Raw genomic sequence first — 288,358 nt, forward strand, 5'->3', positions numbered from 1 at the left:
TATTTCGACCTATTTCAGGCATTAAAATGACTCTAAACACACTTATTTTAGTTCCAAGAGTTCTAATTCACATGCAATAGTCATTTACAGTCCAAAAATTAAACTTAAAAAAATTACCATTTTTGACCATCTGGAAAAAGTTCGACAGGTCACGGGTCATCGTTTTTCATCAGAAAATTGATTTTTTGGACTGTAGAAAAATTGATTCAAAATGTCATTTGGATTGAGACTCATGTTGAATAACTACTTTTTAAAGCCTCAATGTGACCAAAATTTCAATTTTTACAGACTTTTTCTCCTGCTCAGAAGCTTTTATTTCGACCTATTTCAGGCATTAAAATGACTCTAAACACACTTATTTTAGTTCCAAGAGTTCTAATTCACATGCAATAGTCATTTACAGTCCAAAAATGTAACTTTAAAAAATTACCATTTTTGACCATCTGGAAAAAGTTCGACAGGTCACGGGTCATCGGTTTTCATCAGAAAATTGATTTTTTGGACAGTAGAAAAATTGATTTAAAATGTCATTTTGATTGAGCCTCATGTTGAATAACTACTTTTTAAAGCCTCAATGTGACCAAAATTTCTATTTTTACAGACTTTTTCTCCTACTCAGAAGCTTCTATTTCGACCTTTTTCAGGCATTAAAATGACTCTAAACACACCTATTTTAGTTCCAAAAGTGATAATTCACATGCAATAGTCATTTACAGTCAAAAAATTAAACTTCAAGAAATTACCATTTTTGACCATCTGGAGAAAGTTCGACAGGTCACGGGTCATCGTTTTTTATCAGAAAATTGATTTTTTTGGACTGTAGAAAAATTGATTCAAAATGTCATTTTGATTGAGCCTCATGTTGAATAACTACTTTTTAAAGCCTCAATGTGACCAAAATTTCAATTTTTACTGACTTTTTCTCCTACTCAGAAGCTTCTATTTCGACCTATTTCAGGCATTAAAATGACTCTAAACACACTTATTTTAGTTCCAAGAGTTCTAATTCACATGCAATAGTCATTTACAGTCCAAAAATTAAACTTAAAAAAATTACCATTTTTGACCATCTGGAAAAAGTTCGACAGGTCACGGGTCATCGTTTTTCATCAGAAAATTGATTTTTTGGACTGTAGAAAAATTGATTCAAAATGTCATTTGGATTGAGACTCATGTTGAATAACTACTTTTTAAAGCCTCAATGTGACCAAAATTTCAATTTTTACAGACTTTTTCTCCTGCTCAGAAGCTTTTATTTCGACCTATTTCAGGCATTAAAATGACTCTAAACACACTTATTTTAGTTCCAAGAGTTCTAATTCACATGCAATAGTCATTTACAGTCCAAAAATGTAACTTTAAAAAATTACCATTTTTGACCATCTGGAAAAAGTTCGACAGGTCACGGGTCATCGGTTTTCATCATAAAATTGATTTTTTGGACAGTAGAAAAATTGATTTAAAATGTCATTTTGATTGAGCCTCATGTTGAATAACTACTTTGTAAAGCCTCAATGTGACCAAAATTTCTATTTTTACAGACTTTTTCTCCTACTCAGAAGCTTCTATTTCGACCTATTTCAGGCATTAAAATGACTCTAAACACACCTATTTTAGTTCCAAAAGTGATAATTCACATGCAATAGTCATTTACAGTCAAAAAATTAAACTTCAAGAAATTACCATTTTTGACCATCTGGAGAAAGTTCGACAGGTCACGGGTCATCGTTTTTCATCAGAAAATTGATTTTTTTGGACTGTAGAAAAATTGATTCAAAATGTCATTTTGATTGAGCCTCATGTTGAATAACTACTTTTTAAAGCCTCAATGTGACCAAAATTTCAATTTTTACAGACTTTTTCTCCTACTCAGAAGCTTCTATTTCGACCTATTTCAGGCATTAAAATGACTCTAAACACACTTATTTTAGTTCCAAGAGTTCTAATTCACATGCAATAGACATTTACAGTCCAAAAATTAAACTTGAAAAAATTACCATTTTTGACCATCTGGAAAAAGTTCGACAGGTCACGGGTCATCGTTTTTCATCAGAAAATTGTTTTTTTGGGCAGTAAAAAAATTGATTCAAAATGTCATTTGGATTGAGACTCATGTTGAATAACTACTTTTGAAAGCCTCAATGTGACCAAAATTTCAATTTTTACAGACTTTTTCTCCTACTCAGAAGCTTCTATTTCGACATATTTCAGGCATTAAAATGACTCTAAACACACTTATTTTAGTTCCAAGAGTTCTAATTCACATGCAATAGTCATTTACAGTCCAAAAATTAAACTTAAAAAAATTACCATTTTTGACCATCTGGAAAAAGTTCGACAGGTCACGGGTCATCATTTTTCATCAGAAAATTGATTTTTTGGACTGTAGAAAAATTGATTCAAAATATCATTTGGATTGAGCCTCATGTTGAATAACTACTTTTTAAAGCCTCAATGTGACCAAAATTGCCATTTTTACAGACATTTTCTCCTACTCAGAAGCTTCTATTTCGACCTATTTCAGGCATTAAAATGACTCTAAACACACTTATTTTAGTTCCAAGAGTTCTAATTCACATGCAATAGTCATTTACAGTCCAAAAATTTAACTTTAAAAAATTACCATTTTTGACCATCTGGAAAATTTCGACAGGTCACGGGTCATCGTTTTTCATCAGAAAATTGATTTTTTGGACTGTAGAAAAATTGATTCAAAATGTCATTTGGATTGAGCCTCATGTTGAATAACTACTTTTGAAAGCCTCAATGTGACCAAAATTGCCATTTTTACAGACATTTTCTCCTACTCAGAAGCTTCTATTTCGACCTATTTCAGGCATTAAAATGACTCTAAACACACTTATTTTAGTTCCAAGAGTTCTAATTCACATGCAATAGTCATTTACAGTCCAAAAATTTAACTTTAAAAAATTACCATTTTTGACCATCTGGAAAAAGTTCGACAGGTCACGGGTCATCGTTTTTCATCAGAAAATTGATTTTTTGGACTGTAGAAAAATTGATTCAAAATGTCATTTTGATTGAGCCTCATGTTGAATAACTACTTTTTAAAGCCTCAATGTGACCAAAATTGCCATTTTTACAGACATTTTCTCCTACTCAGAAGCTTTTATTTCGACCTATTTCAGGCATTAAAATGACTCTAAACACACCTATTTTAGTTCCAAAAGTGATAATTCACATGCAATAGTCATTTACAGTAAAAAAACTTAAACTTAAAGAAATTACCATTTTTGACCATCTGAAGAAAGTTTGACAGGTCATGGGTCATCATTTTTCATCAGAAAATTGATTTTTTTGGACTGTAGAAACATTGTTTCAAAATGTCATTTGGATTGAGACTCATGTTGAATAAATACTTTTTAAAGCCTCAATGTGACCAAAATTTCAATTTTTACAGACTTTTTCTCCTACTCAGAAGCTTCTATTTCGACCTATTTCAGGCATTAAAATGACTCTAAACACACTTATTTTAGTTCCAAGAGTTCTAATGCACATGCAATAGACATTTACAGTCCAAAAATTAAACTTTAAAAAATTACCATTTTTGACCATCTGGAAAAAGTTCGACAGGTCACGGGTCATCGTTTTTCATCAGAAAATTGATTTTTTGGACTGTAGAAAAATTGATTCAAAATGTCATTTGGATTGAGACTCATGTTGAATAACTACTTTTTAAAGCCTCAATGTGACCAAAATTTCAATTTTTACAGACTTTTTCTCCTACTCAGAAGCTTTTATTTCGACCTATTTCAGGCATTAAAATGACTCTAAACACATTTATTTTAGTTCCAAGAGTTCTAATTCACATGCAATAGTCATTTACAGTCCAAAAATGTAACTTTAAAAAATTACCATTTTTGACCATCTGGAAAAAGTTCGACAGGTCACGGGTCATCGTTTTTCATCAGAAAATTGATTTTTTGGACAGTAGAAAAATTGATTTAAAATGTCATTTTGATTGAGCCTCATGTTGAATAACTACTTTTTAAAGCCTCAATGTGACCAAAATTTCTATTTTTACAGACTTTTTCTCCTACTCAGAAGCTTCTATTTCGACCTATTTCAGGCATTAAAATGACTCTAAACACACCTATTTTAGTTCCAAAAGTGATAATTCACATGCAATAGTCACTTACAGTCAAAAAATTAAACTTCAAGAAATTACCATTTTTGACCATCTGGAGAAAGTTCGACAGGTCACGGGTCATCGTTTTTCATCAGAAAATTGATTTTTTTGGACTGTAGAAAAATTGATTCAAAATGTCATTTTGATTGAGCCTCATGTTGAATAACTACTTTTTAAAGCCTCAATGTTGTGGAAATATGGATTTTCCTGGTCAGTTATGTCCCCTATCTTGGACCCCAACGGTTCTATGTGCATGTCGCAAGTACACGTATGTTCCCTCCAGTTCCAGTATTGATGACGCAAACACATGCGTGTCCACCGTCAACATGTCCTCTGCCAGATCCGCCATGAATAGGCCGGATATTCCATTCTTAAATATGAAAGGCCACCGGCTTTATATGGTTCACTTATGCCACTTTTCAGTCCAGGCAAGTAGGCCCTGATTCTGTCATCAAACTCTTCTTGCCTTCTGCCTCTAAAAGCTCCAGCCCGAGCCTGCATCTGTGACCATGAACTTTGTCTCATTCTCTGCGCTGCTCACGAAGCCTGACATCAGCTTACTCTCTGCCAAGAACTGTATTTCACCTTCGAATTATCTGCTTCCCCCTCAGCCGATGCATTCCTGCCTAGTAGTTTAAGTAAACATTCTTCCAGTTACCAAGCAAAAAGACCCATCTTCTCTGTCCTCATGCAAGTAATTCATAGCCTTGTTACCATGGAATATTCCTACCCCCTCGCATTCAGTGTAGACACTTAGACGCTTGTACACGCACAGTCAGTATAGAATAGATTCTGTCCGAGAGTCCTCCTTTTTGGATAACATAGTTCTTTAAACATAGGATGTTAGATATGATTTGGGATTAGGTTGACTTGACCTCCCAGACTTCTCGTCTCCACATATAGAGCTAAATGTCAAGTCCCCGTCACCCCCTAGTTACACGTCAATTACACGTCAGACTGCTGCGCGCGCATCCATGCCAAGTATTATCTTATAGATCCACCTATACATGACATCACAACCAATCATGTTTCTTTTTACTCATTATTACACCCATTTTCGGTTACGTAAACCAAACGTCAAATGTCCTTATCAATTGTTACGCCTACTGTATTCACTTCATTATAATGTATGTATTATAAAAGTTACTGTTTGTCAATAAAGTATGTACTTCACTTCCTGAACCCCCGTGGTGATGGAACTTGAGGCATCCGATTATAATCGCTTATTGGAATAAAGCCCATTCCGAACCTCTAATATCACGGATTCTGCCTCTCATTTTACTGAGCTATTTTATAATGTTTCTGTACCAAATTCAGTCCCGGTAAAGGAGAAATATTTACCACATGATGGCGCCCGAACAGGGACACTTTCTCATCTCACGCGCCGGCGGTGTGTTGCAGGCCCGGTCTCCTGCCACAGCTGGACGGACAATAACGCGTACCAGCAGGATTTCCTGTATCTCCCTCCGGTCAAGCGGGGGCGACTGAGACTGCAATCAACACCCAGACGAGGCGGTGAGAAGTGCGAAGTATCCCGACCAGAGCCTAGCTGAGAGAGCAAGATCCGAGGTATACAGAGACCCACCAGTCCGAAGTCAAGCCCAGTGTCCGACGAGTCGAGTCGAGTCGAGTCCGGTCCGGTTCAAGTTCAAGTTACTGAGGCCTTCTGTTTCCGAAGCTACCCGGTGAGTACCATTGCTGGGGAGGCATTTCTGACGTGCACATAGGTTGTGCCGGTCAAGACGGGTTTGGGTACACAAATCCGGTCTGCACTGTTTTAGCAGTGTATCTGTACTGTTTAGCAGTATATCAAGTATTCCGAAGTATTCCGAAGTGTCTAGTTATTGTCTAGTTATTGTCGAGAATTAAGCTTGGTGATTAGTTATGCAGACGATCATCATTGTTGTTTCAGTTAATGGTTTAATGTTAAATGTTTAAAGTGTTTAAGTATGTTCTGAATATCGTGGTATGAATGACTGTTCATTATCGTGTTTATTGTATTAAGTCTGTTCAAATTCAAGTATCAGGTCAAAATCAAGTATAAGGTCAGTTCTCAATATGCCGCTCTTTTCGAAATTAAGACAGATCACTACCAGAAAAGGGGTTCTCGAAGAAGCCGTCCCTATTCCTCCTAGGGACACTCCAGGGCACTTTATGTATCACAAACATGGCTTAGACGCTATATTATTTCTTGATTTATGGGTAGACTATACCAAGGGATTACCAGAAAGTCAAAGGTGGCCCACAGCGGGGACCTGGGATGCAGAGTGCATCATGAAAGTCGAGGAAGAGTTATGGAAAAGAAAAGTCAGACAGTCACAGAAAGACGCCGTTGAATTATGGCGTAAAGAATCACATAGACGAACAGAAAAAGCACGTAGACAGGAGGAGAAGAGTAAAGAGAATTCCAATAAAGTTCGAGAGAATCTATTAATTGAGGAAGGTATCCGAGTAAAATCAGAACAAGTAGACAGACAAAGAAATGCCCTTATGAATGGTATGTATCCTCTCCTGGCCGAAGGATTACCTAAGGCTACTCCAGAGACACCAAAAGACTTGCCAACCCCATTGTTCCCAATAAAGGTACATCCTAAGGGGCATCCTAGAACCGCAGAAGATGTTTTTCTTTCCTCATATTTAGATGACGCAGCTCCCGAGTATGCTAACTCTGCCCTACATAGACCGCATACCAGGGAGGTTCAACGCCAAGATCCAGTACCCGTATCCCTGCAGCAACAAATCGAGTCACAAGTTCCGGCAAGCACATCTGTTTCTGTACCCGCTCCTACAGCTACTTCTATGGCTGTGTCCACACCTGTAGTTGCTGTGTCACGTTCGACGAATCCTTTTACACCCGACGCCCCAGATGGGGCCGCGGGAGGAGCTACCAATGTCTTTTCTACGCCACCCAGAATAAATAAACTTACTTTTCAAGAGTCAGCGCATTCACGTACACCCAAACTCCTTAGTACCCGTACGCTTAAGGAACTTCTTATAGACTGTAGATATGACCCGGTGCCTGGAAAGGAGGACGAAATGACCCTAGCATCATTGCGTATCAGACGAGCCGCAGTGTATTTAGCGAAGTTACCAGGAATGACTGCGCATCTAGATAATATATATCATTTTGTCCAAACAGGGCGAGATCCAGAATGTATTTACAGAGCTATGGAATACCAGAAAGTAGAGATACAGGGGGAACTGTTACGTTTCCTCATAAACTGTGTGATCAGAAATCAAGACCGACCGGGGGTAGACCCGGAAGCCATGAAAATTCTTACAAGATGGAGCCAGAATATATCGGAAGGGAGACATGATAAACAAAACTGTATAATAGCCATGTGCCGAAAGATCCGTAAAGAAATAGAACGCCTACACGAAGAGCGATTAGAGGTAGACGAGTTCGAACAAAACGAGGAAGAAGGGTCAGGACTGCCCACAGGACAGTCGGACACCATAGCCTATGTAGGTAGAGGAAGATCTTGTAATAGGAGTAAGACTAGATATCACACTGACTCAATACATCCGATATGTCCAGATAATAACAGAAATTTTCAAATACCTATAATTAACATAAGGTCTAACGAGCATTCGTTCCAAACCGCCGACAAACTACTACAAGAACGAAGGGGTTATCATTTCCTCGATTCTATGGATGAACAAGATTTAGCCAGGGCAGCTGTCCATTGGGTGGACAGTCCCGGAAAATATAGTGATGATACAGTAGTACGCACATTTTTGAATCTTACCCCAGATGAACAAAGGTTAGCTGGGATTTATATGATTCAACAACTCATTATACTATATCGGAGTCAGCATTCGGACCCTGGTCCCTTGCCTGACATACTGACTGAATTACTTATGAATAAATGGAGAGGTCCAGGTACTGAATTAATTAAAGAAATTCTAGAATCAAGAAAGCAGTATATTCTTTTTGTATGTTCAGAACATGTTCCATTGTCTGTCAAGGAAAGAACTACGTATCACATAGATAGACAGAATCCCTTACGAGAAGTGCACCCAATAAAGGGTGAGGACAACGAGTTTAAACGCGTATTTGTATATACGCCTATATCGAAAATAGAATTGTTAGAAATGAAGAAAGTAGTACCCAGTCATGACAAGGACCCAGCGGGGTTTCACCGAGAAATTAAAGACATGTTACTCATGGGAGAATATACCTACCCCGACATTATGACAATATTAAAGGTGTTGATGCCTGCTGGCATTTATGAGAAACTCAAGGAAAAAGAGTGGGAGGTAGGTGATCAAAAGATAGAATGGTCAGCATTAGAAGCAGAAGAAAGGGCCCGAGGTCCAGGTTCGGGGCTTGGGGACAAAACTAAGGCATTACCAGGACTACTAGTACAGGTACTGCCACGTTTATTAACTACGAAAAAGGAAGATTGGGGTACAATTTCAGCCTGTAAACAGAAGCAAGACGAAGACACTAGTGATTACTATGCCCGTTTTGAAAAATGTTTTGGTATAAATAGTGGCATAAAAGCAAGTAGCGAATCATACCCACATCTGTTTGTAACAAAATTAGTAGAAAATGCTCTGCCCCCAGTAAAGAATAGAGTAGTAAAATTCGAGAGTACCTGGCAAGGTAACACTCCAACACAAATGTTACAAATGTTACAGTACCACCACAATAGAATTAAAGAGGAACAAGAACATGAACACAGACGCATGAAAGACACAAAAATGAAAATGCTAGTTTCCCAGACAGTTCCAGCTGAAGGACATAAAAAGGGTATGACACATTCCGATTCAGCAGGACCTGTAAAGGGGACATGCAATTATTGTAAAAAGCCAGGCCATTACGTACACGATTGTCCAGTTTTAAAACATAATATCGCCATAGGTAAAACACAAGAAAGATCACGGCCACTAAGACAAGATCAGAATGAACAAGGAGCTATGCAGCATGCCCAGGCCATGCCAGCCTCACAACAGCCAATACAGTTTGCGCCAGCTGCACCACCGTTGCCTGCTGCTGCCACACAGACGACAACACGACAAATGTATCAGACCGCACAGTATGAATATCCCGAGTATCAGCGTTACGCATGAACAAGCCTAGAGAGGGAAGTTGACTTACCCCTTATCGAGATTCCTGTAGATCAAGAAGGACCTTATGTACATAGTAAATTATTAGGTAAAGATAGAAAATTTTTACTCGATACAGGGGCAAGTCGAACAACTATAAAACGTAGTGAAGTTCCAGGGGCACCCCTCTCAGGCTCACAGAATATTTCCCTTGGTTTTTCAGGAAAACCTATTGTTAATGAAGTGTCACAGCCTTTGCCACTTACGATAGGACCTCTGACCCGAACTACAGATTTACTGCTTACTAAATCATGTCCAGAAAACTTGTTAGGAATAAAAACGTTGAAAGCCCTAGGAGCCATAATATGTTGTTCTCCGGAAGGAGTAAGGTTGTTTTTACGTGATTTTAAAGGTCACTATGTATCTAGAGACATGGATTCCCGACTGCAGACTTTACCTACACACCTATGGGCACAAGGCCCTACTGATGTTGGTTGCATGAATATTACACCATATCGAGTCACACTAAAGGCAGGAGTGGTGCTACCACGAATGCGACAATACAAGTTACCACCAGATGCTGTAGTGGCTTTACTACAAATCATTGACGAGCTCATTGCCCAAGGAGTAGTTGTGGAAACAGACTCCAATATATGTAATTCACCGATAATACCGATTCTTAAACGAACAGATCCTACAGCGCCGCCAGTATATCGATTGGTTATTGATCTGCGCGAATTAAACAAATGCATTGTGCCACAATTCCCTGTGGTCCCAGATATCTCGTCATTACTGACAGCCATTGATTCCGAAGCGACATTCTTTACTGTAATTGATCTCAAAAACGCCTTTTTCAGCGTCCCAATAGATCAGGAAAGCCAATATTTGTTCGGATTTAGTTTAAATGGGCGTAGCTTTAAATTCACACGCGCACCTCAAGGATTTACAGAAAGCCCCAGCATCTATAGCCAAGCACTGAAACGAGAACTTGACAGTATCCACATACCAGTCAACACTGCTTTGCTTCAATATGTCGATGATCTGCTGATTACCGCAAGAAGCGAACCTGAATGTGAGAAAGCATCACTGACAGTTTTACAATTTCTGGCCGAAAAAGGGCACAAGGTGTCCCCTTCTAAGCTGCAATTCTGTGTCCAGCAAGTTGTTTATCTTGGACACTCGCTGGACAAGGAGGGAAGGCAGCTTACACCCGACCGTATTCAGTTAATAGCTAACATGCCAATACCCAAGACACAAAAGGAGGTACGGGCTTTCATAGGCCTCACTTCATATTGTAGGCAATGGATCCCTCAGTATGCATTTCTAGCAAAACCACTCATTCAATTGACAACACAGGAGGCAGCCACATCGACTGTTCTCCCTTGGACTCAAGAACACACACAAGCTTTTGAAAACCTAAAGAAAGCTTTATGTCAAGCACCTGTTTTAGCAACGCCATGTTACAAAAAACAGTTTACACTCTTTGTTACAGAACGCGAAGGTACTGCTTTGTCAGTACTCACACAGGATCAAGCAGGAGCACACAAACCATGTGCCTATTTCTCTAGTACATTAGATCCCGTAGCTCAGGCTCTGCCTGCGTGCCTGAAATCAGTAGCAGCGACAGCTTTAGCAATCAGACAAAGCGATGCCATAGTGTTAGGACATCCATTGACAGTTCAAGTACCCCACGCAGTAGAGGTTCTTGTAAATAGAACGCAAACACAACACTTGACTATAGCGCGACTTACAGGATATGAACTTACATTGTTTCAGCCACATATAGAAATAAGACGCTGTAACACATTGAATCCGGCCACACTTTTGCCAGTAACCGGAACAGACCCACTAGCCCATGACTGTATTGAAGTTATTACTGTAACGACAAAACCCAGACAAGACTTGACCGATGTTCCATTGTCAGATCCAGACTTGACATTTTATGTCGATGGTTCATGCATGAGAACAAGTACAGGAGAGTTAGTAGCCGCTTATGCAGTCACAACAGATACTGAAGTCATTGAAACTAATCGTATAAATACTTTGTCAGCTCAAGCCGCAGAGCTCATCGCTCTGACGCAAGCCTGTATTCAAGCCACGAATAAAAAAGTCAACATATACACTGATTCACGTTATGCATTCGGAGTTGTACATGACTTCGGCGTGCTGTGGCGAGAGAGAGGTTATTTAACTTCCCACGGTGCCCACATTCAGCACGGACCCCTCATTCACGCATTATTAAATGCAATACATCTACCCACTGAAATATCAATTATGAAATGTAAGGCCCATACGAAGGTTACTGATATCATTTTCCAAGGCAATGATCTAGCCGACAGAACAGCTAAACTGACTGCTCAAGCTCAGACCCCCGACATGACAAAGACAATAGTCCCGACACCGACACATTGTATGACCGTTAAAGATCCTACTCTTGACGTAATTGACATACAGACACATGCTACACCAGACGAAATAAAGAAATGGACCGAGTTAGGAGGGATCCAAACGGACCAAGGATGGATGATGAAGGAAAGGTCTGTATGGTTCCTTCCTGATTCAATGGTCCAAGTCGTAATTAACACTATACATAGTCCGGCACATCTAGGAGAAAAAGCTATGCTAGACAGCATTCAACACATTTGGTTCAATAAACATTTACGAGCAGCAGCAAAACAAAAGGTCCGTACCTGTATGATCTGTTGCCAGTTCAACCCAGGAAAAAGTGTTCCCGTAGAACAGGGTGGATTTCATCCTCCTGATCACCCTTTTGAAGTCCTACAGATGGATTATATCCAGATGGAACGATGTCGAGGATTCAAATATGTTCTCGTAGTTGTCTGCGCTCTGTCCCGTTGGACAGAGGCGTACCCGGTTTCAGATTACACTGCCCCGACTACTGCCAAACAGTTGGTTCGAGAATTCTTCCCACGATACGGTTTACCACGTGTTGTCTACTCAGATAACGGCCAGCCGTTCTCATCCGAATTAATGAAACACGTTTCACTTCTGCTAGGATATCAGTGGAAATTCCACTGTGTCCGACATCCCGAGGCAGCAGGTCTCGTAGAAAGACATAATCAGACACTGAAAATCAGACTGTCCAAAATATGCAGAGAGAAAGGGGTCGACTGGATAGTAGCATTACCAGTTGCACTTTTTTATATGAGAATGGTAGCACACTCTAGAACAGGGCTATCCCCGTATGAGGTGATCTTCGGTAGACCACCGAATATGTGGGGGACGCCTATACCACGCAAAATAACTGATATTGACTGTAATATGCTGACAGATTACTTGGCTTCCTTGATGTCTGCACTACAATCTTCTCGTTCACAGGTAGCTGCAGCCTTTCCCGACCACACTGAGGTGAAACCCCATGACGTGGTTCCGGGGGATCTTGTCTTTGTGAGAAATTTCGACCGAAAGACTCAACTGGAGCCCAGGTGGAAAGCACCCAAGTTGGTCCTGTTGACCACAAGAACAGCCGTGAAGATCGAGGGCCGCAAGGGCTGGATTCATTCAAGCCACATCAAGAAATTTCATGGACTATCTTCGGATATAGACATTGTGCCCTGCACTCCCTCACAGACTGATACAAAGCTTCCTTTTGTTGAACCGAACAAATCTGAAAATTACAAACTAAAGCTTAGGCCCACCAAGTCGAGCAATTTGATTGTTTAAGTCCTCTCCAAGGTGAAGCGGTTGAATTGTCTCTGACATGTATCCCTTGGACCTGAGTAGAGAAAATACCCGAAAAATGTTGAAACGACAGGCGTATTGTAAATCACTGCGTAGCCACTGCATAGTGACATTATTAATTTTGTTTTTATTGAGTCTTTTAATAATTATTACAAGTATGTTGTTGCACATATATTACCCTATTTCTAGACATGTTTATAATGTTGCTGCTGAACATTCTTTTAGTGACTTACCTCCGCATGAATTGTCTTATAGACTTGCGCTGCGCAATAACACTTTCATTAGTATGTTACATCATTCCCATCAGACTAGTAACGCCACCAATTGTTGGGTGTGTGGCCGACTCCCTCCCTACCAGAATTATGAAGGAGTCCTGCCTTTCTTTCCACATCCATTTACACATAATGGCTCCTGTGGAGCATGGTTTAGTTTAATTAATTCCATAGACTCAGACACAGCAGTTTACCAAGACCATTGGATATGGGGAAACCTGAACCTAGTTTTATTCAAAGTCTGTTACCCTGACAAGGAGGGTCGCCCCAAAGGAACAGGAACTGATCTAGAAAATGAAGTATATGGATTAGGTAATTTTACACCTAATCTCATGATTCTAAATGTCGTATCCGAAGTTGAGCTAGTCTTACCCACCATGTCAGTATTCCCAGCAAAAGGTGAATTATGTGTAAGAAAGGTTGGTTCCATACATATGGGCCACAGTCAATGCACTACTACCGTAGAATTCAGTGACCAAGGCAAATCTTCATTCAGAGCTTCTCGCCACTCCTACTTTATATGTGGTCAGACTGCATATATGCGTCTACCCCTAGATTGGGATGGTACCTGCTACATTGCATTCCTTTTGCCACCTGTTTTCCTAGCTCCTCCTGATTATTACAGAAATATTCATTTAGTACACAACAGAAAACGGAGAGATCTCCCCATTGTCGATTACACTGAGACGGCATGGGACAAGTATGTAGATTTTAATAAAGGCATCTTTCCCTATATAGGTACTGTTACTAATAGTAAGCTGATACGTAGATTAACTAGAACCCTTGAAGCAGTAGTGAATGAGACTATTTCCGCCTTAGGCAATTTAAAGGAAGAGCAGTCTGCCATGCGGATTGTTGTGCTTCAAAATCGTCTTGTCCTTGACGTCATCCTGGCTGATAGGGGCGGAGCTTGTAGGGTCATCGGATCAAGCTGTTGCGTATTCATACCAGAAAATTCGCCATCTGTATATAAAGCCATCACTCGCCTTCATAAGATTGTAAGCCAGATACACCAGAACCCAGGCACTTGGACTTGGTCCAGTTGGTTTTGGAATGCGGTATCAGCCTGGGGATGGAGAGTTCTATCCTTCCTAGGTATTGGCCTTCTCATACTATTCAGTTGCTGTCTATGTCTACAATGTGGACCAGCGATTTGTGGTCTGTGTGCCACATCGTGTATCCCACATCAAGATTTTCATTCAAGATCCCGGAAGAAGAAAGAAGAACAAATGATGCTATATGAACAGATCAATGGATTGATGAAGATTGATATCTCTTGAAGGGCAAGTAGGGGACAAGGAGGGAATGTGGAAATATGGATTTTCCTGGTCAGTTATGTCCCCTATCTTGGACCCCAACGGTTCTATGTGCATGTCGCAAGTACACGTATGTTCCCTCCAGTTCCAGTATTGATGACGCAAACACATGCGTGTCCACCGTCAACATGTCCTCTGCCAGATCCGCCATGAATAGGCCGGATATTCCATTCTTAAATATGAAAGGCCACCGGCTTTATATGGTTCACTTATGCCACTTTTCAGTCCAGGCAAGTAGGCCCTGATTCTGTCATCAAACTCTTCTTGCCTTCTGCCTCTAAAAGCTCCAGCCCGAGCCTGCATCTGTGACCATGAACTTTGTCTCATTCTCTGCGCTGCTCACTAAGCCTGACATCAGCTTACTCTCTGCCAAGAACTGTATTTCACCTTCGAATTATCTGCTTCCCCCTCAGCCGATGCATTCCTGCCTAGTAGTTTAAGTAAACATTCTTCCAGTTACCAAGCAAAAAGACCCATCTTCTCTGTCCTCATGCAAGTAATTCATAGCCTTGTTACCATGGAATATTCCTACCCCCTCGCATTCAGTGTAGACACTTAGACGCTTGTACACGCACAGTCAGTATAGAATAGATTCTGTCCGAGAGTCCTCCTTTTTGGATAACATAGTTCTTTAAACATAGGATGTTAGATATGATTTGGGATTAGGTTGACTTGACCTCCCAGACTTCTCGTCTCCACATATAGAGCTAAATGTCAAGTCCCCGTCACCCCCTAGTTACACGTCAATTACACGTCAGACTGCTGCGCGCGCATCCATGCCAAGTATTATCTTATAGATCCACCTATACATGACATCACAACCAATCATGTTTCTTTTTACTCATTATTACACCCATTTTCGGTTACGTAAACCAAACGTCAAATGTCCTTATCAATTGTTACGCCTACTGTATTCACTTCATTATAATGTATGTATTATAAAAGTTACTGTTTGTCAATAAAGTATGTACTTCACTTCCTGAACCCCCGTGGTGATGGAACTTGAGGCATCCGATTATAATCGCTTATTGGAATAAAGCCCATTCCGAACCTCTAATATCACGGATTCTGCCTCTCATTTTACTGAGCTATTTTATAATGTTTCTGTACCAAATTCAGTCCCGGTAAAGGAGAAATATTTACCACAATGTGACCAAAATTTCAATTTTTACAGACTTTTTCTCCTACTCAGAAGCTTCTATTTCGACCTATTTCAGGCATTAAAATGACTCTAAACACACTTATTTTAGTTCCAAGAGTTCTAATTCACATGCAATAGACATTTACAGTCCAAAAATTAAACTTGAAAAAATTACCATTTTTGACCATCTGGAAAAAGTTTGACAGGTCACGGGTCATCGTTTTTCATCAGAAAATTGTTTTTTTGGGCAGTAAAAAAATTGATTCAAAATGTCATTTGGATTGAGACTCATGTTGAATAACTACTTTTGAAAGCCTCAATGTGACCAAAATTTCTATTTTTACAGACTTTTTCTCCTACTCAGAAGCTTCTATTTCGACCTTTTTCAGGCATTAAAATGACTCTAAACACACCTATTTTAGTTCCAAAAGTGATAATTCACATGCAATAGTCATTTACAGTCAAAAAATTAAACTTCAAGAAATTACCATTTTTGACCATCTGGAGAAAGTTCGACAGGTCACGGGTCATCGTTTTTCATCAGAAAATTGATTTTTTTGGACTGTAGAAAAATTGATTCAAAATGTCATTTTGATTGAGCCTCATGTTGAATAACTACTTTTTAAAGCCTCAATGTGACCAAAATTTCAATTTTTACTGACTTTTTCTCCTACTCAGAAGCTTCTATTTCGACCTATTTCAGGCATTAAAATGACTCTAAACACACTTATTTTAGTTCCAAGAGTTCTAATTCACATGCAATAGTCATTTACAGTCCAAAAATTAAACTTAAAAAAATTACCATTTTTGACCATCTGGAAAAAGTTCGACAGGTCACGGGTCATCGTTTTTCATCAGAAAATTGATTTTTTGGACTGTAGAAAAATTGATTCAAAATGTCATTTGGATTGAGACTCATGTTGAATAACTACTTTTTAAAGCCTCAATGTGACCAAAATTTCAATTTTTACAGACTTTTTCTCCTGCTCAGAAGCTTTTATTTCGACCTATTTCAGGCATTAAAATGACTCTAAACACACTTATTTTAGTTCCAAGAGTTCTAATTCACATGCAATAGTCATTTACAGTCCAAAAATGTAACTTTAAAAAATTACCATTTTTGACCATCTGGAAAAAGTTCGACAGGTCACAGGTCATCGATTTTCATCAGAAAATTGATTTTTTGGACAGTAGAAAAATCGATAAAAAATCTCATTTTGATTGAGCCTCATGTTGAATAACTACTTTTTAAAGCCTCAATGTGACCAAAATTTCTATTTTTACAGACTTTTTCTCCTACTCAGAAGCTTCTATTTCGACCTTTTTCAGGCATTAAAATGACTCTAAACACACCTATTTTAGTTCCAAAAGTGATAATTCACATGCAATAGTCATTTACAGTCAAAAAATTAAACTTCAAGAAATTACCATTTTTGACCATCTGGAGAAAGTTCGACAGGTCACGGGTCATCGTTTTTCATCAGAAAATTGATTTTTTTGGACTGTAGAAAAATTGATTCAAAATGTCATTTTGATTGAGCCTCATGTTGAATAACTACTTTTTAAAGCCTCAATGTGACCAAAATTTCAATTTTTACTGACTTTTTCTCCTACTCAGAAGCTTCTATTTCGACCTATTTCAGGCATTAAAATGACTCTAAACACACTTATTTTAGTTCCAAGAGTTCTAATTCACATGCAATAGTCATTTACAGTCCAAAAATTAAACTTAAAAAAATTACCATTTTTGACCATCTGGAAAAAGTTCGACAGGTCACGGGTCATCGTTTTTCATCAGAAAATTGATTTTTTGGACTGTAGAAAAATTGATTCAAAATGTCATTTGGATTGAGACTCATGTTGAATAACTACTTTTTAAAGCCTCAATGTGACCAAAATTTCAATTTTTACAGACTTTTTCTCCTGCTCAGAAGCTTTTATTTCGACCTATTTCAGGCATTAAAATGACTCTAAACACACTTATTTTAGTTCCAAGAGTTCTAATTCACATGCAATAGTCATTTACAGTCCAAAAATGTAACTTTAAAAAATTACCATTTTTGACCATCTGGAAAAAGTTCGACAGGTCACGGGTCATCGGTTTTCATCATAAAATTGATTTTTTGGACAGTAGAAAAATTGATTTAAAATGTCATTTTGATTGAGCCTCATGTTGAATAACTACTTTTTAAAGCCTCAATGTGACCAAAATTTCTATTTTTACAGACTTTTTCTCCTACTCAGAAGCTTCTATTTCGACCTATTTCAGGCATTAAAATGACTCTAAACACACCTATTTTAGTTCCAAAAGTGATAATTCACATGCAATAGTCATTTACAGTCAAAAAATTAAACTTCAAGAAATTACCATTTTTGACCATCTGGAGAAAGTTCGACAGGTCACGGGTCATCGTTTTTCATCAGAAAATTGATTTTTTTGGACTGTAGAAAAATTGATTCAAAATGTCATTTTGATTGAGCCTCATGTTGAATAACTACTTTTTAAAGCCTCAATGTGACCAAAATTTCAATTTTTACAGACTTTTTCTCCTACTCAGAAGCTTCTATTTCGACCTATTTCAGGCATTAAAATGACTCTAAACACACTTATTTTAGTTCCAAGAGTTCTAATTCACATGCAATAGACATTTACAGTCCAAAAATTAAACTTGAAAAAATTACCATTTTTGACCATCTGGAAAAAGTTCGACAGGTCACGGGTCATCGTTTTTCATCAGAAAATTGTTTTTTTGGGCAGTAAAAAAATTGATTCAAAATGTCATTTGGATTGAGACTCATGTTGAATAACTACTTTTGAAAGCCTCAATGTGACCAAAATTTCAATTTTTACAGACTTTTTCTCCTACTCAGAAGCTTCTATTTCGACATATTTCAGGCATTAAAATGACTCTAAACACACTTATTTTAGTTCCAAGAGTTCTAATTCACATGCAATAGTCATTTACAGTCCAAAAATTAAACTTAAAAAAATTACCATTTTTGACCATCTGGAAAAAGTTCGACAGGTCACGGGTCATCGTTTTTCATCAGAAAATTGATTTTTTGGACTGTAGAAAAATTGATTCAAAATATCATTTGGATTGAGCCTCATGTTGAATAACTACTTTTTAAAGCCTCAATGTGACCAAAATTGCCATTTTTACAGACATTTTCTCCTACTCAGAAGCTTCTATTTCGACCTATTTCAGGCATTAAAATGACTCTAAACACACTTATTTTAGTTCCAAGAGTTCTAATTCACATGCAATAGTCATTTACAGTCCAAAAATTTAACTTTAAAAAATTACCATTTTTGACCATCTGGAAAATTTCGACAGGTCACGGGTCATCGTTTTTCATCAGAAAATTGATTTTTTGGACTGTAGAAAAATTGATTCAAAATGTCATTTGGATTGAGCCTCATGTTGAATAACTACTTTTGAAAGCCTCAATGTGACCAAAATTGCCATTTTTACAGACATTTTCTCCTACTCAGAAGCTTCTATTTCGACCTATTTCAGGCATTAAAATGACTCTAAACACACTTATTTTAGTTCCAAGAGTTCTAATTCACATGCAATAGTCATTACAGTCCAAAAATTTAACTTAACAAAATTACCATTTTTGACCATCTGGAAAAAGTTCGACAGGTCACGGGTCATCGTTTTTCATCAGAAAATTGATTTTTTGGACTGTAGAAAAATTGATTCAAAATATCATTTGGATTGAGCCTCATGTTGAATAACTACTTTTGAAAGCCTCAATGTGACCAAAATTGCCATTTTTACAGACATTTTCTCCTACTCAGAAGCTTCTATTTCGACCTATTTCAGGCATTAAAATGACTCTAAACACACTTATTTTAGTTCCAAGAGTTCTAATTCACATGCAATAGTCATTTACAGTCCAAAAATTTAACTTTAAAAAATTACCATTTTTGACCATCTGGAAAATTTCGACAGGTCACGGGTCATCGTTTTTCATCAGAAAATTGATTTTTTGGACTGTAGAAAAATTGATTCAAAATGTCATTTGGATTGAGCCTCATGTTGAATAACTACTTTTGAAAGCCTCAATGTGACCAAAATTGCCATTTTTACAGACATTTTCTCCTACTCAGAAGCTTCTATTTCGACCTATTTCAGGCATTAAAATGACTCTACACATACTTATTTTAGTTCCAAGAGTTCTAATTCACATGCAATAGTCATTTACAGTCCAAAAATTTTACTTTAAAAAATTACCATTTTTGACCATCTGGAAAAAGTTCGACAGGTCACGGGTCATCGTTTTTCATCAGAAAATTGATTTTTTGGACTGTAGAAAAATTGATTCAAAATGTCATTTTGATTGAGCCTCATGTTGAATAACTACTTTTTAAAGCCTCAATGTGACCAAAATTGCCATTTTTACAGACATTTTCTCCTACTCAGAAGCTTTTATTTCGACCTATTTCAGGCATTAAAATGACTCTAAACACACCTATTTTAGTTCCAAAAGTGATAATTCACATGCTATAGTCATTTACAGTCAAAAAACTTAAACTTAAAGAAATTACCATTTTTGACCATCTGGAGAAAGTTCGACAGGTCATGGGTCATCGTTTTTCATCAGAAAATTGATTTTTTTGGACTGTAGAAAAATTGATTCAAAATGTCATTTGGATTGAGACTCATGTTGAATAAATACTTTTTAAAGCCTCAATGTGACCAAAATTTCAATTTTTACAGACTTTTTCTCCTACTCAGAAGCTTCTATTTCGACCTATTTCAGGCATTAAAATGACTCTAAACACACTTATTTTAGTTCCAAGAGTTCTAATTGACATGCAATAGACATTTACAGTCCAAAAATTAAACTTTAAAAAATTACCATTTTTGACCATCTGGAAAAAGTTCGACAGGTCACGGGTCATCGTTTTTCATCAGAAAATTGTTTTTTTGGGCAGTAAAAAAATTGATTCAAAATGTCATTTGGATTGAGACTCATGTTGAATAACTACTTTTGAAAGCCTCAATGTGACCAAAATTTCAATTTTTACAGACTTTTTCTCCTACTCAGAAGCTTCTATTTCGACATATTTCAGGCATTAAAATGACTCTAAACACACTTATTTTAGTTCCAAGAGTTCTAATTCACATGCAATAGTCATTTACAGTCCAAAAATTAAACTTAAAAAAATTACCATTTTTGACCATCTGGAAAAAGTTCGACAGGTCACGGGTCATCGTTTTTCATCAGAAAATTGATTTTTTGGACTGTAGAAAAATTGATTCAAAATATCATTTGGATTGAGCCTCATGTTGAATAACTACTTTTTAAAGCCTCAATGTGACCAAAATTGCCATTTTTACAGACATTTTCTCCTACTCAGAAGCTTCTATTTCGACCTATTTCAGGCATTAAAATGACTCTAAACACACTTATTTTAGTTCCAAAAGTGATAATTCACATGCAATAGTCATTTACAGTCAAAAAACTTAAACTTAAAGAAATTACCATTTTTGACCATCTGGAGAAAGTTCGACAGGTCATGGGTCATCGTTTTTCATCAGAAAATTGATTTTTTTGGACTGTAGAAAAATTGATTCAAAATGTCATTTTGATTGAGCCTCATGTTGAATAACTACTTTTTAAAGCCTCAATGTGACCAAAATTGCCATTTTTACAGACATTTTCTCCTACTCAGAAGCTTTTATTTCGACCTATTTCAGGCATTAAAATGACTCTAAACACACCTATTTTAGTTCCAAAAGTGATAATTCACATGCAATAGTCATTTACAGTCAAAAAACTTAAACTTAAAGAAATTACCATTTTTGACCATCTGGAAAAAGTTCGACAGGTCACGGGTCATCGTTTTTCATCAGAAAATTGATTTTTTGGACTGTAGAAAAATTGATTCAAAATATCATTTGGATTGAGCCTCATGTTGAATAACTACTTTTGAAAGCCTCAATGTGACCAAAATTGCCATTTTTACAGACATTTTCTCCTACTCAGAAGCTTCTATTTCGACCTATTTCAGGCATTAAAATGACTCTAAACACACTTATTTTAGTTCCAAGAGTTCTAATTCACATGCAATATTCATTTACAGTCCAAAAATGTAACTTTAAAAAATTACCATTTTTGACCATCTGAAAAATTTCGACAGGTCACGGGTCATCGTTTTTCATCAGAAAATTGATTTTTTGGACTGTAGAAAAATTGATTCAAAATGTCATTTGGATTGAGCCTCATGTTGAATAACTACTTTTGAAAGCCTCAATGTGACCAAAATTGCCATTTTTACAGACATTTTCTCCTACTCAGAAGCTTTTATTTCGACCTATTTCAGGCATTAAAATGACTCTAAACACACCTATTTTAGTTCCAAAAGTGATAATTCACATGCAATAGTCATTTACAGTCCAAAAATTTAACTTTAAAAAATTACCATTTTTGACCATCTGGAAAAAGTTCGACAGGTCACGGGTCATCGTTTTTCATCAGAAAATTGATTTTTTGGACTGTAGAAAAATTGATTCAAAATGTCATTTTGATTGAGCCTCATGTTGAATAACTACTTTTTAAAGCCTCAATGTGACCAAAATTGCCATTTTTACAGACATTTTCTCCTACTCAGAAGCTTTTATTTCGACCTATTTCAGGCATTAAAATGACTCTAAACACACTTATTTTAGTTCCAAGAGTTCTAATTGACATGCAATAGACATTTACAGTCCAAAAATTAAACTTTAAAAAATTACCATTTTTGACCATCTGGAAAAAGTTCGACAGGTCACGGGTCATCGTTTTTCATCAGAAAATTGTTTTTTTGGGCAGTAAAAAAATTGATTCAAAATGTCATTTGGATTGAGACTCATGTTGAATAACTACTTTTGAAAGCCTCAATGTGACCAAAATTTCAATTTTTACAGACTTTTTCTCCTACTCAGAAGCTTCTATTTCGACATATTTCAGGCATTAAAATGACTCTAAACACACTTATTTTAGTTCCAAGAGTTCTAATTCACATGCAATAGTCATTTACAGTCCAAAAATTAAACTTAAAAAAATTACCATTTTTGACCATCTGGAAAAAGTTCGACAGGTCACGGGTCATCGTTTTTCATCAGAAAATTGATTTTTTGGACTGTAGAAAAATTGATTCAAAATATCATTTGGATTGAGCCTCATGTTGAATAACTACTTTTTAAAGCCTCAATGTGACCAAAATTGCCATTTTTACAGACATTTTCTCCTACTCAGAAGCTTCTATTTCGACCTATTTCAGGCATTAAAATGACTCTAAACACACTTATTTTAGTTCCAAAAGTGATAATTCACATGCAATAGTCATTTACAGTCAAAAAACTTAAACTTAAAGAAATTACCATTTTTGACCATCTGGAGAAAGTTCGACAGGTCATGGGTCATCGTTTTTCATCAGAAAATTGATTTTTTTGGACTGTAGAAAAATTGATTCAAAATGTCATTTGGATTGAGACTCATGTTGAATAAATACTTTTTAAAGCCTCAATGTGACCAAAATTTCAATTTTTACAGACTTTTTCTCCTACTCAGAAGCTTCTATTTCGACCTATTTCAGGCATTAAAATGACTCTAAACACACTTATTTTAGTTCCAAGAGTTCTAATTCACATGCAATAGTCATTTACAGTCCAAAAGTTAAACTTTAAAAAATTTCCATTTTTGACCATCTGGAGAAAGTTCGACAGGTCACGGGTCATCGTTTTTCATCAGAAAATTGATTTTTTGGACTGTAGAAAAATTGATTCAAAATGTCATTTGGATTGAGCCTCATGTTGAATAACTACTTTTTTAAGCCTCAATGTGACCAAAATTTCTATTTTTACAGACTTTTTCTACTACTCAGAAGCTTCTATTTCGAACTATTTCAGGCATTAAAATGACTCTAAACACACTTATTTTAGTTCCAAGAGTTCTAATTCACATGCAATAGTCATTTACAGTCCAAAAATTAAACTTAAAAAAATTACCATTTTTGACCATCTGGAAAAAGTTCGACAGGTCACGGGTCATCGTTTTTCATCAGAAAATTGATTTTTTGGACTGTAGAAAAATTGATTCAAAATATCATTTGGATTGAGCCTCATGTTGAATAACTACTTTTGAAAGCCTCAATGTGACCAAAATTGCCATTTTTACAGACATTTTCTCCTACTCAGAAGCTTCTATTTCGACCTATTTCAGGCCTTAAAATGACTCTAAACACACTTATTTTAGTTCCAAGAGTTCTAATTCACATGCAATAGTCATTTACAGTCCAAAAATTGACCTTTAAAAAATTACCATTTTTGACCATCTGGAAAATTTCGACAGGTCACGGGTCATCGTTTTTAATCAGAAAATTGATTTTATGGACTGTAGAAAAATTGATTCAAAATGTCATTTGGATTGAGCCTCATGTTGAATAACTACTTTTGAAAGCCTCAATGTGACCAAAATTGCCATTTTTACAGACATTTTCTCCTACTCAGAAGCTTCTATTTCGACCTATTTCAGGCATTAAAATGACTCTAAACACACCTATTTTAGTTCCAAGAGTTCTAATTCACATGCAATAGTCATTTACAGTCCAAAAGTTAAACTTTAAAAAATTACCATTTTTGACCATCTGGAGAAAGTTCGACAGGTCACGGGTCATCGTTTTTCATCAGAAAATTGATTTTTTGGACTGTAGAAAAATGTATTCAAAATGTCATTTGGATTGAGCCTCATGTTGAATAACTACTTTTTTAAGCCTCAATGTGACCAAAATTTCTATTTTTACAGACTTTTTCTACTACTCAGAAGCTTCTATTTCGAACTATTTCAGGCATTAAAATGACTCTAAACACACTTATTTTAGTTCCAAGAGTTCTAATTCACATGCAATAGTCATTTACAGTCCAAAAATTAAACTTAAAAAAATTACCATTTTTGACCATCTGGAAAAAGTTCGACAGGTCACGGGTCATCGTTTTTCATCAGAAAATTGATTTTTTGGACTGTAGAAAAATTGATTCAAAATATCATTTGGATTGAGCCTCATGTTGAATAACTACTTTTTAAAGCCTCAATGTGACCAAAATTGCCATTTTTACAGACATTTTCTCCTACTCAGAAGCTTCTATTTCGACCTATTTCAGGCATTAAAATGACTCTAAACACACTTATTTTAGTTCCAAGAGTTCTAATTCACATGCAATAGTCATTTACAGTCCAAAAATTTAACTTTAAAAAATTACCATTTTTGACCATCTGGAAAATTTCGACAGGTCACGGGTCATCGTTTTTCATCAGAAAATTGATTTTTTGGACTGTAGAAAAATTGATTCAAAATGTCATTTGGATTGAGCCTCATGTTGAATAACTACTTTTGAAAGCCTCAATGTGACCAAAATTGCCATTTTTACAGACATTTTCTCCTACTCAGAAGCTTCTATTTCGACCTATTTCAGGCATTAAAATGACTCTAAACACACTTATTTTAGTTCCAAGAGTTCTCATTCACATGCAATAGTCATTTACAGTCCAAAAATTTAACTTTAAAAAATTACCATTTTTGACCATCTGGAAAAAGTTCGACAGGTCACGGGTCATCGTTTTTCATCAGAAAATTGATTTTTTGGACTGTAGAAAAATTGATTCAAAATGTCATTTTGATTGAGCCTCATGTTGAATAACTACTTTTTAAAGCCTCAATGTGACCAAAATTGCCATTTTTACAGACATTTTCTCCTACTCAGAAGCGTTTATTTCGACCTATTTCAGGCATTAAAATGACTCTAAACACACCTATTTTAGTTCCAAAAGTGATAATTCACATGCAATAGTCATTTACAGTAAAAAAACTTAAACTTAAAGAAATTACCATTTTTGACCATCTGAAGAAAGTTTGACAGGTCATGGGTCATCATTTTTCATCAGAAAATTGATTTTTTTGGACTGTAGAAACATTGTTTCAAAATGTCATTTGGATTGAGACTCATGTTGAATAAATACTTTTTAAAGCCTCAATGTGACCAAAATTTCAATTTTTACAGACTTTTTCTCCTACTCAGAAGCTTCTATTTCGACCTATTTCAGGCATTAAAATGACTCTAAACACACTTATTTTAGTTCCAAGAGTTCTAATGCACATGCAATAGACATTTACAGTCCAAAAATTAAACTTTAAAAAATTACCATTTTTGACCATCTGGAAAAAGTTCGACAGGTCACGGGTCATCGTTTTTCATCAGAAAATTGATTTTTTGGACTGTAGAAAAATTGATTCAAAATATCATTTGGATTGAGCCTCATGTTGAATAACTACTTTTGAAAGCCTCAATGTGACCAAAATTGCCATTTTTACAGACATTTTCTCCTACTCAGAAGCTTCTATTTCGACCTATTTCAGGCATTAAAATGACTCTAAACACACTTATTTTAGTTCCAAGAGTTCTAATTCACATGCAATAGTCATTTACAGTCCAAAAATTTAACTTTAAAAAATTACCATTTTTGACCATCTGGAAAATTTCGACAGGTCACGGGTCATCGTTTTTCATCAGAAAATTGATTTTTTGGACTGTAGAAAAATTGATTCAAAATGTCATTTGGATTGAGCCTCATGTTGAATAACTACTTTTGAAAGCCTCAATGTGACCAAAATTGCCATTTTTACAGACATTTTCTCCTACTCAGAAGCTTCTATTTCGACCTATTTCAGGCATTAAAATGACTCTACACATACTTATTTTAGTTCCAAGAGTTCTAATTCACATGCAATAGTCATTTACAGTCCAAAAATTTAACTTTAAAAAATTACCATTTTTGACCATCTGGAAAAAGTTCGACAGGTCACGGGTCATCGTTTTTCATCAGAAAATTGATTTTTTGGACTGTAGAAAAATTGATTCAAAATGTCATTTTGATTGAGCCTCATGTTGAATAACTACTTTTTAAAGCCTCAATGTGACCAAAATTGCCATTTTTACAGACATTTTCTCCTACTCAGAAGCTTTTATTTCGACCTATTTCAGGCATTAAAATGACTCTAAACACACCTATTTTAGTTCCAAAAGTGATAATTCACATGCTATAGTCATTTACAGTCAAAAAACTTAATCTTAAAGAAATTACCATTTTTGACCATCTGGAGAAAGTTCGACAGGTCATGGGTCATCGTTTTTCATCAGAAAATTGATTTTTTTGGACTGTAGAAAAATTGATTCAAAATGTCATTTGGATTGAGACTCATGTTGAATAAATACTTTTTAAAGCCTCAATGTGACCAAAATTTCAATTTTTACAGACTTTTTCTCCTACTCAGAAGCTTCTATTTTGACCTATTTCAGGCATTAAAATGACTCTAAACACACTTATTTTAGTTCCAAGAGTTCTAATTGACATGCAATAGACATTTACAGTCCAAAAATTAAACTTTAAAAAATTACCATTTTTGACCATCTGGAAAAAGTTCGACAGGTCACGGGTCATCGTTTTTCATCAGAAAATTGTTTTTTTGGGCAGTAAAAAAATTGATTCAAAATGTCATTTGGATTGAGACTCATGTTGAATAACTACTTTTGAAAGCCTCAATGTGACCAAAATTTCAATTTTTACAGACTTTTTCTCCTACTCAGAAGCTTCTATTTCGACATATTTCAGGCATTAAAATGACTCTAAACACACTTATTTTAGTTCCAAGAGTTCTAATTCACATGCAATAGTCATTTACAGTCCAAAAATTAAACTTAAAAAAATTACCATTTTTGACCATCTGGAAAAAGTTCGACAGGTCACGGGTCATCGTTTTTCATCAGAAAATTGATTTTTTGGACTGTAGAAAAATTGATTCAAAATATCATTTGGATTGAGCCTCATGTTGAATAACTACTTTTTAAAGCCTCAATGTGACCAAAATTGCCATTTTTACAGACATTTTCTCCTACTCAGAAGCTTCTATTTCGACCTATTTCAGGCATTAAAATGACTCTAAACACACTTATTTTAGTTCCAAAAGTGATAATTCACATGCAATAGTCATTTACAGTCAAAAAACTTAAACTTAAAGAAATTACCATTTTTGACCATCTGGAGAAAGTTCGACAGGTCATGGGTCATCGTTTTTCATCAGAAAATTGATTTTTTTGGACTGTAGAAAAATTGATTCAAAATGTCATTTTGATTGAGCCTCATGTTGAATAACTACTTTTTAAAGCCTCAATGTGACCAAAATTGCCATTTTTACAGACATTTTCTCCTACTCAGAAGCTTTTATTTCGACCTATTTCAGGCATTAAAATGACTCTAAACACACCTATTTTAGTTCCAAAAGTGATAATTCACATGCAATAGTCATTTACAGTCAAAAAACTTAAACTTAAAGAAATTACCATTTTTGACCATCTGGAAAAAGTTCGACAGGTCACGGGTCATCGTTTTTCATCAGAAAATTGATTTTTTGGACTGTAGAAAAATTGATTCAAAATATCATTTGGATTGAGCCTCATGTTGAATAACTACTTTTGAAAGCCTCAATGTGACCAAAATTGCCATTTTTACAGACATTTTCTCCTACTCAGAAGCTTCTATTTCGACCTATTTCAGGCATTAAAATGACTCTAAACACACTTATTTTAGTTCCAAGAGTTCTAATTCACATGCAATATTCATTTACAGTCCAAAAATGTAACTTTAAAAAATTACCATTTTTGACCATCTGAAAAACTTCGACAGGTCACGGGTCATCGTTTTTCATCAGAAAATTGATTTTTTGGACTGTAGAAAAATTGATTCAAAATGTCATTTGGATTGAGCCTCATGTTGAATAACTACTTTTGAAAGCCTCAATGTGACCAAAATTGCCATTTTTACAGACATTTTTCAGAAGCTTTTATTTCGACCTATTTCAGGCATTAAAATGACTCTAAACACACCTATTTTAGTTCCAAAAGTGATAATTCACATGCAATAGTCATTTACAGTCCAAAAATTTAACTTTAAAAAATTACCATTTTTGACCATCTGGAAAAAGTTCGACAGGTCACGGGTCATCGTTTTTCATCAGAAAATTGATTTTTTGGACTGTAGAAAAATTGATTCAAAATGTCATTTTGATTGAGCCTCATGTTGAATAACTACTTTTTAAAGCCTCAATGTGACCAAAATTGCCATTTTTACAGACATTTTCTCCTACTCAGAAGCTTTTATTTCGACCTATTTCAGGCATTAAAATGACTCTAAACACACCTATTTTAGTTCCAAAAGTGATAATTCACATGCAATAGTCATTTACAGTCAAAAAACTTAAACTTAAAGAAATTACCATTTTTGACCATCTGGAGAAAGTTCGACAGGTCATGGGTCATCGTTTTTCATCAGAAAATTGATTTTTTTGGACTGTAGAAAAATTGATTCAAAATGTCATTTGGATTGAGACTCATGTTGAATAAATACTTTTTAAAGCCTCAATGTGACCAAAATTTCAATTTTTACAGACTTTTTCTCCTACTCAGAAGCTTCTATTTCGACCTATTTCAGGCATTAAAATGACTCTAAACACACTTATTTTAGTTCCAAGAGTTCTAATTGACATGCAATAGACATTTACAGTCCAAAAATTAAACTTTAAAAAATTACCATTTTTGACCATCTGGAAAAAGTTCGACAGGTCACGGGTCATCGTTTTTCATCAGAAAATTGTTTTTTTGGGCAGTAAAAAAATTGATTCAAAATGTCATTTGGATTGAGACTCATGTTGAATAACTACTTTTGAAAGCCTCAATGTGACCAAAATTTCAATTTTTACAGACTTTTTCTCCTACTCAGAAGCTTCTATTTCGACATATTTCAGGCATTAAAATGACTCTAAACACACTTATTTTAGTTCCAAGAGTTCTAATTCACATGCAATAGTCATTTACAGTCCAAAAATTAAACTTAAAAAAATTACCATTTTTGACCATCTGGAAAAAGTTCGACAGGTCACGGGTCATCGTTTTTCATCAGAAAATTGATTTTTTGGACTGTAGAAAAATTGATTCAAAATGTCATTTTGATTGAGCCTCATGTTGAATAACTACTTTTTAAAGCCTCAATGTGACCAAAATTGCCATTTTTACAGACATTTTCTCCTACTCAGAAGCTTTTATTTCGACCTATTTCAGGCATTAAAATGACTCTAAACACACCTATTTTAGTTCCAAAAGTGATAATTCACATGCTATAGTCATTTACAGTCAAAAAACTTAAACTTAAAGAAATTACCATTTTTGACCATCTGGAGAAAGTTCGACAGGTCATGGGTCATCGTTTTTCATCAGAAAATTGATTTTTTTGGACTGTAGAAAAATTGATTCAAAATGTCATTTGGATTGAGACTCATGTTGAATAAATACTTTTTAAAGCCTCAATGTGACCAAAATTTCAATTTTTACAGACTTTTTCTCCTACTCAGAAGCTTCTATTTCGACCTATTTCAGGCATTAAAATGACTCTAAACACACTTATTTTAGTTCCAAGAGTTCTAATTGACATGCAATAGACATTTACAGTCCAAAAATTAAACTTTAAAAAATTACCATTTTTGACCATCTGGAAAAAGTTCGACAGGTCACGGGTCATCGTTTTTCATCAGAAAATTGTTTTTTTGGGCAGTAAAAAAATTGATTCAAAATGTCATTTGGATTGAGACTCATGTTGAATAACTACTTTTGAAAGCCTCAATGTGACCAAAATTTCAATTTTTACAGACTTTTTCTCCTACTCAGAAGCTTCTATTTCGACATATTTCAGGCATTAAAATGACTCTAAACACACTTATTTTAGTTCCAAGAGTTCTAATTCACATGCAATAGTCATTTACAGTCCAAAAATTAAACTTAAAAAAATTACCATTTTTGACCATCTGGAAAAAGTTCGACAGGTCACGGGTCATCGTTTTTCATCAGAAAATTGTTTTTTTGGGCAGTAAAAAAATTGATTCAAAATGTCATTTGGATTGAGACTCATGTTGAATAACTACTTTTGAAAGCCTCAATGTGACCAAAATTTCAATTTTTACAGACTTTTTCTCCTACTCAGAAGCTTCTATTTCGACATATTTCAGGCATTAAAATGACTCTAAACACACTTATTTTAGTTCCAAGAGTTCTAATTCACATGCAATAGTCATTTACAGTCCAAAAATTAAACTTAAAAAAATTACCATTTTTGACCATCTGGAAAAAGTTCGACAGGTCACGGGTCATCGTTTTTCATCAGAAAATTGATTTTTTGGACTGTAGAAAAATTGATTCAAAATATCATTTGGATTGAGCCTCATGTTGAATAACTACTTTTTAAAGCCTCAATGTGACCAAAATTGCCATTTTTACAGACATTTTCTCCTACTCAGAAGCTTCTATTTCGACCTATTTCAGGCATTAAAATGACTCTAAACACACTTATTTTAGTTCCAAAAGTGATAATTCACATGCAATAGTCATTTACAGTCAAAAAACTTAAACTTAAAGAAATTACCATTTTTGACCATCTGGAGAAAGTTCGACAGGTCATGGGTCATCGTTTTTCATCAGAAAATTGATTTTTTTGGACTGTAGAAAAATTGATTCAAAATGTCATTTTGATTGAGCCTCATGTTGAATAACTACTTTTTAAAGCCTCAATGTGACCAAAATTGCCATTTTTACAGACATTTTCTCCTACTCAGAAGCTTTTATTTCGACCTATTTCAGGCATTAAAATGACTCTAAACACACCTATTTTAGTTCCAAAAGTGATAATTCACATGCAATAGTCATTTACAGTCAAAAAACTTAAACTTAAAGAAATTACCATTTTTGACCATCTGGAAAAAGTTCGACAGGTCACGGGTCATCGTTTTTCATCAGAAAATTGATTTTTTGGACTGTAGAAAAATTGATTCAAAATATCATTTGGATTGAGCCTCATGTTGAATAACTACTTTTGAAAGCCTCAATGTGACCAAAATTGCCATTTTTACAGACATTTTCTCCTACTCAGAAGCTTCTATTTCGACCTATTTCAGGCATTAAAATGACTCTAAACACACTTATTTTAGTTCCAAGAGTTCTAATTCACATGCAATATTCATTTACAGTCCAAAAATGTAACTTTAAAAAATTACCATTTTTGACCATCTGAAAAACTTCGACAGGTCACGGGTCATCGTTTTTCATCAGAAAATTGATTTTTTGGACTGTAGAAAAATTGATTCAAAATGTCATTTGGATTGAGCCTCATGTTGAATAACTACTTTTGAAAGCCTCAATGTGACCAAAATTGCCATTTTTACAGACATTTTTCAGAAGCTTTTATTTCGACCTATTTCAGGCATTAAAATGACTCTAAACACACCTATTTTAGTTCCAAAAGTGATAATTCACATGCAATAGTCATTTACAGTCCAAAAATTTAACTTTAAAAAATTACCATTTTTGACCATCTGGAAAAAGTTCGACAGGTCACGGGTCATCGTTTTTCATCAGAAAATTGATTTTTTGGACTGTAGAAAAATTGATTCAAAATGTCATTTTGATTGAGCCTCATGTTGAATAACTACTTTTTAAAGCCTCAATGTGACCAAAATTGCCATTTTTACAGACATTTTCTCCTACTCAGAAGCTTTTATTTCGACCTATTTCAGGCATTAAAATGACTCTAAACACACCTATTTTAGTTCCAAAAGTGATAATTCACATGCAATAGTCATTTACAGTCAAAAAACTTAAACTTAAAGAAATTACCATTTTTGACCATCTGGAGAAAGTTCGACAGGTCATGGGTCATCGTTTTTCATCAGAAAATTGATTTTTTTGGACTGTAGAAAAATTGATTCAAAATGTCATTTGGATTGAGACTCATGTTGAATAAATACTTTTTAAAGCCTCAATGTGACCAAAATTTCAATTTTTACAGACTTTTTCTCCTACTCAGAAGCTTCTATTTCGACCTATTTCAGGCATTAAAATGACTCTAAACACACTTATTTTAGTTCCAAGAGTTCTAATTGACATGCAATAGACATTTACAGTCCAAAAATTAAACTTTAAAAAATTACCATTTTTGACCATCTGGAAAAAGTTCGACAGGTCACGGGTCATCGTTTTTCATCAGAAAATTGTTTTTTTGGGCAGTAAAAAAATTGATTCAAAATGTCATTTGGATTGAGACTCATGTTGAATAACTACTTTTGAAAGCCTCAATGTGACCAAAATTTCAATTTTTACAGACTTTTTCTCCTACTCAGAAGCTTCTATTTCGACATATTTCAGGCATTAAAATGACTCTAAACACACTTATTTTAGTTCCAAGAGTTCTAATTCACATGCAATAGTCATTTACAGTCCAAAAATTAAACTTAAAAAAATTACCATTTTTGACCATCTGGAAAAAGTTCGACAGGTCACGGGTCATCGTTTTTCATCAGAAAATTGATTTTTTGGACTGTAGAAAAATTGATTCAAAATGTCATTTTGATTGAGCCTCATGTTGAATAACTACTTTTTAAAGCCTCAATGTGACCAAAATTGCCATTTTTACAGACATTTTCTCCTACTCAGAAGCTTTTATTTCGACCTATTTCAGGCATTAAAATGACTCTAAACACACCTATTTTAGTTCCAAAAGTGATAATTCACATGCTATAGTCATTTACAGTCAAAAAACTTAAACTTAAAGAAATTACCATTTTTGACCATCTGGAGAAAGTTCGACAGGTCATGGGTCATCGTTTTTCATCAGAAAATTGATTTTTTTGGACTGTAGAAAAATTGATTCAAAATGTCATTTGGATTGAGACTCATGTTGAATAAATACTTTTTAAAGCCTCAATGTGACCAAAATTTCAATTTTTACAGACTTTTTCTCCTACTCAGAAGCTTCTATTTCGACCTATTTCAGGCATTAAAATGACTCTAAACACACTTATTTTAGTTCCAAGAGTTCTAATTGACATGCAATAGACATTTACAGTCCAAAAATTAAACTTTAAAAAATTACCATTTTTGACCATCTGGAAAAAGTTCGACAGGTCACGGGTCATCGTTTTTCATCAGAAAATTGTTTTTTTGGGCAGTAAAAAAATTGATTCAAAATGTCATTTGGATTGAGACTCATGTTGAATAACTACTTTTGAAAGCCTCAATGTGACCAAAATTTCAATTTTTACAGACTTTTTCTCCTACTCAGAAGCTTCTATTTCGACATATTTCAGGCATTAAAATGACTCTAAACACACTTATTTTAGTTCCAAGAGTTCTAATTCACATGCAATAGTCATTTACAGTCCAAAAATTAAACTTAAAAAAATTACCATTTTTGACCATCTGGAAAAAGTTCGACAGGTCACGGGTCATCGTTTTTCATCAGAAAATTGTTTTTTTGGGCAGTAAAAAAATTGATTCAAAATGTCATTTGGATTGAGACTCATGTTGAATAACTACTTTTGAAAGCCTCAATGTGACCAAAATTTCAATTTTTACAGACTTTTTCTCCTACTCAGAAGCTTCTATTTCGACATATTTCAGGCATTAAAATGACTCTAAACACACTTATTTTAGTTCCAAGAGTTCTAATTCACATGCAATAGTCATTTACAGTCCAAAAATTAAACTTAAAAAAATTACCATTTTTGACCATCTGGAAAAAGTTCGACAGGTCACGGGTCATCGTTTTTCATCAGAAAATTGATTTTTTGGACTGTAGAAAAATTGATTCAAAATATCATTTGGATTGAGCCTCATGTTGAATAACTACTTTTTAAAGCCTCAATGTGACCAAAATTGCCATTTTTACAGACATTTTCTCCTACTCAGAAGCTTCTATTTCGACCTATTTCAGGCATTAAAATGACTCTAAACACACTTATTTTAGTTCCAAAAGTGATAATTCACATGCAATAGTCATTTACAGTCAAAAAACTTAAACTTAAAGAAATTACCATTTTTGACCATCTGGAGAAAGTTCGACAGGTCATGGGTCATCGTTTTTCATCAGAAAATTGATTTTTTTGGACTGTAGAAAAATTGATTCAAAATGTCATTTTGATTGAGCCTCATGTTGAATAACTACTTTTTAAAGCCTCAATGTGACCAAAATTGCCATTTTTACAGACATTTTCTCCTACTCAGAAGCTTTTATTTCGACCTATTTCAGGCATTAAAATGACTCTAAACACACCTATTTTAGTTCCAAAAGTGATAATTCACATGCAATAGTCATTTACAGTCAAAAAACTTAAACTTAAAGAAATTACCATTTTTGACCATCTGGAAAAAGTTCGACAGGTCACGGGTCATCGTTTTTCATCAGAAAATTGATTTTTTGGACTGTAGAAAAATTGATTCAAAATATCATTTGGATTGAGCCTCATGTTGAATAACTACTTTTGAAAGCCTCAATGTGACCAAAATTGCCATTTTTACAGACATTTTCTCCTACTCAGAAGCTTCTATTTCGACCTATTTCAGGCATTAAAATGACTCTAAACACACTTATTTTAGTTCCAAGAGTTCTAATTCACATGCAATATTCATTTACAGTCCAAAAATGTAACTTTAAAAAATTACCATTTTTGACCATCTGAAAAACTTCGACAGGTCACGGGTCATCGTTTTTCATCAGAAAATTGATTTTTTGGACTGTAGAAAAATTGATTCAAAATGTCATTTGGATTGAGCCTCATGTTGAATAACTACTTTTGAAAGCCTCAATGTGACCAAAATTGCCATTTTTACAGACATTTTTCAGAAGCTTTTATTTCGACCTATTTCAGGCATTAAAATGACTCTAAACACACCTATTTTAGTTCCAAAAGTGATAATTCACATGCAATAGTCATTTACAGTCCAAAAATTTAACTTTAAAAAATTACCATTTTTGACCATCTGGAAAAAGTTCGACAGGTCACGGGTCATCGTTTTTCATCAGAAAATTGATTTTTTGGACTGTAGAAAAATTGATTCAAAATGTCATTTTGATTGAGCCTCATGTTGAATAACTACTTTTTAAAGCCTCAATGTGACCAAAATTGCCATTTTTACAGACATTTTCTCCTACTCAGAAGCTTTTATTTCGACCTATTTCAGGCATTAAAATGACTCTAAACACACCTATTTTAGTTCCAAAAGTGATAATTCACATGCAATAGTCATTTACAGTCAAAAAACTTAAACTTAAAGAAATTACCATTTTTGACCATCTGGAGAAAGTTCGACAGGTCATGGGTCATCGTTTTTCATCAGAAAATTGATTTTTTTGGACTGTAGAAAAATTGATTCAAAATGTCATTTGGATTGAGACTCATGTTGAATAAATACTTTTTAAAGCCTCAATGTGACCAAAATTTCAATTTTTACAGACTTTTTCTCCTACTCAGAAGCTTCTATTTCGACCTATTTCAGGCATTAAAATGACTCTAAACACACTTATTTTAGTTCCAAGAGTTCTAATTGACATGCAATAGACATTTACAGTCCAAAAATTAAACTTTAAAAAATTACCATTTTTGACCATCTGGAAAAAGTTCGACAGGTCACGGGTCATCGTTTTTCATCAGAAAATTGTTTTTTTGGGCAGTAAAAAAATTGATTCAAAATGTCATTTGGATTGAGACTCATGTTGAATAACTACTTTTGAAAGCCTCAATGTGACCAAAATTTCAATTTTTACAGACTTTTTCTCCTACTCAGAAGCTTCTATTTCGACATATTTCAGGCATTAAAATGACTCTAAACACACTTATTTTAGTTCCAAGAGTTCTAATTCACATGCAATAGTCATTTACAGTCCAAAAATTAAACTTAAAAAAATTACCATTTTTGACCATCTGGAAAAAGTTCGACAGGTCACGGGTCATCGTTTTTCATCAGAAAATTGATTTTTTGGACTGTAGAAAAATTGATTCAAAATGTCATTTTGATTGAGCCTCATGTTGAATAACTACTTTTTAAAGCCTCAATGTGACCAAAATTGCCATTTTTACAGACATTTTCTCCTACTCAGAAGCTTTTATTTCGACCTATTTCAGGCATTAAAATGACTCTAAACACACCTATTTTAGTTCCAAAAGTGATAATTCACATGCTATAGTCATTTACAGTCAAAAAACTTAAACTTAAAGAAATTACCATTTTTGACCATCTGGAGAAAGTTCGACAGGTCATGGGTCATCGTTTTTCATCAGAAAATTGATTTTTTTGGACTGTAGAAAAATTGATTCAAAATGTCATTTGGATTGAGACTCATGTTGAATAAATACTTTTTAAAGCCTCAATGTGACCAAAATTTCAATTTTTACAGACTTTTTCTCCTACTCAGAAGCTTCTATTTCGACCTATTTCAGGCATTAAAATGACTCTAAACACACTTATTTTAGTTCCAAGAGTTCTAATTGACATGCAATAGACATTTACAGTCCAAAAATTAAACTTTAAAAAATTACCATTTTTGACCATCTGGAAAAAGTTCGACAGGTCACGGGTCATCGTTTTTCATCAGAAAATTGTTTTTTTGGGCAGTAAAAAAATTGATTCAAAATGTCATTTGGATTGAGACTCATGTTGAATAACTACTTTTGAAAGCCTCAATGTGACCAAAATTTCAATTTTTACAGACTTTTTCTCCTACTCAGAAGCTTCTATTTCGACATATTTCAGGCATTAAAATGACTCTAAACACACTTATTTTAGTTCCAAGAGTTCTAATTCACATGCAATAGTCATTTACAGTCCAAAAATTAAACTTAAAAAAATTACCATTTTTGACCATCTGGAAAAAGTTCGACAGGTCACGGGTCATCGTTTTTCATCAGAAAATTGATTTTTTGGACTGTAGAAAAATTGATTCAAAATATCATTTGGATTGAGCCTCATGTTGAATAACTACTTTTTAAAGCCTCAATGTGACCAAAATTGCCATTTTTACAGACATTTTCTCCTACTCAGAAGCTTCTATTTCGACCTATTTCAGGCATTAAAATGACTCTAAACACACCTATTTTAGTTCCAAAAGTGATAATTCACATGCAATAGTCATTTACAGTCAAAAAACTTAAACTTAAAGAAATTACCATTTTTGACCATCTGGAAAAAGTTCGACAGGTCACGGGTCATCGTTTTTCATCAGAAAATTGATTTTTTGGACTGTAGAAAAATTGATTCAAAATATCATTTGGATTGAGCCTCATGTTGAATAACTACTTTTGAAAGCCTCAATGTGACCAAAATTGCCATTTTTACAGACATTTTCTCCTACTCAGAAGCTTCTATTTCGACCTATTTCAGGCATTAAAATGACTCTAAACACACTTATTTTAGTTCCAAGAGTTCTAATTCACATGCAATATTCATTTACAGTCCAAAAATGTAACTTTAAAAAATTACCATTTTTGACCATCTGAAAAACTTCGACAGGTCACGGGTCATCGTTTTTCATCAGAAAATTGATTTTTTGGACTGTAGAAAAATTGATTCAAAATGTCATTTGGATTGAGCCTCATGTTGAATAACTACTTTTGAAAGCCTCAATGTGACCAAAATTGCCATTTTTACAGACATTTTTCAGAAGCTTTTATTTCGACCTATTTCAGGCATTAAAATGACTCTAAACACACCTATTTTAGTTCCAAAAGTGATAATTCACATGCAATAGTCATTTACAGTCCAAAAATTTAACTTTAAAAAATTACCATTTTTGACCATCTGGAAAAAGTTCGACAGGTCACGGGTCATCGTTTTTCATCAGAAAATTGATTTTTTGGACTGTAGAAAAATTGATTCAAAATGTCATTTTGATTGAGCCTCATGTTGAATAACTACTTTTTAAAGCCTCAATGTGACCAAAATTGCCATTTTTACAGACATTTTCTCCTACTCAGAAGCTTTTATTTCGACCTATTTCAGGCATTAAAATGACTCTAAACACACCTATTTTAGTTCCAAAAGTGATAATTCACATGCAATAGTCATTTACAGTCAAAAAACTTAAACTTAAAGAAATTACCATTTTTGACCATCTGGAGAAAGTTCGACAGGTCATGGGTCATCGTTTTTCATCAGAAAATTGATTTTTTTGGACTGTAGAAAAATTGATTCAAAATGTCATTTGGATTGAGACTCATGTTGAATAAATACTTTTTAAAGCCTCAATGTGACCAAAATTTCAATTTTTACAGACTTTTTCTCCTACTCAGAAGCTTCTATTTCGACCTATTTCAGGCATTAAAATGACTCTAAACACACTTATTTTAGTTCCAAGAGTTCTAATTGACATGCAATAGACATTTACAGTCCAAAAATTAAACTTTAAAAAATTACCATTTTTGACCATCTGGAAAAAGTTCGACAGGTCACGGGTCATCGTTTTTCATCAGAAAATTGTTTTTTTGGGCAGTAAAAAAATTGATTCAAAATGTCATTTGGATTGAGACTCATGTTGAATAACTACTTTTGAAAGCCTCAATGTGACCAAAATTTCAATTTTTACAGACTTTTTCTCCTACTCAGAAGCTTCTATTTCGACATATTTCAGGCATTAAAATGACTCTAAACACACTTATTTTAGTTCCAAGAGTTCTAATTCACATGCAATAGTCATTTACAGTCCAAAAATTAAACTTAAAAAAATTACCATTTTTGACCATCTGGAAAAAGTTCGACAGGTCACGGGTCATCGTTTTTCATCAGAAAATTGATTTTTTGGACTGTAGAAAAATTGATTCAAAATGTCATTTTGATTGAGCCTCATGTTGAATAACTACTTTTTAAAGCCTCAATGTGACCAAAATTGCCATTTTTACAGACATTTTCTCCTACTCAGAAGCTTTTATTTCGACCTATTTCAGGCATTAAAATGACTCTAAACACACCTATTTTAGTTCCAAAAGTGATAATTCACATGCTATAGTCATTTACAGTCAAAAAACTTAAACTTAAAGAAATTACCATTTTTGACCATCTGGAGAAAGTTCGACAGGTCATGGGTCATCGTTTTTCATCAGAAAATTGATTTTTTTGGACTGTAGAAAAATTGATTCAAAATGTCATTTGGATTGAGACTCATGTTGAATAAATACTTTTTAAAGCCTCAATGTGACCAAAATTTCAATTTTTACAGACTTTTTCTCCTACTCAGAAGCTTCTATTTCGACCTATTTCAGGCATTAAAATGACTCTAAACACACTTATTTTAGTTCCAAGAGTTCTAATTGACATGCAATAGACATTTACAGTCCAAAAATTAAACTTTAAAAAATTACCATTTTTGACCATCTGGAAAAAGTTCGACAGGTCACGGGTCATCGTTTTTCATCAGAAAATTGTTTTTTTGGGCAGTAAAAAAATTGATTCAAAATGTCATTTGGATTGAGACTCATGTTGAATAACTACTTTTGAAAGCCTCAATGTGACCAAAATTTCAATTTTTACAGACTTTTTCTCCTACTCAGAAGCTTCTATTTCGACATATTTCAGGCATTAAAATGACTCTAAACACACTTATTTTAGTTCCAAGAGTTCTAATTCACATGCAATAGTCATTTACAGTCCAAAAATTAAACTTAAAAAAATTACCATTTTTGACCATCTGGAAAAAGTTCGACAGGTCACGGGTCATCGTTTTTCATCAGAAAATTGATTTTTTGGACTGTAGAAAAATTGATTCAAAATATCATTTGGATTGAGCCTCATGTTGAATAACTACTTTTTAAAGCCTCAATGTGACCAAAATTGCCATTTTTACAGACATTTTCTCCTACTCAGAAGCTTCTATTTCGACCTATTTCAGGCATTAAAATGACTCTAAACACACCTATTTTAGTTCCAAAAGTGATAATTCACATGCAATAGTCATTTACAGTCAAAAAACTTAAACTTAAAGAAATTACCATTTTTGACCATCTGGAAAAAGTTCGACAGGTCACGGGTCATCGTTTTTCATCAGAAAATTGATTTTTTGGACTGTAGAAAAATTGATTCAAAATATCATTTGGATTGAGCCTCATGTTGAATAACTACTTTTGAAAGCCTCAATGTGACCAAAATTGCCATTTTTACAGACATTTTCTCCTACTCAGAAGCTTCTATTTCGACCTATTTCAGGCATTAAAATGACTCTAAACACACTTATTTTAGTTCCAAGAGTTCTAATTCACATGCAATATTCATTTACAGTCCAAAAATGTAACTTTAAAAAAATTACCATTTTTGACCATCTGAAAAATTTCGACAGGTCACGGGTCATCGTTTTTCATCAGAAAATTGATTTTTTGGACTGTAGAAAAATTGATTCAAAATGTCATTTGGATTGAGCCTCATGTTGAATAACTACTTTTGAAAGCCTCAATGTGACCAAAATTGCCATTTTTACAGACATTTTTCAGAAGCTTTTATTTCGACCTATTTCAGGCATTAAAATGACTCTAAACACACCTATTTTAGTTCCAAAAGTGATAATTCACATGCAATAGTCATTTACAGTCCAAAAATTTAACTTTAAAAAATTACCATTTTTGACCATCTGGAAAAAGTTCGACAGGTCACGGGTCATCGTTTTTCATCAGAAAATTGATTTTTTGGACTGTAGAAAAATTGATTCAAAATGTCATTTTGATTGAGCCTCATGTTGAATAACTACTTTTTAAAGCCTCAATGTGACCAAAATTGCCATTTTTACAGACATTTTCTCCTACTCAGAAGCTTTTATTTCGACCTATTTCAGGCATTAAAATGACTCTAAACACACCTATTTTAGTTCCAAAAGTGATAATTCACATGCAATAGTCATTTACAGTCAAAAAACTTAAACTTAAAGAAATTACCATTTTTGACCATCTGGAGAAAGTTCGACAGGTCATGGGTCATCGTTTTTCATCAGAAAATTGATTTTTTTGGACTGTAGAAAAATTGATTCAAAATGTCATTTGGATTGAGACTCATGTTGAATAAATACTTTTTAAAGCCTCAATGTGACCAAAATTTCAATTTTTACAGACTTTTTCTCCTACTCAGAAGCTTCTATTTCGACCTATTTCAGGCATTAAAATGACTCTAAACACACTTATTTTAGTTCCAAGAGTTCTAATTGACATGCAATAGACATTTACAGTCCAAAAATTAAACTTTAAAAAATTACCATTTTTGACCATCTGGAAAAAGTTCGACAGGTCACGGGTCATCGTTTTTCATCAGAAAATTGTTTTTTTGGGCAGTAAAAAAATTGATTCAAAATGTCATTTGGATTGAGACTCATGTTGAATAACTACTTTTGAAAGCCTCAATGTGACCAAAATTTCAATTTTTACAGACTTTTTCTCCTACTCAGAAGCTTCTATTTCGACATATTTCAGGCATTAAAATGACTCTAAACACACTTATTTTAGTTCCAAGAGTTCTAATTCACATGCAATAGTCATTTACAGTCCAAAAATTAAACTTAAAAAAATTACCATTTTTGACCATCTGGAAAAAGTTCGACAGGTCACGGGTCATCGTTTTTCATCAGAAAATTGATTTTTTTGGACTGTAGAACAATTGATTCAAAATATCATTTGGATTGAGCCTCATGTTGAATAACTACTTTTTAAAGCCTCAATGTGACCAAAATTGCCATTTTTACAGACATTTTCTCCTACTCAGAAGCTTCTATTTCGACCTATTTCAGGCATTAAAATGACTCTAAACACACTTATTTTAGTTCCAAAAGTGATAATTCACATGCAATAGTCATTTACAGTCAAAAAACTTAAACTTAAAGAAATTACCATTTTTGACCATCTGGAGAAAGTTCGACAGGTCATGGGTCATCGTTTTTCATCAGAAAATTGATTTTTTTGGACTGTAGAAAAATTGATTCAAAATGTCATTTGGATTGAGACTCATGTTGAATAAATACTTTTTAAAGCCTCAATGTGACCAAAATTTCAATTTTTACAGACTTTTTCTCCTACTCAGAAGCTTCTATTTCGACCTATTTCAGGCATTAAAATGACTCTAAACACACTTATTTTAGTTCCAAGAGTTCTAATTCACATGCAATAGTCATTTACAGTCCAAAAGTTAAACTTTAAAAAATTTCCATTTTTGACCATCTGGAGAAAGTTCGACAGGTCACGGGTCATCGTTTTTCATCAGAAAATTGATTTTTTGGACTGTAGAAAAATTGATTCAAAATGTCATTTGGATTGAGCCTCATGTTGAATAACTACTTTTTTAAGCCTCAATGTGACCAAAATTTCTATTTTTACAGACTTTTTCTACTACTCAGAAGCTTCTATTTCGAACTATTTCAGGCATTAAAATGACTCTAAACACACTTATTTTAGTTCCAAGAGTTCTAATTCACATGCAATAGTCATTTACAGTCCAAAAATTAAACTTAAAAAAATTACCATTTTTGACCATCTGGAAAAAGTTCGACAGGTCACGGGTCATCGTTTTTCATCAGAAAATTGATTTTTTGGACTGTAGAAAAATTGATTCAAAATATCATTTGGATTGAGCCTCATGTTGAATAACTACTTTTGAAAGCCTCAATGTGACCAAAATTGCCATTTTTACAGACATTTTCTCCTACTCAGAAGCTTCTATTTCGACCTATTTCAGGCCTTAAAATGACTCTAAACACACTTATTTTAGTTCCAAGAGTTCTAATTCACATGCAATAGTCATTTACAGTCCAAAAATTGACCTTTAAAAAATTACCATTTTTGACCATCTGGAAAATTTCGACAGGTCACGGGTCATCGTTTTTCATCAGAAAATTGATTTTATGGACTGTAGAAAAATTGATTCAAAATGTCATTTGGATTGAGCCTCATGTTGAATAACTACTTTTGAAAGCCTCAATGTGACCAAAATTGCCATTTTTACAGACATTTTCTCCTACTCAGAAGCTTCTATTTCGACCTATTTCAGGCATTAAAATGACTCTAAACACACCTATTTTAGTTCCAAGAGTTCTAATTCACATGCAATAGTCATTTACAGTCCAAAAGTTAAACTTTAAAAAATTACCATTTTTGACCATCTGGAGAAAGTTCGACAGGTCACGGGTCATCGTTTTTCATCAGAAAATTGATTTTTTGGACTGTAGAAAAATTTATTCAAAATGTCATTTGGATTGAGCCTCATGTTGAATAACTACTTTTTTAAGCCTCAATGTGACCAAAATTTCTATTTTTACAGACTTTTTCTACTACTCAGAAGCTTCTATTTCGAACTATTTCAGGCATTAAAATGACTCTAAACACACTTATTTTAGTTCCAAGAGTTCTAATTCACATGCAATAGTCATTTACAGTCCAAAAATTAAACTTAAAAAAATTACCATTTTTGACCATCTGGAAAAAGTGCGACAGGTCACGGGTCATCGTTTTTCATCAGAAAATTGATTTTTTGGACTGTAGAAAAATTGATTCAAAATATCATTTGGATTGAGCCTCATGTTGAATAACTACTTTTGAAAGCCTCAATGTGACCAAAATTGCCATTTTTACAGACATTTTCTCCTACTCAGAAGCTTCTATTTCGACCTATTTCAGGCATTAAAATGACTCTAAACACACTTATTTTAGTTCCAAGAGTTCTAATTCACATGCAATAGTCATTTACAGTCCAAAAATTTAACTTAAAAAAATTACCATTTTTGACCATCTGGAAAAAGTTCGACAGGTCACGGGTCATCGTTTTTCATCAGAAAATTGATTTTTTGGACTGTAGAAAAATTGATTCAAAATGTCATTTGGATTGAGCCTCATGTTGAATAACTACTTTTGAAAGCCTCAATGTGACCAAAATTTCTATTTTTACAGACTTTTTCTCCTACTCAGAAGCTTCTATTTCGACCTTTTTCAGGCATTAAAATGACTCTAAACACACCTATTTTAGTTCCAAAAGTGATAATTCACATGCAATAGTCATTTACAGTCAAAAAATTAAACTTCAAGAAATTACCATTTTTGACCATCTGGAGAAAGTTCGACAGGTCACGGGTCATCGTTTTTCATCAGAAAATTGATTTTTGTGGACTGTAGAAAAATTGATTCAAAATGTCATTTTGATTGAGCCTCATGTTGAATAACTACTTTTTAAAGCCTCAATGTGACCAAAATTTCAATTTTTACTGACTTTTTCTCCTACTCAGAAGCTTCTATTTCGACCTATTTCAGGCATTAAAATGACTCTAAACACACTTATTTTAGTTCCAAGAGTTCTAATTCACATGCAATAGTCATTTACAGTCCAAAAATTAAACTTAAAAAAATTACCATTTTTGACCATCTGGAAAAAGTTCGACAGGTCACGGGTCATCGTTTTTCATCAGAAAATTGATTTTTTGGACTGTAGAAAAATTGATTCAAAATGTCATTTGGATTGAGACTCATGTTGAATAACTACTTTTTAAAGCCTCAATGTGACCAAAATTTCAATTTTTACAGACTTTTTCTCCTACTCAGAAGCTTTTATTTCGACCTATTTCAGGCATTAAAATGACTCTAAACACACTTATTTTAGTTCCAAGAGTTCTAATTCACATGCAATAGTCATTTACAGTCCAAAAATGTAACTTTAAAAAATTACCATTTTTGACCATCTGGAAAAAGTTCGACAGGTCACGGGTCATCGTTTTTCATCAGAAAATTGATTTTTTGGACAGTAGAAAAATTGATTTAAAATGTCATTTTGATTGAGCCTCATGTTGAATAACTACTTTTTAAAGCCTCAATGTGACCAAAATTTCTATTTTTACAGACTTTTTCTCCTACTCAGAAGCTTCTATTTCGACCTATTTCAGGCATTAAAATGACTCTAAACACACCTATTTTAGTTCCAAAAGTGATAATTCACATGCAATAGTCATTTACAGTCAAAAAATTAAACTTCAAGAAATTACCATTTTTGACCATCTGGAGAAAGTTCGACAGGTCACGGGTCATCGTTTTTCATCAGAAAATTGATTTTTGGACTGTAGAAAAATTGATTCAAAATGTCATTTTGATTGAGCCTCATGTTGAATAACTACTTTTTAAAGCCTCAATGTGACCAAAATTTCAATTTTTACAGACTTTTTCTCCTACTCAGAAGCTTCTATTTCGACATATTTCAGGCATTAAAATGACTCTAAACACACTTATTTTAGTTCCAAGAGTTCTAATTCACATGCAATAGTCATTTACAGTCCAAAAATTAAACTTAAAAAAATTACCATTTTTGACCATCTGGAAAAAGTTCGACAGGTCACGGGTCATCGTTTTTCATCAGAAAATTGATTTTTTGGACTGTAGAAAAATTGATTCAAAATATCATTTGGATTGAGCCTCATGTTGAATAACTACTTTTGAAAGCCTCAATGTGACCAAAATTGCCATTTTTACAGACATTTTCTCCTACTCAGAAGCTTCTATTTCGACCTATTTCAGGCATTAAAATGACTCTAAACACACTTATTTTAGTTCCAAGAGTTCAAATTCACATGCAATAGTCATTTACAGTCCAAAAATTTAACTTTAAAAAATTACCATTTTTGACCATCTGGAAAATTTCGACAGGTCACGGGTCATCGTTTTTCATCAGAAAATTGATTTTTTGGACTGTAGAAAAATTGATTCAAAATGTCATTTGGATTGAGCCTCATGTTGAATAACTACTTTTGAAAGCCTCAATGTGACCAAAATTGCCATTTTTACAGACATTTTCTCCTACTCAGAAGCTTCTATTTCGACCTATTTCAGGCATTAAAATGACTCTAAACACACTTATTTTAGTTCCAAGAGTTCTAATTCACATGCAATAGTCATTTACAGTCCAAAAATTTAACTTTAAAAAATTACCATTTTTGACCATCTGGAAAAAGTTCGACAGGTCACGGGTCATCGTTTTTCATCAGAAAATTGATTTTTTGGACTGTAGAAAAATTGATTCAAAATATCATTTGGATTGAGCCTCATGTTGAATAACTACTTTTGAAAGCCTCAATGTGACCAAAATTGCCATTTTTACAGACATTTTCTCCTACTCAGAAGCTTCTATTTCGACCTATTTCAGGCATTAAAATGACTCTAAACATACTTATTTTAGTTCCAAGAGTTCTAATTCACATGCAATAGTCATTTACAGTCCAAAAATTTAACTTTAAAAAAATACCATTTTTGACCATCTGGAAAAAGTTCGACAGGTCACGGGTCATCGTTTTTCATCAGAAAATTGATTTTTTGGACAGTAGAAAAATTGATTTAAAATGTCATTTTGATTGAGCCTCATGTTGAATAACTACTTTTTAAAGCCTCAATGTGACCAAAATTTCTATTTTTACAGACTTTTTCTCCTACTCAGAAGCTTCTATTTCGACCTATTTCAGGCATTAAAATGACTCTAAACACACTTATTTTAGTTCCAAGAGTTCTAATTCACATGCAATAGTCATTTACAGTCCAAAAGTTAAACTTTAAAAAATTACCATTTTTGACCATCTGGAGAAAGTTCGACAGGTCACGGGTCATCGTTTTTCATCAGAAAATTGATTTTTTGGACTGTAGAAAAATTTATTCAAAATGTCATTTGGATTGAGCCTCATGTTGAATAACTACTTTTTTAAGCCTCAATGTGACCAAAATTTCTATTTTTACAGACTTTTTCTACTACTCAGAAGCTTCTATTTCGAACTATTTCAGGCATTAAAATGACTCTAAACACACTTATTTTAGTTCCAAGAGTTCTAATTCACATGCAATAGTCATTTACAGTCCAAAAATTAAACTTAAAAAAATTACCATTTTTGACCATCTGGAAAAAGTTCGACAGGTCACGGGTCATCGTTTTTCATCAGAAAATTGATTTTTTGGACTGTAGAAAAATTGATTCAAAATATCATTTGGATTGAGCCTCATGTTGAATAACTACTTTTGAAAGCCTCAATGTGACCAAAATTGCCATTTTTACAGACATTTTCTCCTACTCAGAAGCTTCTATTTCGACCTATTTCAGGCATTAAAATGACTCTAAACACACTTATTTTAGTTCCAAGAGTTCTAATTCACATGCAATAGTCATTTACAGTCCAAAAATTTAACTTTAAAAAATTACCATTTTTGACCATCTGAAAAATTTCGACAGGTCACGGGTCATCGTTTTTCATCAGAAAATTGATTTTTTGGACTGTAGAAAAATTGATTCAAAATGTCATTTGGATTGAGCCTCATGTTGAATAACTACTTTTGAAAGCCTCAATGTGACCAAAATTGCCATTTTTACAGACATTTTCTCCTACTCAGAAGCTTCTATTTCGACCTATTTCAGGCATTAAAATGACTCTAAACACACTTATTTTAGTTCCAAGAGTTCTAATTCACATGCAATAGTCATTTACAGTCGAAAAATTTAACTTAAAAAAATTACCATTTTTGACCATCTGGAAAAAGTTCGACAGGTCACGGGTCATCGTTTTTCATCAGAAAATTGATTTTTTGGACTGTAGAAAAATTGATTCAAAATGTCATTTGGATTGAGCCTCATGTTGAATAACTACTTTTGAAAGCCTCAATGTGACCAAAATTTCTATTTTTACAGACTTTTTCTCCTACTCAGAAGCTTCTATTTCGACCTTTTTCAGGCATTAAAATGACTCTAAACACACCTATTTTAGTTCCAAAAGTGATATTTCACATGCAATAGTCATTTACAGTCAAAAAATTAAACTTCAAGAAATCACCATTTTTGACCATCTGGAGAAAGTTCGACAGGTCACGGGTCATCGTTTTTCATCAGAAAATTGATTTTTGTGGACTGTAGAAAAATTGATTCAAAATGTCATTTTGATTGAGCCTCATGTTGAATAACTACTTTTTAAAGCCTCAATGTGACCAAAATTTCAATTTTTACTGACTTTTTCTCCTACTCAGAAGCTTCTATTTCGACCTATTTCAGGCATTAAAATGACTCTAAACACACTTATTTTAGTTCCAAGAGTTCTAATTCACATGCAATAGTCATTTACAGTCCAAAAATTAAACTTAAAAAAATTACCATTTTTGACCATCTGGAAAAAGTTCGACAGGTCACGGGTCATCGTTTTTCATCAGAAAATTGATTTTTTGGACTGTAGAAAAATTGATTCAAAATGTCATTTGGATTGAGACTCATGTTGAATAACTACTTTTTAAAGCCTCAATGTGACCAAAATTTCAATTTTTACAGACTTTTTCTCCTACTCAGAAGCTTTTATTTCGACCTATTTCAGGCATTAAAATGACTCTAAACACACTTATTTTAGTTCCAAGAGTTCTAATTCACATGCAATAGTCATTTACAGTCCAAAAATGTAACTTTAAAAAATTACCATTTTTGACCATCTGGAAAAAGTTCGACAGGTCACGGGTCATCGTTTTTCATCAGAAAATTGATTTTTTGGACAGTAGAAAAATTGATTTAAAATGTCATTTTGATTGAGCCTCATGTTGAATAACTACTTTTTAAAGCCTCAATGTGACCAAAATTTCTATTTTTACAGACTTTTTCTCCTACTCAGAAGCTTCTATTTCGACCTATTTCAGGCATTAAAATGACTCTAAACACACCTATTTTAGTTCCAAAAGTGATAATTCACATGCAATAGTCATTTACAGTCAAAAAATTAAACTTCAAGAAATTACCATTTTTGACCATCTGGAGAAAGTTCGACAGGTCACGGGTCATCGTTTTTCATCAGAAAATTGATTTTTTTGGACTGTAGAAAAATTGATTCAAAATGTCATTTTGATTGAGCCTCATGTTGAATAACTACTTTTTAAAGCCTCAATGTGACCAAAATTTCAATTTTTACAGACTTTTTCTCCTACTCAGAAGCTTCTATTTCGACCTATTTCAGGCATTAAAATGACTCTAAACACACTTATTTTAGTTCCAAGAGTTCTAATTCACATGCAATAGACATTTACAGTCCAAAAATTAAAATTGAAAAAATTACCATTTTTGACCATCTGGAAAAAGTTTGACAGGTCACGGGTCATCGTTTTTCATCAGAAAATTGTTTTTTTGGGCAGTAAAAAAATTGATTCAAAATGTCATTTGGATTGAGACTCATGTTGAATAACTACTTTTGAAAGCCTCAATGTGACCAAAATTTCAATTTTTACAGACTTTTTCTCCTATTCAGAAGCTTCTATTTCGACATATTTCAGGCATTAAAATGACTCTAAACACACTTATTTTAGTTCCAAGAGTTCTAATTCACATGCAATAGTCATTTACAGTCCAAAAATTAAACTTAAAAAAATTACCATTTTTGACCATCTGGAATAAGTTCGACAGGTCACGGGTCATCGTTTTTCATCAGAAAATTGATTTTTTGGACTGTAGAAAAATTGATTCAAAATATCATTTGGATTGAGCCTCATGTTGAATAACTACTTTTTAAAGCCTCAATGTGACCAAAATTGCCATTTTTACAGACATTTTCTCCTACTCAGAAGCTTCTATTTCGACCTATTTCAGGCATTAAAATGACTCTAAACACACTTATTTTAGTTCCAAGAGTTCTAATTCACATGCAATAGTCATTTACAGTCCAAAAATTTAACTTTAAAAAATTACCATTTTTGACTATCTGGAAAATTTCGACAGGTCACGGGTCATCGTTTTTCATCAGAAAATTGATTTTTTGGACTGTAGAAAAATTGATTCAAAATGTCATTTGGATTGAGCCTCATGTTGAATAACTACTTTTGAAAGCCTCAATGTGACCAAAATTTCTATTTTTACAGACTTTTTCTCCTACTCAGAAGCTTCTATTTCGACCTATTTCAGGCATTAAAATGACTCTAAACACACTTATTTTAGTTCCAAGAGTTCTAATTCACATGCAATAGTCATTTACAGTCCAAAAGTTAAACTTTAAAAAATTACCATTTTTGACCATCTGGAGAAAGTTCGACAGGTCACGGGTCATCGTTTTTCATCAGAAAATTGATTTTTTGGACTGTAGAAAAATTTATTCAAAATGTCATTTGGATTGAGCCTCATGTTGAATAACTACTTTTTTAAGCCTCAATGTGACCAAAATTTCTATTTTTACAGACTTTTTCTACTACTCAGAAGCTTCTATTTCGAACTATTTCAGGCATTAAAATGACTCTAAACACACTTATTTTAGTTCCAAGAGTTCTAATTCACATGCAATAGTCATTTACAGTCCAAAAATTAAACTTAAAAAAATTACCATTTTTGACCATCTGGAAAAAGTTCGACAGGTCACGGGTCATCGTTTTTCATCAGAAAATTGATTTTTTGGACTGTAGAAAAATTGATTCAAAATATCATTTGGATTGAGCCTCATGTTGAATAACTACTTTTGAAAGCCTCAATGTGACCAAAATTGCCATTTTTACAGACATTTTCTCCTACTCAGAAGCTTCTATTTCGACCTATTTCAGGCATTAAAATGACTCTAAACACACTTATTTTAGTTCCAAGAGTTCTAATTCACATGCAATAGTCATTTACAGTCCAAAAATTTAACTTTAAAAAATTACCATTTTTGACCATCTGAAAAATTTCGACAGGTCACGGGTCATCGTTTTTCATCAGAAAATTGATTTTTTGGACTGTAGAAAAATTGATTCAAAATGTCATTTGGATTGAGCCTCATGTTGAATAACTACTTTTGAAAGCCTCAATGTGACCAAAATTGCCATTTTTACAGACATTTTCTCCTACTCAGAAGCTTCTATTTCGACCTATTTCAGGCATTAAAATGACTCTAAACACACTTATTTTAGTTCCAAGAGTTCTAATTCACATGCAATAGTCATTTACAGTCGAAAAATTTAACTTAAAAAAATTACCATTTTTGACCATCTGGAAAAAGTTCGACAGGTCACGGGTCATCGTTTTTCATCAGAAAATTGATTTTTTGGACTGTAGAAAAATTGATTCAAAATGTCATTTGGATTGAGCCTCATGTTGAATAACTACTTTTGAAAGCCTCAATGTGACCAAAATTTCTATTTTTACAGACTTTTTCTCCTACTCAGAAGCTTCTATTTCGACCTTTTTCAGGCATTAAAATGACTCTAAACACACCTATTTTAGTTCCAAAAGTGATAATTCACATGCAATAGTCATTTACAGTCAAAAAATTAAACTTCAAGAAATTACCATTTTTGACCATCTGGAGAAAGTTCGACAGGTCACGGGTCATCGTTTTTCATCAGAAAATTGATTTTTGTGGACTGTAGAAAAATTGATTCAAAATGTCATTTTGATTGAGCCTCATGTTGAATAACTACTTTTTAAAGCCTCAATGTGACCAAAATTTCAATTTTTACTGACTTTTTCTCCTACTCAGAAGCTTCTATTTCGACCTATTTCAGGCATTAAAATGACTCTAAACACACTTATTTTAGTTCCAAGAGTTCTAATTCACATGCAATAGTCATTTACAGTCCAAAAATTAAACTTAAAAAAATTACCATTTTTGACCATCTGGAAAAAGTTCGACAGGTCACGGGTCATCGTTTTTCATCAGAAAATTGATTTTTTGGACTGTAGAAAAATTGATTCAAAATGTCATTTGGATTGAGACTCATGTTGAATAACTACTTTTTAAAGCCTCAATGTGACCAAAATTTCAATTTTTACAGACTTTTTCTCCTACTCAGAAGCTTTTATTTCGACCTATTTCAGGCATTAAAATGACTCTAAACACACTTATGTTAGTTCCAAGAGTTCTAATTCACATGCAATAGTCATTTACAGTCCAAAAATGTAACTTTAAAAAATTACCATTTTTGACCATCTGGAAAAAGTTCGACAGGTCACGGGTCATCGTTTTTCATCAGAAAATTGATTTTTTGGACAGTAGAAAAATTGATTTAAAATGTCATTTTGATTGAGCCTCATGTTGAATAACTACTTTTTAAAGCCTCAATGTGACCAAAATTTCTATTTTTACAGACTTTTTCTCCTACTCAGAAGCTTCTATTTCGACCTATTTCAGGCATTAAAATGACTCTAAACACACCTATTTTAGTTCCAAAAGTGATAATTCACATGCAATAGTCATTTACAGTCAAAAAATTAAACTTCAAGAAATTACCATTTTTGACCATCTGGAGAAAGTTCGACAGGTCACGGGTCATCGTTTTTCATCAGAAAATTGATTTTTTTGGACTGTAGAAAAATTGATTCAAAATGTCATTTTGATTGAGCCTCATGTTGAATAACTACTTTTTAAAGCCTCAATGTGACCAAAATTTCAATTTTTACAGACTTTTTCTCCTACTCAGAAGCTTCTATTTCGACCTATTTCAGGCATTAAAATGACTCTAAACACACTTATTTTAGTTCCAAGAGTTCTAATTCACATGCAATAGACATTTACAGTCCAAAAATTAAACTTGAAAAAATTACCATTTTTGACCATCTGGAAAAAGTTCGACAGGTCACGGGTCATCGTTTTTCATCAGAAAATTGTTTTTTTGGGCAGTAAAAAAATTGATTCAAAATGTCATTTGGATTGAGACTCATGTTGAATAACTACTTTTGAAAGCCTCAATGTGACCAAAATTTCAATTTTTACAGACTTTCTCTCCTACTCAGAAGCTTCTATTTCGACATATTTCAGGCATTAAAATGACTCTAAACACACTTATTTTAGTTCCAAGAGTTCTAATTCACATGCAATAGTCATTTACAGTCCAAAAATTAAACTTAAAAAAATTACCATTTTTGACCATCTGGAAAAAGTTCGACAGGTCACGGGTCATCGTTTTTCATCAGAAAATTGATTTTTTGGACTGTAGAAAAATTGATTCAAAATATCATTTGGATTGAGCCTCATGTTGAATAACTACTTTTTAAAGCCTCAATGTGACCAAAATTGCCATTTTTACAGACATTTTCTCCTACTCAGAAGCTTCTATTTCGACCTATTTCAGGCATTAAAATGACTCTAAACACACTTATTTTAGTTCCAAGAGTTCTAATTCACATGCAATAGTCATTTACAGTCCAAAAATTTAACTTTAAAAAATTACCATTTTTGACCATCTGGAAAATTTCGACAGGTCACGGGTCATCGTTTTTCATCAGAAAATTGATTTTTTGGACTGTAGAAAAATTGATTCAAAATGTCATTTGGATTGAGCCTCATGTTGAATAACTACTTTTGAAAGCCTCAATGTGACCAAAATTGCCATTTTTACAGACATTTTCTCCTACTCAGAAGCTTCTATTTCGACCTATTTCAGGCATTAAAATGACTCTAAACACACTTATTTTAGTTCCAAGAGTTCTAATTCACATGCAATAGTCATTTACAGTCCAAAAATTTAACTTTAAAAAATTACCATTTTTGACCATCTGGAAAAAGTTCGACAGGTCACGGGTCATCGTTTTTCATCAGAAAATTGATTTTTTGGACTGTAGAAAAATTGATTCAAAATATCATTTGGATTGAGCCTCATGTTGAATAACTACTTTTGAAAGCCTCAATGTGACCAAAATTGCCATTTTTACAGACATTTTCTCCTACTCAGAAGCTTCTATTTCGACCTATTTCAGGCATTAAAATGACTCTAAACACACTTATTTTAGTTCCAAGAGTTCTAATTCACATGCAATAGTCATTTACAGTCCAAAAATTAAACTTAAAAAAATTACCATTTTTGACCATCTGGAAAAAGTTCGACAGGTCACGGGTCATCGTTTTTCATCAGAAAATTGATTTTTTGGACTGTAGAAAAATTGATTCAAAATATCATTTGGATTGAGCCTCATGTTGAATAACTACTTTTGAAAGCCTCAATGTGACCAAAATTGCCATTTTTACAGACATTTTCTCCTACTCAGAAGCTTCTATTTCGACCTATTTCAGGCATTAAAATGACTCTAAACACACTTATTTTAGTTCCAAGAGTTCTAATTCACATGCAATAGTCATTTACAGTCCAAAAATTTAACTTTAAAAAATTACCATTTTTGACCATCTGGAAAATTTCGACAGGTCACGGGTCATCGTTTTTCATCAGAAAATTGATTTTTTGGACTGTAGAAAAATTGATTCAAAATGTCATTTGGATTGAGCCTCATGTTGAATAACTACTTTTGAAAGCCTCAATGTGACCAAAATTGCCATTTTTACAGACATTTTCTCCTACTCAGAAGCTTCTATTTCGACCTATTTCAGGCATTAAAATGACTCTAAACATACTTATTTTAGTTCCAAGAGTTCTAATTCACATGCAATAGTCATTTACAGTCCAAAAATTTAACTTTAAAAAATTACCATTTTTGACCATCTGGAAAAAGTTCGACAGGTCACGGGTCATCGTTTTTCATCAGAAAATTGATTTTTTGGACTGTAGAAAAATTGATTCAAAATGTCATTTTGATTGAGCCTCATGTTGAATAACTACTTTTTAAAGCCTCAATGTGACCAAAATTGCCATTTTTACAGACATTTTCTCCTACTCAGGAGCTTTTATTTCGACCTATTTCAGGCCTTAAAATGACTCTAAACACACCTATTTTAGTTCCAAAAGTGATAATTCACATGCAATAGTCATTTACAGTCAAAAAACTTAAACTTAAAGAAATTACCATTTTTGACCATCTGGAGAAAGTTCGACAGGTCATGGGTCATCGTTTTTCATCAGAAAATTGATTTTTTTGGACTGTAGAAAAATTGATTCAAAATGTCATTTGGATTGAGACTCATGTTGAATAAATACTTTTTAAAGCCTCAATGTGACCAAAATTTCAATTTTTACAGACTTTTTCTCCTACTCAGAAGCTTCTATTTCGACCTATTTCAGGCATTAAAATGACTCTAAACACACTTATTTTAGTTCCAAGAGTTCTAATTGACATGCAATAGACATTTACAGTCCAAAAATTAAACTTTAAAAAATTACCATTTTTGACCATCTGGAAAAAGTTCGACAGGTCACGGGTCATCGTTTTTCATCAGAAAATTGATTTTTTGGACTGTAGAAAAATTGATTCAAAATGTCATTTGGATTGAGCCTCATGTTGAATAACTACTTTTTTAAGCCTCAATGTGACCAAAATTTCTATTTTTACAGACTTTTTCTCCTACTCAGAAGCTTCTATTTCGACCTATTTCAGGCATTAAAATGACTCTAAACACACTTATTTTAGTTCCAAGAGTTCTAATTCACATGCAATAGTCATTTACAGTCCAAAAATTAAACTTAAAAAAATTACCATTTTTGACCATCTGGAAAAAGTTCGACAGGTCACGGGTCATCGTTTTTCATCAGAAAATTGATTTTTTGGACTGTAGAAAAATTGATTCAAAATGTCATTTGGATTGAGACTCATGTTGAATAACTACTTTTGAAAGCCTCAATGTGACCAAAATTTCAATTTTTACAGACTTTTTCTCCTACTCAGAAGCTTCTATTTCGACCTATTTCAGGCATTAAAATGACTCTAAACACACTTATTTTAGTTCCAAAAGTGATAATTCACATGCAATAGTCATTTACAGTCCAAAAATTTAACTTTAAAAAATAACCATTTTTGACCATCTGGAAAATTTCGACAGGTCACGGGTCATCGTTTTTCATCAGAAAATTGATTTTTTGGACTGTAGAAAAATTGATTCAAAATGTCATTTGGATTGAGCCTCATGTTGAATAACTACTTTTGAAAGCCTCAATGTGACCAAAATTGCCATTTTTACAGACATTTTCTCCTACTCAGAAGCTTCTATTTCGACCTATTTCAGGCATTAAAATGACTCTAAACACACTTATTTTAGTTCCAAGAGTTCTAATTCACATGCAATAGTCATTTACAGTCCAAAAATTTACCTTAACAAAATTACCATTTTTGACCATCTGGAAAAAGTTCGACAGGTCACGGGTCATCGTTTTTCATCAGAAAATTGATTTTTTGGACTGTAGAAAAATTGATTCAAAATATCATTTGGATTGAGCCTCATGTTGAATAACTACTTTTGAAAGCCTCAATGTGACCAAAATTGCCATTTTTACAGACATTTTCTCCTACTCAGAAGCTTCTATTTCGACCTATTTCAGGCATTAAAATGACTCTAAACACACTTATTTTAGTTCCAAGAGTTCTAATTCACATGCAATAGTCATTTACAGTCCAAAAATTTAACTTTAAAAAATTACCATTTTTGACCATCTGGAAAATTTCGACAGGTCACGGGTCATCGTTTTTCATCAGAAAATTGATTTTTTGGACTGTAGAAAAATTGATTCAAAATGTCATTTGGATTGAGCCTCATGTTGAATAACTACTTTTGAAAGCCTCAATGTGACCAAAATTGCCATTTTTACAGACATTTTCTCCTACTCAGAAGCTTCTATTTCGACCTATTTCAGGCATTAAAATGACTCTAAACATACTTATTTTAGTTCCAAGAGTTCTAATTCACATGCAATAGTCATTTACAGTCCAAAAATTTAACTTTAAAAAATTACCATTTTTGACCATCTGGAAAAAGTTCGACAGGTCACGGGTCATCGTTTTTCATCAGAAAATTGATTTTTTGGACTGTAGAAAAATTGATTCAAAATGTCATTTTGATTGAGCCTCATGTTGAATAACTACTTTTTAAAGCCTCAATGTGACCAAAATTGCCATTTTTACAGACATTTTCTCCTACTCAGGAGCTTTTATTTCGACCTATTTCAGGCATTAAAATGACTCTAAACACACCTATTTTAGTTCCAAAAGTGATAATTCACATGCAATAGTCATTTACAGTCAAAAAACTTAAACTTAAAGAAATTACCATTTTTGACCATCTGGAGAAAGTTCGACAGGTCATGGGTCATCGTTTTTCATCAGAAAATTGATTTTTTTGGACTGTAGAAAAATTGATTCAAAATGTCATTTGGATTGAGACTCATGTTGAATAAATACTTTTTAAAGCCTCAATGTGACCAAAATTTCAATTTTTACAGACTTTTTCTCCTACTCAGAAGCTTCTATTTCGACCTATTTCAGGCATTAAAATGACTCTAAACACACTTATTTTAGTTCCAAGAGTTCTAATTGACATGCAATAGACATTTACAGTCCAAAAATTAAACTTTAAAAAATTACCATTTTTGACCATCTGGAAAAAGTTTGACAGGTCACGGGTCATCGTTTTTCATCAGAAAATTGATTTTTTGGACTGTAGAAAAATTGATTCAAAATATCATTTGGATTGAGCCTCATGTTGAATAACTACTTTTGAAAGCCTCAATGTGACCAAAATTGCCATTTTTACAGACATTTTCTCCTACTCAGAAGCTTCTATTTCGACCTATTTCAGGCCTTAAAATGACTCTAAACACACTTATTTTAGTTCCAAGAGTTCTAATTCACATGCAATAGTCAATTACAGTCCAAAAGTTAAACTTTAAAAAATTACCATTTTTGACCATCTGGAGAAAGTTCGACAGGTCACGGGTCATCGTTTTTCATCAGAAAATTGATTTTTTGGACTGTAGAAAAATTTATTCAAAATGTCATTTGGATTGAGCCTCATGTTGAATAACTACTTTTTTAAGCCTCAATGTGACCAAAATTTCTATTTTTACAGACTTTTTCTACTACTCAGAAGCTTCTATTTCGAACTATTTCAGGCATTAAAATGACTCTAAACACACTTATTTTAGTTCCAAGAGTTCTAATTCACATGCAATAGTCATTTACAGTCCAAAAATTAAACTTAAAAAAATTACCATTTTTGACCATCTGGAAAAAGTTCGACAGGTCACGGGTCATCGTTTTTCATCAAAAAATTGATTTTTTGGACTGTAGAAAAATTGATTCAAAATATCATTTGGATTGAGCCTCATGTTGAATAACTACTTTTGAAAGCCTCAATGTGACCAAAATTGCCATTTTTACAGACATTTTCTCCTACTCAGAAGCTTCTATTTCGACCTATTTCAGGCATTAAAATGACTCTAAACACACTTATTTTAGTTCCAAGAGTTCTAATTCACATGCAATAGTCATTTACAGTCCAAAAATTTAACTTTAAAAAATTACCATTTTTGACCATCTGAAAAATTTCGACAGGTCACGGGTCATCGTTTTTCATCAGAAAATTGATTTTTTGGACTGTAGAAAAATTGATTCAAAATGTCATTTGGATTGAGCCTCATGTTGAATAACTACTTTTGAAAGCCTCAATGTGACCAAAATTGCCATTTTTACAGACATTTTCTCCTACTCAGAAGCTTCTATTTCGACCTATTTCAGGCATTAAAATGACTCTAAACACACTTATTTTAGTTCCAAGAGTTCTAATTCACATGCAATAGTCATTTACAGTCCAAAAATTTAACTTAAAAAAATTACCATTTTTGACCATCTGGAAAAAGTTCGACAGGTCACGGGTCATCGTTTTTCATCAGAAAATTGATTTTTTGGACTGTAGAAAAATTGATTCAAAATGTCATTTGGATTGAGCCTCATGTTGAATAACTACTTTTGAAAGCCTCAATGTGACCAAAATTTCTATTTTTACAGACTTTTTCTCCTACTCAGAAGCTTCTATTTCGACCTTTTTCAGGCATTAAAATGACTCTAAACACACCTATTTTAGTTCCAAAAGTGATAATTCACATGCAATAGTCATTTACAGTCAAAAAATTAAACTTCAAGAAATTACCATTTTTGACCATCTGGAGAAAGTTCGACAGGTCACGGGTCATCGTTTTTCATCAGAAAATTGATTTTTTTGGACTGTAGAAAAATTGATTCAAAATGTCATTTTGATTGAGCCTCATGTTGAATAACTACTTTTTAAAGCCTCAATGTGACCAAAATTTCAATTTTTACTGACTTTTTCTCCTACTCAGAAGCTTCTATTTCGACCTATTTCAGGCATTAAAATGACTCTAAACACACTTATTTTAGTTCCAAGAGTTCTAATTCACATGCAATAGTCATTTACAGTCCAAAAATTAAACTTAAAAAAATTACCATTTTTGACCATCTGGAAAAAGTTCGACAGGTCACGGGTCATCGTTTTTCATCAGAAAATTGATTTTTTGGACTGTAGAAAAATTGATTCAAAATGTCATTTGGATTGAGACTCATGTTGAATAACTACTTTTTAAAGCCTCAATGTGACCAAAATTTCAATTTTTACAGACTTTTTCTCCTACTCAGAAGCTTTTATTTCGACCTATTTCAGGCATTAAAATGACTCTAAACACACTTATTTTAGTTCCAAGAGTTCTAATTCACATGCAATAGTCATTTACAGTCCAAAAATGTAACTTTAAAAAAATACCATTTTTGACCATCTGGAAAAAGTTCGACAGGTCACGGGTCATCGTTTTTCATCAGAAAATTGATTTTTTTGGACTGTAGAAAAATTGATTCAAAATGTCATTTTGATTGAGCCTCATGTTGAATAACTACTTTTTAAAGCCTCAATGTGACCAAAATTTCAATTTTTACAGACTTTTTCTCCTACTCAGAAGCTTCTATTTCGACCTATTTCAGGCATTAAAATGACTCTAAACACACTTATTTTAGTTCCAAGAGTTCTAATTCACATGCAATAGACATTTACAGTCCAAAAATTAAACTTGAAAAAATTACCATTTTTGACCATCTGGAAAAAGTTCGACAGGTCACGGGTCATCGTTTTTCATCAGAAAATTGTTTTTTTGGGCAGTAAAAAAATTGATTCAAAATGTCATTTGGATTGAGACTCATGTTGAATAACTACTTTTGAAAGCCTCAATGTGACCAAAATTTCTATTTTTACAGACTTTTTCTCCTACTCAGAAGCTTCTATTTCGACCTTTTTCAGGCATTAAAATGACTCTAAACACTCCTATTTTAGTTCCAAAAGTGATAATTCACATGCAATAGTCATTTACAGTCAAAAAATTAAACTTCAAGAAATTACCATTTTTGACCATCTGGAGAAAGTTCGACAGGTCACGGGTCATCGTTTTTCATCAGAAAATTGATTTTTTTGGACTGTAGAAAAATTGATTCAAAATGTCATTTTGATTGAGCCTCATGTTGAATAACTACTTTTTAAAGCCTCAATGTGACCAAAATTTCAATTTTTACTGACTTTTTCTCCTACTCAGAAGCTTCTATTTCGACCTATTTCAGGCATTAAAATGACTCTAAACACACTTATTTTAGTTCCAAGAGTTCTAATTCACATGCAATAGTCATTTACAGTCCAAAAATTTAACTTTAAAAAATTACCATTTTTGACCATCTGGAAAAAGTTCGACAGGTCACGGGTCATCGTTTTTCATCAGAAAATTGATTTTTTGGACTGTAGAAAAATTGATTCAAAATATCATTTGGATTGAGCCTCATGTTGAATAACTACTTTTGAAAGCCTCAATGTGACCAAAATTGCCATTTTTACAGACATTTTCTCCTACTCAGAAGCTTCTATTTCGACCTATTTCAGGCATTAAAATGACTCTAAACACACTTATTTTAGTTCCAAGAGTTCTAATTCACATGCAATAGTCATTTACAGTCCAAAAATTAAACTTAAAAAAATTACCATTTTTGACCATCTGGAAAAAGTTCGACAGGTCACGGGTCATCGTTTTTCATCAGAAAATTGATTTTTTGGACTGTAGAAAAATTGATTCAAAATATCATTTGGATTGAGCCTCATGTTGAATAACTACTTTTGAAAGCCTCAATGTGACCAAAATTGCCATTTTTACAGACATTTTCTCCTACTCAGAAGCTTCTATTTCGACCTATTTCAGGCATTAAAATGACTCTAAACACACTTATTTTAGTTCCAAGAGTTCTAATTCACATGCAATAGTCATTTACAGTCCAAAAATTTAACTTTAAAAAATTACCATTTTTGACCATCTGGAAAATTTCGACAGGTCACGGGTCATCGTTTTTCATCAGAAAATTGATTTTTTGGACTGTAGAAAAATTGATTCAAAATGTCATTTGGATTGAGCCTCATGTTGAATAACTACTTTTGAAAGCCTCAATGTGACCAAAATTGCCATTTTTACAGACATTTTCTCCTACTCAGAAGCTTCTATTTCGACCTATTTCAGGCATTAAAATGACTCTAAACATACTTATTTTAGTTCCAAGAGTTCTAATTCACATGCAATAGTCATTTACAGTCCAAAAATTTAACTTTAAAAAATTACCATTTTTGACCATCTGGAAAAAGTTCGACAGGTCACGGGTCATCGTTTTTCATCAGAAAATTGATTTTTTGGACTGTAGAAAAATTGATTCAAAATGTCATTTTGATTGAGCCTCATGTTGAATAACTACTTTTTAAAGCCTCAATGTGACCAAAATTGCCATTTTTACAGACATTTTCTCCTACTCAGGAGCTTTTATTTCGACCTATTTCAGGCCTTAAAATGACTCTAAACACACCTATTTTAGTTCCAAAAGTGATAATTCACATGCAATAGTCATTTACAGTCAAAAAACTTAAACTTAAAGAAATTACCATTTTTGACCATCTGGAGAAAGTTCGACAGGTCATGGGTCATCGTTTTTCATCAGAAAATTGATTTTTTTGGACTGTAGAAAAATTGATTCAAAATGTCATTTGGATTGAGACTCATGTTGAATAAATACTTTTTAAAGCCTCAATGTGACCAAAATTTCAATTTTTACAGACTTTTTCTCCTACTCAGAAGCTTCTATTTCGACCTATTTCAGGCATTAAAATGACTCTAAACACACTTATTTTAGTTCCAAGAGTTCTAATTGACATGCAATAGACATTTACAGTCCAAAAATTAAACTTTAAAAAATTACCATTTTTGACCATCTGGAAAAAGTTCGACAGGTCACGGGTCATCGTTTTTCATCAGAAAATTGTTTTTTTGGGCAGTAAAAAAATTGATTCAAAATGTCATTTGGATTGAGACTCATGTTGAATAACTACTTTTGAAAGCCTCAATGTGACCAAAATTTCAATTTTTACAGACTTTTTCTCCTACTCAGAAGCTTCTATTTTGACCTATTTCAGGCATTAAAATGACTCTAAACACACTTATTTTAGTTCCAAAAGTGATAATTCACATGCAATAGTCATTTACAGTCAAAAAACTTAAACTTAAAGAAATTACCATTTTTGACCATCTGGAGAAAGTTCGACAGGTCATGGGTCATCGTTTTTCATCAGAAAATTGATTTTTTTGGACTGTAGAAAAATTGATTCAAAATGTCATTTGGATTGAGACTCATGTTGAATAAATACTTTTTAAAGCCTCAATGTGACCAAAATTTCAATTTTTACAGACTTTTTCTCCTACTCAGAAGCTTCTATTTCGACCTATTTCAGGCATTAAAATGACTCTAAACACACTTATTTTAGTTCCAAGAGTTCTAATTCACATGCAATAGTCATTTACAGTCCAAAAGTTAAACTTTAAAAAATTTCCATTTTTGACCATCTGGAGAAAGTTCGACAGGTCACGGGTCATCGTTTTTCATCAGAAAATTGATTTTTTGGACTGTAGAAAAATTGATTCAAAATGTCATTTGGATTGAGCCTCATGTTGAATAACTAATTTTTTAAGCCTCAATGTGACCAAAATTTCTATTTTTACAGACTTTTTCTCCTACTCAGAAGCTTCTATTTCGACCTATTTCAGGCATTAAAATGACTCTAAACACACTTATTTTAGTTCCAAGAGTTCTAATTCACATGCAATAGACATTTACAGTCCAAAAATTAAACTTGAAAAAATTACCATTTTTGACCATCTGGAAAAAGTTCGACAGGTCACGGGTCATCGTTTTTCATCAGAAAATTGTTTTTTTGGGCAGTAAAAAAATTGATTCAAAATGTCATTTGGATTGAGACTCATGTTGAATAACTACTTTTGAAAGCCTCAATGTGACCAAAATTTCAATTTTTACAGACTTTTTCTCCTACTCAGAAGCTTCTATTTCGACATATTTCAGGCATTAAAATGACTCTAAACACACTTATTTTAGTTCCAAGAGTTCTAATTCACATGCAATAGTCATTTACAGTCCAAAAATTAAACTTAAAAAAATTACCATTTTTGACCATCTGGAAAAAGTTCGACAGGTCACGGGTCATCGTTTTTCATCAGAAAATTGATTTTTTGGACTGTAGAAAAATTGATTCAAAATATCATTTGGATTGAGCCTCATGTTGAATAACTACTTTTTAAAGCCTCAATGTGACCAAAATTGCCATTTTTACAGACATTTTCTCCTACTCAGAAGCTTCTATTTCGACCTATTTCAGGCATTAAAATGACTCTAAACACACTTATTTTAGTTCCAAGAGTTCTAATTCACATGCAATAGTCATTTACAGTCCAAAAATTTAACTTTAAAAAATAACCATTTTTGACCATCTGGAAAATTTCGACAGGTCACGGGTCATCGTTTTTCATCAGAAAATTGATTTTTTGGACTGTAGAAAAATTGATTCAAAATGTCATTTGGATTGAGCCTCATGTTGAATAACTACTTTTGAAAGCCTCAATGTGACCAAAATTGCCATTTTTACAGACATTTTCTCCTACTCAGAAGCTTCTATTTCGACCTATTTCAGGCATTAAAATGACTCTAAACACACTTATTTTAGTTCCAAGAGTTCTAATTCACATGCAATAGTCATTTACAGTCCAAAAATTTACCTTAACAAAATTACCATTTTTGACCATCTGGAAAAAGTTCGACAGGTCACGGGTCATCGTTTTTCATCAGAAAATTGATTTTTTGGACTGTAGAAAAATTGATTCAAAATATCATTTGGATTGAGCCTCATGTTGAATAACTACTTTTGAAAGCCTCAATGTGACCAAAATTGCCATTTTTACAGACATTTTCTCCTACTCAGAAGCTTTTATTTCGACCTATTTCAGGCATTAAAATGACTCTAAACACACTTATTTTAGTTCCAAGAGTTCTAATTCACATGCAATAGTCATTTACAGTCCAAAAATTTAACTTTAAAAAATTACCATTTTTGACCATCTGGAAAATTTCGACAGGTCACGGGTCATCGTTTTTCATCAGAAAATTGATTTTTTGGACTGTAGAAAAATTGATTCAAAATGTCATTTGGATTGAGCCTCATGTTGAATAACTACTTTTGAAAGCCTCAATGTGACCAAAATTGCCATTTTTACAGACATTTTCTCCTACTCAGAAGCTTCTATTTCGACCTATTTCAGGCATTAAAATGACTCTAAACATACTTATTTTAGTTCCAAGAGTTCTAATTCACATGCAATAGTCATTTACAGTCCAAAAATTTAACTTTAAAAAATTACCATTTTTGACCATCTGGAAAAAGTTCGACAGGTCACGGGTCATCGTTTTTCATCAGAAAATTGATTTTTTGGACTGTAGAAAAATTGATTCAAAATGTCATTTTGATTGAGCCTCATGTTGAATAACTACTTTTTAAAGCCTCAATGTGACCAAAATTGCCATTTTTACAGACATTTTCTCCTACTCAGGAGCTTTTATTTCGACCTATTTCAGGCATTAAAATGACTCTAAACACACCTATTTTAGTTCCAAAAGTGATAATTCACATGCAATAGTCATTTACAGTCAAAAAACTTAAACTTAAAGAAATTACCATTTTTGACCATCTGGAGAAAGTTCGACAGGTCATGGGTCATCGTTTTTCATCAGAAAATTGATTTTTTTGGACTGTAGAAAAATTGATTCAAAATGTCATTTGGATTGAGACTCATGTTGAATAAATACTTTTTAAAGCCTCAATGTGACCAAAATTTCAATTTTTACAGACTTTTTCTCCTACTCAGAAGCTTCTATTTCGACCTATTTCAGGCATTAAAATGACTCTAAACACACTTATTTTAGTTCCAAGAGTTCTAATTGACATGCAATAGACATTTACAGTCCAAAAATTAAACTTTAAAAAATTACCATTTTTGACCATCTGGAAAAAGTTTGACAGGTCACGGGTCATCGTTTTTCATCAGAAAATTGATTTTTTGGACTGTAGAAAAATTGATTCAAAATATCATTTGGATTGAGCCTCATGTTGAATAACTACTTTTGAAAGCCTCAATGTGACCAAAATTGCCATTTTTACAGACATTTTCTCCTACTCAGAAGCTTCTATTTCGACCTATTTCAGGCCTTAAAATGACTCTAAACACACTTATTTTAGTTCCAAGAGTTCTAATTCACATGCAATAGTCAATTACAGTCCAAAAGTTAAACTTTAAAAAATTACCATTTTTGACCATCTGGAGAAAGTTCGACAGGTCACGGGTCATCGTTTTTCATCAGAAAATTGATTTTTTGGACTGTAGAAAAATTTATTCAAAATGTCATTTGGATTGAGCCTCATGTTGAATAACTACTTTTTTAAGCCTCAATGTGACCAAAATTTCTATTTTTACAGACTTTTTCTACTACTCAGAAGCTTCTATTTCGAACTATTTCAGGCATTAAAATGACTCTAAACACACTTATTTTAGTTCCAAGAGTTCTAATTCACATGCAATAGTCATTTACAGTCCAAAAATTAAACTTAAAAAAATTACCATTTTTGACCATCTGGAAAAAGTTCGACAGGTCACGGGTCATCGTTTTTCATCAGAAAATTGATTTTTTGGACTGTAGAAAAATTGATTCAAAATATCATTTGGATTGAGCCTCATGTTGAATAACTACTTTTGAAAGCCTCAATGTGACCAAAATTGCCATTTTTACAGACATTTTCTCCTACTCAGAAGCTTCTATTTCGACCTATTTCAGGCATTAAAATGACTCTAAACACACTTATTTTAGTTCCAAGAGTTCTAATTCACATGCAATAGTCATTTACAGTCCAAAAATTTAACTTTAAAAAATTACCATTTTTGACCATCTGAAAAATTTCGACAGGTCACGGGTCATCGTTTTTCATCAGAAAATTGATTTTTTGGACTGTAGAAAAATTGATTCAAAATGTCATTTGGATTGAGCCTCATGTTGAATAACTACTTTTGAAAGCCTCAATGTGACCAAAATTGCCATTTTTACAGACATTTTCTCCTACTCAGAAGCTTCTATTTCGACCTATTTCAGGCATTAAAATGACTCTAAACACACTTATTTTAGTTCCAAGAGTTCTAATTCACATGCAATAGTCATTTACAGTCCAAAAATTTAACTTAAAAAAATTACCATTTTTGACCATCTGGAAAAAGTTCGACAGGTCACGGGTCATCGTTTTTCATCAGAAAATTGATTTTTTGGACTGTAGAAAAATTGATTCAAAATGTCATTTGGATTGAGCCTCATGTTGAATAACTACTTTTGAAAGCCTCAATGTGACCAAAATTTCTATTTTTACAGACTTTTTCTCCTACTCAGAAGCTTCTATTTCGACCTTTTTCAGGCATTAAAATGACTCTAAACACACCTATTTTAGTTCCAAAAGTGATAATTCACATGCAATAGTCATTTACAGTCAAAAAATTAAACTTCAAGAAATTACCATTTTTGACCATCTGGAGAAAGTTCGACAGGTCACGGGTCATCGTTTTTCATCAGAAAATTGATTTTTTTGGACTGTAGAAAAATTGATTCAAAATGTCATTTTGATTGAGCCTCATGTTGAATAACTACTTTTTAAAGCCTCAATGTGACCAAAATTTCTATTTTTACAGACTTTTTCTCCTACTCAGAAGCTTCTATTTCGACCTTTTTCAGGCATTAAAATGACTCTAAACACACCTATTTTAGTTCCAAAAGTGATAATTCACATGCAATAGTCATTTACAGTCAAAAAATTAAACTTCAAGAAATTACCATTTTTGACCATCTGGAAAAAGTTCGACAGGTCACGGGTCATCGTTTTTCATCAGAAAATTGATTTTTTGGACTGTAGAAAAATTGATTCAAAATGTCATTTGGATTGAGACTCATGTTGAATAACTACTTTTTAAAGCCTCAATGTGACCAAAATTTCAATTTTTACAGACTTTTTCTCCTACTCAGAAGCTTTTATTTCGACCTATTTCAGGCATTAAAATGACTCTAAACACACTTATTTTAGTTCCAAGAGTTCTAATTCACATGCAATAGTCATTTACAGTCCAAAAATGTAACTTTAAAAAAATACCATTTTTGACCATCTGGAAAAAGTTCGACAGGTCACGGGTCATCGTTTTTCATCAGAAAATTGATTTTTTTGGACTGTAGAAAAATTGATTCAAAATGTCATTTTGATTGAGCCTCATGTTGAATAACTACTTTTTAAAGCCTCAATGTGACCAAAATTTCAATTTTTACAGACTTTTTCTCCTACTCAGAAGCTTCTATTTCGACCTATTTCAGGCATTAAAATGACTCTAAACACACTTATTTTAGTTCCAAGAGTTCTAATTCACATGCAATAGACATTTACAGTCCAAAAATTAAACTTGAAAAAATTACCATTTTTGACCATCTGGAAAAAGTTCGACAGGTCACGGGTCATCGTTTTTCATCAGAAAATTGTTTTTTTGGGCAGTAAAAAAATTGATTCAAAATGTCATTTGGATTGAGACTCATGTTGAATAACTACTTTTGAAAGCCTCAATGTGACCAAAATTTCTATTTTTACAGACTTTTTCTCCTACTCAGAAGCTTCTATTTCGACCTTTTTCAGGCATTAAAATGACTCTAAACACTCCTATTTTAGTTCCAAAAGTGATAATTCACATGCAATAGTCATTTACAGTCAAAAAATTAAACTTCAAGAAATTACCATTTTTGACCATCTGGAGAAAGTTCGACAGGTCACGGGTCATCGTTTTTCATCAGAAAATTGATTTTTTTGGACTGTAGAAAAATTGATTCAAAATGTCATTTTGATTGAGCCTCATGTTGAATAACTACTTTTTAAAGCCTCAATGTGACCAAAATTTCAATTTTTACTGACTTTTTCTCCTACTCAGAAGCTTCTATTTCGACCTATTTCAGGCATTAAAATGACTCTAAACACACTTATTTTAGTTCCAAGAGTTCTAATTCACATGCAATAGTCATTTACAGTCCAAAAATTAAACTTAAAAAAATTACCATTTTTGACCATCTGGAAAAAGTTTGACAGGTCACGGGTCATCGTTTTTCATCAGAAAATTGATTTTTTGGACTGTAGAAAAATTGATTCAAAATGTCATTTGGATTGAGACTCATGTTGAATAACTACTTTTTAAAGCCTCAATGTGACCAAAATTTCAATTTTTACAGACTTTTTCTCCTACTCAGAAGCTTTTATTTCGACCTATTTCAGGCATTAAAATGACTCTAAACACACTTATTTTAGTTCCAAGAGTTCTAATTGACATGCAATAGACATTTACAGTCCAAAAATTAAACTTTAAAAAATTACCATTTTTGACCATCTGGAAAAAGTTCGACAGGTCACGGGTCATCGTTTTTCATCAGAAAATTGTTTTTTTGGGCAGTAAAAAAATTGATTCAAAATGTCATTTGGATTGAGACTCATGTTGAATAACTACTTTTGAAAGCCTCAATGTGACCAAAATTTCAATTTTTACAGACTTTTTCTCCTACTCAGAAGCTTCTATTTCGACCTATTTCAGGCATTAAAATGACTCTAAACACACTTATTTTAGTTCCAAAAGTGATAATTCACATGCAATAGTCATTTACAGTCAAAAAACTTAAACTTAAAGAAATTACCATTTTTGACCATCTGGAGAAAGTTCGACAGGTCATGGGTCATCGTTTTTCATCAGAAAATTGATTTTTTTGGACTGTAGAAAAATTGATTCAAAATGTCATTTGGATTGAGACTCATGTTGAATAAATACTTTTTAAAGCCTCAATGTGACCAAAATTTCAATTTTTACAGACTTTTTCTCCTACTCAGAAGCTTCTATTTCGACCTATTTCAGGCATTAAAATGACTCTAAACACACTTATTTTAGTTCCAAGAGTTCTAATTCACATGCAATAGTCATTTACAGTCCAAAAGTTAAACTTTAAAAAATTTCCATTTTTGACCATCTGGAGAAAGTTCGACAGGTCACGGGTCATCGTTTTTCATCAGAAAATTGATTTTTTGGACTGTAGAAAAATTGATTCAAAATGTCATTTGGATTGAGCCTCATGTTGAATAACTACTTTTTTAAGCCTCAATGTGACCAAAATTTCTATTTTTACAGACTTTTTCTCCTACTCAGAAGCTTCTATTTCGACCTATTTCAGGCATTAAAATGACTCTAAACACACTTATTTTAGTTCCAAGAGTTCTAATTCACATGCAATAGACATTTACAGTCCAAAAATTAAACTTGAAAAAATTACCATTTTTGACCATCTGGAAAAAGTTCGACAGGTCACGGGTCATCGTTTTTCATCAGAAAATTGTTTTTTTGGGCAGTAAAAAAATTGATTCAAAATGTCATTTGGATTGAGACTCATGTTGAATAACTACTTTTGAAAGCCTCAATGTGACCAAAATTTCAATTTTTACAGACTTTTTCTCCTACTCAGAAGCTTCTATTTCGACATATTTCAGGCATTAAAATGACTCTAAACACACTTATTTTAGTTCCAAGAGTTCTAATTCACATGCAATAGTCATTTACAGTCCAAAAATTAAACTTAAAAAAATTACCATTTTTGACCATCTGGAAAAAGTTCGACAGGTCACGGGTCATCGTTTTTCATCAGAAAATTGATTTTTTGGACTGTAGAAAAATTGATTCAAAATATCATTTGGATTGAGCCTCATGTTGAATAACTACTTTTTAAAGCCTCAATGTGACCAAAATTGCCATTTTTACAGACATTTTCTCCTACTCAGAAGCTTCTATTTCGACCTATTTCAGGCATTAAAATGACTCTAAACACACTTATTTTAGTTCCAAGAGTTCTAATTCACATGCAATAGTCATTTACAGTCCAAAAATTTAACTTTAAAAAATTACCATTTTTGACCATCTGGAAAATTTCGACAGGTCACGGGTCATCGTTTTTCATCAGAAAATTGATTTTTTGGACTGTAGAAAAATTGATTCAAAATGTCATTTGGATTGAGCCTCATGTTGAATAACTACTTTTGAAAGCCTCAATGTGACCAAAATTGCCATTTTTACAGACATTTTCTCCTACTCAGAAGCTTCTATTTCGACCTATTTCAGGCATTAAAATGACTCTAAACACACTTATTTTAGTTCCAAGAGTTCTAATTCACATGCAATAGTCATTTACAGTCCAAAAATTAAACTTAAAAAAATTACCATTTTTGACCATCTGGAAAAAGTTCGACAGGTCACGGGTCATCGTTTTTCATCAGAAAATTGATTTTTTGGACTGTAGAAAAATTGATTCAAAATATCATTTGGATTGAGCCTCATGTTGAATAACTACTTTTTAAAGCCTCAATGTGACCAAAATTGCCATTTTTACAGACATTTTCTCCTACTCAGAAGCTTCTATTTCGACCTATTTCAGGCATTAAAATGACTCTAAACACACTTATTTTAGTTCCAAGAGTTCTAATTCACATGCAATAGTCATTTACAGTCCAAAAATTTAACTTTAAAAAATTACCATTTTTGACCATCTGGAAAATTTCGACAGGTCACGGGTCATCGTTTTTCATCAGAAAATTGATTTTTTGGACTGTAGAAAAATTGATTCAAAATGTCATTTGGATTGAGCCTCATGTTGAATAACTACTTTTGAAAGCCTCAATGTGACCAAAATTGCCATTTTTACAGACATTTTCTCCTACTCAGAAGCTTCTATTTCGACCTATTTCAGGCATTAAAATGACTCTAAACACACTTATTTTAGTTCCAAGAGTTCTAATTCACATGCAATAGTCATTTACAGTCCAAAAATTTAACTTAACAAAATTACCATTTTTGACCATCTGGAAAAAGTTCGACAGGTCACGGGTCATCGTTTTTCATCAGAAAATTGATTTTTTGGACTGTAGAAAAATTGATTCAAAATATCATTTGGATTGAGCCTCATGTTGAATAACTACTTTTGAAAGCCTCAATGTGACCAAAATTGCCATTTTTACAGACATTTTCTCCTACTCAGAAGCTTCTATTTCGACCTATTTCAGGCATTAAAATGACTCTAAACACACTTATTTTAGTTCCAAGAGTTCTAATTCACATGCAATAGTCATTTACAGTCCAAAAATTTAACTTTAAAAAATTACCATTTTTGACCATCTGGAAAATTTCGACAGGTCACGGGTCATCGTTTTTCATCAGAAAATTGATTTTTTGGACTGTAGAAAAATTGATTCAAAATGTCATTTGGATTGAGCCTCATGTTGAATAACTACTTTTGAAAGCCTCAATGTGACCAAAATTGCCATTTTTACAGACATTTTCTCCTACTCAGAAGCTTCTATTTCGACCTATTTCAGGCATTAAAATGACTCTAAACATACTTATTTTAGTTCCAAGAGTTCTAATTCACATGCAATAGTCATTTACAGTCCAAAAATTTAACTTTAAAAAATTACCATTTTTGACCATCTGGAAAAAGTTCGACAGGTCACGGGTCATCGTTTTTCATCAGAAAATTGATTTTTTGGACTGTAGAAAAATTGATTCAAAATGTCATTTTGATTGAGCCTCATGTTGAATAACTACTTTTTAAAGCCTCAATGTGACCAAAATTGCCATTTTTACAGACATTTTCTCCTACTCAGGAGCTTTTATTTCGACCTATTTCAGGCATTAAAATGACTCTAAACACACCTATTTTATTTCCAAAAGTGATAATTCACATGCAATAGTCATTTACAGTCAAAAAACTTAAACTTAAAGAAATTACCATTTTTGACCATCTGGAGAAAGTTCGACAGGTCATGGGTCATCGTTTTTCATCAGAAAATTGATTTTTTTGGACTGTAGAAAAATTGATTCAAAATGTCATTTGGATTGAGCCTCATGTTGAATAACTACTTTTGAAAGCCTCAATGTGACCAAAATTGCCATTTTTACAGACATTTTCTCCTACTCAGAAGCTTCTATTTCGACCTATTTCAGGCATTAAAATGACTCTAAACACACTTATTTTAGTTCCAAGAGTTCTAATTCACATGCAATAGACATTTACAGTCCAAAAATTAAACTTGAAAAAATTACCATTTTTGACCATCTGGAAAAAGTTCGACAGGTCACGGGTCATCGTTTTTCATCAGAAAATTGTTTTTTTGGGCAGTAAAAAAATTGATTCAAAATGTCATTTGGATTGAGACTCATGTTGAATAACTACTTTTGAAAGCCTCAATGTGACCAAAATTTCAATTTTTACAGACTTTTTCTCCTACTCAGAAGCTTCTATTTCGACATATTTCAGGCATTAAAATGACTCTAAACACACTTATTTTAGTTCCAAGAGTTCTAATTCACATGCAATAGTCATTTACAGTCCAAAAATTAAACTTAAAAAAATTACCATTTTTGACCATCTGGAAAAAGTTCGACAGGTCACGGGTCATCGTTTTTCATCAGAAAATTGATTTTTTGGACTGTAGAAAAATTGATTCAAAATATCATTTGGATTGAGCCTCATGTTGAATAACTACTTTTTAAAGCCTCAATGTGACCAAAATTGCCATTTTTACAGACATTTTCTCCTACTCAGAAGCTTCTATTTCGACCTATTTCAGGCATTAAAATGACTCTAAACACACTTATTTTAGTTCCAAGAGTTCTAATTCACATGCAATAGTCATTTACAGTCCAAAAATTTAACTTTAAAAAATTACCATTTTTGACCATCTGGAAAATTTCGACAGGTCACGGGTCATCGTTTTTCATCAGAAAATTGATTTTTTGGACTGTAGAAAAATTGATTCAAAATGTCATTTGGATTGAGCCTCATGTTGAATAACTACTTTTGAAAGCCTCAATGTGACCAAAATTGCCATTTTTACAGACATTTTCTCCTACTCAGAAGCTTCTATTTCGACCTATTTCAGGCATTAAAATGACTCTAAACACACTTATTTTAGTTCCAAGAGTTCTAATTCACATGCAATAGTCATTTACAGTCCAAAAATTTAACTTAACAAAATTACCATTTTTGACCATCTGGAAAAAGTTCGACAGGTCACGGGTCATCGTTTTTCATCAGAAAATTGATTTTTTGGACTGTAGAAAAATTGATTCAAAATATCATTTGGATTGAGTCTCATGTTGAATAACTACTTTTGAAAGCCTCAATGTGACCAAAATTGCCATTTTTACAGACATTTTCTCCTACTCAGAAGCTTCTATTTCGACCTATTTCAGGCATTAAAATGACTCTAAACACACTTATTTTAGTTCCAAGAGTTCTAATTCACATGCAATAGTCATTTACAGTCCAAAAATTTAACTTTAAAAAATTACCATTTTTGACCATCTGGAAAATTTCGACAGGTCACGGGTCATCGTTTTTCATCAGAAAATTGATTTTTTGGACTGTAGAAAAATTGATTCAAAATGTCATTTGGATTGAGCCTCATGTTGAATAACTACTTTTGAAAGCCTCAATGTGACCAAAATTGCCATTTTTACAGACATTTTCTCCTACTCAGAAGCTTCTATTTCGACCTATTTCAGGCATTAAAATGACTCTAAACATACTTATTTTAGTTCCAAGAGTTCTAATTCACATGCAATAGTCATTTACAGTCCAAAAATTTAACTTTAAAAAATTACCATTTTTGACCATCTGGAAAAAGTTCGACAGGTCACGGGTCATCGTTTTTCATCAGAAAATTGATTTTTTGGACTGTAGAAAAATGGATTCAAAATGTCATTTTGATTGAGCCTCATGTTGAATAACTACTTTTTAAAGCCTCAATGTGACCAAAATTGCCATTTTTACAGACATTTTCTCCTACTCAGGAGCTTTTATTTCGACCTATTTCAGGCATTAAAATGACTCTAAACACACCTATTTTAGTTCCAAAAGTGATAATTCACATGCAATAGTCATTTACAGTCAAAAAACTTAAACTTAAAGAAATTACCATTTTTGACCATCTGGAGAAAGTTCGACAGGTCATGGGTCATCGTTTTTCATCAGAAAATTGATTTTTTTGGACTGTAGAAAAATTGATTCAAAATGTCATTTGGATTGAGACTCATGTTGAATAAATACTTTTTAAAGCCTCAATGTGACCAAAATTTCAATTTTTACAGACTTTTTCTCCTACTCAGAAGCTTCTATTTCGACCTATTTCAGGCATTAAAATGACTCTAAACACACTTATTTTAGTTCCAAGAGTTCTAATTGACATGCAATAGACATTTACAGTCCAAAAATTAAACTTAAAAAAATTACCATTTTTGACCATCTGGAAAAAGTTCGACAGGTCACGGGTCATCGTTTTTCATCAGAAAATTGATTTTTTGGACTGTAGAAAAATTGATTCAAAATATCATTTGGATTGAGCCTCATGTTGAATAACTACTTTTTAAAGCCTCAATGTGACCAAAATTGCCATTTTTACAGACATTTTCTCCTACTCAGAAGCTTCTATTTCGACCTATTTCAGGCATTAAAATGACTCTAAACACACTTATTTTAGTTCCAAGAGTTCTAATTCACATGCAATAGTCATTTACAGTCCAAAAATTTAACTTTAAAAAATAACCATTTTTGACCATCTGGAAAATTTCGACAGGTCACGGGTCATCGTTTTTCATCAGAAAATTGATTTTTTGGACTGTAGAAAAATTGATTCAAAATGTCATTTGGATTGAGCCTCATGTTGAATAACTACTTTTGAAAGCCTCAATGTGACCAAAATTGCCATTTTTACAGACATTTTCTCCTACTCAGAAGCTTCTATTTCGACCTATTTCAGGCATTAAAATGACTCTAAACACACTTATTTTAGTTCCAAGAGTTCTAATTCACATGCAATAGTCATTTACAGTCCAAAAATTTACCTTAACAAAATTACCATTTTTGACCATCTGGAAAAAGTTCGACAGGTCACGGGTCATCGTTTTTCATCAGAAAATTGATTTTTTGGACTGTAGAAAAATTGATTCAAAATATCATTTGGATTGAGCCTCATGTTGAATAACTACTTTTGAAAGCCTCAATGTGACCAAAATTGCCATTTTTACAGACATTTTCTCCTACTCAGAAGCTTCTATTTCGACCTATTTCAGGCATTAAAATGACTCTAAACACACTTATTTTAGTTCCAAGAGTTCTAATTCACATGCAATAGTCATTTACAGTCCAAAAATTTAACTTTAAAAAATTACCATTTTTGACCATCTGGAAAATTTCGACAGGTCACGGGTCATCGTTTTTCATCAGAAAATTGATTTTTTGGACTGTAGAAAAATTGATTCAAAATGTCATTTGGATTGAGCCTCATGTTGAATAACTACTTTTGAAAGCCTCAATGTGACCAAAATTGCCATTTTTACAGACATTTTCTCCTACTCAGAAGCTTCTATTTCGACCTATTTCAGGCATTAAAATGACTCTAAACATACTTATTTTAGTTCCAAGAGTTCTAATTCACATGCAATAGTCATTTACAGTCCAAAAATTTAACTTTAAAAAATTACCATTTTTGACCATCTGGAAAAAGTTCGACAGGTCACGGGTCATCGTTTTTCATCAGAAAATTGATTTTTTGGACTGTAGAAAAATTGATTCAAAATGTCATTTTGATTGAGCCTCATGTTGAATAACTACTTTTTAAAGCCTCAATGTGACCAAAATTGCCATTTTTACAGACATTTTCTCCTACTCAGGAGCTTTTATTTCGACCTATTTCAGGCATTAAAATGACTCTAAACACACCTATTTTAGTTCCAAAAGTGATAATTCACATGCAATAGTCATTTACAGTCAAAAAACTTAAACTTAAAGAAATTACCATTTTTGACCATCTGGAGAAAGTTCGACAGGTCATGGGTCATCGTTTTTCATCAGAAAATTGATTTTTTTGGACTGTAGAAAAATTGATTCAAAATGTCATTTGGATTGAGACTCATGTTGAATAAATACTTTTTAAAGCCTCAATGTGACCAAAATTTCAATTTTTACAGACTTTTTCTCCTACTCAGAAGCTTCTATTTCGACCTATTTCAGGCATTAAAATGACTCTAAACACACTTATTTTAGTTCCAAGAGTTCTAATTGACATGCAATAGACATTTACAGTCCAAAAATTAAACTTTAAAAAATTACCATTTTTGACCATCTGGAAAAAGTTTGACAGGTCACGGGTCATCGTTTTTCATCAGAAAATTGATTTTTTGGACTGTAGAAAAATTGATTCAAAATATCATTTGGATTGAGCCTCATGTTGAATAACTACTTTTGAAAGCCTCAATGTGACCAAAATTGCCATTTTTACAGACATTTTCTCCTACTCAGAAGCTTCTATTTCGACCTATTTCAGGCCTTAAAATGACTCTAAACACACTTATTTTAGTTCCAAGAGTTCTAATTCACATGCAATAGTCAATTACAGTCCAAAAGTTAAACTTTAAAAAATTACCATTTTTGACCATCTGGAGAAAGTTCGACAGGTCACGGGTCATCGTTTTTCATCAGAAAATTGATTTTTTGGACTGTAGAAAAATTTATTCAAAATGTCATTTGGATTGAGCCTCATGTTGAATAACTACTTTTTTAAGCCTCAATGTGACCAAAATTTCTATTTTTACAGACTTTTTCTACTACTCAGAAGCTTCTATTTCGAACTATTTCAGGCATTAAAATGACTCTAAACACACTTATTTTAGTTCCAAGAGTTCTAATTCACATGCAATAGTCATTTACAGTCCAAAAATTAAACTTAAAAAAATTACCATTTTTGACCATCTGGAAAAAGTTCGACAGGTCACGGGTCATCGTTTTTCATCAGAAAATTGATTTTTTGGACTGTAGAAAAATTGATTCAAAATATCATTTGGATTGAGCCTCATGTTGAATAACTACTTTTGAAAGCCTCAATGTGACCAAAATTGCCATTTTTACAGACATTTTCTCCTACTCAGAAGCTTCTATTTCGACCTATTTCAGGCATTAAAATGACTCTAAACACACTTATTTTAGTTCCAAGAGTTCTAATTCACATGCAATAGTCATTTACAGTCCAAAAATTTAACTTTAAAAAATTACCATTTTTGACCATCTGAAAAATTTCGACAGGTCACGGGTCATCGTTTTTCATCAGAAAATTGATTTTTTGGACTGTAGAAAAATTGATTCAAAATGTCATTTGGATTGAGCCTCATGTTGAATAACTACTTTTGAAAGCCTCAATGTGACCAAAATTGCCATTTTTACAGACATTTTCTCCTACTCAGAAGCTTCTATTTCGACCTATTTCAGGCATTAAAATGACTCTAAACACACTTATTTTAGTTCCAAGAGTTCTAATTCACATGCAATAGTCATTTACAGTCCAAAAATTTAACTTAAAAAAATTACCATTTTTGACCATCTGGAAAAAGTTCGACAGGTCACGGGTCATCGTTTTTCATCAGAAAATTGATTTTTTGGACTGTAGAAAAATTGATTCAAAATGTCATTTGGATTGAGCCTCATGTTGAATAACTACTTTTGAAAGCCTCAATGTGACCAAAATTTCTATTTTTACAGACTTTTTCTCCTACTCAGAAGCTTCTATTTCGACCTTTTTCAGGCATTAAAATGACTCTAAACACACCTATTTTAGTTCCAAAAGTGATAATTCACATGCAATAGTCATTTACAGTCAAAAAATTAAACTTCAAGAAATTACCATTTTTGACCATCTGGAGAAAGTTCGACAGGTCACGGGTCATCGTTTTTCATCAGAAAATTGATTTTTTTGGACTGTAGAAAAATTGATTCAAAATGTCATTTTGATTGAGCCTCATGTTGAATAACTACTTTTTAAAGCCTCAATGTGACCAAAATTTCTATTTTTACAGACTTTTTCTCCTACTCAGAAGCTTCTATTTCGACCTTTTTCAGGCATTAAAATGACTCTAAACACACCTATTTTAGTTCCAAAAGTGATAATTCACATGCAATAGTCATTTACAGTCAAAAAATTAAACTTCAAGAAATTACCATTTTTGACCATCTGGAAAAAGTTCGACAGGTCACGGGTCATCGTTTTTCATCAGAAAATTGATTTTTTGGACTGTAGAAAAATTGATTCAAAATGTCATTTGGATTGAGACTCATGTTGAATAACTACTTTTTAAAGCCTCAATGTGACCAAAATTTCAATTTTTACAGACTTTTTCTCCTACTCAGAAGCTTTTATTTCGACCTATTTCAGGCATTAAAATGACTCTAAACACACTTATTTTAGTTCCAAGAGTTCTAATTCACATGCAATAGTCATTTACAGTCCAAAAATGTAACTTTAAAAAAATACCATTTTTGACCATCTGGAAAAAGTTCGACAGGTCACGGGTCATCGTTTTTCATCAGAAAATTGATTTTTTTGGACTGTAGAAAAATTGATTCAAAATGTCATTTTGATTGAGCCTCATGTTGAATAACTACTTTTTAAAGCCTCAATGTGACCAAAATTTCAATTTTTACAGACTTTTTCTCCTACTCAGAAGCTTCTATTTCGACCTATTTCAGGCATTAAAATGACTCTAAACACACTTATTTTAGTTCCAAGAGTTCTAATTCACATGCAATAGACATTTACAGTCCAAAAATTAAACTTGAAAAAATTACCATTTTTGACCATCTGGAAAAAGTTCGACAGGTCACGGGTCATCGTTTTTCATCAGAAAATTGTTTTTTTGGGCAGTAAAAAAATTGATTCAAAATGTCATTTGGATTGAGACTCATGTTGAATAACTACTTTTGAAAGCCTCAATGTGACCAAAATTTCTATTTTTACAGACTTTTTCTCCTACTCAGAAGCTTCTATTTCGACCTTTTTCAGGCATTAAAATGACTCTAAACACTCCTATTTTAGTTCCAAAAGTGATAATTCACATGCAATAGTCATTTACAGTCAAAAAATTAAACTTCAAGAAATTACCATTTTTGACCATCTGGAGAAAGTTCGACAGGTCACGGGTCATCGTTTTTCATCAGAAAATTGATTTTTTTGGACTGTAGAAAAATTGATTCAAAATGTCATTTTGATTGAGCCTCATGTTGAATAACTACTTTTTAAAGCCTCAATGTGACCAAAATTTCAATTTTTACTGACTTTTTCTCCTACTCAGAAGCTTCTATTTCGACCTATTTCAGGCATTAAAATGACTCTAAACACACTTATTTTAGTTCCAAGAGTTCTAATTCACATGCAATAGTCATTTACAGTCCAAAAATTAAACTTAAAAAAATTACCATTTTTGACCATCTGGAAAAAGTTTGACAGGTCACGGGTCATCGTTTTTCATCAGAAAATTGATTTTTTGGACTGTAGAAAAATTGATTCAAAATGTCATTTGGATTGAGACTCATGTTGAATAACTACTTTTTAAAGCCTCAATGTGACCAAAATTTCAATTTTTACAGACTTTTTCTCCTACTCAGAAGCTTTTATTTCGACCTATTTCAGGCATTAAAATGACTCTAAACACACTTATTTTAGTTCCAAGAGTTCTAATTGACATGCAATAGACATTTACAGTCCAAAAATTAAACTTTAAAAAATTACCATTTTTGACCATCTGGAAAAAGTTCGACAGGTCACGGGTCATCGTTTTTCATCAGAAAATTGTTTTTTTGGGCAGTAAAAAAATTGATTCAAAATGTCATTTGGATTGAGACTCATGTTGAATAACTACTTTTGAAAGCCTCAATGTGACCAAAATTTCAATTTTTACAGACTTTTTCTCCTACTCAGAAGCTTCTATTTCGACCTATTTCAGGCATTAAAATGACTCTAAACACACTTATTTTAGTTCCAAAAGTGATAATTCACATGCAATAGTCATTTACAGTCAAAAAACTTAAACTTAAAGAAATTACCATTTTTGACCATCTGGAGAAAGTTCGACAGGTCATGGGTCATCGTTTTTCATCAGAAAATTGATTTTTTTGGACTGTAGAAAAATTGATTCAAAATGTCATTTGGATTGAGACTCATGTTGAATAAATACTTTTTAAAGCCTCAATGTGACCAAAATTTCAATTTTTACAGACTTTTTCTCCTACTCAGAAGCTTCTATTTCGACCTATTTCAGGCATTAAAATGACTCTAAACACACTTATTTTAGTTCCAAGAGTTCTAATTCACATGCAATAGTCATTTACAGTCCAAAAGTTAAACTTTAAAAAATTTCCATTTTTGACCATCTGGAGAAAGTTCGACAGGTCACGGGTCATCGTTTTTCATCAGAAAATTGATTTTTTGGACTGTAGAAAAATTGATTCAAAATGTCATTTGGATTGAGCCTCATGTTGAATAACTACTTTTTTAAGCCTCAATGTGACCAAAATTTCTATTTTTACAGACTTTTTCTCCTACTCAGAAGCTTCTATTTCGACCTATTTCAGGCATTAAAATGACTCTAAACACACTTATTTTAGTTCCAAGAGTTCTAATTCACATGCAATAGACATTTACAGTCCAAAAATTAAACTTGAAAAAATTACCATTTTTGACCATCTGGAAAAAGTTCGACAGGTCACGGGTCATCGTTTTTCATCAGAAAATTGTTTTTTTGGGCAGTAAAAAAATTGATTCAAAATGTCATTTGGATTGAGACTCATGTTGAATAACTACTTTTGAAAGCCTCAATGTGACCAAAATTTCAATTTTTACAGACTTTTTCTCCTACTCAGAAGCTTCTATTTCGACATATTTCAGGCATTAAAATGACTCTAAACACACTTATTTTAGTTCCAAGAGTTCTAATTCACATGCAATAGTCATTTACAGTCCAAAAATTAAACTTAAAAAAATTACCATTTTTGACCATCTGGAAAAAGTTCGACAGGTCACGGGTCATCGTTTTTCATCAGAAAATTGATTTTTTGGACTGTAGAAAAATTGATTCAAAATATCATTTGGATTGAGCCTCATGTTGAATAACTACTTTTTAAAGCCTCAATGTGACCAAAATTGCCATTTTTACAGACATTTTCTCCTACTCAGAAGCTTCTATTTCGACCTATTTCAGGCATTAAAATGACTCTAAACACACTTATTTTAGTTCCAAGAGTTCTAATTCACATGCAATAGTCATTTACAGTCCAAAAATTTAACTTTAAAAAATTACCATTTTTGACCATCTGGAAAATTTCGACAGGTCACGGGTCATCGTTTTTCATCAGAAAATTGATTTTTTGGACTGTAGAAAAATTGATTCAAAATGTCATTTGGATTGAGCCTCATGTTGAATAACTACTTTTGAAAGCCTCAATGTGACCAAAATTGCCATTTTTACAGACATTTTCTCCTACTCAGAAGCTTCTATTTCGACCTATTTCAGGCATTAAAATGACTCTAAACACACTTATTTTAGTTCCAAGAGTTCTAATTCACATGCAATAGTCATTTACAGTCCAAAAATTAAACTTAAAAAAATTACCATTTTTGACCATCTGGAAAAAGTTCGACAGGTCACGGGTCATCGTTTTTCATCAGAAAATTGATTTTTTGGACTGTAGAAAAATTGATTCAAAATATCATTTGGATTGAGCCTCATGTTGAATAACTACTTTTTAAAGCCTCAATGTGACCAAAATTGCCATTTTTACAGACATTTTCTCCTACTCAGAAGCTTCTATTTCGACCTATTTCAGGCATTAAAATGACTCTAAACACACTTATTTTAGTTCCAAGAGTTCTAATTCACATGCAATAGTCATTTACAGTCCAAAAATTTAACTTTAAAAAATTACCATTTTTGACCATCTGGAAAATTTCGACAGGTCACGGGTCATCGTTTTTCATCAGAAAATTGATTTTTTGGACTGTAGAAAAATTGATTCAAAATGTCATTTGGATTGAGCCTCATGTTGAATAACTACTTTTGAAAGCCTCAATGTGACCAAAATTGCCATTTTTACAGACATTTTCTCCTACTCAGAAGCTTCTATTTCGACCTATTTCAGGCATTAAAATGACTCTAAACACACTTATTTTAGTTCCAAGAGTTCTAATTCACATGCAATAGTCATTTACAGTCCAAAAATTTAACTTAACAAAATTACCATTTTTGACCATCTGGAAAAAGTTCGACAGGTCACGGGTCATCGTTTTTCATCAGAAAATTGATTTTTTGGACTGTAGAAAAATTGATTCAAAATATCATTTGGATTGAGCCTCATGTTGAATAACTACTTTTGAAAGCCTCAATGTGACCAAAATTGCCATTTTTACAGACATTTTCTCCTACTCAGAAGCTTCTATTTCGACCTATTTCAGGCATTAAAATGACTCTAAACACACTTATTTTAGTTCCAAGAGTTCTAATTCACATGCAATAGTCATTTACAGTCCAAAAATTTAACTTTAAAAAATTACCATTTTTGACCATCTGGAAAATTTCGACAGGTCACGGGTCATCGTTTTTCATCAGAAAATTGATTTTTTGGACTGTAGAAAAATTGATTCAAAATGTCATTTGGATTGAGCCTCATGTTGAATAACTACTTTTGAAAGCCTCAATGTGACCAAAATTGCCATTTTTACAGACATTTTCTCCTACTCAGAAGCTTCTATTTCGACCTATTTCAGGCATTAAAATGACTCTAAACATACTTATTTTAGTTCCAAGAGTTCTAATTCACATGCAATAGTCATTTACAGTCCAAAAATTTAACTTTAAAAAATTACCATTTTTGACCATCTGGAAAAAGTTCGACAGGTCACGGGTCATCGTTTTTCATCAGAAAATTGATTTTTTGGACTGTAGAAAAATTGATTCAAAATGTCATTTTGATTGAGCCTCATGTTGAATAACTACTTTTTAAAGCCTCAATGTGACCAAAATTGCCATTTTTACAGACATTTTCTCCTACTCAGGAGCTTTTATTTCGACCTATTTCAGGCATTAAAATGACTCTAAACACACCTATTTTATTTCCAAAAGTGATAATTCACATGCAATAGTCATTTACAGTCAAAAAACTTAAACTTAAAGAAATTACCATTTTTGACCATCTGGAGAAAGTTCGACAGGTCATGGGTCATCGTTTTTCATCAGAAAATTGATTTTTTTGGACTGTAGAAAAATTGATTCAAAATGTCATTTGGATTGAGCCTCATGTTGAATAACTACTTTTGAAAGCCTCAATGTGACCAAAATTGCCATTTTTACAGACATTTTCTCCTACTCAGAAGCTTCTATTTCGACCTATTTCAGGCATTAAAATGACTCTAAACACACTTATTTTAGTTCCAAGAGTTCTAATTCACATGCAATAGACATTTACAGTCCAAAAATTAAACTTGAAAAAATTACCATTTTTGACCATCTGGAAAAAGTTCGACAGGTCACGGGTCATCGTTTTTCATCAGAAAATTGTTTTTTTGGGCAGTAAAAAAATTGATTCAAAATGTCATTTGGATTGAGACTCATGTTGAATAACTACTTTTGAAAGCCTCAATGTGACCAAAATTTCAATTTTTACAGACTTTTTCTCCTACTCAGAAGCTTCTATTTCGACATATTTCAGGCATTAAAATGACTCTAAACACACTTATTTTAGTTCCAAGAGTTCTAATTCACATGCAATAGTCATTTACAGTCCAAAAATTAAACTTAAAAAAATTACCATTTTTGACCATCTGGAAAAAGTTCGACAGGTCACGGGTCATCGTTTTTCATCAGAAAATTGATTTTTTGGACTGTAGAAAAATTGATTCAAAATATCATTTGGATTGAGCCTCATGTTGAATAACTACTTTTTAAAGCCTCAATGTGACCAAAATTGCCATTTTTACAGACATTTTCTCCTACTCAGAAGCTTCTATTTCGACCTATTTCAGGCATTAAAATGACTCTAAACACACTTATTTTAGTTCCAAGAGTTCTAATTCACATGCAATAGTCATTTACAGTCCAAAAATTTAACTTTAAAAAATTACCATTTTTGACCATCTGGAAAATTTCGACAGGTCACGGGTCATCGTTTTTCATCAGAAAATTGATTTTTTGGACTGTAGAAAAATTGATTCAAAATGTCATTTGGATTGAGCCTCATGTTGAATAACTACTTTTGAAAGCCTCAATGTGACCAAAATTGCCATTTTTACAGACATTTTCTCCTACTCAGAAGCTTCTATTTCGACCTATTTCAGGCATTAAAATGACTCTAAACACACTTATTTTAGTTCCAAGAGTTCTAATTCACATGCAATAGTCATTTACAGTCCAAAAATTTAACTTAACAAAATTACCATTTTTGACCATCTGGAAAAAGTTCGACAGGTCACGGGTCATCGTTTTTCATCAGAAAATTGATTTTTTGGACTGTAGAAAAATTGATTCAAAATATCATTTGGATTGAGTCTCATGTTGAATAACTACTTTTGAAAGCCTCAATGTGACCAAAATTGCCATTTTTACAGACATTTTCTCCTACTCAGAAGCTTCTATTTCGACCTATTTCAGGCATTAAAATGACTCTAAACACACTTATTTTAGTTCCAAGAGTTCTAATTCACATGCAATAGTCATTTACAGTCCAAAAATTTAACTTTAAAAAATTACCATTTTTGACCATCTGGAAAATTTCGACAGGTCACGGGTCATCGTTTTTCATCAGAAAATTGATTTTTTGGACTGTAGAAAAATTGATTCAAAATGTCATTTGGATTGAGCCTCATGTTGAATAACTACTTTTGAAAGCCTCAATGTGACCAAAATTGCCATTTTTACAGACATTTTCTCCTACTCAGAAGCTTCTATTTCGACCTATTTCAGGCATTAAAATGACTCTAAACATACTTATTTTAGTTCCAAGAGTTCTAATTCACATGCAATAGTCATTTACAGTCCAAAAATTTAACTTTAAAAAATTACCATTTTTGACCATCTGGAAAAAGTTCGACAGGTCACGGGTCATCGTTTTTCATCAGAAAATTGATTTTTTGGACTGTAGAAAAATGGATTCAAAATGTCATTTTGATTGAGCCTCATGTTGAATAACTACTTTTTAAAGCCTCAATGTGACCAAAATTGCCATTTTTACAGACATTTTCTCCTACTCAGGAGCTTTTATTTCGACCTATTTCAGGCATTAAAATGACTCTAAACACACCTATTTTAGTTCCAAAAGTGATAATTCACATGCAATAGTCATTTACAGTCAAAAAACTTAAACTTAAAGAAATTACCATTTTTGACCATCTGGAGAAAGTTCGACAGGTCATGGGTCATCGTTTTTCATCAGAAAATTGATTTTTTTGGACTGTAGAAAAATTGATTCAAAATGTCATTTGGATTGAGACTCATGTTGAATAAATACTTTTTAAAGCCTCAATGTGACCAAAATTTCAATTTTTACAGACTTTTTCTCCTACTCAGAAGCTTCTATTTCGACCTATTTCAGGCATTAAAATGACTCTAAACACACTTATTTTAGTTCCAAGAGTTCTAATTGACATGCAATAGACATTTACAGTCCAAAAATTAAACTTTAAAAAATTACCATTTTTGACCATCTGGAAAAAGTTCGACAGGTCACGGGTCATCGTTTTTCATCAGAAAATTGTTTTTTTGGGCAGTAAAAAAATTGATTCAAAATGTCATTTGGATTGAGACTCATGTTGAATATCTACTTTTGAAAGCCTCAATGTGACCAAAATTTCAATTTTTACAGACTTTTTCTCCTACTCAGAAGCTTCTATTTCGACCTATTTCAGGCATTAAAATGACTCTAAACACACTTATTTTAGTTTCAAAAGTGATAATTCACATGCAATAGTCATTTACAGTCAAAAAACTTAAACTTAAAGAAATTACCATTTTTGACCATCTGGAGAAAGTTCGACAGGTCATGGGTCATCGTTTTTCATCAGAAAATTGATTTTTTTGGACTGTAGAAAAATTGATTCAAAATGTCATTTGGATTGAGACTCATGTTGAATAAATACTTTTTAAAGCCTCAATGTGACCAAAATTTCAATTTTTACAGACTTTTTCTCCTACTCAGAAGCTTCTATTTCGACCTATTTCAGGCATTAAAATGACTCTAAACACACTTATTTTAGTTCCAAGAGTTCTAATTCACATGCAATAGTCATTTACAGTCCAAAAGTTAAACTTTAAAAAATTTCCATTTTTGACCATCTGGAGAAAGTTCGACAGGTCACGGGTCATCGTTTTTCATCAGAAAATTGATTTTTTGGACTGTAGAAAAATTGATTCAAAATGTCATTTGGATTGAGCCTCATGTTGAATAACTACTTTTTTAAGCCTCAATGTGACCAAAATTTCTATTTTTACAGACTTTTTCTACTACTCAGAAGCTTCTATTTCGAACTATTTCAGGCATTAAAATGACTCTAAACACACTTATTTTAGTTCCAAGAGTTCTAATTCACATGCAATAGTCATTTACAGTCCAAAAATTAAACTTAAAAAAATTACCATTTTTGACCATCTGGAAAAAGTTCGACAGGTCACGGGTCATCGTTTTTCATCAGAAAATTGATTTTTTGGACTGTAGAAAATTTGATTCAAAATATCATTTGGATTGAGCCTCATGTTGAATAACTACTTTTGAAAGCCTCAATGTGACCAAAATTGCCATTTTTACAGACATTTTCTCCTACTCAGAAGCTTCTATTTCGACCTATTTCAGGCCTTAAAATGACTCTAAACACACTTATTTTAGTTCCAAGAGTTCTAATTCACATGCAATAGTCAATTACAGTCCAAAAGTTAAACTTTAAAAAATTACCATTTTTGACCATCTGGAGAAAGTTCGACAGGTCACGGGTCATCGTTTTTCATCAGAAAATTGATTTTTTGGACTGTAGAAAAATTTATTCAAAATGTCATTTGGATTGAGCCTCATGTTGAATAACTACTTTTTTAAGCCTCAATGTGACCAAAATTTCTATTTTTACAGACTTTTTCTACTACTCAGAAGCTTCTATTTCGAACTATTTCAGGCATTAAAATGACTCTAAACACACTTATTTTAGTTCCAAGAGTTCTAATTCACATGCAATAGTCATTTACAGTCCAAAAATTAAACTTAAAAAAATTACCATTTTTGACCATCTGGAAAAAGTTCGACAGGTCACGGGTCATCGTTTTTCATCAGAAAATTGATTTTTTGGACTGTAGAAAAATTGATTCAAAATATCATTTGGATTGAGCCTCATGTTGAATAACTACTTTTGAAAGCCTCAATGTGACCAAAATTGCCATTTTTACAGACATTTTCTCCTACTCAGAAGCTTCTATTTCGACCTATTTCAGGCATTAAAATGACTCTAAACACACTTATTTTAGTTCCAAGAGTTCTAATTCACATGCAATAGTCATTTACAGTCCAAAAATTTAACTTTAAAAAATTACCATTTTTGACCATCTGAAAAATTTCGACAGGTCACGGGTCATCGTTTTTCATCAGAAAATTGATTTTTTGGACTGTAGAAAAATTGATTCAAAATGTCATTTGGATTGAGCCTCATGTTGAAAAACTACTTTTGAAAGCCTCAATGTGACCAAAATTGCCATTTTTACAGACATTTTCTCCTACTCAGAAGCTTCTATTTCGACCTATTTCAGGCATTAAAATGACTCTAAACACACTTATTTTAGTTCCAAGAGTTCTAATTCACATGCACTAGTCATTTACAGTCCAAAAATTTAACTTAAAAAAATTACCATTTTTGACCATCTGGAAAAAGTTCGACAGGTCACGGGTCATCGTTTTTCATCAGAAAATTGATTTTTTGGACTGTAGAAAAATTGATTCAAAATGTCATTTGGATTGAGCCTCATGTTGAATAACTACTTTTGAAAGCCTCAATGTGACCAAAATTTCTATTTTTACAGACTTTTTCTCCTACTCAGAAGCTTCTATTTCGACCTTTTTCAGGCATTAAAATGACTCTAAACACACCTATTTTAGTTCCAAAAGTGATAATTCACATGCAATAGTCATTTACAGTCAAAAAATTAAACTTCAAGAAATTACCATTTTTGACCATCTGGAGAAAGTTCGACAGGTCACGGGTCATCGTTTTTCATCAGAAAATTGATTTTTTTGGACTGTAGAAAAATTGATTCAAAATGTCATTTTGATTGAGCCTCATGTTGAATAACTACTTTTTAAAGCCTCAATGTGACCAAAATTTCAATTTTTACTGACTTTTTCTCCTACTCAGAAGCTTCTATTTCGACCTATTTCAGGCATTAAAATGACTCTAAACACACTTATTTTAGTTCCAAGAGTTCTAATTCACATGCAATAGTCATTTACAGTCCAAAAATTAAACTTAAAAAAATTACCATTTTTGACCATCTGGAAAAAGTTCGACAGGTCACGGGTCATCGTTTTTCATCAGAAAATTGATTTTTTGGACTGTAGAAAAATTGATTCAAAATGTCATTTGGATTGAGACTCATGTTGAATAACTACTTTTTAAAGCCTCAATGTGACCAAAATTTCAATTTTTACAGACTTTTTCTCCTACTCAGAAGCTTTTATTTCGACCTATTTCAGGCATTAAAATGACTCTAAACACACTTATTTTAGTTCCAAGAGTTCTAATTCACATGCAATAGTCATTTACAGTCCAAAAATGTAACTTTAAAAAAATACCATTTTTGACCATCTGGAAAAAGTTCGACAGGTCACGGGTCATCGTTTTTCATCAGAAAATTGATTTTTTGGACAGTAGAAAAATTGATTTAAAATGTCATTTTGATTGAGCCTCATGTTGAATAACTACTTTTTAAAGCCTCAATGTGACCAAAATTTCTATTTTTACAGACTTTTTCTCCTACTCAGAAGCTTCTATTTCGACCTATTTCAGGCATTAAAATGACTCTAAACACACCTATTTTAGTTCCAAAAGTGATAATTCACATGCAATAGTCATTTACAGTCAAAAAATTAAACTTCAAGAAATTACCATTTTGACCATCTGGAGAAAGTTCGACAGGTCACGGGTCATCGTTTTTCATCAGAAAATTGATTTTTTTGGACTGTAGAAAAATTGATTCAAAATGTCATTTTGATTGAGCCTCATGTTGAATAACTACTTTTTAAAGCCTCAATGTGACCAAAATTTCAATTTTTACAGACTTTTTCTCCTACTCAGAAGCTTCTATTTCGACCTATTTCAGGCATTAAAATGACTCTAAACACACTTATTTTAGTTCCAAGAGTTCTAATTCACATGCAATAGACATTTACAGTCCAAAAATTAAACTTGAAAAAATTACCATTTTTGACCATCTGGAAAAAGTTCGACAGGTCACGGGTCATCGTTTTTCATCAGAAAATTGTTTTTTTGGGCAGTAAAAAAATTGATTCAAAATGTCATTTGGATTGAGACTCATGTTGAATAACTACTTTTGAAAGCCTCAATGTGACCAAAATTTCAATTTTTACAGACTTTTTCTCCTACTCAGAAGCTTCTATTTCGACCTTTTTCAGGCATTAAAATGACTCTAAACACTCCTATTTTAGTTCCAAAAGTGATAATTCACATGCAATAGTCATTTACAGTCAAAAAATTAAACTTCAAGAAATTACCATTTTTGACCATCTGGAGAAAGTTCGACAGGTCGCGGGTCATCGTTTTTCATCAGAAAATTGATTTTTTTGGACTGTAGAAAAATTGATTCAAAATGTCATTTTGATTGAGCCTCATGTTGAATAACTACTTTTTAAAGCCTCAATGTGACCAAAATTTCAATTTTTACTGACTTTTTCTCCTACTCAGAAGCTTCTATTTCGACCTATTTCAGGCATTAAAATGACTCTAAACACACTTATTTTAGTTCCAAGAGTTCTAATTCACATGCAATAGTCATTTACAGTCCAAAAATTAAACTTAAAAAAATTACCATTTTTGACCATCTGGAAAAAGTTTGACAGGTCACGGGTCATCGTTTTTCATCAGAAAATTGATTTTTTGGACTGTAGAAAAATTGATTCAAAATGTCATTTGGATTGAGACTCATGTTGAATAACTACTTTTTAAAGCCTCAATGTGACCAAAATTTCAATTTTTACAGACTTTTTCTCCTACTCAGAAGCTTTTATTTCGACCTATTTCAGGCATTAAAATGACTCTAAACACACTTATTTTAGTTCCAAGAGTTCTAATTGACATGCAATAGACATTTACAGTCCAAAAATTAAACTTTAAAAAATTACCATTTTTGACCATCTGGAAAAAGTTCGACAGGTCACGGGTCATCGTTTTTCATCAGAAAATTGTTTTTTTGGGCAGTAAAAAAATTGATTCAAAATGTCATTTGGATTGAGACTCATGTTGAATAACTACTTTTGAAAGCCTCAATGTGACCAAAATTTCAATTTTTACAGACTTTTTCTCCTACTCAGAAGCTTCTATTTCGACCTATTTCAGGCATTAAAATGACTCTAAACACACTTATTTTAGTTCCAAAAGTGATAATTCACATGCAATAGTCATTTACAGTCAAAAAACTTAAACTTAAAGAAATTACCATTTTTGACCATCTGGAGAAAGTTCGACAGGTCATGGGTCATCGTTTTTCATCAGAAAATTGATTTTTTTGGACTGTAGAAAAATTGATTCAAAATGTCATTTGGATTGAGACTCATGTTGAATAAATACTTTTTAAAGCCTCAATGTGACCAAAATTTCAATTTTTACAGACTTTTTCTCCTACTCAGAAGCTTCTATTTCGACCTATTTCAGGCATTAAAATGACTCTAAACACACTTATTTTAGTTCCAAGAGTTCTAATTGACATGCAATAGACATTTACAGTCCAAAAATTAAACTTTAAAAAATTACCATTTTTGACCATCTGGAAAAAGTTCGACAGGTCACGGGTCATCGTTTTTCATCAGAAAATTGTTTTTTTGGGCAGTAAAAAAATTGATTCAAAATGTCATTTGGATTGAGACTCATGTTGAATATCTACTTTTGAAAGCCTCAATGTGACCAAAATTTCAATTTTTACAGACTTTTTCTCCTACTCAGAAGCTTCTATTTCGACCTATTTCAGGCATTAAAATGACTCTAAACACACTTATTTTAGTTTCAAAAGTGATAATTCACATGCAATAGTCATTTACAGTCAAAAAACTTAAACTTAAAGAAATTACCATTTTTGACCATCTGGAGAAAGTTCGACAGGTCATGGGTCATCGTTTTTCATCAGAAAATTGATTTTTTTGGACTGTAGAAAAATTGATTCAAAATGTCATTTGGATTGAGACTCATGTTGAATAAATACTTTTTAAAGCCTCAATGTGACCAAAATTTCAATTTTTACAGACTTTTTCTCCTACTCAGAAGCTTCTATTTCGACCTATTTCAGGCATTAAAATGACTCTAAACACACTTATTTTAGTTCCAAGAGTTCTAATTCACATGCAATAGTCATTTACAGTCCAAAAGTTAAACTTTAAAAAATTTCCATTTTTGACCATCTGGAGAAAGTTCGACAGGTCACGGGTCATCGTTTTTCATCAGAAAATTGATTTTTTGGACTGTAGAAAAATTGATTCAAAATGTCATTTGGATTGAGCCTCATGTTGAATAACTACTTTTTTAAGCCTCAATGTGACCAAAATTTCTATTTTTACAGACTTTTTCTACTACTCAGAAGCTTCTATTTCGAACTATTTCAGGCATTAAAATGACTCTAAACACACTTATTTTAGTTCCAAGAGTTCTAATTCACATGCAATAGTCATTTACAGTCCAAAAATTAAACTTAAAAAAATTACCATTTTTGACCATCTGGAAAAAGTTCGACAGGTCACGGGTCATCGTTTTTCATCAGAAAATTGATTTTTTGGACTGTAGAAAAATTGATTCAAAATATCATTTGGATTGAGCCTCATGTTGAATAACTACTTTTGAAAGCCTCAATGTGACCAAAATTGCCATTTTTACAGACATTTTCTCCTACTCAGAAGCTTCTATTTCGACCTATTTCAGGCCTTAAAATGACTCTAAACACACTTATTTTAGTTCCAAGAGTTCTAATTCACATGCAATAGTCAATTACAGTCCAAAAGTTAAACTTTAAAAAATTACCATTTTTGACCATCTGGAGAAAGTTCGACAGGTCACGGGTCATCGTTTTTCATCAGAAAATTGATTTTTTGGACTGTAGAAAAATTTATTCAAAATGTCATTTGGATTGAGCCTCATGTTGAATAACTACTTTTTTAAGCCTCAATGTGACCAAAATTTCTATTTTTACAGACTTTTTCTACTACTCAGAAGCTTCTATTTCGAACTATTTCAGGCATTAAAATGACTCTAAACACACTTATTTTAGTTCCAAGAGTTCTAATTCACATGCAATAGTCATTTACAGTCCAAAAATTAAACTTAAAAAAATTACCATTTTTGACCATCTGGAAAAAGTTCGACAGGTCACGGGTCATCGTTTTTCATCAGAAAATTGATTTTTTGGACTGTAGAAAAATTGATTCAAAATATCATTTGGATTGAGCCTCATGTTGAATAACTACTTTTGAAAGCCTCAATGTGACCAAAATTGCCATTTTTACAGACATTTTCTCCTACTCAGAAGCTTCTATTTCGACCTATTTCAGGCATTAAAATGACTCTAAACACACTTATTTTAGTTCCAAGAGTTCTAATTCACATGCAATAGTCATTTACAGTCCAAAAATTTAACTTTAAAAAATTACCATTTTTGACCATCTGAAAAATTTCGACAGGTCACGGGTCATCGTTTTTCATCAGAAAATTGATTTTTTGGACTGTAGAAAAATTGATTCAAAATGTCATTTGGATTGAGCCTCATGTTGAAAAACTACTTTTGAAAGCCTCAATGTGACCAAAATTGCCATTTTTACAGACATTTTCTCCTACTCAGAAGCTTCTATTTCGACCTATTTCAGGCATTAAAATGACTCTAAACACACTTATTTTAGTTCCAAGAGTTCTAATTCACATGCACTAGTCATTTACAGTCCAAAAATTTAACTTAAAAAAATTACCATTTTTGACCATCTGGAAAAAGTTCGACAGGTCACGGGTCATCGTTTTTCATCAGAAAATTGATTTTTTGGACTGTAGAAAAATTGATTCAAAATATCATTTGGATTGAGCCTCATGTTGAATAACTACTTTTGAAAGCCTCAATGTGACCAAAATTGCCATTTTTACAGACATTTTCTCCTACTCAGAAGCTTCTATTTCGACCTATTTCAGGCATTAAAATGACTCTAAACACACTTATTTTAGTTCCAAGAGTTCTAATTCACATGCAATAGTCATTTACAGTCCAAAAATTTAACTTTAAAAAATTACCATTTTTGACCATCTGGAAAATTTCGACAGGTCACGGGTCATCGTTTTTCATCAGAAAATTGATTTTTTGGACTGTAGAAAAATTGATTCAAAATGTCATTTGGATTGAGCCTCATGTTGAATAACTACTTTTGAAAGCCTCAATGTGACCAAAATTGCCATTTTTACAGACATTTTCTCCTACTCAGAAGCTTCTATTTCGACCTATTTCAGGCATTAAAATGACTCTAAACATACTTATTTTAGTTCCAAGAGTTCTAATTCACATGCAATAGTCATTTACAGTCCAAAAATTTAACTTTAAAAAATTACCATTTTTGACCATCTGGAAAAAGTTCGACAGGTCACGGGTCATCGTTTTTCATCAGAAAATTGATTTTTTGGACTGTAGAAAAATTGATTCAAAATGTCATTTTGATTGAGCCTCATGTTGAATAACTACTTTTTAAAGCCTCAATGTGACCAAAATTGCCATTTTTACAGACATTTTCTCCTACTCAGGAGCTTTTATTTCGACCTATTTCAGGCATTAAAATGACTCTAAACACACCTATTTTATTTCCAAAAGTGATAATTCACATGCAATAGTCATTTACAGTCAAAAAACTTAAACTTAAAGAAATTACCATTTTTGACCATCTGGAGAAAGTTCGACAGGTCATGGGTCATCGTTTTTCATCAGAAAATTGATTTTTTTGGACTGTAGAAAAATTGATTCAAAATGTCATTTGGATTGAGCCTCATGTTGAATAACTACTTTTGAAAGCCTCAATGTGACCAAAATTGCCATTTTTACAGACATTTTCTCCTACTCAGAAGCTTCTATTTCGACCTATTTCAGGCATTAAAATGACTCTAAACACACTTATTTTAGTTCCAAGAGTTCTAATTCACATGCAATAGACATTTACAGTCCAAAAATTAAACTTGAAAAAATTACCATTTTTGACCATCTGGAAAAAGTTCGACAGGTCACGGGTCATCGTTTTTCATCAGAAAATTGTTTTTTTGGGCAGTAAAAAAATTGATTCAAAATGTCATTTGGATTGAGACTCATGTTGAATAACTACTTTTGAAAGCCTCAATGTGACCAAAATTTCAATTTTTACAGACTTTTTCTCCTACTCAGAAGCTTCTATTTCGACATATTTCAGGCATTAAAATGACTCTAAACACACTTATTTTAGTTCCAAGAGTTCTAATTCACATGCAATAGTCATTTACAGTCCAAAAATTAAACTTAAAAAAATTACCATTTTTGACCATCTGGAAAAAGTTCGACAGGTCACGGGTCATCGTTTTTCATCAGAAAATTGATTTTTTGGACTGTAGAAAAATTGATTCAAAATATCATTTGGATTGAGCCTCATGTTGAATAACTACTTTTTAAAGCCTCAATGTGACCAAAATTGCCATTTTTACAGACATTTTCTCCTACTCAGAAGCTTCTATTTCGACCTATTTCAGGCATTAAAATGACTCTAAACACACTTATTTTAGTTCCAAGAGTTCTAATTCACATGCAATAGTCATTTACAGTCCAAAAATTTAACTTTAAAAAATTACCATTTTTGACCATCTGGAAAATTTCGACAGGTCACGGGTCATCGTTTTTCATCAGAAAATTGATTTTTTGGACTGTAGAAAAATTGATTCAAAATGTCATTTGGATTGAGCCTCATGTTGAATAACTACTTTTGAAAGCCTCAATGTGACCAAAATTGCCATTTTTACAGACATTTTCTCCTACTCAGAAGCTTCTATTTCGACCTATTTCAGGCATTAAAATGACTCTAAACACACTTATTTTAGTTCCAAGAGTTCTAATTCACATGCAATAGTCATTTACAGTCCAAAAATTTAACTTAACAAAATTACCATTTTTGACCATCTGGAAAAAGTTCGACAGGTCACGGGTCATCGTTTTTCATCAGAAAATTGATTTTTTGGACTGTAGAAAAATTGATTCAAAATATCATTTGGATTGAGTCTCATGTTGAATAACTACTTTTGAAAGCCTCAATGTGACCAAAATTGCCATTTTTACAGACATTTTCTCCTACTCAGAAGCTTCTATTTCGACCTATTTCAGGCATTAAAATGACTCTAAACACACTTATTTTAGTTCCAAGAGTTCTAATTCACATGCAATAGTCATTTACAGTCCAAAAATTTAACTTTAAAAAATTACCATTTTTGACCATCTGGAAAATTTCGACAGGTCACGGGTCATCGTTTTTCATCAGAAAATTGATTTTTTGGACTGTAGAAAAATTGATTCAAAATGTCATTTGGATTGAGCCTCATGTTGAATAACTACTTTTGAAAGCCTCAATGTGACCAAAATTGCCATTTTTACAGACATTTTCTCCTACTCAGAAGCTTCTATTTCGACCTATTTCAGGCATTAAAATGACTCTAAACATACTTATTTTAGTTCCAAGAGTTCTAATTCACATGCAATAGTCATTTACAGTCCAAAAATTTAACTTTAAAAAATTACCATTTTTGACCATCTGGAAAAAGTTCGACAGGTCACGGGTCATCGTTTTTCATCAGAAAATTGATTTTTTGGACTGTAGAAAAATGGATTCAAAATGTCATTTTGATTGAGCCTCATGTTGAATAACTACTTTTTAAAGCCTCAATGTGACCAAAATTGCCATTTTTACAGACATTTTCTCCTACTCAGGAGCTTTTATTTCGACCTATTTCAGGCATTAAAATGACTCTAAACACACCTATTTTAGTTCCAAAAGTGATAATTCACATGCAATAGTCATTTACAGTCAAAAAACTTAAACTTAAAGAAATTACCATTTTTGACCATCTGGAGAAAGTTCGACAGGTCATGGGTCATCGTTTTTCATCAGAAAATTGATTTTTTTGGACTGTAGAAAAATTGATTCAAAATGTCATTTGGATTGAGACTCATGTTGAATAAATACTTTTTAAAGCCTCAATGTGACCAAAATTTCAATTTTTACAGACTTTTTCTCCTACTCAGAAGCTTCTATTTCGACCTATTTCAGGCATTAAAATGACTCTAAACACACTTATTTTAGTTCCAAGAGTTCTAATTGACATGCAATAGACATTTACAGTCCAAAAATTAAACTTTAAAAAATTACCATTTTTGACCATCTGGAAAAAGTTCGACAGGTCACGGGTCATCGTTTTTCATCAGAAAATTGTTTTTTTGGGCAGTAAAAAAATTGATTCAAAATGTCATTTGGATTGAGACTCATGTTGAATATCTACTTTTGAAAGCCTCAATGTGACCAAAATTTCAATTTTTACAGACTTTTTCTCCTACTCAGAAGCTTCTATTTCGACCTATTTCAGGCATTAAAATGACTCTAAACACACTTATTTTAGTTTCAAAAGTGATAATTCACATGCAATAGTCATTTACAGTCAAAAAACTTAAACTTAAAGAAATTACCATTTTTGACCATCTGGAGAAAGTTCGACAGGTCATGGGTCATCGTTTTTCATCAGAAAATTGATTTTTTTGGACTGTAGAAAAATTGATTCAAAATGTCATTTGGATTGAGACTCATGTTGAATAAATACTTTTTAAAGCCTCAATGTGACCAAAATTTCAATTTTTACAGACTTTTTCTCCTACTCAGAAGCTTCTATTTCGACCTATTTCAGGCATTAAAATGACTCTAAACACACTTATTTTAGTTCCAAGAGTTCTAATTCACATGCAATAGTCATTTACAGTCCAAAAGTTAAACTTTAAAAAATTTCCATTTTTGACCATCTGGAGAAAGTTCGACAGGTCACGGGTCATCGTTTTTCATCAGAAAATTGATTTTTTGGACTGTAGAAAAATTGATTCAAAATGTCATTTGGATTGAGCCTCATGTTGAATAACTACTTTTTTAAGCCTCAATGTGACCAAAATTTCTATTTTTACAGACTTTTTCTACTACTCAGAAGCTTCTATTCGAACTATTTCAGGCATTAAAATGACTCTAAACACACTTATTTTAGTTCCAAGAGTTCTAATTCACATGCAATAGTCATTTACAGTCCAAAAATTAAACTTAAAAAAATTACCATTTTTGACCATCTGGAAAAAGTTCGACAGGTCACGGGTCATCGTTTTTCATCAGAAAATTGATTTTTTGGACTGTAGAAAAATTGATTCAAAATATCATTTGGATTGAGCCTCATGTTGAATAACTACTTTTGAAAGCCTCAATGTGACCAAAATTGCCATTTTTACAGACATTTTCTCCTACTCAGAAGCTTCTATTTCGACCTATTTCAGGCCTTAAAATGACTCTAAACACACTTATTTTAGTTCCAAGAGTTCTAATTCACATGCAATAGTCAATTACAGTCCAAAAGTTAAACTTTAAAAAATTACCATTTTTGACCATCTGGAGAAAGTTCGACAGGTCACGGGTCATCGTTTTTCATCAGAAAATTGATTTTTTGGACTGTAGAAAAATTTATTCAAAATGTCATTTGGATTGAGCCTCATGTTGAATAACTACTTTTTTAAGCCTCAATGTGACCAAAATTTCTATTTTTACAGACTTTTTCTACTACTCAGAAGCTTCTATTTCGAACTATTTCAGGCATTAAAATGACTCTAAACACACTTATTTTAGTTCCAAGAGTTCTAATTCACATGCAATAGTCATTTACAGTCCAAAAATTAAACTTAAAAAAATTACCATTTTTGACCATCTGGAAAAAGTTCGACAGGTCACGGGTCATCGTTTTTCATCAGAAAATTGATTTTTTGGACTGTAGAAAAATTGATTCAAAATATCATTTGGATTGAGCCTCATGTTGAATAACTACTTTTGAAAGCCTCAATGTGACCAAAATTGCCATTTTTACAGACATTTTCTCCTACTCAGAAGCTTCTATTTCGACCTATTTCAGGCATTAAAATGACTCTAAACACACTTATTTTAGTTCCAAGAGTTCTAATTCACATGCAATAGTCATTTACAGTCCAAAAATTTAACTTTAAAAAATTACCATTTTTGACCATCTGAAAAATTTCGACAGGTCACGGGTCATCGTTTTTCATCAGAAAATTGATTTTTTGGACTGTAGAAAAATTGATTCAAAATGTCATTTGGATTGAGCCTCATGTTGAAAAACTACTTTTGAAAGCCTCAATGTGACCAAAATTGCCATTTTTACAGACATTTTCTCCTACTCAGAAGCTTCTATTTCGACCTATTTCAGGCATTAAAATGACTCTAAACACACTTATTTTAGTTCCAAGAGTTCTAATTCACATGCACTAGTCATTTACAGTCCAAAAATTTAACTTAAAAAAATTACCATTTTTGACCATCTGGAAAAAGTTCGACAGGTCACGGGTCATCGTTTTTCATCAGAAAATTGATTTTTTGGACTGTAGAAAAATTGATTCAAAATGTCATTTGGATTGAGCCTCATGTTGAATAACTACTTTTGAAAGCCTCAATGTGACCAAAATTTCTATTTTTACAGACTTTTTCTCCTACTCAGAAGCTTCTATTTCGACCTTTTTCAGGCATTAAAATGACTCTAAACACACCTATTTTAGTTCCAAAAGTGATAATTCACATGCAATAGTCATTTACAGTCAAAAAATTAAACTTCAAGAAATTACCATTTTTGACCATCTGGAGAAAGTTCGACAGGTCACGGGTCATCGTTTTTCATCAGAAAATTGATTTTTTTGGACTGTAGAAAAATTGATTCAAAATGTCATTTTGATTGAGCCTCATGTTGAATAACTACTTTTTAAAGCCTCAATGTGACCAAAATTTCAATTTTTACTGACTTTTTCTCCTACTCAGAAGCTTCTATTTCGACCTATTTCAGGCATTAAAATGACTCTAAACACACTTATTTTAGTTCCAAGAGTTCTAATTCACATGCAATAGTCATTTACAGTCCAAAAATTAAACTTAAAAAAATTACCATTTTTGACCATCTGGAAAAAGTTCGACAGGTCACGGGTCATCGTTTTTCATCAGAAAATTGATTTTTTGGACTGTAGAAAAATTGATTCAAAATGTCATTTGGATTGAGACTCATGTTGAATAACTACTTTTTAAAGCCTCAATGTGACCAAAATTTCAATTTTTACAGACTTTTTCTCCTACTCAGAAGCTTTTATTTCGACCTATTTCAGGCATTAAAATGACTCTAAACACACTTATTTTAGTTCCAAGAGTTCTAATTCACATGCAATAGTCATTTACAGTCCAAAAATGTAACTTTAAAAAAATACCATTTTTGACCATCTGGAAAAAGTTCGACAGGTCACGGGTCATCGTTTTTCATCAGAAAATTGATTTTTTGGACAGTAGAAAAATTGATTTAAAATGTCATTTTGATTGAGCCTCATGTTGAATAACTACTTTTTAAAGCCTCAATGTGACCAAAATTTCTATTTTTACAGACTTTTTCTCCTACTCAGAAGCTTCTATTTCGACCTATTTCAGGCATTAAAATGACTCTAAACACACCTATTTTAGTTCCAAAAGTGATAATTCACATGCAATAGTCATTTACAGTCAAAAAATTAAACTTCAAGAAATTACCATTTTGACCATCTGGAGAAAGTTCGACAGGTCACGGGTCATCGTTTTTCATCAGAAAATTGATTTTTTTGGACTGTAGAAAAATTGATTCAAAATGTCATTTTGATTGAGCCTCATGTTGAATAACTACTTTTTAAAGCCTCAATGTGACCAAAATTTCAATTTTTACAGACTTTTTCTCCTACTCAGAAGCTTCTATTTCGACCTATTTCAGGCATTAAAATGACTCTAAACACACTTATTTTAGTTCCAAGAGTTCTAATTCACATGCAATAGACATTTACAGTCCAAAAATTAAACTTGAAAAAATTACCATTTTTGACCATCTGGAAAAAGTTCGACAGGTCACGGGTCATCGTTTTTCATCAGAAAATTGTTTTTTTGGGCAGTAAAAAAATTGATTCAAAATGTCATTTGGATTGAGACTCATGTTGAATAACTACTTTTGAAAGCCTCAATGTGACCAAAATTTCTATTTTTACAGACTTTTTCTCCTACTCAGAAGCTTCTATTTCGACCTTTTTCAGGCATTAAAATGACTCTAAACACTCCTATTTTAGTTCCAAAAGTGATAATTCACATGCAATAGTCATTTACAGTCAAAAAATTAAACTTCAAGAAATTACCATTTTTGACCATCTGGAGAAAGTTCGACAGGTCGCGGGTCATCGTTTTTCATCAGAAAATTGATTTTTTTGGACTGTAGAAAAATTGATTCAAAATGTCATTTTGATTGAGCCTCATGTTGAATAACTACTTTTTAAAGCCTCAATGTGACCAAAATTTCAATTTTTACTGACTTTTTCTCCTACTCAGAAGCTTCTATTTCGACCTATTTCAGGCATTAAAATGACTCTAAACACACTTATTTTAGTTCCAAGAGTTCTAATTCACATGCAATAGTCATTTACAGTCCAAAAATTAAACTTAAAAAAATTACCATTTTTGACCATCTGGAAAAAGTTTGACAGGTCACGGGTCATCGTTTTTCATCAGAAAATTGATTTTTTGGACTGTAGAAAAATTGATTCAAAATGTCATTTGGATTGAGACTCATGTTGAATAACTACTTTTTAAAGCCTCAATGTGACCAAAATTTCAATTTTTACAGACTTTTTCTCCTACTCAGAAGCTTTTATTTCGACCTATTTCAGGCATTAAAATGACTCTAAACACACTTATTTTAGTTCCAAGAGTTCTAATTGACATGCAATAGACATTTACAGTCCAAAAATTAAACTTTAAAAAATTACCATTTTTGACCATCTGGAAAAAGTTCGACAGGTCACGGGTCATCGTTTTTCATCAGAAAATTGTTTTTTTGGGCAGTAAAAAAATTGATTCAAAATGTCATTTGGATTGAGACTCATGTTGAATAACTACTTTTGAAAGCCTCAATGTGACCAAAATTTCAATTTTTACAGACTTTTTCTCCTACTCAGAAGCTTCTATTTCGACCTATTTCAGGCATTAAAATGACTCTAAACACACTTATTTTAGTTCCAAAAGTGATAATTCACATGCAATAGTCATTTACAGTCAAAAAACTTAAACTTAAAGAAATTACCATTTTTGACCATCTGGAGAAAGTTCGACAGGTCATGGGTCATCGTTTTTCATCAGAAAATTGATTTTTTTGGACTGTAGAAAAATTGATTCAAAATGTCATTTGGATTGAGACTCATGTTGAATAAATACTTTTTAAAGCCTCAATGTGACCAAAATTTCAATTTTTACAGACTTTTTCTCCTACTCAGAAGCTTCTATTTCGACCTATTTCAGGCATTAAAATGACTCTAAACACACTTATTTTAGTTCCAAGAGTTCTAATTGACATGCAATAGACATTTACAGTCCAAAAATTAAACTTTAAAAAATTACCATTTTTGACCATCTGGAAAAAGTTCGACAGGTCACGGGTCATCGTTTTTCATCAGAAAATTGTTTTTTTGGGCAGTAAAAAAATTGATTCAAAATGTCATTTGGATTGAGACTCATGTTGAATATCTACTTTTGAAAGCCTCAATGTGACCAAAATTTCAATTTTTACAGACTTTTTCTCCTACTCAGAAGCTTCTATTTCGACCTATTTCAGGCATTAAAATGACTCTAAACACACTTATTTTAGTTTCAAAAGTGATAATTCACATGCAATAGTCATTTACAGTCAAAAAACTTAAACTTAAAGAAATTACCATTTTTGACCATCTGGAGAAAGTTCGACAGGTCATGGGTCATCGTTTTTCATCAGAAAATTGATTTTTTTGGACTGTAGAAAAATTGATTCAAAATGTCATTTGGATTGAGACTCATGTTGAATAAATACTTTTTAAAGCCTCAATGTGACCAAAATTTCAATTTTTACAGACTTTTTCTCCTACTCAGAAGCTTCTATTTCGACCTATTTCAGGCATTAAAATGACTCTAAACACACTTATTTTAGTTCCAAGAGTTCTAATTCACATGCAATAGTCATTTACAGTCCAAAAGTTAAACTTTAAAAAATTTCCATTTTTGACCATCTGGAGAAAGTTCGACAGGTCACGGGTCATCGTTTTTCATCAGAAAATTGATTTTTTGGACTGTAGAAAAATTGATTCAAAATGTCATTTGGATTGAGCCTCATGTTGAATAACTACTTTTTTAAGCCTCAATGTGACCAAAATTTCTATTTTTACAGACTTTTTCTACTACTCAGAAGCTTCTATTTCGAACTATTTCAGGCATTAAAATGACTCTAAACACACTTATTTTAGTTCCAAGAGTTCTAATTCACATGCAATAGTCATTTACAGTCCAAAAATTAAACTTAAAAAAATTACCATTTTTGACCATCTGGAAAAAGTTCGACAGGTCACGGGTCATCGTTTTTCATCAGAAAATTGATTTTTTGGACTGTAGAAAAATTGATTCAAAATATCATTTGGATTGAGCCTCATGTTGAATAACTACTTTTGAAAGCCTCAATGTGACCAAAATTGCCATTTTTACAGACATTTTCTCCTACTCAGAAGCTTCTATTTCGACCTATTTCAGGCCTTAAAATGACTCTAAACACACTTATTTTAGTTCCAAGAGTTCTAATTCACATGCAATAGTCAATTACAGTCCAAAAGTTAAACTTTAAAAAATTACCATTTTTGACCATCTGGAGAAAGTTCGACAGGTCACGGGTCATCGTTTTTCATCAGAAAATTGATTTTTTGGACTGTAGAAAAATTTATTCAAAATGTCATTTGGATTGAGCCTCATGTTGAATAACTACTTTTTTAAGCCTCAATGTGACCAAAATTTCTATTTTTACAGACTTTTTCTACTACTCAGAAGCTTCTATTTCGAACTATTTCAGGCATTAAAATGACTCTAAACACACTTATTTTAGTTCCAAGAGTTCTAATTCACATGCAATAGTCATTTACAGTCCAAAAATTAAACTTAAAAAAATTACCATTTTTGACCATCTGGAAAAAGTTCGACAGGTCACGGGTCATCGTTTTTCATCAGAAAATTGATTTTTTGGACTGTAGAAAAATTGATTCAAAATATCATTTGGATTGAGCCTCATGTTGAATAACTACTTTTGAAAGCCTCAATGTGACCAAAATTGCCATTTTTACAGACATTTTCTCCTACTCAGAAGCTTCTATTTCGACCTATTTCAGGCATTAAAATGACTCTAAACACACTTATTTTAGTTCCAAGAGTTCTAATTCACATGCAATAGTCATTTACAGTCCAAAAATTTAACTTTAAAAAATTACCATTTTTGACCATCTGAAAAATTTCGACAGGTCACGGGTCATCGTTTTTCATCAGAAAATTGATTTTTTGGACTGTAGAAAAATTGATTCAAAATGTCATTTGGATTGAGCCTCATGTTGAAAAACTACTTTTGAAAGCCTCAATGTGACCAAAATTGCCATTTTTACAGACATTTTCTCCTACTCAGAAGCTTCTATTTCGACCTATTTCAGGCATTAAAATGACTCTAAACACACTTATTTTAGTTCCAAGAGTTCTAATTCACATGCACTAGTCATTTACAGTCCAAAAATTTAACTTAAAAAAATTACCATTTTTGACCATCTGGAAAAAGTTCGACAGGTCACGGGTCATCGTTTTTCATCAGAAAATTGATTTTTTGGACTGTAGAAAAATTGATTCAAAATGTCATTTGGATTGAGCCTCATGTTGAATAACTACTTTTGAAAGCCTCAATGTGACCAAAATTTCTATTTTTACAGACTTTTTCTCCTACTCAGAAGCTTCTATTTCGACCTTTTTCAGGCATTAAAATGACTCTAAACACACCTATTTTAGTTCCAAAAGTGATAATTCACATGCAATAGTCATTTACAGTCAAAAAATTAAACTTCAAGAAATTACCATTTTTGACCATCTGGAGAAAGTTCGACAGGTCACGGGTCATCGTTTTTCATCAGAAAATTGATTTTTTTGGACTGTAGAAAAATTGATTCAAAATGTCATTTTGATTGAGCCTCATGTTGAATAACTACTTTTTAAAGCCTCAATGTGACCAAAATTTCAATTTTTACTGACTTTTTCTCCTACTCAGAAGCTTCTATTTCGACCTATTTCAGGCATTAAAATGACTCTAAACACACTTATTTTAGTTCCAAGAGTTCTAATTCACATGCAATAGTCATTTACAGTCCAAAAATTAAACTTAAAAAAATTACCATTTTTGACCATCTGGAAAAAGTTCGACAGGTCACGGGTCATCGTTTTTCATCAGAAAATTGATTTTTTGGACTGTAGAAAAATTGATTCAAAATGTCATTTGGATTGAGACTCATGTTGAATAACTACTTTTTAAAGCCTCAATGTGACCAAAATTTCAATTTTTACAGACTTTTTCTCCTACTCAGAAGCTTTTATTTCGACCTATTTCAGGCATTAAAATGACTCTAAACACACTTATTTTAGTTCCAAGAGTTCTAATTCACATGCAATAGTCATTTACAGTCCAAAAATGTAACTTTAAAAAAATACCATTTTTGACCATCTGGAAAAAGTTCGACAGGTCACGGGTCATCGTTTTTCATCAGAAAATTGATTTTTTGGACAGTAGAAAAATTGATTTAAAATGTCATTTTGATTGAGCCTCATGTTGAATAACTACTTTTTAAAGCCTCAATGTGACCAAAATTTCTATTTTTACAGACTTTTTCTCCTACTCAGAAGCTTCTATTTCGACCTATTTCAGGCATTAAAATGACTCTAAACACACCTATTTTAGTTCCAAAAGTGATAATTCACATGCAATAGTCATTTACAGTCAAAAAATTAAACTTCAAGAAATTACCATTTTGACCATCTGGAGAAAGTTCGACAGGTCACGGGTCATCGTTTTTCATCAGAAAATTGATTTTTTTGGACTGTAGAAAAATTGATTCAAAATGTCATTTTGATTGAGCCTCATGTTGAATAACTACTTTTTAAAGCCTCAATGTGACCAAAATTTCAATTTTTACAGACTTTTTCTCCTACTCAGAAGCTTCTATTTCGACCTATTTCAGGCATTAAAATGACTCTAAACACACTTATTTTAGTTCCAAGAGTTCTAATTCACATGCAATAGACATTTACAGTCCAAAAATTAAACTTGAAAAAATTACCATTTTTGACCATCTGGAAAAAGTTCGACAGGTCACGGGTCATCGTTTTTCATCAGAAAATTGTTTTTTTGGGCAGTAAAAAAATTGATTCAAAATGTCATTTGGATTGAGACTCATGTTGAATAACTACTTTTGAAAGCCTCAATGTGACCAAAATTTCTATTTTTACAGACTTTTTCTCCTACTCAGAAGCTTCTATTTCGACCTTTTTCAGGCATTAAAATGACTCTAAACACTCCTATTTTAGTTCCAAAAGTGATAATTCACATGCAATAGTCATTTACAGTCAAAAAATTAAACTTCAAGAAATTACCATTTTTGACCATCTGGAGAAAGTTCGACAGGTCACGGGTCATCGTTTTTCATCAGAAAATTGATTTTTTTGGACTGTAGAAAAATTGATTCAAAATGTCATTTTGATTGAGCCTCATGTTGAATAACTACTTTTTAAAGCCTCAATGTGACCAAAATTTCAATTTTTACTGACTTTTTCTCCTACTCAGAAGCTTCTATTTCGACCTATTTCAGGCATTAAAATGACTCTAAACACACTTATTTTAGTTCCAAGAGTTCTAATTCACATGCAATAGTCATTTACAGTCCAAAAATTAAACTTAAAAAAATTACCATTTTTGACCATCTGGAAAAAGTTTGACAGGTCACGGGTCATCGTTTTTCATCAGAAAATTGATTTTTTGGACTGTAGAAAAATTGATTCAAAATGTCATTTGGATTGAGACTCATGTTGAATAACTACTTTTTAAAGCCTCAATGTGACCAAAATTTCAATTTTTACAGACTTTTTCTCCTACTCAGAAGCTTTTATTTCGACCTATTTCAGGCATTAAAATGACTCTAAACACACTTATTTTAGTTCCAAGAGTTCTAATTGACATGCAATAGACATTTACAGTCCAAAAATTAAACTTTAAAAAATTACCATTTTTGACCATCTGGAAAAAGTTCGACAGGTCACGGGTCATCGTTTTTCATCAGAAAATTGTTTTTTTGGGCAGTAAAAAAATTGATTCAAAATGTCATTTGGATTGAGACTCATGTTGAATAACTACTTTTGAAAGCCTCAATGTGACCAAAATTTCAATTTTTACAGACTTTTTCTCCTACTCAGAAGCTTCTATTTCGACCTATTTCAGGCATTAAAATGACTCTAAACACACTTATTTTAGTTCCAAAAGTGATAATTCACATGCAATAGTCATTTACAGTCAAAAAACTTAAACTTAAAGAAATTACCATTTTTGACCATCTGGAGAAAGTTCGACAGGTCATGGGTCATCGTTTTTCATCAGAAAATTGATTTTTTTGGACTGTAGAAAAATTGATTCAAAATGTCATTTGGATTGAGACTCATGTTGAATAAATACTTTTTAAAGCCTCAATGTGACCAAAATTTCAATTTTTACAGACTTTTTCTCCTACTCAGAAGCTTCTATTTCGACCTATTTCAGGCATTAAAATGACTCTAAACACACTTATTTTAGTTCCAAGAGTTCTAATTCACATGCAATAGTCATTTACAGTCCAAAAGTTAAACTTTAAAAAATTACCATTTTTGACCATCTGAAAAATTTCGACAGGTCACGGGTCATCGTTTTTCATCAGAAAATTGATTTTTTGGACTGTAGAAAAATTGATTCAAAATGTCATTTGGATTGAGCCTCATGTTGAAAAACTACTTTTGAAAGCCTCAATGTGACCAAAATTGCCATTTTTACAGACATTTTCTCCTACTCAGAAGCTTCTATTTCGACCTATTTCAGGCATTAAAATGACTCTAAACACACTTATTTTAGTTCCAAGAGTTCTAATTCACATGCACTAGTCATTTACAGTCCAAAAATTTAACTTAAAAAAATTACCATTTTTGACCATCTGGAAAAAGTTCGACAGGTCACGGGTCATCGTTTTTCATCAGAAAATTGATTTTTTGGACTGTAGAAAAATTGATTCAAAATGTCATTTGGATTGAGCCTCATGTTGAATAACTACTTTTGAAAGCCTCAATGTGACCAAAATTTCTATTTTTACAGACTTTTTCTCCTACTCAGAAGCTTCTATTTCGACCTTTTTCAGGCATTAAAATGACTCTAAACACACCTATTTTAGTTCCAAAAGTGATAATTCACATGCAATAGTCATTTACAGTCAAAAAATTAAACTTCAAGAAATTACCATTTTTGACCATCTGGAGAAAGTTCGACAGGTCACGGGTCATCGTTTTTCATCAGAAAATTGATTTTTTTGGACTGTAGAAAAATTGATTCAAAATGTCATTTTGATTGAGCCTCATGTTGAATAACTACTTTTTAAAGCCTCAATGTGACCAAAATTTCAATTTTTACTGACTTTTTCTCCTACTCAGAAGCTTCTATTTCGACCTATTTCAGGCATTAAAATGACTCTAAACACACTTATTTTAGTTCCAAGAGTTCTAATTCACATGCAATAGTCATTTACAGTCCAAAAATTAAACTTAAAAAAATTACCATTTTTGACCATCTGGAAAAAGTTCGACAGGTCACGGGTCATCGTTTTTCATCAGAAAATTGATTTTTTGGACTGTAGAAAAATTGATTCAAAATGTCATTTGGATTGAGACTCATGTTGAATAACTACTTTTTAAAGCCTCAATGTGACCAAAATTTCAATTTTTACAGACTTTTTCTCCTACTCAGAAGCTTTTATTTCGACCTATTTCAGGCATTAAAATGACTCTAAACACACTTATTTTAGTTCCAAGAGTTCTAATTCACATGCAATAGTCATTTACAGTCCAAAAATGTAACTTTAAAAAAATACCATTTTTGACCATCTGGAAAAAGTTCGACAGGTCACGGGTCATCGTTTTTCATCAGAAAATTGATTTTTTGGACAGTAGAAAAATTGATTTAAAATGTCATTTTGATTGAGCCTCATGTTGAATAACTACTTTTTAAAGCCTCAATGTGACCAAAATTTCTATTTTTACAGACTTTTTCTCCTACTCAGAAGCTTCTATTTCGACCTATTTCAGGCATTAAAATGACTCTAAACACACCTATTTTAGTTCCAAAAGTGATAATTCACATGCAATAGTCATTTACAGTCAAAAAATTAAACTTCAAGAAATTACCATTTTGACCATCTGGAGAAAGTTCGACAGGTCACGGGTCATCGTTTTTCATCAGAAAATTGATTTTTTTGGACTGTAGAAAAATTGATTCAAAATGTCATTTTGATTGAGCCTCATGTTGAATAACTACTTTTTAAAGCCTCAATGTGACCAAAATTTCAATTTTTACAGACTTTTTCTCCTACTCAGAAGCTTCTATTTCGACCTATTTCAGGCATTAAAATGACTCTAAACACACTTATTTTAGTTCCAAGAGTTCTAATTCACATGCAATAGACATTTACAGTCCAAAAATTAAACTTGAAAAAATTACCATTTTTGACCATCTGGAAAAAGTTCGACAGGTCACGGGTCATCGTTTTTCATCAGAAAATTGTTTTTTTGGGCAGTAAAAAAATTGATTCAAAATGTCATTTGGATTGAGACTCATGTTGAATAACTACTTTTGAAAGCCTCAATGTGACCAAAATTTCTATTTTTACAGACTTTTTCTCCTACTCAGAAGCTTCTATTTCGACCTTTTTCAGGCATTAAAATGACTCTAAACACTCCTATTTTAGTTCCAAAAGTGATAATTCACATGCAATAGTCATTTACAGTCAAAAAATTAAACTTCAAGAAATTACCATTTTTGACCATCTGGAGAAAGTTCGACAGGTCACGGGTCATCGTTTTTCATCAGAAAATTGATTTTTTTGGACTGTAGAAAAATTGATTCAAAATGTCATTTTGATTGAGCCTCATGTTGAATAACTACTTTTTAAAGCCTCAATGTGACCAAAATTTCAATTTTTACTGACTTTTTCTCCTACTCAGAAGCTTCTATTTCGACCTATTTCAGGCATTAAAATGACTCTAAACACACTTATTTTAGTTCCAAGAGTTCTAATTCACATGCAATAGTCATTTACAGTCCAAAAATTAAACTTAAAAAAATTACCATTTTTGACCATCTGGAAAAAGTTTGACAGGTCACGGGTCATCGTTTTTCATCAGAAAATTGATTTTTTGGACTGTAGAAAAATTGATTCAAAATGTCATTTGGATTGAGACTCATGTTGAATAACTACTTTTTAAAGCCTCAATGTGACCAAAATTTCAATTTTTACAGACTTTTTCTCCTACTCAGAAGCTTTTATTTCGACCTATTTCAGGCATTAAAATGACTCTAAACACACTTATTTTAGTTCCAAGAGTTCTAATTGACATGCAATAGACATTTACAGTCCAAAAATTAAACTTTAAAAAATTACCATTTTTGACCATCTGGAAAAAGTTCGACAGGTCACGGGTCATCGTTTTTCATCAGAAAATTGTTTTTTTGGGCAGTAAAAAAATTGATTCAAAATGTCATTTGGATTGAGACTCATGTTGAATAACTACTTTTGAAAGCCTCAATGTGACCAAAATTTCAATTTTTACAGACTTTTTCTCCTACTCAGAAGCTTCTATTTCGACCTATTTCAGGCATTAAAATGACTCTAAACACACTTATTTTAGTTCCAAAAGTGATAATTCACATGCAATAGTCATTTACAGTCAAAAAACTTAAACTTAAAGAAATTACCATTTTTGACCATCTGGAGAAAGTTCGACAGGTCATGGGTCATCGTTTTTCATCAGAAAATTGATTTTTTTGGACTGTAGAAAAATTGATTCAAAATGTCATTTGGATTGAGACTCATGTTGAATAAATACTTTTTAAAGCCTCAATGTGACCAAAATTTCAATTTTTACAGACTTTTTCTCCTACTCAGAAGCTTCTATTTCGACCTATTTCAGGCATTAAAATGACTCTAAACACACTTATTTTAGTTCCAAGAGTTCTAATTCACATGCAATAGTCATTTACAGTCCAAAAGTTAAACTTTAAAAAATTTCCATTTTTGACCATCTGGAGAAAGTTCGACAGGTCACGGGTCATCGTTTTTCGTCAGAAAATTGATTTTTTGGACTGTAGAAAAATTGATTCAAAATGTCATTTGGATTGAGCCTCATGTTGAATAACTACTTTTTTAAGCCTCAATGTGACCAAAATTTCTATTTTTACAGACTTTTTCTCCTACTCAGAAGCTTCTATTTCGACCTATTTCAGGCATTAAAATGACTCTAAACACACTTATTTTAGTTCCAAGAGTTCTAATTCACATGCAATAGACATTTACAGTCCAAAAATTAAACTTGAAAAAATTACCATTTTTGACCATCTGGAAAAAGTTCGACAGGTCACGGGTCATCGTTTTTCATCAGAAAATTGTTTTTTTGGGCAGTAAAAAAATTGATTCAAAATGTCATTTGGATTGAGACTCATGTTGAATAACTACTTTTGAAAGCCTCAATGTGACCAAAATTTCAATTTTTACAGACTTTTTCTCCTACTCAGAAGCTTCTATTTCGACATATTTCAGGCATTAAAATGACTCTAAACACACTTATTTTAGTTCCAAGAGTTCTAATTCACATGCAATAGTCATTTACAGTCCAAAAATTAAACTTAAAAAAATTACCATTTTTGACCATCTGGAAAAAGTTCGACAGGTCACGGGTCATCGTTTTTCATCAGAAAATTGATTTTTTGGACTGTAGAAAAATTGATTCAAAATATCATTTGGATTGAGCCTCATGTTGAATAACTACTTTTTAAAGCCTCAATGTGACCAAAATTGCCATTTTTACAGACATTTTCTCCTACTCAGAAGCTTCTATTTCGACCTATTTCAGGCATTAAAATGACTCTAAACACACTTATTTTAGTTCCAAGAGTTCTAATTCACATGCAATAGTCATTTACAGTCCAAAAATTTAACTTAACAAAATTACCATTTTTGACCATCTGGAAAAAGTTCGACAGGTCACGGGTCATCGTTTTTCATCAGAAAATTGATTTTTTGGACTGTAGAAAAATTGATTCAAAATATCATTTGGATTGAGCCTCATGTTGAATAACTACTTTTGAAAGCCTCAATGTGACCAAAATTGCCATTTTTACAGACATTTTCTCCTACTCAGAAGCTTCTATTTCGACCTATTTCAGGCATTAAAATGACTCTAAACACACTTATTTTAGTTCCAAGAGTTCTAATTCACATGCAATAGTCATTTACAGTCCAAAAATTTAACTTTAAAAAATTACCATTTTTGACCATCTGGAAAATTTCGACAGGTCACGGGTCATCGTTTTTCATCAGAAAATTGATTTTTTGGACTGTAGAAAAATTGATTCAAAATGTCATTTGGATTGAGCCTCATGTTGAATAACTACTTTTGAAAGCCTCAATGTGACCAAAATTGCCATTTTTACAGACATTTTCTCCTACTCAGAAGCTTCTATTTCGACCTATTTCAGGCATTAAAATGACTCTAAACATACTTATTTTAGTTCCAAGAGTTCTAATTCACATGCAATAGTCATTTACAGTCCAAAAATTTAACTTTAAAAAATTACCATTTTTGACCATCTGGAAAAAGTTCGACAGGTCACGGGTCATCGTTTTTCATCAGAAAATTGATTTTTTGGACTGTAGAAAAATTGATTCAAAATGTCATTTTGATTGAGCCTCATGTTGAATAACTACTTTTTAAAGCCTCAATGTGACCAAAATTGCCATTTTTACAGACATTTTCTCCTACTCAGGAGCTTTTATTTCGACCTATTTCAGGCATTAAAATGACTCTAAACACACCTATTTTAGTTCCAAAAGTGATAATTCACATGCAATAGTCATTTACAGTCAAAAAACTTAAACTTAAAGAAATTACCATTTTTGACCATCTGGAGAAAGTTCGACAGGTCATGGGTCATCGTTTTTCATCAGAAAATTGATTTTTTTGGACTGTAGAAAAATTGATTCAAAATGTCATTTGGATTGAGACTCATGTTGAATAAATACTTTTTAAAGCCTCAATGTGACCAAAATTTCAATTTTTACAGACTTTTTCTCCTACTCAGAAGCTTCTATTTCGACCTATTTCAGGCATTAAAATGACTCTAAACACACTTATTTTAGTTCCAAGAGTTCTAATTGACATGCAATAGACATTTACAGTCCAAAAATTAAACTTTAAAAAATTACCATTTTTGACCATCTGGAAAAAGTTCGACAGGTCACGGGTCATCGTTTTTCATCAGAAAATTGTTTTTTTGGGCAGTAAAAAAATTGATTCAAAATGTCATTTGGATTGAGACTCATGTTGAATAACTACTTTTGAAAGCCTCAATGTGACCAAAATTTCAATTTTTACAGACTTTTTCTCCTACTCAGAAGCTTCTATTTCGACCTATTTCAGGCATTAAAATGACTCTAAACACACTTATTTTAGTTCCAAAAGTGATAATTCACATGCAATAGTCATTTACAGTCAAAAAACTTAAACTTAAAGAAATTACCATTTTTGACCATCTGGAGAAAGTTCGACAGGTCATGGGTCATCGTTTTTCATCAGAAAATTGATTTTTTTGGACTGTAGAAAAATTGATTCAAAATGTCATTTGGATTGAGACTCATGTTGAATAAATACTTTTTAAAGCCTCAATGTGACCAAAATTTCAATTTTTACAGACTTTTTCTCCTACTCAGAAGCTTCTATTTCGACCTATTTCAGGCATTAAAATGACTCTAAACACACTTATTTTAGTTCCAAGAGTTCTAATTCACATGCAATAGTCATTTACAGTCCAAAAGTTAAACTTTAAAAAATTTCCATTTTTGACCATCTGGAGAAAGTTCGACAGGTCACGGGTCATCGTTTTTCATCAGAAAATTGATTTTTTGGACTGTAGAAAAATTGATTCAAAATGTCATTTGGATTGAGCCTCATGTTGAATAACTACTTTTTTAAGCCTCAATGTGACCAAAATTTCTATTTTTACAGACTTTTTCTCCTACTCAGAAGCTTCTATTTCGACCTATTTCAGGCATTAAAATGACTCTAAACACACTTATTTTAGTTCCAAGAGTTCTAATTCACATGCAATAGACATTTACAGTCCAAAAATTAAACTTGAAAAAATTACCATTTTTGACCATCTGGAAAAAGTTCGACAGGTCACGGGTCATCGTTTTTCATCAGAAAATTGTTTTTTTGGGCAGTAAAAAAATTGATTCAAAATGTCATTTGGATTGAGACTCATGTTGAATAACTACTTTTGAAAGCCTCAATGTGACCAAAATTTCAATTTTTACAGACTTTTTCTCCTACTCAGAAGCTTCTATTTCGACATATTTCAGGCATTAAAATGACTCTAAACACACTTATTTTAGTTCCAAGAGTTCTAATTCACATGCAATAGTCATTTACAGTCCAAAAATTAAACTTAAAAAAATTACCATTTTTGACCATCTGGAAAAAGTTCGACAGGTCACGGGTCATCGTTTTTCATCAGAAAATTGATTTTTTGGACTGTAGAAAAATTGATTCAAAATATCATTTGGATTGAGCCTCATGTTGAATAACTACTTTTTAAAGCCTCAATGTGACCAAAATTGCCATTTTTACAGACATTTTCTCCTACTCAGAAGCTTCTATTTCGACCTATTTCAGGCATTAAAATGACTCTAAACACACTTATTTTAGTTCCAAGAGTTCTAATTCACATGCAATAGTCATTTACAGTCCAAAAATTTAACTTTAAAAAATTACCATTTTTGACCATCTGGAAAATTTCGACAGGTCACGGGTCATCGTTTTTCATCAGAAAATTGATTTTTTGGACTGTAGAAAAATTGATTCAAAATGTCATTTGGATTGAGCCTCATGTTGAATAACTACTTTTGAAAGCCTCAATGTGACCAAAATTGCCATTTTTACAGACATTTTCTCCTACTCAGAAGCTTCTATTTCGACCTATTTCAGGCATTAAAATGACTCTAAACACACTTATTTTAGTTCCAAGAGTTCTAATTCACATGCAATAGTCATTTACAGTCCAAAAATTAAACTTAAAAATATTACCATTTTTGACCATCTGGAAAAAGTTCGACAGGTCACGGGTCATCGTTTTTCATCAGAAAATTGATTTTTTGGACTGTAGAAAAATTGATTCAAAATATCATTTGGATTGAGCCTCATGTTGAATAACTACTTTTTAAAGCCTCAATGTGACCAAAATTGCCATTTTTACAGACATTTTCTCCTACTCAGAAGCTTCTATTTCGACCTATTTCAGGCATTAAAATGACTCTAAACACACTTATTTTAGTTCCAAGAGTTCTAATTCACATGCAATAGTCATTTACAGTCCAAAAATTTAACTTTAAAAAATTACCATTTTTGACCATCTGGAAAATTTCGACAGGTCACGGGTCATCGTTTTTCATCAGAAAATTGATTTTTTGGACTGTAGAAAAATTGATTCAAAATGTCATTTGGATTGAGCCTCATGTTGAATAACTACTTTTGAAAGCCTCAATGTGACCAAAATTGCCATTTTTACAGACATTTTCTCCTACTCAGAAGCTTCTATTTCGACCTATTTCAGGCATTAAAATGACTCTAAACACACTTATTTTAGTTCCAAGAGTTCTAATTCACATGCAATAGTCATTTACAGTCCAAAAATTTAACTTAACAAAATTACCATTTTTGACCATCTGGAAAAAGTTCGACAGGTCACGGGTCATCGTTTTTCATCAGAAAATTGATTTTTTGGACTGTAGAAAAATTGATTCAAAATATCATTTGGATTGAGCCTCATGTTGAATAACTACTTTTGAAAGCCTCAATGTGACCAAAATTGCCATTTTTACAGACATTTTCTCCTACTCAGAAGCTTCTATTTCGACCTATTTCAGGCATTAAAATGACTCTAAACACACTTATTTTAGTTCCAAGAGTTCTAATTCACATGCAATAGTCATTTACAGTCCAAAAATTTAACTTTAAAAAATTACCATTTTTGACCATCTGGAAAATTTCGACAGGTCACGGGTCATCGTTTTTCATCAGAAAATTGATTTTTTGGACTGTAGAAAAATTGATTCAAAATGTCATTTGGATTGAGCCTCATGTTGAATAACTACTTTTGAAAGCCTCAATGTGACCAAAATTGCCATTTTTACAGACATTTTCTCCTACTCAGAAGCTTCTATTTCGACCTATTTCAGGCATTAAAATGACTCTAAACATACTTATTTTAGTTCCAAGAGTTCTAATTCACATGCAATAGTCATTTACAGTCCAAAAATTTAACTTTAAAAAATTACCATTTTTGACCATCTGGAAAAAGTTCGACAGGTCACGGGTCATCGTTTTTCATCAGAAAATTGATTTTTTGGACTGTAGAAAAATTGATTCAAAATGTCATTTTGATTGAGCCTCATGTTGAATAACTACTTTTTAAAGCCTCAATGTGACCAAAATTGCCATTTTTACAGACATTTTCTCCTACTCAGGAGCTTTTATTTCGACCTATTTCAGGCATTAAAATGACTCTAAACACACCTATTTTAGTTCCAAAAGTGATAATTCACATGCAATAGTCATTTACAGTCAAAAAACTTAAACTTAAAGAAATTACCATTTTTGACCATCTGGAGAAAGTTCGACAGGTCATGGGTCATCGTTTTTCATCAGAAAATTGATTTTTTTGGACTGTAGAAAAATTGATTCAAAATGTCATTTGGATTGAGCCTCATGTTGAATAACTACTTTTGAAAGCCTCAATGTGACCAAAATTGCCATTTTTACAGACATTTTCTCCTACTCAGAAGCTTCTATTTCGACCTATTTCAGGCATTAAAATGACTCTAAACACACTTATTTTAGTTCCAAGAGTTCTAATTCACATGCAATAGACATTTACAGTCCAAAAATTAAACTTGAAAAAATTACCATTTTTGACCATCTGGAAAAAGTTCGACAGGTCACGGGTCATCGTTTTTCATCAGAAAATTGTTTTTTTGGGCAGTAAAAAAATTGATTCAAAATGTCATTTGGATTGAGACTCATGTTGAATAACTACTTTTGAAAGCCTCAATGTGACCAAAATTTCAATTTTTACAGACTTTTTCTCCTACTCAGAAGCTTCTATTTCGACATATTTCAGGCATTAAAATGACTCTAAACACACTTATTTTAGTTCCAAGAGTTCTAATTCACATGCAATAGTCATTTACAGTCCAAAAATTAAACTTAAAAAAATTACCATTTTTGACCATCTGGAAAAAGTTCGACAGGTCACGGGTCATCGTTTTTCATCAGAAAATTGATTTTTTGGACTGTAGAAAAATTGATTCAAAATATCATTTGGATTGAGCCTCATGTTGAATAACTACTTTTTAAAGCCTCAATGTGACCAAAATTGCCATTTTTACAGACATTTTCTCCTACTCAGAAGCTTCTATTTCGACCTATTTCAGGCATTAAAATGACTCTAAACACACTTATTTTAGTTCCAAGAGTTCTAATTCACATGCAATAGTCATTTACAGTCCAAAAATTTAACTTTAAAAAATTACCATTTTTGACCATCTGGAAAATTTCGACAGGTCACGGGTCATCGTTTTTCATCAGAAAATTGATTTTTTGGACTGTAGAAAAATTGATTCAAAATGTCATTTGGATTGAGCCTCATGTTGAATAACTACTTTTGAAAGCCTCAATGTGACCAAAATTGCCATTTTTACAGACATTTTCTCCTACTCAGAAGCTTCTATTTCGACCTATTTCAGGCATTAAAATGACTCTAAACACACTTATTTTAGTTCCAAGAGTTCTAATTCACATGCAATAGTCATTTACAGTCCAAAAATTTAACTTAACAAAATTACCATTTTTGACCATCTGGAAAAAGTTCGACAGGTCACGGGTCATCGTTTTTCATCAGAAAATTGATTTTTTGGACTGTAGAAAAATTGATTAAAAATATCATTTGGATTGAGTCTCATGTTGAATAACTACTTTTGAAAGCCTCAATGTGACCAAAATTGCCATTTTTACAGACATTTTCTCCTACTCAGAAGCTTCTATTTCGACCTATTTCAGGCATTAAAATGACTCTAAACACACTTATTTTAGTTCCAAGAGTTCTAATTCACATGCAATAGTCATTTACAGTCCAAAAATTTAACTTTAAAAAATTACCATTTTTGACCATCTGGAAAATTTCGACAGGTCACGGGTCATCGTTTTTCATCAGAAAATTGATTTTTTGGACTGTAGAAAAATTGATTCAAAATGTCATTTGGATTGAGCCTCATGTTGAATAACTACTTTTGAAAGCCTCAATGTGACCAAAATTGCCATTTTTACAGACATTTTCTCCTACTCAGAAGCTTCTATTTCGACCTATTTCAGGCATTAAAATGACTCTAAACATACTTATTTTAGTTCCAAGAGTTCTAATTCACATGCAATAGTCATTTACAGTCCAAAAATTTAACTTTAAAAAATTACCATTTTTGACCATCTGGAAAAAGTTCGACAGGTCACGGGTCATCGTTTTTCATCAGAAAATTGATTTTTTGGACTGTAGAAAAATTGATTCAAAATGTCATTTTGATTGAGCCTCATGTTGAATAACTACTTTTTAAAGCCTCAATGTGACCAAAATTGCCATTTTTACAGACATTTTCTCCTACTCAGGAGCTTTTATTTCGACCTATTTCAGGCATTAAAATGACTCTAAACACACCTATTTTAGTTCCAAAAGTGATAATTCACATGCAATAGTCATTTACAGTCAAAAAACTTAAACTTAAAGAAATTACCATTTTTGACCATCTGGAGAAAGTTCGACAGGTCATGGGTCATCGTTTTTCATCAGAAAATTGATTTTTTTGGACTGTAGAAAAATTGATTCAAAATGTCATTTGGATTGAGACTCATGTTGAATAAATACTTTTTAAAGCCTCAATGTGACCAAAATTTCAATTTTTACAGACTTTTTCTCCTACTCAGAAGCTTCTATTTCGACCTATTTCAGGCATTAAAATGACTCTAAACACACTTATTTTAGTTCCAAGAGTTCTAATTCACATGCAATAGTCATTTACAGTCCAAAAGTTAAACTTTAAAAAATTTCCATTTTTGACCATCTGGAGAAAGTTCGACAGGTCACGGGTCATCGTTTTTCATCAGAAAATTGATTTTTTGGACTGTAGAAAAATTGATTCAAAATGTCATTTGGATTGAGCCTCATGTTGAATAACTACTTTTTTAAGCCTCAATGTGACCAAAATTTCTATTTTTACAGACTTTTTCTCCTACTCAGAAGCTTCTATTTCAACCTATTTCAGGCATTAAAATGACTCTAAACACACTTATTTTAGTTCCAAGAGTTCTAATTCACATGCAATAGACATTTACAGTCCAAAAATTAAACTTGAAAAAATTACCATTTTTGACCATCTGGAAAAAGTTCGACAGGTCACGGGTCATCGTTTTTCATCAGAAAATTGTTTTTTTGGGCAGTAAAAAAATTGATTCAAAATGTCATTTGGATTGAGACTCATGTTGAATAACTACTTTTTAAAGCCTCAATGTGACCAAAATTTCAATTTTTACAGACTTTTTCTCCTACTCAGAAGCTTCTATTTCGACCTATTTCAGGCATTAAAATGACTCTAAACACACTTATTTTAGTTCCAAGAGTTCTAATTGACATGCAATAGACATTTACAGTCCAAAAATTAAACTTTAAAAAATTACCATTTTTGACCATCTGGAAAAAGTTCGACAGGTCACGGGTCATCGTTTTTCATCAGAAAATTGTTTTTTTGGGCAGTAAAAAAATTGATTCAAAATGTCATTTGGATTGAGACTCATGTTGAATATCTACTTTTGAAAGCCTCAATGTGACCAAAATTTCAATTTTTACAGACTTTTTCTCCTACTCAGAAGCTTCTATTTCGACCTATTTCAGGCATTAAAATGACTCTAAACACACTTATTTTAGTTTCAAAAGTGATAATTCACATGCAATAGTCATTTACAGTCAAAAAACTTAAACTTAAAGAAATTACCATTTTTGACCATCTGGAGAAAGTTCGACAGGTCATGGGTCATCGTTTTTCATCAGAAAATTGATTTTTTTGGACTGTAGAAAAATTGATTCAAAATGTCATTTGGATTGAGACTCATGTTGAATAAATACTTTTTAAAGCCTCAATGTGACCAAAATTTCAATTTTTACAGACTTTTTCTCCTACTCAGAAGCTTCTATTTCGACCTATTTCAGGCATTAAAATGACTCTAAACACACTTATTTTAGTTCCAAGAGTTCTAATTCACATGCAATAGTCATTTACAGTCCAAAAGTTAAACTTTAAAAAATTTCCATTTTTGACCATCTGGAGAAAGTTCGACAGGTCACGGGTCATCGTTTTTCATCAGAAAATTGATTTTTTGGACTGTAGAAAAATTGATTCAAAATGTCATTTGGATTGAGCCTCATGTTGAATAACTACTTTTTTAAGCCTCAATGTGACCAAAATTTCTATTTTTACAGACTTTTTCTACTACTCAGAAGCTTCTATTTCGAACTATTTCAGGCATTAAAATGACTCTAAACACACTTATTTTAGTTCCAAGAGTTCTAATTCACATGCAATAGTCATTTACAGTCCAAAAGTTAAACTTTAAAAAATTTCCATTTTTGACCATCTGGAGAAAGTTCGACAGGTCACGGGTCATCGTTTTTCATCAGAAAATTGATTTTTTGGACTGTAGAAAAATTGATTCAAAATGTCATTTGGATTGAGCCTCATGTTGAATAACTACTTTTTTAAGCCTCAATGTGACCAAAATTTCTATTTTTACAGACTTTTTCTCCTACTCAGAAGCTTCTATTTCGACCTATTTCAGGCATTAAAATGACTCTAAACACACTTATTTTAGTTCCAAGAGTTCTAATTCACATGCAATAGACATTTACAGTCCAAAAATTAAACTTGAAAAAATTACCATTTTTGACCATCTGGAAAAAGTTCGACAGGTCACGGGTCATCGTTTTTCATCAGAAAATTGTTTTTTTGGGCAGTAAAAAAATTGATTCAAAATGTCATTTGGATTGAGACTCATGTTGAATAACTACTTTTTAAAGCCTCAATGTGACCAAAATTTCAATTTTTACAGACTTTTTCTCCTACTCAGAAGCTTCTATTTCGACCTATTTCAGGCATTAAAATGACTCTAAACACACTTATTTTAGTTCCAAGAGTTCTAATTGACATGCAATAGACATTTACAGTCCAAAAATTAAACTTTAAAAAATTACCATTTTTGACCATCTGGAAAAAGTTCGACAGGTCACGGGTCATCGTTTTTCATCAGAAAATTGTTTTTTTGGGCAGTAAAAAAATTGATTCAAAATGTCATTTGGATTGAGACTCATGTTGAATATCTACTTTTGAAAGCCTCAATGTGACCAAAATTTCAATTTTTACAGACTTTTTCTCCTACTCAGAAGCTTCTATTTCGACCTATTTCAGGCATTAAAATGACTCTAAACACACTTATTTTAGTTTCAAAAGTGATAATTCACATGCAATAGTCATTTACAGTCAAAAAACTTAAACTTAAAGAAATTACCATTTTTGACCATCTGGAGAAAGTTCGACAGGTCATGGGTCATCGTTTTTCATCAGAAAATTGATTTTTTTGGACTGTAGAAAAATTGATTCAAAATGTCATTTGGATTGAGACTCATGTTGAATAAATACTTTTTAAAGCCTCAATGTGACCAAAATTTCAATTTTTACAGACTTTTTCTCCTACTCAGAAGCTTCTATTTCGACCTATTTCAGGCATTAAAATGACTCTAAACACACTTATTTTAGTTCCAAGAGTTCTAATTCACATGCAATAGTCATTTACAGTCCAAAAGTTAAACTTTAAAAAATTTCCATTTTTGACCATCTGGAGAAAGTTCGACAGGTCACGGGTCATCGTTTTTCATCAGAAAATTGATTTTTTGGACTGTAGAAAAATTGATTCAAAATGTCATTTGGATTGAGCCTCATGTTGAATAACTACTTTTTTAAGCCTCAATGTGACCAAAATTTCTATTTTTACAGACTTTTTCTACTACTCAGAAGCTTCTATTTCGAACTATTTCAGGCATTAAAATGACTCTAAACACACTTATTTTAGTTCCAAGAGTTCTAATTCACATGCAATAGTCATTTACAGTCCAAAAATTAAACTTAAAAAAATTACCATTTTTGACCATCTGGAAAAAGTTCGACAGGTCACGGGTCATCGTTTTTCATCAGAAAATTGATTTTTTGGACTGTAGAAAAATTGATTCAAAATATCATTTGGATTGAGCCTCATGTTGAATAACTACTTTTGAAAGCCTCAATGTGACCAAAATTGCCATTTTTACAGACATTTTCTCCTACTCAGAAGCTTCTATTTCGACCTATTTCAGGCCTTAAAATGACTCTAAACACACTTATTTTAGTTCCAAGAGTTCTAATTCACATGCAATAGTCAATTACAGTCCAAAAGTTAAACTTTAAAAAATTACCATTTTTGACCATCTGGAGAAAGTTCGACAGGTCACGGGTCATCGTTTTTCATCAGAAAATTGATTTTTTGGACTGTAGAAAAATTTATTCAAAATGTCATTTGGATTGAGCCTCATGTTGAATAACTACTTTTTTAAGCCTCAATGTGACCAAAATTTCTATTTTTACAGACTTTTTCTACTACTCAGAAGCTTCTATTTCGAACTATTTCAGGCATTAAAATGACTCTAAACACACTTATTTTAGTTCCAAGAGTTCTAATTCACATGCAATAGTCATTTACAGTCCAAAAATTAAACTTAAAAAAATTACCATTTTTGACCATCTGGAAAAAGTTCGACAGGTCACGGGTCATCGTTTTTCATCAGAAAATTGATTTTTTGGACTGTAGAAAAATTGATTCAAAATATCATTTGGATTGAGCCTCATGTTGAATAACTACTTTTGAAAGCCTCAATGTGACCAAAATTGCCATTTTTACAGACATTTTCTCCTACTCAGAAGCTTCTATTTCGACCTATTTCAGGCATTAAAATGACTCTAAACACACTTATTTTAGTTCCAAGAGTTCTAATTCACATGCAATAGTCATTTACAGTCCAAAAATTTAACTTTAAAAAATTACCATTTTTGACCATCTGAAAAATTTCGACAGGTCACGGGTCATCGTTTTTCATCAGAAAATTGATTTTTTGGACTGTAGAAAAATTGATTCAAAATGTCATTTGGATTGAGCCTCATGTTGAAAAACTACTTTTGAAAGCCTCAATGTGACCAAAATTGCCATTTTTACAGACATTTTCTCCTACTCAGAAGCTTCTATTTCGACCTATTTCAGGCATTAAAATGACTCTAAACACACTTATTTTAGTTCCAAGAGTTCTAATTCACATGCAATAGTCATTTACAGTCCAAAAATTTAACTTAAAAAAATTACCATTTTTGACCATCTGGAAAAAGTTCGACAGGTCACGGGTCATCGTTTTTCATCAGAAAATTGATTTTTTGGACTGTAGAAAAATTGATTCAAAATGTCATTTGGATTGAGCCTCATGTTGAATAACTACTTTTGAAAGCCTCAATGTGACCAAAATTTCTATTTTTACAGACTTTTTCTCCTACTCAGAAGCTTCTATTTCGACCTTTTTCAGGCATTAAAATGACTCTAAACACACCTATTTTAGTTCCAAAAGTGATAATTCACATGCAATAGTCATTTACAGTCAAAAAATTAAACTTCAAGAAATTACCATTTTTGACCATCTGGAGAAAGTTCGACAGGTCACGGGTCATCGTTTTTCATCAGAAAATTGATTTTTTTGGACTGTAGAAAAATTGATTCAAAATGTCATTTTGATTGAGCCTCATGTTGAATAACTACTTTTTAAAGCCTCAATGTGACCAAAATTTCAATTTTTACTGACTTTTTCTCCTACTCAGAAGCTTCTATTTCGACCTATTTCAGGCATTAAAATGACTCTAAACACACTTATTTTAGTTCCAAGAGTTCTAATTCACATGCAATAGTCATTTACAGTCCAAAAATTAAACTTAAAAAAATTACCATTTTTGACCATCTGGAAAAAGTTCGACAGGTCACGGGTCATCGTTTTTCATCAGAAAATTGATTTTTTGGACTGTAGAAAAATTGATTCAAAATGTCATTTGGATTGAGACTCATGTTGAATAACTACTTTTTAAAGCCTCAATGTGACCAAAATTTCAATTTTTACAGACTTTTTCTCCTACTCAGAAGCTTCTATTTCGACCTATTTCAGGCATTAAAATGACTCTAAACACACCTATTTTAGTTCCAAAAGTGATAATTCACATGCAATAGTCATTTACAGTCAAAAAATTAAACTTCAAGAAATTACCATTTTGACCATCTGGAGAAAGTTCGACAGGTCACGGGTCATCGTTTTTCATCAGAAAATTGATTTTTTTGGACTGTAGAAAAATTGATTCAAAATGTCATTTTGATTGAGCCTCATGTTGAATAACTACTTTTTAAAGCCTCAATGTGACCAAAATTTCAATTTTTACAGACTTTTTCTCCTACTCAGAAGCTTCTATTTCGACCTATTTCAGGCATTAAAATTGTTTTTTTGGGCAGTAAAAAAATTGATTCAAAATGTCATTTGGATTGAGACTCATGTTGAATAACTACTTTTGAAAGCCTCAATGTGACCAAAATTTCTATTTTTACAGACTTTTTCTCCTACTCAGAAGCTTCTATTTCGACCTTTTTCAGGCATTAAAATGACTCTAAACACTCCTATTTTAGTTCCAAAAGTGATAATTCACATGCAATAGTCATTTACAGTCAAAAAATTAAACTTCAAGAAATTACCATTTTTGACCATCTGGAGAAAGTTCGACAGGTCACGGGTCATCGTTTTTCATCAGAAAATTGATTTTTTTGGACTGTAGAAAAATTGATTCAAAATGTCATTTTGATTGAGCCTCATGTTGAATAACTACTTTTTAAAGCCTCAATGTGACCAAAATTTCAATTTTTACTGACTTTTTCTCCTACTCAGAAGCTTCTATTTCGACCTATTTCAGGCATTAAAATGACTCTAAACACACTTATTTTAGTTCCAAGAGTTCTAATTCACATGCAATAGTCATTTACAGTCCAAAAATTAAACTTAAAAAAATTACCATTTTTGACCATCTGGAAAAAGTTTGACAGGTCACGGGTCATCGTTTTTCATCAGAAAATTGATTTTTTGGACTGTAGAAAAATTGATTCAAAATGTCATTTGGATTGAGACTCATGTTGAATAACTACTTTTTAAAGCCTCAATGTGACCAAAATTTCAATTTTTACAGACTTTTTCTCCTACTCAGAAGCTTTTATTTCGACCTATTTCAGGCATTAAAATGACTCTAAACACACTTATTTTAGTTCCAAGAGTTCTAATTGACATGCAATAGACATTTACAGTCCAAAAATTAAACTTTAAAAAATTACCATTTTTGACCATCTGGAAAAAGTTCGACAGGTCACGGGTCATCGTTTTTCATCAGAAAATTGTTTTTTTGGGCAGTAAAAAAATTGATTCAAAATGTCATTTGGATTGAGACTCATGTTGAATAACTACTTTTGAAAGCCTCAATGTGACCAAAATTTCAATTTTTACAGACTTTTTCTCCTACTCAGAAGCTTCTATTTCGACCTATTTCAGGCATTAAAATGACTCTAAACACACTTATTTTAGTTCCAAAAGTGATAATTCACATGCAATAGTCATTTACAGTCAAAAAACTTAAACTTAAAGAAATTACCATTTTTGACCATCTGGAGAAAGTTCGACAGGTCATGGGTCATCGTTTTTCATCAGAAAATTGATTTTTTTGGACTGTAGAAAAATTGATTCAAAATGTCATTTGGATTGAGACTCATGTTGAATAAATACTTTTTAAAGCCTCAATGTGACCAAAATTTCAATTTTTACAGACTTTTTCTCCTACTCAGAAGCTTCTATTTCGACCTATTTCAGGCATTAAAATGACTCTAAACACACTTATTTTAGTTCCAAGAGTTCTAATTCACATGCAATAGTCATTTACAGTCCAAAAGTTAAACTTTAAAAAATTTCCATTTTTGACCATCTGGAGAAAGTTCGACAGGTCACGGGTCATCGTTTTTCATCAGAAAATTGATTTTTTGGACTGTAGAAAAATTGATTCAAAATGTCATTTGGATTGAGCCTCATGTTGAATAACTACTTTTTTAAGCCTCAATGTGACCAAAATTTCTATTTTTACAGACTTTTTCTCCTACTCAGAAGCTTCTATTTCGACCTATTTCAGGCATTAAAATGACTCTAAACACACTTATTTTAGTTCCAAGAGTTCTAATTCACATGCAATAGACATTTACAGTCCAAAAATTAAACTTGAAAAAATTACCATTTTTGACCATCTGGAAAAAGTTCGACAGGTCACGGGTCATCGTTTTTCATCAGAAAATTGTTTTTTTGGGCAGTAAAAAAATTGATTCAAAATGTCATTTGGATTGAGACTCATGTTGAATAACTACTTTTGAAAGCCTCAATGTGACCAAAATTTCAATTTTTACAGACTTTTTCTCCTACTCAGAAGCTTCTATTTCGACATATTTCAGGCATTAAAATGACTCTAAACACACTTATTTTAGTTCCAAGAGTTCTAATTCACATGCAATAGTCATTTACAGTCCAAAAATTAAACTTAAAAAAATTACCATTTTTGACCATCTGGAAAAAGTTCGACAGGTCACGGGTCATCGTTTTTCATCAGAAAATTGATTTTTTGGACTGTAGAAAAATTGATTCAAAATATCATTTGGATTGAGCCTCATGTTGAATAACTACTTTTTAAAGCCTCAATGTGACCAAAATTGCCATTTTTACAGACATTTTCTCCTACTCAGAAGCTTCTATTTCGACCTATTTCAGGCATTAAAATGACTCTAAACACACTTATTTTAGTTCCAAGAGTTCTAATTCACATGCAATAGTCATTTACAGTCCAAAAATTTAACTTAACAAAATTACCATTTTTGACCATCTGGAAAAAGTTCGACAGGTCACGGGTCATCGTTTTTCATCAGAAAATTGATTTTTTGGACTGTAGAAAAATTGATTCAAAATATCATTTGGATTGAGCCTCATGTTGAATAACTACTTTTGAAAGCCTCAATGTGACCAAAATTGCCATTTTTACAGACATTTTCTCCTACTCAGAAGCTTCTATTTCGACCTATTTCAGGCATTAAAATGACTCTAAACACACTTATTTTAGTTCCAAGAGTTCTAATTCACATGCAATAGTCATTTACAGTCCAAAAATTTAACTTTAAAAAATTACCATTTTTGACCATCTGGAAAATTTCGACAGGTCACGGGTCATCGTTTTTCATCAGAAAATTGATTTTTTGGACTGTAGAAAAATTGATTCAAAATGTCATTTGGATTGAGCCTCATGTTGAATAACTACTTTTGAAAGCCTCAATGTGACCAAAATTGCCATTTTTACAGACATTTTCTCCTACTCAGAAGCTTCTATTTCGACCTATTTCAGGCATTAAAATTACTCTAAACACACTTATTTTAGTTCCAAGAGTTCTAATTCACATGCAATAGTCATTTACAGTCCAAAAATTTAACTTTAAAAAATTACCATTTTTGACCATCTGGAAAAAGTTCGACAGGTCACGGGTCATCGTTTTTCATCAGAAAATTGATTTTTTGGACTGTAGAAAAATTGATTCAAAATGTCATTTTGATTGAGCCTCATGTTGAATAACTACTTTTTAAAGCCTCAATGTGACCAAAATTGCCATTTTTACAGACATTTTCTCCTACTCAGGAGCTTTTATTTCGACCTATTTCAGGCATTAAAATGACTCTAAACACACCTATTTTAGTTCCAAAAGTGATAATTCACATGCAATAGTCATTTACAGTCAAAAAACTTAAACTTAAAGAAATTACCATTTTTGACCATCTGGAGAAAGTTCGACAGGTCATGGGTCATCGTTTTTCATCAGAAAATTGATTTTTTTGGACTGTAGAAAAATTGATTCAAAATGTCATTTGGATTGAGACTCATGTTGAATAAATACTTTTTAAAGCCTCAATGTGACCAAAATTTCAATTTTTACAGACTTTTTCTCCTACTCAGAAGCTTCTATTTCGACCTATTTCAGGCATTAAAATGACTCTAAACACACTTATTTTAGTTCCAAGAGTTCTAATTGACATGCAATAGACATTTACAGTCCAAAAATTAAACTTTAAAAAATTACCATTTTTGACCATCTGGAAAAAGTTCGACAGGTCACGGGTCATCGTTTTTCATCAGAAAATTGTTTTTTTGGGCAGTAAAAAAATTGATTCAAAATGTCATTTGGATTGAGACTCATGTTGAATAACTACTTTTGAAAGCCTCAATGTGACCAAAATTTCAATTTTTACAGACTTTTTCTCCTACTCAGAAGCTTCTATTTCGACCTATTTCAGGCATTAAAATGACTCTAAACACACTTATTTTAGTTCCAAAAGTGATAATTCACATGCAATAGTCATTTACAGTCAAAAAACTTAAACTTAAAGAAATTACCATTTTTGACCATCTGGAGAAAGTTCGACAGGTCATGGGTCATCGTTTTTCATCAGAAAATTGATTTTTTTGGACTGTAGAAAAATTGATTCAAAATGTCATTTGGATTGAGACTCATGTTGAATAAATACTTTTTAAAGCCTCAATGTGACCAAAATTTCAATTTTTACAGACTTTTTCTCCTACTCAGAAGCTTCTATTTCGACCTATTTCAGGCATTAAAATGACTCTAAACACACTTATTTTAGTTCCAAGAGTTCTAATTCACATGCAATAGTCATTTACAGTCCAAAAGTTAAACTTTAAAAAATTTCCATTTTTGACCATCTGGAGAAAGTTCGACAGGTCACGGGTCATCGTTTTTCATCAGAAAATTGATTTTTTGGACTGTAGAAAAATTGATTCAAAATGTCATTTGGATTGAGCCTCATGTTGAATAACTACTTTTTTAAGCCTCAATGTGACCAAAATTTCTATTTTTACAGACTTTTTCTACTACTCAGAAGCTTCTATTTCGAACTATTTCAGGCATTAAAATGACTCTAAACACACTTATTTTAGTTCCAAGAGTTCTAATTCACATGCAATAGTCATTTACAGTCCAAAAATTAAACTTAAAAAAATTACCATTTTTGACCATCTGGAAAAAGTTCGACAGGTCACGGGTCATCGTTTTTCATCAGAAAATTGATTTTTTGGACTGTAGAAAAATTGATTCAAAATATCATTTGGATTGAGCCTCATGTTGAATAACTACTTTTGAAAGCCTCAATGTGACCAAAATTGCCATTTTTACAGACATTTTCTCCTACTCAGAAGCTTCTATTTCGACCTATTTCAGGCCTTAAAATGACTCTAAACACACTTATTTTAGTTCCAAGAGTTCTAATTCACATGCAATAGTCAATTACAGTCCAAAAGTTAAACTTTAAAAAATTACCATTTTTGACCATCTGGAGAAAGTTCGACAGGTCACGGGTCATCGTTTTTCATCAGAAAATTGATTTTTTGGACTGTAGAAAAATTTATTCAAAATGTCATTTGGATTGAGCCTCATGTTGAATAACTACTTTTTTAAGCCTCAATGTGACCAAAATTTCTATTTTTACAGACTTTTTCTACTACTCAGAAGCTTCTATTTCGAACTATTTCAGGCATTAAAATGACTCTAAACACACTTATTTTAGTTCCAAGAGTTCTAATTCACATGCAATAGTCATTTACAGTCCAAAAATTAAACTTAAAAAAATTACCATTTTTGACTATCTGGAAAAAGTTCGACAGGTCACGGGTCATCGTTTTTCATCAGAAAATTGATTTTTTGGACTGTAGAAAAATTGATTCAAAATATCATTTGGATTGAGCCTCATGTTGAATAACTACTTTTGAAAGCCTCAATGTGACCAAAATTGCCATTTTTACAGACATTTTCTCCTACTCAGAAGCTTCTATTTCGACCTATTTCAGGCATTAAAATGACTCTAAACACACTTATTTTAGTTCCAAGAGTTCTAATTCACATGCAATAGTCATTTACAGTCCAAAAATTTAACTTTAAAAAATTACCATTTTTGACCATCTGAAAAATTTCGACAGGTCACGGGTCATCGTTTTTCATCAGAAAATTGATTTTTTGGACTGTAGAAAAATTGATTCAAAATGTCATTTGGATTGAGCCTCATGTTGAATAACTACTTTTGAAAGCCTCAATGTGACCAAAATTGCCATTTTTACAGACATTTTCTCCTACTCAGAAGCTTCTATTTCGACCTATTTCAGGCATTAAAATGACTCTAAACACACTTATTTTAGTTCCAAGAGTTCTAATTCACATGCAATAGTCATTTACAGTCCAAAAATTTAACTTAAAAAAATTACCATTTTTGACCATCTGGAAAAAGTTCGACAGGTCACGGGTCATCGTTTTTGATCAGAAAATTGATTTTTTGGACTGTAGAAAAATTGATTCAAAATGTCATTTGGATTGAGCCTCATGTTGAATAACTACTTTTGAAAGCCTCAATGTGACCAAAATTTCTATTTTTACAGACTTTTTCTCCTACTCAGAAGCTTCTATTTCGACCTTTTTCAGGCATTAAAATGACTCTAAACACACCTATTTTAGTTCCAAAAGTGATAATTCACATGCAATAGTCATTTACAGTCAAAAAATTAAACTTCAAGAAATTACCATTTTTGACCATCTGGAGAAAGTTCGACAGGTCACGGGTCATCGTTTTTCATCAGAAAATTGATTTTTTTGGACTGTAGAAAAATTGATTCAAAATGTCATTTTGATTGAGCCTCATGTTGAATAACTACTTTTTAAAGCCTCAATGTGACCAAAATTTCAATTTTTACTGACTTTTTCTCCTACTCAGAAGCTTCTATTTCGACCTATTTCAGGCATTAAAATGACTCTAAACACACTTATTTTAGTTCCAAGAGTTCTAATTCACATGCAATAGTCATTTACAGTCCAAAAATTAAACTTAAAAAAATTACCATTTTTGACCATCTGGAAAAAGTTCGACAGGTCACGGGTCATCGTTTTTCATCAGAAAATTGATTTTTTGGACTGTAGAAAAATTGATTCAAAATGTCATTTGGATTGAGACTCATGTTGAATAACTACTTTTTAAAGCCTCAATGTGACCAAAATTTCAATTTTTACAGACTTTTTCTCCTACTCAGAAGCTTCTATTTCGACCTATTTCAGGCATTAAAATGACTCTAAACACACCTATTTTAGTTCCAAAAGTGATAATTCACATGCAATAGTCATTTACAGTCAAAAAATTAAACTTCAAGAAATTACCATTTTGACCATCTGGAGAAAGTTCGACAGGTCACGGGTCATCGTTTTTCATCAGAAAATTGATTTTTTTGGACTGTAGAAAAATTGATTCAAAATGTCATTTTGATTGAGCCTCATGTTGAATAACTACTTTTTAAAGCCTCAATGTGACCAAAATTTCAATTTTTACAGACTTTTTCTCCTACTCAGAAGCTTCTATTTCGACCTATTTCAGGCATTAAAATTGTTTTTTTGGGCAGTAAAAAAATTGATTCAAAATGTCATTTGGATTGAGACTCATGTTGAATAACTACTTTTGAAAGCCTCAATGTGACCAAAATTTCTATTTTTACAGACTTTTTCTCCTACTCAGAAGCTTCTATTTCGACCTTTTTCAGGCATTAAAATGACTCTAAACACTCCTATTTTAGTTCCAAAAGTGATAATTCACATGCAATAGTCATTTACAGTCAAAAAATTAAACTTCAAGAAATTACCATTTTTGACCATCTGGAGAAAGTTCGACAGGTCACGGGTCATCGTTTTTCATCAGAAAATTGATTTTTTTGGACTGTAGAAAAATTGATTCAAAATGTCATTTTGATTGAGCCTCATGTTGAATAACTACTTTTTAAAGCCTCAATGTGACCAAAATTTCAATTTTTACTGACTTTTTCTCCTACTCAGAAGCTTCTATTTCGACCTATTTCAGGCATTAAAATGACTCTAAACACACTTATTTTAGTTCCAAGAGTTCTAATTCACATGCAATAGTCATTTACAGTCCAAAAATTAAACTTAAAAAAATTACCATTTTTGACCATCTGGAAAAAGTTTGACAGGTCACGGGTCATCGTTTTTCATCAGAAAATTGATTTTTTGGACTGTAGAAAAATTGATTCAAAATGTCATTTGGATTGAGACTCATGTTGAATAACTACTTTTTAAAGCCTCAATGTGACCAAAATTTCAATTTTTACAGACTTTTTCTCCTACTCAGAAGCTTTTATTTCGACCTATTTCAGGCATTAAAATGACTCTAAACACACTTATTTTAGTTCCAAGAGTTCTAATTGACATGCAATAGACATTTACAGTCCAAAAATTAAACTTTAAAAAATTACCATTTTTGACCATCTGGAAAAAGTTCGACAGGTCACGGGTCATCGTTTTTCATCAGAAAATTGTTTTTTTGGGCAGTAAAAAAATTGATTCAAAATGTCATTTGGATTGAGACTCATGTTGAATAACTACTTTTGAAAGCCTCAATGTGACCAAAATTTCAATTTTTACAGACTTTTTCTCCTACTCAGAAGCTTCTATTTCGACCTATTTCAGGCATTAAAATGACTCTAAACACACTTATTTTAGTTCCAAAAGTGATAATTCACATGCAATAGTCATTTACAGTCAAAAAACTTAAACTTAAAGAAATTACCATTTTTGACCATCTGGAGAAAGTTCGACAGGTCATGGGTCATCGTTTTTCATCAGAAAATTGATTTTTTTGGACTGTAGAAAAATTGATTCAAAATGTCATTTGGATTGAGACTCATGTTGAATAAATACTTTTTAAAGCCTCAATGTGACCAAAATTTCAATTTTTACAGACTTTTTCTCCTACTCAGAAGCTTCTATTTCGACCTATTTCAGGCATTAAAATGACTCTAAACACACTTATTTTAGTTCCAAGAGTTCTAATTCACATGCAATAGTCATTTACAGTCCAAAAGTTAAACTTTAAAAAATTTCCATTTTTGACCATCTGGAGAAAGTTCGACAGGTCACGGGTCATCGTTTTTCATCAGAAAATTGATTTTTTGGACTGTAGAAAAATTGATTCAAAATGTCATTTGGATTGAGCCTCATGTTGAATAACTACTTTTTTAAGCCTCAATGTGACCAAAATTTCTATTTTTACAGACTTTTTCTCCTACTCAGAAGCTTCTATTTCGACCTATTTCAGGCATTAAAATGACTCTAAACACACTTATTTTAGTTCCAAGAGTTCTAATTCACATGCAATAGACATTTACAGTCCAAAAATTAAACTTGAAAAAATTACCATTTTTGACCATCTGGAAAAAGTTCGACAGGTCACGGGTCATCGTTTTTCATCAGAAAATTGTTTTTTTGGGCAGTAAAAAAATTGATTCAAAATGTCATTTGGATTGAGACTCATGTTGAATAACTACTTTTGAAAGCCTCAATGTGACCAAAATTTCAATTTTTACAGACTTTTTCTCCTACTCAGAAGCTTCTATTTCGACATATTTCAGGCATTAAAATGACTCTAAACACACTTATTTTAGTTCCAAGAGTTCTAATTCACATGCAATAGTCATTTACAGTCCAAAAATTAAACTTAAAAAAATTACCATTTTTGACCATCTGGAAAAAGTTCGACAGGTCACGGGTCATCGTTTTTCATCAGAAAATTGATTTTTTGGACTGTAGAAAAATTGATTCAAAATATCATTTGGATTGAGCCTCATGTTGAATAACTACTTTTTAAAGCCTCAATGTGACCAAAATTGCCATTTTTACAGACATTTTCTCCTACTCAGAAGCTTCTATTTCGACCTATTTCAGGCATTAAAATGACTCTAAACACACTTATTTTAGTTCCAAGAGTTCTAATTCACATGCAATAGTCATTTACAGTCCAAAAATTTAACTTAACAAAATTACCATTTTTGACCATCTGGAAAAAGTTCGACAGGTCACGGGTCATCGTTTTTCATCAGAAAATTGATTTTTTGGACTGTAGAAAAATTGATTCAAAATATCATTTGGATTGAGCCTCATGTTGAATAACTACTTTTGAAAGCCTCAATGTGACCAAAATTGCCATTTTTACAGACATTTTCTCCTACTCAGAAGCTTCTATTTCGACCTATTTCAGGCATTAAAATGACTCTAAACACACTTATTTTAGTTCCAAGAGTTCTAATTCACATGCAATAGTCATTTACAGTCCAAAAATTTAACTTTAAAAAATTACCATTTTTGACCATCTGGAAAATTTCGACAGGTCACGGGTCATCGTTTTTCATCAGAAAATTGATTTTTTGGACTGTAGAAAAATTGATTCAAAATGTCATTTGGATTGAGCCTCATGTTGAATAACTACTTTTGAAAGCCTCAATGTGACCAAAATTGCCATTTTTACAGACATTTTCTCCTACTCAGAAGCTTCTATTTCGACCTATTTCAGGCATTAAAATGACTCTAAACATACTTATTTTAGTTCCAAGAGTTCTAATTCACATGCAATAGTCATTTACAGTCCAAAAATTTAACTTTAAAAAATTACCATTTTTGACCATCTGGAAAAAGTTCGACAGGTCACGGGTCATCGTTTTTCATCAGAAAATTGATTTTTTGGACTGTAGAAAAATTGATTCAAAATGTCATTTTGATTGAGCCTCATGTTGAATAACTACTTTTTAAAGCCTCAATGTGACCAAAATTGCCATTTTTACAGACATTTTCTCCTACTCAGGAGCTTTTATTTCGACCTATTTCAGGCATTAAAATGACTCTAAACACACCTATTTTAGTTCCAAAAGTGATAATTCACATGCAATAGTCATTTACAGTCAAAAAACTTAAACTTAAAGAAATTACCATTTTTGACCATCTGGAGAAAGTTCGACAGGTCATGGGTCATCGTTTTTCATCAGAAAATTGATTTTTTTGGACTGTAGAAAAATTGATTCAAAATGTCATTTGGATTGAGACTCATGTTGAATAAATACTTTTTAAAGCCTCAATGTGACCAAAATTTCAATTTTTACAGACTTTTTCTCCTACTCAGAAGCTTCTATTTCGACCTATTTCAGGCATTAAAATGACTCTAAACACACTTATTTTAGTTCCAAGAGTTCTAATTGACATGCAATAGACATTTACAGTCCAAAAATTAAACTTTAAAAAATTACCATTTTTGACCATCTGGAAAAAGTTCGACAGGTCACGGGTCATCGTTTTTCATCAGAAAATTGTTTTTTTGTGCAGTAAAAAAATTGATTCAAAATGTCATTTGGATTGAGACTCATGTTGAATAACTACTTTTGAAAGCCTCAATGTGACCAAAATTTCAATTTTTACAGACTTTTTCTCCTACTCAGAAGCTTCTATTTCGACCTATTTCAGGCATTAAAATGACTCTAAACACACTTATTTTAGTTCCAAAAGTGATAATTCACATGCAATAGTCATTTACAGTCAAAAAACTTAAACTTAAAGAAATTACCATTTTTGACCATCTGGAGAAAGTTCGACAGGTCATGGGTCATCGTTTTTCATCAGAAAATTGATTTTTTTGGACTGTAGAAAAATTGATTCAAAATGTCATTTGGATTGAGACTCATGTTGAATAAATACTTTTTAAAGCCTCAATGTGACCAAAATTTCAATTTTTACAGACTTTTTCTCCTACTCAGAAGCTTCTATTTCGACCTATTTCAGGCATTAAAATGACTCTAAACACACTTATTTTAGTTCCAAGAGTTCTAATTCACATGCAATAGTCATTTACAGTCCAAAAGTTAAACTTTAAAAAATTTCCATTTTTGACCATCTGGAGAAAGTTCGACAGGTCACGGGTCATCGTTTTTCATCAGAAAATTGATTTTTTGGACTGTAGAAAAATTGATTCAAAATGTCATTTGGATTGAGCCTCATGTTGAATAACTACTTTTTTAAGCCTCAATGTGACCAAAATTTCTATTTTTACAGACTTTTTCTACTACTCAGAAGCTTCTATTTCGAACTATTTCAGGCATTAAAATGACTCTAAACACACTTATTTTAGTTCCAAGAGTTCTAATTCACATGCAATAGTCATTTACAGTCCAAAAATTAAACTTAAAAAAATTACCATTTTTGACCATCTGGAAAAAGTTCGACAGGTCACGGGTCATCGTTTTTCATCAGAAAATTGATTTTTTGGACTGTAGAAAAATTGATTCAAAATATCATTTGGATTGAGCCTCATGTTGAATAACTACTTTTGAAAGCCTCAATGTGACCAAAATTGCCATTTTTACAGACATTTTCTCCTACTCAGAAGCTTCTATTTCGACCTATTTCAGGCCTTAAAATGACTCTAAACACACTTATTTTAGTTCCAAGAGTTCTAATTCACATGCAATAGTCAATTACAGTCCAAAAGTTAAACTTTAAAAAATTACCATTTTTGACCATCTGGAGAAAGTTCGACAGGTCACGGGTCATCGTTTTTCATCAGAAAATTGATTTTTTGGACTGTAGAAAAATTTATTCAAAATGTCATTTGGATTGAGCCTCATGTTGAATAACTACTTTTTTAAGCCTCAATGTGACCAAAATTTCTATTTTTACAGACTTTTTCTACTACTCAGAAGCTTCTATTTCGAACTATTTCAGGCATTAAAATGACTCTAAACACACTTATTTTAGTTCCAAGAGTTCTAATTCACATGCAATAGTCATTTACAGTCCAAAAATTAAACTTAAAAAAATTACCATTTTTGACTATCTGGAAAAAGTTCGACAGGTCACGGGTCATCGTTTTTCATCAGAAAATTGATTTTTTGGACTGTAGAAAAATTGATTCAAAATATCATTTGGATTGAGCCTCATGTTGAATAACTACTTTTGAAAGCCTCAATGTGACCAAAATTGCCATTTTTACAGACATTTTCTCCTACTCAGAAGCTTCTATTTCGACCTATTTCAGGCATTAAAATGACTCTAAACACACTTATTTTAGTTCCAAGAGTTCTAATTCACATGCAATAGTCATTTACAGTCCAAAAATTTAACTTTAAAAAATTACCATTTTTGACCATCTGAAAAATTTCGACAGGTCACGGGTCATCGTTTTTCATCAGAAAATTGATTTTTTGGACTGTAGAAAAATTGATTCAAAATGTCATTTGGATTGAGCCTCATGTTGAATAACTACTTTTGAAAGCCTCAATGTGACCAAAATTGCCATTTTTACAGACATTTTCTCCTACTCAGAAGCTTCTATTTCGACCTATTTCAGGCATTAAAATGACTCTAAACACACTTATTTTAGTTCCAAGAGTTCTAATTCACATGCAATAGTCATTTACAGTCCAAAAATTTAACTTAAAAAAATTACCATTTTTGACCATCTGGAAAAAGTTCGACAGGTCACGGGTCATCGTTTTTGATCAGAAAATTGATTTTTTGGACTGTAGAAAAATTGATTCAAAATGTCATTTGGATTGAGCCTCATGTTGAATAACTACTTTTGAAAGCCTCAATGTGACCAAAATTTCTATTTTTACAGACTTTTTCTCCTACTCAGAAGCTTCTATTTCGACCTATTTCAGGCATTAAAATGACTCTAAACACACTTATTTTAGTTCCAAAAGTGATAATTCACATGCAATAGTCATTTACAGTCCAAAAATTAAACTTAAAAAAATTACCATTTTTGACCATCTGGAAAAAGTTCGACAGGTCACGGGTCATCGTTTTTCATCAGAAAATTGATTTTTTGGACTGTAGAAAAATTGATTCAAAATGTCATTTGGATTGAGACTCATGTTGAATAACTACTTTTTAAAGCCTCAATGTGACCAAAATTTCAATTTTTACAGACTTTTTCTCCTACTCAGAAGCTTTTATTTCGACCGATTTCAGGCATTAAAATGACTCTAAACACACTTATTTTAGTTCCAAGAGTTCTAATTCACATGCAATAGTCATTTACAGTCCAAAAATGTAACTTTAAAAAAATACCATTTTTGACCATCTGGAAAAAGTTCGACAGGTCACGGGTCATCGTTTTTCATCAGAAAATTGATTTTTTGGACAGTAGAAAAATTGATTTAAAATGTCATTTTGATTGAGCCTCATGTTGAATAACTACTTTTTAAAGCCTCAATGTGACCAAAATTTCTATTTTTACAGACTTTTTCTCCTACTCAGAAGCTTCTATTTCGACCTATTTCAGGCATTAAAATGACTCTAAACACACCTATTTTAGTTCCAAAAGTGATAATTCACATGCAATAGTCATTTACAGTCAAAAAATTAAACTTCAAGAAATTACCATTTTGACCATCTGGAGAAAGTTCAACAGGTCACGGGTCATCGTTTTTCATCAGAAAATTGATTTTTTTGGACTGTAGAAAAATTGATTCAAAATGTCATTTTGATTGAGCCTCATGTTGAATAACTACTTTTTAAAGCCTCAATGTGACCAAAATTTAAATTTTTACAGACTTTTTCTCCTACTCAGAAGCTTCTATTTCGACCTATTTCAGGCATTAAAATGACTCTAAACACACTTATTTTAGTTCCAAGAGTTCTAATTCACATGCAATAGTCATTTACAGTCCAAAAATTTAACTTTAAAAAATTACCATTTTTGACCATCTGGAAAATTTCGACAGGTCACGGGTCATCGTTTTTCATCAGAAAATTGATTTTTTGGACTGTAGAAAAATTGATTCAAAATGTCATTTGGATTGAGCCTCATGTTGAATAACTACTTTTGAAAGCCTCAATGTGACCAAAATTGCCATTTTTACAGACATTTTCTCCTACTCAGAAGCTTCTATTTCGACCTATTTCAGGCATTAAAATGACTCTAAACATACTTATTTTAGTTCCAAGAGTTCTAATTCACATGCAATAGTCATTTACAGTCCAAAAATTTAACTTTAAAAAATTACCATTTTTGACCATCTGGAAAAAGTTCGACAGGTCACGGGTCATCGTTTTTCATCAGAAAATTGATTTTTTGGACTGTAGAAAAATTGATTCAAAATGTCATTTTGATTGAGCCTCATGTTGAATAACTACTTTTTAAAGCCTCAATGTGACCAAAATTGCCATTTTTACAGACATTTTCTCCTACTCAGGAGCTTTTATTTCGACCTATTTCAGGCATTAAAATGACTCTAAACACACCTATTTTAGTTCCAAAAGTGATAATTCACATGCAATAGTCATTTACAGTCAAAAAACTTAAACTTAAAGAAATTACCATTTTTGACCATCTGGAGAAAGTTCGACAGGTCATGGGTCATCGTTTTTCATCAGAAAATTGATTTTTTTGGACTGTAGAAAAATTGATTCAAAATGTCATTTGGATTGAGACTCATGTTGAATAAATACTTTTTAAAGCCTCAATGTGACCAAAATTTCAATTTTTACAGACTTTTTCTCCTACTCAGAAGCTTCTATTTCGACCTATTTCAGGCATTAAAATGACTCTAAACACACTTATTTTAGTTCCAAAAGTGATAATTCACATGCAATAGTCATTTACAGTCAAAAAACTTAAACTTAAAGAAATTACCATTTTTGACCATCTGGAGAAAGTTCGACAGGTCATGGGTCATCGTTTTTCATCAGAAAATTGATTTTTTTGGACTGTAGAAAAATTGATTCAAAATGTCATTTGGATTGAGACTCATGTTGAATAAATACTTTTTAAAGCCTCAATGTGACCAAAATTTCAATTTTTACAGACTTTTTCTCCTACTCAGAAGCTTCTATTTCGACCTATTTCAGGCATTAAAATGACTCTAAACACACTTATTTTAGTTCCAAGAGTTCTAATTCACATGCAATAGTCATTTACAGTCCAAAAGTTAAACTTTAAAAAATTTCCATTTTTGACCATCTGGAGAAAGTTCGACAGGTCACGGGTCATCGTTTTTCATCAGAAAATTGATTTTTTGGACTGTAGAAAAATTGATTCAAAATGTCATTTGGATTGAGCCTCATGTTGAATAACTACTTTTTTAAGCCTCAATGTGACCAAAATTTCTATTTTTACAGACTTTTTCTACTACTCAGAAGCTTCTATTTCGAACTATTTCAGGCATTAAAATGACTCTAAACACACTTATTTTAGTTCCAAGAGTTCTAATTCACATGCAATAGTCATTTACAGTCCAAAAATTAAACTTAAAAAAATTACCATTTTTGACCATCTGGAAAAAGTTCGACAGGTCACGGGTCATCGTTTTTCATCAGAAAATTGATTTTTTGGACTGTAGAAAAATTGATTCAAAATATCATTTGGATTGAGCCTCATGTTGAATAACTACTTTTGAAAGCCTCAATGTGACCAAAATTGCCATTTTTACAGACATTTTCTCCTACTCAGAAGCTTCTATTTCGACCTATTTCAGGCCTTAAAATGACTCTAAACACACTTATTTTAGTTCCAAGAGTTCTAATTCACATGCAATAGTCAATTACAGTCCAAAAGTTAAACTTTAAAAAATTACCATTTTTGACCATCTGGAGAAAGTTCGACAGGTCACGGGTCATCGTTTTTCATCAGAAAATTGATTTTTTGGACTGTAGAAAAATTTATTCAAAATGTCATTTGGATTGAGCCTCATGTTGAATAACTACTTTTTTAAGCCTCAATGTGACCAAAATTTCTATTTTTACAGACTTTTTCTACTACTCAGAAGCTTCTATTTCGAACTATTTCAGGCATTAAAATGACTCTAAACACACTTATTTTAGTTCCAAGAGTTCTAATTCACATGCAATAGTCATTTACAGTCCAAAAATTTAACTTTAAAAAATTACCATTTTTGACCATCTGGAAAAAGTTCGACAGGTCACGGGTCATCGTTTTTCATCAGAAAATTGATTTTTTGGACTGTAGAAAAATTGATTCAAAATGTCATTTTGATTGAGCCTCATGTTGAATAACTACTTTTTAAAGCCTCAATGTGACCAAAATTGCCATTTTTACAGACATTTTCTCCTACTCAGGAGCTTTTATTTCGACCTATTTCAGGCATTAAAATGACTCTAAACACACCTATTTTAGTTCCAAAAGTGATAATTCACATGCAATAGTCATTTACAGTCAAAAAACTTAAACTTAAAGAAATTACCATTTTTGACCATCTGGAGAAAGTTCGACAGGTCATGGGTCATCGTTTTTCATCAGAAAATTGATTTTTTTGGACTGTAGAAAAATTGATTCAAAATGTCATTTGGATTGAGACTCATGTTGAATAAATACTTTTTAAAGCCTCAATGTGACCAAAATTTCAATTTTTACAGACTTTTTCTCCTACTCAGAAGCTTCTATTTCGACCTATTTCAGGCATTAAAATGACTCTAAACACACTTATTTTAGTTCCAAAAGTGATAATTCACATGCAATAGTCATTTACAGTCAAAAAACTTAAACTTAAAGAAATTACCATTTTTGACCATCTGGAGAAAGTTCGACAGGTCATGGGTCATCGTTTTTCATCAGAAAATTGATTTTTTTGGACTGTAGAAAAATTGATTCAAAATGTCATTTGGATTGAGACTCATGTTGAATAAATACTTTTTAAAGCCTCAATGTGACCAAAATTTCAATTTTTACAGACTTTTTCTCCTACTCAGAAGCTTCTATTTCGACCTATTTCAGGCATTAAAATGACTCTAAACACACTTATTTTAGTTCCAAGAGTTCTAATTCACATGCAATAGTCATTTACAGTCCAAAAGTTAAACTTTAAAAAATTTCCATTTTTGACCATCTGGAGAAAGTTCGACAGGTCACGGGTCATCGTTTTTCATCAGAAAATTGATTTTTTGGACTGTAGAAAAATTGATTCAAAATGTCATTTGGATTGAGCCTCATGTTGAATAACTACTTTTTTAAGCCTCAATGTGACCAAAATTTCTATTTTTACAGACTTTTTCTACTACTCAGAAGCTTCTATTTCGAACTATTTCAGGCATTAAAATGACTCTAAACACACTTATTTTAGTTCCAAGAGTTCTAATTCACATGCAATAGTCATTTACAGTCCAAAAATTAAACTTAAAAAAATTACCATTTTTGACCATCTGGAAAAAGTTCGACAGGTCACGGGTCATCGTTTTTCATCAGAAAATTGATTTTTTGGACTGTAGAAAAATTGATTCAAAATATCATTTGGATTGAGCCTCATGTTGAATAACTACTTTTGAAAGCCTCAATGTGACCAAAATTGCCATTTTTACAGACATTTTCTCCTACTCAGAAGCTTCTATTTCGACCTATTTCAGGCCTTAAAATGACTCTAAACACACTTATTTTAGTTCCAAGAGTTCTAATTCACATGCAATAGTCAATTACAGTCCAAAAGTTAAACTTTAAAAAATTACCATTTTTGACCATCTGGAGAAAGTTCGACAGGTCACGGGTCATCGTTTTTCATCAGAAAATTGATTTTTTGGACTGTAGAAAAATTTATTCAAAATGTCATTTGGATTGAGCCTCATGTTGAATAACTACTTTTTTAAGCCTCAATGTGACCAAAATTTCTATTTTTACAGACTTTTTCTACTACTCAGAAGCTTCTATTTCGAACTATTTCAGGCATTAAAATGACTCTAAACACACTTATTTTAGTTCCAAGAGTTCTAATTCACATGCAATAGTCATTTACAGTCCAAAAATTAAACTTAAAAAAATTACCATTTTTGACCATCTGGAAAAAGTTCGACAGGTCACGGGTCATCGTTTTTCATCAGAAAATTGATTTTTTGGACTGTAGAAAAATTGATTCAAAATATCATTTGGATTGAGCCTCATGTTGAATAACTACTTTTGAAAGCCTCAATGTGACCAAAATTGCCATTTTTACAGACATTTTCTCCTACTCAGAAGCTTCTATTTCGACCTATTTCAGGCATTAAAATGACTCTAAACACACTTATTTTAGTTCCAAGAGTTCTAATTCACATGCAATAGTCATTTACAGTCCAAAAATTTAACTTTAAAAAATTACCATTTTTGACCATCTGAAAAATTTCGACAGGTCACGGGTCATCGTTTTTCATCAGAAAATGGATTTTTTGGACTGTAGAAAAATTGATTCAAAATGTCATTTGGATTGAGCCTCATGTTGAATAACTACTTTTGAAAGCCTCAATGTGACCAAAATTGCCATTTTTACAGACATTTTCTCCTACTCAGAAGCTTCTATTTCGACCTATTTCAGGCATTAAAATGACTCTAAACACACTTATTTTAGTTCCAAGAGTTCTAATTCACATGCAATAGTCATTTACAGTCCAAAAATTTAACTTAAAAAAATTACCATTTTTGACCATCTGGAAAAAGTTCGACAGGTCACGGGTCATCGTTTTTCATCAGAAAATTGATTTTTTGGACTGTAGAAAAATTGATTCAAAATGTCATTTGGATTGAGCCTCATGTTGAATAACTACTTTTGAAAGTCTCAATGTGACCAAAATTTCTATTTTTACAGACTTTTTCTCCTACTCAGAAGCTTCTATTTCGACCTTTTTCAGGCATTAAAATGACTCTAAACACACCTATTTTAGTTCCAAAAGTGATAATTCACATGCAATAGTCATTTACAGTCAAAAAATTAAACTTCAAGAAATTACCATTTTTGACCATCTGGAGAAAGTTCGACAGGTCACGGGTCATCGTTTTTCATCAGAAAATTGATTTTTTTGGACTGTAGAAAAATTGATTCAAAATGTCATTTTGATTGAGCCTCATGTTGAATAACTACTTTTTAAAGCCTCAATGTGACCAAAATTTCAATTTTTACTGACTTTTTCTCCTACTCAGAAGCTTCTATTTCGACCTATTTCAGGCATTAAAATGACTCTAAACACACCTATTTTAGTTCCAAAAGTGATAATTCACATGCAATAGTCATTTACAGTCAAAAAATTAAACTTCAAGAAATTACCATTTTGACCATCTGGAGAAAGTTCGACAGGTCACGGGTCATCGTTTTTCATCAGAAAATTGATTTTTTTGGACTGTAGAAAAATTGATTCAAAATGTCATTTTGATTGAGCCTCATGTTGAATAACTACTTTTTAAAGCCTCAATGTGACCAAAATTTCAATTTTTACAGACTTTTTCTCCTACTCAGAAGCTTCTATTTCGACCTATTTCAGGCATTAAAATTGTTTTTTTGGGCAGTAAAAAAATTGATTCAAAATGTCATTTGGATTGAGACTCATGTTGAATAACTACTTTTGAAAGCCTCAATGTGACCAAAATTTCTATTTTTACAGACTTTTTCTCCTACTCAGAAGCTTCTATTTCGACCTTTTTCAGGCATTAAAATGACTCTAAACACTCCTATTTTAGTTCCAAAAGTGATAATTCACATGCAATAGTCATTTACAGTCAAAAAATTAAACTTCAAGAAATTACCATTTTTGACCATCTGGAGAAAGTTCGACAGGTCACGGGTCATCGTTTTTCATCAGAAAATTGATTTTTTTGGACTGTAGAAAAATTGATTCAAAATGTCATTTTGATTGAGCCTCATGTTGAATAACTACTTTTTAAAGCCTCAATGTGACCAAAATTTCAATTTTTACTGACTTTTTCTCCTACTCAGAAGCTTCTATTTCGACCTATTTCAGGCATTAAAATGACTCTAAACACACTTATTTTAGTTCCAAGAGTTCTAATTCACATGCAATAGTCATTTACAGTCCAAAAATTAAACTTAAAAAAATTACCATTTTTGACCATCTGGAAAAAGTTTGACAGGTCACGGGTCATCGTTTTTCATCAGAAAATTGATTTTTTGGACTGTAGAAAAATTGATTCAAAATGTCATTTGGATTGAGACTCATGTTGAATAACTACTTTTTAAAGCCTCAATGTGACCAAAATTTCAATTTTTACAGACTTTTTCTCCTACTCAGAAGCTTTTATTTCGACCTATTTCAGGCATTAAAATGACTCTAAACACACTTATTTTAGTTCCAAGAGTTCTAATTGACATGCAATAGACATTTACAGTCCAAAAATTAAACTTTAAAAAATTACCATTTTTGACCATCTGGAAAAAGTTCGACAGGTCACGGGTCATCGTTTTTCATCAGAAAATTGTTTTTTTGGGCAGTAAAAAAATTGATTCAAAATGTCATTTGGATTGAGACTCATGTTGAATAACTACTTTTGAAAGCCTCAATGTGACCAAAATTTCAATTTTTACAGACTTTTTCTCCTACTCAGAAGCTTCTATTTCGACCTATTTCAGGCATTAAAATGACTCTAAACACACTTATTTTAGTTCCAAAAGTGATAATTCACATGCAATAGTCATTTACAGTCAAAAAACTTAAACTTAAAGAAATTACCATTTTTGACCATCTGGAGAAAGTTCGACAGGTCATGGGTCATCGTTTTTCATCAGAAAATTGATTTTTTTGGACTGTAGAAAAATTGATTCAAAATGTCATTTGGATTGAGACTCATGTTGAATAAATACTTTTTAAAGCCTCAATGTGACCAAAATTTCAATTTTTACAGACTTTTTCTCCTACTCAGAAGCTTCTATTTCGACCTATTTCAGGCATTAAAATGACTCTAAACACACTTATTTTAGTTCCAAGAGTTCTAATTCACATGCAATAGTCATTTACAGTCCAAAAGTTAAACTTTAAAAAATTTCCATTTTTGACCATCTGGAGAAAGTTCGACAGGTCACGGGTCATCGTTTTTCATCAGAAAATTGATTTTTTGGACTGTAGAAAAATTGATTCAAAATGTCATTTGGATTGAGCCTCATGTTGAATAACTACTTTTTTAAGCCTCAATGTGACCAAAATTTCTATTTTTACAGACTTTTTCTCCTACTCAGAAGCTTCTATTTCGACCTATTTCAGGCATTAAAATGACTCTAAACACACTTATTTTAGTTCCAAGAGTTCTAATTCACATGCAATAGACATTTACAGTCCAAAAATTAAACTTGAAAAAATTACCATTTTTGACCATCTGGAAAAAGTTCGACAGGTCACGGGTCATCGTTTTTCATCAGAAAATTGTTTTTTTGGGCAGTAAAAAAATTGATTCAAAATGTCATTTGGATTGAGACTCATGTTGAATAACTACTTTTGAAAGCCTCAATGTGACCAAAATTTCAATTTTTACAGACTTTTTCTCCTACTCAGAAGCTTCTATTTCGACATATTTCAGGCATTAAAATGACTCTAAACACACTTATTTTAGTTCCAAGAGTTCTAATTCACATGCAATAGTCATTTACAGTCCAAAAATTAAACTTAAAAAAATTACCATTTTTGACCATCTGGAAAAAGTTCGACAGGTCACGGGTCATCGTTTTTCATCAGAAAATTGATTTTTTGGACTGTAGAAAAATTGATTCAAAATATCATTTGGATTGAGCCTCATGTTGAATAACTACTTTTTAAAGCCTCAATGTGACCAAAATTGCCATTTTTACAGACATTTTCTCCTACTCAGAAGCTTCTATTTCGACCTATTTCAGGCATTAAAATGACTCTAAACACACTTATTTTAGTTCCAAGAGTTCTAATTCACATGCAATAGTCATTTACAGTCCAAAAATTTAACTTAACAAAATTACCATTTTTGACCATCTGGAAAAAGTTCGACAGGTCACGGGTCATCGTTTTTCATCAGAAAATTGATTTTTTGGACTGTAGAAAAATTGATTCAAAATATCATTTGGATTGAGCCTCATGTTGAATAACTACTTTTGAAAGCCTCAATGTGACCAAAATTGCCATTTTTACAGACATTTTCTCCTACTCAGAAGCTTCTATTTCGACCTATTTCAGGCATTAAAATGACTCTAAACACACTTATTTTAGTTCCAAGAGTTCTAATTCACATGCAATAGTCATTTACAGTCCAAAAATTTAACTTTAAAAAATTACCATTTTTGACCATCTGGAAAATTTCGACAGGTCACGGGTCATCGTTTTTCATCAGAAAATTGATTTTTTGGACTGTAGAAAAATTGATTCAAAATGTCATTTGGATTGAGCCTCATGTTGAATAACTACTTTTGAAAGCCTCAATGTGACCAAAATTGCCATTTTTACAGACATTTTCTCCTACTCAGAAGCTTCTATTTCGACCTATTTCAGGCATTAAAATGACTCTAAACATACTTATTTTAGTTCCAAGAGTTCTAATTCACATGCAATAGTCATTTACAGTCCAAAAATTTAACTTTAAAAAATTACCATTTTTGACCATCTGGAAAAAGTTCGACAGGTCACGGGTCATCGTTTTTCATCAGAAAATTGATTTTTTGGACTGTAGAAAAATTGATTCAAAATGTCATTTTGATTGAGCCTCATGTTGAATAACTACTTTTTAAAGCCTCAATGTGACCAAAATTGCCATTTTTACAGACATTTTCTCCTACTCAGGAGCTTTTATTTCGACCTATTTCAGGCATTAAAATGACTCTAAACACACCTATTTTAGTTCCAAAAGTGATAATTCACATGCAATAGTCATTTACAGTCAAAAAACTTAAACTTAAAGAAATTACCATTTTTGACCATCTGGAGAAAGTTCGACAGGTCATGGGTCATCGTTTTTCATCAGAAAATTGATTTTTTTGGACTGTAGAAAAATTGATTCAAAATGTCATTTGGATTGAGACTCATGTTGAATAAATACTTTTTAAAGCCTCAATGTGACCAAAATTTCAATTTTTACAGACTTTTTCTCCTACTCAGAAGCTTCTATTTCGACCTATTTCAGGCATTAAAATGACTCTAAACACACTTATTTTAGTTCCAAGAGTTCTAATTGACATGCAATAGACATTTACAGTCCAAAAATTAAACTTTAAAAAATTACCATTTTTGACCATCTGGAAAAAGTTCGACAGGTCACGGGTCATCGTTTTTCATCAGAAAATTGTTTTTTTGGGCAGTAAAAAAATTGATTCAAAATGTCATTTGGATTGAGACTCATGTTGAATAACTACTTTTGAAAGCCTCAATGTGACCAAAATTTCAATTTTTACAGACTTTTTCTCCTACTCAGAAGCTTCTATTTCGACCTATTTCAGGCATTAAAATGACTCTAAACACACTTATTTTAGTTCCAAAAGTGATAATTCACATGCAATAGTCATTTACAGTCAAAAAACTTAAACTTAAAGAAATTACCATTTTTGACCATCTGGAGAAAGTTCGACAGGTCATGGGTCATCGTTTTTCATCAGAAAATTGATTTTTTTGGACTGTAGAAAAATTGATTCAAAATGTCATTTGGATTGAGACTCATGTTGAATAAATACTTTTTAAAGCCTCAATGTGACCAAAATTTCAATTTTTACAGACTTTTTCTCCTACTCAGAAGCTTCTATTTCGACCTATTTCAGGCATTAAAATGACTCTAAACACACTTATTTTAGTTCCAAGAGTTCTAATTCACATGCAATAGTCATTTACAGTCCAAAAGTTAAACTTTAAAAAATTTCCATTTTTGACCATCTGGAGAAAGTTCGACAGGTCACGGGTCATCGTTTTTCATCAGAAAATTGATTTTTTGGACTGTAGAAAAATTGATTCAAAATGTCATTTGGATTGAGCCTCATGTTGAATAACTACTTTTTTAAGCCTCAATGTGACCAAAATTTCTATTTTTACAGACTTTTTCTACTACTCAGAAGCTTCTATTTCGAACTATTTCAGGCATTAAAATGACTCTAAACACACTTATTTTAGTTCCAAGAGTTCTAATTCACATGCAATAGTCATTTACAGTCCAAAAATTAAACTTAAAAAAATTACCATTTTTGACCATCTGGAAAAAGTTCGACAGGTCACGGGTCATCGTTTTTCATCAGAAAATTGATTTTTTGGACTGTAGAAAAATTGATTCAAAATATCATTTGGATTGAGCCTCATGTTGAATAACTACTTTTGAAAGCCTCAATGTGACCAAAATTGCCATTTTTACAGACATTTTCTCCTACTCAGAAGCTTCTATTTCGACCTATTTCAGGCCTTAAAATGACTCTAAACACACTTATTTTAGTTCCAAGAGTTCTAATTCACATGCAATAGTCAATTACAGTCCAAAAGTTAAACTTTAAAAAATTACCATTTTTGACCATCTGGAGAAAGTTCGACAGGTCACGGGTCATCGTTTTTCATCAGAAAATTGATTTTTTGGACTGTAGAAAAATTTATTCAAAATGTCATTTGGATTGAGCCTCATGTTGAATAACTACTTTTTTAAGCCTCAATGTGACCAAAATTTCTATTTTTACAGACTTTTTCTACTACTCAGAAGCTTCTATTTCGAACTATTTCAGGCATTAAAATGACTCTAAACACACTTATTTTAGTTCCAAGAGTTCTAATTCACATGCAATAGTCATTTACAGTCCAAAAATTAAACTTAAAAAAATTACCATTTTTGACTATCTGGAAAAAGTTCGACAGGTCACGGGTCATCGTTTTTCATCAGAAAATTGATTTTTTGGACTGTAGAAAAATTGATTCAAAATATCATTTGGATTGAGCCTCATGTTGAATAACTACTTTTGAAAGCCTCAATGTGACCAAAATTGCCATTTTTACAGACATTTTCTCCTACTCAGAAGCTTCTATTTCGACCTATTTCAGGCATTAAAATGACTCTAAACACACTTATTTTAGTTCCAAGAGTTCTAATTCACATGCAATAGTCATTTACAGTCCAAAAATTTAACTTTAAAAAATTACCATTTTTGACCATCTGAAAAATTTCGACAGGTCACGGGTCATCGTTTTTCATCAGAAAATTGATTTTTTGGACTGTAGAAAAATTGATTCAAAATGTCATTTGGATTGAGCCTCATGTTGAATAACTACTTTTGAAAGCCTCAATGTGACCAAAATTGCCATTTTTACAGACATTTTCTCCTACTCAGAAGCTTCTATTTCGACCTATTTCAGGCATTAAAATGACTCTAAACACACTTATTTTAGTTCCAAGAGTTCTAATTCACATGCAATAGTCATTTACAGTCCAAAAATTTAACTTAAAAAAATTACCATTTTTGACCATCTGGAAAAAGTTCGACAGGTCACGGGTCATCGTTTTTGATCAGAAAATTGATTTTTTGGACTGTAGAAAAATTGATTCAAAATGTCATTTGGATTGAGCCTCATGTTGAATAACTACTTTTGAAAGCCTCAATGTGACCAAAATTTCTATTTTTACAGACTTTTTCTCCTACTCAGAAGCTTCTATTTCGACCTTTTTCAGGCATTAAAATGACTCTAAACACACCTATTTTAGTTCCAAAAGTGATAATTCACATGCAATAGTCATTTACAGTCAAAAAATTAAACTTCAAGAAATTACCATTTTTGACCATCTGGAGAAAGTTCGACAGGTCACGGGTCATCGTTTTTCATCAGAAAATTGATTTTTTTGGACTGTAGAAAAATTGATTCAAAATGTCATTTTGATTGAGCCTCATGTTGAATAACTACTTTTTAAAGCCTCAATGTGACCAAAATTTCAATTTTTACTGACTTTTTCTCCTACTCAGAAGCTTCTATTTCGACCTATTTCAGGCATTAAAATGACTCTAAACACACTTATTTTAGTTCCAAGAGTTCTAATTCACATGCAATAGTCATTTACAGTCCAAAAATTAAACTTAAAAAAATTACCATTTTTGACCATCTGGAAAAAGTTCGACAGGTCACGGGTCATCGTTTTTCATCAGAAAATTGATTTTTTGGACTGTAGAAAAATTTATTCAAAATGTCATTTGGATTGAGACTCATGTTGAATAACTACTTTTTAAAGCCTCAATGTGACCAAAATTTCAATTTTTACAGACTTTTTCTCCTACTCAGAAGCTTTTATTTCGACCTATTTCAGGCATTAAAATGACTCTAAACACACTTATTTTAGTTCCAAGAGTTCTAATTCACATGCAATAGTCATTTACAGTCCAAAAATGTAACTTTAAAAAAATACCATTTTTGACCATCTGGAAAAAGTTCGACAGGTCACGGGTCATCGTTTTTCATCAGAAAATTGATTTTTTGGACAGTAGAAAAATTGATTTAAAATGTCATTTTGATTGAGCCTCATGTTGAATAACTACTTTTTAAAGCCTCAATGTGACCAAAATTTCTATTTTTACAGACTTTTTCTCCTACTCAGAAGCTTCTATTTCGACCTATTTCAGGCATTAAAATGACTCTAAACACACCTATTTTAGTTCCAAAAGTGATAATTCACATGCAATAGTCATTTACAGTCAAAAAATTAAACTTCAAGAAATTACCATTTTGACCATCTGGAGAAAGTTCAACAGGTCACGGGTCATCGTTTTTCATCAGAAAATTGATTTTTTTGGACTGTAGAAAAATTGATTCAAAATGTCATTTTGATTGAGCCTCATGTTGAATAACTACTTTTTAAAGCCTCAATGTGACCAAAATTTCAATTTTTACAGACTTTTTCTCCTACTCAGAAGCTTCTATTTCGACCTATTTCAGGCATTAAAATGACTCTAAACACACTTATTTTAGTTCCAAGAGTTCTAATTCACATGCAATAGTCATTTACAGTCCAAAAATTTAACTTTAAAAAATTACCATTTTTGACCATCTGGAAAATTTCGACAGGTCACGGGTCATCGTTTTTCATCAGAAAATTGATTTTTTGGACTGTAGAAAAATTGATTCAAAATGTCATTTGGATTGAGCCTCATGTTGAATAACTACTTTTGAAAGCCTCAATGTGACCAAAATTGCCATTTTTACAGACATTTTCTCCTACTCAGAAGCTTCTATTTCGACCTATTTCAGGCATTAAAATGACTCTAAACATACTTATTTTAGTTCCAAGAGTTCTAATTCACATGCAATAGTCATTTACAGTCCAAAAATTTAACTTTAAAAAATTACCATTTTTGACCATCTGGAAAAAGTTCGACAGGTCACGGGTCATCGTTTTTCATCAGAAAATTGATTTTTTGGACTGTAGAAAAATTGATTCAAAATGTCATTTTGATTGAGCCTCATGTTGAATAACTACTTTTTAAAGCCTCAATGTGACCAAAATTGCCATTTTTACAGACATTTTCTCCTACTCAGGAGCTTTTATTTCGACCTATTTCAGGCATTAAAATGACTCTAAACACACCTATTTTAGTTCCAAAAGTGATAATTCACATGCAATAGTCATTTACAGTCAAAAAACTTAAACTTAAAGAAATTACCATTTTTGACCATCTGGAGAAAGTTCGACAGGTCATGGGTCATCGTTTTTCATCAGAAAATTGATTTTTTTGGACTGTAGAAAAATTGATTCAAAATGTCATTTGGATTGAGACTCATGTTGAATAAATACTTTTTAAAGCCTCAATGTGACCAAAATTTCAATTTTTACAGACTTTTTCTCCTACTCAGAAGCTTCTATTTCGACCTATTTCAGGCATTAAAATGACTCTAAACACACTTATTTTAGTTCCAAAAGTGATAATTCACATGCAATAGTCATTTACAGTCAAAAAACTTAAACTTAAAGAAATTACCATTTTTGACCATCTGGAGAAAGTTCGACAGGTCATGGGTCATCGTTTTTCATCAGAAAATTGATTTTTTTTGGACTGTAGAAAAATTGATTCAAAATGTCATTTGGATTGAGACTCATGTTGAATAAATACTTTTTAAAGCCTCAATGTGACCAAAATTTCAATTTTTACAGACTTTTTCTCCTACTCAGAAGCTTCTATTTCGACCTATTTCAGGCATTAAAATGACTCTAAACACACTTATTTTAGTTCCAAGAGTTCTAATTCACATGCAATAGTCATTTACAGTCCAAAAGTTAAACTTTAAAAAATTTCCATTTTTGACCATCTGGAGAAAGTTCGACAGGTCACGGGTCATCGTTTTTCATCAGAAAATTGATTTTTTGGACTGTAGAAAAATTGATTCAAAATGTCATTTGGATTGAGCCTCATGTTGAATAACTACTTTTTTAAGCCTCAATGTGACCAAAATTTCTATTTTTACAGACTTTTTCTACTACTCAGAAGCTTCTATTTCGAACTATTTCAGGCATTAAAATGACTCTAAACACACTTATTTTAGTTCCAAGAGTTCTAATTCACATGCAATAGTCATTTACAGTCCAAAAATTAAACTTAAAAAAATTACCATTTTTGACCATCTGGAAAAAGTTCGACAGGTCACGGGTCATCGTTTTTCATCAGAAAATTGATTTTTTGGACTGTAGAAAAATTGATTCAAAATATCATTTGGATTGAGCCTCATGTTGAATAACTACTTTTGAAAGCCTCAATGTGACCAAAATTGCCATTTTTACAGACATTTTCTCCTACTCAGAAGCTTCTATTTCGACCTATTTCAGGCCTTAAAATGACTCTAAACACACTTATTTTAGTTCCAAGAGTTCTAATTCACATGCAATAGTCAATTACAGTCCAAAAGTTAAACTTTAAAAAATTACCATTTTTGACCATCTGGAGAAAGTTCGACAGGTCACGGGTCATCGTTTTTCATCAGAAAATTGATTTTTTGGACTGTAGAAAAATTTATTCAAAATGTCATTTGGATTGAGCCTCATGTTGAATAACTACTTTTTTAAGCCTCAATGTGACCAAAATTTCTATTTTTACAGACTTTTTCTACTACTCAGAAGCTTCTATTTCGAACTATTTCAGGCATTAAAATGACTCTAAACACACTTATTTTAGTTCCAAGAGTTCTAATTCACATGCAATAGTCATTTACAGTCCAAAAATTAAACTTAAAAAAATTACCATTTTTGACCATCTGGAAAAAGTTCGACAGGTCACGGGTCATCGTTTTTCATCAGAAAATTGATTTTTTGGACTGTAGAAAAATTGATTCAAAATATCATTTGGATTGAGCCTCATGTTGAATAACTACTTTTGAAAGCCTCAATGTGACCAAAATTGCCATTTTTACAGACATTTTCTCCTACTCAGAAGCTTCTATTTCGACCTATTTCAGGCATTAAAATGACTCTAAACACACTTATTTTAGTTCCAAGAGTTCTAATTCACATGCAATAGTCATTTACAGTCCAAAAATTTAACTTTAAAAAATTACCATTTTTGACCATCTGAAAAATTTCGACAGGTCACGGGTCATCGTTTTTCATCAGAAAATGGATTTTTTGGACTGTAGAAAAATTGATTCAAAATGTCATTTGGATTGAGCCTCATGTTGAATAACTACTTTTGAAAGCCTCAATGTGACCAAAATTGCCATTTTTACAGACATTTTCTCCTACTCAGAAGCTTCTATTTCGACCTATTTCAGGCATTAAAATGACTCTAAACACACTTATTTTAGTTCCAAGAGTTCTAATTCACATGCAATAGTCATTTACAGTCCAAAAATTTAACTTAAAAAAATTACCATTTTTGACCATCTGGAAAAAGTTCGACAGGTCACGGGTCATCGTTTTTCATCAGAAAATTGATTTTTTGGACTGTAGAAAAATTGATTCAAAATGTCATTTGGATTGAGCCTCATGTTGAATAACTACTTTTGAAAGTCTCAATGTGACCAAAATTTCTATTTTTACAGACTTTTTCTCCTACTCAGAAGCTTCTATTTCGACCTTTTTCAGGCATTAAAATGACTCTAAACACACCTATTTTAGTTCCAAAAGTGATAATTCACATGCAATAGTCATTTACAGTCAAAAAATTAAACTTCAAGAAATTACCATTTTTGACCATCTGGAGAAAGTTCGACAGGTCACGGGTCATCGTTTTTCATCAGAAAATTGATTTTTTTGGACTGTAGAAAAATTGATTCAAAATGTCATTTTGATTGAGCCTCATGTTGAATAACTACTTTTTAAAGCCTCAATGTGACCAAAATTTCAATTTTTACTGACTTTTTCTCCTACTCAGAAGCTTCTATTTCGACCTATTTCAGGCATTAAAATGACTCTAAACACACTTATTTTAGTTCCAAGAGTTCTAATTCACATGCAATAGTCATTTACAGTCCAAAAATTAAACTTAAAAAAATTACCATTTTTGACCATCTGGAAAAAGTTCGACAGGTCACGGGTCATCGTTTTTCATCAGAAAATTGATTTTTTGGACTGTAGAAAAATTGATTCAAAATGTCATTTGGATTGAGACTCATGTTGAATAACTACTTTTTAAAGCCTCAATGTGACCAAAATTTCAATTTTTACAGACTTTTTCTCCTACTCAGAAGCTTTTATTTCGACCTATTTCAGGCATTAAAATGACTCTAAACACACTTATTTTAGTTCCAAGAGTTCTAATTCACATGCAATAGTCATTTACAGTCCAAAAATGTAACTTTAAAAAAATACCATTTTTGACCATCTGGAAAAAGTTCGACAGGTCACGGGTCATCGTTTTTCATCAGAAAATTGATTTTTTGGACAGTAGAAAAATTGATTTAAAATGTCATTTTGATTGAGCCTCATGTTGAATAACTACTTTTTAAAGCCTCAATGTGACCAAAATTTCTATTTTTACAGACTTTTTCTCCTACTCAGAAGCTTCTATTTCGACCTATTTCAGGCATTAAAATGACTCTAAACACACCTATTTTAGTTCCAAAAGTGATAATTCACATGCAATAGTCATTTACAGTCAAAAAATTAAACTTCAAGAAATTACCATTTTGACCATCTGGAGAAAGTTCGACAGGTCACGGGTCATCGTTTTTCATCAGAAAATTGATTTTTTTGGACTGTAGAAAAATTGATTCAAAATGTCATTTTGATTGAGCCTCATGTTGAATAACTACTTTTTAAAGCCTCAATGTGACCAAAATTTCAATTTTTACAGACTTTTTCTCCTACTCAGAAGCTTCTATTTCGACCTATTTCAGGCATTAAAATGACTCTAAACACACTTATTTTAGTTCCAAGAGTTCTAATTCACATGCAATAGACATTTACAGTCCAAAAATTAAACTTGAAAAAATTACCATTTTTGACCATCTGGAAAAAGTTCGACAGGTCACGGGTCATCGTTTTTCATCAGAAAATTGTTTTTTTGGGCAGTAAAAAAATTGATTCAAAATGTCATTTGGATTGAGACTCATGTTGAATAACTACTTTTGAAAGCCTCAATGTGACCAAAATTTCTATTTTTACAGACTTTTTCTCCTACTCAGAAGCTTCTATTTCGACCTTTTTCAGGCATTAAAATGACTCTAAACACTCCTATTTTAGTTCCAAAAGTGATAATTCACATGCAATAGTCATTTACAGTCAAAAAATTAAACTTCAAGAAATTACCATTTTTGACCATCTGGAGAAAGTTCGACAGGTCACGGGTCATCGTTTTTCATCAGAAAATTGATTTTTTTGGACTGTAGAAAAATTGATTCAAAATGTCATTTTGATTGAGCCTCATGTTGAATAACTACTTTTTAAAGCCTCAATGTGACCAAAATTTCAATTTTTACTGACTTTTTCTCCTACTCAGAAGCTTCTATTTCGACCTATTTCAGGCATTAAAATGACTCTAAACACACTTATTTTAGTTCCAAGAGTTCTAATTCACATGCAATAGTCATTTACAGTCCAAAATTCTGGAAAAAGTTTGACAGGTCACGGGTCATCGTTTTTCATCAGAAAATTGATTTTTTGGACTGTAGAAAAATTGATTCAAAATGTCATTTGGATTGAGACTCATGTTGAATAACTACTTTTTAAAGCCTCAATGTGACCAAAATTTCAATTTTTACAGACTTTTTCTCCTACTCAGAAGCTTTTATTTCGACCTATTTCAGGCATTAAAATGACTCTAAACACACTTATTTTAGTTCCAAGAGTTCTAATTCACATGCAATAGTCATTTACAGTCCAAAAATGTAACTTTAAAAAATTACCATTTTTGACCATCTGGAAAAAGTTCGACAGGTCACGGGTCATCGTTTTTCATCAGAAAATTGATTTTTTGGACAGTAGAAAAATTGATTTAAAATGTCATTTCGATTGAGCCTCATGTTGAATAACTACTTTTTAAAGCCTCAATGTGACCAAAATTTCTATTTTTACAGACTTTTTCTCCTACTCAGAAGCTTCTATTTCGACCTATTTCAGGCATTAAAATGACTCTAAACACACCTATTTTAGTTCCAAAAGTGATAATTCACATGCAATAGTCATTTACAGTCAAAAAATTAAACTTCAAGAAATTACCATTTTTGACCATCTGGAGAAAGTTCGACAGGTCACGGGTCATCGTTTTTCATCAGAAAATTGATTTTTTGGACTGTAGAAAAATTGATTCAAAATATCATTTGGATTGAGCCTCATGTTGAATAACTACTTTTGAAAGCCTCAATGTGACCAAAATTGCCATTTTTACAGACATTTTCTCCTACTCAGAAGCTTCTATTTCGACCTATTTCAGGCCTTAAAATGACTCTAAACACACTTATTTTAGTTCCAAGAGTTCTAATTCACATGCAATAGTCAATTACAGTCCAAAAGTTAAACTTTAAAAAATTACCATTTTTGACCATCTGGAGAAAGTTCGACAGGTCACGGGTCATCGTTTTTCATCAGAAAATTGATTTTTTGGACTGTAGAAAAATTTATTCAAAATGTCATTTGGATTGAGCCTCATGTTGAATAACTACTTTTTTAAGCCTCAATGTGACCAAAATTTCTATTTTTACAGACTTTTTCTACTACTCAGAAGCTTCTATTTCGAACTATTTCAGGCATTAAAATGACTCTAAACACACTTATTTTAGTTCCAAGAGTTCTAATTCACATGCAATAGTCATTTACAGTCCAAAAATTAAACTTAAAAAAATTACCATTTTTGACCATCTGGAAAAAGTTCGACAGGTCACGGGTCATCGTTTTTCATCAGAAAATTGATTTTTTGGACTGTAGAAAAATTGATTCAAAATATCATTTGGATTGAGCCTCATGTTGAATAACTACTTTTGAAAGCCTCAATGTGACCAAAATTGCCATTTTTACAGACATTTTCTCCTACTCAGAAGCTTCTATTTCGACCTATTTCAGGCATTAAAATGACTCTAAACACACTTATTTTAGTTCCAAGAGTTCTAATTCACATGCAATAGTCATTTACAGTCCAAAAATTTAACTTTAAAAAATTACCATTTTTGACCATCTGAAAAATTTCGACAGGTCACGGGTCATCGTTTTTCATCAGAAAATTGATTTTTTGGACTGTAGAAAAATTGATTCAAAATGTCATTTGGATTGAGCCTCATGTTGAAAAACTACTTTTGAAAGCCTCAATGTGACCAAAATTGCCATTTTTACAGACATTTTCTCCTACTCAGAAGCTTCTATTTCGACCTATTTCAGGCATTAAAATGACTCTAAACACACTTATTTTAGTTCCAAGAGTTCTAATTCACATGCAATAGTCATTTACAGTCCAAAAATTTAACTTAAAAAAATTACCATTTTTGACCATCTGGAAAAAGTTCGACAGGTCACGGGTCATCGTTTTTCATCAGAAAATTGATTTTTTGGACTGTAGAAAAATTGATTCAAAATGTCATTTGGATTGAGCCTCATGTTGAATAACTACTTTTGAAAGCCTCAATGTGACCAAAATTTCTATTTTTACAGACTTTTTCTCCTACTCAGAAGCTTCTATTTCGACCTTTTTCAGGCATTAAAATGACTCTAAACACACCTATTTTAGTTCCAAAAGTGATAATTCACATGCAATAGTCATTTACAGTCAAAAAATTAAACTTCAAGAAATTACCATTTTTGACCATCTGGAGAAAGTTCGACAGGTCACGGGTCATCGTTTTTCATCAGAAAATTGATTTTTTTGGACTGTAGAAAAATTGATTCAAAATGTCATTTTGATTGAGCCTCATGTTGAATAACTACTTTTTAAAGCCTCAATGTGACCAAAATTTCAATTTTTACTGACTTTTTCTCCTACTCAGAAGCTTCTATTTCGACCTATTTCAGGCATTAAAATGACTCTAAACACACTTATTTTAGTTCCAAGAGTTCTAATTCACATGCAATAGTCATTTACAGTCCAAAAATTAAACTTAAAAAAATTACCATTTTTGACCATCTGGAAAAAGTTCGACAGGTCACGGGTCATCGTTTTTCATCAGAAAATTGATTTTTTGGACTGTAGAAAAATTGATTCAAAATGTCATTTGGATTGAGACTCATGTTGAATAACTACTTTTTAAAGCCTCAATGTGACCAAAATTTCAATTTTTACAGACTTTTTCTCCTACTCAGAAGCTTTTATTTCGACCTATTTCAGCCATTAAAATGACTCTAAACACACTTATTTTAGTTCCAAGAGTTCTAATTCACATGCAATAGTCATTTACAGTCCAAAAATGTAACTTTAAAAAAATACCATTTTTGACCATCTGGAAAAAGTTCGACAGGTCACGGGTCATCGTTTTTCATCAGAAAATTGATTTTTTGGACAGTAGAAAAATTGATTTAAAATGTCATTTTGATTGAGCCTCATGTTGAATAACTACTTTTTAAAGCCTCAATGTGACCAAAATTTCTATTTTTACAGACTTTTTCTCCTACTCAGAAGCTTCTATTTCGACCTATTTCAGGCATTAAAATGACTCTAAACACACCTATTTTAGTTCCAAAAGTGATAATTCACATGCAATAGTCATTTACAGTCAAAAAATTAAACTTCAAGAAATTACCATTTTGACCATCTGGAGAAAGTTCGACAGGTCACGGGTCATCGTTTTTCATCAGAAAATTGATTTTTTTGGACTGTAGAAAAATTGATTCAAAATGTCATTTTGATTGAGCCTCATGTTGAATAACTACTTTTTAAAGCCTCAATGTGACCAAAATTTCAATTTTTACAGACTTTTTCTCCTACTCAGAAGCTTCTATTTCGACCTATTTCAGGCATTAAAATGACTCTAAACACACTTATTTTAGTTCCAAGAGTTCTAATTCACATGCAATAGACATTTACAGTCCAAAAATTAAACTTGAAAAAATTACCATTTTTGACCATCTGGAAAAAGTTCGACAGGTCACGGGTCATCGTTTTTCATCAGAAAATTGTTTTTTTGGGCAGTAAAAAAATTGATTCAAAATGTCATTTGGATTGAGACTCATGTTGAATAACTACTTTTGAAAGCCTCAATGTGACCAAAATTTCTATTTTTACAGACTTTTTCTCCTACTCAGAAGCTTCTATTTCGACCTTTTTCAGGCATTAAAATGACTCTAAACACTCCTATTTTAGTTCCAAAAGTGATAATTCACATGCAATAGTCATTTACAGTCAAAAAATTAAACTTCAAGAAATTACCATTTTTGACCATCTGGAGAAAGTTCGACAGGTCACGGGTCATCGTTTTTCATCAGAAAATTGATTTTTTTGGACTGTAGAAAAATTGATTCAAAATGTCATTTTGATTGAGCCTCATGTTGAATAACTACTTTTTAAAGCCTCAATGTGACCAAAATTTCAATTTTTACTGACTTTTTCTCCTACTCAGAAGCTTCTATTTCGACCTATTTCAGGCATTAAAATGACTCTAAACACACTTATTTTAGTTCCAAGAGTTCTAATTCACATGCAATAGTCATTTACAGTCCAAAAATTAAACTTAAAAAAATTACCATTTTTGACCATCTGGAAAAAGTTTGACAGGTCACGGGTCATCGTTTTTCATCAGAAAATTGATTTTTTGGACTGTAGAAAAATTGATTCAAAATGTCATTTGGATTGAGACTCATGTTGAATAACTACTTTTTAAAGCCTCAATGTGACCAAAATTTCAATTTTTACAGACTTTTTCTCCTACTCAGAAGCTTTTATTTCGACCTATTTCAGGCATTAAAATGACTCTAAACACACTTATTTTAGTTCCAAGAGTTCTAATTGACATGCAATAGACATTTACAGTCCAAAAATTAAACTTTAAAAAATTACCATTTTTGACCATCTGGAAAAAGTTCGACAGGTCACGGGTCATCGTTTTTCATCAGAAAATTGTTTTTTTGGGCAGTAAAAAAATTGATTCAAAATGTCATTTGGATTGAGACTCATGTTGAATAACTACTTTTGAAAGCCTCAATGTGACCAAAATTTCAATTTTTACAGACTTTTTCTCCTACTCAGAAGCTTCTATTTCGACCTATTTCAGGCATTAAAATGACTCTAAACACACTTATTTTAGTTCCAAAAGTGATAATTCACATGCAATAGTCATTTACAGTCAAAAAACTTAAACTTAAAGAAATTACCATTTTTGACCATCTGGAGAAAGTTCGACAGGTCATGGGTCATCGTTTTTCATCAGAAAATTGATTTTTTTGGACTGTAGAAAAATTGATTCAAAATGTCATTTGGATTGAGACTCATGTTGAATAAATACTTTTTAAAGCCTCAATGTGACCAAAATTTCAATTTTTACAGACTTTTTCTCCTACTCAGAAGCTTCTATTTCGACCTATTTCAGGCATTAAAATGACTCTAAACACACTTATTTTAGTTCCAAGAGTTCTAATTCACATGCAATAGTCATTTACAGTCCAAAAGTTAAACTTTAAAAAATTTTCCATTTTTGACCATCTGGAGAAAGTTCGACAGGTCACGGGTCATCGTTTTTCATCAGAAAATTGATTTTTTGGACTGTAGAAAAATTGATTCAAAATGTCATTTGGATTGAGCCTCATGTTGAATAACTACTTTTTTAAGCCTCAATGTGACCAAAATTTCTATTTTTACAGACTTTTTCTCCTACTCAGAAGCTTCTATTTCGACCTATTTCAGGCATTAAAATGACTCTAAACACACTTATTTTAGTTCCAAGAGTTCTAATTCACATGCAATAGACATTTACAGTCCAAAAATTAAACTTGAAAAAATTACCATTTTTGACCATCTGGAAAAAGTTCGACAGGTCACGGGTCATCGTTTTTCATCAGAAAATTGTTTTTTTGGGCAGTAAAAAAATTGATTCAAAATGTCATTTGGATTGAGACTCATGTTGAATAACTACTTTTGAAAGCCTCAATGTGACCAAAATTTCAATTTTTACAGACTTTTTCTCCTACTCAGAAGCTTCTATTTCGACATATTTCAGGCATTAAAATGACTCTAAACACACTTATTTTAGTTCCAAGAGTTCTAATTCACATGCAATAGTCATTTACAGTCCAAAAATTAAACTTAAAAAAATTACCATTTTTGACCATCTGGAAAAAGTTCGACAGGTCACGGGTCATCGTTTTTCATCAGAAAATTGATTTTTTGGACTGTAGAAAAATTGATTCAAAATATCATTTGGATTGAGCCTCATGTTGAATAACTACTTTTTAAAGCCTCAATGTGACCAAAATTGCCATTTTTACAGACATTTTCTCCTACTCAGAAGCTTCTATTTCGACCTATTTCAGGCATTAAAATGACTCTAAACACACTTATTTTAGTTCCAAGAGTTCTAATTCACATGCAATAGTCATTTACAGTCCAAAAATTTAACTTAACAAAATTACCATTTTTGACCATCTGGAAAAAGTTCGACAGGTCACGGGTCATCGTTTTTCATCAGAAAATTGATTTTTTGGACTGTAGAAAAATTGATTCAAAATATCATTTGGATTGAGCCTCATGTTGAATAACTACTTTTGAAAGCCTCAATGTGACCAAAATTGCCATTTTTACAGACATTTTCTCCTACTCAGAAGCTTCTATTTCGACCTATTTCAGGCATTAAAATGACTCTAAACACACTTATTTTAGTTCCAAGAGTTCTAATTCACATGCAATAGTCATTTACAGTCCAAAAATTTAACTTTAAAAAATTACCATTTTTGACCATCTGGAAAATTTCGACAGGTCACGGGTCATCGTTTTTCATCAGAAAATTGATTTTTTGGACTGTAGAAAAATTGATTCAAAATGTCATTTGGATTGAGCCTCATGTTGAATAACTACTTTTGAAAGCCTCAATGTGACCAAAATTGCCATTTTTACAGACATTTTCTCCTACTCAGAAGCTTCTATTTCGACCTATTTCAGGCATTAAAATGACTCTAAACATACTTATTTTAGTTCCAAGAGTTCTAATTCACATGCAATAGTCATTTACAGTCCAAAAATTTAACTTTAAAAAATTACCATTTTTGACCATCTGGAAAAAGTTCGACAGGTCACGGGTCATCGTTTTTCATCAGAAAATTGATTTTTTGGACTGTAGAAAAATTGATTCAAAATGTCATTTTGATTGAGCCTCATGTTGAATAACTACTTTTTAAAGCCTCAATGTGACCAAAATTGCCATTTTTACAGACATTTTCTCCTACTCAGGAGCTTTTATTTCGACCTATTTCAGGCATTAAAATGACTCTAAACACACCTATTTTAGTTCCAAAAGTGATAATTCACATGCAATAGTCATTTACAGTCAAAAAACTTAAACTTAAAGAAATTACCATTTTTGACCATCTGGAGAAAGTTCGACAGGTCATGGGTCATCGTTTTTCATCAGAAAATTGATTTTTTTGGACTATAGAAAAATTGATTCAAAATGTCATTTGGATTGAGACTCATGTTGAATAAATACTTTTTAAAGCCTCAATGTGACCAAAATTTCAATTTTTACAGACTTTTTCTCCTACTCAGAAGCTTCTATTTCGACCTATTTCAGGCATTAAAATGACTCTAAACACACTTATTTTAGTTCCAAGAGTTCTAATTGACATGCAATAGACATTTACAGTCCAAAAATTAAACTTTAAAAAATTACCATTTTTGACCATCTGGAAAAAGTTCGACAGGTCACGGGTCATCGTTTTTCATCAGAAAATTGTTTTTTTGGGCAGTAAAAAAATTGATTCAAAATGTCATTTGGATTGAGACTCATGTTGAATAACTACTTTTGAAAGCCTCAATGTGACCAAAATTTCAATTTTTACAGACTTTTTCTCCTACTCAGAAGCTTCTATTTCGACCTATTTCAGGCATTAAAATGACTCTAAACACACTTATTTTAGTTCCAAAAGTGATAATTCACATGCAATAGTCATTTACAGTCAAAAAACTTAAACTTAAAGAAATTACCATTTTTGACCATCTGGAGAAAGTTCGACAGGTCATGGGTCATCGTTTTTCATCAGAAAATTGATTTTTTTGGACTGTAGAAAAATTGATTCAAAATGTCATTTGGATTGAGACTCATGTTGAATAAATACTTTTTAAAGCCTCAATGTGACCAAAATTTCAATTTTTACAGACTTTTTCTCCTACTCAGAAGCTTCTATTTCGACCTATTTCAGGCATTAAAATGACTCTAAACACACTTATTTTAGTTCCAAGAGTTCTAATTCACATGCAATAGTCATTTACAGTCCAAAAGTTAAACTTTAAAAAATTTCCATTTTTGACCATCTGGAGAAAGTTCGACAGGTCACGGGTCATCGTTTTTCATCAGAAAATTGATTTTTTGGACTGTAGAAAAATTGATTCAAAATGTCATTTGGATTGAGCCTCATGTTGAATAACTACTTTTTTAAGCCTCAATGTGACCAAAATTTCTATTTTTACAGACTTTTTCTACTACTCAGAAGCTTCTATTTCGAACTATTTCAGGCATTAAAATGACTCTAAACACACTTATTTTAGTTCCAAGAGTTCTAATTCACATGCAATAGTCATTTACAGTCCAAAAATTAAACTTAAAAAAATTACCATTTTTGACCATCTGGAAAAAGTTCGACAGGTCACGGGTCATCGTTTTTCATCAGAAAATTGATTTTTTGGACTGTAGAAAAATTGATTCAAAATATCATTTGGATTGAGCCTCATGTTGAATAACTACTTTTGAAAGCCTCAATGTGACCAAAATTGCCATTTTTACAGACATTTTCTCCTACTCAGAAGCTTCTATTTCGACCTATTTCAGGCCTTAAAATGACTCTAAACACACTTATTTTAGTTCCAAGAGTTCTAATTCACATGCAATAGTCAATTACAGTCCAAAAGTTAAACTTTAAAAAATTACCATTTTTGACCATCTGGAGAAAGTTCGACAGGTCACGGGTCATCGTTTTTCATCAGAAAATTGATTTTTTGGACTGTAGAAAAATTTATTCAAAATGTCATTTGGATTGAGCCTCATGTTGAATAACTACTTTTTTAAGCCTCAATGTGACCAAAATTTCTATTTTTACAGACTTTTTCTACTACTCAGAAGCTTCTATTTCGAACTATTTCAGGCATTAAAATGACTCTAAACACACTTATTTTAGTTCCAAGAGTTCTAATTCACATGCAATAGTCATTTACAGTCCAAAAATTAAACTTAAAAAAATTACCATTTTTGACCATCTGGAAAAAGTTCGACAGGTCACGGGTCATCGTTTTTCATCAGAAAATTGATTTTTTGGACTGTAGAAAAATTGATTCAAAATATCATTTGGATTGAGCCTCATGTTGAATAACTACTTTTGAAAGCCTCAATGTGACCAAAATTGCCATTTTTACAGACATTTTCTCCTACTCAGAAGCTTCTATTTCGACCTATTTCAGGCATTAAAATGACTCTAAACACACTTATTTTAGTTCCAAGAGTTCTAATTCACATGCAATAGTCATTTACAGTCCAAAAATTTAACTTTAAAAAATTACCATTTTTGACCATCTGAAAAATTTCGACAGGTCACGGGTCATCGTTTTTCATCAGAAAATGGATTTTTTGGACTGTAGAAAAATTGATTCAAAATGTCATTTGGATTGAGCCTCATGTTGAATAACTACTTTTGAAAGCCTCAATGTGACCAAAATTGCCATTTTTACAGACATTTTCTCCTACTCAGAAGCTTCTATTTCGACCTATTTCAGGCATTAAAATGACTCTAAACACACTTATTTTAGTTCCAAGAGTTCTAATTCACATGCAATAGTCATTTACAGTCCAAAAATTTAACTTAAAAAAATTACCATTTTTGACCATCTGGAAAAAGTTCGACAGGTCACGGGTCATCGTTTTTCATCAGAAAATTGATTTTTTGGACTGTAGAAAAATTGATTCAAAATGTCATTTGGATTGAGCCTCATGTTGAATAACTACTTTTGAAAGCCTCAATGTGACCAAAATTTCTATTTTTACAGACTTTTTCTCCTACTCAGAAGCTTCTATTTCGACCTTTTTCAGGCATTAAAATGACTCTAAACACACCTATTTTAGTTCCAAAAGTGATAATTCACATGCAATAGTCATTTACAGTCAAAAAATTAAACTTCAAGAAATTACCATTTTTGACCATCTGGAGAAAGTTCGACAGGTCACGGGTCATCGTTTTTCATCAGAAAATTGATTTTTTTGGACTGTAGAAAAATTGATTCAAAATGTCATTTTGATTGAGCCTCATGTTGAATAACTACTTTTTAAAGCCTCAATGTGACCAAAATTTCAATTTTTACTGACTTTTTCTCCTACTCAGAAGCTTCTATTTCGACCTATTTCAGGCATTAAAATGACTCTAAACACACTTATTTTAGTTCCAAGAGTTCTAATTCACATGCAATAGTCATTTACAGTCCAAAAATTAAACTTAAAAAAATTACCATTTTTGACCATCTGGAAAAAGTTCGACAGGTCACGGGTCATCGTTTTTCATCAGAAAATTGATTTTTTGGACTGTAGAAAAATTGATTCAAAATGTCATTTGGATTGAGACTCATGTTGAATAACTACTTTTTAAAGCCTCAATGTGACCAAAATTTCAATTTTTACAGACTTTTTCTCCTACTCAGAAGCTTTTATTTCGACCTATTTCAGGCATTAAAATGACTCTAAACACACTTATTTTAGTTCCAAGAGTTCTAATTCACATGCAATAGTCATTTACAGTCCAAAAATGTAACTTTAAAAAAATACCATTTTTGACCATCTGGAAAAAGTTCGACAGGTCACGGGTCATCGTTTTTCATCAGAAAATTGATTTTTTGGACAGTAGAAAAATTGATTTAAAATGTCATTTTGATTGAGCCTCATGTTGAATAACTACTTTTTAAAGCCTCAATGTGACCAAAATTTCTATTTTTACAGACTTTTTCTCCTACTCAGAAGCTTCTATTTCGACCTATTTCAGGCATTAAAATGACTCTAAACACACCTATTTTAGTTCCAAAAGTGATAATTCACATGCAATAGTCATTTACAGTCAAAAAATTAAACTTCAAGAAATTACCATTTTGACCATCTGGAGAAAGTTCGACAGGTCACGGGTCATCGTTTTTCATCAGAAAATTGATTTTTTTGGACTGTAGAAAAATTGATTCAAAATGTCATTTTGATTGAGCCTCATGTTGAATAACTACTTTTTAAAGCCTCAATGTGACCAAAATTTCAATTTTTACAGACTTTTTCTCCTACTCAGAAGCTTCTAATTCGACCTATTTCAGGCATTAAAATGACTCTAAACACACTTATTTTAGTTCCAAGAGTTCTAATTCACATGCAATAGACATTTACAGTCCAAAAATTAAACTTGAAAAAATTACCATTTTTGACCATCTGGAAAAAGTTCGACAGGTCACGGGTCATCGTTTTTCATCAGAAAATTGTTTTTTTGGGCAGTAAAAAAATTGATTCAAAATGTCATTTGGATTGAGACTCATGTTGAATAACTACTTTTGAAAGCCTCAATGTGACCAAAATTTCTATTTTTACAGACTTTTTCTCCTACTCAGAAGCTTCTATTTCGACCTTTTTCAGGCATTAAAATGACTCTAAACACTCCTATTTTAGTTCCAAAAGTGATAATTCACATGCAATAGTCATTTACAGTCAAAAAATTAAACTTCAAGAAATTACCATTTTTGACCATCTGGAGAAAGTTCGACAGGTCACGGGTCATCGTTTTTCATCAGAAAATTGATTTTTTTGGACTGTAGAAAAATTGATTCAAAATGTCATTTTGATTGAGCCTCATGTTGAATAACTACTTTTTAAAGCCTCAATGTGACCAAAATTTCAATTTTTACTGACTTTTTCTCCTACTCAGAAGCTTCTATTTCGACCTATTTCAGGCATTAAAATGACTCTAAACACACTTATTTTAGTTCCAAGAGTTCTAATTCACATGCAATAGTCATTTACAGTCCAAAATTCTGGAAAAAGTTTGACAGGTCACGGGTCATCGTTTTTCATCAGAAAATTGATTTTTTGGACTGTAGAAAAATTGATTCAAAATGTCATTTGGATTGAGACTCATGTTGAATAACTACTTTTTAAAGCCTCAATGTGACCAAAATTTCAATTTTTACAGACTTTTTCTCCTACTCAGAAGCTTTTATTTCGACCTATTTCAGGCATTAAAATGACTCTAAACACACTTATTTTAGTTCCAAGAGTTCTAATTCACATGCAATAGTCATTTACAGTCCAAAAATGTAACTTTAAAAAATTACCATTTTTGACCATCTGGAAAAAGTTCGACAGGTCACGGGTCATCGTTTTTCATCAGAAAATTGATTTTTTGGACAGTAGAAAAATTGATTTAAAATGTCATTTTGATTGAGCCTCATGTTGAATAACTACTTTTTAAAGCCTCAATGTGACCAAAATTTCTATTTTTACAGACTTTTTCTCCTACTCAGAAGCTTCTATTTCGACCTATTTCAGGCATTAAAATGACTCTAAACACACCTATTTTAGTTCCAAAAGTGATAATTCACATGCAATAGTCATTTACAGTCAAAAAATTAAACTTCAAGAAATTACCATTTTTGACCATCTGGAGAAAGTTCGACAGGTCACGGGTCATCGTTTTTCATCAGAAAATTGATTTTTTTGGACTGTAGAAAAATTGATTCAAAATGTCATTTTGATTGAGCCTCATGTTGAATAACTACTTTTTAAAGCCTCAATGTGACCAAAATTTCAATTTTTACAGACTTTTTCTCCTACTCAGAAGCTTCTATTTCGACCTATTTCAGGCATTAAAATGACTCTAAACACACTTATTTTAGTTCCAAGAGTTCTAATTCACATGCAATAGACATTTACAGTCCAAAAATTAAACTTGAAAAAATAACCATTTTTGACCATCTGGAAAAAGTTCGACAGGTCACGGGTCATCGTTTTTCATCAGAAAATTGTTTTTTTGGGCAGTAAAAAAATTGATTCAAAATGTCATTTGGATTGAGACTCATGTTGAATAACTACTTTTGAAAGCCTCAATGTGACCAAAATTTCTATTTTTACAGACTTTTTCTCCTACTCAGAAGCTTCTATTTCGACCTTTTTCAGGCATTAAAATGACTCTAAACACTCCTATTTTAGTTCCAAAAGTGATAATTCACATGCAATAGTCATTTACAGTCAAAAAATTAAACTTCAAGAAATTACCATTTTTGACCATCTGGAGAAAGTTCGACAGGTCACGGGTCATCGTTTTTCATCAGAAAATTGATTTTTTTGGACTGTAGAAAAATTGATTCAAAATGTCATTTTGATTGAGCCTCATGTTGAATAACTACTTTTTAAAGCCTCAATGTGACCAAAATTTCAATTTTTACTGACTTTTTCTCCTACTCAGAAGCTTCTATTTCGACCTATTTCAGGCATTAAAATGACTCTAAACACACTTATTTTAGTTCCAAGAGTTCTAATTCACATGCAATAGTCATTTACAGTCCAAAATTCTGGAAAAAGTTTGACAGGTCACGGGTCATCGTTTTTCATCAGAAAATTGATTTTTTGGACTGTAGAAAAATTGATTCAAAATGTCATTTGGATTGAGACTCATGTTGAATAACTACTTTTTAAAGCCTCAATGTGACCAAAATTTCAATTTTTACAGACTTTTTCTCCTACTCAGAAGCTTTTATTTCGACCTATTTCAGGCATTAAAATGACTCTAAACACACTTATTTTAGTTCCAAGAGTTCTAATTCACATGCAATAGTCATTTACAGTCCAAAAATGTAACTTTAAAAAATTACCATTTTTGACCATCTGGAAAAAGTTCGACAGGTCACGGGTCATCGTTTTTCATCAGAAAATTGATTTTTTGGACAGTAGAAAAATTGATTTAAAATGTCATTTTGATTGAGCCTCATGTTGAATAACTACTTTTTAAAGCCTCAATGTGACCAAAATTTCTATTTTTACAGACTTTTTCTCCTACTCAGAAGCTTCTATTTCGACCTATTTCAGGCATTAAAATGACTCTAAACACACCTATTTTAGTTCCAAAAGTGATAATTCACATGCAATAGTCATTTACAGTCAAAAAATTAAACTTCAAGAAATTACCATTTTTGACCATCTGGAGAAAGTTCGACAGGTCACGGGTCATCGTTTTTCATCAGAAAATTGATTTTTTTGGACTGTAGAAAAATTGATTCAAAATGTCATTTTGATTGAGCCTCATGTTGAATAACTACTTTTTAAAGCCTCAATGTGACCAAAATTTCAATTTTTACAGACTTTTTCTCCTACTCAGAAGCTTCTATTTCGACCTATTTCAGGCATTAAAATGACTCTAAACACACTTATTTTAGTTCCAAGAGTTCTAATTCACATGCAATAGACATTTACAGTCCAAAAATTAAACTTGAAAAAATAACCATTTTTGACCATCTGGAAAAAGTTCGACAGGTCACGGGTCATCGTTTTTCATCAGAAAATTGTTTTTTTGGGCAGTAAAAAAATTGATTCAAAATGTCATTTGGATTGAGACTCATGTTGAATAACTACTTTTGAAAGCCTCAATGTGACCAAAATTTCAATTTTTACAGACTTTTTCTCCTACTCAGAAGCTTCTATTTCGACATATTTCAGGCATTAAAATGACTCTAAACACACTTATTTTAGTTCCAAGAGTTCTAATTCACATGCAATAGTCATTTACAGTCCAAAAATTAAACTTAAAAAAATTACCATTTTTGACCATCTGGAAAAAGTTCGACAGGTCACGGGTCATCGTTTTTCATCAGAAAATTGATTTTTTGGACTGTAGAAAAATTGATTCAAAATGTCATTTGGATTGAGCCTCATGTTGAATAACTACTTTTTTTTTTTTTTTTTTTTTTTTTTTGGAAAAAGTTTTTATTGAACAATAATTCGGTTACAAGTATGGGCCTACAACCACCCGGGCCGGCCGCTAGGTACATAAGGAAATATACACATATCAAGGCTGCAATCCGTTCCCAGGGCACTGCCCCGCAGTGGCTCAAGATAGTCCTCGAAGAACAGCAAGCGTCAGTCCAACAATAACAGAAACAAAAAAGAAAAACAATAAAAACAAAAGGCGAGTTACGAGGGATATCAGTGCGGTTCAGGCTCCCCCGGGAAACTCCAGTCAGAACATTTGAGCAATCCGCTAAAGAGAGGAGGACCGGGAGGCCGGGAACGGAGGGGGGGGGGAAGGGGGTCAAGGGAGATGAACGTCCATATGTGGTTGTTACAAAAGGCGCTAGGAGCCGTCAAGGGTCAGGGGGACATGGCGATATCAGTGTCTACCAGGGGGGGCGTACAGATGCCTCCGCGATACGCATTCCATTGACCCCAAATTCTACCCCATGCCCCCGGCTTGCCACGGGCCACATACACTGTCTTCTCCCGAAACATACACCAGTCCATATTCTCCTTCCATACTGACACGGTGGGCGGCCGTTGAGCGCCCCAAAGTTGCGCTATATCCCTCTTGGCAATCATGTTCCCTAGGGCCGCCCATCGGGTCTGAGCCGCGTTGTAGTCATTGGGCTCCCACACATTCAGGACACAGCGACGTACCTCCGGCAGCAGCACAACCCCGGTGACCTGTCCCATAACCGTGTGGACCCGGCGCCAGTAGTCCGCTACCTCGCGACACTCCCAAAGGATATGAAGAAAGGTGGCGCTGAGCCCGCAGCCTCGTTTACAGAGTCCGTCGTCAGAGAATCCCATCGCGACCAAGCGCGGACCCGTGACATACACCCGGTGGAGAATCTTGAGCTGTACCAACCGGAGACGAGCCGGAATGGCAACCTCCTTGGGGGACGACAGTGCAGACTGCCAGTCTTCGTCGTCCAATTCAACCCCATCCCCAGTCCAAGCCCCCCGAAGGCGCACCAGGAGATCTGCCCGGTGATTAATCAATTTTTTATAAATTAAAGAAATAGTACTATCAGGGACATGTCCGTCAAGTACGCGGTCCTCGAGGGGCGAGGAAACAGGGATCTTGGTCCCCTCCCCGAAGACCGAGAGCAGGGCGTGTCGAACCTGGGCGTAGCGGAAGAACTCCCTGTCGGTCAGCTCGTATTCGGCCTGGAGCACCGCGAAAGTCTTGACCGCGCCCTTGTGCCACAGGTCTCCCACTTTGCTGATACCAATCGTGTCCCACTGGTCAAACCCCTTGGTGGTCCACAAGCTGCCCAGGCGGTCGGAGGCAAACAAGGGAGTAGCACATGTCATTCGCTCACTCCAGCCCGTGGCCGCAGTGGAAGCCCTCCAGGTCCGCACAGCAATCTTAGTAGGACCCGTAAGGGTCCGGTCAGCCAGGCGGGAATAAAGTGCCCTGTTGTAGTTCCCGCCGGGAAGCAGGAACTTGTCCATCTCATACGCCGGATTCAAGCCGGGCGCATACGTGGCGTGGTTAATGGCAGATAGCTGCGAGGCCCAATAGTACCTGCGAATGTCAGGAAGCGCGATGCCCCCGTCATACCAGGGGAGAGTGAGCTTGGCAAGAGCAATACGCGCCCGGCCGTTCCACACCAGTCTCCTCTGCAGGCTCTCCACCTCCCGAAAGTAGGCCACTGGGATAACGTCAAAGGAGTTCTGGAGTGCATAGAGGAACCTGGGAAGGGACATCATTTTAAACAGCGCGGCCCGACCCAGCGGGGACAGGGGCAGCCTGCACCACCGGGCCGTGTCCTCCCGCAGCCGCCGAAGTGGACGCAGAAGATTCTGCTCGTAGCGAGCCACCGGGTCCAGCGAAACGTATATCCCCAGGTACTTAAAGCCGCTCAGAGATATTTGAATCGGGAGCCGAGGCGGCAGGAGAGGAGGACCACCAGCGATGGGATAAACTCAGGATTTAGACCAATTGATCGTGAGACCCGAATTGTTCCCAAAGGAGGTCAGAACGTCAAAGAGGACGTTGAGTGACTGCCGCGGTGAGGTGAGGTACAGGAGAATGTCGTCCGCATACAGCGAGACCCGATCTTCAAAGCCCGGGCCCCACCGGATCCCTCTAAGCGAGGGCTCCCAACGGAGCCAGGCAGCGAGTGGCTCCAGGGCGAGAGCAAAAAGCAACGGGGACAACGGGCACCCCTGCCTCGTGCCCCTGCCAAGGGCAAAGGGCCGAGAGACCCGCCCATTCACCACCACTTGAGCCATGGGTCCCGTGTAAAGGAGCCTCACCCAGCCAATAAATCCCTCTCCAAAGCCGAATTTTTCCAAGACGGCCCAGAGGAACGGCCACTCAATAGTGTCAAATGCCATCGTGGCATCCAAAGAAACCAGCACGGCCGGTTCGGGGAGGAACTCCGCCCTGGCGAGGACCCCGTGCAGACGCCGCAAGTTAAGAGCGGTGTTGCGGGATAAAGCCGCATTGGTCCGGATGAATAAGGTCGCACACTACACTCAACAATCGATTGGCCAGGACTTTCGCCAGGATTTTAGGCTCCGCATTGAGCAGTGAAATAGGCCGGTAAGAGGTACAGCGGTCACGAGGCTTGCCCTCCTTGGGAATAACGACTATAGTGGCCAAGCGCTGGTCGGCAGGAAGGGAACCCGCCGCAAGAGAGTCGCGGAACATGCGGCCGAGGAAGGGCGCAAGCTTATCAGGACGCAATTTGTATAGTTCAATGGGCAGCCCGTTAGGACCCATAGCCTTGCCCGAGCGAAGGGAACGAATCGCGGTCGCTATTTCATCCGACGATAAGGGGGCGTCCAACCGCTCCCGGTCCTCAACGGACAGGCCGGGCAGAGCAATATCTCTCAGTAGGAGGCGAGAGTCATCCTCGTCCCTGTCAGTCACCGGGGAGTACACCGCCCGGAGGTGATCAGCGAAGCATTCCACAATCTCATCCGGCTCAGTCACACACACACCATCCGCAGCACGCAACTCGGGGACCACACGATTCACTCTCTCTTTTTTGTCCAGCCACGCAATCAACTTACCCGCCTTGTCCCCCGCGTCATACAGTCGGCCCTGCCGCTCCCTATACATAGTTTTGGCCGCGTCAGTGACCAGGGACCTATATTCGAACTGTTTCAGGCTAAGGGCATGTAGTCCGTCCGGAGTAACATTCGCCTCCAGGGCCGACTCCAGCCCCGAGATGTCAGTCTCCAGCTTCACCACCGCCTCGCTCCTAACCTTCTTGGCCACCACTATCTGGGCGAGGGCGTGTCCGCGTAGCACAGTTTTAAAGGCTTCCCAAAGGGACAACGCAGACGACACCGACCCCTCGTTTTCACTGAAGTATTGGTCCATGGCCTTAACCAGGCTGTCACGAGTCACAGGGTCCCGCAGGTACCAGGGGTTAATGGGAGCTATCCGACCTGCGGACCGCGACCCGGTGTCAAAGAGAAGCCACAGCGGAGAATGGTCGGAGATACCACGCGCCAGGTGTCTGACCTCTCGAATCCGACCAGTCTGCGCCGCAGGCATAAGAAAGTAGTCTAACCTGGAGAGACTCCCATGCGCCCCCGAATGAAAGGTGAACTGACACTGGGTCGGATGCAATAGTCTCCAACTATCCACCAAGCCGAAGGTCTCCAACATCCCACCCAGCCATGACTGGGCAGCGGGGAGGGTCCTTGGTGGGTGACGATCCAGTTCACCCGAAACCACAGAATTAAAGTCCCCGCCCATGAGCAGGAGGCCGTCCGGAAGGTCAAGCAGCATTCGACCCAAGTCAGTGAAGGTGGAGTTCTGGAGGCCCGGGGGGACGTAGACTGAAACCAGGGTAAGGGGCTGCCCCTCCCACCTCCCAGTCAAACACACATAGCGCCCCCTGTCATCCGAGACTATCCTCGTGATCTCCACCGGAAGGGAGGTTCGCAGGAGAATGCCCACCCCCCTGGAGCCAGTTGTGAAACCAGAATGGGCTACGAGGCGGTATCCCCCCCTGTTCATCGCATGGCAGACATTGCCGACCAAATGCGTCTCCTGGAGAAACACCACATCAGGAGTCAAACGACGCAAATATTGCAGTACAACACCCCGCTTAATACGGTCCCCCAACCCATTGACGTTCCATGACATAAGCCTCAACCCGTCTCCCCCCATCCCATCCAATAGCTCAAGAGGCCCCCAGCCCGCAGCACCGCTCCCAAATATGGATAAAAATCAATACCTCGCCTTGTAAACAAAAAACACACAACTAAACAACCCCTCTTCCCCCCCAACCCCACCCCAAGTCCAACGCCCCCCACCCTGCACCCCTGCGGGCCAAAGACCCCCCCCAACTTGCAGTGTGCCTGTCGCCCCATTAACCCCATTCTACAAAAAGACCCCGGAGGAGGAAAGGGACCCGTACCCGCCCGCACCCCTCACGGGTCCTGGTTAAGCACAGTATGCAAAAGAAGTAAGACCCAACTGTACAGTGCCAAGCCGCAAAAAGTAAGGACCAAAGGTCAGTCTAAGGGGACCCGTCACCTGCGGTGCCCCCAGAGGGCCCGGGCCGGCCACCCCCGTCCGGCAGCGAGTCCAGCCAGTCACTTGCGGCCACAGGAGAGTCAAAAAAGGCAGTCCGCTCTCCATGCTCCACTCGAAGTTTCGCCGGGTAGATCATTGAGTACTTCAGGCCTAGCTCGCGGAGACGGCGCTTCACCCCTTGGAATCCCATCCGCTGTTTCTGGACCAGTTGCGTGAAGTCCGGATAAAAATTAATGGTCGAGTTCTCGTAGCGGACCGGGCCACGGGTCCGTGAAGCCTGCAGAATAGCATCGCGGTCCCTGTAGTGGAACAGTTTCGCCACGATAGGCCTCGGGGGGGCCCCCGGCCGCGGCCGGCCGCCCGGAACTCGATGGGCCCGCTCCACAGCGAAGAATTTGCTTAGGCCAACCGGGGACAGCTGTTGCAGGATAAGTTCCTCGACCACGAGGTCCACCGGGCGGCTGTCGGAGGACTCCGGTACCCCAATGATGCGGATATTGTTGCGTCGGGCCCGTCCCTCGAAGTCCTCAAGCCGCCGGGCCATATGGTCGTTGACCACTCTAATGTCCCCGAGCGCGGCCCGCAGATCCGACACCTCCGCACCCAGGGTGGAGGTCCGTGCATCAAGGGCCTGGACCTTCTCGTTGGTTTTAGAGAGGTCGGCCCGAATCAGGGTGACATCGATCGCGACAGTGTCGATCTTACGGGCCAGGGCCTCATATTGCGTCGCGATAGTTTCCCTGATGCCCTCGATGGCGCCCATAATGTCCTGCAGGGAAGGTTCCGCAGCGACGGTCGTGCCTCCCCCTGCAGCGTCCGGGGAGAGGCCAGCAGCGCCAGGGGACCTCCTGCCCTGGGTATAGCGGTCCATGTTGTTGCTCTGGACCGCACCCCCGCGCAGTGAAGCCTTGGTCTTGCGCCCCTCCGGACCCCCTTTGCCCGCCATGTGAGCGCAGTCACTCAATGGGACCTCCGATCAAGGGGTGCGCGGGTGCCAGCAAAAGGACCACAAACCGTCGGTGTAGGGGCCGGAGGCGTCAGACCCGCCAGTAGCAGATGAAAGCAAACCTCGGGCAGAGGCCCGGGAGGCACCTCGCCACCTTGAGCACGCACGCCAGCTGATCTCCTGAAGGCCAAAACCGAAACCGAAAGTGCTGAATCGGTAACTGGCACCGCGCTGAGGCCGCTGTTGTTCAATTGCAGCCCGGCCCCACGGGTCACCTTCACCCCGGCCACCTCCGTCGGGTGGGTCCCAAAAGTTCCGGCGACGATAACTCAGGATTCCCAGGTCCGATTGGAGTTTTGAAAAGAGATATATGATCAGCTGGTCTTCATCTCCCAGATTCCATACACCAAATCAGGATAGTCTCAGGATATATTCCGAGGAGCAGAAAGGGTCCGGGGAGCCCTGTGCTCACGCGACCATCTTGGATGCGCGCTAGGCTCCTCCGAATAACTACTTTTGAAAGCCTCAATGTGACCAAAATTGCCATTTTTACAGACATTTTCTCCTACTCAGAAGCTTCTATTTCGACCTATTTCAGGCATTAAAATGACTCTAAACACACTTATTTTAGTTCCAAGAGTTCTAATTCACATGCAATAGTCATTTACAGTCCAAAAATTTAACTTTAAAAAATTACCATTTTTGACCATCTGGAAAAAGTTCGACAGGTCACGGGTCATCGTTTTTCATCAGAAAATTGATTTTTTGGACTGTAGAAAAATTGATTCAAAATGTCATTTTGATTGAGCCTCATGTTGAATAACTACTTTTTAAAGCCTCAATGTGACCAAAATTGCCATTTTTACAGACATTTTCTCCTACTCAGAAGCTTTTATTTCGACCTATTTCAGGCATTAAAATGACTCTAAACACACCTATTTTAGTTCCAAAAGTGATAATTCACATGCAATAGTCATTTACAGTAAAAAAACTTAAACTTAAAGAAATTACCATTTTTGACCATCTGGAGAAAGTTTGACAGGTCATGGGTCATCATTTTTCATCAGAAAATTGATTTTTTTGGACTGTAGAAAAATTGTTTCAAAATGTCATTTGGATTGAGACTCATGTTGAATAAATACTTTTTAAAGCCTCAATGTGACCAAAATTTCAATTTTTACAGACTTTTTCTCCTACTCAGAAGCTTCTATTTCGACCTATTTCAGGCATTAAAATGACTCTAAACACACTTATTTTAGTTCCAAGAGTTCTAATGCACATGCAATAGACATTTACAGTCCAAAAATTAAACTTTAAAAAATTACCATTTTTGACCATCTGGAAAAAGTTCGACAGGTCACGGGTCATCGTTTTTCATCAGAAAATTGATTTTTTGGACTGTAGAAAAATTGATTCAAAATATCATTTGGATTGAGCCTCATGTTGAATAACTACTTTTGAAAGCCTCAATGTGACCAAAATTGCCATTTTTACAGACATTTTCTCCTACTCAGAAGCTTCTATTTCGACCTATTTCAGGCATTAAAATGACTCTAAACACACTTATTTTAGTTCCAAGAGTTCTAATTCACATGCAATAGTCATTTACAGTCCAAAAATTTAACTTTAAAAAATTACCATTTTTGACCATCTGGAAAATTTCGACAGGTCACGGGTCATCGTTTTTCATCAGAAAATTGATTTTTTGGACTGTAGAAAAATTGATTCAAAATGTCATTTGGATTGAGCCTCATGTTGAATAACTACTTTTGAAAGCCTCAATGTGACCAAAATTGCCATTTTTACAGACATTTTCTCCTACTCAGAAGCTTCTATTTCGACCTATTTCAGGCATTAAAATGACTCTACACATACTTATTTTAGTTCCAAGAGTTCTAATTCACATGCAATAGTCATTTACAGTCCAAAAATTTAACTTTAAAAAATTACCATTTTTGACCATCTGGAAAAAGTTCGAAAGGTCACGGGTCATCGTTTTTCATCAGAAAATTGATTTTTTGGACTGTAGAAAAATTGATTCAAAATGTCATTTTGATTGAGCCTCATGTTGAATAACTACTTTTTAAAGCCTCAATGTGACCAAAATTGCCATTTTTACAGACATTTTCTCCTACTCAGCAGCTTTTATTTCGACCTATTTCAGGCATTAAAATGACTCTAAACACACCTATTTTAGTTCCAAAAGTGATAATTCACATGCAATAGTCATTTACAGTCAAAAAACTTAAACTTAAAGAAATTACCATTTTTGACCATCTGGAGAAAGTTCGACAGGTCATGGGTCATCGTTTTTCATCAGAAAATTGATTTTTTTGGACTGTAGAAAAATTGATTCAAAATGTCATTTGGATTGAGACTCATGTTGAATAAATACTTTTTAAAGCCTCAATGTGACCAAAATTTCAATTTTTACAGACTTTTTCTCCTACTCAGAAGCTTCTATTTCGACCTATTTCAGGCATTAAAATGACTCTAAACACACTTATTTTAGTTCCAAGAGTTCTAATTGACATGCAATAGACATTTACAGTCCAAAAATTAAACTTTAAAAAATTACCATTTTTGACCATCTGGAAAAAGTTCGACAGGTCACGGGTCATCGTTTTTCATCAGAAAATTGTTTTTTTGGGCAGTAAAAAAATTGATTCAAAATGTCATTTGGATTGAGACTCATGTTGAATAACTACTTTTGAAAGCCTCAATGTGACCAAAATTTCAATTTTTACAGACTTTTTCTCCTACTCAGAAGCTTCTATTTCGACATATTTCAGGCATTAAAATGACTCTAAACACACTTATTTTAGTTCCAAGAGTTCTAATTCACATGCAATAGTCATTTACAGTCCAAAAATTAAACTTAAAAAAATTACCATTTTTGACCATCTGGAAAAAGTTCGACAGGTCACGGGTCATCGTTTTTCATCAGAAAATTTATTTTTTGGACTGTAGAAAAATTGATTCAAAATATCATTTGGATTGAGCCTCATGTTGAATAACTACTTTTTAAAGCCTCAATGTGACCAAAATTGCCATTTTTACAGACATTTTCTCCTACTCAGAAGCTTCTATTTCGACCTATTTCAGGCATTAAAATGACTCTAAACACACTTATTTTAGTTCCAAAAGTGATAATTCACATGCAATAGTCATTTACAGTCAAAAAACTTAAACTTAAAGAAATTACCATTTTTGACCATCTGGAGAAAGTTCGACAGGTCATGGGTCATCGTTTTTCATCAGAAAATTGATTTTTTTGGACTGTAGAAAAATTGATTCAAAATGTCATTTGGATTGAGACTCATGTTGAATAAATACTTTTTAAAGCCTCAATGTGACCAAAATTTCAATTTTTACAGACTTTTTCTCCTACTCAGAAGCTTCTATTTCGACCTATTTCAGGCATTAAAATGACTCTAAACACACTTATTTTAGTTCCAAGAGTTCTAATTCACATGCAATAGTCATTTACAGTCCAAAAGTTAAACTTTAAAAAATTTCCATTTTTGACCATCTGGAGAAAGTTCGACAGGTCACGGGTCATCGTTTTTCATCAGAAAATTGATTTTTTGGACTGTAGAAAAATTGATTCAAAATGTCATTTGGATTGAGCCTCATGTTGAATAACTACTTTTTTAAGCCTCAATGTGACCAAAATTTCTATTTTTACAGACTTTTTCTACTACTCAGAAGCTTCTATTTCGAACTATTTCAGGCATTAAAATGACTCTAAACACACTTATTTTAGTTCCAAGAGTTCTAATTCACATGCAATAGTCATTTACAGTCCAAAAATTAAACTTAAAAAAATGACCATTTTTGACCATCTGGAAAAAGTTCGACAGGTCACGGGTCATCGTTTTTCATCAGAAAATTGATTTTTTGGACTGTAGAAAAATTGATTCAAAATATCATTTGGATTGAGCCTCATGTTGAATAACTACTTTTGAAAGCCTCAATGTGACCAAAATTGCCATTTTTACAGACATTTTCTCCTACTCAGAAGCTTCTATTTCGACCTATTTCAGGCCTTAAAATGACTCTAAACACACTTATTTTAGTTCCAAGAGTTCTAATTCACATGCAATAGTCATTTACAGTCCAAAAATTGACCTTTAAAAAATTACCATTTTTGACCATCTGGAAAATTTCGACAGGTCACGGGTCATCGTTTTTCATCAGAAAATTGATTTTATGGACTGTAGAAAAATTGATTCAAAATGTCATTTGGATTGAGCCTCATGTTGAATAACTACTTTTGAAAGCCTCAATGTGACCAAAATTGCCATTTTTACAGACATTTTCTCCTACTCAGAAGCTTCTATTTCGACCTATTTCAGGCATTAAAATGACTCTAAACACACTTATTTTAGTTCCAAGAGTTCTAATTCACATGCAATAGTCATTTACAGTCCAAAAGTTAAACTTTAAAAAATTACCATTTTTGACCATCTGGAGAAAGTTCGACAGGTCACGGGTCGTCGTTTTTCATCAGAAAATTGATTTTTTGGACTGTAGAAAAATTTATTCAAAATGTCATTTGGATTGAGCCTCATGTTGAATAACTACTTTTTTAAGCCTCAATGTGACCAAAATTTCTATTTTTACAGACTTTTTCTACTACTCAGAAGCTTCTATTTCGAACTATTTCAGGCATTAAAATGACTCTAAACACACTTATTTTAGTTCCAAGAGTTCTAATTCACATGCAATAGTCATTTACAGTCCAAAAATTAAACTTAAAAAAATTACCATTTTTGACCATCTGGAAAAAGTTCGACAGGTCACGGGTCATCGTTTTTCATCAGAAAATTGATTTTTTGGACTGTAGAAAAATTGATTCAAAATATCATTTGGATTGAGCCTCATGTTGAATAACTACTTTTGAAAGCCTCAATGTGACCAAAATTGCCATTTTTACAGACATTTTCTCCTACTCAGAAGCTTCTATTTCGACCTATTTCAGGCATTAAAATGACTCTAAACACACTTATTTTAGTTCCAAGAGTTCTAATTCACATGCAATAGTCATTTACAGTCCAAAAATTTAACTTTAAAAAATTACCATTTTTGACCATCTGAAAAATTTCGACAGGTCACGGGTCATCGTTTTTCATCAGAAAATTGATTTTTTGGACTGTAGAAAAATTGATTCAAAATGTCATTTGGATTGAGCCTCATGTTGAATAACTACTTTTGAAAGCCTCAATGTGACCAAAATTGCCATTTTTACAGACATTTTCTCCTACTCAGAAGCTTCTATTTCGACCTATTTCAGGCATTAAAATGACTCTAAACACACTTATTTTAGTTCCAAGAGTTCTAATTCACATGCAATAGTCATTTACAGTCCAAAAATTTAACTTAAAAAAATTACCATTTTTGACCATCTGGAAAAAGTTCGACAGGTCACGGGTCATCGTTTTTCATCAGAAAATTGATTTTTTGGACTGTAGAAAAATTGATTCAAAATGTCATTTGGATTGAGCCTCATGTTGAATAACTACTTTTGAAAGCCTCAATGTGACCAAAATTTCTATTTTTACAGACTTTTTCTCCTACTCAGAAGCTTCTATTTCGACCTTTTTCAGGCATTAAAATGACTCTAAACACACCTATTTTAGTTCCAAAAGTGATAATTCACATGCAATAGTCATTTACAGTCAAAAAATTTAACTTCAAGAAATTACCATTTTTGACCATCTGGAGAAAGTTCGACAGGTCACGGGTCATCGTTTTTCATCAGAAAATTGATTTTTTTGGACTGTAGAAAAATTGATTCAAAATGTCATTTTGATTGAGCCTCATGTTGAATAACTACTTTTTAAAGCCTCAATGTGACCAAAATTTCAATTTTTACAGACTTTTTCTCCTACTCAGAAGCTTCTATTTCGACCTATTTCAGGCATTAAAATGACTCTAAACACACTTATTTTAGTTCCAAGAGTTCTAATTCACATGCAATAGACATTTACAGTCCAAAAATTAAACTTGAAAAAATTACCATTTTTGACCATCTGGAAAAAGTTCGACAGGTCACGGGTCATCGTTTTTCATCAGAAAATTGTTTTTTTGGGCAGTAAAAAAATTGATTCAAAATGTCATTTGGATTGAGACTCATGTTGAATAACTACTTTTGAAAGCCTCAATGTGACCAAAATTTCAATTTTTACAGACTTTTTCTCCTACTCAGAAGCTTCTATTTCGACATATTTCAGGCATTAAAATGACTCTAAACACACTTATTTTAGTTCCAAGAGTTCTAATTCACATGCAATAGTCATTTACAGTCCAAAAATTAAACTTAAAAAAATTACCATTTTTGACCATCTGGAAAAAGTTCGACAGGTCACGGGTCATCGTTTTTGATCGGAAAATTGATTTTTTTGGACTGTAGAAAAATTGATTCAAAATGTCATTTGGATTGAGACTCATGTTGAATAACTACTTTTGAAAGCCTCAATGTGACCAAAATTTCTATTTTTACAGACTTTTTCTCCTACTCAGAAGCTTCTATTTCGACCTTTTTCAGGCATTAAAATGACTCTAAACACTCCTATTTTAGTTCCAAAAGTGATAATTCACATGCAATAGTCATTTACAGTCAAAAAATTAAACTTCAAGAAATTACCATTTTTGACCATCTGGAGAAAGTTCGACAGGTCACGGGTCATCGTTTTTCATCAGAAAATTGATTTTTTTGGACTGTAGAAAAATTGATTCAAAATGTCATTTTGATTGAGCCTCATGTTGAATAACTACTTTTTAAAGCCTCAATGTGACCAAAATTTCAATTTTTACTGACTTTTTCTCCTACTCAGAAGCTTCTATTTCGACCTATTTCAGGCATTAAAATGACTCTAAACACACTTATTTTAGTTCCAAGAGTTCTAATTCACATGCAATAGTCATTTACAGTCCAAAATTCTGGAAAAAGTTTGACAGGTCACGGGTCATCGTTTTTCATCAGAAAATTGATTTTTTGGACTGTAGAAAAATTGATTCAAAATGTCATTTGGATTGAGACTCATGTTGAATAACTACTTTTTAAAGCCTCAATGTGACCAAAATTTCAATTTTTACAGACTTTTTCTCCTACTCAGAAGCTTTTATTTCGACCTATTTCAGGCATTAAAATGACTCTAAACACACTTATTTTAGTTCCAAGAGTTCTAATTCACATGCAATAGTCATTTACAGTCCAAAAATGTAACTTTAAAAAATTACCATTTTTGACCATCTGGAAAAAGTTCGACAGGTCACGGGTCATCGTTTTTCATCAGAAAATTGATTTTTTGGACAGTAGAAAAATTGATTTAAAATGTCATTTTGATTGAGCCTCATGTTGAATAACTACTTTTTAAAGCCTCAATGTGACCAAAATTTCTATTTTTACAGACTTTTTCTCCTACTCAGAAGCTTCTATTTCGACCTATTTCAGGCATTAAAATGACTCTAAACACACCTATTTTAGTTCCAAAAGTGATAATTCACATGCAATAGTCATTTACAGTCAAAAAATTAAACTTCAAGAAATTACCATTTTTGACCATCTGGAGAAAGTTCGACAGGTCACGGGTCATCGTTTTTCATCAGAAAATTGATTTTTTTGGACTGTAGAAAAATTGATTCAAAATGTCATTTTGATTGAGCCTCATGTTGAATAACTACTTTTTAAAGCCTCAATGTGACCAAAATTTCAATTTTTACAGACTTTTTCTCCTACTCAGAAGCTTCTATTTCGACCTATTTCAGGCATTAAAATGACTCTAAACACACTTATTTTAGTTCCAAGAGTTCTAATTCACATGCAATAGACATTTACAGTCCAAAAATTAAACTTGAAAAAATAACCATTTTTGACCATCTGGAAAAAGTTCGACAGGTCACGGGTCATCGTTTTTCATCAGAAAATTGTTTTTTTGGGCAGTAAAAAAATTGATTCAAAATGTCATTTGGATTGAGACTCATGTTGAATAACTACTTTTGAAAGCCTCAATGTGACCAAAATTTCTATTTTTACAGACTTTTTCTCCTACTCAGAAGCTTCTATTTCGACCTTTTTCAGGCATTAAAATGACTCTAAACACTCCTATTTTAGTTCCAAAAGTGATAATTCACATGCAATAGTCATTTACAGTCAAAAAATTAAACTTCAAGAAATTACCATTTTTGACCATCTGGAGAAAGTTCGACAGGTCACGGGTCATCGTTTTTCATCAGAAAATTGATTTTTTTGGACTGTAGAAAAATTGATTCAAAATGTCATTTTGATTGAGCCTCATGTTGAATAACTACTTTTTAAAGCCTCAATGTGACCAAAATTTCAATTTTTACTGACTTTTTCTCCTACTCAGAAGCTTCTATTTCGACCTATTTCAGGCATTAAAATGACTCTAAACACACTTATTTTAGTTCCAAGAGTTCTAATTCACATGCAATAGTCATTTACAGTCCAAAATTCTGGAAAAAGTTTGACAGGTCACGGGTCATCGTTTTTCATCAGAAAATTGATTTTTTGGACTGTAGAAAAATTGATTCAAAATGTCATTTGGATTGAGACTCATGTTGAATAACTACTTTTTAAAGCCTCAATGTGACCAAAATTTCAATTTTTACAGACTTTTTCTCCTACTCAGAAGCTTTTATTTCGACCTATTTCAGGCATTAAAATGACTCTAAACACACTTATTTTAGTTCCAAGAGTTCTAATTCACATGCAATAGTCATTTACAGTCCAAAAATGTAACTTTAAAAAATTACCATTTTTGACCATCTGGAAAAAGTTCGACAGGTCACGGGTCATCGTTTTTCATCAGAAAATTGATTTTTTGGACAGTAGAAAAATTGATTTAAAATGTCATTTTGATTGAGCCTCATGTTGAATAACTACTTTTTAAAGCCTCAATGTGACCAAAATTTCTATTTTTACAGACTTTTTCTCCTACTCAGAAGCTTCTATTTCGACCTATTTCAGGCATTAAAATGACTCTAAACACACCTATTTTAGTTCCAAAAGTGATAATTCACATGCAATAGTCATTTACAGTCAAAAAATTAAACTTCAAGAAATTACCATTTTTGACCATCTGGAGAAAGTTCGACAGGTCACGGGTCATCGTTTTTCATCAGAAAATTGATTTTTTTGGACTGTAGAAAAATTGATTCAAAATGTCATTTTGATTGAGCCTCATGTTGAATAACTACTTTTTAAAGCCTCAATGTGACCAAAATTTCAATTTTTACAGACTTTTTCTCCTACTCAGAAGCTTCTATTTCGACCTATTTCAGGCATTAAAATGACTCTAAACACACTTATTTTAGTTCCAAGAGTTCTAATTCACATGCAATAGACATTTACAGTCCAAAAATTAAACTTGAAAAAATAACCATTTTTGACCATCTGGAAAAAGTTCGACAGGTCACGGGTCATCGTTTTTCATCAGAAAATTGTTTTTTTGGGCAGTAAAAAAATTGATTCAAAATGTCATTTGGATTGAGACTCATGTTGAATAACTACTTTTGAAAGCCTCAATGTGACCAAAATTTCAATTTTTACAGACTTTTTCTCCTACTCAGAAGCTTCTATTTCGACATATTTCAGGCATTAAAATGACTCTAAACACACTTATTTTAGTTCCAAGAGTTCTAATTCACATGCAATAGTCATTTACAGTCCAAAAATTAAACTTAAAAAAATTACCATTTTTGACCATCTGGAAAAAGTTCGACAGGTCACGGGTCATCGTTTTTCATCAGAAAATTGATTTTTTGGACTGTAGAAAAATTGATTCAAAATGTCATTTGGATTGAGCCTCATGTTGAATAACTACTTTTTTTTTTTTTTTTTTTTTTTTTTTGGAAAAAGTTTTTATTGAACAATAATTCGGTTACAAGTATGGGCCTACAACCACCCGGGCCGGCCGCTAGGTACATAAGGAAATATACACATATCAAGGCTGCAATCCGTTCCCAGGGCACTGCCCCGCAGTGGCTCAAGATAGTCCTCGAAGAACAGCAAGCGTCAGTCCAACAATAACAGAAACAAAAAAGAAAAACAATAAAAACAAAAGGCGAGTTACGAGGGATATCAGTGCGGTTCAGGCTCCCCCGGGAAACTCCAGTCAGAACATTTGAGCAATCCGCTAAAGAGAGGAGGACCGGGAGGCCGGGAACGGAGGGGGGGGGGAAGGGGGTCAAGGGAGATGAACGTCCATATGTGGTTGTTACAAAAGGCGCTAGGAGCCGTCAAGGGTCAGGGGGACATGGCGATATCAGTGTCTACCAGGGGGGGCGTACAGATGCCTCCGCGATACGCATTCCATTGACCCCAAATTCTACCCCATGCCCCCGGCTTGCCACGGGCCACATACACTGTCTTCTCCCGAAACATACACCAGTCCATATTCTCCTTCCATACTGACACGGTGGGCGGCCGTTGAGCGCCCCAAAGTTGCGCTATATCCCTCTTGGCAATCATGTTCCCTAGGGCCGCCCATCGGGTCTGAGCCGCGTTGTAGTCATTGGGCTCCCACACATTCAGGACACAGCGACGTACCTCCGGCAGCAGCACAACCCCGGTGACCTGTCCCATAACCGTGTGGACCCGGCGCCAGTAGTCCGCTACCTCGCGACACTCCCAAAGGATATGAAGAAAGGTGGCGCTGAGCCCGCAGCCTCGTTTACAGAGTCCGTCGTCAGAGAATCCCATCGCGACCAAGCGCGGACCCGTGACATACACCCGGTGGAGAATCTTGAGCTGTACCAACCGGAGACGAGCCGGAATGGCAACCTCCTTGGGGGACGACAGTGCAGACTGCCAGTCTTCGTCGTCCAATTCAACCCCATCCCCAGTCCAAGCCCCCCGAAGGCGCACCAGGAGATCTGCCCGGTGATTAATCAATTTTTTATAAATTAAAGAAATAGTACTATCAGGGACATGTCCGTCAAGTACGCGGTCCTCGAGGGGCGAGGAAACAGGGATCTTGGTCCCCTCCCCGAAGACCGAGAGCAGGGCGTGTCGAACCTGGGCGTAGCGGAAGAACTCCCTGTCGGTCAGCTCGTATTCGGCCTGGAGCACCGCGAAAGTCTTGACCGCGCCCTTGTGCCACAGGTCTCCCACTTTGCTGATACCAATCGTGTCCCACTGGTCAAACCCCTTGGTGGTCCACAAGCTGCCCAGGCGGTCGGAGGCAAACAAGGGAGTAGCACATGTCATTCGCTCACTCCAGCCCGTGGCCGCAGTGGCAGCCCTCCAGGTCCGCACAGCAATCTTAGTAGGACCCGTAAGGGTCCGGTCAGCCAGGCGGGAATAAAGTGCCCTGTTGTAGTTCCCGCCGGGAAGCAGGAACTTGTCCATCTCATACGCCGGATTCAAGCCGGGCGCATACGTGGCGTGGTTAATGGCAGATAGCTGCGAGGCCCAATAGTACCTGCGAATGTCAGGAAGCGCGATGCCCCCGTCATACCAGGGGAGAGTGAGCTTGGCAAGAGCAATACGCGCCCGGCCGTTCCACACCAGTCTCCTCTGCAGGCTCTCCACCTCCCGAAAGTAGGCCACTGGGATAACGTCAAAGGAGTTCTGGAGTGCATAGAGGAACCTGGGAAGGGACATCATTTTAAACAGCGCGGCCCGACCCAGCGGGGACAGGGGCAGCCTGCACCACCGGGCCGTGTCCTCCCGCAGCCGCCGAAGTGGACGCAGAAGATTCTGCTCGTAGCGAGCCACCGGGTCCAGCGAAACGTATATCCCCAGGTACTTAAAGCCGCTCAGAGATATTTGAATCGGGAGCCGAGGCGGCAGGAGAGGAGGACCACCAGCGATGGGATAAACTCAGGATTTAGACCAATTGATCGTGAGACCCGAATTGTTCCCAAAGGAGGTCAGAACGTCAAAGAGGACGTTGAGTGACTGCCGCGGTGAGGTGAGGTACAGGAGAATGTCGTCCGCATACAGCGAGACCCGATCTTCAAAGCCCGGGCCCCACCGGATCCCTCTAAGCGAGGGCTCCCAACGGAGCCAGGCAGCGAGTGGCTCCAGGGCGAGAGCAAAAAGCAACGGGGACAACGGGCACCCCTGCCTCGTGCCCCTGCCAAGGGCAAAGGGCCGAGAGACCCGCCCATTCACCACCACTTGAGCCATGGGTCCCGTGTAAAGGAGCCTCACCCAGCCAATAAATCCCTCTCCAAAGCCGAATTTTTCCAAGACGGCCCAGAGGAACGGCCACTCAATAGTGTCAAATGCCATCGTGGCATCCAAAGAAACCAGCACGGCCGGTTCGGGGAGGAACTCCGCCCTGGCGAGGACCCCGTGCAGACGCCGCAAGTTAAGAGCGGTGTTGCGGGATAAAGCCGCATTGGTCCGGATGAATAAGGTCGCACACTACACTCAACAATCGATTGGCCAGGACTTTCGCCAGGATTTTAGGCTCCGCATTGAGCAGTGAAATAGGCCGGTAAGAGGTACAGCGGTCACGAGGCTTGCCCTCCTTGGGAATAACGACTATAGTGGCCAAGCGCTGGTCGGCAGGAAGGGAACCCGCCGCAAGAGAGTCGCGGAACATGCGGCCGAGGAAGGGCGCAAGCTTATCAGGACGCAATTTGTATAGTTCAATGGGCAGCCCGTTAGGACCCATAGCCTTGCCCGAGCGAAGGGAACGAATCGCGGTCGCTATTTCATCCGACGATAAGGGGGCGTCCAACCGCTCCCGGTCCTCAACGGACAGGCCGGGCAGAGCAATATCTCTCAGTAGGAGGCGAGAGTCATCCTCGTCCCTGTCAGTCACCGGGGAGTACACCGCCCGGAGGTGATCAGCGAAGCATTCCACAATCTCATCCGGCTCAGTCACACACACACCATCCGCAGCACGCAACTCGGGGACCACACGATTCACTCTCTCTTTTTTGTCCAGCCACGCAATCAACTTACCCGCCTTGTCCCCCGCGTCATACAGTCGGCCCTGCCGCTCCCTATACATAGTTTTGGCCGCGTCAGTGACCAGGGACCTATATTCGAACTGTTTCAGGCTAAGGGCATGTAGTCCGTCCGGAGTAACATTCGCCTCCAGGGCCGACTCCAGCCCCGAGATGTCAGTCTCCAGCTTCACCACCGCCTCGCTCCTAACCTTCTTGGCCACCACTATCTGGGCGAGGGCGTGTCCGCGTAGCACAGTTTTAAAGGCTTCCCAAAGGGACAACGCAGACGACACCGACCCCTCGTTTTCACTGAAGTATTGGTCCATGGCCTTAACCAGGCTGTCACGAGTCACAGGGTCCCGCAGGTACCAGGGGTTAATGGGAGCTATCCGACCTGCGGACCGCGACCCGGTGTCAAAGAGAAGCCACAGCGGAGAATGGTCGGAGATACCACGCGCCAGGTGTCTGACCTCTCGAATCCGACCAGTCTGCGCCGCAGGCATAAGAAAGTAGTCTAACCTGGAGAGACTCTCATGCGCCCCCGAATGAAAGGTGAACTGACACTGGGTCGGATGCAATAGTCTCCAACTATCCACCAAGCCGAAGGTCTCCAACATCCCACCCAGCCATGACTGGGCAGCGGGGAGGGTCCTTGGTGGGTGACGATCCAGTTCACCCGAAACCACAGAATTAAAGTCCCCGCCCATGAGCAGGAGGCCGTCCGGAAGGTCAAGCAGCATTCGACCCAAGTCAGTGAAGGTGGAGTTCTGGAGGCCCGGGGGGACGTAGACTGAAACCAGGGTAAGGGGCTGCCCCTCCCACCTCCCAGTCAAACACACATAGCGCCCCCTGTCATCCGAGACTATCCTCGTGATCTCCACCGGAAGGGAGGTTCGCAGGAGAATGCCCACCCCCCTGGAGCCAGTTGTGAAACCAGAATGGGCTACGAGGCGGTATCCCCCCCTGTTCATCGCATGGCAGACATTGCCGACCAAATGCGTCTCCTGGAGAAACACCACATCAGGAGTCAAACGACGCAAATATTGCAGTACAACACCCCGCTTAATACGGTCCCCCAACCCATTGACGTTCCATGACATAAGCCTCAACCCGTCTCCCCCCATCCCATCCAATAGCTCAAGAGGCCCCCAGCCCGCAGCACCGCTCCCAAATATGGATAAAAATCAATACCTCGCCTTGTAAACAAAAAACACACAACTAAACAACCCCTCTTCCCCCCCAACCCCACCCCAAGTCCAACGCCCCCCACCCTGCACCCCTGCGGGCCAAAGACCCCCCCCAACTTGCAGTGTGCCTGTCGCCCCATTAACCCCATTCTACAAAAAGACCCCGGAGGAGGAAAGGGACCCGTACCCGCCCGCACCCCTCACGGGTCCTGGTTAAGCACAGTATGCAAAAGAAGTAAGACCCAACTGTACAGTGCCAAGCCGCAAAAAGTAAGGACCAAAGGTCAGTCTAAGGGGACCCGTCACCTGCGGTGCCCCCAGAGGGCCCGGGCCGGCCACCCCCGTCCGGCAGCGAGTCCAGCCAGTCACTTGCGGCCACAGGAGAGTCAAAAAAGGCAGTCCGCTCTCCATGCTCCACTCGAAGTTTCGCCGGGTAGATCATTGAGTACTTCAGGCCTAGCTCGCGGAGACGGCGCTTCACCCCTTGGAATCCCATCCGCTGTTTCTGGACCAGTTGCGTGAAGTCCGGATAAAAATTAATGGTCGAGTTCTCGTAGCGGACCGGGCCACGGGTCCGTGAAGCCTGCAGAATAGCATCGCGGTCCCTGTAGTGGAACAGTTTCGCCACGATAGGCCTCGGGGGGGCCCCCGGCCGCGGCCGGCCGCCCGGAACTCGATGGGCCCGCTCCACAGCGAAGAATTTGCTTAGGCCAACCGGGGACAGCTGTTGCAGGATAAGTTCCTCGACCACGAGGTCCACCGGGCGGCTGTCGGAGGACTCCGGTACCCCAATGATGCGGATATTGTTGCGTCGGGCCCGTCCCTCGAAGTCCTCAAGCCGCCGGGCCATATGGTCGTTGACCACTCTAATGTCCCCGAGCGCGGCCCGCAGATCCGACACCTCCGCACCCAGGGTGGAGGTCCGTGCATCAAGGGCCTGGACCTTCTCGTTGGTTTTAGAGAGGTCGGCCCGAATCAGGGTGACATCGATCGCGACAGTGTCGATCTTACGGGCCAGGGCCTCATATTGCGTCGCGATAGTTTCCCTGATGCCCTCGATGGCGCCCATAATGTCCTGCAGGGAAGGTTCCGCAGCGACGGTCGTGCCTCCCCCTGCAGCGTCCGGGGAGAGGCCAGCAGCGCCAGGGGACCTCCTGCCCTGGGTATAGCGGTCCATGTTGTTGCTCTGGACCGCACCCCCGCGCAGTGAAGCCTTGGTCTTGCGCCCCTCCGGACCCCCTTTGCCCGCCATGTGAGCGCAGTCACTCAATGGGACCTCCGATCAAGGGGTGCGCGGGTGCCAGCAAAAGGACCACAAACCGTCGGTGTAGGGGCCGGAGGCGTCAGACCCGCCAGTAGCAGATGAAAGCAAACCTCGGGCAGAGGCCCGGGAGGCACCTCGCCACCTTGAGCACGCACGCCAGCTGATCTCCTGAAGGCCAAAACCGAAACCGAAAGTGCTGAATCGGTAACTGGCACCGCGCTGAGGCCGCTGTTGTTCAATTGCAGCCCGGCCCCACGGGTCACCTTCACCCCGGCCACCTCCGTCGGGTGGGTCCCAAAAGTTCCGGCGACGATAACTCAGGATTCCCAGGTCCGATTGGAGTTTTGAAAAGAGATATATGATCAGCTGGTCTTCATCTCCCAGATTCCATACACCAAATCAGGATAGTCTCAGGATATATTCCGAGGAGCAGAAAGGGTCCGGGGAGCCCTGTGCTCACGCGACCATCTTGGATGCGCGCTAGGCTCCTCCGAATAACTACTTTTGAAAGCCTCAATGTGACCAAAATTGCCATTTTTACAGACATTTTCTCCTACTCAGAAGCTTCTATTTCGACCTATTTCAGGCATTAAAATGACTCTAAACACACTTATTTTAGTTCCAAGAGTTCTAATTCACATGCAATAGTCATTTACAGTCCAAAAATTTAACTTTAAAAAATTACCATTTTTGACCATCTGGAAAAAGTTCGACAGGTCACGGGTCATCGTTTTTCATCAGAAAATTGATTTTTTGGACTGTAGAAAAATTGATTCAAAATGTCATTTTGATTGAGCCTCATGTTGAATAACTACTTTTTAAAGCCTCAATGTGACCAAAATTGCCATTTTTACAGACATTTTCTCCTACTCAGAAGCTTTTATTTCGACCTATTTCAGGCATTAAAATGACTCTAAACACACCTATTTTAGTTCCAAAAGTGATAATTCACATGCAATAGTCATTTACAGTAAAAAAACTTAAACTTAAAGAAATTACCATTTTTGACCATCTGGAGAAAGTTTGACAGGTCATGGGTCATCATTTTTCATCAGAAAATTGATTTTTTTGGACTGTAGAAAAATTGTTTCAAAATGTCATTTGGATTGAGACTCATGTTGAATAAATACTTTTTAAAGCCTCAATGTGACCAAAATTTCAATTTTTACAGACTTTTTCTCCTACTCAGAAGCTTCTATTTCGACCTATTTCAGGCATTAAAATGACTCTAAACACACTTATTTTAGTTCCAAGAGTTCTAATGCACATGCAATAGACATTTACAGTCCAAAAATTAAACTTTAAAAAATTACCATTTTTGACCATCTGGAAAAAGTTCGACAGGTCACGGGTCATCGTTTTTCATCAGAAAATTGATTTTTTGGACTGTAGAAAAATTGATTCAAAATATCATTTGGATTGAGCCTCATGTTGAATAACTACTTTTGAAAGCCTCAATGTGACCAAAATTGCCATTTTTACAGACATTTTCTCCTACTCAGAAGCTTCTATTTCGACCTATTTCAGGCATTAAAATGACTCTAAACACACTTATTTTAGTTCCAAGAGTTCTAATTCACATGCAATAGTCATTTACAGTCCAAAAATTTAACTTTAAAAAATTACCATTTTTGACCATCTGGAAAATTTCGACAGGTCACGGGTCATCGTTTTTCATCAGAAAATTGATTTTTTGGACTGTAGAAAAATTGATTCAAAATGTCATTTGGATTGAGCCTCATGTTGAATAACTACTTTTGAAAGCCTCAATGTGACCAAAATTGCCATTTTTACAGACATTTTCTCCTACTCAGAAGCTTCTATTTCGACCTATTTCAGGCATTAAAATGACTCTACACATACTTATTTTAGTTCCAAGAGTTCTAATTCACATGCAATAGTCATTTACAGTCCAAAAATTTAACTTTAAAAAATTACCATTTTTGACCATCTGGAAAAAGTTCGAAAGGTCACGGGTCATCGTTTTTCATCAGAAAATTGATTTTTTGGACTGTAGAAAAATTGATTCAAAATGTCATTTTGATTGAGCCTCATGTTGAATAACTACTTTTTAAAGCCTCAATGTGACCAAAATTGCCATTTTTACAGACATTTTCTCCTACTCAGCAGCTTTTATTTCGACCTATTTCAGGCATTAAAATGACTCTAAACACACCTATTTTAGTTCCAAAAGTGATAATTCACATGCAATAGTCATTTACAGTCAAAAAACTTAAACTTAAAGAAATTACCATTTTTGACCATCTGGAGAAAGTTCGACAGGTCATGGGTCATCGTTTTTCATCAGAAAATTGATTTTTTTGGACTGTAGAAAAATTGATTCAAAATGTCATTTGGATTGAGACTCATGTTGAATAAATACTTTTTAAAGCCTCAATGTGACCAAAATTTCAATTTTTACAGACTTTTTCTCCTACTCAGAAGCTTCTATTTCGACCTATTTCAGGCATTAAAATGACTCTAAACACACTTATTTTAGTTCCAAGAGTTCTAATTGACATGCAATAGACATTTACAGTCCAAAAATTAAACTTTAAAAAATTACCATTTTTGACCATCTGGAAAAAGTTCGACAGGTCACGGGTCATCGTTTTTCATCAGAAAATTGTTTTTTTGGGCAGTAAAAAAATTGATTCAAAATGTCATTTGGATTGAGACTCATGTTGAATAACTACTTTTGAAAGCCTCAATGTGACCAAAATTTCAATTTTTACAGACTTTTTCTCCTACTCAGAAGCTTCTATTTCGACATATTTCAGGCATTAAAATGACTCTAAACACACTTATTTTAGTTCCAAGAGTTCTAATTCACATGCAATAGTCATTTACAGTCCAAAAATTAAACTTAAAAAAATTACCATTTTTGACCATCTGGAAAAAGTTCGACAGGTCACGGGTCATCGTTTTTCATCAGAAAATTTATTTTTTGGACTGTAGAAAAATTGATTCAAAATATCATTTGGATTGAGCCTCATGTTGAATAACTACTTTTTAAAGCCTCAATGTGACCAAAATTGCCATTTTTACAGACATTTTCTCCTACTCAGAAGCTTCTATTTCGACCTATTTCAGGCATTAAAATGACTCTAAACACACTTATTTTAGTTCCAAAAGTGATAATTCACATGCAATAGTCATTTACAGTCAAAAAACTTAAACTTAAAGAAATTACCATTTTTGACCATCTGGAGAAAGTTCGACAGGTCATGGGTCATCGTTTTTCATCAGAAAATTGATTTTTTTGGACTGTAGAAAAATTGATTCAAAATGTCATTTGGATTGAGACTCATGTTGAATAAATACTTTTTAAAGCCTCAATGTGACCAAAATTTCAATTTTTACAGACTTTTTCTCCTACTCAGAAGCTTCTATTTCGACCTATTTCAGGCATTAAAATGACTCTAAACACACTTATTTTAGTTCCAAGAGTTCTAATTCACATGCAATAGTCATTTACAGTCCAAAAGTTAAACTTTAAAAAATTTCCATTTTTGACCATCTGGAGAAAGTTCGACAGGTCACGGGTCATCGTTTTTCATCAGAAAATTGATTTTTTGGACTGTAGAAAAATTGATTCAAAATGTCATTTGGATTGAGCCTCATGTTGAATAACTACTTTTTTAAGCCTCAATGTGACCAAAATTTCTATTTTTACAGACTTTTTCTACTACTCAGAAGCTTCTATTTCGAACTATTTCAGGCATTAAAATGACTCTAAACACACTTATTTTAGTTCCAAGAGTTCTAATTCACATGCAATAGTCATTTACAGTCCAAAAATTAAACTTAAAAAAATGACCATTTTTGACCATCTGGAAAAAGTTCGACAGGTCACGGGTCATCGTTTTTCATCAGAAAATTGATTTTTTGGACTGTAGAAAAATTGATTCAAAATATCATTTGGATTGAGCCTCATGTTGAATAACTACTTTTGAAAGCCTCAATGTGACCAAAATTGCCATTTTTACAGACATTTTCTCCTACTCAGAAGCTTCTATTTCGACCTATTTCAGGCCTTAAAATGACTCTAAACACACTTATTTTAGTTCCAAGAGTTCTAATTCACATGCAATAGTCATTTACAGTCCAAAAATTGACCTTTAAAAAATTACCATTTTTGACCATCTGGAAAATTTCGACAGGTCACGGGTCATCGTTTTTCATCAGAAAATTGATTTTATGGACTGTAGAAAAATTGATTCAAAATGTCATTTGGATTGAGCCTCATGTTGAATAACTACTTTTGAAAGCCTCAATGTGACCAAAATTGCCATTTTTACAGACATTTTCTCCTACTCAGAAGCTTCTATTTCGACCTATTTCAGGCATTAAAATGACTCTAAACACACTTATTTTAGTTCCAAGAGTTCTAATTCACATGCAATAGTCATTTACAGTCCAAAAGTTAAACTTTAAAAAATTACCATTTTTGACCATCTGGAGAAAGTTCGACAGGTCACGGGTCGTCGTTTTTCATCAGAAAATTGATTTTTTGGACTGTAGAAAAATTTATTCAAAATGTCATTTGGATTGAGCCTCATGTTGAATAACTACTTTTTTAAGCCTCAATGTGACCAAAATTTCTATTTTTACAGACTTTTTCTACTACTCAGAAGCTTCTATTTCGAACTATTTCAGGCATTAAAATGACTCTAAACACACTTATTTTAGTTCCAAGAGTTCTAATTCACATGCAATAGTCATTTACAGTCCAAAAATTAAACTTAAAAAAATTACCATTTTTGACCATCTGGAAAAAGTTCGACAGGTCACGGGTCATCGTTTTTCATCAGAAAATTGATTTTTTGGACTGTAGAAAAATTGATTCAAAATATCATTTGGATTGAGCCTCATGTTGAATAACTACTTTTGAAAGCCTCAATGTGACCAAAATTGCCATTTTTACAGACATTTTCTCCTACTCAGAAGCTTCTATTTCGACCTATTTCAGGCATTAAAATGACTCTAAACACACTTATTTTAGTTCCAAGAGTTCTAATTCACATGCAATAGTCATTTACAGTCCAAAAATTTAACTTTAAAAAATTACCATTTTTGACCATCTGAAAAATTTCGACAGGTCACGGGTCATCGTTTTTCATCAGAAAATTGATTTTTTGGACTGTAGAAAAATTGATTCAAAATGTCATTTGGATTGAGCCTCATGTTGAATAACTACTTTTGAAAGCCTCAATGTGACCAAAATTGCCATTTTTACAGACATTTTCTCCTACTCAGAAGCTTCTATTTCGACCTATTTCAGGCATTAAAATGACTCTAAACACACTTATTTTAGTTCCAAGAGTTCTAATTCACATGCAATAGTCATTTACAGTCCAAAAATTTAACTTAAAAAAATTACCATTTTTGACCATCTGGAAAAAGTTCGACAGGTCACGGGTCATCGTTTTTCATCAGAAAATTGATTTTTTGGACTGTAGAAAAATTGATTCAAAATGTCATTTGGATTGAGCCTCATGTTGAATAACTACTTTTGAAAGCCTCAATGTGACCAAAATTTCTATTTTTACAGACTTTTTCTCCTACTCAGAAGCTTCTATTTCGACCTTTTTCAGGCATTAAAATGACTCTAAACACACCTATTTTAGTTCCAAAAGTGATAATTCACATGCAATAGTCATTTACAGTCAAAAAATTTAACTTCAAGAAATTACCATTTTTGACCATCTGGAGAAAGTTCGACAGGTCACGGGTCATCGTTTTTCATCAGAAAATTGATTTTTTTGGACTGTAGAAAAATTGATTCAAAATGTCATTTTGATTGAGCCTCATGTTGAATAACTACTTTTTAAAGCCTCAATGTGACCAAAATTTCAATTTTTACAGACTTTTTCTCCTACTCAGAAGCTTCTATTTCGACCTATTTCAGGCATTAAAATGACTCTAAACACACTTATTTTAGTTCCAAGAGTTCTAATTCACATGCAATAGACATTTACAGTCCAAAAATTAAACTTGAAAAAATTACCATTTTTGACCATCTGGAAAAAGTTCGACAGGTCACGGGTCATCGTTTTTCATCAGAAAATTGTTTTTTTGGGCAGTAAAAAAATTGATTCAAAATGTCATTTGGATTGAGACTCATGTTGAATAACTACTTTTGAAAGCCTCAATGTGACCAAAATTTCAATTTTTACAGACTTTTTCTCCTACTCAGAAGCTTCTATTTCGACATATTTCAGGCATTAAAATGACTCTAAACACACTTATTTTAGTTCCAAGAGTTCTAATTCACATGCAATAGTCATTTACAGTCCAAAAATTAAACTTAAAAAAATTACCATTTTTGACCATCTGGAAAAAGTTCGACAGGTCACGGGTCATCGTTTTTGATCAGAAAATTGATTTTTTTGGACTGTAGAAAAATTGATTCAAAATGTCATTTGGATTGAGACTCATGTTGAATAAATACTTTTTAAAGCCTCAATGTGACCAAAATTTCAATTTTTACAGACTTTTTCTCCTACTCAGAAGCTTCTATTTCGACCTATTTCAGGCATTAAAATGACTCTAAACACACTTATTTTAGTTCCAAGAGTTCTAATTCACATGCAATAGTCATTTACAGTCCAAAAGTTAAACTTTAAAAAATTTCCATTTTTGACCATCTGGAGAAAGTTCGACAGGTCACGGGTCATCGTTTTTCATCAGAAAATTGATTTTTTGGACTGTAGAAAAATTGATTCAAAATGTCATTTGGATTGAGCCTCATGTTGAATAACTACTTTTTTAAGCCTCAATGTGACCAAAATTTCTATTTTTACAGACTTTTTCTACTACTCAGAAGCTTCTATTTCGAACTATTTCAGGCATTAAAATGACTCTAAACACACTTATTTTAGTTCCAAGAGTTCTAATTCACATGCAATAGTCATTTACAGTCCAAAAATTAAACTTAAAAAAATTACCATTTTTGACCATCTGGAAAAAGTTCGACAGGTCACGGGTCATCGTTTTTCATCAGAAAATTGATTTTTTTGGACTGTAGAAAAATTGATTCAAAATATCATTTGGATTGAGCCTCATGTTGAATAACTACTTTTGAAAGCCTCAATGTGACCAAAATTGCCATTTTTACAGACATTTTCTCCTACTCAGAAGCTTCTATTTCGACCTATTTCAGGCCTTAAAATGACTCTAAACACACTTATTTTAGTTCCAAGAGTTCTAATTCACATGCAATAGTCAATTACAGTCCAAAAGTTAAACTTTAAAAAATTACCATTTTTGACCATCTGGAGAAAGTTCGACAGGTCACGGGTCATCGTTTTTCATCAGAAAATTGATTTTTTGGACTGTAGAAAAATTTATTCAAAATGTCATTTGGATTGAGCCTCATGTTGAATAACTACTTTTTTAAGCCTCAATGTGACCAAAATTTCTATTTTTACAGACTTTTTCTACTACTCAGAAGCTTCTATTTCGAACTATTTCAGGCATTAAAATGACTCTAAACACACTTATTTTAGTTCCAAGAGTTCTAATTCACATGCAATAGTCATTTACAGTCCAAAAATTAAACTTAAAAAAATTACCATTTTTGACCATCTGGAAAAAGTTCGACAGGTCACGGGTCATCGTTTTTCATCAGAAAATTGATTTTTTGGACTGTAGAAAAATTGATTCAAAATATCATTTGGATTGAGCCTCATGTTGAATAACTACTTTTGAAAGCCTCAATGTGACCAAAATTGCCATTTTTACAGACATTTTCTCCTACTCAGAAGCTTCTATTTCGACCTATTTCAGGCATTAAAATGACTCTAAACACACTTATTTTAGTTCCAAGAGTTCTAATTCACATGCAATAGTCATTTACAGTCCAAAAATTTAACTTTAAAAAATTACCATTTTTGACCATCTGAAAAATTTCGACAGGTCACGGGTCATCGTTTTTCATCAGAAAATTGATTTTTTGGACTGTAGAAAAATTGATTCAAAATGTCATTTGGATTGAGCCTCATGTTGAATAACTACTTTTGAAAGCCTCAATGTGACCAAAATTGCCATTTTTACAGACATTTTCTCCTACTCAGAAGCTTCTATTTCGACCTATTTCAGGCATTAAAATGACTCTAAACACACTTATTTTAGTTCCAAGAGTTCTAATTCACATGCAATAGTCATTTACAGTCCAAAAATTTAACTTAAAAAAATTACCATTTTTGACCATCTGGAAAAAGTTCGACAGGTCACGGGTCATCGTTTTTCATCAGAAAATTGATTTTTTGGACTGTAGAAAAATTGATTCAAAATGTCATTTGGATTGAGCCTCATGTTGAATAACTACTTTTGAAAGCCTCAATGTGACCAAAATTTCTATTTTTACAGACTTTTTCTCCTACTCAGAAGCTTCTATTTCGACCTTTTTCAGGCATTAAAATGACTCTAAACACACCTATTTTAGTTCCAAAAGTGATAATTCACATGCAATAGTCATTTACAGTCAAAAAATTAAACTTCAAGAAATTACCATTTTTGACCATCTGGAGAAAGTTCGACAGGTCACGGGTCATCGTTTTTCATCAGAAAATTGATTTTTTTGGACTGTAGAAAAATTGATTCAAAATGTCATTTTGATTGAGCCTCATGTTGAATAACTACTTTTTTAAGCCTCAATGTGACCAAAATTTCTATTTTTACAGACTTTTTCTACTACTCAGAAGCTTCTATTTCGAACTATTTCAGGCATTAAAATGACTCTAAACACACTTATTTTAGTTCCAAGAGTTCTAATTCACATGCAATAGTCATTTACAGTCCAAAAATTAAACTTAAAAAAATTACCATTTTTGACCATCTGGAAAAAGTTCGACAGGTCACGGGTCATCGTTTTTCATCAGAAAATTGATTTTTTGGACTGTAGAAAAATTGATTCAAAATATCATTTGGATTGAGCCTCATGTTGAATAACTACTTTTGAAAGCCTCAATGTGACCAAAATTGCCATTTTTACAGACATTTTCTCCTACTCAGAAGCTTCTATTTCGACCTATTTCAGGCATTAAAATGACTCTAAACACACTTATTTTAGTTCCAAGAGTTCTAATTCACATGCAATAGTCATTTACAGTCCAAAAATTTAACTTTAAAAAATTACCATTTTTGACCATCTGAAAAATTTCGACAGGTCACGGGTCATCGTTTTTCATCAGAAAATTGATTTTTTGGACTGTAGAAAAATTGATTCAAAATGTCATTTGGATTGAGCCTCATGTTGAATAACTACTTTTGAAAGCCTCAATGTGACCAAAATTGCCATTTTTACAGACATTTTCTCCTACTCAGAAGCTTCTATTTCGACCTATTTCAGGCATTAAAATGACTCTAAACACACTTATTTTAGTTCCAAGAGTTCTAATTCACATGCAATAGTCATTTACAGTCCAAAAATTTAACTTAAAAAAATTACCATTTTTGACCATCTGGAAAAAGTTCGACAGGTCACGGGTCATCGTTTTTCATCAGAAAATTGATTTTTTGGACTGTAGAAAAATTGATTCAAAATGTCATTTGGATTGAGCCTCATGTTGAATAACTACTTTTGAAAGCCTCAATGTGACCAAAATTTCTATTTTTACAGACTTTTTCTCCTACTCAGAAGCTTCTATTTCGACCTTTTTCAGGCATTAAAATGACTCTAAACACACCTATTTTAGTTCCAAAAGTGATAATTCACATGCAATAGTCATTTACAGTCAAAAAATTAAACTTCAAGAAATTACCATTTTTGACCATCTGGAGAAAGTTCGACAGGTCACGGGTCATCGTTTTTCATCAGAAAATTGATTTTTTTGGACTGTAGAAAAATTGATTCAAAATGTCATTTTGATTGAGCCTCATGTTGAATAACTACTTTTTAAAGCCTCAATGTGACCAAAATTTCAATTTTTACTGACTTTTTCTCCTACTCAGAAGCTTCTATTTCGACCTATTTCAGGCATTAAAATGACTCTAAACACACTTATTTTAGTTCCAAGAGTTCTAATTCACATGCAATAGTCATTTACAGTCCAAAAATTAAACTTAAAAAAATTACCATTTTTGACCATCTGAAAAATTTCGACAGGTCACGGGTCATCGTTTTTCATCAGAAAATTGATTTTTTGGACTGTAGAAAAATTGATTCAAAATGTCATTTGGATTGAGCCTCATGTTGAATAACTACTTTTGAAAGCCTCAATGTGACCAAAATTGCCATTTTTACAGACATTTTCTCCTACTCAGAAGCTTCTATTTCGACCTATTTCAGGCATTAAAATGACTCTAAACACACTTATTTTAGTTCCAAGAGTTCTAATTCACATGCAATAGTCATTTACAGTCCAAAAATTTAACTTAAAAAAATTACCATTTTTGACCATCTGGAAAAAGTTCGACAGGTCACGGGTCATCGTTTTTCATCAGAAAATTGATTTTTTGGACTGTAGAAAAATTGATTCAAAATGTCATTTGGATTGAGCCTCATGTTGAATAACTACTTTTGAAAGCCTCAATGTGACCAAAATTTCTATTTTTACAGACTTTTTCTCCTACTCAGAAGCTTCTATTTCGACCTTTTTCAGGCATTAAAATGACTCTAAACACACCTATTTTAGTTCCAAAAGTGATAATTCACATGCAATAGTCATTTACAGTCAAAAAATTTAACTTCAAGAAATTACCATTTTTGACCATCTGGAGAAAGTTCGACAGGTCACGGGTCATCGTTTTTCATCAGAAAATTGATTTTTTTGGACTGTAGAAAAATTGATTCAAAATGTCATTTTGATTGAGCCTCATGTTGAATAACTACTTTTTAAAGCCTCAATGTGACCAAAATTTCAATTTTTACAGACTTTTTCTCCTACTCAGAAGCTTCTATTTCGACCTATTTCAGGCATTAAAATGACTCTAAACACACTTATTTTAGTTCCAAGAGTTCTAATTCACATGCAATAGACATTTACAGTCCAAAAATTAAACTTGAAAAAATTACCATTTTTGACCATCTGGAAAAAGTTCGACAGGTCACGGGTCATCGTTTTTCATCAGAAAATTGTTTTTTTGGGCAGTAAAAAAATTGATTCAAAATGTCATTTGGATTGAGACTCATGTTGAATAACTACTTTTGAAAGCCTCAATGTGACCAAAATTTCAATTTTTACAGACTTTTTCTCCTACTCAGAAGCTTCTATTTCGACATATTTCAGGCATTAAAATGACTCTAAACACACTTATTTTAGTTCCAAGAGTTCTAATTCACATGCAATAGTCATTTACAGTCCAAAAATTAAACTTAAAAAAATTACCATTTTTGACCATCTGGAAAAAGTTCGACAGGTCACGGGTCATCGTTTTTGATCAGAAAATTGATTTTTTTGGACTGTAGAAAAATTGATTCAAAATGTCATTTGGATTGAGACTCATGTTGAATAAATACTTTTTAAAGCCTCAATGTGACCAAAATTTCAATTTTTACAGACTTTTTCTCCTACTCAGAAGCTTCTATTTCGACCTATTTCAGGCATTAAAATGACTCTAAACACACTTATTTTAGTTCCAAGAGTTCTAATTCACATGCAATAGTCATTTACAGTCCAAAAGTTAAACTTTAAAAAATTTCCATTTTTGACCATCTGGAGAAAGTTCGACAGGTCACGGGTCATCGTTTTTCATCAGAAAATTGATTTTTTGGACTGTAGAAAAATTGATTCAAAATATCATTTGGATTGAGCCTCATGTTGAATAACTACTTTTGAAAGCCTCAATGTGACCAAAATTGCCATTTTTACAGACTTTTTCTACTACTCAGAAGCTTCTATTTCGAACTATTTCAGGCATTAAAATGACTCTAAACACACTTATTTTAGTTCCAAGAGTTCTAATTCACATGCAATAGTCATTTACAGTCCAAAAATTAAACTTAAAAAAATTACCATTTTTGACCATCTGGAAAAAGTTCGACAGGTCACGGGTCATCGTTTTTCATCAGAAAATTGATTTTTTGGACTGTAGAAAAATTGATTCAAAATATCATTTGGATTGAGCCTCATGTTGAATAACTACTTTTGAAAGCCTCAATGTGACCAAAATTGCCATTTTTACAGACATTTTCTCCTACTCAGAAGCTTCTATTTCGACCTATTTCAGGCCTTAAAATGACTCTAAACACACTTATTTTAGTTCCAAGAGTTCTAATTCACATGCAATAGTCAATTACAGTCCAAAAGTTAAACTTTAAAAAATTACCATTTTTGACCATCTGGAGAAAGTTCGACAGGTCACGGGTCATCGTTTTTCATCAGAAAATTGATTTTTTGGACTGTAGAAAAATTGATTCAAAATGTCATTTGGATTGAGCCTCATGTTGAATAACTACTTTTTTAAGCCTCAATGTGACCAAAATTTCTATTTTTACAGACTTTTTCTACTACTCAGAAGCTTCTATTTCGAACTATTTCAGGCATTAAAATGACTCTAAACACACTTATTTTAGTTCCAAGAGTTCTAATTCACATGCAATAGTCATTTACAGTCCAAAAATTTAACTTTAAAAAATTACCATTTTTGACCATCTGAAAAATTTCGACAGGTCACGGGTCATCGTTTTTCATCAGAAAATTGATTTTTTGGACTGTAGAAAAATTGATTCAAAATGTCATTTGGATTGAGCCTCATGTTGAATAACTACTTTTGAAAGCCTCAATGTGACCAAAATTGCCATTTTTACAGACATTTTCTCCTACTCAGAAGCTTCTATTTCGACCTATTTCAGGCATTAAAATGACTCTAAACACACTTATTTTAGTTCCAAGAGTTCTAATTCACATGCAATAGTCATTTACAGTCCAAAAATTTAACTTAAAAAAATTACCATTTTTGACCATCTGGAAAAAGTTCGACAGGTCACGGGTCATCGTTTTTCATCAGAAAATTGATTTTTTGGACTGTAGAAAAATTGATTCAAAATGTCATTTGGATTGAGCCTCATGTTGAATAACTACTTTTGAAAGCCTCAATGTGACCAAAATTTCTATTTTTACAGACTTTTTCTCCTACTCAGAAGCTTCTATTTCGACCTTTTTCAGGCATTAAAATGACTCTAAACACACCTATTTTAGTTCCAAAAGTGATAATTCACATGCAATAGTCATTTACAGTCAAAAAATTAAACTTCAAGAAATTACCATTTTTGACCATCTGGAGAAAGTTCGACAGGTCACGGGTCATCGTTTTTCATCAGAAAATTGATTTTTTTGGACTGTAGAAAAATTGATTCAAAATGTCATTTTGATTGAGCCTCATGTTGAATAACTACTTTTTAAAGCCTCAATGTGACCAAAATTTCAATTTTTACTGACTTTTTCTCCTACTCAGAAGCTTCTATTTCGACCTATTTCAGGCATTAAAATGACTCTAAACACACTTATTTTAGTTCCAAGAGTTCTAATTCACATGCAATAGTCATTTACAGTCCAAAAATTAAACTTAAAAAAATTACCATTTTTGACCATCTGGAAAAAGTTCGACAGGTCACGGGTCATCGTTTTTCATCAGAAAATTGATTTTTTGGACTGTAGAAAAATTGATTCAAAATGTCATTTGGATTGAGACTCATGTTGAATAACTACTTTTTAAAGCCTCAATGTGACCAAAATTTCAATTTTTACAGACTTTTTCTCCTACTCAGAAGCTTTTATTTCGACCTATTTCAGGCATTAAAATGACTCTAAACACACTTATTTTAGTTCCAAGAGTTCTAATTCACATGCAATAGTCATTTACAGTCCAAAAATGTAACTTTAAAAAAATACCATTTTTGACCATCTGGAAAAAGTTCGACAGGTCACGGGTCATCGTTTTTCATCAGAAAATTGATTTTTTGGACAGTAGAAAAATTGATTTAAAATGTCATTTTGATTGAGCCTCATGTTGAATAACTACTTTTTAAAGCCTCAATGTGACCAAAATTTCTATTTTTACAGACTTTTTCTCCTACTCAGAAGCTTCTATTTCGACCTATTTCAGGCATTAAAATGACTCTAAACACACCTATTTTAGTTCCAAAAGTGATAATTCACATGCAATAGTCATTTACAGTCAAAAAATTAAACTTCAAGAAATTACCATTTTGACCATCTGGAGAAAGTTCGACAGGTCACGGGTCATCGTTTTTCATCAGAAAATTGATTTTTTTGGACTGTAGAAAAATTGATTCAAAATGTCATTTTGATTGAGCCTCATGTTGAATAACTACTTTTTAAAGCCTCAATGTGACCAAAATTTCAATTTTTACAGACTTTTTCTCCTACTCAGAAGCTTCTATTTCGACCTATTTCAGGCATTAAAATGACTCTAAACACACTTATTTTAGTTCCAAGAGTTCTAATTCACATGCAATAGACATTTACAGTCCAAAAATTAAACTTGAAAAAATTACCATTTTTGACCATCTGGAAAAAGTTCGACAGGTCACGGGTCATCGTTTTTCATCAGAAAATTGTTTTTTTGGGCAGTAAAAAAATTGATTCAAAATGTCATTTGGATTGAGACTCATGTTGAATAACTACTTTTGAAAGCCTCAATGTGACCAAAATTTCTATTTTTACAGACTTTTTCTCCTACTCAGAAGCTTCTATTTCGACCTTTTTCAGGCATTAAAATGACTCTAAACACTCCTATTTTAGTTCCAAACGTGATAATTCACATGCAATAGTCATTTACAGTCCAAAAATTAAACTTAAAAAAATTACCATTTTTGACCATCTGGAAAAAGTTTGACAGGTCACGGGTCATCGTTTTTCATCAGAAAATTGATTTTTTGGACTGTAGAAAAATTGATTCAAAATGTCATTTGGATTGAGACTCATGTTGAATAACTACTTTTTAAAGCCTCAATGTGACCAAAATTTCAATTTTTACAGACTTTTTCTCCTACTCAGAAGCTTTTATTTCGACCTATTTCAGGCATTAAAATGACTCTAAACACACTTATTTTAGTTCCAAGAGTTCTAATTCACATGCAATAGTCATTTACAGTCCAAAAATGTAACTTTAAAAAATTACCATTTTTGACCATCTGGAAAAAGTTCGACAGGTCACGGGTCATCGTTTTTCATCAGAAAATTGATTTTTTGGACAGTAGAAAAATTGATTTAAAATGTCATTTTGATTGAGCCTCATGTTGAATAACTACTTTTTAAAGCCTCAATGTGACCAAAATTTCTATTTTTACAGACTTTTTCTCCTACTCAGAAGCTTCTATTTCGACCTATTTCAGGCATTAAAATGACTCTAAACACACCTATTTTAGTTCCAAAAGTGATAATTCACATGCAATAGTCATTTACAGTCAAAAAATTAAACTTCAAGAAATTACCATTTTTGACCATCTGGAGAAAGTTCGACAGGTCACGGGTCATCGTTTTTCATCAGAAAATTGATTTTTTTGGACTGTAGAAAAATTGATTCAAAATGTCATTTTGATTGAGCCTCATGTTGAATAACTACTTTTTAACCCCTTCCATGCTCATGACGGAACGGTTCCGTCATGAGCCACGGTTGAGCTGTGCTCATGACGGAACCGTTCCGTCATGAGCCCGCCCGCGCTCGAACCCTTCAGCACCGCGGCGGAATTCGCCAAGCGCTGAAGGGGTTAAAGCCTCAATGTGACCAAAATTTCAATTTTTACAGACTTTTTCTCCTACTCAGAAGCTTCTATTTCGACCTATTTCAGGCATTAAAATGACTCTAAACACACTTATTTTAGTTCCAAGAGTTCTAATTCACATGCAATAGACATTTACAGTCCAAAAATTAAACTTGAAAAAATTACCATTTTTGACCATCTGGAAAAAGTTCGACAGGTCACGGGTCATCGTTTTTCATCAGAAAATTGTTTTTTTGGGCAGTAAAAAAATTGATTCAAAATGTCATTTGGATTGAGACTCATGTTGAATAACTACTTTTGAAAGCCTCAATGTGACCAAAATTTCAATTTTTACAGACTTTTTCTCCTACTCAGAAGCTTCTATTTCGACATATTTCAGGCATTAAAATGACTCTAAACACACTTATTTTAGTTCCAAGAGTTCTAATTCACATGCAATAGTCATTTACAGTCCAAAAATTAAACTTAAAAAAATTACCATTTTTGACCATCTGGAAAAAGTTCGACAGGTCACGGGTCATCGTTTTTCATCAGAAAATTGATTTTTTGGACTGTAGAAAAATTGATTCAAAATATCATTTGGATTGAGCCTCATGTTGAATAACTACTTTTTAAAGCCTCAATGTGACCAAAATTGCCATTTTTACAGACATTTTCTCCTACTCAGAAGCTTCTATTTCGACCTATTTCAGGCATTAAAATGACTCTAAACACACTTATTTTAGTTCCAAGAGTTCTAATTCACATGCAATAGTCATTTACAGTCCAAAAATTTAACTTTAAAAAATTACCATTTTTGACCATCTGGAAAATTTCGACAGGTCACGGGTCATCGTTTTTCATCAGAAAATTGATTTTTTGGACTGTAGAAAAATTGATTCAAAATGTCATTTGGATTGAGCCTCATGTTGAATAACTACTTTTGAAAGCCTCAATGTGACCAAAATTGCCATTTTTACAGACATTTTCTCCTACTCAGAAGCTTCTATTTCGACCTATTTCAGGCATTAAAATGACTCTAAACACACTTATTTTAGTTCCAAGAGTTCTAATTCACATGCAATAGTCATTTACAGTCCAAAAATTTAACTTTAAAAAATTACCATTTTTGACCATCTGGAAAAAGTTCGACAGGTCACGGGTCATCGTTTTTCATCAGAAAATTGATTTTTTGGACTGTAGAAAAATTGATTCAAAATGTCATTTTGATTGAGCCTCATGTTGAATAACTACTTTTTAAAGCCTCAATGTGACCAAAATTGCCATTTTTACAGACATTTTCTCCTACTCAGAAGCTTTTATTTCGACCTATTTCAGGCATTAAAATGACTCTAAACACACCTATTTTAGTTCCAAAAGTGATAATTCACATGCAATAGTCATTTACAGTAAAAAAACTTAAACTTAAAGAAATTACCATTTTTGACCATCTGGAGAAAGTTTGACAGGTCATGGGTCATCATTTTTCATCAGAAAATTGATTTTTTTGGACTGTAGAAAAATTGTTTCAAAATGTCATTTGGATTGAGACTCATGTTGAATAAATACTTTTTAAAGCCTCAATGTGACCAAAATTTCAATTTTTACAGACTTTTTCTCCTACTCAGAAGCTTCTATTTCGACCTATTTCAGGCATTAAAATGACTCTAAACACACTTATTTTAGTTCCAAGAGTTCTAATGCACATGCAATAGACATTTACAGTCCAAAAATTAAACTTTAAAAAATTACCATTTTTGACCATCTGGACAAAGTTCGACAGGTCACGGGTCATCGTTTTTCATCAGAAAATTGATTTTTTGGACTGTAGAAAAATTGATTCAAAATATCATTTGGATTGAGCCTCATGTTGAATAACTACTTTTGAAAGCCTCAATGTGACCAAAATTGCCATTTTTACAGACATTTTCTCCTACTCAGAAGCTTCTATTTCGACCTATTTCAGGCATTAAAATGACTCTAAACACACTTATTTTAGTTCCAAGAGTTCTAATTCACATGCAATAGTCATTTACAGTCCAAAAATTTAACTTTAAAAAATTACCATTTTTGACCATCTGGAAAATTTCGACAGGTCACGGGTCATCGTTTTTCATCAGAAAATTGATTTTTTGGACTGTAGAAAAATTGATTCAAAATGTCATTTGGATTGAGCCTCATGTTGAATAACTACTTTTGAAAGCCTCAATGTGACCAAAATTGCCATTTTTACAGACGTTTTCTCCTACTCAGAAGCTTCTATTTCGACCTATTTCAGGCATTAAAATGACTCTACACATACTTATTTTAGTTCCAAGAGTTCTAATTCACATGCAATAGTCATTTACAGTCCAAAAATTTAACTTTAAAAAATTACCATTTTTGACCATCTGGAAAAAGTTCGACAGGTCACGGGTCATCGTTTTTCATCAGAAAATTGATTTTTTGGACTGTAGAAAAATTGATTCAAAATGTCATTTTGATTGAGCCTCATGTTGAATAACTACTTTTTAAAGCCTCAATGTGACCAAAATTGCCATTTTTACAGACATTTTCTCCTACTCAGAAGCTTCTATTTCGACCTATTTCAGGCATTAAAATGACTCTAAACACACCTATTTTAGTTCCAAAAGTGATAATTCACATGCAATAGTCATTTACAGTCAAAAAACTTAAACTTAAAGAAATTACCATTTTTGACCATCTGGAGAAAGTTCGACAGGTCATGGGTCATCGTTTTTCATCAGAAAATTGATTTTTTTGGACTGTAGAAAAATTGATTCAAAATGTCATTTGGATTGAGACTCATGTTGAATAAATACTTTTTAAAGCCTCAATGTGACCAAAATTTCAATTTTTACAGACTTTTTCTCCTACTCAGAAGCTTCTATTTCGACCTATTTCAGGCATTAAAATGACTCTAAACACACTTATTTTAGTTCCAAGAGTTCTAATTGACATGCAATAGACATTTACAGTCCAAAAATTAAACTTTAAAAAATTACCATTTTTGACCATCTGGAAAAAGTTCGACAGGTCACGGGTCATCGTTTTTCATCAGAAAATTGTTTTTTTGGGCAGTAAAAAAATTGATTCAAAATGTCATTTGGATTGAGACTCATGTTGAATAACTACTTTTGAAAGCCTCAATGTGACCAAAATTTCAATTTTTACAGACTTTTTCTCCTACTCAGAAGCTTCTATTTCGACATATTTCAGGCATTAAAATGACTCTAAACACACTTATTTTAGTTCCAAGAGTTCTAATTCACATGCAATAGTCATTTACAGTCCAAAAATTAAACTTAAAAAAATTACCATTTTTGACCATCTGGAAAAAGTTCGACAGGTCACGGGTCATCGTTTTTCATCAGAAAATTGATTTTTTGGACTGTAGAAAAATTGATTCAAAATATCATTTGGATTGAGCCTCATGTTGAATAACTACTTTTTAAAGCCTCAATGTGACCAAAATTGCCATTTTTACAGACATTTTCTCCTACTCAGAAGCTTCTATTTCGACCTATTTCAGGCATTAAAATGACTCTAAACACACTTATTTTAGTTCCAAAAGTGATAATTCACATGCAATAGTCATTTACAGTCAAAAAACTTAAACTTAAAGAAATTACCATTTTTGACCATCTGGAGAAAGTTCGACAGGTCATGGGTCATCGTTTTTCATCAGAAAATTGATTTTTTTGGACTGTAGAAAAATTGATTCAAAATGTCATTTGGATTGAGACTCATGTTGAATAAATACTTTTTAAAGCCTCAATGTGACCAAAATTTCAATTTTTACAGACTTTTTCTCCTACTCAGAAGCTTCTATTTCGACCTATTTCAGGCATTAAAATGACTCTAAACACACTTATTTTAGTTCCAAGAGTTCTAATTCACATGCAATAGTCATTTACAGTCCAAAAGTTAAACTTTAAAAAATTTCCATTTTTGACCATCTGGAGAAAGTTCGACAGGTCACGGGTCATCGTTTTTCATCAGAAAATTGATTTTTTGGACTGTAGAAAAATTGATTCAAAATGTCATTTGGATTGAGCCTCATGTTGAATAACTACTTTTTTAAGCCTCAATGTGACCAAAATTTCTATTTTTACAGACTTTTTCTACTACTCAGAAGCTTCTATTTCGAACTATTTCAGGCATTAAAATGACTCTAAACACACTTATTTTAGTTCCAAGAGTTCTAATTCACATGCAATAGTCATTTGCAGTCCAAAAATTAAACTTAAAAAAATTACCATTTTTGACCATCTGGAAAAAGTTCGACAGGTCACGGGTCATCGTTTTTCATCAGAAAATTGATTTTTTGGACTGTAGAAAAATTGATTCAAAATATCATTTGGATTGAGCCTCATGTTGAATAACTACTTTTGAAAGCCTCAATGTGACCAAAATTGCCATTTTTACAGACATTTTCTCCTACTCAGAAGCTTCTATTTCGACCTATTTCAGGCCTTAAAATGACTCTAAACACACTTATTTTAGTTCCAAGAGTTCTAATTCACATGCAATAGTCATTTACAGTCCAAAAATTGACCTTTAAAAAATTACCATTTTTGACCATCTGGAAAATTTCGACAGGTCACGGGTCATCGTTTTTCATCAGAAAATTGATTTTATGGACTGTAGAAAAATTGATTCAAAATGTCATTTGGATTGAGCCTCATGTTGAATAACTACTTTTGAAAGCCTCAATGTGACCAAAATTGCCATTTTTACAGACATTTTCTCCTACTCAGAAGCTTCTATTTCGACCTATTTCAGGCATTAAAATGACTCTAAACACACTTATTTTAGTTCCAAGAGTTCTAATTCACATGCAATAGTCATTTACAGTCCAAAAATTTAACTTAAAAAAATTACCATTTTTGACCATCTGGAAAAAGTTCGACAGGTCACGGGTCATCGTTTTTCATCAGAAAATTGATTTTTTGGACTGTAGAAAAATTGATTCAAAATGTCATTTGGATTGAGCCTCATGTTGAATAACTACTTTTGAAAGCCTCAATGTGACCAAAATTTCTATTTTTACAGACTTTTTCTCCTACTCAGAAGCTTCTATTTCGACCTTTTTCAGGCATTAAAATGACTCTAAACACACCTATTTTAGTTCCAAAAGTGATAATTCACATGCAATAGTCATTTACAGTCAAAAAATTTAACTTCAAGAAATTACCATTTTTGACCATCTGGAGAAAGTTCGACAGGTCACGGGTCATCGTTTTTCATCAGAAAATTGATTTTTGTGGACTGTAGAAAAATTGATTCAAAATGTCATTTTGATTGAGCCTCATGTTGAATAACTACTTTTTAAAGCCTCAATGTGACCAAAATTTCAATTTTTACTGACTTTTTCTCCTACTCAGAAGCTTCTATTTCAACCTATTTCAGGCATTAAAATGACTCTAAACACACTTATTTTAGTTCCAAGAGTTCTAATTCACATGCAATAGTCATTTACAGTCCAAAAATTAAACTTAAAAAAATTACCATTTTTGACCATCTGGAAAAAGTTCGACAGGTCACGGGTCATCGTTTTTCATCAGAAAATTGATTTTTTGGACTGTAGAAAAATTGATTCAAAATGTCATTTGGATTGAGACTCATGTTGAATAACTACTTTTTAAAGCCTCAATGTGACCAAAATTTCAATTTTTACAGACTTTTTCTCCTACTCAGAAGCTTTTATTTCGACCTATTTCAGGCATTAAAATGACTCTAAACACACTTATTTTAGTTCCAAGAGTTCTAATTAACATGCAATAGTCATTTACAGTCCAAAAATGTAACTTTAAAAAATTACCATTTTTGACCATCTGGAAAAAGTTCGACAGGTCACGGGTCATCGTTTTTCATCAGAAAATTGATTTTTTGGACAGTAGAAAAATTGATTTAAAATGTCATTTTGATTGAGCCTCATGTTGAATAACTACTTTTTAAAGCCTCAATGTGACCAAAATTTCTATTTTTACAGACTTTTTCTCCTACTCAGAAGCTTCTATTTCGACCTATTTCAGGCATTAAAATGACTCTAAACACACCTATTTTAGTTCCAAAAGTGATAATTCACATGCAATAGTCATTTACAGTCAAAAAATTAAACTTCAAGAAATTACCATTTTTGACCATCTGGAGAAAGTTCGACAGGTCACGGGTCATCGTTTTTCATCAGAAAATTGATTTTTTTGGACTGTAGAAAAATTGATTCAAAATGTCATTTTGATTGAGCCTCATGTTGAATAACTACTTTTTAAAGCCTCAATGTGACCAAAATTTCAATTTTTACAGACTTTTTCTCCTACTCAGAAGCTTCTATTTCGACCTATTTCAGGCATTAAAATGACTCTAAACACACTTATTTTAGTTCCAAGAGTTCTAATTCACATGCAATAGACATTTACAGTCCAAAAATTAAACTTGAAAAAATTACCATTTTTGACCATCTGGAAAAAGTTCGACAGGTCACGGGTCATCGTTTTTCATCAGAAAATTGTTTTTTTGGGCAGTAAAAAAATTGATTCAAAATGTCATTTGGATTGAGACTCATGTTGAATAACTACTTTTGAAAGCCTCAATGTGACCAAAATTTCAATTTTTACAGACTTTTTCTCCTACTCAGAAGCTTCTATTTCGACATATTTCAGGCATTAAAATGACTCTAAACACACTTATTTTAGTTCCAAGAGTTCTAATTCACATGCAATAGTCATTTACAGTCCAAAAATTAAACTTAAAAAAATTACCATTTTTGACCATCTGGAAAAAGTTCGACAGGTCACGGGTCATCGTTTTTGATCAGAAAATTGATTTTTTGGACTGTAGAAAAATTGATTCAAAATATCATTTGGATTGAGCCTCATGTTGAATAACTACTTTTTAAAGCCTCAATGTGACCAAAATTGCCATTTTTACAGACATTTTCTCCTACTCAGAAGCTTCTATTTCGACCTATTTCAGGCATTAAAATGACTCTAAACACACTTATTTTAGTTCCAAGAGTTCTAATTCACATGCAATAGTCATTTACAGTCCAAAAATTTAACTTTAAAAAATTACCATTTTTGACCATCTGGAAAATTTCGACAGGTCACGGGTCATCGTTTTTCATCAGAAAATTGATTTTTTGGACTGTAGAAAAATTGATTCAAAATGTCATTTGGATTGAGCCTCATGTTGAATAACTACTTTTGAAAGCCTCAATGTGACCAAAATTGCCATTTTTACAGACATTTTCTCCTACTCAGAAGCTTCTATTTCGACCTATTTCAGGCATTAAAATGACTCTAAACACACTTATTTTAGTTCCAAGAGTTCTAATTCACATGCAATAGTCATTTACAGTCCAAAAATTTAACTTTAAAAAATTACCATTTTTGACCATCTGGAAAAAGTTCGACAGGTCACGGGTCATCGTTTTTCATCAGAAAATTGATTTTTTGGACTGTAGAAAAATTGATTCAAAATGTCATTTTGATTGAGCCTCATGTTGAATAACTACTTTTTAAAGCCTCAATGTGACCAAAATTGCCATTTTTACAGACATTTTCTCCTACTCAGAAGCTTTTATTTCGACCTATTTCAGGCATTAAAATGACTCTAAACACACCTATTTTAGTTCCAAAAGTGATAATTCACATGCAATAGTCATTTACAGTAAAAAAACTTAAACTTAAAGAAATTACCATTTTTGACCATCTGGAGAAAGTTTGACAGGTCATGGGTCATCATTTTTCATCAGAAAATTGATTTTTTTGGACTGTAGAAAAATTGTTTCAAAATGTCATTTGGATTGAGACTCATGTTGAATAAATACTTTTTAAAGCCTCAATGTGACCAAAATTTCAATTTTTACAGACTTTTTCTCCTACTCAGAAGCTTCTATTTCGACCTATTTCAGGCATTAAAATGACTCTAAACACACTTATTTTAGTTCCAAGAGTTCTAATTCACATGCAATAGACATTTACAGTCCAAAAATTAAAATTTAAAAAATTACCATTTTTGACCATCTGGAAAAAGTTCGACAGGTCACGGGTCATCGTTTTTCATCAGAAAATTGATTTTTTGGACTGTAGAAAAATTGATTCAAAATATCATTTGGATTGAGCCTCATGTTGAATAACTACTTTTGAAAGCCTCAATGTGACCAAAATTGCCATTTTTACAGACATTTTCTCCTACTCAGAAGCTTCTATTTCGACCTATTTCAGGCATTAAAATGACTCTAAACACACTTATTTTAGTTCCAAGAGTTCTAATTCACATGCAATAGTCATTTACAGTCCAAAAATTTAACTTTAAAAAATTACCATTTTTGACCATCTGGAAAATTTCGACAGGTCACGGGTCATCGTTTTTCATCAGAAAATTGATTTTTTGGACTGTAGAAAAATTGATTCAAAATGTCATTTGGATTGAGCCTCATGTTGAATAACTACTTTTGAAAGCCTCAATGTGACCAAAATTGCCATTTTTACAGACATTTTCTCCTACTCAGAAGCTTCTATTTCGACCTATTTCAGGCATTAAAATGACTCTAAACATACTTATTTTAGTTCCAAGAGTTCTAATTCACATGCAATAGTCATTTACAGTCCAAAAATTTAACTTTAAAAAATTACCATTTTTGACCATCTGGAAAAAGTTCGACAGGTCACGGGTCATCGTTTTTCATCAGAAAATTGATTTTTTGGACTGTAGAAAAATTGATTCAAAATGTCATTTTGATTGAGCCTCATGTTGAATAACTACTTTTTAAAGCCTCAATGTGACCAAAATTGCCATTTTTACAGACATTTTCTCCTACTCAGAAGCTTTTATTTCGACCTATTTCAGGCATTAAAATGACTCTAAACACACCTATTTTAGTTCCAAAAGTGATAATTCACATGCAATAGTCATTTACAGTCAAAAAACTTAAACTTAAAGAAATTACCATTTTTGACCATCTGGAGAAAGTTCGACAGGTCATGGGTCATCGTTTTTCATCAGAAAATTGATTTTTTTGGACTGTAGAAAAATTGATTCAAAATGTCATTTGGATTGAGACTCATGTTGAATAAATACTTTTTAAAGCCTCAATGTGACCAAAATTTCAATTTTTACAGACTTTTTCTCCTACTCAGAAGCTTCTATTTCGACCTATTTCAGACATTAAAATGACTCTAAACACACTTATTTTAGTTCCAAGAGTTCTAATTCACATGCAATAGACATTTACAGTCCAAAAATTAAACTTTAAAAAATTTCCATTTTTGACCATCTGGAAAAAGTTCGACAGGTCACGGGTCATCGTTTTTCATCAGAAAATTGATTTTTTTGGACTGTAGAAAAATTGATTCAAAATGTCATTTTGATTGAGCCTCATGTTGAATAACTACTTTTTAAAGCCTCAATGTGACCAAAATTTCAATTTTTACTGACTTTTTCTCCTACTCAGAAGCTTCTATTTCGACCTATTTCAGGCATTAAAATGACTCTAAACACACTTATTTTAGTTCCAAGAGTTCTAATTCACATGCATAGTCATTTACAGTCCAAAAATTAAACTTAAAAAAATTACCATTTTGGACCATCTGGAAAAAGTTCTACAGGTCACGGGTCATCGTTTTTCATCAGAAAATTGATTTTTTGGACTGTAGAAAAATTGATTCAAAATGTCATTTGGATTGAGCCTCATGTTGAATAACTACTTTTTAAAGCCTCAATGTGACCAAAATTTCAATTTTTACAGACTTTTTCTCCTACTCAGAAGCTTTTATTTCGACCTATTTCAGGCATTAAAATGACTCTAAACACACTTATTTTAGTTCCAAGAGTTCTAATTCACATGCAATAGTCATTTACAGTCCAAAAATGTAACTTTAAAAAATTACCATTTTTGACCATCTGGAAAAAGTTCGACAGGTCACGGGTCATCGTTTTTCATCAGAAAATTGATTTTTTGGACAGTAGAAAAATTGATTTAAAATGTCATTTTGATTGAGCCTCATGTTGAATAACTACTTTTTAAAGCCTCAATGTGACCAAAATTTCTATTTTTACAGACTTTTTCTCCTACTCAGAAGCTTCTATTTCGACCTATTTCAGGCATTAAAATGACTCTAAACACACCTATTTTAGTTCCAAAAGTGATAATTCACATGCAATAGTCATTTACAGTCAAAAAATTAAACTTCAAGAAATTACCATTTTTGACCATCTGGAGAAAGTTCGACAGGTCACGGGTCATCGTTTTTCATCAGAAAATTGATTTTTTTGGACTGTAGAAAAATTGATTCAAAATGTCATTTTGATTGAGCCTCATGTTGAATAACTACTTTTTAAAGCCTCAATGTGACCAAAATTTCAATTTTTACAGACTTTTTCTCCTACTCAGAAGCTTCTATTTCGACCTATTTCAGGCATTAAAATGACTCTAAACACACTTATTTTAGTTCCAAGAGTTCTAATTCACATGCAATAGACATTTACAGTCCAAAAATTAAACTTGAAAAAATTACCATTTTTGACCATCTGGAAAAAGTTCGACAGGTCACGGGTCATCGTTTTTCATCAGAAAATTGTTTTTTTGGGCAGTAAAAAAATTGATTCAAAATGTCATTTGGATTGAGACTCATGTTGAATAACTACTTTTGAAAGCCTCAATGTGACCAAAATTTCAATTTTTACAGACTTTTTCTCCTACTCAGAAGCTTCTATTTCGACATATTTCAGGCATTAAAATGACTCTAAACACACTTATTTTAGTTCCAAGAGTTCTAATTCACATGCAATAGTCATTTACAGTCCAAAAATTAAACTTAAAAAAATTACCATTTTTGACCATCTGGAAAAAGTTCGACAGGTCACGGGTCATCGTTTTTCATCAGAAAATTGATTTTTTGGACTGTAGAAAAATTGATTCAAAATATCATTTGGATTGAGCCTCATGTTGAATAACTACTTTTTAAAGCCTCAATGTGACCAAAATTGCCATTTTTACAGACATTTTCTCCTACTCAGAAGCTTCTATTTCGACCTATTTCAGGCATTAAAATGACTCTAAACACACTTATTTTAGTTCCAAGAGTTCTAATTCACATGCAATAGTCATTTACAGTCCAAAAATTTAACTTTAAAAAATTACCATTTTTGACCATCTGGAAAAAGTTCGACAGGTCACGGGTCATCGTTTTTCATCAGAAAATTGATTTTTTGGACTGTAGAAAAATTGATTCAAAATGTCATTTTGATTGAGCCTCATGTTGAATAACTACTTTTTAAAGCCTCAATGTGACCAAAATTGCCATTTTTACAGACATTTTCTCCTACTCAGAAGCTTTTATTTCGACCTATTTCAGGCATTAAAATGACTCTAAACACACCTATTTTAGTTCCAAAAGTGATAATTCACATGCAATAGTCATTTACAGTAAAAAAACTTAAACTTAAAGAAATTACCATTTTTGACCATCTGGAGAAAGTTTGACAGGTCATGGGTCATCATTTTTCATCAGAAAATTGATTTTTTTGGACTGTAGAAAAATTGTTTCAAAATGTCATTTGGATTGAGACTCATGTTGAATAAATACTTTTTAAAGCCTCAATGTGACCAAAATTTCAATTTTTACAGACTTTTTCTCCTACTCAGAAGCTTCTATTTCGACCTATTTCAGGCATTAAAATGACTCTAAACACACTTATTTTAGTTCCAAGAGTTCTAATTCACATGCAATAGACATTTACAGTCCAAAAATTAAACTTTAAAAAATTACCATTTTTGACCATCTGGAAAAAGTTCGACAGGTCACGGGTCATCGTTTTTCATCAGAAAATTGATTTTTTGGACTGTAGAAAAATTGATTCAAAATATCATTTGGATTGAGCCTCATGTTGAATAACTACTTTTGAAAGCCTCAATGTGACCAAAATTGCCATTTTTACAGACATTTTCTCCTACTCAGAAGCTTCTATTTCGACCTATTTCAGGCATTAAAATGACTCTAAACACACTTATTTTAGTTCCAAGAGTTCTAATTCACATGCAATAGTCATTTACAGTCCAAAAATTTAACTTTAAAAAATTACCATTTTTGACCATCTGGAAAATTTCGACAGGTCACGGGTCATCGTTTTTCATCAGAAAATTGATTTTTTGGACTGTAGAAAAATTGATTCAAAATGTCATTTGGATTGAGCCTCATGTTGAATAACTACTTTTGAAAGCCTCAATGTGACCAAAATTGCCATTTTTACAGACATTTTCTCCTACTCAGAAGCTTCTATTTCGACCTATTTCAGGCATTAAAATGACTCTAAACATACTTATTTTAGTTCCAAGAGTTCTAATTCACATGCAATAGTCATTTACAGTCCAAAAATTTAACTTTAAAAAATTACCATTTTTGACCATCTGGAAAAAGTTCGACAGGTCACGGGTCATCGTTTTTCATCAGAAAATTGATTTTTTGGACTGTAGAAAAATTGATTCAAAATGTCATTTTGATTGAGCCTCATGTTGAATAACTACTTTTTAAAGCCTCAATGTGACCAAAATTGCCATTTTTACAGACATTTTCTCCTACTCAGAAGCTTTTATTTCGACCTATTTCAGGCATTAAAATGACTCTAAACACACCTATTTTAGTTCCAAAAGTGATAATTCACATGCAATAGTCATTTACAGTCAAAAAACTTAAACTTAAAGAAATTACCATTTTTGACCATCTGGAGAAAGTTCGACAGGTCATGGGTCATCGTTTTTCATCAGAAAATTGATTTTTTTGGACTGTAGAAAAATTGATTCAAAATGTCATTTGGATTGAGACTCATGTTGAATAAATACTTTTTAAAGCCTCAATGTGACCAAAATTTCAATTTTTACAGACTTTTTCTCCTACTCAGAAGCTTCTATTTCGACCTATTTCAGGCATTAAAATGACTCTAAACACACTTATTTTAGTTCCAAGAGTTCTAATTCACATGCAATAGACATTTACAGTCCAAAAATTAAACTTTAAAAAATTTCCATTTTTGACCATCTGGAAAAAGTTCGACAGGTCACGGGTCATCGTTTTTCATCAGAAAATTGATTTTTTTGGACTGTAGAAAAATTGATTCAAAATGTCATTTTGATTGAGCCTCATGTTGAATAACTACTTTTTAAAGCCTCAATGTGACCAAAATTTCAATTTTTACTGACTTTTTCTCCTACTCAGAAGCTTCTATTTCGACCTATTTCAGGCATTAAAATGACTCTAAACACACTTATTTTAGTTCCAAGAGTTCTAATTCACATGCATAGTCATTTACAGTCCAAAAATTAAACTTAAAAAAATTACCATTTTGGACCATCTGGAAAAAGTTCTACAGGTCACGGGTCATCGTTTTTCATCAGAAAATTGATTTTTTGGACTGTAGAAAAATTGATTCAAAATGTCATTTGGATTGAGCCTCATGTTGAATAACTACTTTTTAAAGCCTCAATGTGACCAAAATTTCAATTTTTACAGACTTTTTCTCCTACTCAGAAGCTTTTATTTCGACCTATTTCAGGCATTAAAATGACTCTAAACACACTTATTTTAGTTCCAAGAGTTCTAATTCACATGCAATAGTCATTTACAGTCCAAAAATGTAACTTTAAAAAATTACCATTTTTGACCATCTGGAAAAAGTTCGACAGGTCACGGGTCATCGTTTTTCATCAGAAAATTGATTTTTTGGACAGTAGAAAAATTGATTTAAAATGTCATTTTGATTGAGCCTCATGTTGAATAACTACTTTTTAAAGCCTCAATGTGACCAAAATTTCTATTTTTACAGACTTTTTCTCCTACTCAGAAGCTTCTATTTCGACCTATTTCAGGCATTAAAATGACTCTAAACACACCTATTTTAGTTCCAAAAGTGATAATTCACATGCAATAGTCATTTACAGTCAAAAAATTAAACTTCAAGAAATTACCATTTTTGACCATCTGGAGAAAGTTCGACAGGTCACGGGTCATCGTTTTTCATCAGAAAATTGATTTTTTTGGACTGTAGAAAAATTGATTCAAAATGTCATTTTGATTGAGCCTCATGTTGAATAACTACTTTTTAAAGCCTCAATGTGACCAAAATTTCAATTTTTACAGACTTTTTCTCCTACTCAGAAGCTTCTATTTCGACCTATTTCAGGCATTAAAATGACTCTAAACACACTTATTTTAGTTCCAAGAGTTCTAATTCACATGCAATAGACATTTACAGTCCAAAAATTAAACTTGAAAAAATTACCATTTTTGACCATCTGGAAAAAGTTCGACAGGTCACGGGTCATCGTTTTTCATCAGAAAATTGTTTTTTTGGGCAGTAAAAAAATTGATTCAAAATGTCATTTGGATTGAGACTCATGTTGAATAACTACTTTTGAAAGCCTCAATGTGACCAAAATTTCAATTTTTACAGACTTTTTCTCCTACTCAGAAGCTTCTATTTCGACATATTTCAGGCATTAAAATGACTCTAAACACACTTATTTTAGTTCCAAGAGTTCTAATTCACATGCAATAGTCATTTACAGTCCAAAAATTAAACTTAAAAAAATTACCATTTTTGACCATCTGGAAAAAGTTCGACAGGTCACGGGTCATCGTTTTTCATCAGAAAATTGATTTTTTGGACTGTAGAAAAATTGATTCAAAATATCATTTGGATTGAGCCTCATGTTGAATAACTACTTTTTAAAGCCTCAATGTGACCAAAATTGCCATTTTTACAGACATTTTCTCCTACTCAGAAGCTTCTATTTCGACCTATTTCAGGCATTAAAATGACTCTAAACACACTTATTTTAGTTCCAAGAGTTCTAATTCACATGCAATAGTCATTTACAGTCCAAAAATTTAACTTAAAAAAATTACCATTTTTGACCATCTGGAAAATTTCGACAGGTCACGGGTCATCGTTTTTCATCAGAAAATTGATTTTTTGGACTGTAGAAAAATTGATTCAAAATGTCATTTGGATTGAGCCTCATGTTGAATAACTACTTTTGAAAGCCTCAATGTGACCAAAATTGCCATTTTTACAGACATTTTCTCCTACTCAGAAGCTTCTATTTCGACCTATTTCAGGCATTAAAATGACTCTAAACACACTTATTTTAGTTCCAAGAGTTCTAATTCACATGCAATAGTCATTTACAGTCCAAAAATTTAACTTTAAAAAATTACCATTTTTGACCATCTGGAAAAAGTTCGACAGGTCACGGGTCATCGTTTTTCATCAGAAAATTGATTTTTTGGACTGTAGAAAAATTGATTCAAAATGTCATTTTGATTGAGCCTCATGTTGAATAACTACTTTTTAAAGCCTCAATGTGACCAAAATTGCCATTTTTACAGACATTTTCTCCTACTCAGAAGCTTTTATTTCGACCTATTTCAGGCATTAAAATGACTCTAAACACACCTATTTTAGTTCCAAAAGTGATAATTCACATGCAATAGTCATTTACAGTAAAAAAACTTAAACTTAAAGAAATTACCATTTTTGACCATCTGGAGAAAGTTTGACAGGTCATGGGTCATCATTTTTCATCAGAAAATTGATTTTTTTGGACTGTAGAAAAATTGTTTCAAAATGTCATTTGGATTGAGACTCATGTTGAATAAATACTTTTTAAAGCCTCAATGTGACCAAAATTTCAATTTTTACAGACTTTTTCTCCTACTCAGAAGCTTCTATTTCGACCTATTTCAGGCATTAAAATGACTCTAAACACACTTATTTTAGTTCCAAGAGTTCTAATGCACATGCAATAGACATTTACAGTCCAAAAATTAAACTTTAAAAAATTACCATTTTTGACCATCTGGACAAAGTTCGACAGGTCACGGGTCATCGTTTTTCATCAGAAAATTGATTTTTTGGACTGTAGAAAAATTGATTCAAAATATCATTTGGATTGAGCCTCATGTTGAATAACTACTTTTGAAAGCCTCAATGTGACCAAAATTGCCATTTTTACAGACATTTTCTCCTACTCAGAAGCTTCTATTTCGACCTATTTCAGGCATTAAAATGACTCTAAACACACTTATTTTAGTTCCAAGAGTTCTAATTCACATGCAATAGTCATTTACAGTCCAAAAATTTAACTTTAAAAAATTACCATTTTTGACCATCTGGAAAATTTCGACAGGTCACGGGTCATCGTTTTTCATCAGAAAATTGATTTTTTGGACTGTAGAAAAATTGATTCAAAATGTCATTTGGATTGAGCCTCATGTTGAATAACTACTTTTGAAAGCCTCAATGTGACCAAAATTGCCATTTTTACAGACGTTTTCTCCTACTCAGAAGCTTCTATTTCGACCTATTTCAGGCATTAAAATGACTCTACACATACTTATTTTAGTTCCAAGAGTTCTAATTCACATGCAATAGTCATTTACAGTCCAAAAATTTAACTTTAAAAAATTACCATTTTTGACCATCTGGAAAAAGTTCGACAGGTCACGGGTCATCGTTTTTCATCAGAAAATTGATTTTTTGGACTGTAGAAAAATTGATTCAAAATGTCATTTTGATTGAGCCTCATGTTGAATAACTACTTTTTAAAGCCTCAATGTGACCAAAATTGCCATTTTTACAGACATTTTCTCCTACTCAGAAGCTTTTATTTCGACCTATTTCAGGCATTAAAATGACTCTAAACACACCTATTTTAGTTCCAAAAGTGATAATTCACATGCAATAGTCATTTACAGTCAAAAAACTTAAACTTAAAGAAATTACCATTTTTGACCATCTGGAGAAAGTTCGACAGGTCATGGGTCATCGTTTTTCATCAGAAAATTGATTTTTTTGGACTGTAGAAAAATTGATTCAAAATGTCATTTGGATTGAGACTCATGTTGAATAAATACTTTTTAAAGCCTCAATGTGACCAAAATTTCAATTTTTACAGACTTTTTCTCCTACTCAGAAGCTTCTATTTCGACCTATTTCAGGCATTAAAATGACTCTAAACACACTTATTTTAGTTCCAAGAGTTCTAATTGACATGCAATAGACATTTACAGTCCAAAAATTAAACTTTAAAAAATTACCATTTTTGACCATCTGGAAAAAGTTCGACAGGTCACGGGTCATCGTTTTTCATCAGAAAATTGTTTTTTTGGGCAGTAAAAAAATTGATTCAAAATGTCATTTGGATTGAGACTCATGTTGAATAACTACTTTTGAAAGCCTCAATGTGACCAAAATTTCAATTTTTACAGACTTTTTCTCCTACTCAGAAGCTTCTATTTCGACATATTTCAGGCATTAAAATGACTCTAAACACACTTATTTTAGTTCAAAGAGTTCTAATTCACATGCAATAGTCATTTACAGTCCAAAAATTAAACTTAAAAAAATTACCATTTTTGACCATCTGGAAAAAGTTCGACAGGTCACGGGTCATCGTTTTTCATCAGAAAATTGATTTTTTGGACTGTAGAAAAATTGATTCAAAATATCATTTGGATTGAGCCTCATGTTGAATAACTACTTTTTAAAGCCTCAATGTGACCAAAATTGCCATTTTTACAGACATTTTCTCCTACTCAGAAGCTTCTATTTCGACCTATTTCAGGCGATAAAATGACTCTAAACACACTTATTTTAGTTCCAAAAGTGATAATTCACATGCAATAGTCATTTACAGTCAAAAAACTTAAACTTAAAGAAATTACCATTTTTGACCATCTGGAGAAAGTTCGACAGGTCATGGGTCATCGTTTTTCATCAGAAAATTGATTTTTTTGGACTGTAGAAAAATTGATTCAAAATGTCATTTGGATTGAGACTCATGTTGAATAAATACTTTTTAAAGCCTCAATGTGACCAAAATTTCAATTTTTACAGACTTTTTCTCCTACTCAGAAGCTTCTATTTCGACCTATTTCAGGCATTAAAATGACTCTAAACACACTTATTTTAGTTCCAAGAGTTCTAATTCACATGCAATAGTCATTTACAGTCCAAAAGTTAAACTTTAAAAAATTTCCATTTTTGACCATCTGGAGAAAGTTCGACAGGTCACGGGTCATCGTTTTTCATCAGAAAATTGATTTTTTGGACTGTAGAAAAATTGATTCAAAATGTCATTTGGATTGAGCCTCATGTTGAATAACTACTTTTTTAAGCCTCAATGTGACCAAAATTTCTATTTTTACAGACTTTTTCTACTACTCAGAAGCTTCTATTTCGAACTATTTCAGGCATTAAAATGACTCTAAACACACTTATTTTAGTTCCAAGAGTTCTAATTCACATGCAATAGTCATTTACAGTCCAAAAATTAAACTTAAAAAAATTACCATTTTTGACCATCTGGAAAAAGTTCGACAGGTCACGGGTCATCGTTTTTCATCAGAAAATTGATTTTTTGGACTGTAGAAAAATTGATTCAAAATATCATTTGGATTGAGCCTCATGTTGAATAACTACTTTTGAAAGCCTCAATGTGACCAAAATTGCCATTTTTACAGACATTTTCTCCTACTCAGAAGCTTCTATTTCGACCTATTTCAGGCCTTAAAATGACTCTAAACACACTTATTTTAGTTCCAAGAGTTCTAATTCACATGCAATAGTCATTTACAGTCCAAAAATTGACCTTTAAAAAATTACCATTTTTGACCATCTGGAAAATTTCGACAGGTCACGGGTCATCGTTTTTCATCAGAAAATTGATTTTATGGACTGTAGAAAAATTGATTCAAAATGTCATTTGGATTGAGCCTCATGTTGAATAACTACTTTTGAAAGCCTCAATGTGACCAAAATTGCCATTTTTACAGACATTTTCTCCTACTCAGAAGCTTCTATTTCGACCTATTTCAGGCATTAAAATGACTCTAAACACACTTATTTTAGTTCCAGGAGTTCTAATTCACATGCAATAGTCATTTACAGTCCAAAAATTTAACTTAAAAAAATTACCATTTTTGACCATCTGGAAAAAGTTCGACAGGTCACGGGTCATCGTTTTTCATCAGAAAATTGATTTTTTGGACTGTAGAAAAATTGATTCAAAATGTCATTTGGATTGAGCCTCATGTTGAATAACTACTTTTGAAAGCCTCAATGTGACCAAAATTTCTATTTTTACAGACTTTTTCTCCTACTCAGAAGCTTCTATTTCGACCTTTTTCAGGCATTAAAATGACTCTAAACACACCTATTTTAGTTCCAAAAGTGATAATTCACATGCAATAGTCATTTACAGTCAAAAAATTTAACTTCAAGAAATTACCATTTTTGACCATCTGGAGAAAGTTCGACAGGTCACGGGTCATCGTTTTTCATCAGAAAATTGATTTTTGTGGACTGTAGAAAAATTGATTCAAAATGTCATTTTGATTGAGCCTCATGTTGAATAACTACTTTTTAAAGCCTCAATGTGACCAAAATTTCAATTTTTACTGACTTTTTCTCCTACTCAGAAGCTTCTATTTCGACCTATTTCAGGCATTAAAATGACTCTAAACACACTTATTTTAGTTCCAAGAGTTCTAATTCACATGCAATAGTCATTTACAGTCCAAAAATTAAACTTAAAAAAATTACCATTTTTGACCATCTGGAAAAAGTTCGACAGGTCACGGGTCATCGTTTTTCATCAGAAAATTGATTTTTTGGACTGTAGAAAAATTGATTCAAAATGTCATTTGGATTGAGACTCATGTTGAATAACTACTTTTTAAAGCCTCAATGTGACCAAAATTTCAATTTTTACAGACTTTTTCTCCTACTCAGAAGCTTTTATTTCGACCTATTTCAGGCATTAAAATGACTCTAAACACACTTATTTTAGTTCCAAGAGTTCTAATTAACATGCAATAGTCATTTACAGTCCAAAAATGTAACTTTAAAAAATTACCATTTTTGACCATCTGGAAAAAGTTCGACAGGTCACGGGTCATCGTTTTTCATCAGAAAATTGATTTTTTGGACAGTAGAAAAATTGATTTAAAATGTCATTTTGATTGAGCCTCATGTTGAATAACTACTTTTTAAAGCCTCAATGTGACCAAAATTTCTATTTTTACAGACTTTTTCTCCTACTCAGAAGCTTCTATTTCGACCTATTTCAGGCATTAAAATGACTCTAAACACACCTATTTTAGTTCCAAAAGTGATAATTCACATGCAATAGTCATTTACAGTCAAAAAATTAAACTTCAAGAAATTACCATTTTTGACCATCTGGAGAAAGTTCGACAGGTCACGGGTCATCGTTTTTCATCAGAAAATTGATTTTTTTGGACTGTAGAAAAATTGATTCAAAATGTCATTTTGATTGAGCCTCATGTTGAATAACTACTTTTTAAAGCCTCAATGTGACCAAAATTTCAATTTTTACAGACTTTTTCTCCTACTCAGAAGCTTCTATTTCGACCTATTTCAGGCATTAAAATGACTCTAAACACACTTATTTTAGTTCCAAGAGTTCTAATTCACATGCAATAGACATTTACAGTCAAAAAATTAAACTTCAAGAAATTACCATTTTGACCATCTGGAGAAAGTTTGACAGGTCATGGGTCATCATTTTTCATCAGAAAATTGATTTTTTTGGACTGTAGAAAAATTGTTTCAAAATGTCATTTGGATTGAGACTCATGTTGAATAAATACTTTTTAAAGCCTCAATGTGACCAAAATTTCAATTTTTACAGACTTTTTCTCCTACTCAGAAGCTTCTATTTCGACCTATTTCAGGCATTAAAATGACTCTAAACACACTTATTTTAGTTCCAAGAGTTCTAATTCACATGCAATAGACATTTACAGTCCAAAAATTAAACTTTAAAAAATTACCATTTTTGACCATCTGGAAAAAGTTCGACAGGTCACGGGTCATCGTTTTTGATCAGAAAATTGATTTTTTGGACTGTAGAAAAATTGATTCAAAATATCATTTGGATTGAGCCTCATGTTGAATAACTACTTTTTAAAGCCTCAATGTGACCAAAATTGCCATTTTTACAGACATTTTCTCCTACTCAGAAGCTTCTATTTCGACCTATTTCAGGCATTAAAATGACTCTAAACACACTTATTTTAGTTCCAAGAGTTCTAATTCACATGCAATAGTCATTTACAGTCCAAAAATTTAACTTTAAAAAATTACCATTTTTGACCATCTGGAAAATTTCGACAGGTCACGGGTCATCGTTTTTCATCAGAAAATTGATTTTTTGGACTGTAGAAAAATTGATTCAAAATGTCATTTGGATTGAGCCTCATGTTGAATAACTACTTTTGAAAGCCTCAATGTGACCAAAATTGCCATTTTTACAGACATTTTCTCCTACTCAGAAGCTTCTATTTCGACCTATTTCAGGCATTAAAATGACTCTAAACACACCTATTTTAGTTCCAAAAGTGATAATTCACATGCAATAGTCATTTACAGTCCAAAAATTTAACTTTAAAAAATTACCATTTTTGACCATCTGGAAAAAGTTCGACAGGTCACGGGTCATCGTTTTTCATCAGAAAATTGATTTTTTGGACTGTAGAAAAATTGATTCAAAATGTCATTTTGATTGAGCCTCATGTTGAATAACTACTTTTTAAAGCCTCAATGTGACCAAAATTGCCATTTTTACAGACATTTTCTCCTACTCAGAAGCTTTTATTTCGACCTATTTCAGGCATTAAAATGACTCTAAACACACCTATTTTAGTTCCAAAAGTGATAATTCACATGCAATAGTCATTTACAGTAAAAAAACTTAAACTTAAAGAAATTACCATTTTTGACCATCTGGAGAAAGTTTGACAGGTCATGGGTCATCATTTTTCATCAGAAAATTGATTTTTTTGGACTGTAGAAAAATTGTTTCAAAATGTCATTTGGATTGAGACTCATGTTGAATAAATACTTTTTAAAGCCTCAATGTGACCAAAATTTCAATTTTTACAGACTTTTTCTCCTACTCAGAAGCTTCTATTTCGACCTATTTCAGGCATTAAAATGACTCTAAACACACTTATTTTAGTTCCAAGAGTTCTAATTCACATGCAATAGACATTTACAGTCCAAAAATTAAACTTTAAAAAATTACCATTTTTGACCATCTGGAAAAAGTTCGACAGGTCACGGGTCATCGTTTTTCATCAGAAAATTGATTTTTTGGACTGTAGAAAAATTGATTCAAAATATCATTTGGATTGAGCCTCATGTTGAATAACTACTTTTGAAAGCCTCAATGTGACCAAAATTGCCATTTTTACAGACATTTTCTCCTACTCAGAAGCTTCTATTTCGACCTATTTCAGGCATTAAAATGACTCTAAACACACTTATTTTAGTTCCAAGAGTTCTAATTCACATGCAATAGTCATTTACAGTCCAAAAATTTAACTTTAAAAAATTACCATTTTTGACCATCTGGAAAATTTCGACAGGTCACGGGTCATCGTTTTTCATCAGAAAATTGATTTTTTGGACTGTAGAAAAATTGATTCAAAATGTCATTTGGATTGAGCCTCATGTTGAATAACTACTTTTGAAAGCCTCAATGTGACCAAAATTGCCATTTTTACAGACATTTTCTCCTACTCAGAAGCTTCTATTTCGACCTATTTCAGGCATTAAAATGACTCTAAACATACTTATTTTAGTTCCAAGAGTTCTAATTCACATGCAATAGTCATTTACAGTCCAAAAATTTAACTTTAAAAAATTACCATTTTTGACCATCTGGAAAAAGTTCGACAGGTCACGGGTCATCGTTTTTCATCAGAAAATTGATTTTTTGGACTGTAGAAAAATTGATTCAAAATGTCATTTTGATTGAGCCTCATGTTGAATAACTACTTTTTAAAGCCTCAATGTGACCAAAATTGCCATTTTTACAGACATTTTCTCCTACTCAGAAGCTTTTATTTCGACCTATTTCAGGCATTAAAATGACTCTAAACACACCTATTTTAGTTCCAAAAGTGATAATTCACATGCAATAGTCATTTACAGTCAAAAAACTTAAACTTAAAGAAATTACCATTTTTGACCATCTGGAGAAAGTTCGACAGGTCATGGGTCATCGTTTTTCATCAGAAAATTGATTTTTTTGGACTGTAGAAAAATTGATTCAAAATGTCATTTGGATTGAGACTCATGTTGAATAAATACTTTTTAAAGCCTCAATGTGACCAAAATTTCAATTTTTACAGACTTTTTCTCCTACTCAGAAGCTTCTATTTCGACCTATTTCAGGCATTAAAATGACTCTAAACACACTTATTTTAGTTCCAAGAGTTCTAATTGACATGCAATAGACATTTACAGTCCAAAAATTAAACTTTAAAAAATTACCATTTTTGACCATCTGGAAAAAGTTCGACAGGTCACGGGTCATCGTTTTTCATCAGAAAATTGTTTTTTTGGGCAGTAAAAAAATTGATTCAAAATGTCATTTGGATTGAGACTCATGTTGAATAACTACTTTTGAAAGCCTCAATGTGACCAAAATTTCAATTTTTACAGACTTTTTCTCCTACTCAGAAGCTTCTATTTCGACATATTTCAGGCATTAAAATGACTCTAAACACACTTATTTTAGTTCCAAGAGTTCTAATTCACATGCAATAGTCATTTACAGTCCAAAAATTAAACTTAAAAAAATTACCATTTTTGACCATCTGGAAAAAGTTCGACAGGTCACGGGTCATCGTTTTTCATCAGAAAATTGATTTTTTGGACTGTAGAAAAATTGATTCAAAATATCATTTGGATTGAGCCTCATGTTGAATAACTACTTTTTAAAGCCTCAATGTGACCAAAATTGCCATTTTTACAGACATTTTCTCCTACTCAGAAGCTTCTATTTCGACCTATTTCAGGCATTAAAATGACTCTAAACACACTTATTTTAGTTCCAAAAGTGATAATTCACATGCAATAGTCATTTACAGTCAAAAAACTTAATCTTAAAGAAATTACCATTTTTGACCATCTGGAGAAAGTTCGACAGGTCATGGGTCATCGTTTTTCATCAGAAAATTGATTTTTTTGGACTGTAGAAAAATTGATTCAAAATGTCATTTGGATTGAGACTCATGTTGAATAAATACTTTTTAAAGCCTCAATGTGACCAAAATTTCAATTTTTACAGACTTTTTCTCCTACTCAGAAGCTTCTATTTCGACATATTTCAGGCATTAAAATGACTCTAAACACACTTATTTTAGTTCCAAGAGTTCTAATTCACATGCAATAGTCATTTACAGTCCAAAAATTAAACTTAAAAAAATTACCATTTTTGACCATCTGGAAAAAGTTCGACAGGTCACGGGTCATCGTTTTTCATCAGAAAATTGATTTTTTGGACTGTAGAAAAATTGATTCAAAATATCATTTGGATTGAGCCTCATGTTGAATAACTACTTTTTAAAGCCTCAATGTGACCAAAATTGCCATTTTTACAGACATTTTCTCCTACTCAGAAGCTTCTATTTCGACCTATTTCAGGCATTAAAATGACTCTAAACACACTTATTTTAGTTCCAAGAGTTCTAATTCACATGCAATAGTCATTTACAGTCCAAAAATTTAACTTTAAAAAATTACCATTTTTGACCATCTGGAAAATTTCGACAGGTCACGGGTCATCGTTTTTCATCAGAAAATTGATTTTTTGGACTGTAGAAAAATTGTTTCAAAATGTCATTTGGATTGAGACTCATGTTGAATAAATACTTTTTAAAGCCTCAATGTGACCAAAATTTCAATTTTTACAGACTTTTTCTCCTACTCAGAAGCTTCTATTTCGACATATTTCAGGCATTAAAATGACTCTAAACACACTTATTTTAGTTCCAAGAGTTCTAATTCACATGCAATAGTCATTTACAGTCCAAAAATTAAACTTAAAAAAATTACCATTTTTGACCATCTGGAAAAAGTTCGACAGGTCATCGTTTTTCATCAGAAAATTGATTTTTTGGACTGTAGAAAAATTGATTGAAAATATCATTTGGATTGAGCCTCATGTTGAATAACTACTTTTGAAAGCCTCAATGTGACCAAAATTGCCATTTTTACAGACATTTTCTCCTACTCAGAAGCTTCTATTTCGACCTATTTCAGGTAATTAAAATGACTCTAAACACACTTATTTTAGTTCCAAGAGTTCTAATTCACATGCAATAGTCATTTACAGTCCAAAAATTTAACTTTAAAAAATTACCATTTTTGACCATCTGGAAAAAGTTCGACAGGTCACGGGTCATCGTTTTTCATCAGAAAATTGATTTTTTGGACTGTAGAAAAATTTATTCAAAATGTCATTTGGATTGAGCCTCATGTTGAATAACTACTTTTGAAAGCCTCAATGTGACCAAAATTTCTATTTTTACAGACTTTTTCTCCTACTCAGAAGCTTCTATTTCGACCTTTTTCAGGCATTAAAATGACTCTAAACACACCTATTTTAGTTCCAAAAGTGATAATTCACATGCAATAGTCATTTACAGTCAAAAAATTAAACTTCAAGAAATTACCATTTTTGACCATCTGGAGAAAGTTCGACAGGTCACGGGTCATCGTTTTTCATCAGAAAATTGATTTTTTTGGACTGTAGAAAAATTGATTCAAAATGTCATTTTGATTGAGCCTCATGTTGAATAACTACTTTTTAAAGCCTCAATGTGACCAAAATTTCAATTTTTACTGACTTTTTCTCCTACTCAGAAGCTTCTATTTCGACCTATTTCAGGCATTAAAATGACTCTAAACACACTTATTTTAGTTCCAAGAGTTCTAATTCACATGCAATAGTCATTTACAGTCCAAAAATTAAACTTAAAAAAATTACCATTTTTGACCATCTGGAAAAAGTTCGACAGGTCACGGGTCATCGTTTTTCATCAGAAAATTGATTTTTTGGACTGTAGAAAAATTGATTCAAAATGTCATTTGGATTGAGACTCATGTTGAATAACTACTTTTTAAAGCCTCAATGTGACCAAAATTTCAATTTTTACAGACTTTTTCTCCTACTCAGAAGCTTTTATTTCGACCTATTTCAGGCATTAAAATGACTCTAAACACACTTATTTTAGTTCCAAGAGTTCTAATTCACATGCAATAGTCATTTACAGTCCAAAAATGTAACTTTAAAAAAATACCATTTTTGACCATCTGGAAAAAGTTCGACAGGTCACGGGTCATCGTTTTTCATCAGAAAATTGATTTTTTGGACAGTAGAAAAATTGATTTAAAATGTCATTTTGATTGAGCCTCATGTTGAATAACTACTTTTTAAAGCCTCAATGTGACCAAAATTTCTATTTTTACAGACTTTTTCTCCTACTCAGAAGCTTCTATTTCGACCTATTTCAGGCATTAAAATGACTCTAAACACACCTATTTTAGTTCCAAAAGTGATAATTCACATGCAATAGTCATTTACAGTCAAAAAATTAAACTTCAAGAAATTACCATTTTGACCATCTGGAGAAAGTTCGACAGGTCACGGGTCATCGTTTTTCATCAGAAAATTGATTTTTTTTGACTGTAGAAAAATTGATTCAAAATGTCATTTTGATTGAGCCTCATGTTGAATAACTACTTTTTAAAGCCTCAATGTGACCAAAATTTCAATTTTTACAGACTTTTTCTCCTACTCAGAAGCTTCTATTTCGACCTATTTCAGGCATTAAAATGACTCTAAACACACTTATTTTAGTTCCAAGAGTTCTAATTCACATGCAATAGACATTTACAGTCCAAAAATTAAACTTGAAAAAATTACCATTTTTGACCATCTGGAAAAAGTTCGACAGGTCACGGGTCATCGTTTTTCATCAGAAAATTGTTTTTTTGGGCAGTAAAAAAATTGATTCAAAATGTCATTTGGATTGAGACTCATGTTGAATAACTACTTTTGAAAGCCTCAATGTGACCAAAATTTCAATTTTTACAGACTTTTTCTCCTACTCAGAAGCTTCTATTTCGACATATTTCAGGCATTAAAATGACTCTAAACACACTTATTTTAGTTCCAAGAGTTCTAATTCACATGCAATAGTCATTTACAGTCCAAAAATTAAACTTAAAAAAATTACCATTTTTGACCATCTGGAAAAAGTTCGACAGGTCACGGGTCATCGTTTTTCATCAGAAAATTGATTTTTTGGACTGTAGAAAAATTGATTCAAAATATCATTTGGATTGAGCCTCATGTTGAATAACTACTTTTTAAAGCCTCAATGTGACCAAAATTGCCATTTTTACAGACATTTTCTCCTACTCAGAAGCTTCTATTTCGACCTATTTCAGGCATTAAAATGACTCTAAACACACTTATTTTAGTTCCAAAAGTGATAATTCACATGCAATAGTCATTTACAGTCAAAAAACTTAAACTTAAAGAAATTACCATTTTTGACCATCTGGAGAAAGTTCGACAGGTCATGGGTCATCGTTTTTCATCAGAAAATTGATTTTTTTGGACTGTAGAAAAATTGATTCAAAATGTCATTTGGATTGAGACTCATGTTGAATAAATACTTTTTAAAGCCTCAATGTGACCAAAATTTCAATTTTTACAGACTTTTTCTCCTACTCAGAAGCTTCTATTTCGACCTATTTCAGGCATTAAAATGACTCTAAACACACTTATTTTAGTTCCAAGAGTTCTAATTCACATGCAATAGTCATTTACAGTCCAAAAGTTAAACTTTAAAAAATTTCCATTTTTGACCATCTGGAGAAAGTTCGACAGGTCACGGGTCATCGTTTTTCATCAGAAAATTGATTTTTTGGACTGTAGAAAAATTGATTCAAAATGTCATTTGGATTGAGCCTCATGTTGAATAACTACTTTTTTAAGCCTCAATGTGACCAAAATTTCTATTTTTACAGACTTTTTCTACTACTCAGAAGCTTCTATTTCAAACTATTTCAGGCATTAAAATGACTCTAAACACACTTATTTTAGTTCCAAGAGTTCTAATTCACATGCAATAGTCATTTACAGTCCAAAAATTAAACTTAAAAAAATTACCATTTTTGACCATCTGGAAAAAGTTCGACAGGTCACGGGTCATCGTTTTTCATCAGAAAATTGATTTTTTGGACTGTAGAAAAATTGATTCAAAATATCGTTTGGATTGAGCCTCATGTTGAATAACTACTTTTGAAAGCCTCAATGTGACCAAAATTGCCATTTTTACAGACATTTTCTCCTACTCAGAAGCTTCTATTTCGACCTATTTCAGGCCTTAAAATGACTCTAAACACACTTATTTTAGTTCCAAGAGTTCTAATTCACATGCAATAGTCATTTACAGTCCAAAAATTGACCTTTAAAAAATTACCATTTTTGACCATCTGGAAAAAGTTCGACAGGTCACGGGTCATCGTTTTTCATCAGAAAATTGATTTTTTGGACTGTAGAAAAATTGATTCAAAATATCATTTGGATTGAGCCTCATGTTGAATAACTACTTTTGAAAGCCTCAATGTGACCAAAATTTCTATTTTTACAGACTTTTTCTCCTACTCAGAAGCTTCTATTTCGACCTTTTTCAGGCATTAAAATGACTCTAAACACACCTATTTTAGTTCCAAAAGTGATAATTCACATGCAATAGTCATTTACAGTCAAAAAATTAAACTTCAAGAAATTACCATTTTTGACCATCTGGAGAAAGTTCGACAGGTCACGGGTCATCGTTTTTCATCAGAAAATTGATTTTTTTGGACTGTAGAAAAATTGATTCAAAATGTCATTTTGATAGAGCCTCATGTTGAATAACTACTTTTTAAAGCCTCAATGTGACCAAAATTTCAATTTTTACTGACTTTTTCTCCTACTCAGAAGCTTCTATTTCGACCTATTTCAGGCATTAAAATGACTCTAAACACACTTATTTTAGTTCCAAGAGTTCTAATTCACATGCAATAGTCATTTACAGTCCAAAAATTAAACTTAAAAAAATTACCATTTTTGACCATCTGGAAAAAGTTCGACAGGTCATGGGTCATCGTTTTTCATCAGAAAATTGATTTTTTGGACTGTAGAAAAATTGATTCAAAATGTCATTTGGATTGAGACTCATGTTGAATAACTACTTTTTAAAGCCTCAATGTGACCAAAATTTCAATTTTTACAGACTTTTTCTCCTACTCAGAAGCTTTTATTTCGACCTATTTCAGGCATTAAAATGACTCTAAACACACTTATTTTAGTTCCAAGAGTTCTAATTCACATGCAATAGTCATTTACAGTCCAAAAATGTAACTTTAAAAAAATACCATTTTTGACCATCTGGAAAAAGTTCGACAGGTCACGGGTCATCGTTTTTCATCAGAAAATTGATTTTTTGGACAGTAGAAAAATTGATTTAAAATGTCATTTTGATTGAGCCTCATGTTGAATAACTACTTTTTAAAGCCTCAATGTGACCAAAATTTCTATTTTTACAGACTTTTTCTCCTACTCAGAAGCTTCTATTTCGACCTATTTCAGGCATTAAAATGACTCTAAACACACCTATTTTAGTTCCAAAAGTGATAATTCACATGCAATAGTCATTTACAGTCAAAAAATTAAACTTCAAGAAATTACCATTTTGACCATCTGGAGAAAGTTCGACAGGTCACGGGTCATCGTTTTTCATCAGAAAATTGATTTTTTTGGACTGTAGAAAAATTGATTCAAAATGTCATTTTGATTGAGCCTCATGTTGAATAACTACTTTTTAAAGCCTCAATGTGACCAAAATTTCAATTTTTACAGACTTTTTCTCCTACTCAGAAGCTTCTATTTCGACCTATTTCAGGCATTAAAATGACTCTAAACACACTTATTTTAGTTCCAAGAGTTCTAATTCACATGCAATAGACATTTACAGTCCAAAAATTTAACTTGAAAAAATTACCATTTTTGACCATCTGGAAAAAGTTCGACAGGTCACGGGTCATCGTTTTTCATCAGAAAATTGTTTTTTTGGGCAGTAAAAAAATTGATTCAAAATGTCATTTGGATTGAGACTCATGTTGAATAACTACTTTTGAAAGCCTCAATGTGACCAAAATTTCAATTTTTACAGACTTTTTCTCCTACTCAGAAGCTTCTATTTCGACATATTTCAGGCATTAAAATGACTCTAAACACACTTATTTTAGTTCCAAGAGTTCTAATTCACATGCAATAGTCATTTACAGTCCAAAAATTAAACTTAAAAAAATTACCATTTTTTACCATCTGGAAAAAGTTCGACAGGTCACGGGTCATCGTTTTTCATCAGAAAATTGATTTTTTGGACTGTAGAAAAATTGATTCAAAATATCATTTGGATTGAGCCTCATGTTGAATAACTACTTTTTAAAGCCTCAATGTGACCAAAATTGCCATTTTTACAGACATTTTCTCCTACTCAGAAGCTTCTATTTCGACCTATTTCAGGCATTAAAATGACTCTAAACACACTTATTTTAGTTCCAAAAGTGATAATTCACATGCAATAGTCATTTACAGTCAAAAAACTTAAACTTAAAGAAATTACCATTTTTGACCATCTGGAGAAAGTTCGACAGGTCATGGGTCATCGTTTTTCATCAGAAAATTGATTTTTTTGGACTGTAGAAAAATTGATTCAAAATGTCATTTGGATTGAGACTCATGTTGAATAAATACTTTTTAAAGCCTCAATGTGACCAAAATTTCAATTTTTACAGACTTTTTCTCCTACTCAGAAGCTTCTATTTCGACCTATTTCAGGCATTAAAATGACTCTAAACACACTTATTTTAGTTCCAAGAGTTCTAATTCACATGCAATAGTCATTTACAGTCCAAAAGTTAAACTTTAAAAAATTTCCATTTTTGACCATCTGGAGAAAGTTCGACAGGTCACGGGTCATCGTTTTTCATCAGAAAATTGATTTTTTGGACTGTAGAAAAATTGATTCAAAATGTCATTTGGATTGAGCCTCATGTTGAATAACTACTTTTTTAAGCCTCAATGTGACCAAAATGTCTATTTTTACAGACTTTTTCTACTACTCAGAAGCTTCTATTTCGAACTATTTCAGGCATTAAAATGACTCTAAACACACTTATTTTAGTTCCAAGAGTTCTAATTCACATGCAATAGTCATTTACAGTCCAAAAATTAAACTTAAAAAAATTACCATTTTTGACCATCTGGAAAAAGTTCGACAGGTCACGGGTCATCGTTTTTCATCAGAAAATTGATTTTTTGGACTGTAGAAAAATTGATTCAAAATATCATTTGGATTGAGCCTCATGTTGAATAACTACTTTTGAAAGCCTCAATGTGACCAAAATTGCCATTTTTACAGACATTTTCTCCTACTCAGAAGCTTCTATTTCGACCTATTTCAGGCCTTAAAATGACTCTAAACACACTTATTTTAGTTCCAAGAGTTCTAATTCACATGCAATAGTCATTTACAGTCCAAAAATTGACCTTTAAAAAATTACCATTTTTGACCATCTGGAAAATTTCGACAGGTCACGGGTCATCGTTTTTCATCAGAAAATTGATTTTATGGACTGTAGAAAAATTGATTCAAAATGTCATTTGGATTGAGCCTAATGTTGAATAACTACTTTTGAAAGCCTCAATGTGACCAAAATTGCCATTTTTACAGACATTTTCTCCTACTCAGAAGCTTCTATTTCGACCTATTTCAGGCATTAAAATGACTCTAAACACACTTATTTTAGTTCCAAGAGTTCTAATTCACATGCAATAGTCATTTACAGTCCAAAAGTTAAACTTTAAAAAATTACCATTTTTGACCATCTGGAGAAAGTTCGACAGGTCACGGGTCATCGTTTTTCATCAGAAAATTGATTTTTTGGACTGTAGAAAAATTTATTCAAAATGTCATTTGGATTGAGCCTCATGTTGAATAACTACTTTTTTAAGCCTCAATGTGATCAAAATTTCTATTTTTACAGACTTTTTCTACTACTCAGAAGCTTCTATTTCGAACTATTTCAGGCATTAAAATGACTCTAAACACACTTATTTTAGTTCCAAGAGTTCTAATTCACATGCAATAGTCATTTACAGTCCAAAAATTAAACTTAAAAAAATTACCATTTTTGACCATCTGGAAAAAGTTCGACAGGTCACGGGTCATCGTTTTTCATCAGAAAATTGATTTTTTGGACTGTAGAAAAATTGATTCAAAATATCATTTGGATTGAGCCTCATGTTGAATAACTACTTTTGAAAGCCTCAATGTGACCAAAATTGCCATTTTTACAGACATTTTCTCCTACTCAGAAGCTTCTATTTCGACCTATTTCAGGCATTAAAATGACTCTAAACACACTTATTTTAGTTCCAAGAGTTCTAATTCACATGCAATAGTCATTTACAGTCCAAAAATTTAACTTTAAAAAATTACCATTTTTGACCATCTGAAAAATTTCGACAGGTCACGGGTCATCGTTTTTCATCAGAAAATTGATTTTTTGGACTGTAGAAAAATTGATTCAAAATGTCATTTGGATTGAGCCTCATGTTGAATAACTACTTTTGAAAGCCTCAATGTGACCAAAATTGCCATTTTTACAGACATTTTCTCCTACTCAGAAGCTTCTATTTCGACCTATTTCAGGCATTAAAATGACTCTAAACACACTTATTTTAGTTCCAAGAGTTCTAATTCACATGCACTAGTCATTTACAGTCCAAAAATTTAACTTAAAAAAATTACCATTTTTGACCATCTGGAAAAAGTTCGACAGGTCACGGGTCATCGTTTTTCATCAGAAAATTGATTTTTTGGACTGTAGAAAAATTGATTCAAAATGTCATTTGGATTGAGCCTCATGTTGAATAACTACTTTTGAAAGCCTCAATGTGACCAAAATTTCTATTTTTACAGACTTTTTCTCCTACTCAGAAGCTTCTATTTCGACCTTTTTCAGGCATTAAAATGACTCTAAACACACCTATTTTAGTTCCAAAAGTGATAATTCACATGCAATAGTCATTTACAGTCAAAAAATTAAACTTCAAGAAATTACCATTTTTGACCATCTGGAGAAAGTTCGACAGGTCACGGGTCATCGTTTTTCATCAGAAAATTGATTTTTGTGGACTGTAGAAAAATTGATTCAAAATGTCATTTTGATTGAGCCTCATGTTGAATAACTACTTTTTAAAGCCTCAATGTGACCAAAATTTCAATTTTTACTGACTTTTTCTCCTACTCAGAAGCTTCTATTTCGACCTATTTCAGGCATTAAAATGACTCTAAACACACTTATTTTAGTTCCAAGAGTTCTAATTCACATGCAATAGTCATTTACAGTCCAAAAATTAAACTTAAAAAAATTACAATTTTTGACCATCTGGAAAAAGTTCGACAGGTCACGGGTCATCGTTTTTCATCAGAAAATTGATTTTTTGGACTGTAGAAAAATTGATTCAAAATGTCATTTGGATTGAGACTCATGTTGAATAACTACTTTTTAAAGCCTCAATGTGACCAAAATTTCAATTTTTACAGACTTTTTCTCCTACTCAGAAGCTTTTATTTCGACCTATTTCAGGCATTAAAATGACTCTAAACACACTTATTTTAGTTCCAAGAGTTCTAATTAACATGCAATAGTCATTTACAGTCCAAAAATGTAACTTTAAAAAATTACCATTTTTGACCATCTGGAAAAAGTTCGACAGGTCACGGGTCATCGTTTTTCATCAGAAAATTGATTTTTTGGACAGTAGAAAAATTGATTTAAAATGTCATTTTGATTGAGCCTCATGTTGAATAACTACTTTTTAAAGCCTCAATGTGACCAAAATTTCTATTTTTACAGACTTTTTCTCCTACTCAGAAGCTTCTATTTCGACCTATTTCAGGCATTAAAATGACTCTAAACACACCTATTTTAGTTCCAAAAGTGATAATTCACATGCAATAGTCATTTACAGTCAAAAAATTAAACTTCAAGAAATTACCATTTTTGACCATCTGGAGAAAGTTCGACAGGTCACGGGTCATCGTTTTTCATCAGAAAATTGATTTGTTTGGACTGTAGAAAAATTGATTCAAAATGTCATTTTGATTGAGCTTCATGTTGAATAACTACTTTTTAAAGCCTTAATGTGACCAAAATTTCAATTTTTACAGACTTTTTCTCCTACTCAGAAGCTTCTATTTCGACCTATTTCAGGCATTAAAATGACTCTAAACACACTTATTTTAGTTCCAAGAGTTCTAATTCACATGCAATAGACATTTACAGTCCAAAAATTAAACTTGAAAAAATTACCATTTTTGACCATCTGGAAAAAGTTCGACAGGTCACGGGTCATCGTTTTTCATCAGAAAATTGTTTTTTTGGGCAGTAAAAAAATTGATTCAAAATGTCATTTGGATTGAGACTCATGTTGAATAACTACTTTTGAAAGCCTCAATGTGACCAAAATTTCAATTTTTACAGACTTTTTCTCCTACTCAGAAGCTTCTATTTCGACATATTTCAGGCATTAAAATGACTCTAAACACACTTATTTTAGTTCCAAGAGTTCTAATTCACATGCAATAGACATTTACAGTCCAAAAATTAAACTTGAAAAAATTACCATTTTTGACCATCTGGAAAAAGTTCGACAGGTCACGGGTCATCGTTTTTCATCAGAAAATTGTTTTTTTGGGCAGTAAAAAAATTGATTCAAAATGTCATTTGGATTGAGACTCATGTTGAATAACTACTTTTGAAAGCCTCAATGTGACCAAAATTTCAATTTTTACAGACTTTTTCTCCTACTCAGAAGCTTCTATTTCGACATATTTCAGGCATTAAAATGACTCTAAACACACTTATTTTAGTTCCAAGAGTTCTAATTCACATGCAATAGTCATTTACAGTCCAAAAATTAAACTTAAAAAAATTACCATTTTTGACCATCTGGAAAAAGTTCGACAGGTCACGGGTCATCGTTTTTCATCAGAAAATTGATTTTTTGGACTGTAGAAAAATTGATTCAAAATATCATTTGGATTGAGCCTCATGTTGAATAACTACTTTTGAAAGCCTCAATGTGACCAAAATTGCCATTTTTACAGACATTTTCTCCTACTCAGAAGCTTCTATTTCGACCTATTTCAGGCATTAAAATGACTCTAAACACACTTATTTTAGTTCCAAGAGTTCTAATTCACATGCAATAGTCATTTACAGTCCAAAAATTAAACTTAAAAAAATTACCATTTTTTACCATCTGGAAAAAGTTCGACAGGTCACGGGTCATCGTTTTTCATCAGAAAATTGATTTTTTGGACTGTAGAAAAATTGATTCAAAATATCATTTGGATTGAGCCTCATGTTGAATAACTACTTTTTAAAGCCTCAATGTGACCAAAATTGCCATTTTTACAGACATTTTCTCCTACTCAGAAGCTTCTATTTCGACCTATTTCAGGCATTAAAATGACTCTAAACACACTTATTTTAGTTCCAAAAGTGATAATTCACATGCAATAGTCATTTACAGTCAAAAAACTTAAACTTAAAGAAATTACCATTTTTGACCATCTGGAGAAAGTTCGACAGGTCATGGGTCATCGTTTTTCATCAGAAAATTGATTTTTTTGGACTGTAGAAAAATTGATTCAAAATGTCATTTGGATTGAGACTCATGTTGAATAAATACTTTTTAAAGCCTCAATGTGACCAAAATTTCAATTTTTACAGACTTTTTCTCCTACTCAGAAGCTTCTATTTCGACCTATTTCAGGCATTAAAATGACTCTAAACACACTTATTTTAGTTCCAAGAGTTCTAATTCACATGCAATAGTCATTTACAGTCCAAAAGTTAAACTTTAAAAAATTTCCATTTTTGACCATCTGGAGAAAGTTCGACAGGTCACGGGTCATCGTTTTTCATCAGAAAATTGATTTTTTGGACTGTAGAAAAATTGATTCAAAATGTCATTTGGATTGAGCCTCATGTTGAATAACTACTTTTTTAAGCCTCAATGTGACCAAAATGTCTATTTTTACAGACTTTTTCTACTACTCAGAAGCTTCTATTTCGAACTATTTCAGGCATTAAAATGACTCTAAACACACTTATTTTAGTTCCAAGAGTTCTAATTCACATGCAATAGTCATTTACAGTCCAAAAATTAAACTTAAAAAAATTACCATTTTTGACCATCTGGAAAAAGTTCGACAGGTCACGGGTCATCGTTTTTCATCAGAAAATTGATTTTTTGGACTGTAGAAAAATTGATTCAAAATATCATTTGGATTGAGCCTCATGTTGAATAACTACTTTTGAAAGCCTCAATGTGACCAAAATTGCCATTTTTACAGACATTTTCTCCTACTCAGAAGCTTCTATTTCGACCTATTTCAGGCCTTAAAATGACTCTAAACACACTTATTTTAGTTCCAAGAGTTCTAATTCACATGCAATAGTCATTTACAGTCCAAAAATTGACCTTTAAAAAATTACCATTTTTGACCATCTGGAAAATTTCGACAGGTCACGGGTCATCGTTTTTCATCAGAAAATTGATTTTATGGACTGTAGAAAAATTGATTCAAAATGTCATTTGGATTGAGCCTAATGTTGAATAACTACTTTTGAAAGCCTCAATGTGACCAAAATTGCCATTTTTACAGACATTTTCTCCTACTCAGAAGCTTCTATTTCGACCTATTTCAGGCATTAAAATGACTCTAAACACACTTATTTTAGTTCCAAGAGTTCTAATTCACATGCAATAGTCATTTACAGTCCAAAAGTTAAACTTTAAAAAATTACCATTTTTGACCATCTGGAGAAAGTTCGACAGGTCACGGGTCATCGTTTTTCATCAGAAAATTGATTTTTTGGACTGTAGAAAAATTTATTCAAAATGTCATTTGGATTGAGCCTCATGTTGAATAACTACTTTTTTAAGCCTCAATGTGATCAAAATTTCTATTTTTACAGACTTTTTCTACTACTCAGAAGCTTCTATTTCGAACTATTTCAGGCATTAAAATGACTCTAAACACACTTATTTTAGTTCCAAGAGTTCTAATTCACATGCAATAGTCATTTACAGTCCAAAAATTAAACTTAAAAAAATTACCATTTTTGACCATCTGGAAAAAGTTCGACAGGTCACGGGTCATCGTTTTTCATCAGAAAATTGATTTTTTGGACTGTAGAAAAATTGATTCAAAATATCATTTGGATTGAGCCTCATGTTGAATAACTACTTTTGAAAGCCTCAATGTGACCAAAATTGCCATTTTTACAGACATTTTCTCCTACTCAGAAGCTTCTATTTCGACCTATTTCAGGCATTAAAATGACTCTAAACACACTTATTTTAGTTCCAAGAGTTCTAATTCACATGCAATAGTCATTTACAGTCCAAAAATTTAACTTTAAAAAATTACCATTTTTGACCATCTGAAAAATTTCGACAGGTCACGGGTCATCGTTTTTCATCAGAAAATTGATTTTTTGGACTGTAGAAAAATTGATTCAAAATGTCATTTGGATTGAGCCTCATGTTGAATAACTACTTTTGAAAGCCTCAATGTGACCAAAATTGCCATTTTTACAGACATTTTCTCCTACTCAGAAGCTTCTATTTCGACCTATTTCAGGCATTAAAATGACTCTAAACACACTTATTTTAGTTCCAAGAGTTCTAATTCACATGCACTAGTCATTTACAGTCCAAAAATTTAACTTAAAAAAATTACCATTTTTGACCATCTGGAAAAAGTTCGACAGGTCACGGGTCATCGTTTTTCATCAGAAAATTGATTTTTTGGACTGTAGAAAAATTGATTCAAAATGTCATTTGGATTGAGCCTCATGTTGAATAACTACTTTTGAAAGCCTCAATGTGACCAAAATTTCTATTTTTACAGACTTTTTCTCCTACTCAGAAGCTTCTATTTCGACCTTTTTCAGGCATTAAAATGACTCTAAACACACCTATTTTAGTTCCAAAAGTGATAATTCACATGCAATAGTCATTTACAGTCAAAAAATTAAACTTCAAGAAATTACCATTTTTGACCATCTGGAGAAAGTTCGACAGGTCACGGGTCATCGTTTTTCATCAGAAAATTGATTTTTGTGGACTGTAGAAAAATTGATTCAAAATGTCATTTTGATTGAGCCTCATGTTGAATAACTACTTTTTAAAGCCTCAATGTGACCAAAATTTCAATTTTTACTGACTTTTTCTCCTACTCAGAAGCTTCTATTTCGACCTATTTCAGGCATTAAAATGACTCTAAACACACTTATTTTAGTTCCAAGAGTTCTAATTCACATGCAATAGTCATTTACAGTCCAAAAATTAAACTTAAAAAAATTACAATTTTTGACCATCTGGAAAAAGTTCGACAGGTCACGGGTCATCGTTTTTCATCAGAAAATTGATTTTTTGGACTGTAGAAAAATTGATTCAAAATGTCATTTGGATTGAGACTCATGTTGAATAACTACTTTTTAAAGCCTCAATGTGACCAAAATTTCAATTTTTACAGACTTTTTCTCCTACTCAGAAGCTTTTATTTCGACCTATTTCAGGCATTAAAATGACTCTAAACACACTTATTTTAGTTCCAAGAGTTCTAATTAACATGCAATAGTCATTTACAGTCCAAAAATGTAACTTTAAAAAATTACCATTTTTGACCATCTGGAAAAAGTTCGACAGGTCACGGGTCATCGTTTTTCATCAGAAAATTGATTTTTTGGACAGTAGAAAAATTGATTTAAAATGTCATTTTGATTGAGCCTCATGTTGAATAACTACTTTTTAAAGCCTCAATGTGACCAAAATTTCTATTTTTACAGACTTTTTCTCCTACTCAGAAGCTTCTATTTCGACCTATTTCAGGCATTAAAATGACTCTAAACACACCTATTTTAGTTCCAAAAGTGATAATTCACATGCAATAGTCATTTACAGTCAAAAAATTAAACTTCAAGAAATTACCATTTTTGACCATCTGGAGAAAGTTCGACAGGTCACGGGTCATCGTTTTTCATCAGAAAATTGATTTGTTTGGACTGTAGAAAAATTGATTCAAAATGTCATTTTGATTGAGCTTCATGTTGAATAACTACTTTTTAAAGCCTCAATGTGACCAAAATTTCAATTTTTACAGACTTTTTCTCCTACTCAGAAGCTTCTATTTCGACCTATTTCAGGCATTAAAATGACTCTAAACACACTTATTTTAGTTCCAAGAGTTCTAATTCACATGCAATAGACATTTACAGTCCAAAAATTAAACTTGAAAAAATTACCATTTTTGACCATCTGGAAAAAGTTCGACAGGTCACGGGTCATCGTTTTTCATCAGAAAATTGTTTTTTTGGGCAGTAAAAAAATTGATTCAAAATGTCATTTGGATTGAGACTCATGTTGAATAACTACTTTTGAAAGCCTCAATGTGACCAAAATTTCAATTTTTACAGACTTTTTCTCCTACTCAGAAGCTTCTATTTCGACATATTTCAGGCATTAAAATGACTCTAAACACACTTATTTTAGTTCCAAGAGTTCTAATTCACATGCAATAGACATTTACAGTCCAAAAATTAAACTTGAAAAAATTACCATTTTTGACCATCTGGAAAAAGTTCGACAGGTCACGGGTCATCGTTTTTCATCAGAAAATTGTTTTTTTGGGCAGTAAAAAAATTGATTCAAAATGTCATTTGGATTGAGACTCATGTTGAATAACTACTTTTGAAAGCCTCAATGTGACCAAAATTTCAATTTTTACAGACTTTTTCTCCTACTCAGAAGCTTCTATTTCGACATATTTCAGGCATTAAAATGACTCTAAACACACTTATTTTAGTTCCAAGAGTTCTAATTCACATGCAATAGTCATTTACAGTCCAAAAATTAAACTTAAAAAAATTACCATTTTTGACCATCTGGAAAAAGTTCGACAGGTCACGGGTCATCGTTTTTCATCAGAAAATTGATTTTTTGGACTGTAGAAAAATTGATTCAAAATATCATTTGGATTGAGCCTCATGTTGAATAACTACTTTTGAAAGCCTCAATGTGACCAAAATTGCCATTTTTACAGACATTTTCTCCTACTCAGAAGCTTCTATTTCGACCTATTTCAGGCATTAAAATGACTCTAAACACACTTATTTTAGTTCCAAGAGTTCTAATTCACATGCAATAGTCATTTACAGTCCAAAAATTTAACTTAAAAAAATTACCATTTTTGACCATCTGGAAAAAGTTCGACAGGTCACGGGTCATCGTTTTTCATCAGAAAATTGATTTTTTGGACTGTAGAAAAATTGATTCAAAATGTCATTTGGATTGAGCCTCATGTTGAATAACTACTTTTGAAAGCCTCAATGTGACCAAAATTTCTATTTTTACAGACTTTTTCTCCTACTCAGAAGCTTCTATTTCGACCTTTTTCAGGCATTAAAATGACTCTAAACACACCTATTTTAGTTCCAAAAGTGATAATTCACATGCAATAGTCATTTACAGTCAAAAAATTAAACTTCAAGAAATTACCATTTTTGACCATCTGGAGAAAGTTCGACAGGTCACGGGTCATCGTTTTTCATCAGAAAATTGATTTTTGTGGACTGTAGAAAAATTGATTCAAAATGTCATTTTGATTGAGCCTCATGTTGAATAACTACTTTTTAAAGCCTCAATGTGACCAAAATTTCAATTTTTACTGACTTTTTCTCCTACTCAGAAGCTTCTATTTCGACCTATTTCAGGCATTAAAATGACTCTAAACACACTTATTTTAGTTCCAAGAGTTCTAATTCACATGCAATAGTCATTTACAGTCCAAAAATTAAACTTAAAAAAATTACCATTTTTGACCATCTGGAAAAAGTTCGACAGGTCACGGGTCATCGTTTTTCATCAGAAAATTGATTTTTTGGACTGTAGAAAAATTGATTCAAAATGTCATTTGGATTGAGACTCATGTTGAATAACTACTTTTTAAAGCCTCAATGTGACCAAAATTTCAATTTTTACAGACTTTTTCTCCTACTCAGAAGCTTTTATTTCGACCTATTTCAGGCATTAAAATGACTCTAAACACACTTATTTTAGTTCCAAGAGTTCTAATTAACATGCAATAGTCATTTACAGTCCAAAAATGTAACTTTAAAAAATTACCATTTTTGACCATCTGGAAAAAGTTCGACAGGTCACGGGTCATCGTTTTTCATCAGAAAATTGATTTTTTGGACTGTAGAAAAATTGATTCAAAATGTCATTTTGATTGAGCCTCATGTTGAATAACTACTTTTTAAAGCCTCAATGTGACCAAAATTGCCATTTTTACAGACATTTTCTCCTACTCAGAAGCTTCTATTTCGACCTATTTCAGGCATTAAAATGACTCTAAACACACTTATTTTAGTTCCAAAAGTGATAATTCACATGCAATAGTCATTTACAGTCAAAAAATTAAACTTCAAGAAATTACCATTTTTGACCATCTGGAGAAAGTTCGACAGGTCACGGGTCATCGTTTTTCATCAGAAAATTGATTTGTTTGGACTGTAGAAAAATTGATTCAAAATGTCATTTTGATTGAGCTTCATGTTGAATAACTACTTTTTAAAGCCTCAATGTGACCAAAATTTCAATTTTTACAGACTTTTTCTCCTACTCAGAAGCTTCTATTTCGACCTATTTCAGGCATTAAAATGACTCTAAACACACTTATTTTAGTTCCAAGAGTTCTAATTCACATGCAATAGACATTTACAGTCCAAAAATTAAACTTGAAAAAATTACCATTTTTGACCATCTGGAAAAAGTTCGACAGGTCACGGGTCATCGTTTTTCATCAGAAAATTGTTTTTTTGGGCAGTAAAAAAATTGATTCAAAATGTCATTTGGATTGAGACTCATGTTGAATAACTACTTTTGAAAGCCTCAATGTGACCAAAATTTCAATTTTTACAGACTTTTTCTCCTACTCAGAAGCTTCTATTTCGACATATTTCAGGCATTAAAATGACTCTAAACACACTTATTTTAGTTCCAAGAGTTCTAATTCACATGCAATAGACATTTACAGTCCAAAAATTAAACTTGAAAAAATTACCATTTTTGACCATCTGGAAAAAGTTCGACAGGTCACGGGTCATCGTTTTTCATCAGAAAATTGTTTTTTTGGGCAGTAAAAAAATTGATTCAAAATGTCATTTGGATTGAGACTCATGTTGAATAACTACTTTTGAAAGCCTCAATGTGACCAAAATTTCAATTTTTACAGACTTTTTCTCCTACTCAGAAGCTTCTATTTCGACATATTTCAGGCATTAAAATGACTCTAAACACACTTATTTTAGTTCCAAGAGTTCTAATTCACATGCAATAGTCATTTACAGTCCAAAAATTAAACTTAAAAAAATTACCATTTTTGACCATCTGGAAAAAGTTCGACAGGTCACGGGTCATCGTTTTTCATCAGAAAATTGATTTTTTGGACTGTAGAAAAATTGATTCAAAATATCATTTGGATTGAGCCTCATGTTGAATAACTACTTTTGAAAGCCTCAATGTGACCAAAATTGCCATTTTTACAGACATTTTCTCCTACTCAGAAGCTTCTATTTCGACCTATTTCAGGCATTAAAATGACTCTAAACACACTTATTTTAGTTCCAAGAGTTCTAATTCACATGCAATAGTCATTTACAGTCCAAAAATTTAACTTAAAAAAATTACCATTTTTGACCATCTGGAAAAAGTTCGACAGGTCACGGGTCATCGTTTTTCATCAGAAAATTGATTTTTTGGACTGTAGAAAAATTGATTCAAAATGTCATTTGGATTGAGCCTCATGTTGAATAACTACTTTTGAAAGCCTCAATGTGACCAAAATTTCTATTTTTACAGACTTTTTCTCCTACTCAGAAGCTTCTATTTCGACCTTTTTCAGGCATTAAAATGACTCTAAACACACCTATTTTAGTTCCAAAAGTGATAATTCACATGCAATAGTCATTTACAGTCAAAAAATTAAACTTCAAGAAATTACCATTTTTGACCATCTGGAGAAAGTTCGACAGGTCACGGGTCATCGTTTTTCATCAGAAAATTGATTTTTGTGGACTGTAGAAAAATTGATTCAAAATGTCATTTTGATTGAGCCTCATGTTGAATAACTACTTTTTAAAGCCTCAATGTGACCAAAATTTCAATTTTTACTGACTTTTTCTCCTACTCAGAAGCTTCTATTTCGACCTATTTCAGGCATTAAAATGACTCTAAACACACTTATTTTAGTTCCAAGAGTTCTAATTCACATGCAATAGTCATTTACAGTCCAAAAATTAAACTTAAAAAAATTACCATTTTTGACCATCTGGAAAAAGTTCGACAGGTCACGGGTCATCGTTTTTCATCAGAAAATTGATTTTTTGGACTGTAGAAAAATTGATTCAAAATGTCATTTGGATTGAGACTCATGTTGAATAACTACTTTTTAAAGCCTCAATGTGACCAAAATTTCAATTTTTACAGACTTTTTCTCCTACTCAGAAGCTTTTATTTCGACCTATTTCAGGCATTAAAATGACTCTAAACACACTTATTTTAGTTCCAAGAGTTCTAATTAACATGCAATAGTCATTTACAGTCCAAAAATGTAACTTTAAAAAATTACCATTTTTGACCATCTGGAAAAAGTTCGACAGGTCACGGGTCATCGTTTTTCATCAGAAAATTGATTTTTTGGACTGTAGAAAAATTGATTCAAAATGTCATTTTGATTGAGCCTCATGTTGAATAACTACTTTTTAAAGCCTCAATGTGACCAAAATTGCCATTTTTACAGACATTTTCTCCTACTCAGAAGCTTCTATTTCGACCTATTTCAGGCATTAAAATGACTCTAAACACACTTATTTTAGTTCCAAAAGTGATAATTCACATGCAATAGTCATTTACAGTCAAAAAACTTAAACTTAAAGAAATTACCATTTTTGACCATCTGGAGAAAGTTCGACAGGTCATGGGTCATCGTTTTTCATCAGAAAATTGATTTTTTTGGACTGTAGAAAAATTGATTCAAAATGTCATTTGGATTGAGACTCATGTTGAATAAATACTTTTTAAAGCCTCAATGTGACCAAAATTTCAATTTTTACAGACTTTTTCTCCTACTCAGAAGCTTCTATTTCGACCTATTTCAGGCATTAAAATGACTCTAAACACACTTATTTTAGTTCCAAGAGTTCTAATTCACATGCAATAGTCATTTACAGTCCAAAAGTTAAACTTTAAAAAATTTCCATTTTTGACCATCTGGAGAAAGTTCGACAGGTCACGGGTCATCGTTTTTCATCAGAAAATTGATTTTTTGGACTGTAGAAAAATTGATTCAAAATGTCATTTGGATTGAGCCTCATGTTGAATAACTAATTTTTTAAGCCTCAATGTGACCAAAATTTCTATTTTTACAGACTTTTTCTACTACTCAGAAGCTTCTATTTCGAACTATTTCAGGCATTAAAATGACTCTAAACACACTTATTTTAGTTCCAAGAGTTCTAATTCACATGCAATAGTCATTTACAGTCCAAAAATTAAACTTAAAAAAATTACCATTTTTGACCATCTGGAAAAAGTTCGACAGGTCACGGGTCATCGTTTTTCATCAGAAAATTGATTTTTTGGACTGTAGAAAAATTGATTCAAAATATCATTTGGATTGAGCCTCATGTTGAATAACTACTTTTGAAAGCCTCAATGTGACCAAAATTGCCATTTTTACAGACATTTTCTCCTACTCAGAAGCTTCTATTTCGACCTATTTCAGGCATTAAAATGACTCTAAACACACTTATTTTAGTTCCAAGAGTTCTAATTCACATGCAATAGTCATTTACAGTCCAAAAATTTAACTTAAAAAAATTACCATTTTTGACCATCTGGAAAAAGTTCGACAGGTCACGGGTCATCGTTTTTCATCAGAAAATTGATTTTTTGGACTGTAGAAAAATTGATTCAAAATGTCATTTGGATTGAGCCTCATGTTGAATAACTACTTTTGAAAGCCTCAATGTGACCAAAATTTCTATTTTTACAGACTTTTTCTCCTACTCAGAAGCTTCTATTTCGACCTTTTTCAGGCATTAAAATGACTCTAAACACACCTATTTTAGTTCCAAAAGTGATAATTCACATGCAATAGTCATTTACAGTCAAAAAATTAAACTTCAAGAAATTACCATTTTTGACCATCTGGAGAAAGTTCGACAGGTCACGGGTCATCGTTTTTCATCAGAAAATTGATTTTTTGGACTGTAGAAAAATTGATTCAAAATGTCATTTTGATAGAGCCTCATGTTGAATAACTACTTTTTAAAGCCTCAATGTGACCAAAATTTCAATTTTTACTGACTTTTTCTCCTACTCAGAAGCTTCTATTTCGACCTATTTCAGGCATTAAAATGACTCTAAACACACTTATTTTAGTTCCAAGAGTTCTAATTCACATGCAATAGTCATTTACAGTCCAAAAATTAAACTTAAAAAAATTACCATTTTTGACCATCTGGAAAAAGTTCGACAGGTCATGGGTCATCGTTTTTCATCAGAAAATTGATTTTTTGGACTGTAGAAAAATTGATTCAAAATGTCATTTGGATTGAGACTCATGTTGAATAACTACTTTTTAAAGCCTCAATGTGACCAAAATTTCAATTTTTACAGACTTTTTCTCCTACTCAGAAGCTTTTATTTCGACCTATTTCAGGCATTAAAATGACTCTAAACACACTTATTTTAGTTCCAAGAGTTCTAATTCACATGCAATAGTCATTTACAGTCCAAAAATGTAACTTTAAAAAAATACCATTTTTGACCATCTGGAAAAAGTTCGACAGGTCACGGGTCATCGTTTTTCATCAGAAAATTGATTTTTTGGACAGTAGAAAAATTGATTTAAAATGTCATTTTGATTGAGCCTCATGTTGAATAACTACTTTTTAAAGCCTCAATGTGACCAAAATTTCTATTTTTACAGACTTTTTCTCCTACTCAGAAGCTTCTATTTCGACCTATTTCAGGCATTAAAATGACTCTAAACACACCTATTTTAGTTCCAAAAGTGATAATTCACATGCAATAGTCATTTACAGTCAAAAAATTAAACTTCAAGAAATTACCATTTTGACCATCTGGAGAAAGTTCGACAGGTCACGGGTCATCGTTTTTCATCAGAAAATTGATTTTTTTGGACTGTAGAAAAATTGATTCAAAATGTCATTTTGATTGAGCCTCATGTTGAATAACTACTTTTTAAAGCCTCAATGTGACCAAAATTTCAATTTTTACAGACTTTTTCTCCTACTCAGAAGCTTCTATTTCGACCTATTTCAGGCATTAAAATGACTCTAAACACACTTATTTTAGTTCCAAGAGTTCTAATTCACATGCAATAGACATTTACAGTCCAAAAATTAAACTTGAAAAAATTACCATTTTTGACCATCTGGAAAAAGTTCGACAGGTCACGGGTCATCGTTTTTCATCAGAAAATTGTTTTTTTGGGCAGTAAAAAAATTGATTCAAAATGTCATTTGGATTGAGACTCATGTTGAATAACTACTTTTGAAAGCCTCAATGTGACCAAAATTTCAATTTTTACAGACTTTTTCTCCTACTCAGAAGCTTCTATTTCGACATATTTCAGGCATTAAAATGACTCTAAACACACTTATTTTAGTTCCAAGAGTTCTAATTCACATGCAATAGTCATTTACAGTCCAAAAATTAAACTTAAAAAAATTACCATTTTTGACCATCTGGAAAAAGTTCGACAGGTCACGGGTCATCGTTTTTCATCAGAAAATTGATTTTTTGGACTGTAGAAAAATTGATTCAAAATATCATTTGGATTGAGCCTCATGTTGAATAACTACTTTTTAAAGCCTCAATGTGACCAAAATTGCCATTTTTACAGACATTTTCTCCTACTCAGAAGCTTCTATTTCGACCTATTTCAGGCATTAAAATGACTCTAAACACACTTATTTTAGTTCCAAGAGTTCTAATTCACATGCAATAGTCATTTACAGTCCAAAAATTAAACTTAAAAAAATTACCATTTTTGACCATCTGGAAAAAGTTCGACAGGTCACGGGTCATCGTTTTTCATCAGAAAATTGATTTTTTGGACTGTAGAAAAATTGATTCAAAATGTCATTTGGATTGAGACTCATGTTGAATAACTACTTTTTAAAGCCTCAATGTGACCAAAATTTCAATTTTTACAGACTTTTTCTCCTACTCAGAAGCTTTTATTTCGACCTATTTCAGGCATTAAAATGACTCTAAACACACTTATTTTAGTTCCAAGAGTTCTAATTCACATGCAATAGTCATTTACAGTCCAAAAATGTAACTTTAAAAAAATACCATTTTTGACCATCTGGAAAAAGTTCGACAGGTCACGGGTCATCGTTTTTCATCAGAAAATTGATTTTTTGGACAGTAGAAAAATTGATTTAAAATGTCATTTTGATTGAGCCTCATGTTGAATAACTACTTTTTAAAGCCTCAATGTGACCAAAATTTCTATTTTTACAGACTTTTTCTCCTACTCAGAAGCTTCTATTTCGACCTATTTCAGGCATTAAAATGACTCTAAACACACCTATTTTAGTTCCAAAAGTGATAATTCACATGCAATAGTCATTTACAGTCAAAAAATTAAACTTCAAGAAATTACCATTTTGACCATCTGGAGAAAGTTCGACAGGTCACGGGTCATCGTTTTTCATCAGAAAATTGATTTTTTTGGACTGTAGAAAAATTGATTCAAAATGTCATTTTGATTGAGCCTCATGTTGAATAACTACTTTTTAAAGCCTCAATGTGACCAAAATTTCAATTTTTACAGACTTTTTCTCCTACTCAGAAGCTTCTATTTCGACCTATTTCAGGCATTAAAATGACTCTAAACACACTTATTTTAGTTCCAAGAGTTCTAATTCACATGCAATAGACATTTACAGTCCAAAAATTAAACTTGAAAAAATTACCATTTTTGACCATCTGGAAAAAGTTCGACAGGTCACGGGTCATCGTTTTTCATCAGAAAATTGTTTTTTTGGGCAGTAAAAAAATTGATTCAAAATGTCATTTGGATTGAGACTCATGTTGAATAACTACTTTTGAAAGCCTCAATGTGACCAAAATTTCAATTTTTACAGACTTTTTCTCCTACTCAGAAGCTTCTATTTCGACATATTTCAGGCATTAAAATGACTCTAAACACACTTATTTTAGTTCCAAGAGTTCTAATTCACATGCAATAGTCATTTACAGTCCAAAAATTAAACTTAAAAAAATTACCATTTTTGACCATCTGGAAAAAGTTCGACAGGTCACGGGTCATCGTTTTTCATCAGAAAATTGATTTTTTGGACTGTAGAAAAATTGATTCAAAATATCATTTGGATTGAGCCTCATGTTGAATAACTACTTTTTAAAGCCTCAATGTGACCAAAATTGCCATTTTTACAGACATTTTCTCCTACTCAGAAGCTTCTATTTCGACCTATTTCAGGCATTAAAATGACTCTAAACACACTTATTTTAGTTCCAAAAGTGATAATTCACATGCAATAGTCATTTACAGTCAAAAAACTTAAACTTAAAGAAATTACCATTTTTGACCATCTGGAGAAAGTTCGACAGGTCATGGGTCATCGTTTTTCATCAGAAAATTGATTTTTTTGGACTGTAGAAAAATTGATTCAAAATGTCATTTGGATTGAGACTCATGTTGAATAAATACTTTTTAAAGCCTCAATGTGACCAAAATTTCAATTTTTACAGACTTTTTCTCCTACTCAGAAGCTTCTATTTCGACCTATTTCAGGCATTAAAATGACTCTAAACACACTTATTTTAGTTCCAAGAGTTCTAATTCACATGCAATAGTCATTTACAGTCCAAAAGTTAAACTTTAAAAAATTTCCATTTTTGACCATCTGGAGAAAGTTCGACAGGTCACGGGTCATCGTTTTTCATCAGAAAATTGATTTTTTGGACTGTAGAAAAATTGATTCAAAATGTCATTTGGATTGAGCCTCATGTTGAATAACTACTTTTTTAAGCCTCAATGTGACCAAAATTTCTATTTTTACAGACTTTTTCTACTACTCAGAAGCTTCTATTTCAAACTATTTCAGGCATTAAAATGACTCTAAACACACTTATTTTAGTTCCAAGAGTTCTAATTCACATGCAATAGTCATTTACAGTCCAAAAATTAAACTTAAAAAAATTACCATTTTTGACCATCTGGAAAAAGTTCGACAGGTCACGGGTCATCGTTTTTCATCAGAAAATTGATTTTTTGGACTGTAGAAAAATTGATTCAAAATATCGTTTGGATTGAGCCTCATGTTGAATAACTACTTTTGAAAGCCTCAATGTGACCAAAATTGCCATTTTTACAGACATTTTCTCCTACTCAGAAGCTTCTATTTCGACCTATTTCAGGCCTTAAAATGACTCTAAACACACTTATTTTAGTTCCAAGAGTTCTAATTCACATGCAATAGTCATTTACAGTCCAAAAATTGACCTTTAAAAAATTACCATTTTTGACCATCTGGAAAAAGTTCGACAGGTCACGGGTCATCGTTTTTCATCAGAAAATTGATTTTTTGGACTGTAGAAAAATTGATTCAAAATATCATTTGGATTGAGCCTCATGTTGAATAACTACTTTTGAAAGCCTCAATGTGACCAAAATTTCTATTTTTACAGACTTTTTCTCCTACTCAGAAGCTTCTATTTCGACCTTTTTCAGGCATTAAAATGACTCTAAACACACCTATTTTAGTTCCAAAAGTGATAATTCACATGCAATAGTCATTTACAGTCAAAAAATTAAACTTCAAGAAATTACCATTTTTGACCATCTGGAGAAAGTTCGACAGGTCACGGGTCATCGTTTTTCATCAGAAAATTGATTTTTTTGGACTGTAGAAAAATTGATTCAAAATGTCATTTTGATAGAGCCTCATGTTGAATAACTACTTTTTAAAGCCTCAATGTGACCAAAATTTCAATTTTTACTGACTTTTTCTCCTACTCAGAAGCTTCTATTTCGACCTATTTCAGGCATTAAAATGACTCTAAACACACTTATTTTAGTTCCAAGAGTTCTAATTCACATGCAATAGTCATTTACAGTCCAAAAATTAAACTTAAAAAAATTACCATTTTTGACCATCTGGAAAAAGTTCGACAGGTCATGGGTCATCGTTTTTCATCAGAAAATTGATTTTTTGGACTGTAGAAAAATTGATTCAAAATGTCATTTGGATTGAGACTCATGTTGAATAACTACTTTTTAAAGCCTCAATGTGACCAAAATTTCAATTTTTACAGACTTTTTCTCCTACTCAGAAGCTTTTATTTCGACCTATATCAGGCATTAAAATGACTCTAAACACACTTATTTTAGTTCCAAGAGTTCTAATTCACATGCAATAGTCATTTACAGTCCAAAAATGTAACTTTAAAAAAATACCATTTTTGACCATCTGGAAAAAGTTCGACAGGTCACGGGTCATCGTTTTTCATCAGAAAATTGATTTTTTGGACAGTAGAAAAATTGATTTAAAATGTCATTTTGATTGAGCCTCATGTTGAATAACTACTTTTTAAAGCCTCAATGTGACCAAAATTTCTATTTTTACAGACTTTTTCTCCTACTCAGAAGCTTCTATTTCGACCTATTTCAGGCATTAAAATGACTCTAAACACACCTATTTTAGTTCCAAAAGTGATAATTCACATGCAATAGTCATTTACAGTCAAAAAATTAAACTTCAAGAAATTACCATTTTGACCATCTGGAGAAAGTTCGACAGGTCACGGGTCATCGTTTTTCATCAGAAAATTGATTTTTTTGGACTGTAGAAAAATTGATTCAAAATGTCATTTTGATTGAGCCTCATGTTGAATAACTACTTTTTAAAGCCTCAATGTGACCAAAATTTCAATTTTTACAGACTTTTTCTCCTACTCAGAAGCTTCTATTTCGACCTATTTCAGGCATTAAAATGACTCTAAACACACTTATTTTAGTTCCAAGAGTTCTAATTCACATGCAATAGACATTTACAGTCCAAAAATTTAACTTGAAAAAATTACCATTTTTGACCATCTGGAAAAAGTTCGACAGGTCACGGGTCATCGTTTTTCATCAGAAAATTGTTTTTTTGGGCAGTAAAAAAATTGATTCAAAATGTCATTTGGATTGAGACTCATGTTGAATAACTACTTTTGAAAGCCTCAATGTGACCAAAATTTCAATTTTTACAGACTTTTTCTCCTACTCAGAAGCTTCTATTTCGACATATTTCAGGCATTAAAATGACTCTAAACACACTTATTTTAGTTCCAAGAGTTCTAATTCACATGCAATAGTCATTTACAGTCCAAAAATTAAACTTAAAAAAATTACCATTTTTTACCATCTGGAAAAAGTTCGACAGGTCACGGGTCATCGTTTTTCATCAGAAAATTGATTTTTTGGACTGTAGAAAAATTGATTCAAAATATCATTTGGATTGAGCCTCATGTTGAATAACTACTTTTTAAAGCCTCAATGTGACCAAAATTGCCATTTTTACAGACATTTTCTCCTACTCAGAAGCTTCTATTTCGACCTATTTCAGGCATTAAAATGACTCTAAACACACTTATTTTAGTTCCAAAAGTGATAATTCACATGCAATAGTCATTTACAGTCAAAAAACTTAAACTTAAAGAAATTACCATTTTTGACCATCTGGAGAAAGTTCGACAGGTCATGGGTCATCGTTTTTCATCAGAAAATTGATTTTTTTGGACTGTAGAAAAATTGATTCAAAATGTCATTTGGATTGAGACTCATGTTGAATAAATACTTTTTAAAGCCTCAATGTGACCAAAATTTCAATTTTTACAGACTTTTTCTCCTACTCAGAAGCTTCTATTTCGACCTATTTCAGGCATTAAAATGACTCTAAACACACTTATTTTAGTTCCAAGAGTTCTAATTCACATGCAATAGTCATTTACAGTCCAAAAGTTAAACTTTAAAAAATTTCCATTTTTGACCATCTGGAGAAAGTTCGACAGGTCACGGGTCATCGTTTTTCATCAGAAAATTGATTTTTTGGACTGTAGAAAAATTGATTCAAAATGTCATTTGGATTGAGCCTCATGTTGAATAACTACTTTTTTAAGCCTCAATGTGACCAAAATTTCTATTTTTACAGACTTTTTCTACTACTCAGAAGCTTCTATTTCGAACTATTTCAGGCATTAAAATGACTCTAAACACACTTATTTTAGTTCCAAGAGTTCTAATTCACATGCAATAGTCATTTACAGTCCAAAAATTAAACTTAAAAAAATTACCATTTTTGACCATCTGGAAAAAGTTCGACAGGTCACGGGTCATCGTTTTTCATCAGAAAATTGATTTTTTGGACTGTAGAAAAATTGATTCAAAATATCATTTGGATTGAGCCTCATGTTGAATAACTACTTTTGAAAGCCTCAATGTGACCAAAATTGCCATTTTTACAGACATTTTCTCCTACTCAGAAGCTTCTATTTGGACCTATTTCAGGCCTTAAAATGACTCTAAACACACTTATTTTAGTTCCAAGAGTTCTAATTCACATGCAATAGTCATTTACAGTCCAAAAATTGACCTTTAAAAAATTACCATTTTTGACCATCTGGAAAATTTCGACAGGTCACGGGTCATCGTTTTTCATCAGAAAATTGATTTTATGGACTGTAGAAAAATTGATTCAAAATGTCATTTGGATTGAGCCTCATGTTGAATAACTACTTTTGAAAGCCTCAATGTGACCAAAATTGCCATTTTTACAGACATTTTCTCCTACTCAGAAGCTTCTATTTCGACCTATTTCAGGCATTAAAATGACTCTAAACACACTTATTTTAGTTCCAAGAGTTCTAATTCACATGCAATAGTCATTTACAGTCCAAAAGTTAAACTTTAAAAAATTACCATTTTTGACCATCTGGAGAAAGTTCGACAGGTCACGGGTCATCGTTTTTCATCAGAAAATTGATTTTTTGGACTGTAGAAAAATTTATTCAAAATGTCATTTGGATTGAGCCTCATGTTGAATAACTACTTTTTTAAGCCTCAATGTGACCAAAATTTCTATTTTTACAGACTTTTTCTACTACTCAGAAGCTTCTATTTCGAACTATTTCAGGCATTAAAATGACTCTAAACACACTTATTTTAGTTCCAAGAGTTCTAATTCACATGCAATAGTCATTTACAGTCCAAAAATTAAACTTAAAAAAATTACCATTTTTGACCATCTGGAAAAAGTTCGACAGGTCACGGGTCATCGTTTTTCATCAGAAAATTGATTTTTTGGACTGTAGAAAAATTGATTCAAAATGTCATTTGGATTGAGACTCATGTTGAATAACTACTTTTTAAAGCCTCAATGTGACCAAAATTTCAATTTTTACAGACTTTTTCTCCTACTCAGAAGCTTTTATTTCGACCTATTTCAGGCATTAAAATGACTCTAAACACACTTATTTTAGTTCCAAGAGTTCTAATTCACATGCAATAGTCATTTACAGTCCAAAAATGTAACTTTAAAAAAATACCATTTTTGACCATCTGGAAAAAGTTCGACAGGTCACGGGTCATCGTTTTTCATCAGAAAATTGATTTTTTGGACAGTAGAAAAATTGATTTAAAATGTCATTTTGATTGAGCCTCATGTTGAATAACTACTTTTTAAAGCCTCAATGTGACCAAAATTTCTATTTTTACAGACTTTTTCTCCTACTCAGAAGCTTCTATTTCGACCTATTTCAGGCATTAAAATGACTCTAAACACACCTATTTTAGTTCCAAAAGTGATAATTCACATGCAATAGTCATTTACAGTCAAAAAATTAAACTTCAAGAAATTACCATTTTGACCATCTGGAGAAAGTTCGACAGGTCACGGGTCATCGTTTTTCATCAGAAAATTGATTTTTTTGGACTGTAGAAAAATTGATTCAAAATGTCATTTTGATTGAGCCTCATGTTGAATAACTACTTTTTAAAGCCTCAATGTGACCAAAATTTCAATTTTTACAGACTTTTTCTCCTACTCAGAAGCTTCTATTTCGACCTATTTCAGGCATTAAAATGACTCTAAACACACTTATTTTAGTTCCAAGAGTTCTAATTCACATGCAATAGACATTTACAGTCCAAAAATTAAACTTGAAAAAATTACCATTTTTGACCATCTGGAAAAAGTTCGACAGGTCACGGGTCATCGTTTTTCATCAGAAAATTGTTTTTTTGGGCAGTAAAAAAATTGATTCAAAATGTCATTTGGATTGAGACTCATGTTGAATAACTACTTTTGAAAGCCTCAATGTGACCAAAATTTCAATTTTTACAGACTTTTTCTCCTACTCAGAAGCTTCTATTTCGACATATTTCAGGCATTAAAATGACTCTAAACACACTTATTTTAGTTCCAAGAGTTCTAATTCACATGCAATAGTCATTTACAGTCCAAAAATTAAACTTAAAAAAATTACCATTTTTGACCATCTGGAAAAAGTTCGACAGGTCACGGGTCATCGTTTTTCATCAGAAAATTGATTTTTTGGACTGTAGAAAAATTGATTCAAAATATCATTTGGATTGAGCCTCATGTTGAATAACTACTTTTTAAAGCCTCAATGTGACCAAAATTGCCATTTTTACAGACATTTTCTCCTACTCAGAAGCTTCTATTTCGACCTATTTCAGGCATTAAAATGACTCTAAACACACTTATTTTAGTTCCAAAAGTGATAATTCACATGCAATAGTCATTTACAGTCAAAAAACTTAAACTTAAAGAAATTACCATTTTTGACCATCTGGAGAAAGTTCGACAGGTCATGGGTCATCGTTTTTCATCAGAAAATTGATTTTTTTGGACTGTAGAAAAATTGATTCAAAATGTCATTTGGATTGAGACTCATGTTGAATAAATACTTTTTAAAGCCTCAATGTGACCAAAATTTCAATTTTTACAGACTTTTTCTCCTACTCAGAAGCTTCTATTTCGACCTATTTCAGGCATTAAAATGACTCTAAACACACTTATTTTAGTTCCAAGAGTTCTAATTCACATGCAATAGTCATTTACAGTCCAAAAGTTAAACTTTAAAAAATTTCCATTTTTGACCATCTGGAGAAAGTTCGACAGGTCACGGGTCATCGTTTTTCATCAGAAAATTGATTTTTTGGACTGTAGAAAAATTGATTCAAAATGTCATTTGGATTGAGCCTCATGTTGAATAACTACTTTTTTAAGCCTCAATGTGACCAAAATTTCTATTTTTACAGACTTTTTCTACTACTCAGAAGCTTCTATTTCAAACTATTTCAGGCATTAAAATGACTCTAAACACACTTATTTTAGTTCCAAGAGTTCTAATTCACATGCAATAGTCATTTACAGTCCAAAAATTAAACTTAAAAAAATTACCATTTTTGACCATCTGGAAAAAGTTCGACAGGTCACGGGTCATCGTTTTTCATCAGAAAATTGATTTTTTGGACTGTAGAAAAATTGATTCAAAATATCGTTTGGATTGAGCCTCATGTTGAATAACTACTTTTGAAAGCCTCAATGTGACCAAAATTGCCATTTTTACAGACATTTTCTCCTACTCAGAAGCTTCTATTTCGACCTATTTCAGGCCTTAAAATGACTCTAAACACACTTATTTTAGTTCCAAGAGTTCTAATTCACATGCAATAGTCATTTACAGTCCAAAAATTGACCTTTAAAAAATTACCATTTTTGACCATCTGGAAAAAGTTCGACAGGTCACGGGTCATCGTTTTTCATCAGAAAATTGATTTTTTGGACTGTAGAAAAATTGATTCAAAATATCATTTGGATTGAGCCTCATGTTGAATAACTACTTTTGAAAGCCTCAATGTGACCAAAATTTCTATTTTTACAGACTTTTTCTCCTACTCAGAAGCTTCTATTTCGACCTTTTTCAGGCATTAAAATGACTCTAAACACACCTATTTTAGTTCCAAAAGTGATAATTCACATGCAATAGTCATTTACAGTCAAAAAATTAAACTTCAAGAAATTACCATTTTTGACCATCTGGAGAAAGTTCGACAGGTCACGGGTCATCGTTTTTCATCAGAAAATTGATTTTTTTGGACTGTAGAAAAATTGATTCAAAATGTCATTTTGATAGAGCCTCATGTTGAATAACTACTTTTTAAAGCCTCAATGTGACCAAAATTTCAATTTTTACTGACTTTTTCTCCTACTCAGAAGCTTCTATTTCGACCTATTTCAGGCATTAAAATGACTCTAAACACACTTATTTTAGTTCCAAGAGTTCTAATTCACATGCAATAGTCATTTACAGTCCAAAAATTAAACTTAAAAAAATTACCATTTTTGACCATCTGGAAAAAGTTCGACAGGTCATGGGTCATCGTTTTTCATCAGAAAATTGATTTTTTGGACTGTAGAAAAATTGATTCAAAATGTCATTTGGATTGAGACTCATGTTGAATAACTACTTTTTAAAGCCTCAATGTGACCAAAATTTCAATTTTTACAGACTTTTTCTCCTACTCAGAAGCTTTTATTTCGACCTATATCAGGCATTAAAATGACTCTAAACACACTTATTTTAGTTCCAAGAGTTCTAATTCACATGCAATAGTCATTTACAGTCCAAAAATGTAACTTTAAAAAAATACCATTTTTGACCATCTGGAAAAAGTTCGACAGGTCACGGGTCATCGTTTTTCATCAGAAAATTGATTTTTTGGACAGTAGAAAAATTGATTTAAAATGTCATTTTGATTGAGCCTCATGTTGAATAACTACTTTTTAAAGCCTCAATGTGACCAAAATTTCTATTTTTACAGACTTTTTCTCCTACTCAGAAGCTTCTATTTCGACCTATTTCAGGCATTAAAATGACTCTAAACACACCTATTTTAGTTCCAAAAGTGATAATTCACATGCAATAGTCATTTACAGTCAAAAAATTAAACTTCAAGAAATTACCATTTTGACCATCTGGAGAAAGTTCGACAGGTCACGGGTCATCGTTTTTCATCAGAAAATTGATTTTTTTGGACTGTAGAAAAATTGATTCAAAATGTCATTTTGATTGAGCCTCATGTTGAATAACTACTTTTTAAAGCCTCAATGTGACCAAAATTTCAATTTTTACAGACTTTTTCTCCTACTCAGAAGCTTCTATTTCGACCTATTTCAGGCATTAAAATGACTCTAAACACACTTATTTTAGTTCCAAGAGTTCTAATTCACATGCAATAGACATTTACAGTCCAAAAATTTAACTTGAAAAAATTACCATTTTTGACCATCTGGAAAAAGTTCGACAGGTCACGGGTCATCGTTTTTCATCAGAAAATTGTTTTTTTGGGCAGTAAAAAAATTGATTCAAAATGTCATTTGGATTGAGACTCATGTTGAATAACTACTTTTGAAAGCCTCAATGTGACCAAAATTTCAATTTTTACAGACTTTTTCTCCTACTCAGAAGCTTCTATTTCGACATATTTCAGGCATTAAAATGACTCTAAACACACTTATTTTAGTTCCAAGAGTTCTAATTCACATGCAATAGTCATTTACAGTCCAAAAATTAAACTTAAAAAAATTACCATTTTTTACCATCTGGAAAAAGTTCGACAGGTCACGGGTCATCGTTTTTCATCAGAAAATTGATTTTTTGGACTGTAGAAAAATTGATTCAAAATATCATTTGGATTGAGCCTCATGTTGAATAACTACTTTTTAAAGCCTCAATGTGACCAAAATTGCCATTTTTACAGACATTTTCTCCTACTCAGAAGCTTCTATTTCGACCTATTTCAGGCATTAAAATGACTCTAAACACACTTATTTTAGTTCCAAAAGTGATAATTCACATGCAATAGTCATTTACAGTCAAAAAACTTAAACTTAAAGAAATTACCATTTTTGACCATCTGGAGAAAGTTCGACAGGTCATGGGTCATCGTTTTTCATCAGAAAATTGATTTTTTTGGACTGTAGAAAAATTGATTCAAAATGTCATTTGGATTGAGACTCATGTTGAATAAATACTTTTTAAAGCCTCAATGTGACCAAAATTTCAATTTTTACAGACTTTTTCTCCTACTCAGAAGCTTCTATTTCGACCTATTTCAGGCATTAAAATGACTCTAAACACACTTATTTTAGTTCCAAGAGTTCTAATTCACATGCAATAGTCATTTACAGTCCAAAAGTTAAACTTTAAAAAATTTCCATTTTTGACCATCTGGAGAAAGTTCGACAGGTCACGGGTCATCGTTTTTCATCAGAAAATTGATTTTTTGGACTGTAGAAAAATTGATTCAAAATGTCATTTGGATTGAGCCTCATGTTGAATAACTACTTTTTTAAGCCTCAATGTGACCAAAATTTCTATTTTTACAGACTTTTTCTACTACTCAGAAGCTTCTATTTCGAACTATTTCAGGCATTAAAATGACTCTAAACACACTTATTTTAGTTCCAAGAGTTCTAATTCACATGCAATAGTCATTTACAGTCCAAAAATTAAACTTAAAAAAATTACCATTTTTGACCATCTGGAAAAAGTTCGACAGGTCACGGGTCATCGTTTTTCATCAGAAAATTGATTTTTTGGACTGTAGAAAAATTGATTCAAAATATCATTTGGATTGAGCCTCATGTTGAATAACTACTTTTGAAAGCCTCAATGTGACCAAAATTGCCATTTTTACAGACATTTTCTCCTACTCAGAAGCTTCTATTTGGACCTATTTCAGGCCTTAAAATGACTCTAAACACACTTATTTTAGTTCCAAGAGTTCTAATTCACATGCAATAGTCATTTACAGTCCAAAAATTGACCTTTAAAAAATTACCATTTTTGACCATCTGGAAAATTTCGACAGGTCACGGGTCATCGTTTTTCATCAGAAAATTGATTTTATGGACTGTAGAAAAATTGATTCAAAATGTCATTTGGATTGAGCCTCATGTTGAATAACTACTTTTGAAAGCCTCAATGTGACCAAAATTGCCATTTTTACAGACATTTTCTCCTACTCAGAAGCTTCTATTTCGACCTATTTCAGGCATTAAAATGACTCTAAACACACTTATTTTAGTTCCAAGAGTTCTAATTCACATGCAATAGTCATTTACAGTCCAAAAGTTAAACTTTAAAAAATTACCATTTTTGACCATCTGGAGAAAGTTCGACAGGTCACGGGTCATCGTTTTTCATCAGAAAATTGATTTTTTGGACTGTAGAAAAATTTATTCAAAATGTCATTTGGATTGAGCCTCATGTTGAATAACTACTTTTTTAAGCCTCAATGTGACCAAAATTTCTATTTTTACAGACTTTTTCTACTACTCAGAAGCTTCTATTTCGAACTATTTCAGGCATTAAAATGACTCTAAACACACTTATTTTAGTTCCAAGAGTTCTAATTCACATGCAATAGTCATTTACAGTCCAAAAATTAAACTTAAAAAAATTACCATTTTTGACCATCTGGAAAAAGTTCGACAGGTCACGGGTCATCGTTTTTCATCAGAAAATTGATTTTTTGGACTGTAGAAAAATTGATTCAAAATATCATTTGGATTGAGCCTCATGTTGAATAACTACTTTTTAAAGCCTCAATGTGACCAAAATTGCCATTTTTACAGACATTTTCTCCTACTCAGAAGCTTCTATTTCGACCTATTTCAGGCATTAAAATGACTCTAAACACACTTATTTTAGTTCCAAAAGTGATAATTCACATGCAATAGTCATTTACAGTCAAAAAACTTAAACTTAAAGAAATTACCATTTTTGACCATCTGGAGAAAGTTCGACAGGTCATGGGTCATCGTTTTTCATCAGAAAATTGATTTTTTTGGACTGTAGAAAAATTGATTCAAAATGTCATTTGGATTGAGACTCATGTTGAATAAATACTTTTTAAAGCCTCAATGTGACCAAAATTTCAATTTTTACAGACTTTTTCTCCTACTCAGAAGCTTCTATTTCGACCTATTTCAGGCATTAAAATGACTCTAAACACACTTATTTTAGTTCCAAGAGTTCTAATTCACATGCAATAGTCATTTACAGTCCAAAAATTAAACTTTAAAAAATTTCCATTTTTGACCATCTGGAGAAAGTTCGACAGGTCACGGGTCATCGTTTTTCATCAGAAAATTGATTTTTTGGACTGTAGAAAAATTGATTCAAAATGTCATTTGGATTGAGCCTCATGTTGAATAACTACTTTTTTAAGCCTCAATGTGACCAAAATTTCTATTTTTACAGACTTTTTCTACTACTCAGAAGCTTCTATTTCGAACTATTTCAGGCATTAAAATGACTCTAAACACACTTATTTTAGTTCCAAGAGTTCTAATTCACATGCAATAGTCATTTACAGTCCAAAAATTAAACTTAAAAAAATTACCATTTTTGACCATCTGGAAAAAGTTCGACAGGTCACGGGTCATCGTTTTTCATCAGAAAATTGATTTTTTGGACTGTAGAAAAATTGATTCAAAATATCATTTGGATTGAGCCTCATGTTGAATAACTACTTTTGAAAGCCTCAATGTGACCAAAATTGCCATTTTTACAGACATTTTCTCCTACTCAGAAGCTTCTATTTGGACCTATTTCAGGCCTTAAAATGACTCTAAACACACTTATTTTAGTTCCAAGAGTTCTAATTCACATGCAATAGTCATTTACAGTCCAAAAATTGACCTTTAAAAAATTACCATTTTTGACCATCTGGAAAATTTCGACAGGTCACGGGTCATCGTTTTTCATCAGAAAATTGATTTTATGGACTGTAGAAAAATTGATTCAAAATGTCATTTGGATTGAGCCTCATGTTGAATAACTACTTTTGAAAGCCTCAATGTGACCAAAATTGCCATTTTTACAGACATTTTCTCCTACTCAGAAGCTTCTATTTCGACCTATTTCAGGCATTAAAATGACTCTAAACACACTTATTTTAGTTCCAAGAGTTCTAATTCACATGCAATAGTCATTTACAGTCCAAAAGTTAAACTTTAAAAAATTACCATTTTTGACCATCTGGAGAAAGTTCGACAGGTCACGGGTCATCGTTTTTCATCAGAAAATTGATTTTTTGGACTGTAGAAAAATTTATTCAAAATGTCATTTGGATTGAGCCTCATGTTGAATAACTACTTTTTTAAGCCTCAATGTGACCAAAATTTCTATTTTTACAGACTTTTTCTACTACTCAGAAGCTTCTATTTCGAACTATTTCAGGCATTAAAATGACTCTAAACACACTTATTTTAGTTCCAAGAGTTCTAATTCACATGCAATAGTCATTTACAGTCCAAAAATTAAACTTAAAAAAATTACCATTTTTGACCATCTGGAAAAAGTTCGACAGGTCACGGGTCATCGTTTTTCATCAGAAAATTGATTTTTTGGACTGTAGAAAAATTGATTCAAAATATCATTTGGATTGAGCCTCATGTTGAATAACTACTTTTGAAAGCCTCAATGTGACCAAAATTGCCATTTTTACAGACATTTTCTCCTACTCAGAAGCTTCTATTTCGACCTATTTCAGGCATTAAAATGACTCTAAACACACTTATTTTAGTTCCAAGAGTTCTAATTCACATGCAATAGTCATTTACAGTCCAAAAATTTAACTTAAAAAAATTACCATTTTTGACCATCTGGAAAAAGTTCGACAGGTCACGGGTCATCGTTTTTCATCAGAAAATTGATTTTTTGGACTGTAGAAAAATTGATTCAAAATGTCATTTGGATTGAGCCTCATGTTGAATAACTACTTTTGAAAGCCTCAATGTGACCAAAATTTCTATTTTTACAGACTTTTTCTCCTACTCAGAAGCTTCTATTTCGACCTTTTTCAGGCATTAAAATGACTCTAAACACACCTATTTTAGTTCCAAAAGTGATAATTCACATGCAATAGTCATTTACAGTCAAAAAATTAAACTTCAAGAAATTACCATTTTTGACCATCTGGAGAAAGTTCGACAGGTCACGGGTCATCGTTTTTCATCAGAAAATTGATTTTTGTGGACTGTAGAAAAATTGATTCAAAATATCATTTTGATTGAGCCTCATGTTGAATAACTACTTTTTAAAGCCTCAATGTGACCAAAATTTCAATTTTTACTGACTTTTTCTCCTACTCAGAAGCTTCTATTTCGACCTATTTCAGGCATTAAAATGACTCTAAACACACTTATTTTAGTTCCAAGAGTTCTAATTCACATGCAATAGTCATTTACAGTCCAAAAATTAAACTTAAAAAAATTACCATTTTTGACCATCTGGAAAAAGTTCGACAGGTCACGGGTCATCGTTTTTCATCAGAAAATTGATTTTTTGGACTGTAGAAAAATTGATTCAAAATGTCATTTGGATTGAGACTCATGTTGAATAACTACTTTTTAAAGCCTCAATGTGACCAAAATTTCAATTTTTACAGACTTTTTCTCCTACTCAGAAGCTTTTATTTCGACCTATTTCAGGCATTAAAATGACTCTAAACACACTTATTTTAGTTCCAAGAGTTCTAATTCACATGCAATAGTCATTTACAGTCCAAAAATGTAACTTTAAAAAAATACCATTTTTGACCATCTGGAAAAAGTTCGACAGGTCACGGGTCATCGTTTTTCATCAGAAAATTGATTTTTTGGACAGTAGAAAAATTGATTTAAAATGTCATTTTGATTGAGCCTCATGTTGAATAACTACTTTTTAAAGCCTCAATGTGACCAAAATTTCTATTTTTACAGACTTTTTCTCCTACTCAGAAGCTTCTATTTCGACCTATTTCAGGCATTAAAATGACTCTAAACACACCTATTTTAGTTCCAAAAGTGATAATTCACATGCAATAGTCATTTACAGTCAAAAAATTAAACTTCAAGAAATTACCATTTTGACCATCTGGAGAAAGTTCGACAGGTCACGGGTCATCGTTTTTCATCAGAAAATTGATTTTTTTGGACTGTAGAAAAATTGATTCAAAATGTCATTTTGATTGAGCCTCATGTTGAATAACTACTTTTTAAAGCCTCAATGTGACCAAAATTTCAATTTTTACAGACTTTTTCTCCTACTCAGAAGCTTCTATTTCGACCTATTTCAGGCATTAAAATGACTCTAAACACACTTATTTTAGTTCCAAGAGTTCTAATTCACATGCAATAGACATTTACAGTCCAAAAATTAAACTTGAAAAAATTACCATTTTTGACCATCTGGAAAAAGTTCGACAGGTCACGGGTCATCGTTTTTCATCAGAAAATTGATTTTTTTGGACTGTAGAAAAATTGATTCAAAATGTCATTTGGATTGAGACTCATGTTGAATAAATACTTTTTAAAGCCTCAATGTGACCAAAATTTCAATTTTTACAGACTTTTTCTCCTACTCAGAAGCTTCTATTTCGACCTATTTCAGGCATTAAAATGACTCTAAACACACTTATTTTAGTTCCAAGAGTTCTAATTCACATGCAATAGTCATTTACAGTCCAAAAGTTAAACTTTAAAAAATTTCCATTTTTGACCATCTGGAAAAAGTTCGACAGGTCACGGGTCATCGTTTTTCATCAGAAAATTGTTTTTTTGGGCAGTAAAAAAATTGATTCAAAATGTCATTTGGATTGAGACTCATGTTGAATAACTACTTTTGAAAGCCTCAATGTGACCAAAATTTCAATTTTTACAGACTTTTTCTCCTACTCAGAAGCTTCTATTTCGACATATTTCAGGCATTAAAATGACTCTAAACACACTTATTTTAGTTCCAAGAGTTCTAATTCACATGCAATAGTCATTTACAGTCCAAAAATTAAACTTAAAAAAATTACCATTTTTTACCATCTGGAAAAAGTTCGACAGGTCACGGGTCATCGTTTTTCATCAGAAAATTGATTTTTTGGACTGTAGAAAAATTGATTCAAAATATCATTTGGATTGAGCCTCATGTTGAATAACTACTTTTTAAAGCCTCAATGTGACCAAAATTGCCATTTTTACAGACATTTTCTCCTACTCAGAAGCTTCTATTTCGACCTATTTCAGGCATTAAAATGACTCTAAACACACTTATTTTAGTTCCAAAAGTGATAATTCACATGCAATAGTCATTTACAGTCAAAAAACTTAAACTTAAAGAAATTACCATTTTTGACCATCTGGAGAAAGTTCGACAGGTCATGGGTCATCGTTTTTCATCAGAAAATTGATTTTTTTGGACTGTAGAAAAATTGATTCAAAATGTCATTTGGATTGAGACTCATGTTGAATAAATACTTTTTAAAGCCTCAATGTGACCAAAATTTCAATTTTTACAGACTTTTTCTCCTACTCAGAAGCTTCTATTTCGACCTATTTCAGGCATTAAAATGACTCTAAACACACTTATTTTAGTTCCAAGAGTTCTAATTCACATGCAATAGTCATTTACAGTCCAAAAGTTAAACTTTAAAAAATTTCCATTTTTGACCATCTGGAGAAAGTTCGACAGGTCACGGGTCATCGTTTTTCATCAGAAAATTGATTTTTTGGACTGTAGAAAAATTGATTCAAAATGTCATTTGGATTGAGCCTCATGTTGAATAACTACTTTTTTAAGCCTCAATGTGACCAAAATTTCTATTTTTACAGACTTTTTCTACTACTCAGAAGCTTCTATTTCGAACTATTTCAGGCATTAAAATGACTCTAAACACACTTATTTTAGTTCCAAGAGTTCTAATTCACATGCAATAGTCATTTACAGTCCAAAAATTAAACTTAAAAAAATTACCATTTTTGACCATCTGGAAAAAGTTCGACAGGTCACGGGTCATCGTTTTTCATCAGAAAATTGATTTTTTGGACTGTAGAAAAATTGATTCAAAATATCATTTGGATTGAGCCTCATGTTGAATAACTACTTTTGAAAGCCTCAATGTGACCAAAATTGCCATTTTTACAGACATTTTCTCCTACTCAGAAGCTTCTATTTGGACCTATTTCAGGCCTTAAAATGACTCTAAACACACTTATTTTAGTTCCAAGAGTTCTAATTCACATGCAATAGTCATTTACAGTCCAAAAATTGACCTTTAAAAAATTACCATTTTTGACCATCTGGAAAATTTCGACAGGTCACGGGTCATCGTTTTTCATCAGAAAATTGATTTTATGGACTGTAGAAAAATTGATTCAAAATGTCATTTGGATTGAGCCTCATGTTGAATAACTACTTTTGAAAGCCTCAATGTGACCAAAATTGCCATTTTTACAGACATTTTCTCCTACTCAGAAGCTTCTATTTCGACCTATTTCAGGCATTAAAATGACTCTAAACACACTTATTTTAGTTCCAAGAGTTCTAATTCACATGCAATAGTCATTTACAGTCCAAAAGTTAAACTTTAAAAAATTACCATTTTTGACCATCTGGAGAAAGTTCGACAGGTCACGGGTCATCGTTTTTCATCAGAAAATTGATTTTTTGGACTGTAGAAAAATTTATTCAAAATGTCATTTGGATTGAGCCTCATGTTGAATAACTACTTTTTTAAGCCTCAATGTGACCAAAATTTCTATTTTTACAGACTTTTTCTACTACTCAGAAGCTTCTATTTCGAACTATTTCAGGCATTAAAATGACTCTAAACACACTTATTTTAGTTCCAAGAGTTCTAATTCACATGCAATAGTCATTTACAGTCCAAAAATTAAACTTAAAAAAATTACCATTTTTGACCATCTGGAAAAAGTTCGACAGGTCACGGGTCATCGTTTTTCATCAGAAAATTGATTTTTTGGACTGTAGAAAAATTGATTCAAAATGTCATTTGGATTGAGACTCATGTTGAATAACTACTTTTTAAAGCCTCAATGTGACCAAAATTTCAATTTTTACAGACTTTTTCTCCTACTCAGAAGCTTTTATTTCGACCTATTTCAGGCATTAAAATGACTCTAAACACACTTATTTTAGTTCCAAGAGTTCTAATTCACATGCAATAGTCATTTACAGTCCAAAAATGTAACTTTAAAAAAATACCATTTTTGACCATCTGGAAAAAGTTCGACAGGTCACGGGTCATCGTTTTTCATCAGAAAATTGATTTTTTGGACAGTAGAAAAATTGATTTAAAATGTCATTTTGATTGAGCCTCATGTTGAATAACTACTTTTTAAAGCCTCAATGTGACCAAAATTTCTATTTTTACAGACTTTTTCTCCTACTCAGAAGCTTCTATTTCGACCTATTTCAGGCATTAAAATGACTCTAAACACACCTATTTTAGTTCCAAAAGTGATAATTCACATGCAATAGTCATTTACAGTCAAAAAATTAAACTTCAAGAAATTACCATTTTGACCATCTGGAGAAAGTTCGACAGGTCACGGGTCATCGTTTTTCATCAGAAAATTGATTTTTTTGGACTGTAGAAAAATTGATTCAAAATGTCATTTTGATTGAGCCTCATGTTGAATAACTACTTTTTAAAGCCTCAATGTGACCAAAATTTCAATTTTTACAGACTTTTTCTCCTACTCAGAAGCTTCTATTTCGACCTATTTCAGGCATTAAAATGACTCTAAACACACTTATTTTAGTTCCAAGAGTTCTAATTCACATGCAATAGACATTTACAGTCCAAAAATTAAACTTGAAAAAATTACCATTTTTGACCATCTGGAAAAAGTTCGACAGGTCACGGGTCATCGTTTTTCATCAGAAAATTGTTTTTTTGGGCAGTAAAAAAATTGATTCAAAATGTCATTTGGATTGAGACTCATGTTGAATAACTACTTTTGAAAGCCTCAATGTGACCAAAATTTCAATTTTTACAGACTTTTTCTCCTACTCAGAAGCTTCTATTTCGACATATTTCAGGCATTAAAATGACTCTAAACACACTTATTTTAGTTCCAAGAGTTCTAATTCACATGCAATAGTCATTTACAGTCCAAAAATTAAACTTAAAAAAATTACCATTTTTGACCATCTGGAAAAAGTTCGACAGGTCACGGGTCATCGTTTTTCATCAGAAAATTGATTTTTTGGACTGTAGAAAAATTGATTCAAAATATCATTTGGATTGAGCCTCATGTTGAATAACTACTTTTTAAAGCCTCAATGTGACCAAAATTGCCATTTTTACAGACATTTTCTCCTACTCAGAAGCTTCTATTTCGACCTATTTCAGGCATTAAAATGACTCTAAACACACTTATTTTAGTTCCAAAAGTGATAATTCACATGCAATAGTCATTTACAGTCAAAAAACTTAAACTTAAAGAAATTACCATTTTTGACCATCTGGAGAAAGTTCGACAGGTCATGGGTCATCGTTTTTCATCAGAAAATTGATTTTTTTGGACTGTAGAAAAATTGATTCAAAATGTCATTTGGATTGAGACTCATGTTGAATAAATACTTTTTAAAGCCTCAATGTGACCAAAATTTCAATTTTTACAGACTTTTTCTCCTACTCAGAAGCTTCTATTTCGACCTATTTCAGGCATTAAAATGACTCTAAACACACTTATTTTAGTTCCAAGAGTTCTAATTCACATGCAATAGTCATTTACAGTCCAAAAGTTAAACTTTAAAAAATTTCCATTTTTGACCATCTGGAGAAAGTTCGACAGGTCACGGGTCATCGTTTTTCATCAGAAAATTGATTTTTTGGACTGTAGAAAAATTGATTCAAAATGTCATTTGGATTGAGCCTCATGTTGAATAACTACTTTTTTAAGCCTCAATGTGACCAAAATTTCTATTTTTACAGACTTTTTCTACTACTCAGAAGCTTCTATTTCAAACTATTTCAGGCATTAAAATGACTCTAAACACACTTATTTTAGTTCCAAGAGTTCTAATTCACATGCAATAGTCATTTACAGTCCAAAAATTAAACTTAAAAAAATTACCATTTTTGACCATCTGGAAAAAGTTCGACAGGTCACGGGTCATCGTTTTTCATCAGAAAATTGATTTTTTGGACTGTAGAAAAATTGATTCAAAATATCGTTTGGATTGAGCCTCATGTTGAATAACTACTTTTGAAAGCCTCAATGTGACCAAAATTGCCATTTTTACAGACATTTTCTCCTACTCAGAAGCTTCTATTTCGACCTATTTCAGGCCTTAAAATGACTCTAAACACACTTATTTTAGTTCCAAGAGTTCTAATTCACATGCAATAGTCATTTACAGTCCAAAAATTGACCTTTAAAAAATTACCATTTTTGACCATCTGGAAAAAGTTCGACAGGTCACGGGTCATCGTTTTTCATCAGAAAATTGATTTTTTGGACTGTAGAAAAATTGATTCAAAATATCATTTGGATTGAGCCTCATGTTGAATAACTACTTTTGAAAGCCTCAATGTGACCAAAATTTCTATTTTTACAGACTTTTTCTCCTACTCAGAAGCTTCTATTTCGACCTTTTTCAGGCATTAAAATGACTCTAAACACACCTCTTTTAGTTCCAAAAGTGATAATTCACATGCAATAGTCATTTACAGTCAAAAAATTAAACTTCAAGAAATTACCATTTTTGACCATCTGGAGAAAGTTCGACAGGTCACGGGTCATCGTTTTTCATCAGAAAATTGATTTTTTTGGACTGTAGAAAAATTGATTCAAAATGTCATTTTGATAGAGCCTCATGTTGAATAACTACTTTTTAAAGCCTCAATGTGACCAAAATTTCAATTTTTACTGACTTTTTCTCCTACTCAGAAGCTTCTATTTCGACCTATTTCAGGCATTAAAATGACTCTAAACACACTTATTTTAGTTCCAAGAGTTCTAATTCACATGCAATAGTCATTTACAGTCCAAAAATTAAACTTAAAAAAATTACCATTTTTGACCATCTGGAAAAAGTTCGACAGGTCATGGGTCATCGTTTTTCATCAGAAAATTGATTTTTTGGACTGTAGAAAAATTGATTCAAAATGTCATTTGGATTGAGACTCATGTTGAATAACTACTTTTTAAAGCCTCAATGTGACCAAAATTTCAATTTTTACAGACTTTTTCTCCTACTCAGAAGCTTTTATTTCGACCTATATCAGGCATTAAAATGACTCTAAACACACTTATTTTAGTTCCAAGAGTTCTAATTCACATGCAATAGTCATTTACAGTCCAAAAATGTAACTTTAAAAAAATACCATTTTTGACCATCTGGAAAAAGTTCGACAGGTCACGGGTCATCGTTTTTCATCAGAAAATTGATTTTTTGGACAGTAGAAAAATTGATTTAAAATGTCATTTTGATTGAGCCTCATGTTGAATAACTACTTTTTAAAGCCTCAATGTGACCAAAATTTCTATTTTTACAGACTTTTTCTCCTACTCAGAAGCTTCTATTTCGACCTATTTCAGGCATTAAAATGACTCTAAACACACCTATTTTAGTTCCAAAAGTGATAATTCACATGCAATAGTCATTTACAGTCAAAAAATTAAACTTCAAGAAATTACCATTTTGACCATCTGGAGAAAGTTCGACAGGTCACGGGTCATCGTTTTTCATCAGAAAATTGATTTTTTTGGACTGTAGAAAAATTGATTCAAAATGTCATTTTGATTGAGCCTCATGTTGAATAACTACTTTTTAAAGCCTCAATGTGACCAAAATTTCAATTTTTACAGACTTTTTCTCCTACTCAGAAGCTTCTATTTCGACCTATTTCAGGCATTAAAATGACTCTAAACACACTTATTTTAGTTCCAAGAGTTCTAATTCACATGCAATAGACATTTACAGTCCAAAAATTTAACTTGAAAAAATTACCATTTTTGACCATCTGGAAAAAGTTCGACAGGTCACGGGTCATCGTTTTTCATCAGAAAATTGTTTTTTTGGGCAGTAAAAAAATTGATTCAAAATGTCATTTGGATTGAGACTCATGTTGAATAACTACTTTTGAAAGCCTCAATGTGACCAAAATTTCAATTTTTACAGACTTTTTCTCCTACTCAGAAGCTTCTATTTCGACATATTTCAGGCATTAAAATGACTCTAAACACACTTATTTTAGTTCCAAGAGTTCTAATTCACATGCAATAGTCATTTACAGTCCAAAAATTAAACTTAAAAAAATTACCATTTTTTACCATCTGGAAAAAGTTCGACAGGTCACGGGTCATCGTTTTTCATCAGAAAATTGATTTTTTGGACTGTAGAAAAATTGATTCAAAATATCATTTGGATTGAGCCTCATGTTGAATAACTACTTTTTAAAGCCTCAATGTGACCAAAATTGCCATTTTTACAGACATTTTCTCCTACTCAGAAGCTTCTATTTCGACCTATTTCAGGCATTAAAATGACTCTAAACACACTTATTTTAGTTCCAAAAGTGATAATTCACATGCAATAGTCATTTACAGTCAAAAAACTTAAACTTAAAGAAATTACCATTTTTGACCATCTGGAGAAAGTTCGACAGGTCATGGGTCATCGTTTTTCATCAGAAAATTGATTTTTTTGGACTGTAGAAAAATTGATTCAAAATGTCATTTGGATTGAGACTCATGTTGAATAAATACTTTTTAAAGCCTCAATGTGACCAAAATTTCAATTTTTACAGACTTTTTCTCCTACTCAGAAGCTTCTATTTCGACCTATTTCAGGCATTAAAATGACTCTAAACACACTTATTTTAGTTCCAAGAGTTCTAATTCACATGCAATAGTCATTTACAGTCCAAAAGTTAAACTTTAAAAAATTTCCATTTTTGACCATCTGGAGAAAGTTCGACAGGTCACGGGTCATCGTTTTTCATCAGAAAATTGATTTTTTGGACTGTAGAAAAATTGATTCAAAATGTCATTTGGATTGAGCCTCATGTTGAATAACTACTTTTTTAAGCCTCAATGTGACCAAAATTTCTATTTTTACAGACTTTTTCTACTACTCAGAAGCTTCTATTTCGAACTATTTCAGGCATTAAAATGACTCTAAACACACTTATTTTAGTTCCAAGAGTTCTAATTCACATGCAATAGTCATTTACAGTCCAAAAATTAAACTTAAAAAAATTACCATTTTTGACCATCTGGAAAAAGTTCGACAGGTCACGGGTCATCGTTTTTCATCAGAAAATTGATTTTTTGGACTGTAGAAAAATTGATTCAAAATATCATTTGGATTGAGCCTCATGTTGAATAACTACTTTTGAAAGCCTCAATGTGACCAAAATTGCCATTTTTACAGACATTTTCTCCTACTCAGAAGCTTCTATTTGGACCTATTTCAGGCCTTAAAATGACTCTAAACACACTTATTTTAGTTCCAAGAGTTCTAATTCACATGCAATAGTCATTTACAGTCCAAAAATTGACCTTTAAAAAATTACCATTTTTGACCATCTGGAAAATTTCGACAGGTCACGGGTCATCGTTTTTCATCAGAAAATTGATTTTATGGACTGTAGAAAAATTGATTCAAAATGTCATTTGGATTGAGCCTCATGTTGAATAACTACTTTTGAAAGCCTCAATGTGACCAAAATTGCCATTTTTACAGACATTTTCTCCTACTCAGAAGCTTCTATTTCGACCTATTTCAGGCATTAAAATGACTCTAAACACACTTATTTTAGTTCCAAGAGTTCTAATTCACATGCAATAGTCATTTACAGTCCAAAAGTTAAACTTTAAAAAATTACCATTTTTGACCATCTGGAGAAAGTTCGACAGGTCACGGGTCATCGTTTTTCATCAGAAAATTGATTTTTTGGACTGTAGAAAAATTTATTCAAAATGTCATTTGGATTGAGCCTCATGTTGAATAACTACTTTTTTAAGCCTCAATGTGACCAAAATTTCTATTTTTACAGACTTTTTCTACTACTCAGAAGCTTCTATTTCGAACTATTTCAGGCATTAAAATGACTCTAAACACACTTATTTTAGTTCCAAGAGTTCTAATTCACATGCAATAGTCATTTACAGTCCAAAAATTAAACTTAAAAAAATTACCATTTTTGACCATCTGGAAAAAGTTCGACAGGTCACGGGTCATCGTTTTTCATCAGAAAATTGATTTTTTGGACTGTAGAAAAATTGATTCAAAATATCATTTGGATTGAGCCTCATGTTGAATAACTACTTTTTAAAGCCTCAATGTGACCAAAATTGCCATTTTTACAGACATTTTCTCCTACTCAGAAGCTTCTATTTCGACCTATTTCAGGCATTAAAATGACTCTAAACACACTTATTTTAGTTCCAAAAGTGATAATTCACATGCAATAGTCATTTACAGTCAAAAAACTTAAACTTAAAGAAATTACCATTTTTGACCATCTGGAGAAAGTTCGACAGGTCATGGGTCATCGTTTTTCATCAGAAAATTGATTTTTTTGGACTGTAGAAAAATTGATTCAAAATGTCATTTGGATTGAGACTCATGTTGAATAAATACTTTTTAAAGCCTCAATGTGACCAAAATTTCAATTTTTACAGACTTTTTCTCCTACTCAGAAGCTTCTATTTCGACCTATTTCAGGCATTAAAATGACTCTAAACACACTTATTTTAGTTCCAAGAGTTCTAATTCACATGCAATAGTCATTTACAGTCCAAAAATTAAACTTTAAAAAATTTCCATTTTTGACCATCTGGAGAAAGTTCGACAGGTCACGGGTCATCGTTTTTCATCAGAAAATTGATTTTTTGGACTGTAGAAAAATTGATTCAAAATGTCATTTGGATTGAGCCTCATGTTGAATAACTACTTTTTTAAGCCTCAATGTGACCAAAATTTCTATTTTTACAGACTTTTTCTACTACTCAGAAGCTTCTATTTCGAACTATTTCAGGCATTAAAATGACTCTAAACACACTTATTTTAGTTCCAAGAGTTCTAATTCACATGCAATAGTCATTTACAGTCCAAAAATTAAACTTAAAAAAATTACCATTTTTGACCATCTGGAAAAAGTTCGACAGGTCACGGGTCATCGTTTTTCATCAGAAAATTGATTTTTTGGACTGTAGAAAAATTGATTCAAAATATCATTTGGATTGAGCCTCATGTTGAATAACTACTTTTGAAAGCCTCAATGTGACCAAAATTGCCATTTTTACAGACATTTTCTCCTACTCAGAAGCTTCTATTTGGACCTATTTCAGGCCTTAAAATGACTCTAAACACACTTATTTTAGTTCCAAGAGTTCTAATTCACATGCAATAGTCATTTACAGTCCAAAAATTGACCTTTAAAAAATTACCATTTTTGACCATCTGGAAAATTTCGACAGGTCACGGGTCATCGTTTTTCATCAGAAAATTGATTTTATGGACTGTAGAAAAATTGATTCAAAATGTCATTTGGATTGAGCCTCATGTTGAATAACTACTTTTGAAAGCCTCAATGTGACCAAAATTGCCATTTTTACAGACATTTTCTCCTACTCAGAAGCTTCTATTTCGACCTATTTCAGGCATTAAAATGACTCTAAACACACTTATTTTAGTTCCAAGAGTTCTAATTCACATGCAATAGTCATTTACAGTCCAAAAGTTAAACTTTAAAAAATTACCATTTTTGACCATCTGGAGAAAGTTCGACAGGTCACGGGTCATCGTTTTTCATCAGAAAATTGATTTTTTGGACTGTAGAAAAATTTATTCAAAATGTCATTTGGATTGAGCCTCATGTTGAATAACTACTTTTTTAAGCCTCAATGTGACCAAAATTTCTATTTTTACAGACTTTTTCTACTACTCAGAAGCTTCTATTTCGAACTATTTCAGGCATTAAAATGACTCTAAACACACTTATTTTAGTTCCAAGAGTTCTAATTCACATGCAATAGTCATTTACAGTCCAAAAATTAAACTTAAAAAAATTACCATTTTTGACCATCTGGAAAAAGTTCGACAGGTCACGGGTCATCGTTTTTCATCAGAAAATTGATTTTTTGGACTGTAGAAAAATTGATTCAAAATATCATTTGGATTGAGCCTCATGTTGAATAACTACTTTTGAAAGCCTCAATGTGACCAAAATTGCCATTTTTATAGACATTTTCTCCTACTCAGAAGCTTCTATTTCGACCTATTTCAGGCATTAAAATGACTCTAAACACACTTATTTTAGTTCCAAGAGTTCTAATTCACATGCAATAGTCATTTACAGTCCAAAAATTTAACTTAAAAAAATTACCATTTTTGACCATCTGGAAAAAGTTCGACAGGTCACGGGTCATCGTTTTTCATCAGAAAATTGATTTTTTGGACTGTAGAAAAATTGATTCAAAATGTCATTTGGATTGAGCCTCATGTTGAATAACTACTTTTGAAAGCCTCAATGTGACCAAAATTTCTATTTTTACAGACTTTTTCTCCTACTCAGAAGCTTCTATTTCGACCTTTTTCAGGCATTAAAATGACTCTAAACACACCTATTTTAGTTCCAAAAGTGATAATTCACATGCAATAGTCATTTACAGTCAAAAAATTAAACTTCAAGAAATTACCATTTTTGACCATCTGGAGAAAGTTCGACAGGTCACGGGTCATCGTTTTTCATCAGAAAATTGATTTTTGTGGACTGTAGAAAAATTGATTCAAAATATCATTTTGATTGAGCCTCATGTTGAATAACTACTTTTTAAAGCCTCAATGTGACCAAAATTTCAATTTTTACTGACTTTTTCTCCTACTCAGAAGCTTCTATTTCGACCTATTTCAGGCATTAAAATGACTCTAAACACACTTATTTTAGTTCCAAGAGTTCTAATTCACATGCAATAGTCATTTACAGTCCAAAAATTAAACTTAAAAAAATTACCATTTTTGACCATCTGGAAAAAGTTCGACAGGTCACGGGTCATCGTTTTTCATCAGAAAATTGATTTTTTGGACTGTAGAAAAATTGATTCAAAATGTCATTTGGATTGAGACTCATGTTGAATAACTACTTTTTAAAGCCTCAATGTGACCAAAATTTCAATTTTTACAGACTTTTTCTCCTACTCAGAAGCTTTTATTTCGACCTATTTCAGGCATTAAAATGACTCTAAACACACTTATTTTAGTTCCAAGAGTTCTAATTCACATGCAATAGTCATTTACAGTCCAAAAATGTAACTTTAAAAAAATACCATTTTTGACCATCTGGAAAAAGTTCGACAGGTCACGGGTCATCGTTTTTCATCAGAAAATTGATTTTTTGGACAGTAGAAAAATTGATTTAAAATGTCATTTTGATTGAGCCTCATGTTGAATAACTACTTTTTAAAGCCTCAATGTGACCAAAATTTCTATTTTTACAGACTTTTTCTCCTACTCAGAAGCTTCTATTTCGACCTATTTCAGGCATTAAAATGACTCTAAACACACCTATTTTAGTTCCAAAAGTGATAATTCACATGCAATAGTCATTTACAGTCAAAAAATTAAACTTCAAGAAATTACCATTTTGACCATCTGGAGAAAGTTCGACAGGTCACGGGTCATCGTTTTTCATCAGAAAATTGATTTTTTTGGACTGTAGAAAAATTGATTCAAAATGTCATTTTGATTGAGCCTCATGTTGAATAACTACTTTTTAAAGCCTCAATGTGACCAAAATTTCAATTTTTACAGACTTTTTCTCCTACTCAGAAGCTTCTATTTCGACCTATTTCAGGCATTAAAATGACTCTAAACACACTTATTTTAGTTCCAAGAGTTCTAATTCACATGCAATAGACATTTACAGTCCAAAAATTAAACTTGAAAAAATTACCATTTTTGACCATCTGGAAAAAGTTCGACAGGTCACGGGTCATCGTTTTTCATCAGAAAATTGATTTTTTTGGACTGTAGAAAAATTGATTCAAAATGTCATTTGGATTGAGACTCATGTTGAATAAATACTTTTTAAAGCCTCAATGTGACCAAAATTTCAATTTTTACAGACTTTTTCTCCTACTCAGAAGCTTCTATTTCGACCTATTTCAGGCATTAAAATGACTCTAAACACACTTATTTTAGTTCCAAGAGTTCTAATTCACATGCAATAGTCATTTACAGTCCAAAAGTTAAACTTTAAAAAATTTCCATTTTTGACCATCTGGAGAAAGTTCGACAGGTCACGGGTCATCGTTTTTCATCAGAAAATTGATTTTTTGGACTGTAGAAAAATTGATTCAAAATGTCATTTGGATTGAGCCTCATGTTGAATAACTACTTTTTTAAGCCTCAATGTGACCAAAATGTCTATTTTTACAGACTTTTTCTACTACTCAGAAGCTTCTATTTCGAACTATTTCAGGCATTAAAATGACTCTAAACACACTTATTTTAGTTCCAAGAGTTCTAATTCACATGCAATAGTCATTTACAGTCCAAAAATTAAACTTAAAAAAATTACCATTTTTGACCATCTGGAAAAAGTTCGACAGGTCACGGGTCATCGTTTTTCATCAGAAAATTGATTTTTTGGACTGTAGAAAAATTGATTCAAAATATCATTTGGATTGAGCCTCATGTTGAATAACTACTTTTGAAAGCCTCAATGTGACCAAAATTGCCATTTTTACAGACATTTTCTCCTACTCAGAAGCTTCTATTTCGACCTATTTCAGGCCTTAAAATGACTCTAAACACACTTATTTTAGTTCCAAGAGTTCTAATTCACATGCAATAGTCATTTACAGTCCAAAAATTGACCTTTAAAAAATTACCATTTTTGACCATCTGGAAAATTTCGACAGGTCACGGGTCATCGTTTTTCATCAGAAAATTGATTTTATGGACTGTAGAAAAATTGATTCAAAATGTCATTTGGATTGAGCCTAATGTTGAATAACTACTTTTGAAAGCCTCAATGTGACCAAAATTGCCATTTTTACAGACATTTTCTCCTACTCAGAAGCTTCTATTTCGACCTATTTCAGGCATTAAAATGACTCTAAACACACTTATTTTAGTTCCAAGAGTTCTAATTCACATGCAATAGTCATTTACAGTCCAAAAGTTAAACTTTAAAAAATTACCATTTTTGACCATCTGGAGAAAGTTCGACAGGTCACGGGTCATCGTTTTTCATCAGAAAATTGATTTTTTGGACTGTAGAAAAATTTATTCAAAATGTCATTTGGATTGAGCCTCATGTTGAATAACTACTTTTTTAAGCCTCAATGTGACCAAAATTTCTATTTTTACAGACTTTTTCTACTACTCAGAAGCTTCTATTTCGAACTATTTCAGGCATTAAAATGACTCTAAACACACTTATTTTAGTTCCAAGAGTTCTAATTCACATGCAATAGTCATTTACAGTCCAAAAATTAAACTTAAAAAAATTACCATTTTTGACCATCTGGAAAAAGTTCGACAGGTCACGGGTCATCGTTTTTCATCAGAAAATTGATTTTTTGGACTGTAGAAAAATTGATTCAAAATATCATTTGGATTGAGCCTCATGTTGAATAACTACTTTTGAAAGCCTCAATGTGACCAAAATTGCCATTTTTACAGACATTTTCTCCTACTCAGAAGCTTCTATTTCGACCTATTTCAGGCATTAAAATGACTCTAAACACACTTATTTTAGTTCCAAGAGTTCTAATTCACATGCAATAGTCATTTACAGTCCAAAAATTTAACTTTAAAAAATTACCATTTTTGACCATCTGAAAAATTTCGACAGGTCACGGGTCATCGTTTTTCATCAGAAAATTGATTTTTTGGACTGTAGAAAAATTGATTCAAAATGTCATTTGGATTGAGCCTCATGTTGAATAACTACTTTTGAAAGCCTCAATGTGACCAAAATTGCCATTTTTACAGACATTTTCTCCTACTCAGAAGCTTCTATTTCGACCTATTTCAGGCATTAAAATGACTCTAAACACACTTATTTTAGTTCCAAGAGTTCTAATTCACATGCACTAGTCATTTACAGTCCAAAAATTTAACTTAAAAAAATTACCATTTTTGACCATCTGGAAAAAGTTCGACAGGTCACGGGTCATCGTTTTTCATCAGAAAATTGATTTTTTGGACTGTAGAAAAATTGATTCAAAATGTCATTTGGATTGAGCCTCATGTTGAATAACTACTTTTGAAAGCCTCAATGTGACCAAAATTTCTATTTTTACAGACTTTTTCTCCTACTCAGAAGCTTCTATTTCGACCTTTTTCAGGCATTAAAATGACTCTAAACACACCTATTTTAGTTCCAAAAGTGATAATTCACATGCAATAGTCATTTACAGTCAAAAAATTAAACTTCAAGAAATTACCATTTTTGACCATCTGGAGAAAGTTCGACAGGTCACGGGTCATCGTTTTTCATCAGAAAATTGATTTTTGTGGACTGTAGAAAAATTGATTCAAAATGTCATTTTGATTGAGCCTCATGTTGAATAACTACTTTTTAAAGCCTCAATGTGACCAAAATTTCAATTTTTACTGACTTTTTCTCCTACTCAGAAGCTTCTATTTCGACCTATTTCAGGCATTAAAATGACTCTAAACACACTTATTTTAGTTCCAAGAGTTCTAATTCACATGCAATAGTCATTTACAGTCCAAAAATTAAACTTAAAAAAATTACAATTTTTGACCATCTGGAAAAAGTTCGACAGGTCACGGGTCATCGTTTTTCATCAGAAAATTGATTTTTTGGACTGTAGAAAAATTGATTCAAAATGTCATTTGGATTGAGACTCATGTTGAATAACTACTTTTTAAAGCCTCAATGTGACCAAAATTTCAATTTTTACAGACTTTTTCTCCTACTCAGAAGCTTTTATTTCGACCTATTTCAGGCATTAAAATGACTCTAAACACACTTATTTTAGTTCCAAGAGTTCTAATTAACATGCAATAGTCATTTACAGTCCAAAAATGTAACTTTAAAAAATTACCATTTTTGACCATCTGGAAAAAGTTCGACAGGTCACGGGTCATCGTTTTTCATCAGAAAATTGATTTTTTGGACAGTAGAAAAATTGATTTAAAATGTCATTTTGATTGAGCCTCATGTTGAATAACTACTTTTTAAAGCCTCAATGTGACCAAAATTTCTATTTTTACAGACTTTTTCTCCTACTCAGAAGCTTCTATTTCGACCTATTTCAGGCATTAAAATGACTCTAAACACACCTATTTTAGTTCCAAAAGTGATAATTCACATGCAATAGTCATTTACAGTCAAAAAATTAAACTTCAAGAAATTACCATTTTTGACCATCTGGAGAAAGTTCGACAGGTCACGGGTCATCGTTTTTCATCAGAAAATTGATTTGTTTGGACTGTAGAAAAATTGATTCAAAATGTCATTTTGATTGAGCTTCATGTTGAATAACTACTTTTTAAAGCCTCAATGTGACCAAAATTTCAATTTTTACAGACTTTTTCTCCTACTCAGAAGCTTCTATTTCGACCTATTTCAGGCATTAAAATGACTCTAAACACACTTATTTTAGTTCCAAGAGTTCTAATTCACATGCAATAGACATTTACAGTCCAAAAATTAAACTTGAAAAAATTACCATTTTTGACCATCTGGAAAAAGTTCGACAGGTCACGGGTCATCGTTTTTCATCAGAAAATTGTTTTTTTGGGCAGTAAAAAAATTGATTCAAAATGTCATTTGGATTGAGACTCATGTTGAATAACTACTTTTGAAAGCCTCAATGTGACCAAAATTTCAATTTTTACAGACTTTTTCTCCTACTCAGAAGCTTCTATTACGACATATTTCAGGCATTAAAATGACTCTAAACACACTTATTTTAGTTCCAAGAGTTCTAATTCACATGCAATAGACATTTACAGTCCAAAAATTAAACTTGAAAAAATTACCATTTTTGACCATCTGGAAAAAGTTCGACAGGTCACGGGTCATCGTTTTTCATCAGAAAATTGTTTTTTTGGGCAG

The sequence above is a fragment of the Triturus cristatus genome, chromosome 11 (assembly GCF_964204655.1).
Source record: "Triturus cristatus chromosome 11, aTriCri1.1, whole genome shotgun sequence".
Classification (NCBI taxonomy): Eukaryota; Metazoa; Chordata; class Amphibia; order Caudata; family Salamandridae; genus Triturus; species Triturus cristatus.